The following is a 288,358-nucleotide window of genomic DNA, read 5'->3' as shown; positions in this document are numbered from 1 at the left end:
CCACGACGCCATTTTGCTGAGGAGTATAAGGAGCAGATAACTCATGAGTAATACCAAGTTCAACAAGATAGCCATCAAGGCCAGAATTCTTGAACTCAGTTCCATTGTCATTCCTGATGTGCTTGATCTTCACACCAAAGTTAGTTGAATCCCTCGAGGAGAATCGTTTGAAGACTTCCTGCACTTCATGTTTGTAAGTGACAATGTGTACCCATGTGTAACGAGAGTAATCATCAACAATAACAAAGCCATATAGAGATGCATCATTATTGACTGCTGAGTAATGATTAGGACCAAAGAGGTCCATGTGAAGCAATTCGAATGGACGAGTAGTGGTCATGATAGTCTTTGCTGGATGCTTGGCCTTGGTCATTTTTCCAGCTTCACAGGCTCCACACAAGTGATCCTTGAGGAATTTGGCATTCTCAATGCCAATGGCATGCTTCTTCTTTGCAAGCATGTGCAAATTCCTCATGCCTGCGTGACCGAGTCGTCGATGCCATAGCCAGCCTTCTGAAGCTTTTGCAAGTAGGCACACGGCTAGTTGTGGTCCTGTAGAGAAATCAACAATATACAGATCTCCTCTCCTAAAGCCTTCGAAGACGTTGGAATTGTTAGCTTCCATAATCACAACACAACGATACTTGCCAGAGACAACAACCATATCAAGATCACAAAGCATTGAGACTGACATGAGGTTGTATCCTAAGGACTCAACAAGCATGACTTTGTCCATGTGTATGTCCTTGGAGATCGCAACCTTACCTAGACCCAATACCTGACTTTTTCCCTTGTCAGCAAAGATGATATGCTTCAGATGTGACGGTGATAAGGGAGCATCCATCAATAGGTTCTTGTCACCAGTCATGTGATTTGTACATCCACTATCGAGGACCCACTCAATGGCTTTGGGTTGATCATCCTGCAGATGAATTAGTGCAACTTACGAGCTCATATACTTCATCAGTGAAGAATATGATATCAAATTCATCAGATGAATTTCATCAAAGAGTAAAAACAGATATAGCAGTATGAGGACGTGTGAAATGAAAGTTCATTTCATCATGATTCGCCTGCGTCCTTTCAGGCATTTTTGTAAAGCCCCCAGCAAATTCTTCAGATGTTAAAGCACGTCTGGAGACCTGACCCTGCGGAAGAAATTAGTTCTTTTTCTTCACCACCCACATCTGAAGTGGTGGCAAAGAGTTCATCACTCTACAAGCTCCATATGAGAATGGTGGCATAGAATCCAATCCATTTAGTTTCACATAAGAGGGGTTAGGGTAAGCATATGAATAAGCAGAGAAATTCTTCGAGGACTTATGAACATATTGGTTTGAAGAATAATGCACATATTCATAGCCCGTAGCTCTACCCTGCGAAACAGAGTTGTTAGTACGATGATAATCATATGAGGACTTTGATCCTTATGAGGAATTTGATCCACGTGAGGAATTTGGTCCGTATGAGGACTTGGATCCATACGAGGAATTTGGTCCATATGAAGAGTTTGATCTGGGGTTCCTATTCTTCACAGGTGGTGTCATGAGGACATTCACCTGCAGACTTTCAAGGCACTTCTTGGGAACCCAGATTTTCTTCATAGGAGAACCGTTCCTGAAGTTAGTGCCAACATATCTAGCAAATACTTCACCATTCTGATTTTTGAATAGTTTATAGTTGGAGTCAAATGACTCATCAGAAGAATGAGGAGATTCACATGTAAAGCCAGATAAGTTAGATGGATCAACTAGAGGTACCTTTGCAGCAACCCATGAGGTTTTGGGGTACTGCTCAGGCTTCCAATATGTTCCATCAACATTGAGTTTCCTCTCAAAGGCAATACCCTCTTTCCTCGGGTTCTTGTTGAGGATCTGCTTTTTAAGCACATCACAAAGAGTCTGATGCCCTTTGAGGCTTTTGTACATGCATGTCATGTACAATTCCTTCAGCCCTGCATCATCAATGATACTAGCAATGTCCTCAGATGAGGAATTAGTGATAGCAGAGGCAGGTGAAGAATTTGTAACAGTTGAAGCATTTGAACATTCAGGTGAAGAATTAGCAGATTCAAGTTCAATGCACTTTAAGCATGGAGGAACAAATTCTTCCTGTGAAGCGCTGATTTGTTGAGCAAGTAGTGAATCGCACTCCTTCTGAAGATCTTCATAACTCACTCTTAGCTTCTCAAGATCTTGCTTTCTTTGAAGAAATTCACAAGAAAGCTTCTCATGATCAAATAAGAGAGTGTTATGATGACCTTGAAGGCTTTCAAACCTAGACTGAAGTCTCTGAAGATTTTCAGCCAGGGCTTTAGTGAGATCCATTTCACCAACATATCATCACTTTTGTCTAGCATGTTTTGAACTTTTTCAAAAGCCCTTTGTTGTTTTACAGCAATCTTAGCAAGTTTAGAGTAGCTGGGCTTGAGATCTTCATCAGATTCATTCTCACTAGATTCAGAGGAGGTATATTTGAGTACCTTTGCACCCTTTGCCATGAAGCAATAGGTGGGAGCGTAGTCATCCTTATCTTCGCCAGCCTTGTTGGTGAGGTCAATTTCTTCAGAGTTGAGGATGGACTTGCTGACGAATGCAGTAGCGAGAGCCAGACTCGCCACACCAGACTCGGACTCCTTAGATGCCTCCTCTTCCTCATGTTCCTCAGATTCAGCTTCAGAGTCCATTTCCTTGCCATTGAATGCCCGAGCCTTCTTGGAGCTACTCTTCTTGTGAGATGAAGACTTTGAGGATTTTGATGATGAAGATTTTGACGATTTCTTCTTCTTCTTAGCGTCATCAGAACTGTAATCCTTGTATTTCTTCTTCTTTAATTCCTTTTCCCATTGAGGACAATCTTGAATATACTAACCAGGTTTCTTGCATTTGTGGCATAGCCTTCTCTTATAGTCACTTGATGAGGAATCACTGCTCCTTGAGGATTTTCCAAAGCGACCACGTCTTGAGAACTTCTGGAACTTCTTCACGAGCAGTGCTAGCTCCTAGCTCAATTCTTCAGGATCACCAAGGCTACTACCAGAATCTTCACATTCAGATTCAGACACAGCCTTGGCCTTCAGGGCACGTGTTTTGCCATAGCTTGAACCATAGAGATCTCTCTTTTCAGCAAGCTGGAACTCATGAGTATTTAGCCTCTCGAGGATATCAGCGGGATCTAGTGACTTGTAGTCAGCACGTTCTTGTATCATCAGTGCCAGAGTATCAAATGAGGAATCAAGCGATCTCAACAATTTCTTCACCACCTCATGGTTGGTGATGTCAGTGGCACCAAGTGCTTGAAGCTCATTTGAGATGTCAGTGAGGCGATTTAAGGTTTGTCGAACATTTTCATTATCGAGTCTTTTGAAGCGGTTGAAGAGATTGCGAAGAACATCAACTCGAGAGTCACACTGAGTTGAGACACCTTCATTTACTTTGGACAACCTATCCCAGATAAGCTTAGCAGTTTCCAAAGCACTCACTCTTCCATACTGTCCTTTGCTCAGATGGCCACATATGATATTCTCCGCTTGAGAATCGAGTTGCTTGAATCTCTTCACATCGGCAGCGTTCAGTGAGGGTGAGATAGTGGGAACACCATTTTCCACAACATACCAAAGATCGTTATCAATTGCCTCAAGATGCATTCGCATCTTATTTTTCCAGTAAGAGTAGTCTGTCCCATCGAAGGTAGGACAGCCAGCAGAGACCTTGATCATACCTACAGTCGACATAACTAAAACTCCAGGTGGTTAAACCAAAATCACACAGAACAAGGGAGTACCTTGCTCTGATACCAATTGAAAGTGCGTTATATCGACTAGAGGGGGGTGAATAGGCGATTTTTATGAATTCTTCACTCAGGAATTTGCCGGTGAGGAAATTCCTTAGCGAAGAACTACTTGCAGTGGAATAAGTACTCAGAAGTAAGCATAACAGAATACAGACATAGTCATCACGATGAAATGAAGACAAGCACAGAGTACAGAAAGCTTAATCACAGGATAACACAAGATGAAGACAAACAGACTGAAGAAGTTGAGCTAAGGAAATTGAGAAAGTCTTCAGTCAAAGTCTTCAAACACAGATATGAACAATCACTCAACACAGTAATGAGGAAATGAAAGAGTTGAGGAAATAGAACCAGTAAGGTTGGTGAAGACAATGATTTGGTAGACCAGTTCCAACTGCTGTCTCAGTTGTACGTCTGGTTGGAGCGGCTAAGTATTTAAACTCGAGGACACACAGTCCCAGACACCCAGTCGCTGAGCATGCAGCTCATGACACCAAGTCCTCACCGTATTCTCCTTGAACTAAGGTCACACAAACCTCGTCCAATCATTCGGGGTAAGTCTTCAGGCGACTTCCAAACCTTCACAGACTCGATCACTCGGCGATCCACAATTCCTCTTGGATGCTTTAGACCATGACGCCTAACCGTCTGGAAGAAGCACAGTCTTCATAGGTAGCAAGCATCGGATCCACGCAGGATCAATCTCTTCAGTGATGCTCAATCACTTTGTGTTTGTAGGTGTTTGGGTTTGGGTTTTTCCTCACTCGATGATTTTCGCTCAAAGTCCTCGGAGGATGGGATGCTCTCAAATGACAAGTGTCAGTTTCTCTCGGAGCAGCCAACCAGCTAATGGTTGTAGGGGGCGGCTATTTATAGCCTATGGAGCAGCCCGACATGATAAGACATAAATGCCCTTCAATGATATGACCGTTAGGTGGATAAGATATTTTGGGACAGCTGGCGCGCAGCACAGCAATGGTCGGAAATTTGACTCTCAAATTTCTCAGGGCTATCATGTTCCTCACTGTGTAGGCAATCCGCACTGGCGAATTCCTAACTCCTCAGTCAGAACAAATTCCTCAGCGACCAGAAGAACTTCGTCTCTGTCACTGAAGAAATTGACTGAACTGTATGAGATTTCCAAAGGCTTCACTCGAAGGGATTGGTAGGTGTAGGATTTTTAGTTGAGCATCACATGGAAATTTTTCCTTAGTATTTCCTCGACCCCCTTTAACAGTACGGTGTTTCCTATGACTCAAGAAAGAGAAAACGAAACAACAAAAACAAAAGTCTTCACGCTTCATGTTCCTCAAATGAATACCAAGTCTTCAAGGTCACACCAATTTCTTCACTTTCAAAGTCTTCAGAAAGTCTTCAGAATATCAAAGTCTTCAGTCAAAGAACTTCATTTTTAGGTGTCGACTTCCTCTGTAAATATCAAACTCCTCATAGACTTATAGACCTGTGTACACTCATAAACACATTAGTCCCTTAACATATAAGTCTTCAATACACCAAAATCACTAAGGGGCACTAGATGCACTTACATGAACCGGTATGACAACATACGTAATTCCCTTTGTCTATCGGTATGTGACTTGCCTGAGATTCGATGGTCGGTATCTTCATACCTAGTTCAATCTCATTACCGGCAAGTCTCTTGACTCGTTCTGTAATACATCACCTCGTGACTAACTCCTTAGTCATTTGCTTGCAAGCTTATGATGTGTACTACCGAGAGGGCCCAGAGATACCTCTTCGATACTCGGAGTGACAAATCCTAATCTCGATCTATGCCAACTCAACAAACACCTTCAGAGATACCTGTAGAGCATCTTTATGATCAACCAATTACATGTGATGTTTGATAGCACACAAGGTATTCCTCCGGTATCCAGGAGTTCCATAATCTGATAGTCAGAGGAATATGTATTTGACACGAAGAAAGCAATAGCAATAAACTGAACGATCATTATGCTAAGCTAACGGGTGGGTCTTGTCCATCACATCATTCTCCTGATGATGTGATCCCGTTATCAAATGACAACAAATGTCTATGTTAGGAAACCTTCACCATCTTTGATGAACGAGCTAGTCTAGTACATGCATACTAGGGACACGGTATTCGTTTATGTATTCACACATGTATTTAAGTTTGCGGTCAATGCAATTATAGCATGAATAATGAACTTTTATCATGAATAAGGAAATATAAAATAACAACTTTATTATTGCCTCTAGGGCATATTTCCTTCACATATATGGTTTTGACACAATTTTATACTATTTTATTGGACTAAAATATTAATCTGGTGCGCAGGCAAGTTGCTTTTTTCTACTATTTTTTACTTTCAGATAAATCATTTTTAAAGAGCTCCAAAAATCCCTAATTTTTTTGGAAAATGTTTTGCACCAAAATAGATATAGAGCCAAAAGGGGGGCGGGGGCCCACCAGTTTCCCATGCAGGCAAACCACGCGGCTAGGGGTGTCTGCATTGGGCCCAGAAACCTCCTCTCCACCGCTTCTCGATGCATATATTTTTCGTTTGCTGCAAAAACACTAAATATCCAGGAGTCGTACCTTTTCCGCCATCACACCTTTCTGTTGGGAAGGAGGGCAATCTAGCCTTGTTCTACGACCCTTATAGGGGGAATTAATCTCAACAACCTCTCCTTCACCTTATGATGCATGCTCCCATGATTATCCCGGACCAGTCCATCGTCGAGGTTGAGGGATTTGTACCAGTAGCTATGTCTTCTCTCTCTATATTGATCTTGTTGTTTCTGATGATGATTTGATCATGGGATTTCTTATTGGATTTGAACCTTGTGATGTATCCCCCACTATTCTCTTTGTGATGAATTGAATCCTTCTCATCTATGAAGTGTCTTATGTTGGATTGAATCTTTTCGAAATCATTGAGATCATGATGCATATCTAGTATAATTTGTGGAGACCCGTAGTGACATTGGGGAACTTTGGAGTGACCATGTGGTGATTATTTAGTACAATTTCCGGTGCTACCTGAGGTGACATTAGGGTTGCCATATGAACAAGATTATAAATAAAAACGTAAGCGTGTGCTTAGGTATACACTATATCATTTCCTTGACTCAACAAAAGAGGGAACTTTTGAGTGATTCTTTAGTGCCCTTTTGAGGGCATATCATATTTTATAACTATGTTATTGATGTTGAGAGTTGGCCATGGTGAAAGTTTAGACCCTAGGCCTTGTTTCCAAGCAATGAGACACTGTTTTACGCATTTTTCTACTTTTTACCTTGGTGTCATATTTTATTTTGAAAATACAAAAATATTGTTTCCATTCAAACTATCAATCCATCACCCAAATTATCGATCTCTCTTTGCCGAACTAGTGCACATATACAACTAATAGTTGTATTGGGTGTGTTGGGTACACAAGATTTTACTTGTATTTCTTTGTAGGGTTGTTTCAGAGGGACCACTTTCAACCTACACCGCTCGCGGATTGATAAAACTTGGTCATTCAATTGAGGGGAAATTTTCTGCTTTCCTACAACCCTCCGTGCTTGGAGGCCCAACAAGGTCTTCAAGAATAGATGTGTGTGCAAGAAATCAAGTAGTGCTAAAATTACAGAATTTAAGTATCTCTTGAGAATGATACCCTATTGTGAGCACTACCAGGGAGAATAGTGTTGAGTGCGTTAACTCTTGGGAATGATATCCACTCTTCGGTTAGTGATCAAGAGTCAAAATACGATCACCAGTACATAATCGGGCTTTGCAGGTGGTTTTCATACATGGGATGGCAGTGGTTGTGCAATCCAGCTCAAAGAATGTGTCACTAATACACTGAATAACACATGTTGTTTCTAAAACGACATGCGCTGAATGCCCACTGGAAGTGTTTCTGTACACAAAGTGCCCCCAATGTTGAGATGGTAGAAGAGGCTCTCATCTATGATCGCCTCCAATACTATTCCACTACAGGCGGTCCCTATAGCATAGCCGTCTAAATTGTCCTTTTAATTGTTGGATTTAATTTTCAACTTTCTCAATACATTCAAGCAACAATCACAATATTTTCATAATGTACATGCACATTCATCTCATAATTGCATTGCATGAGAAAAATACATACATACATGTTGAAATGTGTAGAGGAAAAATATGAAACAAAGTGCAAATGTACAATGTGTCTATGGGCAACATATGCTACAAAGCAAATTGGGGAGCAGTAGGAGGGTTTGGCGGCGCTGCGGCGGCGGCCGACGGTTCCATTCTGAGCGAAATTGCATTGTTCGATGAGTGTGGTGATGACATGCGATTGTAGAGGCAAGAAGAGGAGGTGTTGCAGACAAGAGGGGATGAGAGGGAATATTTGCTAAGAAGTTGTGGCGGTCGCTCAAAATTGGGAAAGTGAGGAAATATTCAAGGCTCAACTCCTCGAATTTTTGTGGAGTTGACCGTTTGAGGGTTCAGTTAGTTGTTGTTTCAGAGTTCTGCTAGAGATGCCCTAAACAAGAAAATGATTGCACTTGAAGCATCACATGAGCAAGCACCTATATGTGATCTTTGAAGAGCGAATTCACGTTTACAAGCATTGAGCCTAAAGATGGACCTAAGGAACTGCAGTGTAGCATGCAGAACATAGATTCTTCATAACCCATCATGTTTGTGTTGGAAATATGCCCTAGAGGCAATAATAAAATGGTTATTATCATATTTCCCGTTCATGATAAATGTTTATTATTCATGCTAGAATTGTATTCCGGAACCTTAAATACATATGTGAATACATAAACTACATCGTGTCCCTAGTAAGCCTCTACTAGACTAGCTCATTGAACAAACATGGTTAAGGTTTCCTAACCATGGAAATGAGTTGTCATTTGATAACGAGATGACATCATTAGGAGAATGATGTGATGGACAAGACCCACCGTGAGCTTAGCATAAAGATCATGTCACTTAGTTTATTTTCTATATCTTTCTTCATGTTAAGTATCAATTCTTAGACCATGAGATCATGCCACTCCCGGATAATGGAGGAATAATTTGTGTTCTATCAAACGTCACTTCATAACTGGGTGATCATAAAAGTGCTCTACAGGTATTTCCAAAGGTGTTTGTTGGGTTGCATGGATCGACACTGGGATTTGTCGCTCCGTGTGATGGAGAGATATCTCCGAGCCCTCTCGGTAATACAACATCACAAGAAACTTGCAAGCATGGTAATAATGAGTTTAGTCATGGGATTTTGTATTATAGAATGAGTAAAGAGACTTGCTGGTAACAAGATTGAACTAGGTATGGAGATACCGACGATTGAATCCCGGGAAAGTAACATATCGCCGAACAAAGGGAATTGTATACGAGATTAACTAAATCCTTGACATCATGGTTCAACTGATAATTATCTTCATGGAATTTGTAGGAACCAATATAGGCATCTAGGTCCCGCTATTGGTTATTAACCGGAGAGGAGTCTCGGTCATGTCTACATGATTCTCGAACCCGTAGGGGTCACACGTTTAACGGTCAATAGCGCTAGGGTAGTATTGAGATATTTATATGGTGAAGTTCGAAGGTTGTTTGGAGTCTCGGATGGGATCCGGTACGTCATGAGGAGCTCCGGAATAGTCTGGAGGTAAAGATTTTTGTATGGGAAGTCCTATTTTGGGTTCCAGAAAAAGTTCGATTTTTTTGGTATTGTACTAGGAAGGTTCTAGAAGGTTCCGGAGTGAGGCCCACTTGCACGAGGGTGCCCACATTGACGTGGGTAGTGGGTCAAGGCCCCATACCCCTGGTCTAGGCGCACCAAGACCCCCCTTTAAATGTAATAGTATCATATCCGGAAGGGATAAGATCATGATCCTAAAAAGGGGGATAGCGATCGGTGCGGAAGGTAAAGGAGGGATTTCCTTCCTCCCCCTTGGACTTGGAGGGCAAGCCACCAGCCCCCTCCAAGCCTATATAAAGGTGGGGAGGCATTGGGGGCAGCAACCCTTCCACACTTGCCCCATCTCCCTCCCATTACTCCTCCTCCATGTTCCGTCAGCGCTTGGCGAAGCCCTGCCAGAATTCCGCTGCCACCACCACCACCACGCCGTCGTGTTGGGTCAGATATCATATACCTCCTCTCACTCACTTGCTAGATCAAGGAGAGGACGCCGTTGAGCCGAATGTGTGCTAAACTCGGAGGTGTCGTCCGTTTAGTACTAGATCGTATTGGATCGTGAAGAGTACGACTACACCAACCGCGTTACGACGCTAACGCTTTGTTGTCTACAAGGGCATGTAGGTATACTCCCCTCTCATTGCTTTGCATATCCTAGATTAGATCTTGTGTGTTTTGTAGGATTTTTTTTATTTTGATGCAATGTTCCCCAACAGTGGTATCATGAGCTAGGTCTATGCATAGATGTATTTGCACGAGTAGAACACAAAGAAGTTGTGGGCGTTGATTTTCAAATTGCTTAGTTCCTTTGTCTTATTTAGATTCGGCGATATTGTGGGATGACGCATCTCGGACCAACCTTACTTTTCCATGCACAAGAGATCGGTTCCACTGACTAACATGCAACTTGTATTACATAAAAGTGGCTTTGCGGGTGTCTGTCTCCCCCACCTTAGTTGAATCTGATTTGACAACAACAGTCCTTGTAGAAGGTTAAAAGTCAACTTGTATATCATTGTTGTGGTTTTGCGTAGATAAGAACTGTTCTTGTAGTTTGCCCTAGCAGCCACGTAAAAATTGCAACAACAAAGTAGAGGACATGTAACTTGTTTTTGCAGGGCATGTTGTGATGTGGTATGGCCAAAAGGTGATGTGATATATCTTGATGTATGAGATGGTCATGTTTTGTAATAGGTTCACGACTTGCATGTAAATGAGTACAACAACTGGCAGGAGCCATTGGGTTGTCTTTATTTTATTGTTGACCTGCGTGTCAATGATTTAATGCCATGTAATTGCTTTACTTTATCGCTATGCGTTAGCAATAAATGTAGAATCAATAGTTAGCAGAGACAACCGCATGACGACATGATGACGGAGATCATGGTGTCATGTCGGTGATGCTGGAGATCATACCGGTGCTTTGGAGATGGAGATCGAAAGCACAATATGATATGTAACACTCCTTGTAAAACCCTTCCTCTTTGCTTTTCTTAGGAGAGGGTGTGTGCTGCGCCCCAACAGCACTCGTGTAAAGTATGTAACACTTTCCCTAAAAGGGTCTATAATGCAAAATGCAGTAGGAGCCTTTCCTACTATTTGATTGGTAAAAAAGCACAAGATGATAATGGCCATATCATGTAACATATACCGATTGCATGTGATGTTTATCCTTTTTATGCATCTTATTTTGCTTAGGACGACGGTAGCATTATAAGCTGATCCCTTCACTTAATTTCAAGATAAAAAGTGTTCTCCCTAAGTATGCACCGTTGTGAAAGTTCGTCATTTCGAAGCACCTCGTGATGATTGGGTGTGATAGACTCTATGTTCGCATACAATGGGTGTAAGCCAGTTTTACACATGTGGAATACTTGGGTTAAACTTGACGAGCCTAGCATGTATATACATGGCCTAGATATGATCAACATGGAGATGATCATCATTGATGACAACCCTGACAGAGTCCTGGATTAGGGGGTATCCGGACAGCCGGACTATATACTTTGGCCGTACTATTGGACCGTGAAGATACAAGACTCAAGATTTTGTCCCATGTCCGGATGGGACTCTCCTTTGCGTGGAAGACAAGCTTGGCAATTCGGATATTATATTTCCTTCCTTGTAACCGACTCCATGTAAACCCTAGCCCTCTCCGGTGTCTATATAAACCGGAGAGTTTAGTCCTTAGGGAGAGAATCATAATCATCATAGGCTAGCTTCTAGGGTTTAGCCTCTACAATCTCGTGGTAGATCAACTCTTGTAACACTCATATCATCAATATCAATCAAGCAGGAAGTAGAGTTTTACCTCCATCGAGAGGGCCCGAACCTGGCAAAACATTGTGTCCCTTGCCTCCTGTTACCATTAGCCTTAGACGCACAGATCGGGACCCCCTACCCGAGATCTGCCGGTTTTGACACCGACATTGGTGCTTTCATTGAGAATTCCTCTGTGTCGTCGCTTCAAGGCTCGATGGCTCCTTCAATCATCAACAACAACATGGTCCAGGGTGAGACTTTTCTCCCCGCAGAGATCTTCGTGTTCGGTGGCTTCGCACTACGGTCCAATTCGCTTGGCCATCTGGAGCAGGTTGACAGCTACGCCCCTGTCCACCAGGTCAGGTTCGGAAACTTGAACTACACGGCCGATATCCGTGGAGACTTGATCTTCAACGGATTCGGGCCCACGCCAGGAGCGCCGGACAGTCACGATGAGCACGGCTTAGACCTGCTGTCGGACAATGCTCGGGATATCGCCCCTGCAGGAACCCCGGACCTAAATCCGGGGCAGATTGCGTCGCCCGAGGACGGGTAGATGGACCCCGCCCTGGAGGCCGCACACCCATCGGTGGTAGAGCCGAACACAGACTTCACCCCCAAGGAAGCCTGTGACACCGGACCCCCGGACTCGTATCTGGTTGTAGGTTCCCGTCCGCGCACCTCCGAGCCCACCGAATCTGGTTGGGCTCCGGTAATGGAGTTCACTGCTGCGGATATCTTCCAGCACTCGCCCTTTGGCGACATGCTGCACTCGTTAAGATCTCTCTCTTTGTCAGGAGACTCTTTGTCGAACTATGTCCGGCTCGAGTGGGAAGCAGGCGACGAAGGAATTCGTTGCCCACCCACCACCCACTTCATTGCCACGATCGATGATTTAACCGACATGCTTGACTTCAACTCTGAAGACATCGACAGTATGGACGACGATGTAGGAGAAGAACAGGAACCACCGCCCAAGGGGCGGTGGACAGTCACCTCCTCATATGATATATATATGGTGGACACTCCAAAGGAAACCAATGACGATGAGGCAATGGAGGATAACCCCTCAGGGAAGAAAGCGAAGCATGGGCGGCGTCAGCGCCGCTCCAAGCCTCGCCACAGCAATACTGGCATAGGAGACGAAAACAATCTAGATGGTGCCGAAGATGAATACAACCCCGATCAGCCTGCTTTCAAGCAGGCCGAGCAGGAAGACGGGCAGGTCAGCCCAGACGAACAGGCGACAGACGGATATTTGGAGAGGGACAACTACATGCCACCTCCGAATACGAGGTGAGCCTCGGCGATGAGGAATTCGGCGTGCATGAGGATCCCGTGGAACAAGTTCACTTTAAGCGACAGCTTATGGCCACTGCGAGGAGCCTGCAAAAGAAGCAACAACAGCTCAAAGCTAACCAAGATTTGCTCACGGACAGATGGACCAAGGTCCTGGCCACCGAGGAATATGGACTCGACCACCGCGACAAAGAGCACACACAGCACAATTCACTACCTCAACCAAAGAAGGAGGAACTAAGGCACATACCTCGACGCCAATACATCACCACGCTCCAGGACAAAACGCAGGAAACACGAGGCAGCATCCTCAAGCCTCGGCGCAATTGTCATAAACGTCAAGTCAGGGAAGATGGTGCCGAATTCAACGGCCCCCAGTCCGGTCGGCAGAAAAAGAACAGCTCAAGCCCATCCGGCCCAAGCAGAATACTCGATCAACCATGTGAAATTCATGGTACCCCCAGAAGGGCGGCCAAGCATACCAATAGAGAATGCCGGATCCTCAAAAAAAAGTGGCCAGTCGCGCGCCGGAAACAATGAAGGGAGGTTCCAAACAACGAAAGACCAATCAAACATGGTGAGGTCAAAGGAAGATCCCCCCACAACAAAAATATACGGCCGATCATCTCTGACCACATCGACTGTCCGGACAACATCAGCCATAGCAATTTTATTGCAGTCACTATCAACCCAATAGCTTGGGGGCTCCATCTCACACGAACCCCCATAGGCATAAAACTATAAATAACATCTCCTCAAAGATGCAAGGTGCAAAGGCCAAGTTTTAACTGGCCCACCATACTAATGGTTGTCTTCGGATCACCAAACAAATACCACGCCGAAGAATAAGTCTTCGGCATTGTCCCCCTTATACAGTAATTACCACATACTACCGGGAGGACCCACGTTGGCTAGATTCAACGGGGTACAACATTAGGCCAGTCCCATGTGACATAGTTACAATTATGGGCAAGGCCGAACTCCACCCTCAGAGTGGAAATCATACCGCTGCTGGAATAGCGAGTCATGCCTGTTTATCAAATTTTTTATTCGGCAGCCAACTACCCGGACACCAACTGAGGAGTCTGAGCTACTTTACGGCATGATAGCCTGGTTCAGCCAGGCTCCGATCAGGCACCCGCGGTTCAACCACAGGACATGCAGCTGCCTTTAAGCATTTGTCTTTACAGACTAACTTTGGCATAGAACAGGAATGGCGACGTGGACTCAGCATAGACGCACAAAGCAGGAGCACATAAGTAAACCCCCCTCCCAAAGGAGGTAGTCTGGATATAGTTCAGATCCACATACAGCCTCCTTCAGTTCGGCCACGACAGGTTCCGCCAAAAACACCTCTTTTTATTATAAACCGTACTCATATGCATAGACAGGTCACTCTACTACAATGCATAGACTTAAATAACACTTATCGGCTGACTTTCCTCGTTGATGCCTTTCTGTCATAAACGGCACCCACTCCTCGTGTTATGCCCCAATATGCCAGGGGATTCATAATATTCCTGATATGGCAACAAAGTCCGACCACCTTTTCGGTCGCTCGGCACCCCGAACTTATAACACTATATGCATCAGCTCCGAATCATGTCTTGGGTCATTAGTTGGGTTTGCCCAGCTCCCATGTTTTGGTACCTTACATTCCGCTCCATCGGCTAAGGTACCACTGGGAGAACTACTGCGATTGTGTCCCGGTTCTTCCGGATGAGCACCTCAGTAGAGAAAGCGGAAAACTGACTGTCATGATACAGCGAGAGCTGGTCAGCTGTTCGAGAGGTTGTAAAATCTTTAAAGATTTATTCCGCATAATGTCATTATAAATGCAAAGTGCGGCGGATCGGTCTTCCGATTAGGCGCCGACAGAGCCCCTAGTACGGTCTTTCGAACACCAAGGGCTGCGCCGACCATACTCGAATTCCTATGGCTAAGTGAGAGTGATAAAGCCCTATAGTCTGATTGCCTGTTTCGCGGTGAGTAACACCTCCTTAAAAGGACCCAACAATGGGATAAAGAGTGTTCAGGAATGTCCCGAACACCCCCGTACTTTTTACGTGGGGGCAGAAGCCGACGACTGGCCAACTCTCATGATTTATATACACTAAACAGCCGCACAGGAAGAACAAAAGTTCACATAAACAGGCAATAAATAATAAAAGTGCCATTATCCTGCATTACAAAGAATGGCACGACGGCCTTCAGGGAAATATAGTGTCTTTGGTACACTGATCCGCCACAAGGCGGGCTCCTTTCAGGACACCCTCACAGTACAACTCGGGCTTGCGATGCTCCTTACCCTCCGGTGGTCCCTTAGTCATCAGCTTCTCTGCATCAAGCTTCCCCTAGTGCACCTTCGCACAGGCAAACGCCATGCGTGCACCCTCTATGCAGAACGATCACTTAATGACATCGAGTCGAGGGCAAGCACCAACAATGCGCTTCACAAGTCAGAAGTAACTGCTTGGAATTGGCTCCGTGGGCCACAGCCAGACAACCAAGTCCTTCATGGCCAGTTTGGCCGCCTGGTGCAGTTCGACCAGCTGCTTCAGCTGATCAATAAAGGGCACCAGATAATTCGGCGTCAAATACTGCGACCAGAAATGCTTCTCCACAGACTTCTTCTCCTCAGTCCGGTAGAATTGGGCAGAATCTGATATGCTGCATGGCAGATCCACAAACGCCCCTGGAGAAACAAGAATTCAGCTTGTCTCTTAGAGTTCCTCCCATTACTATGCAAAATTGGCCTTGAGTACAAAAGGCCTTACCATCCGCAACCTTCCGGGCCTCCTGAATGTCCTTCAGAGCACCTCGGGCTCCTTCACGAGCATCCTCTGCGGCTTGGAGAGCAAGGGCGAGTTCGGATTCTTTCCCTACCAAACTCTGCTCCAAGGCCTCGTGTTTATTCACGGCCTCCTGGAGCTCTCTCTCAGCTTCAGTGACCCTGGCCTCGTGCTTCTCACGAAGAGCCTGTTCGGCGGCGACCTTATTATCGGTTTTGGCCACAGCCTTTTTCAGTGCCTCAATTTCGGCACTTGCCCCTAGAGCATACAATACAAATATTTTTTTCAGGCACAACTTCTAATTCGTGCCCAACTTAGCACCAGGTTTCGACATACCTTGCTTGTCCTCCAACTGCTTCTTCACACGGCCAAGTTCCTCTCGGCCCGTTCCAGACGCTGCTTTAGTCCGGACACCTCCGCACTATGAGTGGCGGTCGTCTCTGCGGATGCCTGTTTTCAAACAAAGGGATACATGTCATTAACTGAGTCTCTTGCAAAGCGGATGATTTGATCCCCTATCCGGCTTTCTCTCCCTTTTGCCAGACAGTGCATCAGGGGCTACTACTCATACTGTGACAATCTCCAAAAGGTTTCTAAACACATACCTCAAAGCCCTTTATAAGGCTAAGGCAGGACTCATTCAGTCCACTCTCGGCGGACTGAATCTTTTCAATCACCGCACCCATGAGGGTGCGATGCTCATCGATGATGGGCGCACTCTTTAGCGCCGTCGATAGGCCGCCAGACAACTCTGCTTGGACAGAGGTTGCTGGCGGAGCGGGCAGGCGTCCCCCGTCAAAGGTAGATGCTCGCCCGATCCTGGAGCCCCAAAGGTCTCCAGGACTGTGTCCGACCACGGGCCGAATCCAACATTACCCCCGCCGTTGACAAACATGGGAGCCGCTGCTCCCGTGTGTCCGGCCCTAGGGATATGCCCCCCTGGTCCGGGCCCTGGTGAGACGACACCTCAGTGTCGCACCTAAGCTTCGGGGAAGGGCCCTCTGGAGGCGTCTCACTCGCCAGGGCATCGGAGCTCAGCGAATCCTCCGATGAGGACTGTCCGGCGTGGGACCTTTCCGGACTGTACAAAATATGGCGACAGTTAAAACTACTACATCCTAATGACCTCGGGCACGTGGGTGTGTGCGGGTTTCGTATACTTACGAGTTTACCAGGGGCTCGGCCCTGGGATCCCACTCCGGGCTGCTATCAACAGCTGTGGTGGACGCCTCGGGGAGGGAACCTTTCCCCCTCTTTGGCGATTCAGCCTCCAGGGATGAGGAAGCCATCCTTTTCTGCCCTCCCCCTACAGGGGACTCATCTTCTTCCTCGTCCTCTTCATCTTCGGAGGGGAGATGGTCGTGGGAGTCTTCGGATTTTGTGTCCGAAGCATCGCGACGACGGAGGCCACTCCGGGTCTTCTTGACCTTCTCGGAGACCTCTTTCTTCGGCGCCTTGTAAGGCGTTGGGACCAGCATCTTCGTCAGAAGAGGTCCGGCCGGTTCCTCCGGCAGTGGGGCTGGATAGTGTATCTGCTCCACCTTTTTCGTCCATTCCTGGGATTATTACAAAAAACAAGATAAAAGTGTCTCCCTCAGGACATGTCAGCTAAAACATGGATGGACCTAGCATAGCGATGACTTACCGGACTCGCAGAACGGGATAGTTGATACCCGCGGTCCTCGGCGGAGCCCGGCCACGGTTTGCCGGACTTGAAGAGCACCTTCCAGATGTCCTTGTGGGAGGAGCCATAGAGCTTCCGTAGCGTCCGGTGTTCGTCCGGGTCATATTCCCACAAATTGCAGGCTCGACGCTGGCAAGGGAGAACCAGGAGAACTAACATCACCTGGACTACGTTAACAAGTTTGACATCCTTGTCGACTACGCTCTGGACGCGCGTTTGGAGCATCGATAGCTCGTCGGATGAGGACTAGTTCAGGCCCTTCTCGGGCCAGGACGTGAGCCGCAGTGGGGCTCCAGATCCGAATTTGGGAGCAGCAGCCCACTTTTTACCACACGGTTTGGTGATATAGAACCACTGTTGCTGCCACTCCTTGACGGAATCATTGAAGGCACCGGTCGGCCATACGACCTTGGGCATCTTGCTCACCATGGCACCGCCGCATTCGGCATGCTCACCATTCACCACCTTGGGCTTCACGTTAAAGATTTTCAGCCATAAGCCAAAGTGGGGTGAAATACGGAGAAAAGCCTCACACACGACACCGAACGTCAAGATGTTAAGGAAAGAATTGGGGGAAAAGTCATGGAAATCTATCCCGTAATAATACATGATGCCGCGAACAAATGGGTGAAGGGGAAACCCGAGCCCGCGGACAAAATGAAGAAGGAACACGACCCTCTCGTGGGGCTCTGGAGTGGGGACGATCTATCCCGCCGGTGGAAGACGATGGACGATTTTCTTGGCCAAGTACCCGACCTCTCGAAGCTTTTTGATATCCCTCTCCCGAACGGTAGAGGCCATCCATTTGCCTCCTACTCCAGATCCGGACATCTTCGGAATCTCTCTTCGGTGGAGAAGAAGAGTGCTTGGGCACTAGCGCTCGAGCAAAGGGGAATGGACTAGCGGAGGGAAAAGGCGCGGGTAAAAAAGGAAGAGACCTTATCTCTTTATAGAGGCAGTAAAAAGCTTTTGCGCCTCCCCACTTGCCTGGTGGAACCCGCTCGTTCCCCACTCACCGCAATTGACGGTGCGGTTGGGGTACCCATACCCGTATTGATGAGAATCCCGTAATAAGGGGACACGATCTCTGCTTCGGCAAGACGTGCAGAGGAAACCGCCTCGCAATATGCGCTGTGGCTGGTTGTGGGAAAACGATTCGAATAAAGACTCGACCAGAGTGTCATGTCACGCCGTACAAAAATTGCCAGTTGATCAGATTTATGAAGTACTATGCTCTCTACGGTGGTATGTGAAGATCGTCTTGCGGATCCGGACACGATTCAAGTGTTCGATAATAACTTTGGAGTATTTGGAGATGGAACCCGCCTTGCAATGCCGAAGACAAAACTGCGCGCCGGACTCATCGTCATTGAAGCCTGGTTCAGGAGCTACTAAGGGAGTCCTGGATTAGGTGGTATCCGGACAGTCGGACTAAATACTTTGGCCGGACTATTGGACCGTGAAGATACAAGACTCAAGACTTCGACCCGTGTCCGGATGGGACTCTCCTTTGCGTGGAGGACAAGCTTGGCGATTCGGATATTATATTTCCTTCCTTGTAACCGACTCCATGTAAACCCTAGCCCTCTCCGGTGTCTATATAAACCGGAGAGTTTAGTCCTTAGGGAGAGAATCATAATCATCATAGGCTAGATTCTAGGGTTTAGCCTCTACAATATCATGGTAGATCAACTCTTGTAACACTCATATGATCAATATCAATCAAGCAGGAAGTAGGGGTTTACCTCCATCGAGAGGGCCCGAACCTGGGTAAATATTGTGGTCCCTTGCCTCCTGTTACCATTAGCCTTAGACGCACAGATCGGGACCCCCTACCTGAGATTCGCCGGTTTTGACACCGACAAACCCCATCTCACGTGATGATCGGACATGGGTAGTTGATTTGCATCATATAACACTTAGACAACTTGAGGGATGTTGATTTAAGTGGGAGTTCACTAGTATTTTGATTAACTAAACAAATTATCATGAACATAGTCTAAATGTCTTTGCAAATTATGTTGTAGACCAATGGCTCGCGCTATAACTCCCTTGAATTTTAATGCGGTCCTAGAGAAAGAAAAGTTGAAAGATGATGGAAGAAACTATGCGGATTGGGTCCATAATTTGAGGATTATCCTCACTGCTACATAAAAGGCTTATGTCTTTTATGCACAACTAGGTGAACCACCCGCTCCCAAAAATCTGGATGTTATGAATGTCTGGCAGACTGGAAGTGATGACTACATGATAGTTTAGTGCACCGTGCTTTCTGGCTTGTACTGGGGCTCCAAATATGTTTTGAGCACCATGGAGCATATGTGATGTTCTAGTAGCTGAAATTGGTATTTCAGGATCACGCCCAGGTGGAGAGGTATGATACATATGACAAGTTCTTTAGCTGCAAGATGGAGGAGAATAACTCTGTTAGTAAGCACATACTCAAGATGTCTGGGTACTACAACCGCTTGAATCAATTGGGAGTTAATCCTCCGGATGAAGTAGTGATTTATAGAGTTCTCCAATCACTGCTACCAAGCTACAAGGGCTTCGTGATGAACTATAATATGCAAGGGATGGAGAAGACGATCCCTGAGCTTTTCGTGATGCTTAAGGCCGCGGAGGTAGAAATCAAGAAAGAGCATCAAGTGTGGATAGTTAATAAGACCACTAGTTTCAAGAAAGGCAAGGGAAAGAAAGGGAACTTCAAGAATAATGGCAAGGTAGTTGCCCCTCCCGTGAAGATGTTGGGAAACTAGTAGAAAAAATATCACCCTACGATCACCCAGGAACAATATCAAGATGCATAACGGGTTGTGATCAATGATAGTTACCGGCTTCGAGAGTGCGGCGGAGGAAGGAGGGCTGCCACCAAGGAGGGAACCCCTCCTTGGGGCGTCCAAATAAGGGGAGGAGGAGTAGGACTCCTCCCTGATACATCTCTAACATATCTACTTTTCCAAACACTTTTGCCCTTGTTTTGGACTCTAACTTGCATGATTTGAATGAAACTAACCCGGACTGACGCTGTTTTCAGCAGAACTGCCATGGTGTTGTCTATTGTGCAGAAAACAAAAGTTCTCGGAATGACCTGAAAATCCACAGAGGTAACTTTTGGAAAATATAAAAAATACTGGCGAAAGATTCAAGGCCAGGGGGCCCACACCCTGTCCACGAGGGTGGGGGTGCACCCTCCCACCTGGGCGCGCCCCCCTGTCTCGTGGGCCCCCTGATGCTCCACCGACCTCACCTCCAACTCCATATATTCCGTTTCGCGGAGAAAAAAATCAGAGAGAAATTTTCATCATGTTTTACGATACGGAGCTGCCGCCAAGCCCTAATCTCTCTTGGGAGGGCTGATTTGGAGTCCGTTCAGGGCTCTGGAGAGGGGGATTCGTCGCCGTCGTCATCATCAACCATCCTCCATCACCAATTTCATGTTGCTCACCACCGTGCGTGAGTAATTCCATCGTAGGCTTGCTGGACGGTGATGGGTTGGATGAGATTTACCATGTAATCAAGTTAGTTTTGTTAGGGTTTGATCCCTAGTATCCACTATGTTCTGAGATTGATGTTGCTATGACTTTGCTATGCTTAATGCTTGTCACTAGGGCCTGAGTGCCATGATTTCAGATCTGAACCTATTATGTTTTCATGAATATATGTGATTTCTTAATCCGATATTACAAGTCTATAGTCACCTATTATGTGTTATGATCCGACAACCCCGAAGTGACAATAATCGTGATACTTCTCGGTGATGACCGTAGTTTGAGGAGTTCATGTATTCACTATGTGTTAATGCTTTGGTCCGGTACTCTATTAAAAGGAGGCTTTAATATCCCTTAGTTTCCACTAGGACCCCGCTGCCACGGGAGGGTAGGACAAAAGGTGTCATGCAAGGTCTTTTCCATAAGCACGAATGACTATATTCAGAATAAATGCCTACATTACATTGATGAACTGGAGCTAGTTCTGTGTCACCCTATGTTATAGCTATTACATGAGGAATCACATCTGACATAATTATCCATCACTGATCCAATGCCTACGACCTTTTCACATATTGTGGTTTGCTTATTTACTTTTTCGTTGCCACTGTTACAACTACTACAAAACTGCTATCTTTACTTTTGCCACTGTTACCATTACTATCATACAACTTGCTACTACATACTTTGCTGCAGATACTAAGTTATCCAGGCGTGGTTGAATTAACAACTCAACTGCTAATACATAAGAATATTCTTTGGCTCCCCTTGTGTCGAATCAATAAATTTGGGTTGAATACTTTACCCTCGAAAGTTGTTGCGATCCTCTACACTTGTGGGTTATCAAGACTAACTTCTAGTGCCGTTGCTGGGGAGAATAGCTCTTTTCTTTGAGTCACTTGGGATTTATATCTGCTGATCACTATGAGGAACTTGAAAGACGAAAGAACTAAGATTTTTCCCTCAACTACGAGGGGAGGTAAGGAACTGCCATCTAGCTCTGCACTAGATTCTCCTTCTGTTTTGAGTAAGCTTGCGACACCTAAACCTGCTACTGCTATGAATTCTGATATGTTGCATGTTATTGATGATGCCACTTCTACTATGCATGATACTTATGATGAAACTACTTCTGTGCGTGATACTACTTTGCCATTAGGTGAATTTCTTGATGAACAACTTGCTAGGGTTAGAGAGAATGAAATTATTAATGATGATATTATTGATGATAGTGATGATGAAAGTTCTCCCCCTGATTATGAATTGCCTGTTGTTCCTGAGGGTTATGTTATGGATGAAGAAGCTGCTAGAGCTATTTTTGCTTGCAAAGATAGATATGATCTTAAGAAGTTATTGGCTAAATGGAAGCAACAATCTCTTAATTCTAGAATGGAACCTGACCCCTCTTTTGCTACTTCACCTATCTGTGTTACCGATAAGGATTATGAATTCTCTGTTGATCCTGAGATAATTACTTTGGTTGAATCTGATCCTTTTTATGGCTATGAATCTGAAACTGTTGTGGCACATGTTACCAGGTTAAATGATATAGCCACCCTGTTTACTAATGATGAGAAGTCTTGCTATTATTATATCCTTAAGATATTTCCGTTCTCATTAAAGGGCGATGCTAAGACTTGATTTAATTCTGTTGATCCTGGTTGTGTGCGTAGTCCCCAGGATGTGATTTATTACTTCTCTGCTAAATATTTCCCTGCTCATAAGAAACAAGCTGCCTTGTGGGAAATATATAATTTTGTGCAAATCAAAGAAGAGAGTCTCCCACAAGCTTTGGGGAGGCTTCTCCGGTTACTTAATGCTTTGCCTGATCATCCTCTTAAGAAAAATGAAATACTTGATATCTTTTATTATGAACTAACCGATGCTTCCAAGGACTACTTGGATAGTTGTGCTGGTTGTGTTTTCAGGGAAAGAACAGTCGACCAAGCTGAATTACTATTGAATAATATGTTGACTAATGAAAATAATTGGACTCTTCCTAAGCCAATTCCTGAGCCAATTGAGCCAAATCCTAAGCCTATTCCTAAACCAACTCCGAAGAAGAGGGGTGTTCTATTTCTCAATCCTGAAGATATGCAAGAGGCAAAGAAATCAATGAAAGAAAAAGGTATTAAAGCTGAAGATGTTAAGAATTTACCACCTATTGAAGAAATACATGGTCTTAATATATCGCCTGTTGAAGAAATACATTGTCTTGATAACCCAACACAACTAGTAAAGGTAAATTCTCTCTATAGATATGACAAAGTTGAAATTCCCTCTACTAAATTTCATAGCCCATGCTTATATGAATTTGATGACTTTATGGCTAGACAAGAAAGTTTTAATGCTTATGTTGGTAGAGAATTAAGGAATAATGCTTTCGGGATAGGACGCTTGAGTGATTATATGGCTAGAGTTAAAGGTGAACTTAAACTCATTAGCAAATACGCTTCTATGGTTACCACTCAAGCTGAGCAAGTACTTAAAGCTCAAAGTGATTTGCTCGATGAATTAAATAATAAACAAGATTTTGTTGTTAGCGTGGCTACTAGAACTGGTAGAATGACTCAGGAACCTTTGTATCCTGAAGGCCACCCTAAGAGAATCGAGCAAGATTCTCAGAGAAATAATTTAGAGGCACCTAGTTCTTCCAAAAATAAGAAAAAGAAAAATGATAGGACTTTGCATGCTTCTAGTGAACCTGTTGTAGACACACCTAAGAATCCCAATGATATTTCTATTTTCGATGCTGAAACACAATCAGGTGATGAACATGAACCTAGTGATAATGTTAATGATAATGTTCATGTTGATGCTCAACCTAGCAAAAATAATGATGTAGAGATTGAACCTGTTGTTGATCTTGATAACCCACAATCAAAGAATCAACGTTATGATAAGAGAGATTTTGTTGCTAGGAAGCACGGTAGAGAGAGAGAGAGAACCATGGGTTCAGAAACCCATGTCTTTTCCTCCTAAACCATCCAAGACAAAGGATGATGAGGATTTTGAGTGCTTTGCTGAAATGATTAGACCTATCTTCTTACGTATGCGCTTAATTGATATGCTTAAAGTAAATCCTTATGCTAAATATATGAAGGATATCATTACTAATAAAAGAAAGATACCAGAAGGTGAAATTTCCACCATGCTTGCTAATTACACTTTTAAGGGTGGAATACCAAAGAAACTTGGAGATCCAGGGGTACCAACTATACCATGCTCCATTAAAAGAAACCATGTTAAAACTGCTTTATGTGATCTTGGAGCCGGTGGTAGTGTTATGCCTCTCTCTTTATATCATAGACTTGAATTGAATAAGTTGACACCTACTGAAATATCTTTGCAAATGGCTGAAAAATCAACTGCTATACCTGTCGGTATTTGTGAGGATGTGCCTGTTGTGGTTGCAAATGTCACTATCTTAACGGACTTTGTTATTCTTGATATTCCCGAGGACTATAGTATGTCGATTATCCTTGGTAGAACCTTTCTGAATACTGCAGGGGCTGTTATTGATTGCAACAAAGGCAATGCCACTTTTCATGTTAATGGTAATGAGCATACAGTACACTTTCCGAGGAAACAACCTCAAGTTCATAGCATTAATTCCATTGGAAAAGTTCCAACTATCATTATTGGAGGTTTTCAATTTCCTCTTCCTACTGTCAAGAAAAAGTATGATATTCTTATTGTTGGGGAAGTTCATATCCCCGTTGAGGTAACCTAGTGTTATTCAAAATTTCTCCGGTTCCGTGTTATTCAGAATGAGTTTGTTAACAAGACTTGATCAACCTTGTTAGTGGATTCATTTTGATGATCACGAGATGGATGAAACTGGAAGGGACAACCTTCTGTACCTTCTTTTTACTTTCTGTTATTTAGAATAAATAAAGAAAAAATAGTATTATCTATCTGTTTTCTGAATTATCCATGCAATAAAAAATATCCCGAATATAAAAGTGCTCCAAATGCCCTGCAAATTTAGTATGATTTTTTATGGAATATTTGAGGATTTTAGGCACTGAAAACACTTCAGGCGGGCAAGCACCTGGCCACGAGGGTGGAGGGCGTGCCCACACCCCCTGGGCGCGCCCCCTTGTCTCGTGAGCCCAAGGTGGGCCCCCTCCACTTATTCCTGCACCCACACACTCCATCTTCTTCCCAAAAAAATCCCCATCCAGCTCAAGCACGAGTTCTAGCTCATTTTGCTATGATTTTTCATCTCCTTGCTTAAAGCTCCATTCACAAAATTGCTTTGGGAGATTGTTGCTTGGTATGTGACTCCTCCATTGGTCCAATTAGTTTTTGTTCTAGTGCTTTATTCATTGCAAATTTTTGATGCATAGGTGACCCTGTTCTTGAGCTTGCATGTCAAATTTATGTGGTCCCAAGTAATTCTAATGCATGATATAGGCTCTAGGCACTTGTAGGAGTAGTTGCTACCAATCTTGTTTAGTTTTATTCACTTTTATTTTGAAGTTACTATAATTTTCAGAAATTTTCAGAAAATGATAAGGAGATTTTTGAGGGGCTCTTCTAGCCAAGGCTCCTAGGATAAACAAGCTAAAGAGAAGGAAAAGGCCAAGTATAATATTCCTTGCGTAGCGGAAGTATGACGGTGTGAATGGCCTTGTGATAATTTCTTGAGAGAAGCCGGGATTTATAGACTTTTATTCTTTGACTGAAAATGCAGGCCTCACCGACTTCCTCCACGACCAGATCGATCAGTATATCTTACTCACCAATACTTTCGTGCAAAACTTTTATTGTTATCCTAAGAAATCACCTCCATTAGTATCATTTCATTTATATGATGAATTCAAGGAAATGTCTTTACGTAACTTTTGCGCAATATGTAGAATACCCTTTGAGGGCAGATTAGATGAACCACATCGTAAAGATGTGGATGGCTTTGTTAACACCATTACTGTAGGGATCCGAAGAAGGGTTCCGATGCGAGAATCACTAGCATACACTTTCCTGTTTTACGCTACTTTGCCTTATTTGCTAGTCGATGCTTAATTGGTCGTGGAAATAGTGGAAACTTCAATGTTCCTGATATTATTATTTTGTTCCATGCCTTGTTTGGTGATAATAGTTTTAGTATGGGTGCCGTTATTGCTAAATGGCTAAGCCTGAACCGTACAACAGGCCCCATCTTTGGAGGTATCTATGTTGCACGTCTTGCTAAACATTTTGAGATACCTATTAGGCACCATGAGAAAGAGAAGACAATATTGCCTCCTTACCTTTTAGATTACAAGAGCATGGTAGCACATGAGTTTATTGTTCATAATGATGATAAGATGCTCCTGTATAACTTGAGATTTAATAAGAAACACAATGAGATTATTATCCTGCCTGCGCCTCTGTTGTTTGATTTGACTCCAGTTAATTATCTTGTCTCGCCGGGAGCGGTGTATGCTCATCGAGGACATGCATCCGCTCCAGAGCCTGAGCCGGAAGCTCCACTGGACCCTTATCGTTCATCGTCTTATCAGTGGGATCCGGAGGAGATCGCTAGTCAGTGGTATCCTGATTACACTCTTGAGTACACCGGGAGATTAGCCGCGGTCCTTGGCAATAGACCAACTTAGGCCAAAAGCATAACCTTGGGGGAGTAAGTATTTCTCACCGACTTTACATTCATGTTCACACACTATTCTAGTTGTCGGTGCTCATACTCTTTCCTTGTATTATCCATGCTAGTTTAATTTTGTTTTTCTAGCTTTCTTCTTGTGTGTTTGATAAACCTTAAGAAAAACCAAAAAAATTAGTTAGTTTACTTTCCTTGCTTGTAGTATTAATTAAAATAAAAACCCAAAAAGATTTCTCGTTCTTCTTTTACTTGTTGGGAGCTTTCCTGTGTAAATATTTTTATTTCTTTTCTTTCCTTTGGGGGTCGAGAGTAGAAGACCATATTGAAAATGTTTAGTGGATCTCATTTGCATGATTGTTGATTTAACTTAGAGCCCATATTACTTTGTATTCTCTCTTGAATTGAATGCTTGCAGATTCCAGCTTAGCCCAATGCACCTGCACTATTATTATTATACACACCGTTCGGTCGTGCAAGTGAAAGGCAATAATGACGATATATGATGGATAGATTGAGATGAGAAAAGCTTCTATGAACTCGACCTCTTTTGTTTTTGTAAATATGATGAGTTCATCATTCCTGATTCAGCCTATTATGAAGTAAATATATTTGCAATGACATTTAGAGATTATAATTGCTTGTGCCATGCTTAATTAGCTATGAGTTATAATGGTTTACCTTGCGTGCCAACATGCTATTAAAATGATTATGATGTGGTATGATGGGATGGTATCCTCCTTTGAATGAATTGAGTGACTCGACTTGGCACATGTTCACGCATGTAGTTGAAACAAAATCAACATAGCCTTCACGATATTTATGTTCATGGTGGATTATATCCTACTCATGCTTGTACTTGGTGTAAATTAATTTTAATGCATGTTCATGACTGTTGTCGCTCTCTCAATTGGTCGCTTCCCAGTCTTTTGCGATCCTTCACTTGTACTAAGCGGTAATACTGCTTGTGCATCCAAACTTCATGAACCCCAAAGTTATTCCATATGAGTCCACCATACCTTCCTATATGCGTTCCAAGTAAATTTGTATGTGCCAAACTCCAAACCTTCAAATGAAATTTTGTTTTTTATGCTCGAGCAGCTCATGTTTCAACTAGCGCTGTCTGTATCTTCCATGCTAGGTGGGTTATTCTCAAGAGGAGTGGACTCCGCTCCTCATTCACGAGAAAATGGCCGGTAACCGGGAAGCCCAGTGCCATGATAAAAAAGATGAAAACAAATCAAAATAATTAAACAAAACTCCCCCAGGGTTGTTGCTAGTTGGAGGCACTCGTTGTTTCGAGCAAGCCATGGATTGATGCTTGTTGGTGGTGGGGGAGTATAAACTTTATCATTCTGTTTGGGAACCGCCTATAACATATGTAGCATGGAAGATATTGCCATCTCATAGTTGTTGCATTGACAGTGAAAGTATGCCGCTCAAAATGTTATTCATCTCTATTTTAAAATCGAGCTTTGGCACCTCTACAAATCCCTGCTCCCCTCTGCAAAGGGCCTATCTATTTATTTTTATGTTGAATCATCACCTTCTTATTAAAAAAGCACCCGCTAGAGAGCACACTGTCATTTGCATTCATTACTATTAGTTTATATTGGGTATGACTTGACTGGATCTCTTTTACCATGAATTACAATGTTTAGTCAGTCCTTGATCTTTAAAGGTGCTCTGCATTTATGTTTTGCGGTCTCAGAAAGGGCTAGCGAGATACCATCTTGTTATATCGTATTATGATTGTTTTGAGAAAGTGTTGTCATCCGAGTTTTACTATTATTGCTCGCTAGCTGATTATGCCATTGATATGAGTAAATATGAGACCTAAGTGTTATTGTGAATATGGTTAGTTCATAATCTTTGCTGAAAAATTGAATGCTGGCTTTACATATTTACAACAACAAGAGGAAATAGAGTTTGTAAAAGTTTTTCTTCATCACTTTCATTTTATCAACTGAATTGCTTGAGGACAAGCAAAGGTTTAAGCTTGGGGGAGTTGATACGTCTCCAACGTATCTTCTTTTCCAAACACTTTTGCCCTTGTTTTGGACTCTAACTTGCATGATTTGAATGAAACTAACCCGGACTGACGTTGTTTTCAGCAGAACTGCCTTGGTGTTGTTTATTGTGCAGAAAACAAAAGTTCTCGGAATGACTTGAAAATCCACGGAGATAACTTTTGGAAAATATAAAAAATACTAGCGAAATAATCAAGGCCAGGGGGCCCACACCCAGTCCATGAGGGTGGGGGCCACGCCCTCCGCCCCTGGGCGCACCCCCCTGTCTCGTGGGCCCCCTGATGCTCCACCGACCTCAACTCCAACTCCATATATTCCGTTTCATGGAGAAAAAATCAGAGAGAAAGTTTCATCGTGTTTTACGATACGGAGCCGCCGCCAAGCCCTAATCTCTCTCGGGAGGGCTGATCTGGAGTCCGTTCGGGGCTCCGGAGAGGGGGATTCGTCGTCGTCGTCATCATCAACCATCCTCCATCACCAATTTCATGATGCTCACCGCCGTGCGTGAGTAATTCCATCGTAGGCTTGCTGGACGGTGATGGGTTGGTTGAGATTTACCATGTAATCAAGTTAGTTTTGTTAGGGTTTGATCCCTAGTATCCACTATGTTCTGAGATTGATGTTGCTATGACTTTGCTATGCTTAATGCTTGTCACTAGGGCCCGAGTGCCATGATTCCAGATCTGAACCTATTATGTTTTCATCAATATATGTGAGTTCTTGATCCTATCTTGCAAGTCTATAGTCACCTATTATGTGTTATGATCCGACAACCCCGAAGCGACAATAATCGGGATACTTCTCGGTGATGACCGTAGTTTGAGGAGTTCATGTATTCACTATGTGTTAATGCTTTGGTCCGGTACTCTATTAAAAGGAGGCCTTAATATCCCTTAGTTTCCACTAGGACCCCGCTGCCACGGGAGGGAAGGACAAAAGATGTCATGCAAGTTCTTTTCCATAAGCACGTATGTCTATATTCGGAATACATGCCTACATTACATTGATGAACTGGAGCTAGTTCTGTGTCACCCTATGTTATAGCTATTACATGAGGAATCGCATCCGACATAATTATCCATCACTGATCCAATGCTTACGAGCTTTTCATATATTGTGCTTTGCTTATTTTCTTTTCCGTTGCTACTGTTACAACTACTACAAAACTGCTATCTTTACTTTTTCCACTGTTACCATTACTATCATACTACTCGCTACTAAATACTTTGCTGCAGATACTAAGTTATCCAGGTGTGGTTGAATTGACAACTCAACTGCTGATAGTTAAGAATATTCTTTGGCTCCCCTTGTGTCGAATCAATAAATTTGGGTTGAATACTTTACCCTCGAAAGCTGTTGCGATCCTCTACACTTGTGGGTTATCACTCCCCTACTCCTATTCGGTCCACTTCCTAACGGAAGGGAGCCACTTTCCCAGTTGGGCCTTTTTGGCCCAATTTCCTTCCACCTCTTGGCCTTATTAGGCCCATTGATATTAAATTAAATATATATTTGTTCTAAACATTTTCAAAGCATTATGTATAAAATTTATTATCCCCAGAAACATTTCCTCCTATATAAATTAATCCGTAATACTTGGTATTACCCGATATTCACCGAAACCCTTCCGGTGACCCCGAAACGCTTCCGGAACCTCTCGGAACTATTCCGGATATTAATAAAACAATTCCAAAAATATATTCTCATCACTCCCGTCCCACTAACACTCAGAAGATCATGATTAACTTAAGCTTGTGACCCCGTAGGTTCGGTAAACCAAAGACATGAACGAAACCCCTTCGTTCAGTGGTCGATAGCGGAATCGTGGACATCCATGTCGGTCCCTATGATTACATTAATGATACTCGAGTGAACCTTTGGTTATCTTGTGATGTTCCCTTTGCTTCGTGATACTTTACAAAACCCATTGTGCATCGGTATCGTCCAGAGTCATCACTATGCTCACTATACCGTTGCTCCCGTTACCGTTTTTGTTCTTCTCTCTCATTGACGTGTTCCAGCATCCACGTGACGTAGTCACCTGTCTTTGGCTAGACGATGATGGATGCCATCACACCAAGAGGGCCCTAAGAATATCTCCCCATCATCGGAGGAGCAAATCCCACTCTCGAGCTGTCTGATCACTTGTCAAACTTTTCGATGAGCCTGAAAGTTGTCGCTATGATCACCTTGTTACAGATGACGTTTGAGAAACCCCAAACCCCACTGTACAGTAGGAAGTGACCAAGACACTCTCATGGTTTGAGGAAGTAAAACACATGATAACACTCCCTTTTATAACGGATGATTTTAGATGATGTAATCACATAGTATAACAGACAAGTATTGGGTCGATTCAATATGATTGTTCTTCTAACATCATACCCTCATTGTTGTTTTAGGACTATCATTACACTTAACGATATCCTAAGATCCAGAAAACATGATCAACAACAACACTTGAGCCGGTCTTACAGGCAAGACCAGGAACCTGTTGTTTACCGTTTATCATTCCACACGTGCATATGAGTTTTCCACTGAATCGCATATTCAAGAATCATAGTAGTTATATCATGGAATATAAACTCTTAACTATGAATAATGGAAATATGATAATACAATATTATTGCCTCTAGTGTATATTTCCAACATTCTCCCACTTGCACTAGAGTCAATAATCTAGTTAACACTTTTAACTTTTACACCAATGGCAGTCCGGTGTCAGTCCATGCTTTGTTTGTGGTATAGACTTTGTCCTATCGAATCTGACGACTTCAGATCTGCGTGTATAATTTGCATTTCTATGCATCTGTAATGCTTTCACAAGAATTCATAATTTGTTCCACTATTAAGTTATGGAACCACTATTAAGAATAGTGTTCCAATGATACAATCATCTAGAAACCATAACAAGCTCATGAAAGAACTTATGATTCATCATCCTTCATTTTTGCTTCTAACAATAATATACTTAGCCTTCTGTTATGGAATTCACCACAGTCACTTTTTGGACCTATTCCAACTTACCATGCAACCATAAATCACCTTTAACTTGAAATCAAAAAATCAGTTGGATCACAGATGAAGATTTTATTGATATACTACTTACAACAAGCCTTCATTGATATAAGTCCTTACAACGATCTCTTCATTTTCTTCGTGTGTGAGAAACATGTCGCTGGACCTTAACAACATTTTTTCATTGTTATCCTATGGTCAACAATTTGACCATACCGGTAACTTTTACTTACAACTAACTTGGAGTATTGGAAATATCTGGTTCCTTACATACCATGGAATACAAGTGTGGTTGAAATCATATTTCGCTCATCAGTATTTAAGGATACCGACTCCTTCCATGTGACATTGACAAGAAACTCTTCTTGACATTTTACATACTAAACTGCTTTAGTATTCTCTCAATATGTATTTTGGCTAAGTCTGATTAGACACCATTATATCCATAGATCATTATGTATAATACCAACACTATTTATTACCTAACTATTTTACTAGAAAACTAGTTTTAGTAAAGTCTTAATCCGTGTCAAGAAATTTACATAACTTCCTATCAACAATATGTCATGCGCATATAGTGTTTAGAAATATTATCATGTTCCCACTTACTTTCTTGTAAATACAAGCATCTTCGCTTTACTTGATGAAATCAATTTATTTTACCACTTCACCGGTACGAAGATTCCAACTCCACTATGCTTGCTTCATATCATTATCGGGTCTCTTGAAGTTTGCACACTTACTAGCATCCTATGGATCGACAAAATTACTTTGGATCGTATCAAATATACAACCTTGGTTCTATTTCCATCTCGTGGGAATCATTTTGACATCCATATGATTTATCTGATAATTGAAATATTCAATAATTTCTAGTATAACCCTAACTGACTTTAAGTATTGCTATGATGAGACAATCTTGTCATAGTCAATTCTTTGATCTTATCATAAATGATTTGTAACAAGTCAAACATTATAAAACATTTTTATCTTTCTCAGTTTATAGATCCATCACTATTCAAGTCTTTCAAACGGTTCATCAAGTTCTAAGCTTGAATTATGTGAATGGATACTATCTCGGATTATGTTGGCATGTAGCCAATTTCTGGAGTTAGGGCCCATCAACGCTTCTCTGTGAATTATAGGTTCATTGTTTGCCCAACAATATTACATACCACAAATGTCTGCACAAATTTTCCCAATATATATAGTTCAGCTGCAAGTTCGATCGTAGTCTCTATATCTCATGTAGAGGCTTTCGTATCAGTCACAGTAAGAAATTCTAGAATTACTTCGAGTGTTTCTTTTCTTTGAGCTGATTACAAAGATTCTGCAATCTTGTCGAGTTGCATTGTCCTCCCACTTACTCTTTTGTAGAAAATATTTTCTTCAAAACTTCTGCACTCTGTGGCAAAACACTTCGCCTCGGCGTAGTGATATAGGAATACCCAACTATTTGGGATAACCTACAAAGTAGCACTTATTTTAATAAATTTGATGGCGCTCCTTTTTTATGTAAAAGCCACAACCTCTAAAGCATCACTTTGAAAGTATATTGATGAAATAATTAATGTCATCTTTGATCTCACCATATCATACATAGTCTGATTGCATCTACTTAAAACACTCTACTCTTACTAGCATTCTAGGAGTTGCAAGCTATAAAATACTTTTATAGCTCATCAGACATTCTCTAAACTTGTAACTCAAATATTCCTTTCTACAATCTAAGTGTAGAAACATAATTTTCTTGTCACAATAAATTCTACTTTACTCTGAAAACCTTCTGAAATATTTCAAAAGATCCAGTTTTATGTCTCAATAAGTAAATGTAAATATCTATAATTCGTCATCTCCTTGAAGATAGATAAATCCACTGCTTGCAACAACACTTATTGGACTAGACACATCAATATGCATATTGCCAATTATTTTGTTGCTCGTTCTCTATCGCATGTGAATGGTATTTTAGTTTACTTCACTAATTGTACGAAACTTGCAAGTGTCAGATGATTCTCAATCAGATGACTTCAAAATTCATCACTATGAAATTTCTCCATGCTAGTTTCTCCAATGTAACTAAATGCAGTGCCACACATATGCGATATTCTTTTAGTCTTGCGACATTTAGCGTTAGTGTTATGGATGTTCAATTTTATATCAGTATTCGTAACATACATCTTATTCACAATAAGAGTGTGCCCTTTTGTTCATAACATCGAACAACTATTGTTCTGTCATGGACAACCTCCTTCATAACATTGTACAACTATTGTTCCGTCATGAAGAACCTCCTTGCAACTTCTATGCAATGGGCTAGAGTTTACAAAAAACACACTAAAATGAATTATGATAACAAATATAGAGGAAATACACTGATAGAAATACTATGACCTTTTACAATCCATCAAAATATTTTAACCTCATTATTTGTTGGTCATTTAGGTCGTTCGAAGTTTCTTGCAACGATTTGCAATAATATGTAATCGAGTCGATATCCTTGTGATTAACCTTTTAACCACAATACCGAAGAATTAGTGATCAACAAATTGATCATTTTTTCCAAGAACTACACTTTACTTAACTAACCACCTCTACATCTCATAACTTGTATGACATTCATACCTGAGCTGGACACTCCAGTCTTCTTTTCTTTCTGCCTTTCACTTCTTATAGTTTTACTTCAATATTTCTTTCACTCTCAGAAGAAACAACAATTCTAAGAGTGGTGTGAGCCCTGAACTTCCCTAGGCATGTAATTCTCATTGCATCCTTTGGTTTTGTTCTCTCTCTACAAGTTTTCACCGTTAACACATGACTGGCTTTCTTCCGGATCTTACGTATTTCAGTCTTAAACATAGTTGAACACTTCACTAGAATTTGCAAACAAAACAGTTCTTTAGATATCGCACATCTTTAAGCCTTTGTTTGTTTTTCAAAACAATTTATAGTTCCAAGAATATCACATAACTATCCCAAACATTCTGAAGTTTGGGTTTCTCAGAAGCAAGCAGACCGTAATGCAATTCTAGCTTTTGGATCAAAGGATGTGAGTCTCGCCATCTGTAGCATCATCAAGAGAGTATTGTAAACATGTAGTAGGAAAAAAATACTTCTTGGCACTTTTGGAGGACGATCCTCTCAAATATAAAGCTTCAACCAGATAAATAATAGTCAATCAATTTCAACAACAAAGGTGGAACAGTGAGCCATAATTCTACAACAATAATGCAAACTACATGTAGACATTGTTCATAATTAATTTACACTAGTTATTAGACTTAATTAATACATAATTGTGCTCCCATTCAAATCAATATCTCTCATTATTGATTGTGAGTGATTCAAGATCCAAGCCTAGTTCTCAGCCATTGATGTGGACATCACTGATGACGAGTGATGGAGTCCTGGATTAAGGGGTCCTCGGATAGCCGGACTATATGTGTATGCCAGACTGTTAGACTATGAAGATACAAGATAGAAGACTTTGTCCCGTGTCCGGATGGGACTCTCCTTTGCGTGGAAGGAAAGCTTGGCGATTTGGATGTGAAGATTCCTTTCTCTGTAACCGACTCTATGTAACCCTAGCCCCCTCTGGTGTCTATATAAACCGGAGGGTTTAGTCTGTAGGACAACAACGATCACAACCATAGGCTAGCTTCTAGGGTTTAGCCTCTAGGATATCATGGTAGATCAACTCTTGTAATACTCATATCATCAAGATCAATCAAGCAGGAAGTAGGGTATTACCTCCATTGAGAGGGCCCGAACTTGGGTAAACATTGTGTCCCCCGCCTCCTGTTACCATTAGCCTTAGATGCACAGTTTGGGACCCCCTACCCGAGATCCGCCGATTTTGACACCGACGTTGGTGCTTTCATTGAGAGTTCCACTATGACGTCGAAGATAGGGTTGATGGCTCGCCTTGTTATCAAGGACAACATCACCTCCGGGGGGAGCTCTGGCCTCAGGCCAAACTCTCCGGTTGGAGGCTTCATCTTGACTGCCCGTTCGGCCGTCGCGTCGACCATGACTTCTCAAGTCATCAAAAATTGCCTCCATGTCAGCTCAGAATACGCCGAGCAGATGGATCCGACAGAGTTATCGTCTTTAAATGGACTCGTGGATCGCATCGCGCTCTAGGAGTCAGCTCTGACTACGATCGGATTGGGCTTAAACCCGATCAGAGAGAGATTGAATCTCCGCCGATCACCCATCAGATAGCGGTGGTGGAGGATCGATCCGACAACTCTTCCCCCATATTGAGGATGAAATATGTCCGGATTTCCGAGCTCACCAAGCCGGATACATGCTCGCGGGAAGACGTGCCCCAAACTCCAGACTTAGAATCGGACTATGGGCCGGTAAAGTTGGTTCACATCTCGGAGTCCGAACTATTAAGTTTGGAAACTCCTCAAGCTCTGGGTCACGAATCAGATCTGGGTTCAGACTTAAATCCACCCACCAGCCCAGACTCAAGCGATCTTTCCCGCATCAGACAATAGTCCCAAGAGACTGTACATCACTTTTGGGCCAGATTCCTCATCGTCAAGGACAAGGTCAAAGACTGTTGTAATGAAGACGCAATCTCACTATTCTGCAAAAATTGCACGGACAAGGGACTCCTCAACGCCATAAATCGCCGTCAAATATCACACTTCGATGAATTGGTGATCATAGTATAGAAGTACTGCGCGATGGAAAGCGCCTGGAAAACTCAGGCAGCCTTTTGGGATCCATTGGCTCTCGCCGAACCCCTCGTCCAAACAAAAGGGTGTACCCTCGTAGGTCGCCCGATCCAATCACGAAGGAATAGAAGTCCACTTCACGGTGCGCAACTTTTTTGAAGGGATGGCTCGATAGGCCATGCAAAATACATACCACATCGGATACCATACCAACACACAACCTTAGAGCATGTTGGATACTTCAGCAGGTGGCGAAGAGCGGCAAATATCTCCTTATAAAAAACACCGCAGAGCAACATCCCACAACGCATGACACTACAGCATTCATAGTCTTCGAGACTTTTGCCTAAGGCAATAGGCGCAAGAGAGCACTCCGCGGCCTCGCCGAGGTCTGCCAAGTTGCAGCAATAAACCCCTGGAATGACACGGCCATAACTTTCAGTGCCAGTGACGAACCGCAATTTAAGACAGTTCGGGCACCAGCCGCCTTAGTCCTCAGTCGAATCATGGACGGCTTCCGGCTCACCAAACTGCTCATGGACGGCGATAGCGGACAAAACCTCATTTACGAGGAAACTCTCAATAAAATGGAAATAGACAGGAGCCGCATTGAACAAAGCAGCACAACCTTTAGAGGAATTATTCCCAGCTGGGAGGCATGATGTTCGGGAAAAATCACACTCGATGTGGTATTCGGCACGCCGGAGAATTATCGGTCCGAAGAAATAACCTATCAGGTGGCCCCTTTCACCAATGGATATCACGCCCTGTTAGGGCGGGATGCGTTTGCAAGCTTCCAAGCTATACCCCATTATGACTACATGAAGCTCAAAATGCCTGTGCCCAATGGAATCATCACCCTCGCTAGTGATCCAGACATAGCACTCCATGCTGAAAATAAAACAGTTGCCTTGGCCCTCGAAGCTTTGTCTGAAGCCCTCGTAGTCGAAGAATTAACCACATTACACTCCATAGTGTATAGAGACGACGTGATACTCGATAAGCGATCCAAATCCACCTCCTTTAAACCAGCGGACAAAATAGTCAAATTCCAGGTCCACCCAACGGACTCCTCGAAGACGACATCCATCGGGGCACAGCTGGACCCCACAATTGACGCTACACTACGAGTGTTCTTACGCGAGAATTGGGATATCTTCGCCTGGCACCCTTCTGATATGCCAGGGATCCCACGCAGGCTAGCCAAACACAGTCTTAACATACTGAAGGGATACAAGCCGGTCAAGTAAACACTACGGTGATTTTCGGAACCCAAACGACAAGCTATGGGAGAAGAGCTAGCCAAGTTACTCGAGGCCGGATTCATCAGAGAAATAAAACACCCGGATTGGCTAGCAAATTTGGTGATGGTACCAAAGAAGGATAAATCCTGATGCCTATGTGTCGATTTCGAGGACCTCCCTTCCCTCTCCCACGCATCGATCGGATTATCGATGCTACCACGGGACACGACTTACTGTGTTTCCTCGATGCATACTCCGGATACCATCAAATCAAGATGGCGGAGTCCGATCAAGCCGCAATGGCATTTATAACCCCATACGGGCCTTTTTTCTTCAACACTATGCCTTTCGGGCTCAAAAACGCTGGTGCCACCTACCATCGCATGATTCAAACATGCCTAGAAAAACAAATCAGCAAAACAGTTGAAGCATACGTCGACGACGTAGTCATCAAGACCAGACATGCCGAGTCTTCAATAGACGATCTACGGCTCACGTTCGATAACCTCCGAACATATGACATTAAGCTCAATCCGAAAAATGTGTTTTCGGCGCTCCTGCCGGAAATCTGCTAGGATTCATCGTTTCCAATAGAGGAATTGAAGCAAACCCAGCCAAAATACGAGCTTTGTCACAGTTGGCTACCCCAACAGACGTCAAACTAATCCAGAAACTAACTGGATGCATGGCAGCGTTATGCCGCTTTATCTCTAGATTGGGAGAAAAGGCATTGCCACTTTATCGCCTACTTTGACGAACTGAACACTTCGAGTGGACGGACATGGCAACGGCCGGACTAGAGGAAATAAAGGCTCTTTTAGCAAGCAACCCAATCCTGGCCACGCTGAACGTCGGTGAACCTATGCTATTATACATAGCCGCAACACACCAAGTTGTGAGTGCGGTGCTCGTCGTTGAACAAGAGGAGGACGGACACAAATTCACGGTTCAGAAGCCGGTATACTACGTATCCACTGTCCTCACACCATGCAAATCATGGTACCCACATTACCAAAAAATAGCATACGCGGCCTTCATGGCATCCCAGAAACTACGACACTACTTTCAGGAGTGTTCAATTACAGTGGCCTCTGAAGTACCACTCAATGACATAATGAACAACCGCGATGCCACGGGCCGGATTGCCAAGTGGGCCATAGAGCTCCTCCCATTCAACATAACATATAAACCATGGCGAGCCATCAAATCCCAAGTACTGGAAGACTTCATTGTCGAATGGACAGAGGCCGAACTCCCTAAAGAGTATGGTACATACTCCAACTGGATCATGCACTTCGACGGCTCTAAAATGGTGGCAGGTCTCGGGGCAGGTGTCGTCCTCACATCCCCCACTAGAGATACAGTCCAATATGTACTCCAAATATTATACACAGACTCCAACAATGTAGCCGAATACGAGGCCCAGTTGCATGGTCTTCGGATGGCCGTCTCCATGGGCATTCATCGCCTAGAAGTGCATGGGGATTCAAACCTCGTAATATCTCAAATAAATGGAGACTTTGATGCCAAAGATCCGAAAATGGCGACATATCGTAATGCCGTCCTTAAGATGTCAGCTCGGTTCGAGGGGCTCGAATTTCATCATGTGGTTCGAGAAAACAATCAAGCGCGGTTGTCCTCGCCCGTATCGGCACTAAGCGCGACACCGTCCCACCTAATATTTTTCTGGAAAGGCTTTTTAAGCCATCTGTAGTGTGGCAAGGGGAGACCGGAAACATAAGTCCGGATCCGACCATAGCCCCATAATCCGAACACACTGACATAATCGGGGGCTCCACCACCGAAATAACACCCTCGGCCCATCTCATCATGGTTGTTATATCCCCATGGACTGAACCCTTCTTGGCCAACCTTAATAGGCACAAACTCCCTGAGGATCAAAAATGAGGCACGCTGCATTGTGCGGCGCTCTAAAGCCTACAAAGTCCACGAGGGAGAGCTTTATAAGAAAATGGCTACCGGGGTACTTCAAAGATGTATCTCCGAGGAGGAAGGGCGACAACTCTTGGCTGAAATTCACGCCGGCCTCGACGGTCACCATGCCACAGCTCGGGCTCTTGTAAGCAAGGCCTTCCATACAGGTTTTTACTGGCCGACGGCCCGAGCAAACACACAAGACCTTGTCCAACATTGCGTCGGATGCCAACTTTTCGCCAACCAAAGCCATATGCCACCCACCACCCTACAAACAATCCCCATAACTTGGCCCTTTGTGGTCTGGGGGCTTGATATGGTTGGACCCCTTAAAGGTGGAAGCCATAAGAAACGATACTTGTTGGTCATGGTGGACAAATTCACCAAATGGATAGAGGCCAAGCCAGTTAAAACGGCCGAATCCGGACCCGTGATAGACTTCATATCAGGTGTAGTACACCGTTATGGTGTCCCCCACAACATCATCACCGACAACAGCTCCAACTTTCACGGACAATGAGGTGAAAATTTGGTGCGGCAAGATGGGCATTAAGCTCGATTACGCCCCCGTCTATCACCCTCAAACAAATGGTCAGGTCGAACGAGCCAATGGTCTTATTATCAGCGGCATTAAAACTAGACTAGTGAAATCCTTAAAAGAATCAGACACGCACTGGGTTGAGGAGCTCGACTCCGTACTCTGGGGGCTGCGGACCACGCCAAATCGCACTACCGGATACACACCCTTCTTCATGGTGTACGGCACAAAGGTTGTGCTTCCCTGTGATATTATTCACGACTCACCTCGAGTGCGCATGTACGAAGAGAGAGAGGTCGAGCTCGATCGACAGGACAGTTTAGATGCCCTGGAAGAGGAGCGCGACGTTGCAAAAGCCCATTCCGCATTCTATCAACAATAGGCTCGCAGGTATCAAAGCAGAGAAGTACGGGCCAAGACTTATAATATTGACGAACTCGTTCTACGTCTACCGAAGAAGAAAAAGGACAAGCTCAAGCCCAAGTTGGAGGGTCCCTTCATTATTGACAAAGTTCTCACCAGATGAGCTTACCGACTGCGTGATGCATCCGATAATCGCCTCGAGCCGAACCCATGGAACGCAGCCAGACTCCAACGATTCTACGCCTAGTGCCGAAATCCCCGTTCGTCTCCTTCCCTATGTTGCTTTTCGATTTTCTTTTTAGCCCTCTTCTCGCATTTCCTTTTTGAAAAGCTCTAACGCTTTACTGTGGCTAGACTACACACTTGTAACGCACTAATTTTCAAAAATGTGTGCTCATTATACCTGGGGGCTTCTTATACAGAAGCTTAATATAATTATCTTCGAGGCATCAAGCCCACTACATATGCGTTCTTTCTCCATATGCACCTTTTCTTCACCATTATATGCACCGATATGACTTAAGTTTTGACCAAGCTGGGTTGCCTTGCTCCTGTGCTTATGCCCTACGTTCCCGTTAGTTCGGCTAGGGCATAAAGGGAGCACCTCTGCGTTTGTTACTGCCGGGTACTTCGGGCGTGTACCTCAGACTGGGGGAAGCCGAAAGCTAGCGTTCTTAAGGGAATATTCGGTCGGTGGACTAAAGATGTTTTTTACCTGTCATAATACAAACCCCCAGATGCTACATATCCTACGCTTTTTGATCGCAGTCCAGGCATGCACTTTAATGCATGCGTACCCAGGGAAAGGAACCCTTAACGGAACTATTCTCTCTGGAAGATGTAATGTAACATAACTAGTTGGGTACTTGTCTGTTCAAGCAATTATGACCCCTACGCCTGGTTTCCACGCGTACCCGGTTTATATTACCGAGCGGGTATTCGGAAACACTCCAGACTGTCAGGTCCAGAGGCCGAAGCGAAAAGGTCCGCCATGACAAATGTTTTACAATCAGGCTATGGACAAATATGTCAATTGAAGTACATAGTCATTTAGACTCAAATGCTTCTTCTTCTATGCCATCCAACAGGTTGTCTAGCCTACAATCCTGTTGGGAATATTTTGCAGCTAATCCTACCTGGTCATATACTAGACTAATGGGAATCTCTTTCCCATCTGACCCTACAGGTCCGACACGTGCCATATGATTCGGATCAAGCTTGGTATACCTTGTTTTCACCATGGCCCAGGCCTCTCCCGCCCCTTCTCGACAGGAAGATATCTTCCATAATTGGAAACGCCACTGCGCTCCTTTGAAAAGCTGAGCAAGCTCCCCCATACTTCCTGGTAGGGATGCGGATGGCCATAAGGCCTGGGCGACACCCAGAATGACCTGCCGAACTTGCTCGTGTAGTTGGGAAAGCTCTTGTAGCAGATCGCGTGAAGACCCGGGCATCTCCTCTTTGGGACGGCCCGTCAGCATACCTACATACATAACTCTATTAGTTCCTATCTTTGCCGAACTATGTAAATGTTCATTGGAGAACATACTAAAAATGTCGCGCCGAAGCCTCTTGTTTTCCTTCACGGAGTCAACCAGCTGGGCCCAAACATCTTTCAATTCTTCACCCAGCTAGGTATTAGCATCTTGGAGCTTGTTATTTTTCTTTATGACTTGTGTAAGTACACGCTCGCCAGCGGCTGCTCGCCTTAGGACCTCTTGCTCACCCTCTGGTGGGGTTCCCGGATTCTGTTCCGGATTATCTGAGGGTTTTGGTCATCAGATATTTTTAGCATTACTAATTTACCAACACAATATTGACTTTCTCAATTCAAGAATACATACCAGTTGATGCCTCCTCGTGTCGGGGAAATTGATCCACGAACACCTATGGGACCGGCGGACCGAGCCCCTTTTGGTTCGGCGGGGGGCGGAGGTCGCACAAAGAGCAGATCGAGGCGAAGCACACGAGCAGTTTACCCAGCTTCGGAGCTCTCCGGAGAGATAATACTCCTACTGCTGCTTGTCTGATTTGTATTGTGTTCTTGCTCGGGAGCGGAAAGTGCTACAGTACGCACGAGCAGCTAACGGGGCCGAGCGTGAGTGTGTTTCCGGCTTTGAATTGAGCCCGAACCTTTTCTACGTTGCGCATGGGCCTCCTTTTATATGCTCAAGGGGTCACCGACAGGTGGCAACGTACACAAGGGTAAAAACGTAAAAAGAGAGGTGGTTGGTACAGTTACCTGTACAGTGCATCCTACCTAACCCAGACGGCAGGGGACAAAGGCATTAAAAGCCCGTCTGCATCGCCCAAATAGTGCAGAAAAGGACCGTCAGGGACGCCACCGCTCGCCACGATGGTGATCTTGTCAGCATCGCATGCCACCGCGCCCCGCTGGCTGCACAGCCGCCCGCCACGCGCGCCTGGAAAGGCCCCAGGGTGACACGTTAGTGGATGCGCTAGAGCGTGGGCACAGAGTGGCCGCTTGCCGCGGCAAGCGCCTTGTCGCGGTCGTTGTCTTGTCGCGTCCGGAAGCTTGTCGCTCACCGGACCTTGCCGGGACGCGTGGCGCGTCGCGGCAAGTTCCTTGAAATGCCTTGGTTGGCCTTCCCGACGAGCTCCTCTTGTCGGGGCCTTGTCTCCTTGGCCTGGATACTTTGTTCTTGAATGGCTCCAAAGGAACCACGGAGGACCTTGGCGGTCGCCCGGCAAGCCTTGCCGCGGGGTGCTGTGACTGCCCGTGCACAAGTTCGGGATACTAGGGTATCCCTACTCTAGTACACCGACAGGAGCCCCCGGGCCTGGGCCACACACGATGCTGAGCGCTGTTGGACCAGGCCCAAAACAGGGCACGGGCACACGCGGCTTGGGTTACGCCGTACCTTACTCCGTATCCACCGCGCCCTCCCCAACGGCACGCGTCGAATGCAGCATCGTGGGAGAGATCGTGGGTGGATTCTTTATTCAGAAGGGCGAAACGTCCGCCCCCTCCCTCTTTATAAGCAGGGGAAACAGGGGCAGTTCGCCCATCTCACCGGTTGCTTCTCCATTCTCACAAATCTCCGCCGCTCCCCTCTTCTTCCCGAAGCTGAGAGAGAGCAGCACCCCGCCCCCCATTGCCACCAGCACCACCAACGCCGTTGACCTCTCCCACCACCTCCGCCATGGCTCCAAAAGCCGACAAGGGGAAGGGCGTGAAGTCGGCCGAGGCACAGCAGCTCGTGGCGCTGCGGAAGGAGCGGGCCCTCTTCCCCCCTCAGCTTGGTGCGCAGGAGCTGAGGGAGTACTACTACCTCTTCTGGTCGACGGAGACGCGAGCGCATCCGCGCACGAGGGTACTCCCGGCTGCCACTTCGGAACTAGCTCCAAACGGGTACCCCTTCTTTGCGCTGTTCTTCTACTGCGGGCTCTGCCCGCCTTTCTCTGAATTCTTCTTGCATTTTTGCTTGACTTCTCTCCCTTTTCCGTTCATCAGATCCACCTGCAACGGAGCCGATGGAGATCGAGGATGCCGGCGAGGAGGGCGCGCGTGGCAGTGCCGACGATGCCGTCGCTACCGAAGGAGAGGCCGGCGCTGATGAGCCCGCCGGCGAAGAGGCCGCCAAGGCTGCCGCCGCAGAAGCCAGCGAGGGATCCGCGATCGCACTGACGGCCCCGAGGCCGCAGGAGCGACATGCGCTACACCGACCGCCGATCCCTCCGCCGCCGCTGCAGCGCCAGGCTCCGAAGAGCCCCAGCCCGGCGCATACTTGAAGGCCGGCGACGGCATCTTCATCAAGGTTCCCTGGGCGTCGAGCTCCAGGGCGCCGGTCGAAGGAGAAATCCTAGATGGAGAAGTGCTCGCCTCCGCTGGGCTGACACTGGTCGACGCGCCAAGCAGCAGCAGCGACGAGCCTGAAGAGGAGCGGCTGCTGCGGAAGCTGACGTCGCTCTACCGCGCCCGACAAGCCAAGCTGGCCTCCCGAGAAGCGCTTGTCGCGAAGGCGGGAGTTGACATTGAGAAGCGCGCGGAGGAGCTCCGGGGCCTCAGGCAGGAAACTCTCCGGTCCTTGGCGGAGGAGCGGGAGCAACTTCTCGAGGAGCGGAAAGCCTTCCTCCTCGAGAAGGCTGAGGTCGAAGAGAAGCAACGGCTTGTCGCCGAAAACGTATTTGCGCAAGGAGGAGAGTTGGCGCAGCGCAAGGTCAACCTTGACAGCCACGAGGAGGAGCTTGCCTAGCGCGAGCAAGCAATTGGCGGGGCGCTCAAGGAAGCAAAGGACGCTGCCGCAGCTGCCGAGGCCGCCAAGAAGGAGCTGGAGACGAAGGTGGCACAGCTGGAAACCGATCTCAGGGCGAGCGGCGAGGAGCTTGCCGTGCTCAAGCGTGAGCGCGAGAAAGACGCTGCCGCTCATGGTGAGCTGCAGGGCCTTCTCGCTGAGAGGAGCAAGGAGCTCAGCGCCGCCAAGGACTCCAACGCAGATCTCGAGCTGAAGCTGGCCATGTTGACTCAGACGCTGGACGGCGCCAGGGAGCGGGAGGTGACCTTGTTGGAGAAGATCAAGGCCGACGAGGCGCTGCTGGTGAGTATTGCCGTTACCCAGAACTCATTTAGGGAGACTGTGGAGCATTGGACCGAGGGTCTAGTGAATATTGCCGCCACCATTGACGGGGAGCTGGTGCAGCTGGGGATGGAGGATTTCGGGTACTCCTCCGACGAGCACCTCCAATCGAGCGCCAAGCTCAGCTTGTTCTTCAAAGGCGTGGCGACGGCACTCCAGCGACTCCGGGAGAAGATCCCAAAGCACCTGGCCGACGAGTCGCGCAAGATCTGCGCGGGAGTTCTCCAGAAGGTGCTGATGAAGGTGGCCTTCCGCAATCCAGGCCTCAACTTCACCAACGTCCTCAAGTCCTTGCCGCCGGATGCTGATCTGGAAGCGCTCAAGGCCCTTGTCGCACCCATTGTGGACAAGGTGAGCGGAATCAAGAGGGTTGAGGGCGACCGCGTAGACTAGGCCGCCCGTTTTATCTTTTTCCTTGTCGCTGCTGGTCATGTCATGGGAACAATCTGTTAGAGCTGCGACAAGTTATCTTGTAATATAACTTTATTTTGGGTAATGATCGCTATGTTATTTCCTTTACTTGATTTCTTGCTTTGTATGTTTTTGCCCTACGCTTTTAGGGAACTTGTCGGCGCAGGCACCCGAGCCGCGAGCGCTGAGTGCGGGACGTCAGCAGCCTGCTGGCGGTGCCGTTCCGACAAGAAACCTTGTCGCGACTAGTTGCAGCACACTTAAGTTGTTGAGCGGACTCGAAACAAAGTAAGGGCGCAACTAGCTACGGGTTGGTTCCTCTGCGCACAGGTTTTCCATACAAAGCACGGTCGTTCGAGGAAGATAACTTAAAAATTAAAACTAATTGCTCAAACTTTGGCAACTTAGCTTTTCTGTCGTTTGCTTCCCGGCAAGGCGAAACTTCCTTAAACGACGCCTGGTCCACACCATTATCTTCTCCTTTCCCCCCCCGGCAAACTTGTGTGCGAGGGAACCTTCCTTTCCTTTGTTGATAAAAAGAAAGAAGAGGAAATAAAGATATGGAGCCTTGTGGCTCGTTATTGCTTACCGGGGGTAGGTGCTGCACAAAGTGTCAGATAATACATGCAAAGAAAAAGAAAGCATGAAATTGACAAGATGTGCCGAGCACATGAGCTTTACTTATGCACGGGATCTGCGCCCGGCTTTATACAAAGGATTACATGCAACATCGGCAAGACTTGTACAAAAGGTGGTTGCCGGAACAGGTTCCGGCAACCGCGCCCTACGGGTAAAACTTACAAAGATGCTCAATGTTCCAGGAGTTGCTCACCGGAATGCCATCTTCGGTCTCAAGGCGGACAACGCCGGGCCTAGTGACTCGCTTCACCCGGTAAGGGCCTTCCCACTTCGACGTCAACTTGTTGGAATTCTTGGCGGACTGAACGCGCTGAAGAACAAGGTTGCCTTCCTTGAAACTTCTGGCATTAACTTTGCGGCTATGGTAGCGGCGCAAAGCTTGCTGGTATCGAGCAGCTCGTACAGCAGCCTGAAGACGGTCCTCCTCAAGGAGCAGCGTGTCATCTTGTCGCAGCTGCTCTTGCTCAAGCTCATCATAAGCGAGCACTCGAGGTGACCCGTATACGAGTTCCGTGGGGAGAACTGCCTCTGCTCCATAGACTAGAGCGAAAGGTGTCTGGCCGGTGGCTCGATTTGGTGTCATCCTGATCGACCAAAGAACCACTGGCAGCTCCTCAATCCAGTTTCTTCCGCACTTGCGCAGCCTGTCGAAAGTCCTGGTCTTGAGCCCGCGCAGCTCTTCAGCATTTGCCCTCTCCGCTTGACCGTTGCTTCTCGGATGAGCAACAGAAGCGAAGCAGACCTTGGCGCCAAGATCTTGGACGTACTGCATGAAGGTGCGGCTCGTGAATTGCGTGCCGTTGTCGGTGATGATCATGTTAGGGATCCCGAAACGGCAAACAATCGACCTGAAGAACTTGACTGCTGACTGTGCTGTCACCTTCCTCACTGGTTCCACTTCCGGCCACTTTGTGAACTTGTCGATCGCAACGTACAAGTACTCAAAGCCCCCGACAGCTCGGGGGAAAGGGCCGAGGATGTCGAGCCCCTAGACCGAAAATGGCCAGGATAAAGGGATCGTCTGGAGAGCTTGAGCTGGCTGGTGTGTCTGCTTGGAATGGAACTGGCACGCTTCACACTTGGTTACTTGTGCAGTCGCATCCTGGAGGGCTGTCGGCCAAAAAAAACCTTGCCGGAATGCTTTACCGGCAAGTGCTCTTGCGCCAATGTGGTGGCCACATATGCCTCCATGTATCTCTGCCAACAGCTTTTGTCCATCTTCCCGATGAATACACTTCAATTTCACACCGTTGAGTCTTCTTCTGTACAGTGTGTTGTCGACAAACTGGTACATACTTGACTGCCGGGCTACTTTTTCCGCTTCTTCTTGCTCTTCGAGAAGTTCTCCTGTCTGAAGGAAATGGAAAATTTGCTATGCCCATGCTGGAGCTTGTGGCTCGACAACAAGGACTAAAGGCGCATCTGTTGCTGCGGGAACATCCGCTTCTAGGGCGAGAACCTGCGGCTCAGCCGGAGCTTGATGTTCCCCGGCAAGCTTGCCATAGCAAAACTTGTCGAGAGCGTCTGCTTCAACGGAACAAACCCTAAGGCTTGCCGGAGCAGACTGCTCCTCAGCACTCTTGGTGTTGATCCTGGGAACTTTCTTAGCGGCGGCTTCAGGGAGCTCTGCCGGAAAATAGTCACCAGAAATCAACTTCCTCTTCTTGCTCTGTCCAGTTGATGGCGTTACAGATGGTTGATTCAGCTTGAGCACAAAGATCCCTGGTTCCACAGGTAACTTCAGTGCTGCACACTTCGACAGGCCGTCGGCAATGTCGTTCTGAGCTCTCGGGACATGTTCCATCTGTAGGCCGTCAAAGTGCTCTTCTAGCTTTCTCACTTCATCAACGTAAGCTTCCATCAATAGACTCTGATAATTCTTGTTCACTTGTCGGACGACAAGCTGCGAGTCACCCCTGACAATGAGCTTCTTAATCCCAAGGTCCGCTGCGATCCTGAGACCGGCAAGCAAGCCTTCATACTCTGCGGTATTGTTCGTTGCCTGCTCCTTAGGGAAGTGCATCTGGACTACGTACTTGAGGTGCTCTCCGGTGGGTGCGACAAGTAGCACGCCCGCACCGGCGCCTTGCAGCGAGAAGGCACCATCAAAGTACATCAGCCACTCTTTGTTTGCTTCCTTGACGGGGATGCTCGTTTCTGGAATCTCTTCATCTTGTGTTGGTGTCCATTCTGCTATGAACTCCGCCAATGCCCTGCTTTGCATAGTTGAAGTACTCTCAAACTTGAGGCCAAAGCTTGACAGTTCCAGTGCCCACTCGACGATCCTGCCTGTTGCTTCTGGATTTTGCAGTATCCTCTTCAGCGGAAAATGAGTGACGACTGTGATCTCATGTGCTTGGAAGTAATGGTGCAGCTTCCTCGAGGCCATGAGAAGGCCGAAAAGCAATTTTTGCACACCGGAGTACCTTGATCTAGCGCCCTGCAGAAGGGAGCTGACGAAGTAAACTGGGCGCTGCACCATCCTTTTCTGCATCTCCTTATGCGCCTGCGCAGATCCATCTTTGTCGGGACCAGAGCTTGCCGGTGAGGTCGCTTGCTTGTCGCTGGATGCATCTGCCGTGGTTGCTAGCTCATCATCTGCCTCCCTCTCCGCCACTAACGCGGCACTAACCACTTGATTGGTTGCCGCTGTATACAACAGCAACTTCTCTTGTGGCTTAGGTGCGACAAGTGTTGGAGTGGAGGACAGGTATCTCTTCAAGTCCTGCAGCGCAGCCTCCGCCTCCGGAGTCCATTTCATTGGACCTGCCTTTTTCAATATTTTGAAAAACGGCAGGGCGCGCTCAGCAGATCTTGAGATAAACCTGCTGAGAGCAGCCACGCAACCGGCAAGTTTTCATACATCCTTGACGCGCTTGGGAGCCTCAATCTGCTCAATGGCCTTGATCTTGTCAGGGTTGGCTTCAATTCCCCGCTGAGACACGAAGAACCCAAGAAGCTTGCTGGAGGGGACTCCAAACACACACTTCTCGGGGTTCAGCTTGAGGTTGATCTTGCGCAGATTTGCAAATGTTTCATCTAAATCTTGAATCAGGGTTGCCCTGTCCTTGCTCTTGACCACTATGTCATCCATGTAGGCTTCCACATTTCTGTGCATTTGCGGCTCAAAAGCATGATGGACTACCCTTGCAAATGTTGAACCAGCATTCTTTAAACCGAAGGGCATCCGTACGAAACAGTAGGTGCCACATGGTGTGATGAATGCGGTCTTCTCCTCATCCTCTTCTGCCATGAAGATCTGATGGTATCCTGAGTATGCATCAAGAAATGAAAGCAAGTCACATCCGGACGTGGAGTCAACAATCTGGTCGATGCGCGGCAAGGGAAATGGGTCTTTGGGACAAGCTTTATTGACATCGGTAAAGTCGATACAAAGCCTCCATTTTTCGTTAGCCTTGTGCACGACTACAGGATTGGCCAACCACGTAGGATGGAGCACTCCCCTGACAAGGCCTGCTGCTTCCAATTTCTTGATTTCTTCTGCGATGAATTCTTGGCGCTCCACTGCCTGCTTCCTGACTTTCTGCTTGACGGGCCGCGCATGAGGACAAACGGCAAGGTGGTGCTCAATTACTTTCCTGGGAACACCGGGGATGTCAGACGGTTGCCATGCGAACACGTCGACGTTCGCCCGCAGGAAAGCAACGAGCGCGCTTTCCTATTTAGGGTCGAGAGTGGCACTGATGGTGAAAGTACCACCAGTGCCGTCCTCCTTGGCGGACACCTTCTTGGTCTCTGGTGGAGCTGCGATTGCCTTCTTACACTTGCCGGTGGAGCTCGATGGTGCGTCCTCGATGGTAGCGCAGAACTCCGAGGAGGTGCGCTTGCCGGAGTGGGTATCAGAACTCTTGCCGGACTTGGTCTTTTTCTTCCCCCCGGGAGCTTCAGCGGCAAGTGACCTGCGATCCGCTGCGGCTGCTGCTTCCCGGTAGATCTTGTCGGCGCAGATGAGAGCATCCTTCTTGTCGCCAGGGACAGAGATGACACTTATCGGGCCTGGCATCTTCAACATGTTGTATGCATAGTGAGAGGCTGCCATGAATTTGGCGAGTGCTGGACGGCCAAGTATCCCATTGTAAGGCAATGGAAAATCAGCAATGTCAAAAGTGACCCTCTTAGTCCTGAAGTTCAACTCGCTGCCAAATGTTACCGGAAACGTGATCTTTCCCTTCGGCTTGCTCCTTCCCGGATTGATTCCTTGGAATGTACCGGTCTCTTCGAGCTCGCTGTCAGGGATCTGGAGTTTCTGGAGCACCGCGGAGGAGATCAGATTCAAGCCGGCCCCGCCGTCAACTAGCATCTTAGTGACCTTGAGGTTGCGGATAGTTGGCGAAACCAACATCGGCAAGCACCCGACCGCAGTTATGCGATCAGGGTGGTCCTCAATATCAAAGATGATAGGCATGCTGGACCATTTCAGAGGCCTGCGTGACTCGACGGGTGGTTCTGCCGCATTAACTTCCTGCACCCACTGTTTGAGTTGGCGATGCGAAGTATGCAGAGAAGCACCGCCGTCAACGCACAGGACCTCTGTGGCTTTCTGGAACTCCTGCTCATCGGCCTCGTCATCATCCATATCTTCGTCGTCGTCGTCATCTTCATCCTTGTCGCGGCCGCGGGGAGGTCTGTCTCCTTGCCGCTGCTTGGCCTTGCCGCGGCGTCCTCCTTGGCCGGGACGTTTCTTGCCGGATCCTCCAGCGCCTTCCTGGGCCTTCTCCTTGTCGCGCCGCTCATATTCAGCCTTATGCTGCTCAACAAGCTGCTCGACCTTCTTGCAGCTCTGGAGATCGTGGCCCTTGGTGCGGTGGATCTTGCAGTACTGCTTGTTGGTGTCGTCCTGCTTGTCGGCGACCGCCACAGCCTCCGCGGCAATCTCCTTACCGGAGCCACCAGCTTTGGCTTTCTTGGCGCCACCTCCGTTGCTGGACTGCTCAACAACTAGCACCTCTTTGCTTTTCTTCTTCCTGTTGTTCCGCCGCCGGTTTTTCTTTGTCGGGGCAGCATCCTCACTGTCAGATCCTCCTGCTCCTATATTCTCTCCGGTGAGTCTCCTCCCTTCCTCAGCACGTGCACACTTGTCGGCCAGGGCATATAGCTCACTGACATCTCTGATCTTGCACATCGCCATCTCCTCCTGCATCCTGCGGTTTCGCATGTTCTGATGGAACGCGCTGATTACCGCGGCAGGGTGGACATCTGGGATGTTGTGCTGTACATTGCTGAATCTCTGAATGTACTTGCGCAGGGGCTCTCCTTCTTTCTGGGCGAGCAGATGAAGGTCGCTCTCTTGGCCATGAGGTTTGTGGCCGCCTGTAAAGGCGCCGACAAACTGATGGCATAGATCAGCCCAAGAGGCTATGGAGTTGTCCGGCAAGTGCATGAGCCAGGATCTGACGTTTGGCTTAAGCACCAGCGGGAAGTAGTTGGCAAGGATCTTGTCGTCTCGTCCCCCGGCAGCCTGCACCGCAATGGTGTAGATGCTGAGGAACTCCGACGGATGCGTCTTGCCGTCATACTTCTCTGGTACGTTTGGCTTGAAACTCTTCTTGCTAGGCCACTGGACTTGCCGCAGCTCACGAGTGAACGCAGGGCAACCTACCGCGTATGGCAAGTCGCCTGGTTCCCCTGGCGCATGCATGTCGACAGAGGGCCCAGCGCGCTGGTCAGATTGACGCCGCGCTTCTCTTTGGCGCTTGATGTGAGTACGAGCGTCTTCTTGCTGTCGTTCGCAAAGAACTTGGCGTTGATCGCGACGAGCTCGTGGATCCGACGATGCGGTAGAGTCGCTGTCGAGGTGGACCCGGCGAGTCGGCGATCTTGGCCTTCAGGGTGGAGAGTGCGTGGTGGTTGCACCCTCACCGGTTTTGTCGCCATCGGCTCGCGCCTGGCAACCCTGCCGCGGCAGCGACGCGCTCGGCTGCCGTGGAGTGTCGCCGTTGGCGAAGCCGATGAGACTCTGAATGGTGGCCCTCCATTGATCGGTCTTGTCCACCGTCGGAGGGTAATCCAGGAGCAGTTGAGCTCGCGCCAAAGCTTCTGCCGGAGTGGTGGGCGGCAGTGGCGAACGGTGCGAGGAGCGGGACGTGCTCGGACTTCTAACTATGTTAGAAGGCGCAGTATCCCGTCCAGGCGACCGTGTCTCGCTCGTGCCAGCACGTTGGCGTGCATGCTGGTCTTGAGCACCCCGAGACCCACCAGCTCGATCTTGATCCAACAAACGCATGGTACTGCGAATACCATGACGCTGTCGGTCCTGCGCCTCCTGAGATGGGCGCGGTACATGTACGGACGCCGAGGTTTGCGCAGCCTTGTCCTTGGACCTGGCATCACCGTGCGCTCCCTCGTCGGCGTCCATCCTTCCGCCGGCGTCTACCCCACCACCCGTTTGCTCCGGTGGCGATGGGATCGACGCGGATGGAACAGCTGCCTCCGAAGCCTTCTTCTTCGGTGACATGTTGATGAAGAAGATGAAGATCTAGCTCGTGTGGACGCCGGATCAGGTTCACACAATCTCGACGCCCCCTACCTGGCACGCCAAAGATGTCGGGGAAACTGATCCACGAACACCTATGGGACCGGCAGACCGAGCCCCTTTCGGTTCGGCGGGGGGCAAAGGTCGCACGAAGAGCAGATCGAGGCGAAGCACACGAGCAGTTTACCCAGCTTCAGAGCTCTCTGGAGAGATAATACTCCTACCGCTGCTTGTCTGATTTGTATTGTGTTCTTGCTCGGGAGCGGAAAGTGCTACAGTACGCACGAGCAGCTAACGGGACCGAGCGTGAGTATGTTTCTGGCTTCGAATTGAGCCCGAACCTTTTCTATGTTGCGCATGGGCCTCCTTTTATATGCTCAAGGGGTCACCGACAGGTGGCAATGTACACAAGGATAAAAACGTAAAAAGAGAGGTGGTTGGTACAATTACCTGTACAGTGCATCCTACCTAACCCTGACGGCAGGGGACAAAGGCATTAAAAGCCCGTCTGCGTCGCCCAAACAATGCAGAAAAGGACCGTCAGAGACGCCACCGCTCGCCATGATGGTGATCTTGTCAGCATCGCATGCCACCGCGCCCCGCTAGCTGCACAGTCGTCCGCCACGCGCGCCTGGAAAGGCCCCAGGGCGACACGTTAGTGGATGCGCTGGAGCGTGGGCACAGAGTGGCCGCTTGCCGCGGCAAGCGCCTTGCCGCGGTCGTTGTCTTGTCACGTCCGGAAGCTTGTCGCTCACCGGACCTTGCCGGGACGCGTGGCGCGTCGCGGCAAGTTCCTTGAAATGCCTTGGTTGGCCTTCCCGGTGAGCTCCTCTTGCCGGGGCCTTGTCTCCTTGGCCTGGATACTTTGTTCTTGAATGGCCCCAAAGGAACCACGGAGGACCTTGGCGGTCGCCTGGCAAGCCTTGCCGCGGGGTGCTGCGACTGCCCGTGCACAAGTTCGGGATACTAGGGTATCCCTACTCTAGTACACCAGGGTCGCGGAGTTCGGGATACTAGGGTATCCCTACTCTAGTTCACAAGCCTCATCTGAAAAACCAGGGTCGCGGAGTGCGGCCCGTCGGTGCCGATGATTCATGGTGCTCTCAACTTCAGAATTTGTGGCAAACATTTTGTCTGAATCCTTTGTTTGAGGACAGTCCGGTGTCACTCCCATGTTGGCCTCCGTCCTCAAGACCGGGTCTGGAATCCTTCTAGTGGAGGCACGGTTGGCAGGACCCCCGGACATAGTTTGGTGGATGTTCTTTCTGCTAAACACACAACGGATAGTGTCATACTTTAAGATGACGAACCGCGGAGCGTATTCGAAACCATACCTCCTTGAAGACGGCTCCGCTATATTTTTGTTCGCCTTTCTTTTTAAAGACCTACCCGGCACGGGCGCCCCTTGTTGGCGAGTCGCCTCGGGTTCGGCTTGGCGCCGATCGTCTTCCCTTTAGAGCATAAGAATTGCGCGATGGGTAAGATGGAAGGAATAAATGTTTTTTGGAAGATAAGTCTCCTGTTTACTTACATGTGATACAGGGAGGAGGCCGGGATAGTCAGCAATGATGGCCACCCCTGTGCCGTCACAACTCGCCTGGTGAAACACCCCTGCCACGAGCTCCATGAATATATCCGGATCCTCTTTGAATCCAGTGTCAAGGGCCCGGTTGCGGTCCTCTGGCTATGGAAGTCCGTGATTGTTTTTTTGCCATTCCTGTTACAGGTGGACGGAGTAAATATTTATGAAAACAAAGGCTCAGGGAATAAATAGAGTAGAGTAATGGATGGCAACTCACCCAGCTTGGAGGGTTGTACATGGAAAATCCATCCCATGGCTTAATACAGACGAACTCCTCTCTTTACCACTTGCACAAATTGGATAGTATTTCCACCAGAGCGGTGGTGGAGTTCGGGCCTTTTTGGCCACAGCGGGTGGCCTCGTCGTCTCCAGTAAAGTGCCACATGGGATGCCCTCGGTATTGGAGTGGCCGAACCCCGCGCATTATGGATATCGCCATAACCTCAACTGTTGATAATCCGGATTGAGCGAGTATTCTTATCTTGCTCATCAATTGAATGACCTCCCTATTATCTTCCTCTCTGAGGCTCCAGGGATGCCAGTTAAGGCATTTTCTCAGTGGAGCATTTGTAAACTCCAGCAGACCCATTCGGATTGGGTCGGGAAGGGAGACATCCTTAATATAAAACCACTCGGAGGGCCACTCTTGGGGTACCTTCTTCGGTGTGCCGGATAAGCATCTGGTACAGGCAATGCGCCATATCTCGGCTCCACCCACTTAGAATATTGACCCCCCTTGATTTCAGCAATAGCTTCTTCCATAGCTCGAAATGGGCTTCACAGCCCAAGAATAGATCGCAAAGAGCGACGTAACCTCCGATGTGCGGGATGGAGGCAGGTGTGAAGTTATGCAACTAGAGGCCATAGAAATCCAGAAGCCCGCGGAGAAATGGATGGATTGGAAATCCGACACCCCACAGCAAGTAGGAAACGAGGCATACTCCCTCCCCCTGGATGGGTTGGGAAAGTTCTCCGCCTGCTCCCCGCCGTCGAAGGAAGCCAATCCGGCTCGAACGGGGACTAAGTATGCTGGAGGTAGGTATCCTTGGGTCTACAACTTCACTAATCGGCCGTGGGATACGGCACACTTCTCCCAATTGCCCGACTTGGTGTTGCGAGAGCGGGAGGAAGAGCTGCGAGCGCCGGCCATTTTGGAGTGGTTTTTTCGGGCGCGCTCTGATGATTCCTGGCTTGGGGGATGGGGTGGATCAGATCTGAAGATCCCAGTATCTTTAATAGACAATTTATTTACATGGCTAGCATGGAAAATGTAAAAATGCCCCGACTTCTCGCATTCGTTCGATACGTGGAGGCTGAGACTGTTAAGGCGCATAAGCCGATGAGCGTAACATTAAATGAGGAACCGGACACTGCGTTTTACAATAGGTACTTTAAAGAATTCAGAGAAGGAACCCGCCTTAAAATGCCGAAGACAATCTGCACGCCGGACTCATCGTCATTGAAGCCTGGTTCGGGGGCTACTGAGGGAGTCCTGGATTAAGGGGTTCTCGGACAGCCGGACTATATGCGCATGTCGGACTGTTAGACTATGAATATACAAGATAGAAGACTTCGTCCCATGTCCGGATGGGACTCTCCTTTGCGTGGAAGGCAAGGGCAATTTGGATGTGAAGATTCCTTTCTTTGTAACCGACTCTGTGTAACCCTAGACCCCTCCGGTGTCTATATAAACTAGAGGGTTTACTCTGTAGGACAACAACGATCACAACCATAGGCTAGCTTCTAGGGTTTAGCCTCTATGATCTCGTGGTAGATCAACTCTTGTAATACTCATATCATCAAGATCAATCAAGCAGGAAGTAGGGTATTACCTCCATCGAGAGGGCCCGAAACTGGGTAAACATTGTGTCCCCTGCCTCCTGTTATCATTACCTTAGACGCACAGTTCGGGACCCCCTACCCGAGATCCGCCGGTTTTGACACCGACAACGAGAATCTTGACCGGTGGGCAAACTTTTGCCGATCATATCTCCATATGACTCTTGTTCATCTTTTGATGCTTTGTGCTCTGAGCTCAGAATGATTCTGCCAGAACTTCAAGACAACCGAGTGATGTCTGCAAGCATGGTCTGGCCATCCCCGTCTTACACCTCATGTCCCGTTTGTGCTCATGTGTACATGACCCACTCCGAAATGCTATGTGGTATAGATGGTTGCAACACTGGGAGCACCTTTTAACTTCATATTTACTGTGAGAGATCACCATAATAATTAAATACTACACAATCAAAGGGTGCAAACAACAAAGGGATAAACATCTCAGGCAATGCATAATAGCATGATATGGTATAACCCTGGGCGCTGGGAGTTCTCCGTGATCGTCTTCAATCTTCAGTTGAAGCAACATGACGACCAATATTTCTTAGTCGTGGCAACCATTTCGAAAACGTTGCGGCAATCTCAGAAAACATTATCGTGGCACCAAAATCTAAAATTTCATCATGGCATGAAATTATAGCTCCTCGTCCCGCACCTTGGTACACCTTCTCCTCATCGGGGTCCTCTGTGTACATCTTGACACCATCACCTGTAACCTATCTGATTAGGTGGAAATCTCGTGGCTCCAGCCATCATGCCGTGACGCGCAGGCCACTTAACATTACAACATATAACCAGCTCATACATAAACTCATTATCATGATGAAGGATATACCACATCATATGCAAACCCTGCAAAACCAAGTTAGATGTCCTCTAATCGGTTTGGAAAATTTTAATTACTTGGCTTCTAGGATTACCGGATAAACCTAGCTACCTGTATGCACACCATAAAGTGATAATCCTTGTTGCTAGATTAATTTTTGGGGTCTGTGAAAGAAGAGACTTAATTAAAAATCTCGCCCCCCACACTAAACTTCGTCTAATACACGTGACCCCCTAGAAGATCATATATCTTCGTTGCCCCCTTGCGTACGCGACGGTTAACTATTCTTGACTATGGTGAAGCCCAAGGAACTATTAGCAGATCGTCGACAGCCAGAGCCGATCGATTGTCAGAACCTTTTGAAAAGAGACACCATGTCGTTAATGGACTAAACCGAAGCAACACTCGAGGGAAGCATAGCAAGAATATCACCCTCACATCCACGTGTGATCTAGATCGCAACCTGCATCTACTCATAGAACTGTTCATTGTGCCACTATTGGGAAATGTCGTACAAAAAAATTCGCCCTACTATCACCCACGAACAATATGAAGATGCATAATGGATTGTGATCAATGATTGTTACCGACTCTGAGAGTGCAACAAAAGTAAGGGTCGATGTAGATCATACTTGGAGTCCCTCGAACATTGATGGCGATGCCATGAACCGTCCTCAAACGATCCCTCGAACAGAAGACCAAAAGCACGACCTATGTACTTGCTTGCAAGCGTACGGTCTTCATGATCCGGCAGCGCTTCGCCGTCCAGAGTGTCACCGGAGAACTAGAGGGAGGAGATTAGAACCACATGGGGCTTCTAATTATGAGGATTGGAGGTGGCTAAAGCTCGCTCTAATTAGTCAACTAGGACCAAATAGAACATGCAATAGATCAACTAGAGGAGGCTCCAAAACTTGTGTATCTTAATTGGGCACCAAACCTCCACTATATATAGGTTAGAGGGGAGAGGCGGGCTACCACCAAGGAGGGAAACCCTACTTGGGGTGTCCAACTAAGGGGAGGAGGAGTAGGACTCCTCGCCTACTCCTATTCGGCCCCCTTCCTTACGGAAGGGAGGCACTTTCCCACTTAGGCCTTTTTGGCCCAAGTTTCCTTCCACCTCTTGGCCTTATTAGGCGCATTGATATTAATTTAAATATATACTTGTTCTAAACATTTTTAGAGCATTATATATATAATTTAACATCGTTAGAAACATTTTCCACCTATATATATATATATTAATCGGTATTACCCGATATTCACGGAAACCCTTCCGGTGACCCTGAAACGCTTCCGGAACCTCTTGGAACTATTCTGGATATTAATGAAACAATTACACAAATATATTCTAATCACTACCGTCCCACTAACACTCGGTAGATCATGATTAACTTAAGTTTGTGACCCCGTAGGTTCGGTAAACCATAGACATGAACGAAACCCCTTCGTTCAATGACCGATAGCGGAACCATGGACATCCATATCGGTTCCTATGATTACACGAATGATATTCGAGTGAACCTTTGGTTATCATGTGATGTTCCCTTTGCTTCATGATACTTTACAAAACCCGGTGTGCATCGGTATCCTCCAGAGTCATCACCATGCTCACTATACCGTTGCTCCCGTTATCGGTATTGTTCTTTTTTCTCATTGATGTGTTCCGGCATCCCCGTGACGTAGTCACCTATGTCTGGCCATACGATGATAGATGCCATCACACCGAGAGTGCCATAGGAATATATCACCATCGTCGTAGGAGCAAATCCCACTCTCGAGCTGCCCGGTCACTTGTCAAACTTTCCGGTGAGCCTGAAAGTTGTCGTTATGATCACCTTGTTATAGATGACATTTGAGAAACCCCAAAGCCCACCATCCACTAGGAAGTGACGGAGACACTCTCATGGTCCGAGGAACTAAAACACATGCTAACACTCGGTGTTATAACCGATGATTATAGACGATGTAATCACATAGTATAACAAACAAGTATTGGGTCGATTCAATATGACCGTTCTTCTAACGTCATACCCTCAATGTTTATAGGACTATCATTACACTTAACTATATCCTAAGATCTAGAAAACATGATCACCAACAACACTTGAGCCGGTCTTAGAGGTGAGACCGAGAACCTATTGTTTACCGTTTATCATTCCACACGTGCATATGAGTTATCCACTGAATCGCATATTCCAGGATCATAGCAGTTATAGCATGGAATATAAATTCTTAACTATGAATAATGGGAATATAACCTAGAGACATTAACTGCTGCAGATGATCAAGGCATAAACCTGGAGCAGGTTAACCTGAAAGGGACAGGAGCCACCATGCAGGAGTAATTACTCCTAAGAAAACTGTGATGACTTATTGAAACCCTGTTGTGGCTTTTGTCATAGGATAGTACAAATTTTGGTGTTTGTGATGCCTTCGTGCACTTGTTGAAACTTTGGAAGTATAACTGCGATTGCTGGTGTGGTGCTTTTCTTTGAACCACCTAGTACCTTATGAAATATCTACTTTGACCCGCCTTGTTTTGATGAAGTCATAAATTGAGAAATCAGCATAACCCGAGATCTGTATTGATTCGGCGACTCATGGTCATAATTAAACTTGATGTTCCAAATAAGCCGGTGTAGGAATGACCCGGCGGCTCACGACCAATTGATGATCAAAATAGATAGTTCTGTAAAACAGATAGTTTTATAAAACAAATAAGTTAATTAAGCACATAGGTATAACCATTGAGTAGGCTTTCAAGGCTCGACGAAAAGACCGGCTTTCGAGGCTTGAGTCTTGCTTCAATGAAGCTAGCTTGATAGCCTATGGTATGTCCTAGCTTTCTCTAAGCCGGCTCTCACATGACTTAAGCCAGTGTTTTAACCTTGATGAGTTCAGGGTCATAATAGATTGACTGTCAAGAGTACGCTGGGTCATCTTGGCGGATGAGCATAAAGCAAACAGGCAGGTTAAACCATGAAGTATAATGGCATATGCTGAGTCAAGAGAGATGTTAATAGATAAACTCGATGAGTTGGAAGCTCCCAAGTGACCTATGATCAAGGAATAAAGACTCATACACAATATTTTGGACGAAATGATAGAGACCCTGAGTTTCGAGGGTGCCGACTTTATTATCATTAATCATAACAGATATATACACAAATGTATATACAAAAGTTGGAGCGAGTGGCTTTAAGTGTAATAAGTACAGAGATGGGCAATGTTCCAAGGCATGTTGGTCTCCTCCTCAGATGTACGTGACTTCTTGTGTTCACGTATGTCAATCAAATAATATGACCTGTTGTTGAGGTTTTTGTAGATGATGAAAGGCCCTTCCAAAGGAGGTGAAACCTTATGCATGCCAGTTTGATCTTGAATCAACCGAAGCACTAGGTCGTCCTCCTAGAAAGTACGGCTGCGAACTCTACGACTATGATAGCGACGTTGGTCTTGCTGATATATTTCTCATCTTGATGCTGCAAAGTCACGTTCCTCCTCCAAAGCATCGACTGAATCTTGTCGGGCTTTCTCATTATCTGCCTCAACATAAGCCGCCACCCTTGGGAAATCATGACGAATATCGCTTGGTAGTACTACTTCAGCACCAGAAACCATGAAGAACAGTGTATAACCCGTTGATCTGTTGGGGGCAGTCCGTATGCTCCAAAGGACAGATGGAAGCTCCTCAACCCAACAGCCCGAAGTACTCTCAAGAGGAACCATAAGTCTGGGCTTAATACCTCGTAAAATCTCCTAGTTGGCACATTCTGCCTGGCCATTAGATTGGGGGTGTGCCACGGAGGCCATGTCAAGTCGGACGTGTTCTTGCTGGCAAAATTTCTTCATGGCTCCTTTGGAAAAATTAGTCCCATTATCAGTGATGATGTTGTGCAGATAACCAAAGTGGAAGATTAGCTTCTTCACGAACTTGACTACTGTTTCTGCATTGCAATTACTGATAGGCTCTGCTTCAACCCACTTGGGGAACTTATCAACAACCACGAGAAGATGAGTTTTCTTGTCCTTGGACAGTTTGAACGGACCAACCATATCAAGTCCCCATACTACAAAAAGGCCAAGTGATGGGAATCATACGAAGTTCTTGAGCCGGAACATGAGCTTGACGTGCAAACTTCTGACATCCATCGCATTTGCGTATGATATCCCCAGCATTTGATTGAGCATGAGCCAATAAAAACCGTATCTAAACGCCTTTGCAACAAAGGATCTTGAGCCGGCATGATGACTACAATCACCAAAATGAATCTCATTGAGGATCTCATGGCCCTCATCGGGGGAGATGCAACATTGAAAAACACTAGTGATGCTTCTTCTGTGTAGCTCTCCATGGACAATAGTCATTGCTTTTGAACGGCGGACGATCTGACGAGCAATAAGTTCATCCTCAGGGAGCTCACCTCGAGTCAGATAAGTCAAATAAGGAACTTTCCAGTCTGGAGTGGCACGAATAGCCGCCATTAACTGTGCCTCCGGGTCAGGTATAGCTAGATCTTCCTCGAAGGGCAGCTTGACCGAAGGAGTGTGAAGGACATCAAGGAAAACATTGGGAGGCACCGGCTTACGTTGAGAGCCGAGTCGTGACAGAGCGTCAGCCGTCTCATTAAGTCGCCAGTCAATATGGTCCACTAGATAACCTTTAAAATGACCTGCAATGTTAGTCACCACCTGCCGATCAGCCGCCATGAGGGGATCCTTGGAGTCCCACTTTCCAGAAACTTGCCGAGCAACCAAATCTGAGTCATCCAAGCATCTGACTCGACTAAGATTCATCTCCTTAGTCTTCTGGAGAGCATGGAGGAGAGCTTCATACTCAGCTACATTGTTGGTACAAGGAAACATTATCCTTAGGACATAACAAAATTTATCACCTTGTGGGGAAGATAATATAACTCCAGCCCCCGAGCCCTTCAACTGTCTGGAACCATCAAAATGAATTGTGCAATATTTTTTATCTATACAATATTATTGCCTCTAGGGCATACTTCCAATAGAAGAAACCCAAGGCTGGACCCAAACTTGAGATTGAGTGCTTCTATTGAAAGGTTAATGGTCCCTGGAAGCAGAACTACCCTAAGTACTTAGCAGATAAGAAGGTTGACAACGTCAACAAAGGTATATTTGATATACATGTTATTGGTGTGTACCTCACTAGTGCTTGTAGTAGCGCATGGGTATTTGATACTGATTTGGTTGCTCTTATTTGTAACTCGAAACAGAAGCTACCGAATAAACGAAGACTAGCTAAGGATGAGGTGATGATGCATGTTGGAAGTGTCTCCAAGGTTGATATGATCGCCATCGGCACACTCCCTCTACCTTCGGGATTAGTTTTAGACCTAAATACATGTTATTTGATGCCTGCGTTAAGCATGAATAATATATCCAGATCTTGTTTATTGTGGGATGATTATTCATTTAAGTCAGAGAATAATGGTTGTTCTATTTATATGGATAATATCTTTTATGGTCATGCACCCCTTGTGCTTGGTTTATTCTTATTGAATCTCGATTGTAGTGATATACATTTTCATAATTTTGCTGCCAAAAGATGCAAAGTTAATGATGATAGTACCACATACATGTGGCACTGCCGCTTAGGTCATATTGGTGTAAAGCACATGAAGAAACTCCATGCTGATGGACTTTTGGAATCACTTGATTATGAATCATTTGAAACATGTGAACCATGTCTCATGGGAGAGATGACAAAAAACCCCCATTTTCTGGTACAATGGAGCGGGCAAGTGACTTGTTGGAAATAATACACATTGATGTATGTGGTCCGATGAGTGTTGAAGCATGCAGTGGATATCGTTATTATCTTACCTTCATAGATGATTTGAGTAGATACGGGTATATACTTGATGAAACACAAGTTTGAAATTTTGAAAAGTTCAAGCAATTTCAAAGTAAAGTTGAAGATCATCATGACAAGAAGATAAAATGTCTACAATATGATCGTGGAGGTGAATATCTAAGTTACGAGTTTGGTATGTATTTAAGGCAATGTGAAGATTGTTTCACAACTCATGCCACCTAGAACACCATAGCATAATGATGTGTCTGACCGTCGTAACCGTACTCTATTGGATATGGTGCATTCTATGATGTCTCTTACTGATTTGCCACTATAGTTTTGGGTCTATGCATTAGAGACAATAACATTCACTTTAAATAGGGCACCGTCTAAATCCGCTGAGACGACACCGTATGAACTATGGTTTCGCAAGAAACCTATCTTGTCGTTACTTATAGTTTGGGGATACGACACTTACGCCTGATAAGCTCGAACCCAAAGTGGAGAAGTGTGTTTCATAGAATACCTTCTATCATAGATCTGAAGGAAAGACTTTGTTGTCGAGAATGGATCCTTTCCAGAGAAGGAGTTTTCTCTCAAAAGAAGTGAGTGGGGGAAAAGGTAGAACCTGGTAAGGTTATCGAACCTTCACTTGTATTGGAAAATAACGCACCTCAGAAAGGTTTTCCTGTGATGCGTACACCAATTGTAGAGGAAGCTAATGATGATAATCATGAATTTTGGATCAAGTTACTACCGGACCTCGTAGGTCGACAAGGACACATACTGCCCAGAGTGGTATGGTAATCCTGTCGTGGAAGCCATGTTGTTAGACAACGATGAGCCTACGAACTATGAGGAAGCGATGATGGGCTCGAATTCTGACAAATGGCTAGAGGCCATGAAATCCGAGATAGGATCCATGTATGATTACCAAGTGTGGACTTTGGTGGACTTACTCGATGACTGGCAGGCCATCGAGAACAAATGGATCTTTAAGAAGAAGACAGACGTTGATGGTAATGTCACTGTCTATAAAGCTCCACTCGCTGCAAAGGACTTTCGGCAAGTTCAAGGAGTTGACTACGATGAGACTCCCACCCGTAGCTATGCTTAAGTATGTTAGAATTATGTTAGCAATTGCTGCATTTTTTATCATGAAATCTCGCAGATGGATGTGAAAAAGCACTTTCCTTAAGGAAGAATTGTATATGATGCAGCATAAAGGTTTTATGGATCCTAAGGATGCTAAAAAGGTATGCAAGCTCCAGCGATCCATGTATGGACTGGTGCAACCATCTCGGAGTTTGACTATACGCTTTGATGAGGTGATTAAAGCTTTTGGGTTTATACGATGTTTATGAAGAAACTTGTATTTACAAGAAAGTGAGTGGGAGCTCTATAGCATTTCCAATAGTATATATGGATGACATATTGTTGATTGGAAATGATGTCGAATTTCTGGAAAACATAAAGGGTTGTCTGTAGGGTTCTTGAGTTTTTTGTCATCAGTGAACTTGGGACAACGCTAACGATGGGAATAATTGTTTCTCAGCTTTCCTATCTCCATGGCCTTCCGTCAAGGGGCATCGATGAGTTTGAGGTTTTGAAATATATTGTCCACCTCTCTTCATCAATTAAAACTTTTGGATCAATTGGCTAGAGAACGAATTCCATATAGTACCAAAGCAAAGAGGTCGCAAGTTTAGGACCCTATCAACATGGCATTAAAATAATAATATGTGCAGTCTATATTGATTCGATGTCTAAGGACTAGAAAAACTTGGACCTCGGGGGTTGAAATATTGTCCACCTCTCTGCCTCTATTAAGACTTCTGAATGAATTGGTTAGAGCATCAGTAGGAGGTCGATTATTGGACATTCAGTCCGGCATGATCACCATTTGTCCAGGATGAGGGTCGCCTGTGGAGGGGATGGTGTTGTGGCATTGTTTTTTCTCTCTTCAGTTCCATTTTCCTCTGATGATGCTCAACCTTATACGAGTCTATCGGGGAAATTGTGAGGTTTGGGTCTCACTCCTTGACTGGCTGGAGTTAGGATTATCCTCTGACCCTTCTCAGTGCTAGATTTTCAGGGGTGATGATTTGTTCAGATCATAGGCATCGACGTCTTCTGATCTAAATCGATGACTTTCTAGTAGCAGCTTTTACAAACTCCTTCATTTCAACAAGATTGCTCCAGAAAAACGGAGACCTAAAGGAAACAACGAGCTTTTCTTACAGCATACTGCCGAGGGATATTGAAGGAAGATGGTGTTTTTTTGTTCACGTACTTGCCTATAATTTCTTACTCACGTAAGAGATTTTTTTCAGTGCTGATATTATATAACATATTTGGCCTTGTGACTGTTTTGAAAAAGACATGACTCCCATTAGTTGTTGCGATTACAAATTCAAACATTTAACATACGACGCTGTAAAATATCGCCTCTGTGTGTGTGTGTGTTTGTGTGTGTGTGTGTGTGTGTGTGTGAGAGAGAGAGAGAGAGAGAGAGAGAGGAGAATATCCAGCTGGCGCTTTCTTCCCCCTCGCAAGGTGACTAGGTCGAAGGATTCCTCTCCTCTATCTCTGACAACGAGCCCGTGGATTCACCTATACTTTTCCTGCCACTCTGGCGGCCAATGACGGAGAGGGGAATCCTAGTGCCTCGTTCTAACTAGTAGATCGGTTAGGGTTTTTGTCCTCACAACGTGGTGCTCCAGCGGATGGCAAATCTTCATCTTCGAATAGTTTTTTCGGGCTCCGATCCTCCTCAAGTTTGTCCTTTGGAATCGATTAGACAGAGCTCCGGCGTAGATGTCTATTGGTTCCTCGAGGCTTCAAGGTCAGGGTTTTTCGTCGTGCATACGCGACGGCGAGATTTGGTGTCAGGTTCTTCGGATCGGTTTAAAGATTAACTGCAATCACTGCGACTCTGGGGTGCTGGTTTTTAGTGGTACATGCACGAAGACTTACTGGCTATCATCAAGAAGTTCAGGCTGGCTTCATGTGGATGACGCGACGGCGATGCATTGATGGATCGTTCTGACTGCAAGAATGGTCATTCCATTGTCTAGAAATCTCAATGTAATCTTGATTACGTTTGAAGTACTTTGTATTTCTGGTAAATCTTTACAATACATCCGAGGTCTTTCCGAAAAAATAAAAGGAGAATATCCATGAAGCATCTTGGCTCTAGTCGACCAGGTTTGGAAGGCTGATGAGTAGCTGACAAATACAGGGACCATGGTAGACATAACGGAAGTTTTAATTTGACCTTCTCCTTTCGATGACAAAATATATATTCACGCGGTCCCTTTCCAGGAGCAGCTACGCTCATCCATGACCACATTTTAGCAAGTCGTCATTTCATTAGCAAGTTCCGTTGACGTTATTAATAAAATACCAAAAGAAACTACCACAGTGCGCGCGGATAACTACTGCTCCTATTATTTTCCTTGTCCCGTCGGCTTAAATTTCCCCATGTGCGCACGATAATGCAGTAGTACTTTTTTTTTTCAACGTCGACCAACATGTTGCGAACATTGAACCGAACTTCTCAGTCCAAATATCACAGCGGTCAGTGGTGCGTCGCCGAAGGGGTCGTAACAAGAACCCAGCAAGTTTTTGCAATCGAGAGGCCAATTGCGCATGCAAACAGGCAGCAGCAGCGCGAGGCTGGTGTGGGCAGCAGATAAGCGTGGGGACGAGAGCAAGTGGGCGAGTCGACAGAGGAACAGTAGCGTCTGTGGTAGTACGACCAGCTGCGGCCGCGCCCAGCTGCAGCATCACGAGTTCACGGCCTCATGGATGGCCGACCCTGTTTCCCGGGCTGTACTCCTTGGACCAGAAGAAATATTTTCTCTGCCTAGCGCCTAGTGGTGGTTAAATTTCGTGTTTTGACCCTTTTTGATAGAAATTCAAGATCTGACCCCGTTTAAAATATTTTTGGGATTTGACCATTTTGCTACCGTCAGGGCCTCTCGCGGTAGGGTTAGACAGCCTACCGCCACGTGCCCTGACGGTAGGGTGTGATGGAGGGGAACGGCGGCCGTTTGCCTGCGCTGACATGGATAAGTACCTTACCGCCAGGGTATCTGGCGATAGCCTGTCTAACCCTACCGCCAGGGACCCTGGCGGTAGGGTCCTGTGTGTTTTGGCGCGCAAAGTTTCTGTAACGGTATATGCAAGCGCCCTGGCGGTAGGTTCACCCTACCGCCATGTGGGATGGCGGTAGGATGTCTAACCCTACCGCCAGGGGTCCTCTGTTTTGTTGTTTCAAATTCATTTGGTTGCTTGTTTTTAAATTCAATATGACAGCAATATCACAACAAGTTTCATAAAATATGACTACAATATCACATATTTTAAACAATAAAACTTGGGCATCACATAGATCCATATTAAGATAACTTGAAGTGCATAGAACATTTCAAACGAAATTCAACTAATCAGTGAACGGAGTTCCACATAGTAGCAAACACATAGATCCACAAATAGCAAACACATAGTTTCACGTAGTTTCACAACCACTAGACAAGTTCAACCAAACGAAGTTCAACCAAACTACAAGAGCCAACTATCGAAGAGCATAATCACTTGCTCCTTCCTCTCTTGGAGGTACGGACCTCGTTGTTCTTTGAACGAAGCTCTTCAGTCTTCTTCTTGGGCCATCGAGGAAGCGGTCTCTGGAAAGGGTCCGGACTCAGCAAATCCTTCTTCTTCGGATTCCTCTTCGGCGGCAGCTGAGATGCTTGAGATGATTGAGTTGTTGGAGGTCCATAATCTTCATCGCACTCCTCCTCCCCGTTGCTCTCATCCTCCTCCTCCTTCATTTCTTCATGTGTGGCCTCCTCCTCCTCCTCCTCCTCCTCATCCTCAACCAACCTAGACGACGAGGGAGCATGGCTCGATGTGGCGATGTGACCCTGTGTGGCTACAGGTTGATAAGCTTCAACCAACCCAGCTCCAGCACACCCAAGCAGCCCTACCAGTTTGCGACAACGCTTCACGAACTTCTGCACTCACAATGAAACAAGAGCATAATAAGTATCACGTTTATGATTTCAAGTGAAGAAGATGCATCTGTTCCGAGGAGGCTGAAATTGTACCTTCATTGTCCCCCTCATTTTGTTCTCAGATTGGACAGTCCCGAGGACATCACCTAGTGCATCTGAGGCTTCAAAGATGCACCTGTTCATCTCACCGGACTGCAACGGCATAAGTCAGTCATGTTGATGAATACAATAATTTAAATATAACCTCTCGGTTCAAACTTACCACTCTGTTGATGAGGGGGGCAAACTCCCTAAATCCACTGTGCATGTCTCTGATGCCGGTCTGGTAGGCCTCTTCCTCGGGGTCATCCCTCTCCAGCTCCGCGATGTCTTCCGCCGTCCACTGAGGCCTGAGACGAAGATGGTGCTTCTGGCCATCATCGTACCACTTCATGTGTCGGTTCAGGTAAACATCCCAGTTAGTTACCTTCCTCTCCACGTCTTTCCGGTGCCTCCGTCGGTTCCACTCTGTCACATGATTTTTATGCTCCTCTCCCCAGTCTGTGATCGACTGATTCTTCTGCCGGCTCATCCTGCAAGGCATTAGCAACACGAAACATCATAACAAAGTCGAAGGCAATGAATTCATGGGCACACGAAGAACAAGCACGGGCACTCACAAGTGGAGCGCGTGGCCGCCGGTATCGGTGGGCTGGCCCGGTGTGGTATGTTGAAAAGTCCCAAACCGCGTTGCCACGCGTTGTGGCAAGTGCCACTCGACGGCGTACACACAGATCATGGGCACGATGCACCGCCATAGACCACTGTCCTGATCGCACACTTTGTTCAGTTCAAAGCCCCACTCTCGGTCATGATACGGCCACCAGGTTACCTATTACATATACGGTGCTAAGTTGCCACTCTCGGTCAAAAGTGGAATCAAAGAGAAATGTGTTTAGCGAGTTCATATACCTGCGTATGCGTCAAAGCGTCCAACTCGTTGGTGTAGGTCTTGTACGAAGTCTTGTTTAGGCCCGTGTAGAGTTTGACAACGTCCCACTCGTAATCCACGGTGTGGTGTCGAGCCTCGTCGCCGTCTTCGCTATAGGCACCCCATGGGCGTCTTGGCAGCTTCTCAGGACGCCCCACCGGCAGATGCTCCCACATCCAAATGGAGAAGGCCTAGACAAAGCCACGCATATTGGACTTGTCTCCCGTCCTCTGCGTAGCGTCGTCAAGCTGCAAAAAATCAAATGAGGATCAGATATAACAAAATGTCATGGACATACTTTAGTAGGTAGGCAATTAGATACTCTCTTACCGAACGATATAGGTAGGCCAGTGATGCGGTCCCCCAACTGTACCATGCATCCCAGTCGGCTAGGAAGAACATATAGGACCAGTTGGCAGAGTTCCCGGATGCGTTTGGAAACACGACCTCTGTGAGAATATACCACTAGTAGGCCCTCGCGTACCACTCCACAGTCGTCTCATCGGCGTCTTCGGGGCATGTCTTCCGGTGCTCCGAGAGCCAGGAAAACGGCACACCGGATGTACGGTTGCCCTTAGCATCGGGGCAGCCACCGATGAGGGTGGTAACCCTCTGCTGCCAGTTGGTCCTCTCCACTCGCCTGGTCAGTGCATGACCCTCGAGCGGCATGGCAGTGATCATCGACCAATCCTCGAGGGTCACCGTCATCTCCCCGCATGGGAGATGGAAAGAATGGGTCTCCGGTCGCCGCCGGTCAATCAAAGCTGTCAGAGCTGCGTGGACAAGCGTCGGCGGCTGACACTTGAACTGCAACACGAAACCCAACAGCTGGGCTCTCTTGAAGAACGGCGTGTAGCGCTCGTCGTAGTCCATATGCCCATGAACCCCGTGACCTCTCATGCGTAGTGGCTGGAGCGTCTGTCAAAAAGTGAACGCCAAAGGTTAGGAAATTATTTTCATCAATCTCAAAGGTTTGATCAATATTTATTTCATATTACTTACCTCTCCGTTCTCTATGAAACGGGCACGATGACCCTTGTCGAATGCGTATTCAAGCATGGAGTACCGTGGGTCGATGTTGTCCGCAAGAGGTGGCCGCCTTAATAAAAATTCATAAACAATAACATCGTAAGCACATCATATCAAAATCATATCACCATGCATCATATCACAAAAAAAAATCAAATCATATCACCATGATGGATCAAATCATATCAACATTACTCATATCCAAAAAAAAATCTTCCCCTCTTTAAACATATCAACATGCATCATATCACAAAAAAAATTCCTCCAACAATAATTTTCAATGTATTATCTCACAATAACATGTTCATATCATCATATCAACATGCATCATCACTCCAACATGCATCATATCATCATATTTTTAAACAAAAAAATCCTCCAACATGCATCATATCATCATATTTGTAAACAAAAAAATTCCTCCAACATCTTCATATCATCATATCAACATGCATCATCAACCTACAATCAATTCCCCCCACATGCATTACATCATAAAAATATTTAACAAAAAAAATTATGAACTAGGGTTCATCTTAACACTAACATATGAACTATTGATTAGAGTTCATATTCATTACCACTACTTAGTAAAGAACTAAGAACTAGAACTAGAATCAAGCTAAAACAATCTTAGGCCAAAAAAAAATTTCAATCTAAGTTCAAAAAAATGAGGGATTTGAAGCAAATAATGTGTCGAATTGGAAGCAAGTTTGCAAAAACTAATTGGATGGAGCGGAGGAGCTTACGATTCTCTCTTTGGGGCCATCTTGATCCGCCAAAACGGTGAAGAATCGGTGAAGATCCAAGGGGGGAGTGGAGGAGATGAGAGAGGGAAAGAGGGGGCGGCTTGGGGGAGAAAATGAGGAACTGCCGACGGAGGGGAGGGGGAGGGGTGGGGAGATGGGCAGGGGCGCGGGGGCTTCGGGCGAAATAACTGCCCGGACCCTACCGCCAGGGGCTCTGGCAGTAGGGTTAGACATGCTATCGCCAGGTGCACTGGCGGTAGGGTTCGACGGAGGGGGACGACGGCCGTCTCGGCATACTAACGTGGCTAAGTACCCTACCGCCAGGGCGCCTGGCCCTGGCGGTAGGAAAAAGGGTCAAATCCCAATTTTTTTTCAAACCGGGGTCAGATTCTGAATTTCTATCGGAAAAGGGTCAAAACACGAAATTTAGCCCCTAGTGGCGCCACAACATGGTCGGGCAACTAATGCAAGTGGGAATTACGAGGCAGGAACGTATCGAGGAGTGCTCTATGGAATTACTACTACTAGCTTTCTTTTAAAAAAAAGGAGGTGCTTGCCTAGCTTCATCGAACTGAAGTCCTTAGAGCATCTACAACCGGACCATTCAAACCCGTCTCATATGTCTGGCCGGGCCGCCGGGTCACTAGCCGGTCATGATTTTTTGACCCTGACGGGCCCCTCAAACGCCCGGACTGACAAGCACCCCATATCCAGCCCAAATATGCTGCGGATATGGAGCGCCTGGGCACGCCCACCACATCGGCCTAACGTGTTGCCCCACACGGTGTAGGAATGAAGCATGTCTACCAGAGGGGGGGGTGAATAAGAGTTTTAAAATTTCTTCGAAAATCTCAAAATACTCGGAACCCAGCAGCGGAGCAAATGTAAATAGAGTACAGTGAGCGAATACAAACTAACGAATGGAAACTAAAACATGCATCGAGACAAATCACATGATTGAAATAGTTCGAATGTAAAGAGGAGAAGCAGAGGTAACCAGTGATGCTCGATGGCGACAAGGAATTTGGTAGACCAGTTCATCCTTCTGCACAAGGACTACGTCTGGTTGGAGGGATTGTGACTTAACACGGAAGATAGACTCTCTTCGCCCTATTCTCCTCGACAATTGGTTCATCAACCAATGCAGATCACTCGTTGTAGATACTTGAGGCGATCTTTAAACCTTTACAGACTTCTTCTTTGAGAACCGCAATTACTCTTGGTCTCTGAAGAAATTAACACCTAACCGTCTAGAGAGTTTGCAGCTTTCAAGAGTAATAGGCAGAGCATACTGGACTTAGATTCGAGTTATGTTGAACCACTATGTGATTTTTCGGCTCTAGCAGTTTTCTCTCGGTGGATTTTAAACTCAAATCACTCTCGAGAGGGGTTTTCTCAACAATCTTATCACAATCAAATGGAGCAGCCACCGGATAACACCGGTGCGGGGTGGCTATTTATAGCCGCAGCCTTCCCTGATGGGAAATGACCATTTTGGACACGCGGTCCAGCCAATGGCCAACCGACACGTTCTCAACGATCGGATTTCAAGAGCAACGGTAACATTACTTGAGGAACAAGTAATGCTAACTCTTCGGTCATAGACAAATCTCCCGCAGCAAAGAAGATCACAGTCTCTTGCTGGCAAGTATTTGCTCGGAACACAAAGAGATTTCTCCCGCAACTTTCATAGGATTTGGGTTTAGCATCAAAGAATCAAAGTTTCGATCGCTACACCCCTTTTAGTAGTACGGTGGTCTTGTGACTCAATAAAGAGAAGAGAAACAACAAAATAAATGCTACGTCTTCACTGCGTCTTTAATCTTCTCGGTCGCAGTCACTTCCTTTGGACGAGCACCCAACCAAATGCTTCGCGTCAGCAATTTTTGTGGGGTCACTCTTGTCATCATAATCTTCGGTGATAACCTTCACTACCACGCAGGGGATTATCTTCGTCGTTTGAATCAAACTCCTCTTGATTCCAGGGACCTGTTACTCTATGTGAACTAGCAAACACATAAGTCCCATACTATTTATGTCAACAAACTCCAAAACATAAGGAGGCAAATTATTGCACCAACAATCTCCCCCTTGTTGGACGATTGTTGACAAAACAGATAATCATCAAAGTGAAGATAGATAAGTGAAAAGTAATTCCAACAAGAGTGAGTAAATGGTACTTTGCTCGATGATGAAATAGACTCTCCCTAAATGTATGCAGGGTAAAGGATATGAGATAAATGCTCCTGCAAGTATTGATGTATACAGAAGAAATTTCAATCATTCGAGACAATGATTCGCACAGATGACATATAATCCATTGAGATTGCAGAGTTATCATTCATAACTTCTGAGAATAATTCCACCTGCAAAACAAATGCTTCAAGAGAAATATTGCAGCTGGAGGGGTTATTAACATTAGAACACAGAAGTTTTAGAACATACACTTAAATCTGAAGTTCCAAACTCTCGCAAAACCAAACCAAAGAAACATAGAAATAATATCTATCGAGACTCGATGTAATTCTCCCCCTTTTGTCACTAGTGCCAAAAAGGTGACGAACAACATGAGTGCAAAGGCGCAAAACTTGGTTCATTCGGTGGCATCTCCAGAAGAATTGTCCGAGGTGACTTGAGCTTCGGAAGTGATTGGATCAGCTTCGGCTTTAGCAGCAGTGGATTTTCCTTCAGGGATAACAACTTGAGGCTAAGAAGTTGAGGGCATACTGGATCAGCCACTTGAGGAACATGGAATAGCACATTGCCTTCGGTAGTTTTCACTATTGGTGAGGTGGCTTCAGATTCTTCAAGCAATTTGCGAAGCTTGAGGTGTAGAAGTGGTTGGCTCATGACCTGGAAGAGGAGGTGCACTCCTTTCTTGGAAATCATCAATAGTGAAGCCTTTGTCAATATAATCATAGAGCTCTTGGAGAAGGACATGCAGGAGTTGTTTCTCGGTAAAGAACTTGCGAAGCAATTTCCAGAGCCTCTTCTTGTTTTCATCCGCAATTAGATGCGTGATTCTAGTTCGATTGTTGATAGCATTCAACTCGGAGGCGATGTGTTCTTTTTCGCGACGATCCTCAGCGATGTGCTGCAGCAGTAGTTATTGTGTATGCAAACTAACTTCTAGTTGCGATGGAGGTTGAAGCGTAATCTTTCGGTCATGCTGAGGGAGATGTGGCCCGTCAAAATTCTTGTGATAACTGTGAGGGCTTGACACGAGCGATTTTCCCGAAGAAATATCCTCCATGATTTGCAGGGTATCGCATACATGAGGAATGAAGCTTTTGTGACTTTCCTTCGCCAGATACTCTGTGCGGATGGCATGATCAATAATTTTCTCAATCCATGGCGCAAAAACTTTAACGCAGAAGGGATATTGAGCAGAATCCATCAAAATCCACAGAAACATGTTCTCAACATCAAAGATATACCGCTCAGAGATTGCATAGATAGTATTCTGAAGAACATATGAGATAGACTTATCTGTATTCATCCCGGCCAGAGGGCAAATTGTGTAAGAGAGCATATGAAATAGCATCTGATTCTCGAATGTTAAATGCTCTGGACGGGGAGGACCAGCGTAGTCAGGAATCTTTTCTTGATCCATAGTGCAACGAAAAGTTTCATCTAAAATGACATCTATGTTGTGCACCCTAATTTCATTTTCACCATACTCAAAGCGAGGGAAATGGAAGTGCGAGACAAAATATGTTGCAGTGCATTTGATGCATTTTCCTTCGGTCATCCACCCCATAATCGATTTTGAACGGTCAGATTCATCACCAGAGATATACAGAGTAGCATAAAACTGAAGGACGATCTCTCTGTTCCAAGGATGCTTGAATTTGAATACCTTCGTGAGGCAGAAATCATCCAGATCTTGCAGCAACTGATTGAAGCAGCCAATATTTCACATGGCAGGGATGTTTGGATATTCATGAGGAAATATCTTTATGCTCTCATAGAGGACCCGAGAGTAATATACGACCTGTTCACTTGTCCAGAAGCGAGGCAATTTCAAAGTGCGTGGCCCATTATATGGACTATCTTGAAAGAATTTGGGATGCGCATTCCAATTGAAAAGAGGACCTTTGGCGCCAGCTCCTGACGAGAACAAAGGCAGTTCTTCACGAGGATATGGGTATTTGAGTTCTTAGGAATCTTCATGTGAAAGAACTTCATCGCCATAAACAAAGGAGTCAGTACGGCGAGCAGAAATAGATTTTTGTTCGGAGGGACCATCATGTTGAATTCTTGTTGTTGTGTTGATGGATAACTTGAGTGGTGATGGAGCTGGTGGCACAACAGAGGGAGATGCAGAGGCAGTAGGCAACACAACAGGTTGCTTCTCGGTAGGCACTAAGGACGAATCAAGTACTGGAGCAGGGTGACGTTGTTCCTTGGGAATCTGTGGTTGCTGAACAGTTTGGGATGCCGAAAGTTTTGGTTCTTCATGAGCCAGAGAAGCTTGAGGTTCGGAGCAAGGGATTTCACCTTCCTCAAAAATAATGAGCTGGGATGGAACATCAGCTTAAGAAGGGGAGGCCACAGGCACTGATTCAGTTGTCCTTGGCGAGGGAGGAGCATCCGAGTCTTTCATTCGGGGTTTCAAAATAGCTGGCTTAGGAGACATTTCTTTCTGAGGCTCATTCTTTGGGTGATCTGGTGACTTTTCAGTCAAGCATGAGGTACATCTTTCTTTGCATTTTTGTTTGCATTTTTCTTTCGGGGCTTCTTCTTTTGCTGAGCAGCTTGATCAATATGCCCTTTGACCCAATCATTGTAGCCAGTAACATTTGCTTGATGTTCATTGTCGGTGTCAAAACCGGCGGATCTCGGGTAGGGGGTCCCGAACTGTGCGTCTAGGAGGATGGTAACAGGAGACAAGGGACACGATGTTTTACCCAGGTTCGGGCCCTCTTGATGGAGGTAAAACCCTATGTCCTGCTTGATTAATATTGATGATGTGTGTTACAAGAGTGGATCTACCACGAGATCAAGGAGGCTAAACCCTAGAAGCTAGCCTATGGTATGATTGTTGTTCGTCCTATGGACTAAGGCCATCCGGTTTATATAGACACCGGAGAGGGCTAGGGTTACACAGAGTCGGTTACAAAGGTAGGAGATCTACATATCCGTATCGCCAAGCTTGCCTTCCACGCCAAGGAAAGTCCCATCCGGACACGGGACGAAGTCTTCAATCTTGTATCTTCATAGTCTTGGAGTCTGGCCGATGATGATAGTTCGGCTATCCGGACACCCCCTAGTCTGGAACTCCCTCAGTAGCCCCTGAACCAGGCTTCAATGACGACGAGTCCGGCGTGCATATTGTCTTCGGCATTGCAAGGCGGGTTCCTCCTCCGAATAATTTATAGAAGATCGTGAACACCAGGATAGTGTCCGGCTCTGCAAAAATAAATTCCACATACCACCATAGAGAGACTAATATTACACAAGATCAATCTGCTGACGTATTCTGTGGCGTGACGTCACACCACTTCCAAGCCTTTACTTAAATTGTTTTTATTGTTCCACCTCAGCGCGTTTAGCGAAGCGGTTTCCTTGGCACGTCTTGTCGAAGCAGAGATCGTGTTCCCCTTATTCCGGGATTCCCATCAATACGGACATGGGTAACCCAACCGCGCCATTGATTGTGACGCTTGGGAGATAATCGAGTTTTACCAGGCCGGTGGGGACACATGTTTTTGTCCGCCCATATAAGGGGATAAAGATCCACTCCTTTTACCTGCGCCTTCTTCCTCCTTGGCTTATCCATCTCCGCGAACTCGAGCTCCAGCGCCCAAGTCCGCACTTCTCACCTCAACCTTCTCCAACTATGTCCGGAGCGGGAGGCAAGTGGATGGCCTCCTCCGTCACGGAGGGGCAGATCCAGAAGTTGCGCGACGCCGGATACTTGTCCAGCGACATCGCGCATCGGCTCCCTGACGAGGGAGAGCTCATCCCCACCCCCAGGCCCCATGAGAGGGTAGTATTTCTCCCCCATTTCCTCCGCGGACTGGGCTTCCCACTTCATCCCTTCGTCTAGGGGCTCATGTTCTACTAGGGCCTGGATTTCAATGATCTGGCCCCGAATTTCATCCTCAACATCTCGGCGTTTATCGTCGTGTGCGAGGCCTTCCTATGCATCCACCCCCACTTCGGCTTGTGGCTCAAGACCTTCAGTGTCAAGCCGAAGGTTGTGAAGGGCAGCCAAGCGGAGTGCAGAGGCGCCATGGTGGGCAGGATGTTCCACGTTACGTGGCTGGAGGGCACTTTTGTGGAAACCATCAAGGGGTGGCAATCGGGGTGGTTCTACATCACGGAGCCGCGTGACGCCGATTGGGCGGCGGCCCCCGAATTCAGATCCGGCATCCCTACAGGGCTCACCTCCTGGAAAGAGAGTGGCCTGATCTGGGGGAATTCGGAGGAGCTGACCGGACTCCAAGCCTGTATCCAGAAGCTGGTGGACAAGAAGCTCAAGCTTGTCAACATAGTCCAGGTCATGCTCATCCGCCGGATTCTCCCGTGCCAACGACGGGGTTTCAACATGTGGGAGTTCGATCCGGCGCAGACCCTGAGCGGGCTCTTCGACACTACGTACGAAGATGTCTGGAAGGTGCTATTCAAGGGCGCCGAGGCTCCCGCATCCGCTACCGAAGATCGCGGATTCCGCTCGCAGCGTCCAGCTGGTGAGGTAAGTGATTTTGCCACTTGTTTTCCATAGTTTGACTCTATGCGGGATCTAAACTCCCTTTACCTCTGACAGGACTGGCTGGCGAAGGCCGAACGGACTATCTGTCCGGCCCCATTGCCAGAGGACCCAGCGGACGCCCACCTAACGGGGCTGCTGGCTCCGGCACCCCACGTGGTGCCGGAGAAGAAGGCCAAGAAGAAGGCCACGGGGACTCGGAAGAGTTCCCGTTTTCAGGTGCTATCGGATGATGAATCCGAGGCCGACTCCTCCCACCAAGGCGAGGAGGAGAAGAAGAAAGCCTCTCCCCCAGCGGGGGGAGGGAAGAAAAGGAAGGCCTCCCCAACAAGGGAGGCCGAAGGGTCCAAGAAGGGAAAAACTCTTCCCCCGGACTGCTCCGCCAATGCCAGTGACGACGACGAGGACTGGCCTCCAAGGGCCAAGCCCCTGGCGAGATCATAACTATCCGGACTCCCGAATAACTTCAAGGTTTTTTCTTTTCGCCACATAATGTCTTTCTAATGCCGCATACAACCCTGCAGTCCGCCCAAAGATGATCTTCCTGTTTCATCGAGCGGGTCCTTGGGTGCGTCGGATATGGATTCCCTTCCGACTGCCTCCACCCCCGTGCCGCGGACGATGCCGAGGTGGGATCCCAGGAAGGGACCCACCAGGAGGAGGAGGCCCCGGAGGTGTCATAGGACAACCTCCCGGACTTTGCACCGGACTCAGCCCCGGAGGCCACAATGGCTCCGGAGTCCGGCGGGCGACCCCTTCATAAGAAGGGCAAGACCGTGACGCCGGCTGCCTCCGTCCAACCGGAGGTGCCAGATAATTTGTTGGAGGCGCGCAACGGCGCCTCCATCAAAGAGGAACACCGCACTGTTATGAGTGCGGTGATTCAGAAGGTTCAGCTCGCCAAGAGCGGGCTGACCGAAGCCTGCAGCAGCCTTCTAACAGGCTTTGAGGTAAGAATTTCAATATATGTAAAATGGTACCGCATAGACAGTAGCCCCTGATGCTCGGTTCGGTGTTCGGAAAGAAAAGCCGGACTGAGGATCTTTAGAAAGATAAACGCAGGAGTCATAAAAAATATGTCGATATGGGATTGCAGGCTGTGCTGCTGACCTCCGCCGCACTGACTGCGGAGGTCAATACTTTGAAGGAAAACCTCGAGCGGTCCGAGAACGAGATTGGCCATGCCAAGAAGCAGCTCGAGGAAAAAGAAGGTGAGTAATACCTTATGGAAATTGTACCTTACAGAAAAGGATTTGGTTGCAAGAAAAATGACAAGGATAACGTGGGTATTGTAGGGGCCACTAACAAGGTGGCGACCCTGAAGGAGGTGGTGGCCGCGGCCGAACGCAATGCGGCCGCGGAGTGCACCGAGCGAGAGAAGCAGGAGGCGCGGGTGGCGGAGGTACAGCAAGAGCTCCAGGATCTCGTGAAAAAACATGAGAGCTTGGAGCGTGACTCGAAGACTCGAGAGTCTGAGCTTGCAACGGCTCTTGAGAGTGCCAAAGCCGCTAAGGCCGAAGCCTACAAGGCCCTCCAGGAGATTGAGGCGGTGAAGAAAATAGCAGCGGGTAAGGCATTTTTCATGCAAAGTAAGCATGTGAGTGTTAATTACCTGTTGCTTACCTGAATTCGGAGCTCTCCAGGAGCGTTCGCAGATCTTCCTCGCAGCGTGTCCGATGCTGCCGCATTCTACCGGGCCGAGGAGGGGAGCTCGACGGAGAAGGTCTTCTGGTCTCAGTATGCTGAGGCCGGACATCCGGTGCCCCTTAGCGACCAGCTGAAGCAGCTGGTCGAGCTCCACAAGGCGGCCGAACAGGCCATGAAGGGCCTCATAGTTCGGCTGTGGCCTAAGGAGGCCATGCCTGGGAGCTACTTCGGCCTGGTGCGGCGGCTGGTGGATGCGTGCCCATGGGTTGAAGTCATCAAGCACTTCGCTTGTATTGAGGGTGCCCGTCGGGCCCTTGCCCGCGCAAAGGTGCACTGGGGCAAGATGGATGCCCAGAAGCTCGTGACGGACCCGCCACCAGAGGGCAAGGAGCATCGCACGCCCGAGATGTATTATAAGAGTGTGCTGAAGGGCGCCCGCACTATTGCGGGTGAGTGCTCCAAAGATGTAATATTTGAGTAGACTCGCATTTTGTTATCCTGTGCGCTGAAAACTTAGTTCATATGCGCTAAGCAACGCTTGTTAATTTAAAATATTACCTTCTGTGCGGCTGTTTATCAAATCTGAGAGATGGCAAGTCGTCGGCTTCAGCCCCCATGCCACGAGTGCTGGGGTGTTCGGGATAAACTTGAGCGCTCTTGTTCCCATTTTTGGGTCCATCTAGGGAGGCGCTCAACACAGCGAACAAGGCAACCGGACTTATAATGCTTGAACACTCTCACTTAGCCATAGAATTCTATAATTTTAAATTTCGGCGAAGCCCCTAGTCTTCGGAAGGCCGAATTTGGGGCGCTATCCACGCCTTGGCCGGACAGTATCCGGCTCCTCGCTCTAAGCGGCATAAGTCTTTAAGGACTCGCAAAAAACCTCTCGAACAATGATTGGCTCTCGCCTCATCATGACGGTCAGTTTTAGCTTTCTCCACTGAGGCGTTAACCCAGCTCAACTGGGGCGCAATCACAGTGGTTCTCCCAGTGCTACCTTAGCCGATATAACGGAACGTAAGGTACCAAAACATGGGAGCCGGGCAAACCCAACTATTGACCCAAGACATGATTCGGAGTCGGTGCATATAGTGCTATAAGTTCGGGGTGCCGCACTTGTGAAAGTGTTCGGACTCATCACACCATAATGCGGGAAACATAAGCCCCTGGTGTATATTAACCGTACCAAAGTGTACGGATGCAACATGCCGTGAATGAACATATGTATGAAAAAGAAATACAATTATAAGCAGAAAGGTGATGCATTGTTTTATTCAATAAGTGTTGCTATGAATGCAGAACGATGCAAATAGTGCGATAAGCAAGGGATGGGACTGTTAAACATGTCCCCCTCCAGGGGTAGGCTGCAGATTGGTGTATAAAAATTCTCGTAATGGAGACCACCTGTATATTCGTTGTAGCCTTTATCCTTCCCTGGCTGTTGCATCGTGAGTTCGGCAGGTCTGCTGCCGGACAGGGCCTCTGACAAACGGAGTCCTGTGGGTAAAAAATAAAAGGTAAAAAGAAAAGAAAAAAGAATGACACACTTGAGAGCCCCTGGTGTGGTTGAGCCGCAGTCTGGGTTTATCGTGGTCGTGCCCCTCTCCCCATGCCCATGGCATCTTCAGAGCGTAATGGTGTACGCGAAGGACCTGCTTTGACGTTTCGCAGGAGCTGGGGTTGGGGCCGCACTGCTACGCGTGCTCGGAACGTGCCAGGTGGTCTTGTTGTAAGTTACTCCGGGCGCGCTTAGCTGTGTCCGGCCGCTTAACGGCCGGACTCGAGAATTGCCTTAAGAGGCTGCATTGCACTTCTGCCGCGAGAGCCGCTGTATGTTCCTCCGTGCGGAGAGAACGTTCAGTGTTTCCGTTGACCGTGATGACTCCTCGAGGGCCTGGCATCTTGAGCTTGAGGTATGCGTAGTGCGGCACCGCGTTGAACTTTGCAAACGCGGTACGTCCGAGCAAGGCATGATAGCCGCTGCGGAACGGGACTATGTCGAAGATTAACTCCTCGCTTCGGAAGTTATCCGGGGATCCGAAGACCACTTCCAGTGTAATTGAGCCTGTACAATTGGCTTCTACACCTGGTATGACGCCTTTAAAGGTCATTTTGGTAGGTTTAATCCTTGAGGGGTCTATGCCCATTTTGCGCACTGTATCCTGGTAAAGCAGGTTCAGGCTGCTGCCGCCGTCCATCAGGACTCTGGTTAGGTGAAATCCATCGACGATTGGGTCTAAGACCAATGCGGCGAATCCGCCGTGGCGGATGCTGGTGGGGTGGTCCCTTCGGTCAAAAGTGATCGGGCAGGAGGACCATGGATTGAACTTCGGGGCAACTGGCTCCATCGCGTAGACATCCCTGAGTGCACGCTTCCGCTCCCTTTTGGGTATGTGCGTTGCGTATATCATGTTCACCGTCCGCACCTGTGGGGGGAAACCCTTCTGTCCTCTATTGTTCGGCGGTTCGGTCTCGTCCTCGTCATCGCTATGCAGCCCCTTGTCATTGTTTTCGGCAATTAACTTGCCTGCCTGCTTGAATACCCAACAGTCCCTGTTGGTGTGGTTAGCTGGCTTTTCGGGGGTGCCGTGTATCTGGCACAAGCGGTCGAGTATTCGGTCCAAATTGGACGGACCCGGAGTAGTTCTTTTGAATGGCTTTTTCCGCTGACCGGGTTTAGAGCCTCTGAATCCGGCATTGACTGCCGTATCCTCAATATTGTCGCCGTTAATGCGGCGTTTGTTTTTGTTACGACGCGGCCTGCCATTTCGGTCCTTGAAGTCCGGACTGCCAGAATTTTTGCTGAGGTTGTTGCTGCGTGCTAGCCAGCTGTCCTCACCCGCGCAGAAGCGGGTCATGAGTGATGTGAGGGCTGCCATGGATTTCGGCTTTTCCTGTCCCAGGTGCCGGGCAAGCCACTCGTCGCGGATGTTATGCTTGAAGGCCGCGAGGGCCTCCGCATCCGGACAGTCGACGATTTGGTTTTTCTTGGTTAAGAACCGTGTCCAGAATTGTCTGGCCGATTCGTCTGGCTGCTGAATTATGTGGCTTAGGTCATCAGCGTCTGGTGGTCGCACATAAGTGCCCTGGAAGTTATCGAGGAATGCGGCTTCCAGGTCCTCCCAACTCCCAATTGACTCTGCTGGCAAGCTGTTGAGCCAATGCCGGGCTGGTCCTTTAAGCTTGAGGGGGAGGTATTTGATGGCGTGAAGATCGTCACCGCGGGCCATGTGGATGTGAAGGAGATAGTCTTCGATCCAAACCGCGGGGTCTGTTGTGCCATCATAGGATTCAATATTGACGGGTTTAAACCCTTCGGGGATTTGATGATCCATTACTTCATCTGTGAAGCATAGTGGGTGTGCGGCGCCTCTGTACTGGGCGATATCACGACGGAGCTCAAGGGAGCTTGGTCTATTTTGTTCGGCCCGGCCGGACTTACTGTGTCCGGCGCGACGGTTGTCGTCACGTATCGTGGGACGCCCACGCGATCCATAGATCGATCTTGATTGTCTTGCCTTATCCTCCAATATATCTCGCAAGTCCGGAGTGTTCCCCTGTGGCCGTGTGCTTTTCGAGCGATGCCGGGGTACGGGTCTAGTAAAGGGCCTAGAGGCCTCTCTGTCGCGACCACGGGGTGGTCGGTCAGCCGTATTGTCTCCTGGTGATGCGGGTTCGTAAGCCTCCTCCTCTAATCGGGGGAGCAGCTTGCGTTTAGGGTAGCTTTTGGAGGGGCGTTCGAGCTCATGCTCTTCGGCCGCGAGGACTTCAGTCCATCTGTCGGCTAGCAGATCCTGATCAGCTCTAAGCTGTTGCTGCTTTTTCTTGAGGCTGTTCGCCGTGGCCATAAGCCTGCGTTTAAAACACTCTTGTTCGACGGGATCCTCAGGCACGACGAATTCGTCATCGTCGAGGCTCGCTTCGTCTCCGGAGGGAGGCGTATAATCCTCTGCCTCTTCTTCTGCCGCTCCTTCATAAGGGCTGGCGTCTCCATCATCCTGCGCTGCATCTTGCTGGAGTGGGTTGTCTTCGGCACTGTCCGGTGTATTATTGTCTCTAGTGCCGGAGTCTTCATTCTTGCTGTGGCGGGATTTAGAGCGGCGCCGCTGACGCTGGCGCTTGGGCTGCTTTTTGGAGGGGTCATCCTCCTCTGTTCCTTCGTCGTTCCCATCTTTTGGGATATCCACCATGTATATGTCATATGATGAGGTGGCTGTCCAGTGCCCAGTAGGCGCTGGTTCTTGTTCGTCTCCGGCATCGTCGTCCATACCGTCGATGTCCTCGCAGTCGTAGTCTAGCATGTTGGTTAAATCATCGACAGCGGCTACCAAGTGGGTGGTGGGTCGGCTTTGGATTTCTTCGTTGTCTGTATCCCAACCGTCCTGACCGCAATCCGGCCAGGGCTATCCTAATAATGAGAGATACTTTAGCGAACTCAAGATGTCGCCGAAAGGTGAGTGTTGAAAGATGTCCGCCATGGTGAACTCCATGATCGGTGCCCAATCAGATTCGATCAGGGGAGGCGCGGGAGGTTCGGAATCCGGCGAGGAGTCCGGTGCCTCGGAGTGACGAGCTTTATGAGGGACAGAGTCAGTGTTCGGCTCTATCGCCGTAGAGGTTGCAGCCCCCGAGGCGGTGTCTAGGCATCCGTCCTCGATCTGCGCAGCTGGCTCCGAATTGAAGATCGGAGCGGTTTCAAGTGCGGCCTCCAGGGTACTGTCCGGCTGCAGAGCTAAATCATGCTCGCCGCAACAGTGCGGCACGCTCGGCTATGGCTCGAATCCATCGAGGATCAAGTCCCCGCGGATGTCAGCCGTGAAGTTCAAACTTCCAAATCTGACCTGACGGCCAGGGGCGTAGCTTTCGATCTGCTCCAGTTGGCCAAGCGAATTGGCCCGCAGTGCAAAGCCGCCGAATACGAAGATCTGTCCGAGGAGAAAGGTCTCACCCTGGACTGCGTCATTGATGATGGTCGAAGAAGCCATCGAGCCTATCGGTGACGACACAGGGGAACTCTCAATGAAAGCACCAATGTCAGTGTCAAAACCGGCGGATCTCGGGTAGGGGGTCCCGAACTGTGCGTCTAGGCGGATGGTAACAGGAGACAAGGGACACGATGTTTTACCCAGGTTCGGGCCCTCTTGATGGAGGTAAAACCCTACATCCTGCTTGATTAATATTGATGATGTGTGTTACAAGAGTGGATCTACCACGAGATCAAGGAGGCTAAACCCTAGAAGCTAGCCTATGGTATGATTGTTGTTCGTCCTATGGACTAAGGCCATCCGGTTTATATAGACACCGGAGAGGGCTAGGGTTACACAGAGTCGGTTACAAAGGTAGGAGATCTACATATCCGTATCGCCAAGCTTGCCTTCCACGCCAAGGAAAGTCCCATCCGGACACGGGAAGAAGTCTTCAATCTTGTATCTTCATAGTCTTGGAGTCCGGCCGATGATGATAGTTCGGCTATCCAGACACCCCCTAGTCCGGAACTCCCTCATTCATCACAGATCTTGTGAACAATTTCATTGATATCTGTGTGAAAACTTCTGTTGCGGAGTAGAGTTAAAGCACGATTGATATCCTTGTAGGAGTCTTCGAGTGCTTTAATGCCAAACTTCGAAGAAGCAGTTTTCATTCGATCATCAAGGTCATTTAGTTCGGCAGTAAGAGTGTTGATTTCAACTGAATCTTCTCTCATATCTTGAACAACGGTAGTAGCCTATGAAATAACTTCGGGAGGGATAGGCAGTGAGGCCACCTCACCATCAAATGGATTGTCTACAAACTTATCAAGTTGTTCCATGATGAACATATGATCATATTAGTGAGGAGCATCAGACTTGGCAGTAGGAGTAGTTTGCACTGGAACTTGCTCGGATTGAGGCTTAGAAGCCCATGGTCACCATCAAATGGATTGTCTACAAACTTATCAAGTTGTTCCATGATGAACATATATTCATAGTGAAGTAAATATGCCCTAGAGGCAATAATAAAGTTATTATTTATTTCCTTATTCATGATAAATGTTTATTATTCATGCTAGAATTGTATTAATAGGAAACTTAGTACATGTGTGAATACATAGACAAAACATAAGTGTCCCTAGTATGCCTCTACTTGACTAGCTCATTTATCAAAGATAGTTATGTTTCCTAACCATAGACATGTGTTATCATTTGATGAACGTGATCACGTCATTAGAAGAATGATGTCATGGACAAGACCATCTGTTAGCTTAGCATTATGATCATTACAGTTTCATTGCTACTGCTCTCTTCATGACTTATACATGTTCCTCGGACTATGAGATTATGCAACTCCCAAATATCGAAGGAACACTTTGCATGCTACCAAATGTCACAACGTAAATGGGTGATTATAAAGGTGCTCTACAGGTGTCTCCGAAGGTGTTTTTTGGGTTGGCATAGATCGAGATTAGGATTTGTCACTTTGTGTTTCGGAGAGGTATCTCTGGGCCCTCTCGGTAATACTCATCACTATAAGCCTTGCAAGCATTGTGACTAATGAGTTAGTTGCGGGATGAAGTATTACTGAACGAGTAAAGAGACTTGCCGGTAATGAGATTGAACTAGGTATGATGATACCAACGATTGAATCTCAGGCAAGTAACATACCGATGACAAAGGGAACAACGTATGTTGTTATGCGGTTTGACCGATAAAGATCTTCGTAGAATATGTAGGAGCCAATATGAGCATCCAGGTTCCGCTATTGGTTATTGACCGGAGATGTGCCGGTCATGTCTACATAGTTCTCGAACCCGTAGGGTCCACACGCTTAACGTTCGATGACGATTTGTATTATGAGTTATGTGATTTGATGACTGAATTTTGTTCGGAGTCCCGGATGAGACCACGGACGTGATGAGGAGTCTCAAAATGGTCGAGACGTAAAGATCAATATATTGGAAGGCTATATTCGGACATCGGAAAGGTTCCGAATGATTCGGGTATTTTTTGGAGTACCGGAGAGTTACGGGAATTCGCCGGGGGAAGTAATGGGCCTTAATGGGCCATATGGGAAAGGAGAGAAGAGCCTCAAGGGGTGGTTGCACGCCCCCCCATGGGCTGGTCCGAATTGGACTAGGAGGGGCAGCGCCCCCCTCCTTCCTTCTCCCCTCTTCCTCCTTCCCTCCTTCTCCTACTAGGAGTAGGAAAGAGGAGGGGAATCCTACTTGGACTGAGGAGTCCTAGTAGGATTACCCACACCTGGCGCGCCCCCTTTGGGCCGGCCACCTCTTCCCTCCCCTCCTTTATATACGTGGCTAGGGGGAACCCCATAGACACACAAGTTGATCTTTAGCCGTGTGCGGTGCCCCCCTCCACAGTTTTCCACCTCGGTCATATCGTTGTAGAGCTTAAGCGAAGCCCATCACCGGTAACTTCATCATCATCGTCACCACGCCATTGTGCTAACGGAACTCTCCCTTGGCCTCAGCTAGATCTAGAGTTCGAGGGACGTCACCGAGCTAAACGTGTGCAGATCGCGGAGGTGCCGTGTGTTCGGTACTTGATCGGTTGGATTGCGAAGACATTCGACTACATCAACCATGTTACTTAACGCTTCCACTTTCGGTCTATGAGGGTACGTGGACACACTCTCCCCTCTCATTAGATAGATCTTGGGTGATCGTACGAAAATTTGGAATTACTGCATTCCCCAACAGTGGCATCCGAGTCAGGTCTATGCATAGATGTTATATGCACGAGTAGAACACAAAGAGTTGTGGGCGATAATAGTCATACTGCTTACCAGCATGTCATACTTTGATTCAGCGGTATTGTTGGATGAAGCGACCCAGACCGACATTACATTACCTCGATCATGAGACTGGTTCTACCGACGTGCTTCGCACACAGGTGGCTAGTGGGTGTCTGTTTCTCCAACTTTAGTTGAATCGAGTTTAACTATGCCCGATCCTTGTTGAAGGTTAAAATAGCACACTTGACGGAAAAGTCGTTGTGGTTTTGATGCGTAGGTAAGAACTGTTCTTGCTAGAAGCCCGTAGCAGCCACGTAAAACTTGCAACAACAAAGTAGAGGACGTCTAACTTGCTTTTGCAGGGCTTGATGTGATGTGATATGGTCAAGACATGATGTGATATAATTTGTTGTATGAGATGATCATGTTTTGTAACAAAGTTTTCGGCAACTGGCAAGAGCCATATGGTTGTCGCTTTATTGTATGCAATGCAATCACCATGTAATTGTTTTACTTTATCACTAAGCGGTAGCGATAGTCATAGTAACAATAGTTGGCGAGACTACAACGATGCTACGATGGAGATCAAGGTGTCGCGCCGGTGAAGATGGAGATCATGACGATGCTTCAGTGATGGAGATCATGAGCACAAGATGATGATAGCCATATCATATCACATATTTTGATTGCATGTGATGTTTATCTTTTATGCATATTATTTTGCTTAGTACGGCAGTAGCATTATAAGATGATCCCTTACTAAATTTCAAGGTATAAGTGTTCTCCCTGAGTATGCACCGTTGCTACAGTTCTTCGTGCTGAGACACCACGTGATGATCGTGTGTGATAAGCTCTACATTCACATACAACGGGTGCAAGCCAGTTTTGCACACGCAGAATACTCGGGTTAAACTTGACGAGCCTAGCATATGCAGATATGGCCTCGAAACACTCGAGACCGAAAGGTCGAGTGTGAATCATATAGTAGATATGATCAACATAGTGATGTTCACCATTGAAAACTACTCCATCTCACGTGATGATCAGACATGGTTTAGTTGATTTGGATCACGTGATGTCGGTGTACAAAAAGAGGGGTACACTTTTTGTACCCCTATAACTTTGCACGGGCAGTCTGAGCCACGGACACCACCGCACTGAGCAAGGCAAGGGAGGTGAGCCAAGGTAAGGCCGAAGCTCGAAAGGAGCAGAACGACGCCAAGACCAAGAACACAAAGAGCAAAGGGGATGAAGTGGACTCCCCCGGCAAGATCCTTGCCGGGGGGCGGTTTTAGCAAACCCGGCAAGACCCTTGCCGTGGCAGCTTGCCCCACACCTACGGAGCGAATCACCCTTGAGTCCACTACCCCCATGGGGCAAGGATTCGGGAGACATCCCCGTGGTGGCATGCAGATCTTTGTGAAGACATTCAAGATCAGATACACACTATAGAAGATAACGACCCTTGGCGGGATCCCAGCCAAGGAGGACCACAAGGCCCCCGGCAAGAGCCTTGCCGGGGATGATAGCAGGCGCCACGACAAGACCCTTGCCAGGGCCCCGGCAAGACTCTTGTCGGGGCTACGGCGAGGCCCTTGCCAAGGACACCCGTAGGGCCACCATCAGGCCCACGCCAATCCGAACCTCCACCACCGTTCGCATGCAGCTGCCGACCCAACCAGTTGGGCAGGCACCTGCGTGGCAGCAAGCGGATCTTCGTGGAGACCCACTGCTGTGCCACCTCAGCTGCCTGCCTGCCTACATGGCACCACGGGCACCGCTGGCCAGGGCGCGCGTCGACACGGAAGGGAGCAGCGACGGATCAGACTGGGCTCTCCCCCGTCCCCGATAAAGCAAGGACACCTAAGCAATACGCATTAAATGCATCTTGTCATGTAATGCGAGGGATAAACTCGTATCATTGTACCCTTTCCACCTCCTGTATGCCACTGTGGCAACCCCTTTCCCTATAAAAGGAGGCCCAAGGCGACCAGGAGGGGGATTCGGCTTTTGGGAGCTCCTCACGCCCCATCGCTAGTTCAAGAACACAGATAAACAAACCACCAAAGCAGGAGTAGGGTTTTACGCATCCTCACGGCCCAAAGCTGGATAAAGAACCCGTGTGCTATCTGTTTGATCTGCTCTTCTAACAACCCCGCGCCCCGCAACCGTAGTAGGGATTCTTGTGATCCCATAGGTGTCGTCCTCGCACCGACATCTTTGGTGCGCCAGGTAGGGGATGCACAGTTGTGAGAATCGGCTCTAGCAGTTAGTTCGATGCCTCTTCATCGTCATGGCGCCCAAGAAGAAGATGACGGTGGCAGTTGGCCCGTCGGAAGCCGGACATCCTGTCCCGACGCGGGCGAGCAGCGGACCGGTCGCAGAAAGGACCCGGGGCGCCATTCGCGAACACCAACACCGTCCCGGCAGCGGATGTTTGGGAGGCGGCGATGTTCGTGCGCCTGGTAACGGGCCGCACGCCGCCAAATCCAAAGACGGAGCCAGGCCCTCCGCGGGTGGCGCGGGGCCTTCCAGCATCGCTGCCACCCCGCCCGAAGGCGACGCGAGGGCTTCCAAGACTCCCACGCCGGCGCCGACGGCGCGCTCCTCTCAAGCGGCGCGCGACGAACGGCGTAATCACGCAGAGGACCCCGGGCATCGCCATGGAGAGAGCCTCGAGCGCCACTCCCGGGATTTAGAAGACCTGCCCGCTGACCGAGGCACTGGTGAAGATGGCATGCGACCACGGGGTCGTGATAGAGCTCCTTCTGACATGGTCAGAAGTCGAAGCGCGTCGCGATCCGTGCAGGTTTCGCTGCCACCAATGCCAGCAGAAGCCCTGGCGCGCGCGCAGTTGCTCCTCGATTTCCCTCCCACTACGGGGAAGCTCGATGAATGGAGAGCCATTATCCGAAGCCTTGTTGCGGTGGCCAACAAAGACGAACCGGGTCCGGTGGAGCCCCTGGGTCGATGCTCCGACGGAATCCCACGCACCAGTGGCAGGAGAGTCGGCGGCGCTGCGACCACGGTGCACTCGCCTCCTCCTTGCCCGGTACCGTGGGCGCCAGCCCGTCGCGACGTTACGGGCGACGAGATCTTTGTAGCATCGTCCAACCCGCGGGCCCATTGTGACCAGCGTCAAGTTCTTCGGGATTGAGAAAATGAAGACGCTCGAACCACTACCGAGCGCCGGCGTGAAGTGCGCCACCAATCAGACAGGCGAGCAGGGCCTGCTGTGAGCCACCCGACACTGGGGAGCCCTGGAGGCGTACCTTACGAGGTAGGCTGTCCGGCTTTTACCCGTGAGCTGCGGCAGTTCCAGTGGCCCACTCACCGCTCCTTCAAACCCGGCGTGGGCGAAAAGTAGAATGGCAAGACTCACCCGTCCGAGTTCCTCAGCGTCTACACCATCGCGATGCAAGCTGCCGGAGCCCGCGACGATAAGGTGCTTGCGAATTACTTTCCATTGGCTCTTAAACCTAACGCCATGTCATGGTTGATGCACTTGCCGGTAGACTCTATTTCCTCCCGGTCGGATTTGTGCCATGAGTTTGTGGGCGTACTTACTGGAGGCCACCAAGCCCATGGCCAAGCAAGCGACCTGCACGTCATTCCCCAGAAGGGAGGCGAGAGTCTTCGCAAATATATACAGATGTTCGGCCGGGTACAGTACAATATCCCTGATGTTCACCCTGCCGCCATCATCAGCGCGTTCCATCAGAACGTGCGTAACCGCAAGATGCGCGAGGAGCTGGCAATGAACAAGGTGAGAGATGTAGAAGAACTCTATGTTCTTGCTGACAAATGTGCCCGAGCTGAAAAGGGAAGGAAGTACCCCGTCGAAGATGCCGGCGTGGAAACCGACTCCTCAGATGAGGATATTGCCGCCCCGGCGAAGAAAGGCCGGCGCCGCAACAGGAAGCGCAAAGGAAAAGCCGTGCTTGCCGTCGAGGGTTATGATGACGCCGGCTCCACCAAGAAAACCAAGGCAGGTGACCCCGGCAAGGAGGTTGCCGGATGTGTCGCCTGCCGGGCCTTGGCGGCTGCCGAGAAGCCAGGAAACTCCGACAAGCGATACTGCAAGATCCATCGCACCAAAGGCCATGCTCTCCAGGACTGCCGACTGGTTCAGCTCCTCGCTGAGAAGTAGAGGGCTGAATATGAGAGGCGGGACAAGGAGAAGGGCCCAGATGGTGCTGAGGGGTCTGGCAAGAAGCGTGACGGCCAGGCGGGCCATCGCGACAAGGATAAGCAACAGGAGAGGCCCGCCCGGGGCCGTGACAGAAAGCCCGAAGACGACGATCACGAAGAGAACGACGAATCTGGCGACCAAGAGTTTCAGAAAGCTACAGAGGCCATGTGCATCGACGGCGGCGCCTCGCTGCATACTTCTCACCGCCGGCTTAAACAGTGGGCGCGAGAGGTTACAGCGGCAGAGCCGTCGTTTGATGCCCAAAGGCCGCTGAAGTGGTCCAGCACACCTATCATTTTTGACACTGAGGATCAACCTGATGGAGACCTCGAAGAGACGGGCACGTTTCAGGGGGTCAACCCGGGAAGAAGCCAACCCAAGGGAAATGTCATGCTGCCCGTGACTTTTGGAAGCAACCTGAACTTCAGGACGGAGAGGATCGTGTTTGATGTTGCCAAAATCCCCTTGCCCTACAACGGGATCCTTGGCCGCCCAGCGCTGTCCAAGTTCATGGCGGCATCAGACTACGCCTACAACACCCTGAAGATGCCAGGACCTGTGACGATCATCACCATCCCCTCTGACAAGAAAGATGCGCTGGTTTGCGTTGACCAACTATACCAGCAAGCAGTTGCAGCAGCTGCCACCGCTAGGGCACTTGCTCCTGCCGCTGGGACCCCAGGAGGGAAGAAGAAGAAGAAGACCGGTGGGACCTCGGACACCCACTCCAGCAAGCGCACCTCTTCGGAGTGTAGCGCTGCCATCGAGGACGTGCCAGAGAGTTCCACCGGTGGAAACAGGAAGCCCACGGCCATACCGCCGGGAACCAAGAAGTTTTCTGTCAATGAGGACCGCACGGGAGGAGCTTTTACCATAAGCTCCACCCTTGACGACAAATAGGAAGACGCGCTCATCACCTTCCTGCGGGCGAATGTCGATGTGTTTGCATGGCAAGCTTCCGACATCCCCGGTGTTCCCAGGGAGGTGATTGAGCACCACCTTGCTGTCTGCCCTCATGCGCGGCCCATCAAGTAGAAGGTCAGAAAGCAAGCTTTGGAACGACAAGAGTTCATCACAGAAGAGATCCGGAAACTGGAAGCAGCGGGTTTGGTAAGAGGAGTGCTCCATCCAACGTGGTTGGCCAATCCGGTCGTGGTGCGCAAGGCAAATGGGAAGTGGAGACTGTGTATTGATTACACAGATATCAATAAGGGTTGCCCTAAAGACCCCTTCCCGTTGCTGCGCATCGACCAGATTGTTGACTCCACGGCTGGGTGTGATCTGCTGTCATTCCTCGACGCCTACTCCGGCTACCACCAGATCTTCATGACAAGAGAAGACGAAGAGAAAACAGCATTCATCACCCCATGTGGTACGTATTGTTTCATACGGATGCCTTTCGGGTTGAAGAGTGCTGGTTCGACGTTTGCAAAGGCGGTCCAGATTGGTTTTGAACCCCAGCTCCATAGAAATATGGAAGCTTATATGGATGACATAGTGGTCAAAACCAAGGACTGGGCAACCCTCATACCAGATTTAGAAGAAACATTTGCAAACCTACGCAAGATCAATCTCAAGATGAACCCTAAGAAGTGCGTCTTTGGCGTCCCGTCCAGCAAGCTTCTCGAGTTCTTGGTGTCACAACGTAGGATAGAGGCCAATCCGGACAAAATCAAAGCTATAGAGCAGATTGAAGCACCCAAGCAAATCAAGGATGTGTGTCGGCTTGCTGGTTGCGTCGCCGCCATGGGCAGCTTCATTTCCAAGTCTGCCGAGCGCGCCCTTCCCTTTTTTAAGATCCTGAAAAAGGCAGGCCCGATGGAGTGGACGCCAGAAGCCAAAGCACCATTGCAAGGTTTGAAGAAGTACCTCTCCTCCGCGCCAGTACTAGTTGCGCCTAGGCCACAGGAGCCGTTGCTGCTATACCTGGCGGCAATGGACCAGGTGGTCAGCGCCGCACTTGTGGCACAGAGAGAGGTTGACAACGAGGAGATGGCAGCGGCAGAGCCCGACACCACCAATGCAGAGACGACACAGCCAGTTGAAGTACCGCCGAAGAAGAAAATGATGCACCACCCGGTCTACTTTGTTAGTTCCCTCCTGCAGGGGGCTAGATCAAGGTACTCCGGCGTGCAGAAACTGCTCTTCGGCCTTCTTATGGCCTCGAGGAAGCTGCATCACTACTTCTAGGCACACGAGATCACTATCGTCACTCGCTTCCCTCTGCAACGGATATTGCACAATCCGGATGCAACGGGAAGAATTGTGGAATGGGCACTGGAGCTATCCAGCTTTGGCCTCAAGTTTGAAAGCACTTCAACGATTCAGAGCCGAGTTCTAGCGGAGTTCATTGCAGAATGGACCGCAACACCTAACGAAGAAGCCCAAGAGACTGCTCTTCCCGGCGGGGAGGCAAGTTGTGATTGGACCATGTACTTTGATGGAGCTTTCTCCCTACAAGGCGCCGGGGCTGGCGTACTTCTTGTCGCGCCCACCGGAGAGCACCTCAAGTACGTGACCCAGATGCACTTCCCCAGGGAGGTGTAAACCAACAATACGGCAGAGTACAAAGCACTGCTTGCCGGTCTTAGGATCGCGGCGGACCTCGGAATCAAGAAACTCATCGTCAGGGGGGATTCGCTGCTTGTCGTCAAGCAAGTCAACAAGGATTACCAAAGCCCGTTTATGAAGGCCTACGTCGATGAAGTGAGAAAGCTGGAAGAGCATTTCGACGGTATACAGGCTGAACACGTTCCCCGAGCGGAGAACGATATCGCCGATTACCTGTCAAAATGCGCTGCCCTCAAGCTACCTGTGGAACTAGGTACCTTTGTGCTTCAGCTAACTCGGCCATCCATTGATCCATCAACAGAGCAGAATAAGAGGAGGAAATCAGGGCCCGGCAAGTACTTTCCCGCCGAGCTCCCCGGAGCCGCCGGCAAGGATGTTGCCGAGGATACTGAGCCCGCCACAGGACGACTGGCTCCGGCAGAGCGTCAAGCTCTTGCCGTCGAGACAGCCGCTCCTATAGCGGAGGAAATGCCTTTAGCCCTCGCCGTTGAGCCCCAGGCTCCAGCATGGACACAGCATACCGTCCGATTCCTCCAAACAGGGGAACTTCCTGAGGAGCAGGAAGAAGCGGAGAAAGTAGCCCATCACTGTACTATGTACCAGTTTGTCGATGACGTCCTGTATAGAAAGAGGCCGAACGGTGTGAAATTGAAGTGTATCCCTCGAGAGGAAGGACTGGAGCTGTTGGCGGAGATACACTGAGGCATATGTGGATCCCACATTGGGTCAAGGGTCCTTGCCGGCAAGGCATTCCGGCAAGGCTTCTTCTGGCCCACCGCCCTCCAGGATGCGAAGACACTAGTCACTAGGTGTGAAGCGTGTCAGTTCCATTCAAAGAAGCTTCATCACCCAGCTCAAGCCCTTCAAACCATTCCTCTCTCCTGGCCCTTCTCGGTCTGGGGGCTCGACATACTGGGCCCCTTTCCCCGCGCTGTCGGGGGCTTTGAGTACTTGTACGTTGCAGTCGACAAGTTCACAAAGTGGCCAGAGGTGGAGGCAGTGAGGAAGGTCACAGCCCAGTCAGCCGTCAAGTTCTTCAAGGAACTAGTGTGCCGTTTTGGTGTACCCAACAGGGTTATCACTGACAACGGCACACAGTTCACAAGCCGCACCTTCATGCAATATACCCAAGACCTCGACAGCAAAGTCTGTTTCGCTTCCGTTGCTCACCCGCGAAGCAATGGTCAAGCTGAGAGGGAAAATGTTGAAGTACTGCGAGGCTTAAGGACCAAGACCTTTGACAGGCTGCACAAGAGTGGAAGGCGCTGGATTGATGAGTTGTCGGCGATTCTTTGGTCGATCAGGACGACGCCAAATCAAGCCACCGGCCAGACACCTTTTGCCCTGGTATACAGGGCAGAAGCAGTTCTCCCCACTGAACTCATATACGGGTCACCTCGAGTGCTCACTTATGACGAGCTTGAGCAAGAGCGACTGCGGCAAGATGACGCGGTGCTCCTTGAGGAAGATCGTCTTCGGGCGGCTGTGAGAGCAGCACGCTACCAGCAAGCCTTGCGCCGCTACCATAGCTGCAAGGTTCACACCCGAAGCCTTGAGGAAGGCGACCTTGTCCTTCGGCGTGTTCAATCGGCCAAGAATTCCAACAAGTTGACGCCAAAGTGGGAAGGCCCTTATCGGGTAATACGAGTGACCAGGCCCGGCGCAGTCCGCCTGGAGACCGAAGATGCTGTTCCGGTGAGTAACTCCTGGAACATTGAGCATCTTTGCAAGTTTTACCCGTGAGGCGCGGCTTGCTGGGCCCCCCCGGCAAGCCACCTTTGGTACAAGCATTGTCGATGATGCATGTAACCCTTTGTACAAAGCCAGGCGCAGACCCTGAGCATAAATAAATGAAGCGTTGGCGCCCTATGTTATAGCATGCATGCTAGGTCAAGTCTCGTCCTCGGTTAGGGTTGATAGTGCTTAGCGGCGACTAACCCCTAGCTTAGAGGTCGAGTGTGCGTCTCTTTGCTGTTCTTTTGTCTTCTTTGGTTCGCAGGACTCACAGATATCCTTGCCAGATCACTCGAGGACGGAAAAGAAAAGAGGGACAGACCGACATCTAGACCTCGGCAAGCCAGTACTGCCGGGGGCTGCAAGTACAAAGATTCACCCACGGCAAACCATAGTTGCCGGGGGCTACAACTTCAGATAAGTTCTTCATCCCTTATCATGCATTCCCTTATGGACTGAGGTATGTGAAACCTCGTTTTTTCCCAAAGCTACCGTGCTCCCCTAAAACTCTAGGCCCTAGGGCTTGTTCCTGGGGCCAGGTTTGGTCGTAGTAGCGGCAACAAAAGGATGAAACGAGGAGCCTGAACCCACCTCATCCCTGCCTCCGCCGAAAGCGTGAGAAAGGTCGAGCGAAGTGGGAAAACGACAGGGCCTGTTGCCGGGCAAGGAAATGTTTATCTTGGGATATCAAGGATTTACTCCTTGTCGTGGGTTCTACCCATAAACAAATGACCCGGCAAGCATCCCTCTTTCATTAAAAACATTCCACTCAGGTACAACCCATGGGGAATGAAGAACATGAATGGTGGGATTACAAGTTTTAAATTCAGCTAAGGCCTAAAGGCTTACAAACTAAAAAGAGATAAGGTGCACGTAACCCCTTTCTTGTCCCTCTCCTCAGGAGGCAGGTCAAGGAGGCGAAAAGGGCAAAAGGGGCGCCTAGGCGAGCTACGGGTGGCAAGAGGCACCAAGAGAACATCTCGGTGGCCGTCCGAAGGCTGGATGGTGATGGCGGCGCTAGAAGCAGAGCTCGAAGACGAGGCGGCAGGACGTAAGCACGCGTCGAAGGCGTCGGTGCCCGCAGACTCCGATTTGATGGCCTTGCCGCCCGCCATCTTCCTCTTCCGCAGCCTCCCAACGCCAGCCGCCCAAGGAGATGACCCCGAGAAGTTCAGGAAGCCGGCGGCACGGATGATGGTATCGCCGGTGCCACACGGAGCGGCGCCTGACACCTAGTCGGACCCGTCATCCTGGCGCCTGCTACCCTCGTCGTCGCTGCCGCTGTCCTCCTCGTCACTCCCGCCCAAGGAGGAGTCTTCGCTATTAGAAGAGCTCTCCACGCAGCACTTTGCCCGAGTCCCGAAGCACCCGAAGACCTTGACGGAGAGGAGGCCGCCCTCCATCAGCTTGAAATGGAGAGTAAGCCCCGCCGTCAAGCGGTGGATATCAGCGAACGTCTTCCACCCTCAACCAAGATACATCACGTGAGGGGCTGGAAAGTCGACGCGAGCTCACGTACCACTGATCCAACAGCCCCTCACGTGCAACCGCAATGACTCTGGCGGATCCAGCTCCATCTCGCTCGCGAATGGAGTCGGGAGACGAAGACGACGGTGAGGCGGCCGGCGCAGCTTCACTAAGAACTCACAAGGGTCATCCCCAACATGGCCCTCCATGGGGGTGGAACTACTGGCGGAGGCGAGACCGGCGCGCTGCCCCATTCTCCTCTTCCCTGAGCGCCTCGGCCTCGCCCACGGCCTCGCCCACGGCCTCGCCCCCTCCCCCTTCCCCTCGCGGCTGGCTCTGCCATCGCTGGTGAAGGAGAAGGAAGGACGCGTTGTCGAGCGGCGACCTTCGCCGCCACCGTTGAAGGGCCAGGATTCCCTCTCTCCATGGCGGATGGAGGGGGGGAGCAGAAGCTGAAGGAAGGAGAAGATGGAAGAGTGCGAGACGCCGTTCCCCCCACTCTTTATAAAGAGCCGGGGTGTGGGCTCGGCCGCCCCACTCAGCCAATCAAGACACGGAAGGCGCAGGGAACTGGGACCAACCCGCTTCCCCGACCCGCGACGGACCGGTTTCCCGCCTCCACCGTTCGCCACCCCAAGCGCATGAGAACCGCGTGGCAGGCATGCGGGACCGAGGCGACGGGTGAGGCGACCTCTCGTACCCCGTGATCATGGGGAGTGGACGCCTTGAAGACCACGCCCCGGCCCCGTTCAGTAAATGGGCCGAGCTTCCACGCCTCCCTCCGTTTATGGGGAAGGCGTGAACCGCCCCCTTTTACTACGACGTGACGCATGCGCGAAGAGCTCAGCCCCACGCATGCCGCCCACATCACGCACGCCTCCCCACACCGAGACACGTGCGGGAGGCATGCGAAGCGCAGCGCGCGAAGAGACTTACCGCGGTAAAAACCACCCTGCCTACCCGCGCACCGTTTTTGGGCCTAGCCCAACGACGCGATTGCGGTTACGTGTGGCCCAGGCCCGGGGGCTCCTGTCGGTGTACAAAAAGAGGGGTACACTTTTTGTACCCCTATAACTGTGCACGGGCAGTCTGAGCCACGGACACCACCACACTGAGCAAGGCAAGGGAGGTGAGCCAAGGTAAGGCCGAAGCTCGAAAGAAGCAGAACAACGCCAAGACCAAGACCACAAAGAGCAAAGGGGACGAAGCGGACTCCCCCAGCAAGATCCTTGCTGGGGGGCGGTTTTAGCAAACCCGGCAAGACCCTTGCCGTGGCAGCTCGCCCCACACCTACGGAGCGAATCACCCTTGAGTCCACTGCCCCCATGGGGCAAGGATTCGGGAGACATCCCCGTGGTGGCATGCAGATCTTTGTGAAAACATTCAAGATCAGATACACACTATAGAAGATGACGACCCTTGGTGGGATCCTAGCCAAGGAGGACCACAACGCCCCCATAAAGATCCTTGCCGGGGATGATAGCAGGCGCCATGACAAGACCCTTGCCGGGGCCCGGCAAGACTCTTGTCGGGGCTACGGCGAGGCCCTTGCCAAGGACACCCATAGGGCCACCATCAGGCCCACGCCAATCCAAACCTCCACCACCGTTCGCATGCAGCTGCCGACCCAACCAGTTGGGCAGGCACCTGCGTGGCGGCAAGTGGATCTTCGTGGAGACCCTCCGCTGCGCCACCTCAGCTGCCTGCCTGCCTACATGGCACCACGGGCACCGCTGGCCAGGGCGCGTGTCGACACGGAAGGGAGTGGCGATGGACGAGACTGGGCTCTCCCCCGTCCCCGATAAAGCAAGGACACCTAAGCAAGACGCATTAAATGCGCCTTGTCATGCAATGCGAGGGATAAACCCGTATCACTGTACCCTTTCCACCTCTTGTGTTCCACTATGGCAACCCCTTTCCCTATAAAAGGAGGCCCAAGGCGACTAGGACGGGGATTCGGCTTTTTGGAGCTCCTCACGCCCCATCGCTAGTTCAAGAACACAGATAAACAAACCACCAAAGCAGGAGTAGGGTTTTACGCATCCTCGCGGCCCGAACCTGGATAAAGAACCCGTGTGCTATCTGTTTGATCCGCTCTTCTCACGACCCCGCGCCCCGCAACCGTAGTAGGGATTCTTGTGATCCCATAGGTGTCGTCCTTGCACCGACACGTGATCATTTAGATAACTAGAGTGATGTCTATCTAAGTGGGAGTTCTTAAGTAATATGATTAATTGAACTTTAATTTATCATGAACTTAGTCCTGATAGTGTTTTGCAAATTATGTTGTAGATCAATAGCTTGCATTATAGCTTCCCTATGTTTTTAGAGAAAACTAAGTTGAAAGATGATAGTAGCAATGATGTGGACTGGGTCCATGATCTGAGGTGTATCCTCATTGCTGCATAGAAGAATTATTTCCTTGATGCACCGCTAGGTGACAAACCTATTGCAGGAGCAAATGCAGAGGTTATGAATGTTTGGCTTGCTCAATATGATGACTACTTGATAGTTTAGTGCACCATGCTTTACGACTTAGAACCGGGACTTCAAAAATGTTTTTGAAACATCACGGAGCATATGAGATGTTCCAAGAGCTGAAATTGGTATTTCAGACTCATGCCCATGTCAAGAGGTATGAGACCTCCGACAAGTACTTCACCTAAAAGATGGAGGAAAATTGCTCAACTAGTGAGCATGTACTCAGAATGTCTAATTACTACACTCGCTTGAATCAAGTGGGAGTTAATCTTCCAGATAAGATAGTGATTGACAGAGGTCTCTAGTCACCATCACCAAGTTACTGGAACTTCGTGATGAACTATAGTATGCAAGGGATGGCGAACATGATTCCCGAGCTCTTCGTGATGCTGAAATCGATGAAGGTAGAAATCAAGAAAAAGCATCAAGTATTGATGATTAAATAAGACCACTAGTTTCAAGAAAAGAGCAAAGGGAAAGAAAGGGAACTTCAAGAAGAATGGCAAGCAAGTTGTCACTCCCGTGAAGAAGCCCAAAGCTGGACCTAAGCCTGAAACTGAGTGCTTCTACTACAAAGGAAATGGTCACTGGAAGTGGAACTGCCCCAAATATTTGGTGGATAAGAAGGATGGCAAAGTGAACAATTTATATTTGATATACATGTTATTGATGTGTGCCTTACTAGTGCTCGTAGTAACCCCTGGGTATTTGATACTTGTTCGGTTGCTAAGATTAGTAACTCGAAACAGGAGTTGCAGAATAAATAGAGACTAGTTAAGGATGAAGTGACGATGTATGTTGGAAGTGGTTCCAAGATTGATATGATCATCATCGAGCACTCCCTATATTTTCGGGATTAGTGTTGAACCTAAATAAATGTTATTTGGTGTTTGCGTTGAGCATGAATATGATTAGATCATGTTAATTGCAATACGGTTATTCATTTAAGACAGAAAATAATTGTTATTCTGTTTACATGAATAAAACCTTCTATGGTCATACACCTAATGTTGATGGTTTATTGAATCTCGACCGTGGTAATACACATATTCATAGTATTGATGCCAAAAGATGCAAAGTTGATAATGATAGTGCAACGTATTTGTGGCACTGCCGTTTGGGTCATATCGGTGTAAAGCGCATGAAGAAACTCCATGCTGATGGAAATTTGGAATCACTTGATTATGAATCACTTGGTGCTTGCGAACCGTGCCTCATGGGCAAGATGACTAAAACTCTGTTCTCCAGAACAATGGAACGAGCTACTGACTTATTGGAAATAATACATTCCGATATATGCGATCCAATGAGTGTTGATGCTCGTGGCGGGTATCATTATTTTCTGACCTTCACAGATGATTTGAGGAGATATGGGTATATCTACTTAATGAAACACCAGTCTGAAACATTTGAAAAGATCAAAGAATTTCAGAGTGAAGTGGAGAATCATCGTAACAAGAAAATAAAGTTTTTACGATCTGATCGTGGAGGAGAATATTTGAGTTACGAGTTTGGCCTTCATTTAAAACAATGTGGAATAGTTTCACAGCTCACGCCACCTGGAACACCACAACGTAATGGTGTGTCCGAACATCGTAACCGCACTTTATTGCATATGGTGTGATCTATGATGTATCTTACCGATTTACCACTATCGTTTTGGGGTTATGCATTAGAGACAACTACATTCACGTTAAACAGGGCACCGTCAAAATCCGTTGAGACGACTCCTTATGAACTATGGTTTGGCAAGAAACCAAAGTTGTCGTTTCTTAAAGTTTGGGGCTGCGATGCTTATGTGAAAAGATTCAACCTGATAAGCTCGAACCCAAATCAGAGAAGTGCATATTCATAGGATACCCAAAGGAAACTGTTGGGTACACCTTCTATCACAGATCCGAAGGCAAGATATTCGTTGCTAAGAATGGATCCTTTCTAGAGAAGGAGTTTCTCTCGAAAGAAGTGAGTATGAGGAAAGTAGAGCTTGATGAGGTAATTGTACCTTCTCCCAAATTGGAAAGTAGTTCATCACAGAAACCAGTTCCAGTGATTCCTACACCAATTAGTGAGGAAGCTAATGATGATGATCATGAAACTTCAGATCAAGTTACTACAGAACCTCGTAGGCCTTCCAGAGTACGGTCCGCATCAGAGTGGTACGATAATCCTATTCCGAAAGTCATGTTACTAGACCATGATGAACCTACAAACTATGAGGAAGTGATGATGAGCCCAGATTCCATGAAATGGCTTGAGGCCGTGAAATCTGAGATGGGATCCATGTGTGAGAACAAAGTGTGGACTTTGGTGGACTTGCCCGATGATCTGCAAGCCATATTAAATAAATGGATCTTCAAGAGGAAGACAGACACTGATAGTAGTGTTACTATCTACAAAGCTCGACTTGTCGCAAAAAGGTTTTCGACAAGTTCAAGGTGTTGACTACAATGATATTTTCTCAATCGTAGCGATGCTTAAGTCTGTCTGAATCATGTTAGCAATTGCCACATTTGATGAAGTCTAGCAAATGGATGTCAAAACTGCATTTCTTAACGGATTTCTTAAAGAAGAGTTGTATATGATACAACAAGAAGGTTTTGTCAATCCTAAAGGTGTTAACAAAGTGTGCAAGCTCCAGCGATCCATCTATGGACTGGTGCAAGCATCTCGGAGTTGGAATATATGCTTTGATGAGTTGATCAAAGCATATAGTTTTATACAGACTTGTGGTGAAGCCTGTATTTACAAGAAAGTGAGTGGGAGCACTACAACCTTTCTGATAAGTATATGTGAATAACATATTGTTGATCGAAAATGATGTAGAATTTTATGGAAAGCATAAAGGAGTGTTTGAAAGGAGTTTTTCAAAGAAAGACCTCGGTGAAGCTGCTTACATATTGAGCATCAATATCTATAGAGATAGATCGAGAAGCTTGATAAGTTTTTCAATGAGTACCTACATTGACAAGATTTTGAAGAAGTTCAAAATGGAATAGTCAAAGAAGGAGTTCTTGCCTATATTGCAAAGTATGAAGTTGAGTAAAGACTCAAAACCCGACCACGACAGAAAATAGAAAGAGAATGAAAAGCCATTCCCTATGCCTCAGTCATAGGTTCTATAAAGTATATGCTATGTTGTGTACCAGACCTATTGTGAACCTCACCATGAGTTTGGCATGAGGGTACAATAGTGATCCAGGAGTGGATCACTGGACAACGGTCAAAAATTATCCTTAGGGGAATAAGGATATGTTTCTCGGTCATGGAGGTGACAAAAAGTTTGTCGTAAAGGATTACATCGATGCAAGCTTTGACACTATTCCAGATGACTCTAAGTATCAATATGGATACATATTGAAAGTGGGAGCAATTATTTAGAGTAGCTCCATGCAGAGCATTGTAGGGATAGAAATTTGCAAAATACATACAGATCTGAATGTGGCAGAACCGTTGATTAAACTTCTCTCACAAGCAAAACATGATCACACCTTAGTACTCTTTGGGTGTTAATCACATGGCAATGCGAACTAGATTATTGACTCTAGTAAACCCTTTGGGTGTTGGTCACATGACGATGTGAACTATGGGTGTTAATCACGTGATGATGTGAACTTTTGGTGTTAAATCACATGGCGATTATTGACTCTAGTGCAAGTGGGAGACTGAAGGAAATATGCCCTAGAGGCAATAATAAAGTTATTATTTATTTCCTTATTTCATGATAAAGGTTTAATATTCATGCTAGAATTGTATTAACCAAAAATTTAGTACCTGTGTGAATACATAGACAAAACATAAGTGTGCCTAGTATGCCTCTACTTGACTAGCTCGTTTATCACAGATGGTTATGTTTCCTAACCATAGACATGTGTTTTCATTTGATGAACGTGATCACGTCATTAGGAGAATGATGTGATGGACAAGACCCATCCGTTAGCTTAGCATCATGATCGTTACAGTTTCATTGCTACTACTCTCTTCATGACTTATACATGTTCCTCGGACTATGAGATTATGCAACTCCCGGATACCGGAGGAACACTTTGTGTGCTACCAAATGTCACAACATTAATGGATGATTATAAAGGTGCTCTACAGGTGTCTCCAAAGGTGTTTTTTGGGTTGGCATAGATCGAGATTAGGATTTGTCACTCCGTGTTTCAGAGAGGTATCTCTGGGCCCTCTCGGTAATACTCATCACTATAAGCCTTGCAAGCATTATGAATAATGAGTTAGATGCGGGATGAAGTATTACAGAACGAGTAAAGAGAGTTGCCGGTAACGAGATTGAACTAGGTCTGATGATATCGATGATTGAATCTCAGGCAAGGTACATACCGATGACAAAGGGAACAACGTATGTTATTATGCGGTTTGACCGATAAAGATCTTCGTAGAATATGTAGGATCCAATATGAGCATCCAGGTTCCGCTATTGGTTATTGATTGGAGATGTGTCTCGGTCATGTCTACACAGTTCTTGAACCCATAGGGTCTGCACGCTTAACGTTCGATGATGATTTGTATTATGAGTTATGTGATTTGATGACCGAAGTTTGTTCGGACTCCCGGATGAGATCACGAACGTGACGAGGAGTCTCCAAATAAACTAGATGTAAATATCGATATATTGGAAGGGTATATTCGGACATCAGAAAGGTTCCGAGTGATTCGGGTATTTTTTGGAGTATCGGAGAGTTACGAGAATTCGCTGGGGGAAGTAATGGGCTTTAATGGGCCATATGGGAAAGGAGAGAAGGGCCTCAAGGGGCGGTCGCGTGCCCCCCCATGGGGTGGTCCGAATTGGACTAGGAGGGGGCGGCGCCCCCCTCCTTCCTTCTCCCCTCTTCCTCCTTCCCTCCTTCTCCTACTAGGAATAGGAAAGAGGAGGGGAATCCTACTTGGAAGGAGGAGTCCTAGTAGGATTCCCCACACCTGGCGCACCCCCTTTGAGCCGGCCACCTCTTACCTCCCCTTCTTTATATACTTGACCAGGGGGCACCCCATAGACACACAAGTTGATCTTTAGCCGTGTGCGGTGCCCCCTCCACAGTTTTCCACCTCGGTCATATCATCGTAGCGCTTAGGCGAAGCCCTACGCCGATAACTTCATCATCACCATCACCACATCATCATGCTGACAAAACTCTCCCTCGGCCCCAGCTGGATATAGAGTTCAAGGGACGTCACCGAGCTGAACGTGTGCAGATCACGGAGGTGTCGTGCGTTGGGTACTTGATCGGTTGGATCGTGAAGACGTTCGACTACACCAACCACGTTACTTAACGCTTTCGCTTTCGGTCTAGTAGGGTACGTGGACACACTCTCCCCTCTCGTTGTTGTGCATAACCTAGATAGATCTTGCGTGATCGTAGGAAAAATTTGAAATTACTGTGTTCCCCAACACATAGTAGTGAGGAGCATCAGTCTTGGGAGTAGGAGCAGTTTGCACTGGAACTTTCTCGGATGGAGGCTTATAAGCCAATGGTTGAATTAATGTGGGAGCAAACTTAGTAGCCTTCTCCTTCGGAGAAGTAGCTTGAGGAGAATTATGCTCGGTAGTAGGTGTCTTGATTTTCTTCACGTCAGGATTGGGAATACGTTCGTCTAGCTTTGCAGTACTCACAGGGGCGTCAACTACCAAATCCTTCAAATTCATAGCATCCAGATGAGGAGTTAGATCTACATGTTGTTTCATAGTGACAGTGGTAGCTCGAGTTATCCTAGCAGAAATCTTCTACGGTGGTGCTTCTTGAACTATAGGAACTCGAAGATCAGGCAACACCGTTGAAGTAGTGATATTCACTTGCTCACTGAGAGTAGCTACTACTTCATCCTTAGTGAGTGGAGGATCATCTTCATTCGAAGATTCATCGGCTGGTTCAACCTTTCTCTTCTTTGGTGCACTCTTCCTCTGTGATGCAGGAGTACTGGGATTTGCTTTCAGCCTTTTTCTTCTCTACATCATCTTTCAGAAGGCGACGGTTTTATTCTTCATGAGCCCTTTCCTTTCCAGCCTTCTTAGCTCGCTTGATGGCATTTCGCTAACGCTTAGCAAGCTCATCAGGATAGGATCGGGTGTGTGAAGGGAAGACTCATGAGCATTTGGTGGTGGCGGCGGTCTCTCCTGGGGATCATTTGGCTTGATAAGAGCAATTTCCCGACAGTCACCCCATGGAGGATGAAATGCAAAGTTTTGAGAAAACCGAGGATGAAAAAGTTCATAATTGAATCATTTGTGCACCTAGTGACGTCGAATCCATTGCAGACGCTTATCTCTCTGCTGCTTTGTTTCTCCAGGAATAGTGTTATAATGATCATGGGAGATACATTCAGCTGTGTTTGTATATATTTGTCTGGCACCCTTGTTCTTCTTCAGAGTATTCTGTTCTTGCTCATCGACATTTTTCTCGGTTCTTTTTTTCTTGCTTGTTGATGGGCCTACTGTTGGGCCCTTAGCATTCAGAGCTTTTGATTCATCAGTTGTGCCTAGAACAACATCTTCTCCATCAGCCATGCTCATTGGTCGAGTTGAATCCTCAACTAACTGCATTTAATTATGAATAAGGATAGATACGAGGGGAAATGGGGACAAGGTTACGAATGCTCACAGCGAAGTTTTTGCGAAAGAAAACATTTTGAAGAAGAAGTAGATGCAAACATTGAGAAATGTTTCGGATGAAAGAAATGTGTAGAACGAACTAGTAGGTTCGAAGAATGTACTAGTTAATCGTGCTAAGCATTCCATTCGTATGAGACATAACACAAACCCTAGATCTGAAAAATTTCGGATGCGAGGGACTTGTACAAACCACATCCGCACAAGTTACCTATCAGTAAAGATATGAGAAATGCGGAAAAAGGTAATTTCAGCCATGGACGAACTCGAACAAGATGAACAGAAGACCGAGTTCGCACCACACATACCCTAACTCGGTGATGTGCAGCAAGGCGCCGCGGGGAGGAGGATGATCCACGACAGCAATGAATGACTCTAGCGACCTCTTTCTGGCAGCAAAGCGGCGAAAATGATCATCGTCGTCGAGCTCGAGGAGGAGCAGTGCGATAGGGCTTCGGAGAGGACAAGCGAAGAGGAGAAGTGGATTTGGGAATGGTGGTGATGCAGTATATCTGCAAGGAAAAATAACCACATCACGTGAATCTGATCGAACGGCCACAATCAAAGGACTTTTGCAATTCGATGGACCGGGTAAACTGGCAGTTGATGAATAGAATGTGGCAACCGTCATCAAAGATCATGGTCCTAACTTGGGCGGGAAACTCCAAATTCTGGAAGGTTTTCGCCAAAACGAATTAAGTTCGGAACGAAGCTTTAACATGGTCGTGGACACTAGATAAAGTATCGTTACCATATAAAATTGAGCATTCATAACAGAACAACATAGACTGGAAGAGATAGAACAGTGAGAGAACAGGGTCCTAGTTACTTCACTCAGGCAAAGGAACACAAACACCCGTGAGAAAAGCTATGAGTGAAATACTTCCAGACTAACACAAAACCCTTCAATCGAAAAACAACTCAACGAAGGAAAATTGTGGTGGCGTTACCCATCGTATAAGAACTATATGACCCCGAGCATCACACCATTATCGTGGCACCCGGTTAGTCTAGTTCTTCGTTAATGTATTCACTCTCAGAAAGAAAATTTCACTTTATCGAGATTTTCAAACTCTTCGAGTATTGTGCACCCATTCCTTATAAGATGTGGAAGTGATGGTACGGGTAACAAGTCCATATTACTCCATGTTTCCGGAATCTAGGATATTTAGCTCACACCATAATGCGCATAATATTTTCTCATCAAGGGGCTTGGTGAAGATGTCAGCGAGATTATCTTCAATATTGACATGACTGATAACAATATCCCCTCGAGCAACATGATCATGAATAAAATGATGTCTGATGGCAATATGCCTGGTGCGAGAATGCTGCACTGGATTGTGTGCAATTTTGATCGCACTCTCATTGTCACAAAATAGAGGAATGTTCTTGACCTTGATGCTATAATCCTTCAGAGTCTGCTTCATCCATAATAACTGAGTGCAACAAGCGCCAACAACAATATATTCGCCCTCAGCCGTAGAGAGAGAAACACAATTCTGCTTCCTTGACTACCAACATTCCAAAGATCTACCAAGGAAATGGCATGTCCCCGGAGTAGATTTCCTGTCAACCCAGTCTCCTGCATAATCTGAGTCTGAATATCCAATGAGATCAAACTGTGTTCCCTTAGGGTACCATAATCCTAAAGTGGTGGTGTAGCGACCATGATCCCAATGGACCGAAGTCTCTATGCTTAAGTGTCATCCCTGGATCGGTAATGCTAACACACACAGTACTCGAGGAATTATAGCAGAGTTCAATCACACACTTATTACATCGAGTCCTCATAAAGAGTATGATTACACAAAAATAATATGGATGAAGGCCATCTAAACTAAATAACTGCGGAAGCTTTGAAGATAAATGAGTCCAGCAACTCCAACGGCATAGCTGAGTGCACGACAATGACCTATCGCACCTTATTCATCATTTGAGTAGTCTGCAACATGAGACGTTGCAGCCGTATAGGTCAGCACATGGAATATGCTGGCAGAGTTACACTGTAAAGCAATGAATGCAAGAACTATATCTACATGCAATATTTGGCTGGTGGAGGCTCTAAGTTTAAGATTTCGCATAAAGCTAGTTTTTCCCTACAACAAAGGAATAAATTTTATTTAAACTACTCCCAAGTTATTCCAATATTTGAGAAGGTTCCTCCAACTCAAACAATTAAAAAAGTATCATCATTAAACCCAATTCAAATTAATTAAAGATTGATGAGATCAACAATAATATCCAATTCCAGATACTCAAGATGTCCATAACCGGGGACACGGCTAACCATGATTAGGTTATACACTCTGCAGAGGTTGCACACTTTTCCCCACAAGACTCGACCGCATCCATGATCGGAAGATCGAGACATGGTCTCTTTGAAGCATTAACTCTCTACTCCAAGCAAACCGGTACACCTACTTTCCCCTACATTTGCTAGTCCACCACTTCGAGAGCTCATACAACTTACTCAACTACGCCAGAGCCCAGAATGGCTTGTGGCTGCACACGGATGTTTCTAGGAATGAAATATCATATGATCCCTTTGAGCCTGGGTGGCGAACCGAGGAAAAATCACATGGGTACTCCAGGACTTCCCAAATGGACAAACACTGGATTCTCCAGGTGCCCCAACCAATCCACCCAGATGTGTATTAAACTTGCCACCTTAATGTTATCCAGAATTAATAATTCTCATAACTTCCATGTGAATCACGATCCAACCCCCGTCTACGAGCATGGCTAAGCAATAATAGAGCATATCATATATTCCCGGGGTGATCAAAAGGTATTAGGTTCCTACCTCAATTACTATAACCAAACCACATGTGTTCCCAATCCTACTCATGCAATATTTAAGGGGTAATTCTAATACATAGTAAAAACTAGATATAGAAGAGTATGATCAAAGTGTAACTTGGCTTACTGAAGATTTGAAAACTCTAGAGATTTGTAGTAACAAGCTTCGCACTCCGAGTAATCTAGCGTAGACAAATAGTAGCATACATAAGCAATCACGCAAACCAAACAAAGAGAATTCAAGAAAAGAATCCAAATCAAACTCGAAACAAGCAAACGTCTAAACTAAACATAAAACAAAACCTAACAGCCTTATTATCATGTGGATTAGATCTTAACAGTAGGTACATGTGATTAGCTACGATTTGCAAAAATAATCAACTCAAACAGAGATACGAAACTCAGGATACGAACGAAACAAGATCGTATACTAATCTGAACTAAACTCAAATTTTAAATTGTCAAAATCATGTTGAAGTTGGTTAAGTGGAAAGAAGAGATCGTTATGAAGATTTAGGCGTTAGTTTCATCTAATTTGGATAAATGAGCAAATAGGTATGCTAGTTTTAAGATCAGGGGCTAAATCATAATAAAACTTATTCACGGATAGGTCCCTAGCCGAAAATAAATCTAAAATGAAAAAACCATCGGACGAACATCCGCTAACAGATCGTAACGAACAAATCCGTTCATTAAAATGATCTAACCAGTGAACGTGTACTAAATAAACTAAAACAAAAACGAAAAACCGATCTGAACCTAAACCGATCTAAAAAACCAAGAAAACCGAATGGTTTTTATACCCTTTGACCGGAAAAGACCGACGGCGAGGTCAACAGCGGGGCGGCGAGATCCGGTGAGCGGCGTAGGGCAGGGCGGCGGCTTCGGGCGTCGGCGGCAGGGTGACAGTGTGGGGCGCGAGTGGCGAGCGGCGGCGTGCGCGGCGCAGCAGCAGGTGGTGGCGGCAAACTAGGGCGCCGGCGGCGCGGCTCGGCTGCGGGGCGGCGGTGCGGCGATGAGGAGGGGAAGGGGGCAGCTCGGGCAGCTTATAAAGGAGGCCCGGGGGGTCTCTGACTTGGAGGAGAGGTTGACGAGGCTGGGCGGCCCCGGACTCCGGTGAGTCCGGCTCCCGCATGGCAGCGGAGGCGGCGCGCGAGCTGGGCCGACTGGGCCTTCGGGCCAGTTCGGTCCGGAACGTTTTTTAATAATTTCACAGCAGAAGAAAAATCCTAATAAAATATTAAAAATATCTAAAAATTCCAGAAACAATTTTCACCATCCAAACCTAATATTGAGGACAATATGAACATTTTTCTGGACTAAAATGCAATTTTCAAAACTGCATGTTTTTCTCTAACTCAAAAAAATAGCCAATAAAATACAAATAAAATAATAATTTGGTTTTAAAATTTCTTCTCCAATATTTCACCTAGCTTTTGAGGAAGCCATTTTATCCCCTCTCATTTATTTTTATTGTGGGAAATAATTGAAGGGAAATTATTAAAATCAAATTGATCCTCTTTTCGAATTTGAACTAAATTTAAATATGAAAATTTTGTGAAACCTCCAACTCTCTCCTTGGGTCCTTGAGTTACTTAAGATTTCTAGGATCACAACAAAATGCAATAAAAATATGATATGCATATGATGATCTATGTATAACATCCAAATTGAAAAATTGGGATGTTACAAACCTACCCCCCTTAAGATGAATCTCGCCCTCGAGATTCGGGTTGGTCAGCAAAAAGGTTTGGGTGGTCCTTGCGAAGATCTTCTTCTCGCTCCCATGTGGCTTCCTCTTCGGTATGGTGGCTCCACTGAACTTTGCAAAACTTGCCAACCTTACTGCGAGTAACACGGCTAGAAAACTCGAGAATCTTGACTGGCTTTTCTTCATAGGTCAGATCACTATCCAACTGAATTGCTTCCAGTGGCACTGTATCTTTGAGAGGAATACCGGTCATCTCTGCGTGGTACTTCTTCAACTGGGAAACGTGAAATACATCATGAACTCCTGACAATCCTTCGGGCAATTCTAACTTGTACGCAACTTCTCCCATGCGTTCCAAAACTCTGTATGGTCCCACAAAACATGGTGCTAGCTTTCCCTTGACTCCAAAACGTTTAACTCCTCGAAGTGGGGACACATGAAGATATGCTCTGTCTCCGACTTCGTAGGCTACCTCCTCGTGTCTAGTATCTGCATTACTCTTCTGCCTGGATTGAGCTACCTTGAGTCAGTCTCGGATTAAATTAAATTTCTCCTCAGACTCTCTGATTAAGTCTGGTCTGAACAACTGTCGATCTCCAACTTCACCCCACGATAACGGTGTCCTGCACCTCCTTCCGTATAATGCTTCGAAAGGGGCCATCTTCAAACTGGCTTGATAATTGTTATTATAGGAGAACTCTGCATATGGCAAATTGTCATCCCAACTAGATCCATAATCTAGCACACAAGCTCTCAACATGTCCTCCAGAATCTGATTGACTCTCTTGGTCTGTCCATCTGTCTATGGATGAAAGGTTGTACTGAACTCTAGCCTGGTACCCAAAGTTTCATGCAACTGATTCCAAAACTTTGAAGTAAACTATGTTCCTCTATCTGATACAATGGTCCTCAAAACTCCATGCAGACATACGATCCTGGTCATGTATATCTTTGCCAACTTAGCACTCGTATAAGTTGTCTTCATAGGGATGAAACTAGCTACTTTCGTTAAGCGATCGGCTACAACCCAGATAGAGTCATAGCCTGAACGAGTCCTGGGTAATCCAGTGATAAAATCCATGCCAAGTTTATCCCACTTCCATTCGGGTATCGGTAACGGCTGTAGCAATCCGGTTGGTTTCTGATGCTCTACCTTAACTCTCTGACATACATCACATACTGCTACATACTCTGCAATATCCTTCATCATTCCTATCCACCAGAAACTTTCCTTCCAGATACATCTTGGTGTTTCCGGGGTGAATCAAGTAAGGCGAATCTTGAGCCTCCTGAAGAATCAACTTCCTGATCTCAGGGTCATTAGGCACATAAATACGATCCTCAAACCATAAAGTGCCGTGCTCATCCTCACAAAATCCTTTAGCCTTTCCTTTACTCATCCTTTCTTTTATCTCAGCAATCTCCTTGTCCGTCTTCTAGGCTTCTCTGATCTTACCCAACAAAGTGGACTGAATTTCCAATGATGCAACATAACCTCTCGGAACTATCTCCAAGCATAGCTCTCGAAGGTCGTCTGCTAGCTCCTTAGGTAATCCTCCGGTTATGAGCGTGTTAACATAACTCTTGCGACTCAACGCGTCTGCTAAGACATTGGCCATTCCTGGATGATAATGCAATCTCATATCATAATTCTTTATGAGCTCCAACCTTCTCCTTTGACTGAGGTTTAACTCCTTCTGCGTGAAGATGTACTTCAAAGTCTTGTGATCCATGTAAACATCACAACGGTTTCCGATGAGAAAATGTCTTCATGTCTTGAGCGCATGCACTACGGCTGCTAGCTCCAAATCATGCGTAGCATAATTCAACTCATGAGGTTGAAGCCGCCGTGAGGCATATGAAACAACTCTTCCATCCTGCATAAGCACTCCTCCAAGTCCTCAACGTGAAGCATTGCAATATACTTGGAAATCCTTGCGTATGTCTGGGAGAATCAGCACTGGGTTGTAACCAAACGTTTCTTCAACTCTTGAAAACTGGCCTCACAATCCTCAGACCATATAAACTTGTTATCCTTCTTCAATAACTCCGTCACGGGCTTCACAATCTTGGAAAAATTCTCACTAAGTCTCCGATAATAACCTGTGAGTCCAAGAAAACTTCTGATCTCTCCCACTGAGGTGGGTGCCAACCATTTAGTGATATAAGCAACCTTGTTAGGGTCTACTGCTATTCCTTCTCCGGATATAACATGTACGAGAAATCCAACTTCCTTTAACCAAAACTTACATTTGCTGAACTTGGCATATAACTGATGTTCCCTGAGCTTCTCGAGAACCAAACGCAAATGTTCCTTATGCTCCTCTTCATTCTTCGAGTAGACCAATATGTCATTGATGAACACCACGATGAAATTATCCAAAAACTCCATGAACACCTTATTCATCATACTCATGAAATAGGCAAGGGAATTAGTCAAACCAAATGACATCACTGTATACTCATATAGCCCATACCTCGTGGTAAAAGCTATCTTAGGTTTATCCTGCTCTCGGATCTTCAACTGGTGATAACCTGATCGAAGATCGATCTTGGAGAAAACTTTAGATCCTTGCATCTGGTCAAATAAATCATTGATCATCGGTAGAGGATATTTGTTCTTGATCGTCACCTCATTCAGCGCACGATAATCAACAACCATCCTCAAAGATCCATCCTTCTTCTCCACTAGAAGCACTGGGGCTCCCCAAGGTGATGAACTTGGTTGAATATAACATTTCTCCAGTAACTCCTTAATCTGCTTCTTAATTTCTTCTAGATCATTTGCGGGCATCCGACACGGTCTCTTGGATATTGGTCCAGTGCCTGGCAATAAGTCAATCAAAGACTCAATGTCTCGATCCGGTGGCATGCCTGGTAACCCCTCCAGAAATACATCGGGATAATCCTTCACCACTGGTACTTCCTCCTGAACAACTCCTGATAAGGAATTCACCTAAGTTCTCCTCGGTGCATGCCTAGACGCATACTTGTTTCTCTTTCCTTCCTGGGTGGTGAGAAGAATTGACTTACTAGCACAATCAATGTTTCCCTCATACTTGGATAACCAATCCATGCCTAGTATCACATCCAATCGTTGTGACTCCAGGACAATCAGGTCGGTCAGGAAAACATGTCTACCTATGGTTACTGGCAACTGATAGCATCCCCTACTAGCCATATACTCCGCTCGTGGGGAACTTAATAACATAGGTGACTTAAGGGCTACTGTTGGCAACTTATACTTATCCACAAATCCCCTTGATATGAATGAATGAGATGCACCTGTATTGAAAAGAACAAGTGATGTAAATACATTAATCAAAAACTTACCAACAACTGCGTCGGGTTGATCCTCAATCTCCTCCACACTGACATGGTTCACCTGACCTTTGGTGAAGGGGTTAGGCTTCTTTGCAGAACCTCCATTGATGTTTCCATTCTTGGCTTCAGGACATTCATTGGCATAATGTTCGGTCTTCCCGCACTTGAAACATGTAATGTGGCTTAGATCCCTCTTGGCTGGTGTTGCGGGGTTGGAACGGTTCTGGCTGCTGCTTCCTCCATTCCCATTGCCATTCTTGGGGCCACTGTGGTTGTGCAAACTTCCTCCATTGTGCGTGTGTCCTCCATGGTTGTGAGTATGTCCTCTCGAGTATGGGGAATAGTGGGGCTTCTGCTGAGCTCTAGAAGTGTACCTCCCCTGTCCATACTTCCTCTTGCGATTGTCAATCTGTTGCTACTTGCCCTCTATCATGAGGGCCTTGTCTACCAACTCCTTGTAGTAGTTGAAGGTTGCCACCATCAACTGCATACTCAGCTCATCATTGAGTCCCTCAAGAAACTTCTCCTGCTTTGCGGCATCCGTGGCCACATCATCTGGGGCATAACAGGCTAACTTGCTGAACTCATCCACATATTGTCCCACTTTATGACCTCCTTGGTGCAAGTTGTGAAACTCGCGCTTCTTCATGCTCATAGCTCCTGCTGAAACATGGGCGATGCAGAAAGTCTGCTGAAACTGATCCCATGTAACTGTATCAATGGGGTAAGTGGTGGTGAAGTTCTCCCACCAAGATGTTGTGGGTCCATCAAGCTGATGTGCAGCAAAGCGCACTCTCTCCGCATTTGTGCATCCTGCAGTAGTCAGCTCCCTTTCAATCTTGTGGAGCCAATCATCTGCAACAATCAACTCGGTGCTGCTAGAGAACACCGGTGGATTCAACCTTAGAAAATGGGCTAGGTTGTCAACAGGGGGTGGTGGCGGTGAGTTCTTCTTCTTGTTGTTGTTGTTGCCTTGGTTCTGGTTCTGAACTAGCATCTGCATCAAGGCATTCTGCTGCTGGATCAACTGGGTGGGCTCCGGTGGAAACACGAATCCATTGTCACCTCTCGGAGGCATCTGATGGGTTATAAGGGGTGAGAAAACAGAATATAATAAGGTCTAAGAGAGATTCACTACCCATATGCACATGAGACAAACACAATCAATTCACTTCATCCAATATCAAACAAGGATCTAAACTACGATTACAAACTCGGTCGATGCTAACTACTTGGAAGAATACTACTAGTAACATGGTGGTCCTCTAGAAATTTTGATCAGAGGAAGACTCCATGATATCTGCTCCAGCTTCGTCAACATAATCGTCATCACTATCATCATTTGCATCACTGTCCGTGTCAATGTCGTCCAAGATGATGTAGTCCTCCAAATGGATCTCCTTTGCTGGTTCTCGCTTATCGTTCTCCATGGGTACTCCTAGCTTCCTCTTTAATTCTTCATGCTTCTCTAGTAGTACATCAATTTCCTCCTCATATCCAACACGTGTAAACTTGAGTTCCTCTTCTAGCTCAATATTCTTCTTCGTCAACTTTTGATCTTCTTCATGTTGAAGCATAGTTGATTCTCTTGTCGGCGAGCGTGGTCACCCATCTCCTGAATGTAAGCTGCAATTGATCCATCCTTCCTGGTATGAATCATCTCCCGTTTTTTTGTCTTGGCGTCCGCATATTTGATAGATAGTGTTTTCCAGCTCCTTGTGATCACTTCATGTAACATCCCAAGTTTTCAATTTGAAATGTTATACATTAGATCATCATTGCATATCATATTTTATTGCATGTTGAGTTGATCCTAGAAATTCTACGCAACTCAAGGACCCACGGAGAGAGTTGGGGATTTCGTTATTTTCATATTTGAGTTTTCTCAAATTTTGAAAAGAGGATCATTTGATTTTATTTAGTTTTCTCACCTAATATTTCCAATATAAAAATAAAAAGAGGGGATAAAATGACTTCCCCAAAATAAATAAATATTGGAGGTTAAATATTAAAATCAAATAAGTATTTTATTCGGAGTTTTATCGCTATTTTATTTGAATTAGGAAAAAAGTGCGTTTTTCAAAATTGCATTAGAGGCCCAAATAAATGTTCACTTTGTCCGCTATATTTTTAGAGGACGGGGAAAATTTATTTTAGGATTTTTGGAGTCGGTTTAGTATTTCTTTTCTTTGTTCTTCTGCGCGGAATATATTTTTTAAAAAAGAAGTCAACCGACCTAGACGGGCCGTGCCCGACTAGGACTCGACCCGGCCGGCCTTTATAACCCGCAAGGCCCGAGCCGCCGCAGCCGCCAGCCCACCCCGCCGAAACCTAACCCTAACCCATCGCCGCGCTCGCCTCCACCAGTCCCGCCGCCCGCACCACCGCCCGCTGCCGCCGGACGCCTCACCGCCGACCGCTGCCGCCGCCGACCACTGCCGCCGCCAACCGCTGTCGCCGCTGACCCCACCGTCGCCGCCGACCCCACCGTCGCCACCGTCCCGAGGTAGCCGTCGGTTTTTGCCAGAAAACCGTTCATTTTTTTAGAAACCCCGGTTATTTTTTTATTTTAGATCGGTTTTTTTCCTGGTTTAGTTATTTAGTGAACGCCTGTTCGTACGTTCATTTTAATGAACGGTTTTCACCCGTTAGCCGCAGACAGCGAACATTCGTTCGTTAACCTGTTCGTCAGTTTTTCTTTTGGGAGATGATCAACACCAGAAAGGATAGATCTATTGCAGCTTTCATCCATGAGTTAAACCAGCACATTCGTCGCTAGGAGAACTAGATGTGCGCATGCATGATAGATCTGAAGAAGGCAATGACCAGGATCACGGAGCTGGAGGAAGAAATCAAGTCTACACGCGATGGATATGAGGAGGAAATGACGATACTCGTGGAGAAGAATGATGATTTGACAAGGAAGCTAGGAGTATTCATGGGAGACCCCGCGCCAGGAGGAGAAGACGACGATTCCACTTGTCCGGAGAACTACATCATCATCGACGACACCGACTCAGACCCTGATGATAGTGATGATGACTATGTTGATGAAGCTGGAGCAGATATCATGGAGTCTTGCACCGATCAATTTTTCTAGTCGACCACCATAACAGTAGTAGTCTACCCCCATGTATATAGTATAGTCCGAGCACTTATGTAACGATAGTTAGACCGATTGTATGCCCTTGTTTGAATTGATTGAAGTGATATGTTTGTGTTTGTCTCATGTGCATATGGGTAGTGTTTTTCCTCTAGATCTCATTCTATTCTGTTTCTCATCTTTTTAAACCCATCAAATGCCTCCGAGACGCGACAATGGATTTGCCTTCCCACCGGAGCTCACCCAGTTGATCTAGCAGCAGAATGCACTGATGCAGATACTAGTCCAGAATCAGAATCAGGGGAACAACAACAACAACCCACTACCACCACCTGTTGATCACTTAGCCCATTTCTTGAAGCTAAATCCGCTGGTGTTCTCAGTAGCACAGAGTCGATAGTTGCAGATGATTGGCTCCGCAAGATTGGAAGGGAGTTAACCACTGTAGGATGCACAGATGCGGAGAGAGTGCGTTTTGCCGCACATCAGCTTGATGGACCCGCAACATCATGGTGGGAGAATTTCACAACCACTTACCCCATCGACACTTTCACATGGGACCTGTTTCAGCAGGCTTTTCGCACTGCCCATGTTTCAGCAGGAGCTATGGCCATGAAGAAGCGCGAGTTTCGCAACTTGCGCCAAGGAGGACGCACAGTGGGCCAGTATGTGGATGATTTTAGTAAGTTAATACGTTATGCCCCGGATGACGTTGCTACGGATGCAGCTAAGAAGTAGAAGTTTCTGGAAGGACTGAATGATGAGCTGAGCATGCAGTTGATGGTGGCAACCTTCAACAACTACCAGGAGTTGGTAGATAAAGCTCTCATGATTGAAGGGAAGCTGTAGCAGATTGGCAACCGCAAGAGGAAGTATGGACAAGGGAAGTACAATTCAGGAGCTCAGCAGAGGACCCGTTTTACCCCGAACTCGGGAGGACACCTTCACCATAACCATGGAGGCCATAATTCTAATGGAGGGAGTTCACATAACCATAGTGGCCCCAAGAATGGGAATGGTAATGGAGGAACCAACGGACAGAACCGTTCTAACCCAGCAACGCCTGCCAAGAAGGATCTAAGTCACATTACTTGTTTCAAGTGCGGGAAGAATGGACATTACGCAATGGAGTGTTCTAAAGCAAAGAATGGAAATGGCAATGGAAGCTCTAGGAAGAAGCCCAAACCTTTCGACAGGGGATAAGTGAACCACGTTAGCGTGGAGGAGGTTGAAGCGCAACCCGATGCAGTAATAGGTAAGTTTTTGGTTAAGTCATTTACTGCAATCATTCTTTTTTATACTGGTGCATCGCATTCATACATATCAAGGGGATTTGTGGATAAGTTTAACCTGTCAGTCTAAGCCCTTAGGTCACCCATGTTAGTAACCTCGCCAGGAGCAGAGTATATGGCTAGCCTATGGTGTGATCGGTTACCATTAAGGATTGGTAACTATAAGTTCCCCTCAGACCTAATAGTATTTGAGTCACAAGGACTGGATGTGATATTAGACATGGGTTGGTTATCAAAGTATGGAGGGAACATTGACTGTGCCAGTAAGTCGATTTTGCTCACCACCCCAGAAGGAAGAAGGATCAAGTATGTATCCTGGCATGTGCCGAAGAGGACTCAAGTGAATTCCTTATCATGAGTTGTACATGAGGAAGTACCAATGGTGAAGGATTTCCCTGATGTATTTCCAGAAGAGTTGTCAGGCATGCCACCGGATAGAGACACTGAGTTTTTGATTGAGCTTTTGCCAGGCACAGGGCCAATATCTAAGAGACCGTACATGATGCCCGCAAACGATTGGAGGAAATTAAGAAGCAGATTAAGGAGTTACTGGATAAAGGCTATATTCGCCCAAGTTCATCACCTTGGGGATCACCAGTGCTTCTAGTGGAGAAGAAAGATGGATCATTAAGGATAGTTGTTGATTATCGTGGATTGAATGAAGTGACGATCAAGAAGAAGTACCCACTGCTGATGATCAATGATTTGTTTGACCAGTTGCAAGGAGCTAAAGTATTTTCCAAGATCGATCTGCGATCAGGATACCGCCAGCTGAAGATTCGAGAGCAGGATATACCTAAGACAACTTTTACCACCAGGTACGGGCTATATGAGTATACCATTATATCATTTGGTCTGACTAACACACCTGCCTATTTCATGAACATGATGAACAAGGTGTTTATGAAGTTTTTGGATAAGTTCGTCATGGTGTTCATTGATGATATTCTGGTTTACTCGAAGAATGAAGAGGAGCATAAGGAGCATTTGCATTTGGTACTTGGGAAACTCAGAGAACATCAGTTATATGCCAAGTTCAGCAAGTGTGAGTTTTGGTTGAAGGAAGTTGGATTCCTCGGACATGTTATATCTGGAGAAGGAATAGCAGTAGACCCCACCTAGATTGTCACTATGACAAATTGGGAAGCACCCACGTCAGTTGGAGAGATCCAGAGTTTTCTTTGACTCGTAGGATACTACAAGAGGTTCATTGAGAATTTCTCGAAGATTGCAAAACCCATGACGGAGTTGTTGAAGAAGGACACCTAAATCAAATTGACTGAGGAATGTGAGGCCAGTTTTTAGGAATTGAAGAAACGTTTGGTTACAGCCCCAGTGTTGATTCTTCCGGATCAATGCAAGGATTATCAAGTGTATTGCGACGCTTTTCGTCGAGGACTTGGAGCAGTGCTTATGCAGGACGGAAGAGTTGTTTCATATGCCTCACGACATCTTAAACCCCATGAGTTGAATTATGCTACACACGATTTGGAGTTAGCAGCCATAGTGCATGCGTTGAAGGCATGGAGTCATTTTCTCATCGGAAACCACTGTGAGGTGTACACGGATGACAAGAGTTTGAAGTATATCTTCACACAGAAGGAGTTGAATCTCAGGCAGAGGATGATGGTTGGAGCTCATCAAGGATTATGATATGAGGTTGCATTATCATCCCGGAAAGGCTAACGTAGTAGCCGATGCGTTGAGCCTCAAGAGTCATGTCAATACACTCATGACCGGAGAGTTACCCAAGGAGTTAGCAGAGGATCTTCGCGAGCTATGTTTGGAAATAGTTCCGAGAGGCTATGTAGCAGCATTGGAGATTCAGTCTACTTTGATGGATAAGATCCGAGAAGCTCAGAAGACGGACAAGGAGATTGCCGTGATAAAGGAAAGGATAAGCAAAGGAAAAGCTAAGGGATTTCGTGAGGATGAGCATGACACCTTATGGTTTGAGGACCGCCTATATGTGCCTAATGACCCAGAGATCAGGAAGTTGATTCTGCAGGAGGCCGATGATTCGCCGTATTCGATTCACCTAGGAAATACCAAGATGTATCTAGATTTGAAGGACAGTTTCTAGTGGACCGGAATGAAGAAGGATATTGCGGAGTATGTAACAGTTTGTGATGTATGTCAGAGAGTGAAGGCAGAGCATCAGAAGCTAGCTGGATTGTTACAGCCATTGCCGATACCCGAATGGAAGTGGGATAAGCTAGGCATGGATTTTATCACGGGATTGCCCAAGACTCGCTCAGGCTATGACTCGATATGGGTTGAAGTTGATCGGTTGATGAAGGTAGCTCATTTCATCCCAGTGAAGACCACTTACACCAGTGCTAAGTTGGCAAAGATATACATGACTAGGATCGTATGTCTGCATGGAGTTCCGAGGACCATTGTATCAGATAAAGGAACCCAGTTTACCTCAAAGTTCTAGAATCAGTTGCATGAGACTTTGTGTACCAGGCTAGAGTTCAGTACAACCTTTCATCCACAAACAGATGGACAGACCGAGAGAGTCAATCATATTCTGGAGGACATGTTGAGAGCTTGTGCGCTAGATTATGGATCTAGTTGGAACGACAATTTTCCATATGCAGAGTTCTCTTACAATAACATTTATCAAGCCAGTTTGAAGATGGCCCCTTTCGAAGCTTTGTACGGAAGGAGGTGCAGGACACCGTTGTTATGGGATAAAGTTGTAGACCGTGAGTTGTTTGGACCAGATTTGATTAAAGAGTCTGAAGAGAAGGTTAAGCTGATTCGCGATAGACTCAAGGTAGCCCAGTCCAGGTAGAAGAGCTATGCGGATTCGAAACGCAACGAGACAGTTTACGAAGTCGGAGACAGAGTTTATCTTCGTGTGTCCCCGCTTCGAGGAGTTAAACGTTTTGGAGTTAAGGGAAAGTTAGCACCACGTTTTGTGGGACCATACAAAGTTTTGGAACGTATGGGAGAAGTTGCTTACAAGTTGGAATTGCTAGAAGGATTGTCAGGAGTTCATGATGTGTTCCACTTTCCCAGTTGAAGAAGTGCCATGCAGAGATGGTCGACATTCCTCTGAGAGATACAGTGCCATTGGAAGCGATTCAGTTGGATAGTGATTTGACCTACAAGGAGAAACCATTCAAGATTCTCGAGTTTGCCAATCGAGTCACATGCAGCAAGGTTATCAAGTTCTGCAAAGTTCATTGGAGCCACCATACAGAGGATGAAGCCACCTGGTAACGAGAGAAAGACCTACGGAAGGACCACCCTCACCTATTTTCTAGCCAACCCGAATCTCGAGGGCGAGATTCATCTTAAGGGGGGTAGGTTTGTAACATCCCAAATTTTCAATTTGGAATGTTATACATTAGATCATCATTGCATATCATATTTTATTGCATGTTGAGTTGATCCTAGAAATTCTATGCAGCTCAAGGACCCACTGAGAGAGTTGGGGATTTCGTTATTTTCATATTTGAATTTTCTCAAATTTTGAAAAGAGGATCGTTGAGATTTTAATTAGTTTTCTCTCCTAATATTTCCAATAGAAAAATAAAAGAGAGGGGATAAAATGACTTCCCAAAATAAAGAAATATTGGAGGTTAAATATTAAAATCAAATAAGTATTTTATTCGGAGTTTTATCGCTATTTTATTTGAATTAGGAAAAAAGTGTGTTTTTTAAAATTGCATTAGAGGCCCAGATAAATGTTCACTTTGTCCGCTATATTTTTAGAGGACGGGGAAAATTTATATCAGGATTTTTGGAGTATATTTAGTATTTCTTTTCTTCGTTTTTTTGTGCGGAATATTTTAAAAAAAGAAATCATCCGACCTAGCCAGGCACGACTCGACCCGGCCGACCTTTATAACCCGCAAGGCCTGAGCTGCCGAAGCCGCCAGCCCACCTCGCCGAAACCCTAACCCTAACCTGTCGCAGACAGTGAATGTTCGTTCGTTAGCTTGTTCGTCAGTTTTTCTTTTTCTAGGGGTTTTCCACGATTATTTTCGATCGCGATTTCTGGAGTGATTTTCGTTTTAGTTTATCTTTTCGCTCGTTTATCGAAATCAGGCGATTCAAGCGCCTAGATCTTCGTCTCGAAGACCTCTTTTTGTTTAATCAACTTGAACAAGATTTTGGTACTGTAAAATTTGACTTAAGTCTAGATTAGTAAGAGGATCTTGTTTCTTTCGCAATTTGAGTTTCATTGCTTCGTTTGATTTGTTTCTTTTTGCAAAACGGAGTTCTTAAGTTGAACTTTCTAGTTAGATCTCTTATTCGAGTTTTACCCGTGCTTCTAATTGAGTGCTTATTGTATGCTTGTTTGTTTGCGATAGAGTACCCGGAGTGCGAAGCATGCTACTACGAGTCTCTAGGTTTCACGGATCATCGGCAAGGCAAGTAACACTTTGATCATACCTCTTTACTATCCAGTTTTATTGCATTAGATCCAATCCTCAAACAATGACATGGTTAGGATCTATTTAACATGTGGGTTCTGGGAAGTAGATGATGAGGTAGAACCTATTACATTGTTTATTATCAAACCTTTGGGAGTTACTTTTATGTTATGCTTATATTGCTATGCTATGCTTGTAGACGTGGTTTGGGTGAGTGTATCCATGACAGATGTGAGTATTGTTAAATAATGGTTAACTTAAGGTGGCTACATAAATACACATCTGGGTGGATTGCTTGAGGCACCCTAGAGTACCCAGTGGTTGTCAGGGCACCTGGAGAATCCAGTGTTGTCCTAGGATATCCTGGAGTACCCGTGTGATCATCCTACAGTCCGCCACCCAGGCTCAAAGGGATCATAAGATTATTCATGCTAGAAACTTCAGTGTGTACCCACAAGCCACTATGGGCTCTGGCATAGTTGAGTAAGTTGCGTGAAGCTCTTAAAGAGGTAGACTAACAGATGTAATGGGTTGTAGGTGGTACTGTCTATCCAGAGTAGAGAGTTAATGCTTCAGAAAGACCGTGTCTCGATTCTCTAACCATGGATGTATTCGAGTCTTGTGGGGAAAAGTGCGCAAACCTCTGCAGAGTGTACAAACTAATAATGGTTAGTCGTGTCCCCGGTTATGGACGTTTTGAGTATCTAGTTCTTGGATTATCATGTTGATCTCATCACTCTAAATATAATTTGATTGGGTTTAATGATGATGTTTAATTGGATTGAGTTGGAGGAACCTTCTCAATGTTTAACAACCACCATGATAGTTAAATAAATTTTATTGCTTTGCTGTAGGGAAAAAATAGCTTTATGCAAAACTGTAACCATAGAGCTTTCCACCAGCCATATATGCATGTAGTGATAGCATTTATTCTGTTCATTACTCTATGTGTTACATTGCCAGCATATTCCATGTGCTGACCCGTTTCGGGCTGCAACGTTCATGTTGCAGACTTTTCAGACGACGAGTAAGGTGCCATAGGTCGTTGTCTTTCACTCAGTGATGCCATTGGAGTTGATGGACTCACTTTATCTTCCAAGCCTTCCGCTGTTATCGTTTTTAGATGGCCTTAAGCCATATTATTGTAATAAGTTCTCTCGTGAGACATTCAATGTAATAAGTGTGTGATTGCTACTCTGTTATAAATCCTCAAGTACTGTGCGTGTCAACATTACCAATCCAGGGATGACACTGATGCATAGAGATCAGACTGTTTGAGTTCTGGTCGCTACAAGATGGTATCAAAGCACACGTTGACTATAGGACATGACCACTAAGCCAAAGCCCTAGATCACTACTCTCTTCTCATTTCTGACTCCTCTCCCTTTTCTACTCTATAGGATGGCGGATGCAAGGAACAAGTTCATCCAATCGGATGAAGATACACCTTTCGGACAACACTTGAAAGAAGTTACTAGATACCTGAACATCGGAATATCAAGCTTCACCGGGACCTACATCGCCACATTACCAGAAGAGGAGCATCAGATGATTCGAGTTCAAGTTCTAGGAAGGACGTTCATGCCAGTCACTGATCCCATAGAGTTTTCCTTTGATGAACCAACCTGGAGTCTAGGAAAGAGCATGGTAGCCCACATCACCATTGGACGCATTGGAGAAGTTTACCACAAGGATCTCAAGGATACTATCTACCAGATTTGTGGGGGCCGAGATGAGCAATGGGAGATGATCAGCACCAGAAAGGATAGATCTATTGCAGCTTTCGTCCAGGAGTTAAACCAGCACATTCGTTGCCAGGAGAACCAGATGTGCACAGGCATGATAGAACTGAAGAAGGCAATGACCAGGATCATGGAGCTGGAGGAAGAACTCAAGTCTACACATGATGGATATGAGGAGGAAATGATGATACTCATGGAGAAGAATGATGATTTGACAAGGAAGCTAGGAATATTCATGGGAGACCCCGCGCTAGGAAGAGAAGATGACGATTCCACTTGTCCGGAGAACTACATCATCATCGGCGACACCGACTCGGACCCTGATGATAGCGATGATGACTATGTTGATGAAGCTGGAGCAGATATCATGGAGTCTTCCACCGATCATTTTTTCTAGTCGACCACCATAACAGTAGTTGTTGAGGATATAACTACTGAGAGTAAACCACCCCGGAGGGACCAATTCACGCTCATCTATATTAAAGCCCATGAAGACAAAGAAGATGGAGCTCTACTATTAAAACTTAGAGGCCAAGAGACCAAAGGCGGATTAGGGCCCATAGTTGTAAACCGCCATAATCGTATGACTTGTATTGTAAGTTAGGGAAAGGAAGAGACCGAGCCAGACACTTGTATGAGTCGGCCTCGGGACTCTGTAAACCGACCGGGCGTCAACCTGTGTATATAAAGGGACGACCCAGCGGCGGTTCAGGGACAAGAAAAACAACAACTCGAGAGATAGGTAAAGCGGATTCGCTCCCTGCTCATCAAGTTTAATCAATCCCACAACAACTGGATTGTAGGCTTTTACCTTCACCGCAAGGGGCCGAACCAGTATAAACTCCCCGTGTCCTTTGTTCGGTTTAACCCCTTTTTGCTAATCTCGTTGCGATGGCTGCACGACTAAGTCCTTCCGCTAGGACATCTGACGTGATATTTCCACGACAGTTGGCGCCCACCATGGGGCTATCGCACGATGGTTTCAAGTTCTTGAAGGGCAACTTTGAAGGACTCAAGGGATACGCGGTTGGTCGGATGACCAAGAGTCGTTGCGGCAAGCTCTACATCGACAATGCAGGATGGGGCCCCGAGGCTGGCTCAATCGAGTACGGGTACCGGGTCCCCTTTGGCGGAATTCATGTTTTCATCGGCAAGATCGGCGAACGGAGCCCTGAGCCGGATATCTCCACTGACATCATCCAGATGGCTCAGCATGCGAGTCCTGCCCGGGTTCAGCCTGCCATGAAGCGTGCGTTCGTAGGATTCATCCACGGTGCAGGATCTGAACCGGTGTCCGATGGTGAGACGGCCATCTACTCAGATGGCGAGTCATCCACTGGTGAAACCGAGTCACTGTACCAATGGCAAGACGGCCGGATTGGGGGCTATTCCGATGCCAACAGTATTCCGGACCCCTTTGAACCGCCGAACCGGGTTGCAATCTTCATGGCCGGAACACAACCCACCTTGCAGTCTTCATCCACAGCAGCAATGATGTCCGGGTTAGCAGCCGCGGTAGGAAGCCCTGCACGCTGACCGACTCAAGTTCTTTCCAGTTTGTTGGATGCCTGGGCGACCTTGTTAACCATGACAGTCACCCCAGAGACGCAGGATCGGCATAATGCAGAGGTTACCAAGCTAAAGGACCAGATAACACAGGCCAAGGAGGACCTGGCAGCTGAGGAAGTTAGGATGGCTGAGGAACGGGCGGCTTTAGATGCCCAGTCATAGCAGATCCAAGAGCAGAATTACCGGCTTATGTTGGATCAGAACGCGTCAAACGAAGTGCTGCGAAGGAAGTACCGGTCTCGTCTGCCGCCGGTCTACGAAGGACTGAATCTCTTCAATACGCCGGGAGCCGGGCCAAGTAATCCGGCAGCAGTAAACCGGACCGAGGCACCTGGGGCAGTGCCGGATCAACCACGGATAACGGACCCGCCTCGACGGACGGATAACCCGCCGCAATACGTATCGACGCTGCCGGGTCATTTTTCTAGCCCTTTGGATAACATGATTGTCGCGGCATCTCGCCTGGCAGCCATTCCGATGGAGGGTGATTCGCTGGCTGCGGTTGAAACGCGACGGGACAGGGATCTTCTTCAAACTGCTGTTGTGCAGCAACAGGCTTATTCCTACAGCCAGGACAGAATACATTCAACCCCCCATCCGAGCAAAAGTTATAGCAGGCACATGGACGAACCGGCTGTGTCAAGCAGTGTGCGGTGCCATAATGCCCCTCGAGGGCCTAATCCGGTGCGTGGGGGCGCAAATGCTCAGGACGTAGTGGATAATGGCAAAGCGCGAAGGGAGGTCACATTAGCAGCACAGTACGCGGGTCATCATCAACCCGCCCTGGTTCAACCAGCGGCATCAGTAGAAAGAGGACTTGCCTTCAGCTCACGGGGAGTGCCGTTTCTCACCCCGGCTCTCCGAAATGTGCGGTTGCCCAACGATTTTAAGGGTCCGCGTGAAGTGCCTAATTATACTGCCGATTAACCCCCCGAGGCGTGGGTTGAAAGTTATGAGATGGCAATGGAGATGATGTATGTGGATGAAGCGGCATGTGCAAAATATGCACCATGATGTTGGAAGGGACAGCCCGCACTTGGTTAAAGAGCATGCCCGCTAACTCCATCGGGTCATGGGACCAATTGAAGGCCCGGTTTATAGCGAATTTCAAGGATACGTGCAAACAACCCATGTCCATTGTGGATCTAGATGCATGTGTTCAAGGAGAGAATGAGTCAACAACTCATTGGGTGCGCCGGGTTTCAGAAGTCCTCCATTCGTCGGATCGCATCAATGCTGATACAGCGATTGTAACATTGGAGCGTAATTGCCTGTTTAAGTCGCTGAAGATGAAGTTGGGATGGCTCAAACGCCACTGCAATGACATGGGAACGCTTATGGCAGCCTTGGTTAAGTATACCGATTCTGATAATACCAAGGATCCCAATTCTGACAAGGAGAAACCGAAGAAGGGAAAGAAGATCGGCGGTGCGAAGGGACAACAACATAACCAAGGGAGCCATGGGAACAATGGTAAGCGCAAAGCGGATAATTCGGATTTTGTGGCTAACACCAATGTACAGGGCAGTATACAACATCGTAAGGGTAAACTGCCCCAGCGCGGTGGAGGCATGAATCTAGAGCGTCTGTTAAACCTGCCCTGCCCAAAGCATGGGACGAAGGAGACTCCGACCATGCACCTCTGGAAGGATTGCTTCATTATGAAGGAGTTCAAAATTCTGATCTCTTACGGTATGATCAGGGTCCATTTGGCAGTTCAGGTCCAGGATTTCACGGGCCGGGTTACGGTGGCGGCGGTTCAAACTCTGGATTTCAGAATAATCAGGGCAACCAGAACAACCAAGGTGGTCACAATCAGTAGAATAATCAGGGGAATTAGCAGCAGTCAGGTTACCAGAGCAACCCGAAGCAGTTAAATGGTGGACAGTATCATGTCTTCACTACTAGTCTGTGCAAGCGCGACCAGAAGCTTCATAAAAGGGCAGTAAACTCTGTTGAACCGGCAGTGCCCCGTTATCTGCGCTGGTCTGAACAACCCATTGTTTGGAGCCGGGAGGATCATCCGCCCCGGGTTGACAACCCTAGCCATCTAGCTTTGGTGGTTGCGCCACAGGTTTGAGGTTATAAGTTCACCAAGGTGCTCATGGATGGAGGAAGCAGTATCAATATCCTGTATTACGAAACCTTCCGGCGCGTGGGGTTAACAGATAAGAATCTTAAACCGTCAAACACCATTTTTCATGGTGTAGTGCCTGGTAAATCGGCTTACCCGGTCGGTAAGATAGCTCTGGAGGTGGTTTTTGGTGATGATCATGATTCAAGGTCAGAGACGGTGACCTTCGAGGTGTTTAAAATCCAAAGTCCGTACCATGCCTTGTTTGGACGGCCGGTTTATGCTAAATTCATGGCAAGGCCGTGTTATGTTTATCTACAGCTCAAGATGCCGGGTTATAAGGGGACCATCACAGTTCACGGTAACCGTAAGATTGCTCTGGAGTGTGAGGAAGGTGATGCGGCCTATGCTGAGTCAGTTTGTGCAACATAGGAGTTGAAGTTCTATAAGGACAACGTTGATCCGGCAGATATGACTTCTCTAAAGAAGCCCACTACAGAGCATGATCCGGCTTTGAAGTTTAAATCGACTGATGAGACTAAATTGGTTGACTTTGTACTTGGCGATTCATCCAAGCAGTTCAGCATCAGCGTCAACTTGGATCCAAAATAGGAAAGCGCGCTCATCGAGTTCATTTGTGAGAACCGGGACATCTTTGCATGGAAACCTTTTGACATGCCAGGTGTACCGAGGGAACTTGCTGAGCACACTCTTAATATTGATCTGAAGTTCAAACCGGTCAAACAGTTTCTTCGCCGCTTTAACGAAGAGCGGCGTAAAGCCATTGGTGAACAGGTAGCCCGGCTGTTGGCAGCAGGGTTTATTGTGGAGGTGTTTCATCCTGAGTGGTTAGCTAATCCGATGCTGGTTCTTAAGAAAAACGGCACTTGTCATATGTGTGTGGACTACACAGATTTGAACAAAGCTTGCCCAGCTGATCCCTTTGGCCTCCCTCGTATTGATCAAATCATTGATGCTACGGCGGGTTATGAGCGTTTGAGTTTCTTGGATGCTTATTCTGGATATCATCAGATCAAGATGGCAGTTAAGGACCAGGAGAAGACATCTTTCATCACTCCCTTTGGAGCCTTCTGTTATGTGTCTATGCCCTTTGGGCTCAAGAGTGCCCAAGCAACTTATTAGCGTTGTGTGTAGAATTGTCTTCATACACAGATTGGGTGCAATGTTCATGCTTATGTGGATGATATTGTGATAAAATCCAGGAAAAAGGAGACATTGATAGATGACCTCAAGGAGAACTTTGATAATCTTCGGGTTTATAAGATGATGTTCAATCCGGACAAATGCGTCTTTGGTGTTCCGGCAGGCAAGCTCCTAGGTTTCCTGGTATCTAACACGGGAATTGAGGCTAATCCGAAAAAGATTAAAGCTATTACGTCTCCCGCTAAACCGGCATGCATCAATGATGTTCAACGTGTGGCAGGTCATATTGCGGCCTTGAGCCGGTTCATCAGCAGGTTGGGAGAAAAGGCGATCCCTCTATATCAGATGCTGAAGAAGACAGACAATTTTGTCTGGAATGATGCTACTGATGCGGCATTTGAGGACTTAAAGAAGTAGTTGGCTGAACCGCTGGTTCTTGCTGCTCCGGTTGATAAGGAGATGCTGTTGTTATACGTGGCTGCTAATGCTCGGGCTGTCAGCGTAGCCATTGTGGTGGAATGCAAGGAGGCTGGGAAGGAATATCCGGTTCAAAGGCCGGTTTATTATATTAGTGAAGTGCTAATTGAGTCAAAGCAAAGATATCTGCATTGGTAGAAACTAGTGTATGGGTTTTTTATGGCAATTCAGAAGCTTAAACAGTACTTTCAGGGCCATCCCATCACAGTGGTCAGTTCTGCTCCTTTGGGGGATATAATCTAGAACAGGGAGGCAACTTGCCGGGTTGCTAAATGGGCTATTGAGCTTGGACCACACGGTTTGAAATACATGCCTCGCACAACCATCAAGTCTCAGGCTCTTGTGGATTTCATCAATGACTGGATAGAGTTGCAGGCACCGGAAGACAAACTGGACAACACAAACTGGACTATCCACTTTGACGGGTCCAGACAATTGGAGGGCTCGGGGACTGGAGTTGTCCTTACTTCCACTCGAGGTGATAAAATTCGTTATGTTCTCCGCTTAATGTTTCCCTGTACTAACAATGCAGCTGAATACGAGGCCTTACTCCATGGTCTTCGAGTGGCCAAGGAAATGAACTTAAGCCGGGTATGGTGCTTTGGAGACTCTGATCTGGTGGCTCAGCAAGTTTCAGGTACTTGGGATTCCAAGGATCCACTCATGGCGGCTTACGACGTGAAGTGGATATTGTGGACGGTTATTTCAAGGGTTATCAGGTTGAGCACATTGATCGGTGCAAGAATGAAGCAGCAGATGCTTTAACCCAGCTGGGATCTCAACGTAAACCGGTACCACCCAATACCTTTCTGGATATCCTGCAAAACCCGTCTGCTAAATTGCCTACAGAGGAGGACTTAGCTATTCCTGATCTGGAGGCACAGTTGGTTGCCACTTTACATGTAATTCCGGATTGGACAATTCCATATTTGGCGTATATGAACCTAGGCGAGTTACCAGAAGATGAAGTTCTGGCCATGCATATAGTACGGCGATCAAAGTCCATGGTTATTCACAATGGCGAGTTACATCACTGCAATGTTTCAGGCGTTTTCCAGCATTGTGTTTCTCCTGAAGAGGGCCAAGAGATTTTGCATGAGATCCATGAAGGAGATTGTGGTCACCATGCCGGTTCAAAATCCTTGGTTGCTAAGTCTTTTCTCCATGGTTTCTATTGGTTAACGGCTCATCCTGATGCTGAGGACCTGGTAAAGCGGTGCGACGCTTGTTAGAAGTTCTCACGACGAGCTCACGTTCCGGCTCAGGAGCTACTGATGATTCCAATCACCTGGCCGTTTGCTACTTGGGGGCTTGATATGGTAGGGCCTTTTAAGCGATCCAAGGATAAGAAGACCCACCTGTTGGTGGCAGTTGACTAGTTTACCAAATGGGTTGAAGCGGAGCCCGTAAGCAAGTGTGACGCAGCCACGGCGGTTCAATTCATCAAGAAGGTGATCTTCCATTTCGGTTTTCCACACAACATCATCACAGATAATGGCACGAATCTTTCCAAAGGTGAGATGGAGGAATTTTGTCAATGAGAGCACATCCAGCTTGATGTGTCGTCCGTTGCTCATCCCCAATCCAATGGTCAAGCTGAGAGAGCTAATCAAGAAATCTTGAAGGGTATCAAACCCCGGCTTATGGTTCCTTTGAAATGGACGCCGCGTTGCTGGGTGGAGGAGTTACCATCTGTGTTATGGAGCATAAACACCACCCCAAATCGGTCTATGGGTTATACACCTTTCTTCATGGTTTACGGGACAGAGGCAGTTCTCCCAAGTGATATTCGTCATGACTCGTCCCGGGTTACCAATTATGTTGAAGCGGACAATGAGCAAGCATGTCGAGAAGCAGTGGACCTGTTAGATGAAAAGCGGGACATCGGGTTGGATCGTTCGGCGGTTTATCAGCAAGACCTGCAGCGTTATCACAGCCACCGGGTTAAAACAAGAACCTTTCAAGAAGGCGACTTAGTGCTCCGGCTCATCCAGGATCAGACCGATATGCACAAGTTATCCCCACCTTGGGAAGGGCCCTTTGTGGTCAGCAAGAATTTGCACAATGGATCATACTACCTCATCGACGTTCGAGAACATAAAGACTCACGCAAATCGGAGGAGGGGACCCATCGGCCGTGGAATATAGCTCATCTTCAGCCTTACTATACCTGAGCCATAGGCTCTTCTTATGTACATATTTTGACAATGTATATATTATCATCAATATACTAAACCGACATCCTTGCTATAAGTAGGGTCTCTGCTGTTTTTTCCAATATCTTCTGATTACATGGGGCTTCAGCTGACAAAGCGGAGTTCTACCTATTAATCTGGCTATCACGCCACAATACAACTTGGGAGCTTCACACCCAAGGGGCCAAAGAGAGTCTGGTTGCTATGCACAGCTCAAACATAGGCACCCATTGAGCACAACTCACAAAGTTACTTGGGGGCTCTTTGTGCACTGCAACAAAGAGTTTGAAAGGACCCTTGTAATATGCTATCAAGCATGGCTTGGAAGCCTGGTGTATTCACCTAAAACACCGGGTTAACCTGCCTTTATCAAGTAAGCCACTCCTATCCAGGTAATCCTGGCATGACCCGTCAAACATTTGACAAGTCAATCTTATACAGACCCTGAACTTGTCAAAGTTAAAATGACGATTGGTTAGTTGGAGGCCCATCTTGAAAGGCTTTGCAAAATGGTTTAACTCAGCGGCCTGGCAGCCCATGAAAAGCCTCGAATTTGGGCCCGGCAGCCCTTGAAAAGCCTCGACTACACGGTCTTATTTGCCTTTGACAATTTTTGTTCTTTTATGAAATTTTATGTTGAACCGGCGTCTACTGACTCGACATGGCTATCAGTCATCACATTAACCCGGTGTTTGATAACCCGGTTTGGCTTTCAGCTACAAAGTTGTCAGACCACATTCAAATTTTAAAACAGTGTTTCTTAACCCGGTCTGGCTTTGACTACATGTCACCACGATGATCATCCGGAGTTTATCATAACCCGGTATGGCTTATTATGTACCAGTACAACATGGTGGGAGTAATCACTACTCAAAGATTTGGGTTATCACCCTTACTACGCAAGTTGGTAAACCAACGATGTGGTTCATATCACAGGTATGATATATTTCATATGTTATTGCTTTACAGCCTTGGTTATAAAAAATCTGGTTTTGTATTGGATATCGTAACCCGTCCGGCGATAAACCGCCAGGACACATTTAAGTTTTCCAATTGCAGAAGGCAGGATTTTATGAAAAGTACAAAGGCATATGAGCAAGCATAGCAACAATCATAAAGGATTGCAGTATCATGTAGCAGTGCATGATGGCACAAGATCAAAGTATTTCAACTAGCCTATTACAAGGCGTTTTGATAACCAAAAAGAATAACTGTTTGTTGCATCACCGAAAGTCTGCGAAGCTACAACCAGCTGTCGGATTATGACTCACTGCCAGGCTGACGAGAAGTTGACGGATCATCTTGCGCCGGTTCAACCTCCTCCTCACCCAGTGGCTGGAAGTCAATAGTGGTCCAATCAATCCTGGTTAAGGCTTGGAAGACAACTTCGTGGCTTATAAGATTGGACGGTTCAATGTCAGGGGCATAGGTGTGCTTACGGATTGGCGGGATAAGATTTTGCGCTTCTTTCATAGCTGCATCAACTCGTTTGTTATCTGCATCATAGTTGGACCGATGAACCGACAAGTCAACCTCTTCGGCCAATTGGCTTGCCAGAGGGTGGATCTTCTTTATCAGGGCTTTGAGGGCTTCAGCATCAAATTCTGACCCGTCTTCTTGTTCGCCAGGATAGCCCTTTGCGATGTCTGCCGAATCAAGATCCGCAATCCAGGCTTTGGCCCGAGTCAGTGTTGTTAAAGCGCCTGCTCTTGCAGCAGATCGCTTTACTTCTTCTATCTGGGCAGGGGTCATAGATAATTTTGCCAAAGTATCCTTGATCAAGGTTGGTGCTGGTTTATTGTATGATGATGCACAAATGACTCGCTGAGCACTAGTATACAATTGTTCTATCAACGTATAGGCAGCTTTCAAGCTCATCCGCATATCCGAGCCTAAGTGAGCAACACGACCACCTGCAATGGTTTAAGAATTCTATGTTAAACCGACAATTTCAAAGATGTTTCAACAAGGTTTTTACAAAGTGTACTTACCGAATATTGCAGAAGTCATAGCATTGACTTGATGCTTTAGCCCAGATAGTTCTTTCGCCACCGGTTTAAGAGCTGATTCGGCATCTTCATCCCACTTTAACAGAGCAGCCTTCTCGGTTTCCCAGTCCGCCCGCTCGCTTTTGAAACCACCCTTTAATTGCTCCATGGCAGTTAAAGCGCCCTTCAGTTCATTCTTGGCCTTGGAGGTTTCTTCTTGCTGGAACTTTATATTTTCTTGAAGATTGGCAATTTTGGAATCTTTGTTGTTCATGTCAACCTGCAAAAGACAGATGATGACGTTAATATTTTTCTCAAAGTCCCAAGCATATAACAAGTTATACACTTGGCACTTGGGGGCTAATGCGGATTGCTTCTGTTTTGACTGTTATTTAAAGTCCCAAGGCTCAATACAAGTATTAAACTTGGCACTTGGGGGCTAATGTGTAATTGATCAGAAAAATCAAGGGTGAAGGAATTCAACAAGGACAAGTTTTGAACAGAAAGTCCCGGTTCATCTTGCCAAGATAAATCGGCCCTTGGGGGCTACACAGTTGAAGTCTTGTTTATCCAAAGTTCCGGTTCATCTTGGAAAGATAAACCGGCCCTTGGGGGTTATAGTGGAGTTGATATACAGTATAAAGATGATTTATAAAAGGGGTTTGGAATGGAAGTTACCTCATAGTGTTCCTTCATCATGTTGACTAAACCGGACTCATAGTCACAGCTTGTGTACAGGCGGTTTAGAAATCCAGAATGGAGTTCCTGAGCACTGAGATGAGTATAGCTTGACAAATAAGTCTTCCATTTGCCTTTCTCCACAGCAGCAGTTTCCACTTTGGCACTATGCTTTGACAAAGCGACAGGGTTGCCAGGAGAAGTGTGGCCAAATCCGATAATCACAACATCATCAGTTGTTTTATTTGGGCTCGCCGGATCAGCGGCTGGGTTCGATGGATCCGCGGCTAGACTTGGAGGGTCAGCGGCTAGACTTGGTGGATCGGCATGAGGACTAGCCGGGTTAGCTTCTAGCGAATTAGCATTAGTGTTTTGACCTTGTGGTACAGGATCATCTATGGCAACATCAGCATTTCCACCAACACCTTCTAAGGCCCTCTCCGGTTCAAACTCTTCAGTGGGAGTATTCATTTTTGCCTTCTTGCTGAGACGGGCTTTGGCGCTACAAAAATAGCAGAACAGAGGTTAATATGATAAACCGACGCAAGAAGGCAAAGCTAAAAATCATTGTACTTACCCAGGGACGGTCTTGAGGGGAGGCATTTGTGTGGTAGATGAGTCGCCAGAAGATGAATTGGAAGTCACCTGATAATTCGAATCAGACGGATTAAGTGGGTATCGGAAGCAACCCGCCAATGGATAAGATTTAATAGAAGAACAAGAGACCTCTGGATGACGCTTCCGGTTTGGGGTGTCCGGTAAACCGGAGGAAGTGACTTGCTAGCCACTCTGTCGGGTTGTGCGACGACCTTCATGTTGATGTGTCTTCAAAGAAAATTGTGGATACAAATGAGCAAGAGGATGTGAGTGTTTTACTTTCCGAACTACACGGCGAAGTTTTGGAACCGGCACATGATCTGAATCGGAGGAAAGGGAGATTACCTCTACATGGTCAGCACGACTGGCTTCCGCATCATCCTGATAATGGTCATTGTCAATAAGATGTATGAAAAATGAACCAAGGGAGTCAAGTTCATTACTGAGTCGGTAGGTACGGTAACCCGGCAGAGGATTTTCGTCAGCAGGCGCAGTGTTCCGGCAGTAGAACCACGTCTGATTCCAATCCTTGGGGTGGTTGTGATGTCTGGCATGAGTAAAGTTAAATTCTTTCCTTTTTTGAACCGACACTCCGCCAAGTTCAGTGTTGGGGCCGTCAAAAAATTCAGTACAATGGTTCAAGTGGAAGAAATCTCTGAAAAGTTCAACAGTCGGTTCTTCTTGCAGATAAACTTCGCAGAACACTTGGAAGTTGCAAATATTGGACACAGAATTTTTTCCAATGTCTTGAGGGTGGAGCTGGAACTTGGCAAGCACATCCCGCAAAAACTTTGATCCGGGAGGGCTAAATACCCGGTCTAGATGCTGCATAAATACAACCACTTCTCCATCTTGAGGTTCAGGAGGGCACTCAGGGCCAGGGACCAGCCAATGAATGACCTCCTTCTTGGCTAAAGCGCTAGTCAGTACATACCTAGTGAGTTGTTATTCTTTGATCCGGGAAGGAACCCAATTGCAAGAAGCGAATTGTTTGGCCATTTTTTACGACAAACTGTAAAAGAAGTACAAATGCCGGTTCACGATTCAAGATTGATGTGCATAAACCGGTGTTAAACCGAGCGATTTAATCAGAGTGTGTATGCACGTTAAACCGGATATTGATGCTCAAATCAAGTTGGCGGTTTAAGTGAGGGCTAATGGTACCTGGCGGATTATCATTTTATAAAAAGTTAAACCGCCTACAGTGGAAGAAGCAGATATGAAATTCATCAAGTGCTAAAGAAACAGGTTTCGCAAGATGGTATTATAATTTTGGATCTACCGCGGCCTAGTAAAGAAAATTTTCTGAGCCCTAAAAATGGCGCAGCAAAACAGGAAGGAGCCAGATGAGATTTGTTTGTGATCCTAAAGATATTATGCGGAGGCGAAATAAACTAAAAGCTTCGGCCGCAGAAGAAACAGGTCAAGTTGATCTAGATTCAATAAGATAGTAAGGGAAAAATAATGAGCACGGACAAACACTAACACAGACAAGCACCGAAACCCTAATGCAGATCTAGGGTTGAGGGAGAAAGGCTTACCGGATTCACAGGAGCAGCAGAGGAGAGCCGCGGATCTCTGGTGCATTCAGGTTGATGCAGCGGCCAGGGATGATGCAGAGCTCGGCGGCGGAGCTGTCGGGCTTGAGCGTTGAGAGGAAGAAGAAGAAGTGCGGAAGGGGAAAATGGAAGGACCCCTGAGCTTATTTATAAGCCGAATGGATAAAGTATGCAAGCGCGGGAATCGAGGGGCCTGAAGCGGTAAAATGGGGCGCAGCTGTCGCCTCGATCTTCGGAAGATAATTAATGAAAGGAATCTTTATAACCTTTTTATACAGAGATGGCGTCATGACGATTTACTACAATTTCAGAAGATGACGTCATGGCGGTTTATCAAAGTTTACAGGGAGAAGATATCATGGCGGTTTACGAGGATCATAAGAAGATGTTCAGGGAATTTTTCTAAGTATTGAAGATTGATATGAACAGGTTCAAATTAATCTGGAGCCTAATGTTGAGGATATAAATACTGAGTGTAAACCGCCTAGGAGGGACCGGTTCACGCTCATCTATATTGAAGCCCATGAAGACAAAGAAGATGGAGATCTACTATTAAAACTTAGAGGCCCAGAACCCAAAGGCGGATTAGGGCCCATAGTTGTAAACCGCCATAATCGTATGACTTGTATTGTAAGTTAGGGAAAGGAAGAGACCGAGCCAGACACTTGTATGAGCCGGCCTCGGGACTCTGTAAACCGGCTGGGCGTCAACCTGTGTATATAAAGGGACGAGTCGGCGGCGGTTCGGGGACAAGAAAAACAACAACTCAAGAGATAGGTAAAGTGGATTCGCTCCCTACTCATTGAGTTCAATCAATCCCACAACAACTGGATCGTAGGCTTTTACCTTCACCGCAAGGGGCCGAACCAGTATAAACTCCCTGTGTCCTTTGTCCGGTTTAACCCATTTTTGCTAATCTCGTTGCGATGGCTCCATGACTAAGTCCTTCCGCTAGGACATCTGACATGATATTTCCACGACAGTAGTAGTTGTCGGCATTCTAGGAACGGGGGTCACCAGACTTGCCTGCCTGTGGCCTGCGGCGTGGCTCAAGCAATGGCCCAGTGCGGCCCATCTTCATCGACTCAAGCTCAAGACCCTTGGGAGGGACCGAGCCTCGCGGGGCGGACTATAGGAAGCTTCCTCAGGAGTAGCCTCATCAGGCAGGCTTGCGAGGAGGCGGAGAGATCAAGGTGGGGTACCTCGCGAGGTACCCATGATGCAAGCCATGACGATCGAGGCTAGGCGGGTGCCAAGCGGGCGCCGTCCTGCGCAGTGTCCTTGTTTCCCCTTTGGTGCAAAGGGAGCAAGCATAGGCCAAGGCATCAGACAAAGGGAACCATTTCGGTGAAACAAGACCAAAACCAAAGGAACGGCCGGAAGGAGGTGATCGTGGAGCCCAGGACGGCGTCATCGTTAGAGCCTTTGACAGGCGAGGACCGACTTTAGTCAGGATAAGCGTACTAGATGTTCCCCTTCAAAATGGCCAATTGTTGGCGCCCTTCCCACTCAATATTCGGGAAGAGGACTAGGGCCTCTCGCTCTATATATAGGACTAGCCACCATAGTATAGAGGCATCTCGAATCAGCCCCTCCAAAGGGACAACACCACCACAAGAACACCCCTCGCGAGGCTGTTCTTCCCTTGTATTGTTCATCATCAGCCCCAGAGGCAATCCACCACACCACAAACTAGAGTGGGGTATTACACCACAACGGTGGCCTGAACTAGTATAAACCTTGCGTCTCTTGTGTTGTTCATCGTGTAGCCTAGATCCTTTGCAAGGCGACGAGACGTGAGTTGGTAGAGGAGAGATCTTCGCGCGCACCCTAGTGTTCGAACCTCAAGGGTCTGCCGGAACCCGCAATCCGACATTTGGCGCACCAGGTAGGAGTGCGCCAGAATCCCTCTTCCAGCGCCTTGCTCCGTCGCCTCGCCGTTCTGATGTCGAGCGACCTGACCGCGAATGCCGACCGCTGGGCAGCGTGGCCCGCCCACGCCGTGCCGCCGGCCCAGGGTGACCTCAACCTTGTGCCTCAGACAGCTCGCGCTCCGCAGGGTGCTGCGGGGTGCGGGCGACGCAGCCAAGCACCACTTGCCCTCACGCCGCGGCAAGTGCGGTCAGCAGCAAGGGCCTCAAGCCACGCCGCGGCCACGTCGCCGCACACCCACCGGGAGTAGGCGAACTCAAGGGCCGCGCTCATCGTAGCCCGAGTGCTGCTGCGGTGCAAGCTGCTGGAGAACGGCCACGATGTGCTGTTAGAATGAGTGGCCGAGCTCTTGGACGCCGCCGCATCGGGAGCACCTCCCTTCTACATCCAGCCGCCACCCTAGATCCAGGGCGTGCCGCACGCCAGCCCCATGCGCACCCACGCGACACCGAGTGGACTCCAAGTCTTCCTCAACACCAACCTGGCCGTCGGTGTAGGGTGACAGGCCGTGCCGGCCCCACCTCCGACCGGCGAGGGGGCGCACACCGCAGCCTATGGCCCCGGTGGGCCACCGCGCCACCTTCAAGACAGCACTTCAGGCCGGACTGCATGGCGTCAAGGGCCCTAGGGCGAAGCCCTCGGGACGGCGGCCCCGGAAGCCTATGTGCCCCACATGGTGGACCAAGAGTGCGCGATGGAGGAAGACCACGGCTCGTTCCTCGGGCCAAGCTAGGGGCAGGAAACGCCAGAAGCTGAGCTCTTTCAGGAACCCCACGAGAACCTCGACAACCGCGCTGGTGGCGGCAACTATCGGGTACCACTGATCCCTCGGGAGCAAGCTTATGCTAACCATGGGTCGCAGGAGGTGCAGGTCACAGCAGCAGATGGCTGCCCCAATGCTGCAGCCTCCTACCCCTCAAGAGGAGGGCACTGGGGGCTGCAAGAGAGGGGCCGAGATCCGGTCTCACCCTCGCGGCGCCCGGAGCAAGGTGTCCTCAGGAGGTAGGCCCTCTGCCGGGGAGGTGCCTCAGGGCCTGCCCCCGGCAGAGGATCCGTGGTCGTCGGGGGAACCGCTGGCGACCGCTCTATCCCATTGACGTCGTCTTTGGTCTCCGGTCGCCATCAATGGTGGTAGAGTGTGGCGCAAGGCGGGGCCCTCGTCTGGTGATATGAAGCAAGGCCGGTACCTGTGAAGAAGGCCCAGTGCCTGTGAAGCTCGCCGCCCGTGACACTCTCACGTAATAATGAGTTTGGGGCTGTACACGCCCCGGAGTCTCCGGAGAGCCGCCCTTGGGCCTTGGGGGCTCCCGCCCACGCCCGGTGGCAGCACTTAGCTCCACGCTGGTGAGAAGACATCGAAGACTAGACTTGGTGCCGGACGCGGCTTTTTGCTCTTTGCCTTTCTCTCTATTGTCTATTTCCTTCGATTTGAATTTAAGTTGGATTTGAGCTTGAGACTTGTGTGTGTTCAGGGAAGGGGTGTTTAGTCTCGTTCGAGCAATCTCTCGCATTCTGGTTTCGGCTTTGCATCCAAAGTTAGCGCCAGCTGCCTCCCCTCGTGAGCCCCTTGCGAGCCGGGCCAGGCCAAGCATGGCTATGATCCGGACCGCTGTCGCCGCACCCTCTCAGGAGGTTCTTGTCGCAGGATCAATGGATTCACTCGAAGACACTTGGGGCATTGCGGCCCCCGCAGGATCGCTCGGGACCCGTCCGGGCCAAAGGTAAACAAGTCAACCGTCCCATCATAGGGTCGATGGCTCGGCATAAGCATACAGGCGGCGTTACGTTTACAAGTACACCAATTGAAAACCTTTACACGAGGGGCTTCCCCTCCCAAAATGCTCTTACAACCTTCAGGGCCAAGCCCGACTGTTTTCGTGCAGGGCAAACAGTGGAGGCGACACGCGATCAATCGGATAAATCCCCCAATGCATCTTCAGGGGCACCTCCGGAGTCATCACTGGCGTCGCTGGCCTCACCATCACCCACGTCGTCACCATCATTGGCATCCTGATCGTTCACCATGGCCCCCTCTGGTGAGGGGCTGGGGGCTGGCGCCCCAGCAATCGCTGGGCGGACCTCGCCAAGAATCCAGCCTGGTGACGGCCCATTCCCAGAGGAGGAACTCAAGACCGACCTCACCCAGTCACCATCCACGGTCAAGGGAGGAGCGCGGGGCAAGCTATCTGTACCCCAGGAGAGCTCGTGAAGGGAGGACAGCAGGCGTGCAGGCTCGAGGTGTCCCGCGGGACGGATCACTTCCCCTACCGGCCCGACGGCGGGGGCGTTGATCGAGCTCGGCGCGCCCAGGGTCAGTGGTGAAGACAAATCTTGAAGGAATGACTCCTCGGCCGTCTCCGCAAATTTGGTAGGAAGGGCCCTGAAAAGCCGCGGTCAGCTGTAGGGACAGTAAGGTAAAGGAGCAGAGGGAGAAGAGGACTTATTCATCCATGGCAAAGTACTTCCTGCGCTTCAACAGGCGGCAAGGGCGATCATCGCGACCGAAGGCCTCCTTCCTCTTGTGGAGGGCCTCGAAGTCCATGCAGAACCGGCCTAGGCGCTCGGCGCAAGGGTCGGCCTGTGGCGTGGAGGAGGCGTCAAGGTGATCAGCGCAAGGGGAACCGGCCTGAGGGACGCCACCAGGCGCCGCCTCACAAGGATCGGCCGGGGCCTCGGAAGCCCTAGCCTCGGGAGCCACAAGCCGCAACTCCTCGCCTGCCACTGCTCCAGAACGGGCTTTGGGAGATGCCGCCTTCGGGGCTCCGCGCGGCGTCAGCATCTCAACATCAGCCCCTTCAGCCCCCGGTGGTTCTTGTCTTCCCGCTCCATTGCCTGAGACAGAGCCGCTTTGGGCGACCGGAAGAGCAACCACATCGACTGGGTTCTCGTGGGGCCCTGTGAGGCTAGCCGGGCGCAGCCCCCACTCGTCAAAGCTGGGCATCTGCCTCACGAAATCGGCCCTGCCCGAGCAAAGATATAAAAGGGCAGCGTCGTGTCGAAGGCTACCTAGGGAAGGGTCGCTAGTCAGGACCTTGAGCACCGTCCGCAGCATTTCGGGTGCCAGGTCCTCCTCCTGAAGCCGCATGCAATCTTTATACCCCGCAAAGTCCCACATCCGGCGAGAGTGGCGCTGGAGAGGAGCAATGCGACGTTGGAGGAACTCCTTCACCACTTTCGGCGCCGTCACGTCGAGCGCCCTCAAACTCTAGAAGCGGCGCCAGACGAAGGCGAGCCGGGGGCTCACCGGCGCCTCATGGCCCCAGCCTGAGTTGGGAACAACAGGCGAGGTTGGGTGCGAGAGCAGGAGGCTGGGCACTCTGACATCCACATACAGGCACCGCTCTCTGAACCTGGCCTCGGGAGGAGGAATGCCGAAATCGATCCCTAAAGCAGCCATCTCCGGCACGGCGAGGAAGCTCACGCACCCCGAGCATCGAATGGGGTCGCTTAGGCGCAAAGAGAAGAAGTGGCGCAGGAGGGCAACGGAAGGAGGGATGCCCACCATTACCTCACAAACAAAGGCGAAAACAGCCAGGAGGAAAATGGACTCAGGCCCCAAGTGCATCATGTGGATCTGATAATGGGAGAGCACCACATTGAAGAAGGCGGAAAAGGGGGGAACCAGACCCGCCCACAGGGCATCAGCGAAGAATCGGACCTCGGTGACAACCCTGTCGAAGGAGGAGTGAGATGCGGGCCAGACCGTCATTCTCCCGCACTCATTGAAGATGGAGGCAAGAGCGGAGCGGACCTTGTCCAAAGCTTCAGGGTTGAGTATGATTGACCGGTCAACGGCAGGGGCCGCCGCCGGAGGCGAGCGGGGCGAAGGCGCGGGCTTCTTTCCCCTTTCCTTCTTCGTTGGCGCCATGGTGACAGGAACGGGGAAGAGTTCGAGTTGGATTGGAGGCGGGAGTTGGAGCTCGAGGAAGGAGGAAAGGTAGGAAGCGCGCGAATGGCGAAAGAGGAATGGTTGTGTGCAACCACGGGTCCGCCTAGCCGAGCGCGTAATGAGGCCTCATGGGGAAGCGGAGATGCCCACGTCCAATCAACCGCCACGCGGCGCCCAAGGCTGCAGGCTTTTGGGGCCCGCAGCGCTTCGCACTTGCCCCTTCGCTTCTATGCTAAGCCAAGTCCGGGTGTGCCTTGGGCCCGGGGGCTACTGTCGGCCTTCTGGGAACGGGGGTCCCCAGACTTGCCTGCCTGCGGCCTGCGACGTGGCTCAAGCAATGGCCCAGTGCGGCCCATCTTCATCGACTAAAGCTCAAGACCCTCGCGAGGGACCGAGCCTCACGGGGTAGACGACAGGAAGCTTCCTCAGGAGTAGCCTCATCAGGCAGGCTCACGAGGAGGTGGAGAGATCAAGGTGGGGTACCTCGTGAGGTACCCGTGACGCAAGCCATGACGATCGAGGCCAGGCGAGTGCCAGGCGGGCGCCGGCCTGCGCAGTGTCCTTGTTTCCCCTTTGGTGCAAAGGGAGCAAGCACAAGCCAAGGCATCAGACAAAGGAAACCATTTCAGTGCAACAAGACCAAGACCAAAGGAACGGTCGGAAGGAGGTCATCGTGGAGCCGAGGACGGCGTCATCGTCAGAGCCTTTGACAGGCGAGGGCCGACTTTAGTTAGGATAAGCATACTAGATGTTCCCCTTCAAAATGGCCAATTGTTGGCGCCCTTCCCGCTCAATATTTGGGAAGATGACCAGGGCCTCTCGCTCTATATATAGGACTAGCCACCATAGTATAGAGGCGTCTCGAATCAGCTCCTCCAACGGGACAACATCACAACAAGAACACCCCTCGCGAGGCTGTTCTTCCCTTGTACTATTCATCATCAGCCCCAGAGGCAATCCACCACACCACAAACTAGAGTAGGGTATTACACCACAATGGTGGCCCGAACTAGTATAAAGCTTGCGCCTCTTGTGTTGTTCATCGTGTAGCCTAGATCCTTTGCGAGGCGACGAGACGTGAGTTGGTAGAGGAGAGATCTTTGTGCGCACCCCAGTGTTCGAACCTCAAGGGTCTGCCGGAACCCGCAATCCGACAGTAGTATACCCCCATGTATATAGTATAGTCCGAGCACTTTTGTAACGATAGTTAGACCGATTGTATGCCCTTGTTTGAATTGATTGAAGTGATATGTTTGTGTTTGTCTCATGTGCATATGGGTAGTGTTTCCCTCAAGATCGCATTCTATTTTGTTTTCTCATCTTTTCTAAACCCATCAGATGCCTCCGAGACGCGACAATGGATTTGCCTTCCTAGCAGAGCTCACCCAGTTGATCCAGCAGCAGAATGCATTGATGCAGATACTAGTCCAGAATTAGAATCAGGGGAACAACAACAACAAACCACCACCACCACCTGTTGATCACTTAGCCCGTTTCTTAAGGCTAAATTCGCCGGTGTTCTCCAGTAGCACCAAGGCGATAGTTGCAGATGATTGGCTCCACAAGATTGGAAGGGAGTTGACCACTATAGAATGCACAAATGCGGAGAGAGTGTGTTTTGCCGCACATCAGCTTGATGGACCCGCAACATCATGGTGGGAGAATTTCACAGCCACTTACCCCATCAACATTGTCACATAGGACCAGTTTCAGCAGGCTTTCCGCACTGCCCATGTTTCAGCAGGCTTTCCGCACTGCCCATGTTTCAGTAGGAGCTATGGCCATGACGAAGCGTGAGTTTCGCAACTTGCGCCAAGGAGGACGAACAGTGGGCCAGTATGTGGATGATTTTAGTAAGTTAGCATGTTATGCCCCGGATGATGTTGCTACGGATGCAGCTAAGCAGGAGAAGTTACTGGAAGGACTGAATGATGAGCTGAGCATGCAGTTGATGGTGGAAACCTTCAACAACTACCAGGAGTTGGTAAATAGAGCTCTCATGATTGAAGGGAAGCAACAGCAGATTGGCAACCGCAAGAGGAAGTATGGACAAGGGAAGTACAATTCAGGAGCTCAACAAAGGCCTCGTTTTACTTAGTGACTTCCTTCAAGTGTCGTCTGAAAGGGGTGTCGTCATCCGGCTGAGTGAACTTGTTCCTGGGGTCTGCCATCTACAGAGTAGAAATAGAGGAGAATTACAAATGAGCAGAGGAGAGAAATCATGTGGCTTATTCTAGTGGTCCTGTCCTACAGTCAGCGTCTGCTCTGATACCATCTTGTAGCGACCACGATCCCAATGGACCAAAGTCACTTTGCTTAAGTGTCATCCCTGATTGGTAATGCTGACACACACAGTACTCATGGAATTATAGGAGAGTTCAATCACATACTTATTACATCGAGTCCTCATAAGAGTATGATTACACAAAAATAATATGACTGAAGGCCATCTAAAGTAAATAACTATGGAAGCTTTGAAGATAAATGAGTCCATCAACTCCAACGGCATAGCTGAGTGCACGAAAACGACCTATCGCACCTTATTCATCATCTGAGTAGATGCAACATGAGACGTTGCAGCCGTGTAGGTCAGCACATGGAATATGCTGGCAGAGTTACACTGTAAAGCAATGAATGCAAGAACTATATCTACATGCAATATTTGGCTGGTGGAGGCTCTAAGTTTAAGATTTTTCATAAAGCTAGTTTTTTCCTACAACATAGGAATAAATTTTATTTAAACTACTCCCAAGTTGTTCCAATATTTGAGAAGGTTCCTCCAACTCAAATCCCAATTAAACAAGTATCATCATTAAACCCAATTCAAATTAATTAAAGAATGATGAGATCAACAATAATATCCAATTCTAGATACTCAAGATGTCCATAACCAGGGACACAGCTAACCATGATTAGTTTATACACTCTGCAGAGGTTGCCCACTTTTCCCCACAAGACTCGACCGCATCCATGATGGGAAGATTGAGACATAGTCTTTCTGAAGCATTAACTCTCTACTCCGGGAAGACCGGTACACCTAATTTCCCCTACTTCTGCTAGTCCACCTCTTCGAGAGCTCATACAACTTACTCAACTATGCTAGAGCCCATAATGGCTTGTGGCTGCACACAGAAGTTTCTAGGCATGAAATATCATATGATCCCTTTGAGCCTGGGTGACGAACCGAGGAAAAATCACACAGGTACTCCGGGATTTCCCAAATGGACAAACACTGGATTCTCCAGGTGACCCAACCAATCCACCCAGATGTGTATTAAAGTTGCCACCTTAATGTTATCCAGAATTAATAACTCTCATAACTTCCAGGTGAGTCACGATCCAATCCCTGTCTACGAGCATGGCTAAGCAATAATAGAGCATATCGTACATTCCCAGGGTGATCAAAAGGTATTAGGTTCCTACCTCAAGTACTATAACCAAACCACATGTTCCCAATCCCACTCATGCAAATATTTGAGGGGCAATTCTAATGCATAGTAAAAACTGGGTATAGAAGAGTATGATCAAAGTGTAACTTGCCTTACTGACGATCTGCAAACTCTAGAGATTCGTAGTAACAAGCTTCGCACTCCGGGTAATCTAGTGTAGACAAACAGTAGCATACATAAGCAATCACTCAAACCAAACAGAGAGGACTCGAGAAAAGAATCCAAATCAAACTCGAAACTAGCAAACGTCTAAACTAAACATAAAACAAAACCTAACATCGTTATTATCATGTGTATTAGATCTTAACATTAGGTACATGTTATTAGCTACGATTTGCAAAAATAATCAACTCAAACGGAGATACGAAACTCAGGATACGAGCGAAACATGATCGTATACTAATCTGAACTAAACTCAAATTTTAAATTATCAAAATCATGTTTAAGTTGGTTAACTAGAAATAAGAAATCATTACGAAGATTTAGGCGTTGGTTTCATCTAATTTGCATAAACGAGCAAAAAGTTATGCTAGTTTTAAGATCAGGTGCTAAATCGCGATAAAACTTATCCACGGATAGGTCCCTAGCCGAAAATAAAACTAAAACGAAAAATCTATCGGACAAACGTCCGCTAACAAATTGTAACGAACGAATCCGTTTGTTAAAATGATCTAACCCGTGAACATTTACTAAATAAACTAAAACCAGAACAAAAAACCGATCTAAAAAAACCGAGAAAACCAAACGGCATTTATACCGTATGACAGGAAAAGACCGGCGGCGAGGTCAACGGCGGAGCGGCGAGATCCGGCGAGCGGCGTAGGGCGGGGCGGCGGCGTCGAGCGGCGGCGGCGGGGCACCATTGTGCGGCGTGAGTGGCAACGGCGAGCGGTGGCGGCGCGTGGCATAGCAGCAGTGACAACAGCAGGCGGCGGCGGCGTGATACGTATCCTTTGTATCTACTTTTCCAAACACTTTTGCCCTTGTTTTGGACTCTAACTTGCATGATTTGAATGGAACTAACCTGAACTGACGTTGTTTTCAGCAGAACTGCCATGGTGTTATTTTTGTGCAGAAATAAAAGTTCTTGGAATGACGTGAAAATCCACGGAGCAACTTTTTGGAATTAATAAAAAATACTGGCAAAAGAATCAGCACCAGGGGGCCTACACCCTGTCCACGAGGGTGGGGGCGCCCCCCTAGGGCACGCCCCCTGCCTCGTGGGCCCCTGGAACTCCACCGACCTCAACTCCAACTCCATATATTCACGTTCATGGAGAAAAATACCAGAGAGAAAGATTCATCACGTTTTATGATATGGAGTCGCCGCCAAGCCCTAATCTCTCTCGAGAATGCTTATCTGGAGTCCGTTCGGGGCTCCGGAGAGGGGGATTCGTCACCGTCGTCATCATCAACCATCCTCCATCACCAATTTCATTATGCTCACCGCCGTGCGTCAGTAATTCCATCATAGGCTTGCTGGACGGTGATGGGTTGGATGAGATTTACCATGTAATCAAGTTAGTTTTGTTAGGGTTTGATCCCTAGTATCCACTATATTCTGAGATTGATGTTGCTATGACTTTGCTATGCTTAATGCTTGTCACTAGGGCCCGAGTGCCATGATTTCAGATCTGAACCTATTATGTTTTCATGAATATATGCGAGTTCTTGATCATATCTTGCAACTCTATAGTCACCTATTATGTGTTATGATCCGTTAACCCCGAAGTGACAATAATCGGGATACTTACCGGTGATGACTGTAGTTTGAGGAGTTCATGTATTCACTAAGTGCTAATGCTTTGGTCCGGTAATCCATTAAAAGGAGGCCTTAATATCCCTTAGTTTCCAATAGGACCCCGCTGCCACGGGAGGGTAGGACAAAAGATGTCATGCAAGTTCTTTTTCATAAGCACGTATGACTATATTCAGAATACATGCCTACATTACATTGATGAACTGGAGCTAGTTCTGTGTCACCCTATTTTATAACTATTACATTGTTACTTTTTCCACTGTTACCGTTACTTCCATACTACTTTGCTACTAAATACTTTGCTGCAGATACTAAGTTATGCAGGTGTGGTTGAATTGACAACTCAACTGCTAATACTTGAGAATATTCTTTGGCTCCCCTTGTGTCGAATCAATAAATTTGGGTTGAATACTCTACCCTCTAAAACTGTTGCGATCCCCTATACTTGTGGGCTCTCAAGACTATTTTCTGGCGCCGTTGCCGAGGAGCATATCTCTATTCTTTGAGTCACTTGGGATTTATATCTGCTGGTCACTATGAGGAACTTGAAAGACGAAAGAACTAAGATTTATCCCTCAACTACGAGGGGAGGTAAGGAACTGCCATCTAGCTCTGCACTTGATTCTCCTTCTGTTATGAGTAAGCTTGCGACACCTAAACCTGCTTCTGCTATTAATTCTGATATGTCGCATGTTATTTATGTTGCCACTTCTACTATGCATGATACTTATGATGAAACTACTTCTATGCTTGATACTACTGTGCCATTAGGTGAATTTCTTGATGAATGACTTGCTAGGGCTAGAGTGAGTGAAATTCTTGAAACTGATATTATTGAAGATAGTGATGATGAAGGTTCTCCCCCTAAATATGAATTGCATGTTGTTCCTGAGGGTTATGTTATGGATGAAGAAACTGCTAGAGATTTTCTTGCTTGGAATGATAGAACTGATCTTAAGAAGTTATTACCTAAACTGAAACATAAATCCTGAATGCTAGAATGAAATATGACCCTTATTTTGCTACTTCACCTATCTTTGTTACTGATAATGCTAGGGATATAACTATTTGTGTAAGCCGCCCAGGAGGGTCCAGGTTATGCAAAGAAGACTCGCTAGAGAGAAGCCCAAGACCAAAGTATGAAGATGGTGGTTCATAGAAAGCTTAAGGCCCACATGCGACTTAAGGCCCGTTGTAGTAAACCGCTATAATAATATACTTGTATCATAAGGTAGACTTTACTAATAACCAAGCCAGACATTGTGTATAAGCCGGCCGGGACTCTGTAAGCCGCAGGGCGTCAACCCGTGTATATAAGGGGACGACCTGTGGGCGACTTAGGGCAAGAAACAACTCATCGAGAGCTAGGCATAGCATATCTCGCTCCCTGGTCATTGAAACATCAATACCAACCCAACTAGACGTAGGCCTTACCTTCACCGTAAGGGGCCAAACTAGTATAAAACCTCTCATGTCCCTTGTCCCGATTAACCCCTTCAAGCTTCCTAGTTGCGATGGCTCCACAACCAAGTCCTTTCACGAGGACATCTAACGTGACAATTCCACGACAGTTGGCGCCCACCGTGGGGTCAGCACACGGTGGATTTAAGTTCTTGAAGGGCAACTTCGAAGGGCTCAAGGGATACGTAGTGGGCCGGATGACCAAAAGTCGTCGCGGCAAGATCTACATCGACGATGAAGGCTGGGGCTCTGACGCCGGCTCAATTGAGTACGGGTACCGGGTCCCCTTCGGAGGGATCCACGTCTTCATCGGCCGGATTGGTGAGCCGGGGCCTGAGCCGGACAACTGCACCGACCTCGTCGAGGTGACTCAGCGTGCGAAACCCGCCCGAGTTCAAACCGGCAAGAAGCGTGTCTTTGTGGGCTGCGTCCACGGAGAAGAACTTTCTGAAGGTCCTGAAGATGGTGGTGAGACGGCCATCCACTCTAATGGTGATTCGTCCGCCGGTTCAACAGATTCTTTATATCAAGTTCAAGACGGTGCGCTCGGGGGTTGTTCCGATGGCCTTAGTATTCCGAACCCCTGTGAGACGCCAAATTGGGCAGGAGTCTTTATGGCTGGGACTCAACACGGACAAAACTCTACAGCCGCGGCTGCAATTACTTCCGGGTTAGTAGCGACCGGGGCAGGAGTCCCTGTGCGCCCGCCGGCGCAAGTACTGATAGACCTCATGGACAAGCTTACGGCCCTGTTAACCGCCACGGTTATCCCTGCGAACAAAGATGAGCATGACACGGAGGTGGCCCGGGTACGTGAGGAGATAACTCAGGCCAAGGAGGCCTTAACAGCTGAGGACACTAGACTAGCTACGGAGCGGGCGGCTCTTGATGCCCGGGCACAGCGGTTGCAGTCAGAGGCTTACCAGCTTACGATGAGTTTAAACGCGTCCAATGAGGTAATGAGGAGGAGACACCAGAAGACCCAATCCCGGTTGCCTCCAAATTACGTCCGTGGGGTTCTTTTTGCTACACCCGGAGCCGACCCAAGTAACCCGCCAGAGGGCAATCAGCTTAGGACATCCGGAGCAGGAGGACCGGTTCAACGTCGAGAGATGCCACCTCCTCATATGAGCACAGAACCGTCACGTTATGTGCCGATACCGCCGGGTCACTTTTCCAACCCCATGGAGAACTTAATCGCAGCATCAGCGCGTCTGGCGGCTCTTCTAGTGGATGGCGATGACCCAACAGCGGTGGAGACCCGGAGGATCAGAGAACTTGTTCAGACAGCCCTGGCTCAACAAGAGGTCTATTCTTATAATCCGGATAGATTTCATTCAGCTCCTCCGCTTTGGATGGCACCACCTCGTTAGAACCGGAGTCAGAGTTACAGCAGGCACATAGGATTTGAAGTTTTGTCATGCAACGTCCAACGCCATGACCAACATGGAGGCTATAACCCGGTGCAAGATCGAGTACGTCGGGAGAAAGAGCGAGCGACTCAGCTGGCGGCTCAACAAACGGCACGTCAGGATATGCTAGAATATCCAACGACTTCTACTGAGATGGGAATAGCCACCAGAGCCAGTGGCTTTTCTTGTTTGGTACCGGCTTTGCGCAATGTGCGCCTGCCCAAGATTTCAAGGGACCACGAAAGGTGCCGAATTACACGGCCGACTTACAGCCTAAAGCATGGATCGAGAGTTATGAGATGGCCATGGAACTGTTGGAGGTCAGTGACGCGGCAATGGCTAAATACTTCACCATGATGTTAGATGGAACGACCCGGTCTTGGCTAAAAGGTTTACCACCTAATTCCATTGGTTCGTGGGAGGAGTTAAAGGCCCATTTCATCCGGAACTCCAAAGACACCTGTAAGCAATCTATGACGGTCGTGGATTTGATGAATTGTAAGCAGGGGGAAGGTGAATCTACCACCCATTGGGTACGTCGGGTCAAGGAGATAATTCATTCATCTGATAAGATGGATGCCGGCTCTGCAGTCCTTATATTGGAAAGGAATTGCAGCTTCAAGCCGCTAAGGCAGAAATTGGGGCGCCTTAAACGTGACTGCAAGGGTATGGGTACGCTAATGGCGGCTCTGGTCAAATATGCCGATTCTGATAGTACCAAGGATCCCGAGTCTGGCAGTGAAAAGACAGGGAAGGGAAAATGGAATGACAGTAGAAAGGGCCAACAACACAACTCGGAGAATCAAAATAGCAATAAGCTTAAAGCGGATGACAACCCGGAACTTGTGGACAACGATAATACACAAGGTAACAATCAGAGGCATAAGGGTAAGTGGCCTTGATCCGGCGGGTTATACACCTTTCTTCATAGTTTATGGAGTCTAGGCGACTTTGCTAAGTGATATTCGGCCATGGGATATAACCCATCTTTGGTTTTACTATACTTGAGCTGCCGGCTCTTATGATATATATGTTTTCTGACAATGTACATATTATATAAAGTAATAAAGCAGGACCTTTGTCCTTTTTCACCCTCAAAAAGTGTATATGTCTTTTTGACAGGTGGTGGAAACAACCAACAGGGACCGGATCATATCTGAATCCGGCTTTCCCTTTGGACCGGCTTATGATCATATCTGAATCTAGCCATGATCACTTGGGGGCTTCTTGTTCAAACACGGGTCGTATCCGAACCAAAGAGAACATAGCTGTCGATACCCACTTGATCAGCATACTGCCAAACCTACTTGGGGGCTTCTTGATCATATTTGAATCATAGCTTAACCCCTTTGGGTATGACGTGGATCGTATACGAATCAGCGTCATTAAACAAATCTTATGGACACTTGGGGCTTCCTGTTCAAACATAGGTCATATTCGAACCAAAGAGAACATAGCTGTCGATACCCACTTGATCGGCATCCCCAAGCCACTGGGGGCTATACGATCGTATCCGAATCTTAGCTTAACCCTTTTGGAACGGTTTACTGATCGCATTTGAATCAGAAGCCTGTAAAATATTTGATTATCTTGAGACTTTGGGAAAACATTATGAGATGTTTTTTGTGTTTCCGGTTTAATATTGGCCACACCTGGTTATTAAGTACCAGGTGAGCTTCAAATAAGCAGGAAAGGTTATCAAGGAATTACACGCATGCTATTAGGTTTATGTTTAGCAACAATGTAGTTGTAAAGTAGCCTGTGTGGGGTGCCTTTGGTTCGTTTCCGGGTTACAAGTACCTTATGTTACACCCGGTGTGATAAACTGCCAAGGGAGTTTGTTTGTTTTATGTGCACGATAAGACAAGTAAATTGAACATCAGGGAGGCAAATGGTCAACATAAGCTAGGCAATGGCGGCTTATGAAAGTATTAAGCGCCATCAACATGCGCGAAGGCATGACAAAATTGAGAAGTTTTTCTATCCTATTACAAGACTCCCGAGCCTGAATAAAGTGAAAGCATTGTTTTGGCAAAGGTTAAGACGCCCGGCAGTTTATTCCTGTGGCAGGCTTGATGGCTCCGGATTATCCTTCTCCACCTCTCCGTCGGTTGCTTTGTCCTGGAAGGTGGATGAGGCCCAGTCCATGCCGCTCAAGGCTTCAAATTCAGCCTCATCATCTATTAACCCGGCCGGGTCCACTTCAAGGGCAAAGGTATGCTTACGCGTTAGAGGGATCAGACTGACTTGGTCATACGGAACATTTGGGATTCTCCGGTTCTCGCTATCATAGCCCGGCGAATACTTAGTGAGATCAGTATCGTTGCCAATGAGAGTCGCCAAGGGACGAACGACTTTGACACAGGCGGTGAAGTCTTGATCATCAAATACAGAGCCATCCTTCTTCAGGCTTGGATATCCAAGAGTAAGATCAGCCAAGTCAAGTTCTGGCACCCATGCCTTTGCCCGGCTTAATGCAGCCATGGCTCCGGCTCTTGTAGATGCCTGCCTTAAGTCCTTAATTCGTTGAGGTAGCACTGCGAGATGCTTCAACACATCTTGTAGGAGGCAAGGAGGGGTATTTGATAAGGCTACAATGGCCAAAGCACGTTGTGACCCGGAGTACAGCTGCTCCACAAGGGTATAAACCGCCTTGAGCTTGATCAACATGTTCTGCTTGAGGTTGGTACTCCTGGGGCCTGTGTGGTCACAAGCATAACAATAAGCCGGAGATAATTATCACAATAATCCTTGGAAGATTGCGATGTTTAAGGGTTTTTTAGGGTGGCTTACCAAAGATGGCTGAGACCATTTGGGATATCTGCCGCTTTAAGTCGGACAGTTCGGTTGTTGCCTCGGCAAGAGATGCTTCTGCCGTCTCGGACCAAGTCACTAGGGAAGCCTTCTCATCGTCCCAAGTTTTCTTCTCCGACTCAAACTTCTTCTTTAATTTCTCATTTTCAGAGACACGGAATTCAAATTTGGAGTTAGCCTTCTATGTCTCAAGTTCTTGAGTTACCAGACGACTTTTCAGGAACGCAAGCTCGGATTCAAACTCACTTATGGCAGCCTGCATTGACACCAGGGTATGGTAAGGATTATAAGGTAACATTAAAAGTCTCAAGCACCTTACAAGTAAAGATGCTTGACACTTGGGGGCTAATGTATGCTGAAGAATTGTAAACCTTTCTCTTGCCGGGTCACATATATTCAAGTCTCAAGCACCTTACAAGTAAAGACTCTTGACACTTGGGGCTAATGTGTATTGTAAATTTAAAAGCCTTATGTTATAACCGGGTTAAGTTAATTCTTTTTGAGCCGGATAAGTTAACAGGTAAAGCAGATTTCTAAAGTCTATAGCATATTTGTTCAATAAGCAATAGACTTGGGGGCTGGTACAGTATGTAAGACTCAGGTAAATAGTATAAGTAATACCTCAGATTTGTGTTGTATTTGTTTCACCATGTCAATTTCCAGGTCACGGTTATTATGCACTTGATTCAGATAGCCCGAGACTATATCACCAATGCTTAAGTGAGTATAATCAGTAATGTCCTGCTTGGCCTTTCGGCCTTGGGCAAATTCTTCCTTGGCGGTACATTTGACAAGGACGGTAGGCCGTCCTGGTTCAACAAACTAAGACTTCACAACCTCAACTTCCGGTTCATTCGTCTTGACCGGGCTAGGAATTTCCGGGTTATCAGAATCATGGACAACGTCTTCTGCAGGCGGGTCAGAGGTTGACACCGGAATACCAAAAGCCGGTTCAGGCGGAGGCTGATGGGTGGAGCTGTTAGGAACGGATGAGCCAATCGCCGGTTCAGTGACCACCGGGTCTCGGGACGGCTTGTTCTTCTTTGCCCTCTTGTTGGGCTTCACCTGCAGGCTGTCAATCAAAATGGAAGGATGAGCATCAACGTATAAGTATGGAAAAGTTTAAAGTAAGAAAAGTTGCATTACCTGGGAGCTGTTTTGAAAGTCGGCATGTTTGACTGCATGGATTCACCGGAAGAAGGAGAAGTATCCTGATAATTGGAGTCGGACGAATTGAGAGGATGACGAATGAAGCCCGCTAAAGGTCAAAAACAAAACGTAAATCGGAGATAACCTCGGTCCGACGTTTCCTGGTTACGTCAGGTAAGCCGGAGGAGAGTTCTGCATCCTTGTTGTTCCGGGTCTGCCTCTGGCTCTCAAGCTGTTGTTGCTTCAAAAGAAATTGAGGATCTTGATAAGCAAGTGCATGTGAAAATCTTACTTTCCGGGTCACCCTTCGGATCTTTTGCTTTGGCAAAGGCTCTGAGTCGGAGGAAATTATCGTTAACTCTTCATTGGCTGCTCGACTGTTCCCCGTATCCTCCTGAAGGGATAAAATGTCAGACATGTGATAACAATGGATTTAAGAAAATTTAAAGATTACCTCTTCCTCATCCGAAGAGCTATCCTCCAATCTGAGTAAGCCGGAGGCGCTGGGCTTCTTCTTCTTTGAGGTTCCTACCTTGGCGGCTTTCCTTTCAGCTTTCTTGGTCGTCCTGGCTTGTTTGGCAGCTTCATGGTCATATTTGGCTTTCCAAAAGTCATCACCGGCCTGTGGAAAAAGTTAAAGAATTATGAGTATCAAGAAAGGTATAATGTATCCGTAAACATTTGTTACGATTGATAACTTACCGCAGGGTCTGGGTTATTCTTGCAAAATGGAAGTAAGCCGAAGGCGTTGCTCGTCACAGTGCCCTCCTTCAGCAGTGACTGGGTTGTAGCATCCACCACGTCATCTGGTAAGTCGTCAGGGCTATGGCGTAGCGGATCAGTCTTTTCTCCAGTATAAGTACACATTAAGCCGGGACGGCGGCTTAATGGAAGTATACGCCAAGTGACCCAGACTCGGACCAGATCGATGTTGTTTAAGCCATTTCCCAAGAGAGCTTTTATTTTATTGATGGTGGAATTGAGAGGCACGCGTTCAAGGGTTGTCAGCTTGTCTGGTAGCGGATGGTTAGACTCAAGGCGCTGGGCGCGAAAGCCGGGCAGAGGTTTTTCATCAGCAGGAGAAGTGTCCTGACAGTAGAACCACGTCTGGTTCCAAGATTTGGGGTGACTTGGCAACTCAACATAAGGGAAAAGATAGTCTCTCCGTCACTGGATTGAGATGCCGCCAAGCTCAAGACTGGGCCCATTGGCACGTTCATTTTGCCAGTTCATGTAAAAAAGTTCCCTGAACAAAAGCAGACTTGGCTCCTCTCCCAGGTACACCTCACAGAAGACTTGAAAATTGCAAATATTTGACACGGAATTGGGTCCGATGTCTTGAGGTCTAAGGTCAAAGAAATTTAAAACCTCTCTGAAGAATTTTGAGCCGGGAGGAGCAAATCCACGGCTCATATGATCTGTAAAAATTATTACTTCCCCTGCTTTGGGGTGAGGCTTTTCTTCAGATGGGTCAGGGGCACGGTACGACATGACATCCTTTTTTGGTAGATGCCCAGACTTTACAAACTCAGCTAGTTTGCTATTGGTCACTATGGATGGAACCCAATTGCAAGTTACAGGGGCCTTGGTAGCCTTAGGAGCCATCACAACAATTGGCCTATGGAAAAACAAGAAGATCCGGTTCAATTTTAACCCGGGAGAAAAATCTTGATTATTTAAAGTGGCGGCTTAATGAGGGGCCTAATGATATAAGGATAACTGTGCAACAATATTTAAGCCGCTACACATATCAAGTGCAATTCAAAAAAATTCCGGGTCATGAGGAGCAATCAAGGTTCTGTGTCATTTATTTAAGCCGGACATCTCGACAGTTGTGTTTGAGGGCATTTACCGGAAGAGGTTTTCCGGGTGATAAAAGCAAGTTTCACAGCTAACAGTTATTACTTTGAATCAAAATATTGCTCTGAAAGGAAAAAAATTCTAGACCTAAAACAGGGCAGAGAAGTTCATGTACTCGAAGAGGGTTTCTGAACAAGAGAAATGAGATCTATTTTTATGCAATATCAACACAAACAAGCACCGCAGCAGTTCTACGTACTTTTTACGATCTAAACAGGGCGTTGGAAGGAACTAGTGAGGGTTTGGCGTCGGGCAGTGATGAACACCGACGAACTCAGCAAGGACCTAACGCAGATCTGAGAAAGGGAATGAGAGGAACTCACGAATGCGGACGAGTTGCAGAGGTTCGCCATCAATCTCTGGTCCGAGTCAGGTTGATGCAGCGGCCTGAGTCGATGAAGACGAGGGGTTCGACAGTGGCGGCGGCAGAGCTCGGGAAGAGGCAAGAGGAAGAAGATGACTGGGGAAAGACCTAGGTCGCCCTATTTATAGGGAGAGGATAACTGAGACGGTGCGGGAAACGACGAGATAAGAATCCAGCGGCCCCGACGCTTTGATTCTCGGGATAGTCAGTAAAGACAAAGATCCGTTGAAGATATGGCGGAATAAAAATAATTTTTATTGAAGATGACGTCACGGTGATTTAACCCGGATCTAGATGATGACATCACAGTGGGTTAAAATTCTTCGTGCAAGACAAAGGACTGCACGACAGTTCATAAGGTATTTTAAGATTGACATGAACAGGTTCAAATCAATCTGGGGCCTAATGTTGGGGATATAACTATTTGTGTAAGCCGCCCAGGAGGGGCCGAGTTACGCAAAGTAGACTCGCCAGAGAGAAGCCCAAGACCAAAGTATGAAGATGGTGGTTCATAGAAAGCTTAAGGCCCACAGGCGACTTAAGGCCCGTTGTAGTAAACTGCTGTAATAATATACTTGTATCAATAGGTAGACTTTTCTAGTCACCGAGCCGGACATTGTGTATAAGCCGGCCGGGACTCTGTAAGACGCAGGGCGTCAACCCGTGTATATAAGGGGACGACCTGCGGGCGACTTAGGGCAAGAAACAACTCATCGAGAGCCAGGCATAGCGTATCTCGCTCCCTGGTCATCGAAACATCAATACCAACCCAACTAGACGTAGGCCTTACCTTCACCGTAAGGGGCCAAACTAGTATAAAACCTCTCGTGTCCCTTGTCCCGATTAACCCCTTCAAGCTTCCTAGTTGCGATGGCTCCACAACTAAGTCCTTTCACGAGGACATCTGACATGACAATTCCACGACAGATAAGGATTATGATTTTTCTGTCGATCCTGAGATAATTACTTTGGTTGAATCTGATCCTTTTTATGGCTATGAATCTGAAACTATTGTGGCACATCTTACTAAGTTGAATGATATAGCCACCCTATTCACTAATGATGATAAATCTCGCTACTACTATATCCTTAAGATATTTCCATTCTCTTTAAAGGGTGATGCTAAAACTTGGTTTAATTTTCTTGATCCTAGTTGTGTGCGTAGTCCCCAGGATATGATTTATTATTTCTCTGCGAAATATTTCCCTGCTCATAAGAAACAAGCTGCCTTGAGGGAAATATATAATTTTGTGCAAATTGAAGAAGAGAGTATCCGACAAGCTTGGGGAGTCTTATCCGTTACTTAATGCTTTGCCTGATCATCCTCTTAAGAAAAATGAAATACTTGATATCTTTTATAGTGGACTAACTGATGCTTCCAAAGACCACTTGGATAGTTGTGCTGGTTGTGTTTTTAGGGAAAGAACAGTCGATCAAGCTGAATTGCTATTGAATAATATGTTGACTAATGAAAATAATTGGACACTTCCTGAACCAACTCCTGAGCCAACTCTGAAGAAAAGGGGTGTTCTATTTCTCAATCCTGAAGACTCAATCCTGAAGATATGCAAGATGCAAGGAAATCTATGAAATAAAAAGGTATTAAAGCTAAAGATGTTAAGAATTTACCTCCCGTTGAAGAAACACATGGCCTTAATATACCACCTATTGAAGAAATACATGGTCTTGATAACCCGACACCGGTAGTAAAGGTAAACTCTCTCTATATATATGATAAAGTTGAAATCCCGTCTACTAAGTTTGCTAGCCAATGCTTGGATGAATTTGATGACTTTATGGCTAAACAAGAAAACTTCAATGCTTATGTTGGTTGACAATTGAAGAGTAATGCTTATATGATTGGACACTTGAGTGATTATATGTCTAGAGTTAAGGGTGAACTTAAACTCATTAGTAAACATGCTTCTATGGTTACCACTCAACTAGAACAAGTACTTAAAGCTCAAAATGATTTGCTTAATGAATTGAATAATAAATATGACTTTGTTGTTAGACTAGCAACTAGAACGGGTAAAATGACTCAAGAACCTTTGTATGCTGAGGGCCACCCTAAGAGAATTGAGCAAGATTCTTAAAGAAATAATGTTGATGCACCTAGTCCTTTTAAGAGGAAGAAAAAGAAAAATGATAGGACTTTGCATGCTTCTAGTGAACCTATTGTTGACACACCTGAGAATCCCAATGATATTTCTATTTCTGATGCTTAAACACAATCTGGTGATGAGCATGAACCTAGTGATAATGTTAATATGATGCTCTTGTTGATGCTCAACCTAGCAATGATAATGATGTAGAGACTGAACCTGTTGTTGATCTTGATAACCCACAATCAAAGAATCAACGTTATGATAAGAGAGACTTCGTTGTTAGGAAGCACGGTAAAGAAAGAGAACCATGGGTTCAGAAACCCATGCCTTTTCCTCCTAAGCCATCCAAGAAAAAGGATGATGAGGATTTTGAGCACTTTGCTAAAATGATTAGACCTATCTTCTTGCGTATGCGTTTGACTGATATGCTTAAAGTAAATCCTTATGCTAATACATGAAAGATATTATTACAAATAAAAGAAAGATACCGGAAGCGGAAATTTCCACCATGCTTGCTAATTATACTTTTAAGGGTGGAATACCTAAGAAACTAGGAGACCCAGGAGTACCAACTATACCATGCTCCATTAAAAGAAACTATGTTAAAACTCCCTTATGTGATCTTGGAGTCGGTGTTAGTGTTATGCCTCTCTCTTTATATCATAGACTTGAATTGAATAAGTTGACACCTACTGAAATACATTTGCAAATGGCTGATAAATCAACTGCTATACCTGTCGGTATTTGTGAGGATGTGCATGTTGTGGTTGCAAACGTCACTATCTTTACGGACTTTGTTATTCTTGATATTCCCAAGGACGATAGTATGTTGATTATCCTTGGTAGAGCATTTTTGAATACTGCAGGGGCTGTTATTGATAGCAACAAAGGCAATGTCACTTTCCATGTTAATGGTAATGAGCATACAGTACACTTTCCGAGGAAACAACCTCAAGTTCATAGTATCAATTCTATTGGAAACATTCCATCAATTATTATTGGAGGTTTTGAATTTCCTCTTCCTACTATAAAGAAGAAATATGATATTATTATTATTGGGGATGTGCATATCCCCGTTGAGGTAACCTAGTGTTATTCGAAATTTCTCCGGTTCCATGTTATTTGGAATGAGTTCGTTAACAAGATTTGATCAACCTTGTTAGTGGATTCCTTTTGATGAGCATGAGATGGATGAAGTTAGAAGGCACAACCTTCTGTACCCTCTTTTTTACTTTCTATTATTCAGATTAAAAAAAGTAAAAATAGTATTTTTCTCTCTATTTTCTAAATTATCCGTGCAATAAAAAGTACCCCAAAAATAAAAGTTCTCCAAATGCCCTAAAAATTTAGTATGATTTTTTCTGGAATATTTGAGAATATCTGGCACTGAGAACACATCAAGGGGAGCTAGCACCTGGCCACGAGGGTCAGGGGCGCGCCCTACCCCCTGGGCGCGCCCCCTACCTCGTGGGCCCATGGTGGCCCCCCTCCACTTATTCCTGCACCCACACTCTTCCTCTTCCTCCTAAAAAAGTCACTATCCAGCTCAAGCACGGGTTCTAGCTCATTTTGCTGCCATTTTCGATCTCCTTGCTCAAAGCTTCATTCACAAAACTGCTTAGGGGGGTTGTTCTTTGGTATGTGACTCCTCCAATGGTCCAATTAGTTTTTGTTCTAGTGCTTTACTCATTGCAATTTTTTGCTGCCTAGGTGACCCTGTTCTTGAGTTTGCATGTCAAATTTATATGGTCCCAAGTAGTTCTAATGCATGATATAGTCTCTAGGCACTTGTGGGAGTAGTTGCTATCAAATTTGTTGAGTTCGGTTCATTTTTATTTTGAGTTACTAAAAATTTCAGATTTGTTTTAGAAAATGAAGAGATTTTTTAGAGGCTCTTCTAGCCAAAGCTCGAAGGAGAAACAAAGTAAGGAGAATAAAAAGACCAAGTATAATCTCCCTCGTGTCGCGAAAGTTCTGTGACGCCCCGAGACCGACGCTCCAGAAGACTTCCAGTTATTCCGAGTTTCGCCGTGTGTTTTATTTTCTTGTTGCATTGCATCATGTCATCTCTTGCATTGCATCGTTTCATCATGCCATCATATCATTTAATTTTTGCAACTCATCTAAATAAATTGTATGGATCTTCGATCCATTTAAATCGAGGGAAGGGTGACTTCTCTTTATAACATATCTTCCAATATTAGGGAGCTATAATAAAATTATTCCATTTATTTTGGATTTCACCATAACACACTTGCAAATAATCTCAATGCCTTTGTTATCTCAATTCTTGGTCTCCGACTTGTCCTCTTATTCTTTTATCATTTTATCGAGGCTCTTCCTAAAATGTTCAACATTTTCGGAAACTTCGGATTCCTACTCCTTGTTCAAACCATTTGAATTAAATTCAAATGTAAACCTTGCAATCTTGCCCACTCCGTTTTTCTCGAAACAAGCACATTTTTGTGAGTTCGGGAAAACTATCTGCGTGTCCAACTTCTTCCCCTAACCCCTCTTTCTTTTCTTTCTTAATCTCTCTTTTTTTTTCTTTTAGTAGTGAGAGAGAGCCCAGCCGCAACCTGCAGCCAGGCCGGCCCTGCCCCCAAGGCCCATCTACGCCTAGGCCCAGCCGCCTCTAACCCTAGCCCCGGACCCCCCTCCTCTCGGTCTCTCCCTCCAGCGCCGCCAGCGCATGGCCCCCTCTCCCTCTCCCTCTCCTCGCGCTCGATCCTCATCTCCCTCGTTCCCGCACACCCGCATCGCGCCAGGGAGAGAAGATCCCCACGCGCAGCCCTCGACCGCCCTCGCTCCCTCGCCCCGTTCCTCCGGTGCGAGACGCACGCTCTGCCCTCGCCGGAGAAGGGAACCAGGCCAGAGCCCCGTCGGCCTCCCCACCGCCTCACGCCCTCGATCTCCTCTGCCTCGTGTCGCCCTCCATCATCAAGCGCCACCCCTGTCCGGATCCGTCAGGCCCTGCCATGGCCGCGCCTCCCTGCTGCCGAGGCCCTGCCGCCAAGTCTCGCCTGCGTCGTTCTGTCGAGCGCCGGGACGAACGACAGCAGCTCCTCCTCGCCTCGTCCACGTCGACGGGAGCCATGCCTTGGACCTCTGCACCCTCACCGGAGCGAGCTCGTCCCCTCCGCGCCAAGCCCCTCTCCATCGACCCCGCGCGCCATCGCAGAACTCCATCGTCGTCAACCGGTGCAGCAGCGCCACCGCAGTACTACCCCAACCTCCGCGACCACCACCTCCGACCTCCCCGTCCTCTGCAGCGACCTCCTGCCTCTCCCTCGTCTACAAGGGAGACGAGCGACCGAAGCCTCGCGCCTAGCTCCCCTGCATCGCGCGAGTCGCCGAGCCCCTGCCTCCTCGACCGCTCCAAGTCCCTGCCGCCGGCCTCCTGCCTTGCTTCTTTTGGACGAGCAAGACCGCCGCCAAGAACCGTACGCGGACACATCGTCTCCCGGATTTTTCGCCAAGTACCTCTACATGCAGACTCCCCAAGTACTCGACCCGGATGAGCCAAGTTTGACTATGTACGGCTACACGACGACCCGCCAAGACCCTGAACAACTACCGCCGCCGCCGTGTACGACTACTTCCACGACGTCCGTGAACAACTACTTCCACTACGACCGCTGCGAGAATGACTACATCCCCTACACCGCATCGAACCCGAACCGCTCAGAAATGCACGCTTCAAAGGTATAATTCCAAATGACGACCGCCCGTGGACCGAATGCATGTGTTGTATGAGATGTACGATATGTTTGCACCGTGCCCGTTTGTTTCGTGCACGTTCCTCGTTTGCCATGCCGCCGTCCCGTGGGAACCCGGAATCCGGGATCACCCCACCATCTTGCATGACTCGCTCACGTCACACTTCCTTTTGCACCGGTACCTCCATGAGTTACCCGGATCGGAATGTTGCCGTGGCACCATTTTCGTTATCATTGCTGTGGCACCCCTTTTGTTCCGCCATGGTGACCAAATGCTCCCTATCATATTAGATGTCAACATTTTCATAAAAAATGCATAAACTTGCATATGTCATCTGCATCATGATAACAACATTTAAAATGTTTAAAATTGTTGCTTGCTTTAAAATTGGTAAATAACATATGGGGATTTTCCGGAATTGTTGTTTGTTGTTTCCGGCCTCATTTAAACTTGCCTAAATAGTTAGTTCAATTATGTTTCACCTCTTGCCATGTTTGACAACATTTAATATTGTTGGTTAGCCTAAACGAGAGAGAACTAAATATTTTAATGTGGTGTTCCGTCAATATGTAACTCGTTGCATAGTGAGCTCCACTTAACTTGTAGTATAGTTTGTTGCACTTTGCCATGCCATGCCTCTTTAAACCGGACATGCATCATACTTGTTTGTGCATCATGACATGTTTATGCTTGTGTGTTTACCATGTTGTTTGCTTCTTTCCGGTTTGCTTCTCTCGTTAGCTTCGGTTTCGTTCCGGAGTTGTGAGGATTCGTTCGACTACGTCTGTTTGTCTTCTTCATGGACTCGTTCTTCTTCCTAGCGGGATTTCAGGCAAGATGACTATTACCCTCGATATCACTTCTATCTTTGCTTCTAGTTGCTCCATTCTATCGCTATGCTGCGCTACCTATCACTTGTTTACCATGCCTCCCATATTGCCATGTCAGCCTCTAACCTTTTCACCCTTCCTAGCAAACCGTTGTTTGGCTATGTTACCGCTTTGGCTCAGCCCCTCTTATAGCGTTGTTAGTTGCAGGTGAAGTTGAAGATTGCTCCATGATGGACATGATTATGTTGGGATATCACAATATCTCTTATTTAGTTAATGCATCTATATACTTGGTAAAGGGTGGAAGACTCGGCCTTATGCCTGGTGTTTTGTTCCACTCTTGCCGCCCTAGTTTCCGTCATACCGGTGTTATGTTCCTTGATTTTGCGTTCCTTACGCGGTTGGGTGATTTATGGGACCCCCCTTGACAGTTCGCTTTCAATAAAACTCCTCCAGCAAGGCCCAACATTGGTTTTAACATTTGCCACCTAAGCCTTTTTCCCTTGGGTTCTGCAGACTCAAGGGTCATCTTTATTTTACCCCTCGGGCCAGTGCTCCTCTGAGTGTTGGTCCAAACTAGAGCACAGTGCGGGCCCATTCCTTGGCAACTTGGATTACGTCGGTACCTGTACGCTTCGCTTATCCAGTGTGCCCTGAGAATGAGATATGTGCAGCTCCTATCGGCATTTGTCGGCACAGTCGGGTGGTCTTGCTGGTCTTGTTTTACCATTTTCGAAATGTCTTGTAAACCGGGATTCCAAGTCTGATCGGGTCTTCCTAGGAGAAGGTATATCCTTCGTTGATCGCGAGGGCTTATCATGGGCTAAGTTGGGACACCCCTGTAGGGTATAATCTTTCGAAAGCCGTGCCTGCGGTTATAGGCAGATGGGAATTTGTTAATGTCCGGTTGTAGATAACTTGACACTTGACCTCTTTAAAATACATCAACAGCGTGTGTAGCCGTGATGGTCTCTTTTCGGCGGAGTCCGGGAAGTGAACACGGTTTTGGGTTATGTTTGACGTAAGTAGGAGTTTAGGATCACTTCTTGATCATTGCTAGTTCACGACCGTTCCGTTTGCTCTCTTCTCGCTCTTATTTGCGTATGTTAGCCACCATATACGCTTAGTCGCTGCTGCAACCTCACCACTTTACCACTTCCTACCCATAAGCTTAAATAGTCTTGATCTTGCGGGTTTTGAGATTGCTGAGTCCTCGTGACTCACCAGATACTATCACAACAGTTGCAGGTGCCGATGATACCAGGTGATGCAACCGAGCTCAGATGGGAGCTCAACGAAGATCTTGGTCGTTGCTATGTTTCGTTTCATGTTGATCAGTAGTGGAGCCCAGTTGGGACGATCGGGGATCTAGCAGTTGGGTTATCTTCTTTTCTTTTGGCTTCGTCCGTAGTCGGACTATATGGGTGTACTCTGAATGATGTATGATTTATTATATGTTCATTGTGTGAAGTGGCGATTGTAAGCCAACTCTTTATCCCATTCTTGTTCATTACATGGGATTGTGTGAAGATGACCCTTCTTGCGACAAAACCACAATGTGGTTATGCCTCTAAGTCGTGCTTCGACACGTGGGAGATATAGCCGCATCGTGGGTGTTACAAGTTCGGCCATGTGAATGGCCTTGTGATGATTTCTTGAGAGCAGCCGGGATTCATGATGATTTCTATACTTTGGCTGATGATGTGGGCCTCACCGACTTCCTCCACGACCAGCTCGAACAGTACCTCTTACTCACCAATCCTTTCATGCAAATTTTTTACTTTCATCCTAAGAAATCACCTCCTTCAGTAGAGTCTCATTTATATGATGAGGCTAGGGAGATCTCACTTTGTGAATTTTGTGCGGTTTGCAAGATACCTTTCGAGGGTAGTTTAGAGGAACCACATCGTAAAGATGTGGATGGATTTATTGATACGACTACTGTAGGGGAAACGAGGAAGGTTTCCGATGCAAGAATTACTAGCATACACTTTCCTGTTCTGCGTTACTTTGCAATAGTTGCTAGTAGATGCTTAATTGGTCGCGGAAACTGTGGAAACCTTAGTGTTCCTGATATTATTATTTTGTTCCATGCTTTATTTCATGATAACTCTGTTAGTATGGGCGCTATTGTTGCTAAACGATTAAGTACGAACCGTACAAAGGGTCCCATCTTTGGAGGCATCTATGCTTCATGCACTGCTAAACACTTCAGGATACCTATTAGGTATTATGAGAAAGAAGAAAAGTTGTTGCCTCCTACCTTTCTAGATTATAAGAGCATGGTAGCGCATGAGTTTACTGTTAAAAATGATAAGAAGATGCTTAAGTATAATTTGAGATTTCATAAGAAACATAGTGAGACTATTATCTTGCCTGCACCCTCTTTGTTTAATTTAACTGCAGGCACATACCTCGTCTTGCTAGAGGCTGTTTACGCATACCGGGGCCAGACATCAGCTCCAGAGCCTGAGACGGAACCACCACTTGACCCTTATCGTCCATCCTTTTATCAGTGGGACCCGGAGGAGATCGCCGGTCAGTGGCAGTCAGATGACACTCCTTAGTACACCGGAGATAGTAGTTATGATCCTTGGGCATAGACCAACTTAGGCCCAAAGCCTAAGCTTGGGGGAGTACGTATTTATCACCGACATTACATTTATGTTCACACAATCATTCTAGTTATCGGTGCTCATACTTTTTCATTGTACTATCCATGCTAGTTTAATTTCTTTTTCTAGCTTTCTTCTTGTGTGTTTGAATAACCTTCAGAAAAATGAAAAAAATTAGTTAGTTTAATTTCCTTTCTTGTAATAGTAATTACAAGAAAACCCAAAAATATTTCCCGTTCTTCTTTTGCTTGTTGAGAGCTTTCCCGTGTAAATAGTTTTATTTCTTTTCTTTTCTTTGGGGGTCGAGAGGAGAAGACCATAATGAAAATGTTGAGTGGCTCTCATATGCATGATTGTTGATTTAACCAAGAGCCCATATTACCTCGTCTTCTCCCTTGAATTGAATGCTTGCAGATTCCAGCTTAGTCCAATGCACGTGCACTATTATTATTATCCACACCGTTCGGTCATGCAAGTGAAAGGCAATAATGACGATATATGATGGACTGATTGAGATGAGAGAAGCTGGTATGAACTCGACCTATCTTGTTTTTGTAAATATGATTAGTTCATCGTTCCTGATTCAGTCTATTATGAATAAACATGTTTGCAATGACAATTAGAGATTATAGTTACTTATGCCATGCTTAATTAGCTAGGAGCTTATAATGGTTTACCTTGCGTGCCAACATGCTATTAAAATGGTTGTGATGTGGTATGATAGGGTGGTATCCTCCTTTGAATGATTCGAGTGACTTGACTTGGCACATGTTCACGCATGTAGTTGAAACAAAATCAACATAGCCTTCACGATATTTATGTTCATGGTGGATTATATCCTACTCACGCTTGCACCCCGTGTTGATTAATTTTAATGCATGTTCATGACTATTGTCGCTCTCTAGTTGGTCGCTTCCCAGTCTCTTTCTAGCCTTCACTTGTGCTAAGCGGGAATACTGTTTGTGCATCCAAAATCCATAAACCCCAAAGTTATTCCATATGAGTCCACCATACCTTCCTTTATGCGGTATCTACCTGTCGTTCCAAGTAAATTTGTATGTGCCAAACTCTAAACCTTCAAACGAAATTATGTTTTGTATGCTCGAACAGCTCATGTATCAACTAGGGCTGTATGTATCTTTCATGTTAGGCGTGTTATTCTCAAGAGGAGTGGACTCCGCTCCTCATTCACGAGAAAATGGCTGGTCACCGGGATGCCTAGTCCCATTCTCAAATCAAATCATAATAATTGCAAACAAAACTCCCCCAGGATTGTTGTTAGTTGGAGGCACCCGTTGTTTCAGGCAAGCCATGGATTGATGCTTGTTGGTGGTGGGGGAGTATAAACTTTACCATTCTGTTTGGGAACCGCCTATAATGTGTGTAGCATGGAAGATATCGAGATCTCTCAGTTGTTATATTGATAGTGAAAGTATACTGCTCAAAATGTTATTTATCTCTATTTCAAAATTGAGCTCTGGCACCTCTACAAATCCCTGCTTCCCTCTGCGAAGGGCCTATCTATTTACTTTTATGTTGAGTCATCATCCTCTTATTAAAAAGCACCCGCTGGAGAGTACTGTTGTCATTTGCATGCATTACTATTAATTTATATTGGGTATGACTGTGACTGGATCTCTTTTACCATGAATTACAATGTTTAGTCAGTCCTTGATCTTTAAAGATGATCTGCATTTATGTTTTGCAGTCTCGGAAAGGGCTAGCGAGATACCATCTTGTTATATCATATTATGATTGTTTTGAGCAAGTGTTGTCATCCGAGATTTATTATTATTGCTCGCTAGTTGATTATGCCATTGATATGAGTAAACATGATACCTAAGTGTTATTGTGAATATGGTTAGTTCATAATCTTTGCTGAAAACTTGAATGCTGGCTTTACATATTTGCAACAACAAGAGCAAACAGAGTTTGTAAAAGTTTTTCTTTATCACTTTCAGTTTGTCAACTGAATTGCTTGAGGACAAGCAAAGGTTTAAGTTTGGGGGAGTTGATACGTCTCCGTCGTATCTACTTTTCCAAACACTTTTGCCCTTGCTTTGGACTCTAACTTGCATGATTTAAAGGAAACTAACCCGGACTGACGCTATTTTCAGCAGAATTGCCATGGTGTTATTTTTGTGCAGAAATAAAAGTTCTCGGAATGACCTAAAAATCCACGGAGCAACTTTTCGGAATTGATAAAAAATACTTGCGAAAGAATAAACACCAGGGAGCCCACACCCTGTCCACGAGGGTGGGGGCGCCCCCCTGCCTCGTGGGCCCCTGGACCTCCACCGACCTCAACTCCAACTCCATATATTCACGTTCACGGACAAAAATATCAGAGAGAAAGACTCATCGCATTTTATGATACGGAGCCGCCGCCAAGCCCTAATCTCTCTTGGGAGGGCTGATCTGGAGTCCGTTCGGGGCTCCGGAGAGGAGGATTCGTCGCGGTCATCATCATTAACCATGCTCCATCACCAATTTCATGATGCTCACCGCCGTGCATTAGTAATTCCATCCTAGGCTTGCAGGACGGTGATGGGTTGGATGAGATTTACCATGTAATCAAGTTAGTTTTGTTACGGTTTGATCCCTAGTATCCACTATGTTCTGAGATTGATGTTGCTATGACTTTGCTATGCTTAATGCTTGTCACTAGGGCCCAAGTGCCATGATTTCAGATCTGAACCTATTATGTTTTCATGAATATATGTGAGTTCTTGATCCTATCTTGCAAGTCTATAGTCACCTATTATGTGTTATGATCCGTTAACCCCGAAGTGACAATAATCGGGATACTTACCGGTGATGACCGTAGTTTGAGGAGTTCATGTATTCACTAAGTGCTAATGCTTTGGTCCGGTACTCTATTAAAAGGAGGCCTTAATATCCCTTAGTTGCCAATAGGACCCCGCTGCCACGGGAGGGTAGGACAAAAGATGTCATGCAAGTTCTTTTCATAAGCATGTATGACTATATTCGGAATACATGCCTACATTACATTGATGAACTGGAGCTAGTTCTGTGTCACCCTATTTGATAACTATTACATGAGGAATCACATCCGACATAATTATCCATCACTGATCCAATGCCTACGAGCTTTTCACATATTGCTCTTTGCTTAGTTACTTTACCGTTGCTACTGTTACAATTACTACAAAACTGCAATTGTTACTTTTCCCACTGTTACCTTTACTTCCATACTACTTTGCTACTAAATACTTTGCTGCAGATACTAAGTTATGTAGGTGTGGTTGAATTGACAACTCAACTGCTAATACTTGAGAATATTCTTTGGCTCCCCTTGTGTCGAATCAATAAATTTGGGTTGAATACTCTACCCTCTAAAACTGTTGTGATCCCCTATACTTGTGGGTTCTCAAGACTATTTTCTGGCGCCATTGCCGGGGAGCATAGCTCTATTCTTTGAGTCACGTGGGATTTATATCTGCTGGTCACTATGAGGAACTTGAAAGACGAAAGAACTAAGATTTATCCCTCAACTACGAGGGGAGGTAAGGAACTGCCATCTAGCTCTGCACTTGATTCTCCTTCTGTTATGAGTAAGCTTGCGACACCTAAAATCAAATTGATCCTCTTTTCAAATTTGAATTAAATTCAAATATGAATTTTTTGTGAAACCTCCAACTCTCTCCTTTATCCTTGAGTTGCTTAAGATTTCTAGGATCATAACAAAATGCAATAAAAATATGATATGCATATGATGATCTATGTATAACATCCATGAAAAATTGGGATGTTACAGGGGGTGTGATCTTAATATCTCAGAATACGCTTGACCTCTTGGTGATGCGATTCTTTCGGTGCAGCTTGAAAATGAGCACACATACAAACACTCAACATAATATCAGGTATGGATGCACATAGGAAGAGTAAAGAACCAATCATCGAATGATAAGCTTTCTAATCATAATCTTTACCGTACACATCTGCGTCCAGCTGACCATTCATGGGCATTGGAGTTTTGTAGCCCTTCAGTTTGCGATCTTGCATTTTGAACTTCTTCAGAAAGTCTCTCGGATATTTCTCCTGAGATATGAGAATTGCATTGTCTTGTTGACATTTGATATTTCTCGGACATCATTCGCCTGAACTCTATTCTGCAAGCATTGTTAGTACAGCCAAAAATAATATCATCCACATAAATTTGACACATGAATAAATCACCATCAATAGCATGTGTAAAAAGAGTAGAATCAGTGGATCCTAGCTTGAAACCTTTATCCTGCAGAAACCTCTTCAAGGTGTCATACCAAGCTCGAGGGGCTTGCTTCAGCCCACATAGAGCCTTTTTCCACCTGAAAACTTTGTTAGGAAACTCAGTGTTTTCAAAGCCAGGTTGTTGCCGAACATAAACTTCCTCATCAATTTCACCATTGAGGAAAGCACTTTTCACATCCATTTGATATCTTCGTAGTTTGCATAAGTGAGAAGAATATGAATTACCTCAAGGCGAGCAATAGGAGCATAAGTTTCACCGAAATCAATACCTTCTCCCTGTGTATACCCTTGAGCGACAAGACGTGCTTTGTTTCTCACAACAATGCCACTTTCATCTTGCTTATTCTGGAATATCCATTTTGTGCCAATGATATTGTGCTTCTTAGGATTCGGTCTGTCGATCAATTCCCACACATCGTTCAATTCAAATTGCACCAACTCTTCTTGCATGGCATTCATCCAATCGGGCTCATTTATGGCTTCCTCATACTTGGAAGGTTCTATCAATGAGACAAAGGAGAAACCTCCACAGTAGTTAGCCAAACGAGTGCAAGAACAAGTTGTGGGTCCATAACCTAGATTCTCGAGATATTCGAGTATTAATGCAGGGTCAACTCGATTAGCCACTCGTTGATGAGGATTTCCATCTTGATTGTCATTTTCATTTTCCTCAGCACCAGCATCGGGACGAGCATTAGTATTGCCATTTTTATCGGGACTGCCATTTGGATTGGCATTTGCATTCTGGTTGCCATTTGTGTTTGGAGCAGCATTTTCTTCAACAGTGGTTTGGCGTGTTCTGCTTCGAGTCACAGGGGCATCATCATCTGAAGAGTCAGGTACATTTCCTTCAACTGGCCCGATGCTCCTAATGGCCATTTGCCGAATAGCATCCGAAAAATCGGTGGTTCATCTATCACATTAGGAAGGTGTTCATTTGGAAGCCGTTAGATTCATCAAACCGCACATTTACCGTTTCCATAACTTTCCCGTGGTGAGAGTTATAGACACGATAAGTATGCGAGTTCGAGCCATAACCAAGAAGAAAACCTTCATGAGCCTTAGGTGCAAACTTGGAATTATTATTCCTATCTCGAGTATAGCAAGGTGCACCAAAAACACGTAAATAGGAAACATTTGGTTTATTGCAAGTGATGAGCTCATATGAAATTTTCGTAAGGAATTTGTGAAGATAAACACGATTCACAATATGATAAGCAGTGTTAATAGCATCAGCCCAGAAGCGAATAGGAGTTTTATACTCACTAAGCATTGTTCTCACCATTTCGATGAGAGTTCTATTCTTTCGCTCAACAACTCCATTCTGTTGGGGGAGTGTATGCGGCAGAGAACTCATGAGTTATACCATTTTCATAGAGAAAATCTTTGATATGAGTATTTTTGAACTCGGTACCATTGTGGCTTCTGACATACTTAATTCACACATCATATTCATTTTGGGCCTTCTTGGCAAATCTTTTGAAGATGTCTTGGGTGCAGGTTTTGTGTTCGAGAAATAATATCCCAAGTGTAACGAGAGAAATCATCAACAATAACCAGACCATAATGACTGCCTCCGAAACTTGCATAGTTTTGAGGTCCGAATAAATCCATATGAAGAATTTCCAGAGGCCTTGTTGTGGTCATGACTGTTTTTGATGAATGATGCTTCCTAGCCAATTTACTGGCCTCACACGCACCACAGAGATGATCCTTGTCGAATTTACATCAAGAATGCCTCGGAGATGATTTTTCTTCACGAGAGTCAGCAAATTTCTCATACCTGCATGACCAAGTCTTCGGTGCCACAGCCAACCTTCAGTTGCTTTTGCAAGCAAACAAGTTTGCACTGGGGGACCCTTAGAGAAATCCACAATGTATAAATCACCTTTTCTATTTCCCTCGAAAATTAAGGAATTGTCAGAGGCCATAAAGACAATGCACTTGGATATAGAAAATAGAACTAGCATGCCTAGATCACAAAGCTTACAAAGTGACATGAGATTGAATCCAAGAGACTGAACAAGTAAAACATCATCAATGTTCTTGTCTTTGGATATAGCAACTTTACCAAACCCAATTACCATTCCTTTGTTGTTGCCGCCAAAAGTAATATACTTCTGACATGAAGCGGTTAAGTTGGGGTCTGGAAACAATGACTTGTCTCTGGTCATATGACTAGTGCATCCACTATCCATTATTCATTCGGTACACCCAGAGACATAGTCCTGCAGAAGAATTAGGCTTTCTTAATGACCCACATCTTGGTAGGTGGCTTTGAAACAAAGGAGCGATCAGAATATGGCATCTTTCAATAACTATAATTGTTACTCAAAGATGTACGAGCATAATCCAAGGAATATGCATTGAAATTCTTTCCAGATGAATGAGTATAGTGATTGAATGAGGTATGCATGTACTCATTAAGTCGAGCATTCTTAAGGAAGTAACGAGCATTTTCTGCCTGCATGGTTAGTATAGTAGTAATATGCAATGCTTCAATAGTTTTCCTTGGCACCCAGATAGCTTTATTTGGGGGGCCATTTCTGTTGTTAGGTCCAACATAGCAAGCAACAGTCTCACTGCGTTGATTTTTGAACAGCTTATAGTTCTCCAGAGAATCATCATGAGAATGTTCAGGGATAGGAGAGTCATATCCCCAAAGTAGAGCTGGATCGAGCGCTTTGATCTTGGCATACATCCACATAGTGCGAGGATATTGATCAAGTTCCTAGTAGGAGCAATTTTCATTCAGTTTCCTTTCGAAGCCAATACCTTCTTTTCTGAGATTTTTGTGAATAATGGATTTCTTCAGAACATCACAAAGGGTTTGACGCCCTTTGAGAGATTTGAACATTCCTACCTAAAGAAGATCCTTCAACCTAGCATTCTCATCAAACACGGAATCATTTTCCTCGACAGAGGGGTTAGCATTCACAAAAGATTCAACATTTGATGCAGCATTGCTACGTTCAAGGCATTTTAAGCAAGGTGGTATTAACACTTCAGGTTTCTCTTTGAGTTGTTGGGTGAGAAGAGAATTTTCTCTGATCAAGTCATCATGAGCCTCTCTCAATGACTCGAGCTCCAGTTTCATTTTTGGGTAATCATAAGTCAATCTCTCATGCTCGGCCGAGAGAAAATCATGACGAGTTGATAGTTCTTCCATTCATGACTTGAGAGTGGAATACTCTTCTCATCCGAAGAATACTGATCACTAGAGTGAACTTTATGATGTTTCGAGGATACCTTTTCTTTCGTAGCTTTGGCCATGAATCTGTAGGCAGGAGATTCATCATCGCTAGAATGATTCTCGAAGAAGTTTCATGGAGGGGAGGAGGCACATGCTATGCCAGCCATGCCGGAGTCGAAATCCTAATCGGATTCATCAGCTTCTATGGAGTCAGATGACTCTTCTTCATTGGAGTCCGTTTCCTTGCCGATGTACGCCTTGGCCTTGCGAGAGGCATCCTTGTGGTTGGAGGACTTTGAAGGATTCCTTGAGGAAGATCTTCATGAAGACTTGGAGGCGGAGCTGTCCTTCTTCTTAAAGAACTTCTTCGTTTTCTTCTCATCATCGGAGTTGTAGTTCTTTCTCTTGCCCTTGCCATGGTAGTTTCCTAAATCATCTCTTTCGTGATTAATTTGAGATCTTTGCAAATCCTTTCTGGGTCATCTAAATCTTCTTTTGAATTTCCTTCAGAGGAAGAGTTAGCCACAACCTTGAGAGCATGACTTTTGTGGTGACTTGAGCCATGGAGGTCTCTCTTTTCTTCTTCTTGTTCCTCATGGGTGCTTAGCCTTTCCATGATGTCAGCAGAGTCGAGATCTTTGAAATCAGGTCGTTCCCTAATCATTAGGAATAGTGTGTCGAATGAACTGTCAAGAGAACAGAGAAATTTCTTCACAACTTCGTGATCAATGATGTCTTTCGCGCCGAGACCTTGTAGCTCATTTGCAATGTCATTGTTGACAACTTTCATTTCCAATTTTCTTGAACCTATTGAACTTTGCCCGAAGAGTATCAATGCGAGCTTCTTTCTGAGTTGAAACACCCACATTTATCTTTTAGAGAATGTCCCACAATTCCTTCGCAGTTTCACACTGACGGTAACGAAGAAATTGAGCACGAGAGAGATGGCCACCAATTTCATCTTTAGCTTGAGCATCCATCTGAATGAGTTTCTTCTCCTGGTTAGTGGGGACTTGGGGCACTTCAACCGTGAATCCATTCTACACCATGTTCCACATATCATCATCAATAGCTTGGAGACAGATCTTCATCTTCTCTTTCCAGAAGGGATAGTCCGTCCCATAAAAGATGGGAATCTTGAGATGCGACTTGTAGCTCACTAAAGACATACTTAAACTCCAAGGTGGTTAAACCAAAATGAGCACAGTGAAGGAGTACCTTGCTCTGATACCAATTGTAGGAACAAAGTATGTCTACCAGAGGGGGGTGAATGGCAGTTTTAAAATTTCTTCGGAAATCTCAAAACTCTCGGAACCCAGCAACGGAGCAAATGTAAACAGAGTACAGCAAGCAAACACAAACTAACGAATGGAAACTAAAACATGCATCGAGACAAATCACATGATTGAAAAAGTTCGTATGTAAAGAGGAGAATCAGAGGTAACTAGTGATGCTCGATGGCGACAAGGAATTTGGTAGACCAGTTCATCCTTCTGCACAAGGACTACGTCTGGTTGGAGGCGTTGTGACTTAACAAGGAAGATAAACTCTCTTCGCCCTACTATCCTCGACAATTGGTTCGTCAACCAATTTCGATCACTCATGGTAGATACTTGAGGCGATCTCCAAATATTTACAAACTTCTTATTCGAGAACCACAATTACTCTTGATCTCTAAAGAAATTGACACCTAACCGTCTAGAGAGTTTGCAGCTCTCAAGAGTAATAGGCAGAGCATATTGGAGTTAGATTCGAGTGATGTTGAACCACTATCTAATTTTTCAGCTATAGGGGTTTTCTCTCGGTGGATTTTAAAATCAAATCACTCTAGAGAGGGGTTTGCTCAACAATCTTCTCACAATCAAACGGAGCAGCCACCAGACAACGCCGGTGCGAGGTGGCTATTTATAGCCACAGCCTTCCCTGGTGGGATATGACCATTTTGGACACGCGGTACAGCTAATGGCCAACCGACACATTCTCAACGGTCGGATTACTAGAGCAACGGTAACATTACTTGAGGAACAAGTAATGCTAACTCCTCGGTCAGGGACAAATCTCCAGCAGCGAAGAAGATCACAGTCTCTTGCTGGCAAGTATTTGCTCAGAACACAAAGAGATTTCTCTCACAACTTTCATAGGATTTGTGTTTAGCATCAGAGAATCAAAGTTTCAAATGCTACATTCCTCTTAGTAGTACGGCGGTCCTGTGACTCAATAAAGTGAAGAGAAACAATGAAATAAATGCTACGTCTCCACTTCGTCTTCAATCTTCTCGGTCGCAGTCACTTCCTTCGTACGAGCACCGAACCAATTGCTTCACGTCAGCAATATTTGAGGGGTCACTCTTGTTATCATAATCTTCGGTGATAACCTTCACTGCCATGCAGGGGATTATCTTCATCGTTTGAATCAAACTCCTCTTGATTCCAGGGACCTATTACTCTGTGTGCACTAGCAAACACATAAGTCCCATACAGTTTATGTCAACAAACTCCAAAACATAAGGAGGCAAATTATTGCACCAACACACGGAAACGCCCGGAAACCCGGTGGTCCGACAGACGCCGTGTCCGTTGCCGTGGTGTGAACGCTGCATGGCGCCGCTCTGGCTCGCTGCCCAAGACAAAAACTGGCTATTTAAGCCAGCCGGCGTCTCGCAACTGAAAGTGCAACTATCCCTGGGTGGTTTTGGTAATTCCTAACAACATATATTTTATTGAGCTAATGCTACTTCAAGATAAATATTTCAGGAAAGCTCAATGATTGGCATGGCATGGATGAGAAAAGTTGATCCCTCAAAATGCTAAGGACAAAAGGATTGGCTCATGCTCAAAGCACAAGACTCTACATTTTCTAATTTAGTGATCCATGATCACATTGAGTCTATAGGAAAAGCCAATACTATCAAGGAGGGATGAGGTGTTGCTTAATGGCTTTATTGCTCAAAATGCTTAGTGATATGCTCCAAAGCCCTCAACTACTTTCTCATATCCACATATGACCTAAACCAAAAGTCAAACTCGGCCCCACCGATTCTTTCTATCCGGCGCCACCGAGTTCAGATGTCATAGCCACTGCCACAAACCCTAGGCAAATCGGCCTCACCGATAGGGATCTCAGTCTCGCCGAGATGGGATTGTAATCTCTTTGTTTCCCTTCATAATGTTTCGGTCAAACCGAGATGAGCGATCGGTCCCACCGAGAATGCAATGCAAACTCTCCATTTCCTTTTCATAACATTTCGGTCTTACCGAGATGAGCGAATCGGTCCCATCGAGTTTGCCTGACCAAATCTCTGGTTAGCTTATTACCAAAATCGGTCCCACCGAGTTTGTGTAATTGGTCTCACCGAGATTACGTTATGCCCTAACCCAAATCATATCGGTCCTACCGAGTTGCATGTCGGTCCCACCGAAAACCCTAATGGTCACATGATTTGCTGAATCGGTCCGACCGAGTTTCTCAATTCGGTCCCACCGAGATTGGTAAGTTGTGTGTAACAGTTAGATTTTGTGTGGAGGCTATATATACCCCTCCACCCACTCGTCATTCGTGGAGAGAGCCATCAGAACATGCCTACACTTCCAACATACATTTTCTGAGAGAGAACCACCTATACTTGTGTTGAGACCAAGATATTCCATTCCTACCATATGAATCTTGATCTCTAGCCTTCCTCAAGTTGCTTTCCACTCAAATCATCTTTCCACCAAATCCAAATCCTGTGAGAGAGAGTTGAGTGTTGGCAAGACTATCATTTGAAGCACAAGAGCAAGGAGTTCATCATCAACACACCATTTGTTACTTCTTGGAGAGTGGTGTCTCCTAGATTGGCTAGGTGTCACTTGGGAGCCTCCGACAAGATTGTGGAGTTGAACCAAGGAGTTTATAAGGGCAAGGAGATCGCCTACTTCATGAAGATCTACCCTAGCGAGGCAAGTCCTTCGTGGGCGACGGCCATGGTGGGATAGACAAGGTTGCTTCTTCGTGGACCCTTCGTGGGTGGAGCCCTCCGTGGACTTGCGCAGCCGTTACCCTTCGTGGGTTGAAGTCTCCATCAATGTGGATGTACGATAGCACCACCTATCGGAACCACGACAAAAACATCCGAGTCTCCTATTGCGTTTGCACTCTCCAAACCCTTCCCTTTATATTCTTGCAAGGTGCATGCTTTACTTTCCGCTGCTCATATACTCTTTACATGCTTGCTTGAATTGTGTTAAGATTTCTTGAACCGTGCTAAATTGCTAAAATATGCCAAGAACTAAAATTGGGAAAAGGATAGATTTTTATTTGGTAAAGTAGTCTAATCACCCCCCTCTATACATACTTTCGATCCTACAAGTGGTATCAAAGCCTTGGTCTCCATTTGCCTTGATCTCCATAGCTTTTGGTGGTCATAGCCTTGGATTCACAACCTAAGAGAGTATGGCGTCTAGCAAGGGAAATTACCACCGTAGAGGTCCTTACTTTGATGGTACTAATTTTGCTAGTTGGAAGCATAAGTTGAAAATGCATATTCTTGGACATAACCTCGCCATTTGGGCTATTGTGTGTATTGGCTTGCAACATGAATTCTTTGATGGGAGAGAACCGAACCGTGAAGCTACCGTGGAAGAGATGAAGATGCTGCAATACAACGCTCAAGCTTGTGATATCCTCTTCAACGGATTGTGCCCCGAAGAATTCAACAAAATCATCCGTCTTGAGAATGCAAAGGAAATTTGGGATACTTTGATTGATATGCATGAAGGTACTGACTCCGTCAAGGAATCCAAGTTGGATGTGCTTGAAAGTCAGCTTGACAAGTTTAGAATGAAGGATGGTGAAGGTGTCGATGAAATGTACTCTAGGATTGCTCTTATCACAAATGAGATTGCCAGCTTAGGAAGTGAAGAGATGACTGACAAATTCATCATCAAGAAGATTCTAAGAGCTTTGGACGGAAAATATGATACCGTGTGCACATTGATCCAAATGATGCCCAATTACAAAGATCTCAAGCCAATGGAAGTCATTGGAAGAATTTTTGCTCATGAGATGTCACTCAAGGATAAGGAGGAGCTCCACAATAAGTCAAGTGGTTCTTACAAAGCCTCATGTGGAGCTCCCACATCATCAAGTGAGAAACAAACCTTCAATGAAGAATTAAGCCTAATGGTGAAGAACTTCAACAAGTTCTACAAGAGTAGAAGGAAGGAGAGAAGTTCCAAGTCAAGGTCATACAATGACAAAAGATCTTCTAGTCGTGAGCATAATTTCTACAATTGTGGAAGACCCGGACACTATTCCAATGAGTGTACGACACCCTACAAAATAAGAGAAGAATCTCCAAAAAGAAGAAGTAGAAAAGAAGAATCACCATCTAGAGAGAGAAGGAGTAGAGATGATCGTTATGAACGAAGAACATCCCGGAGAAGCAAGGATTCGGAAAGGAAGGACAAGTCATCAAGGAGCTACACAAAACAAAGACATCATGCTCATGTTGGTGAATGGGTATCCGACTCTGACTCCGACAATCACTCCGAGAGAAGTTATCACTCCGACTCCGAATATACTCAAGATGAAGGTATTGCCGGTCTAGCACTTGTGTCAACCAACTCCTACGACATATTTGATTCACCAAATGAAGGAATTGGAAGATGCTTCATGGCTAAAGTCCCAAAGGTATCACACCCCGAGTATGTTGATTTCAATAGTGATGAATATGACTTGTTAGGTGGTGATGATTTAATTATTGACAACTCTAGTGATGAATACTATGATGAAACGTCAATTAATCATGCTAATCAAGATAAAATGAATGACAATGATAAGGATAAGATTGAGCTCCTAACTAAAGAACTAAGCACTCTTAAGTTAGCTCATGAAACTATCTTAGGAGATCATCGGAACTTTTAAGGACTCATGAGAAGTTACGCTTTGAAAAGCTCAACCTTGAGCAAGAACATGAGTTTTTAAAAGCAATCAATGATGATATTCGTAAGAAAAGTTCTTCTTACATTGCCAAGCATTTACTCTTATCTACTTACATGCCTCAAGTCAAGTCTAGTAACAAGAACAAAAAGGATTCTTCCTCTAGTAGTAACAATAATCATGCTAAATCCAATGTTGTTGCTTCTAGTAGTTCTCTTGATTCCACTAATGATTCTCTTAGCCAAGTTACACTTGAGCAAGAAAATAGCTTATTGAAGGGAATTATAGAGAAAGGTGTTTACAAGAGCCTTGCCGGGAGTAAGCAATTTGAGGAAATTGTACACAAGCAAGGAAGGCACCGAAAGAACCAAGGTGTTGGTTTTGAACGAAAGTTCAATGACAATGGAGTTGAGTGGGAAGAAGATCAATACCCCAAGACGAAGTTTGTTCCTCAACAAGAGAAGTATGATCCTACTTCCTTCAAAGGGACACAAGCTTAAGATGATCTTCCACCACAAGACCACAAGCAAAAAGGCAAGGACAAGCTTCAAGAGGATATTGATGCATTTGAAGAAGCTCCTAAGGCCTTGGTCAAGTGGGTTCCCAAGACTACGTCAAGTTCTACTTCATCGAGTACAACTACAACTCCAATGATTCCCATCAAGATGATGTGGATCACGAAGAAAAAGAACTAGAGAGTTCTTGAGGATGACTCCGCCAACATATTTCACGCTTATCATTTTGGCAAAGACAAGTGCAATCAACTTCCACATCTTGCACTAGTTCAAGGAGTCACAAACCCTCTTGTTGGTAAGACAAGGGACAAGGTAACCTAATGATTTCATGGACATCATCTTGTGTGTGCATCACTCTATGTCTATGGATATCCTTGTTTGTTCCTTGTGGGACTAACCCATGTAAGTATTGAAAGTGCAACTCACTCCAAAGGATTGCTCCAAATGATCTACATCAACATTGAGCATCCACATCTTCAACACCTACATGAAGTCATCATTGACAAAACCCAAGGTTAGTTCATCCCTCTTAGGAGGGATCTCACATAGGGGGAGCTTTACTCTAATAATTGAGCTAAAGCAACTCTAATGGTGTGAACACAACAATGCTTTATGTAAAAGTGGTAACCCCACTTGTGCTAAAACGATGAGTATGACCCATGATCAAATGTTCTCATTTGACTCCTAAGTCAATATACTCATATATAGATGACCTAGTCATCGCCAATTGCTTGATAGATGCTAGAATGGTTGTGCATGCTTTGCCACATATTTCATTCGTCATTTTATTGTGTGAGCATGTTGGTTGCATATTTTACTCATTAGAGGACATCCACTTGTAGTTTTGATTGTTTGGTATCTTTTCTTTTGCCAAGTGGATGGACAAGAATGCCTAAGAACCTTCTCTAGCTATCTATGCTTTTCTTGTCTCAAACTATATTCATGCTACATCACAAAGTTTGATCAAGTTAGATTCGAACCACTCTGTGTGAGGAGCACTCAGAGTCCCCGATTCGTCATAGACTTAATATTCCAAAATCACTTTGTGCATTTCGGTCTGACCGATCCATCCATTTCGGTCACACCGAGATTACTAAGTTGATCTAGGTTTTCCATCTCGGTGCAACCGATTTGAACTTTTCGGTCACACCGAGTTGCAGTAACTGCTTGCAGTTATGCATCTCGGTGCCACCGAGCTGTTCCACTCGGTCACACCGACAGGGTCAGGCTGTTTATGCCCCCGGGCCAAAATTTGAAAAAAATTCCGAACCTCTTCGCCCGCGCACTGCCTGCTCTGCCTCCTCGGGTCTCCGGATCGTCCTCCTTGTCGCCAGCAACCTTTAGCCCCTGTTCTCCGCCGCCGTCAACGGGATTCAACTCCACCATTGCCGTCGTAGCATATCCATCGCCGAACTAGGGTATGGATTTGAAACTTTGTGTTGTTCCTCACTTCGATTCCTAGCACATTGCACTGCCATGTATCTTGCCACGATTGAGAACTTCCTAGGAAGCAAAAACACTTTGTAGATTAGGTTTGGATTGAAAATTTAGGGTTAGCTTTCCGCCGAACTCATCTCGGACCGGCCGAGTTGTAGAAATCGGTCCCACCGATTTGGCTCAGGCCAGTGCACATGTGGTTCTCGGTCTGACCGAGAATTGCAAATCGGTTTGACCGATTTCAGGACTTTGTGAAACCCTAGCAGTGTCGATGCTACCGAACTGTGACTCGGTCTGACCGAGTTCACTAGTTTAGGTTCCGAAAGTTGCTTCGGTATCACCGAGTTTACAAATCGGTAGCTCCGAAATGCTTTTTGTGGAAAACTAAAACTAAGTTTTTGACTCATTTTTTTGCAAAAACCTCTGTGCTTTGTGATGCTCATCCACTCTACCTCATCTATATCTATTCACAGGGTCTGCTGTCAGAGTTTGCACCATGTCAGATCAGAGTGACAGTCAGAACAAGTCTGAGGAGCAAGTTCAGATGAGTGAGGGAACTAGTCCCTCTAACAGCTATGATGATGGCAGCAGGAGCACACCCAGCAACTTGCCAAAGGCAGCCACCGGGGCCAGAAAGAAGAAGACCTTAGAATCTGAGGATGAGGACTATGTGGCTGTTGAGGATGAGGCCACCTCCAAGAAGAAGGTGTTGAAAAAGGAATATGGCACAGCTGCCACCACCAAGCTAGGAATGCAGAAGAAGGCACCTGCAAGGAGAATTCCAACTTCCAAACCTAGGAAGGTTGCTACTGGTGAAACCATGAAGTTCACCATGGAGTCTGAAGATGAAGCTGCTAGCCAAGAAAAGAAAAAGAAGAGAGTCAGAACCACTACTGCCAAGGTACTTGGCAAGCCCTCTATGAGGAGAGACTCTGAAGATGAAGAGGAAGAGGTTGCTGCACCAACACCTAAAGCTCAAAAACTGATGGGAGATGTTATATGGTCAGGGGCTGCTCCATCTAAGCCCAAAGATGCTCCCAAAGCTGCTGCTCCAAAACCCAAGTCCGCACCCAAGAGGAACACCAGGAGTATTCCAGCTGCAGAGAAGAACAAGGCCCCAGTGCCTGAAGCTGCTGAAGAAGAAGATGAAGACTCACTTGTCTTGAGAAAGCTAAAGCCTAAGATCCCAGATCATAATGATGCTCACCCAGTTGCAGAAGACATGAAGCTCAGGAAGGATGCAGGACTGAGACAGTGGAGATTGACTGACCCCTATGCTGTCAGGAGAAGGACTGCTGTGGACTACAGGTTCCATACTAAGGAACAACAGGATTTCTATGAGACAGTGCTGCTTGACAAGAATCCCATAGTCTGTGACATGAGATGGGTTGATTGGGAGTACATCAGGAAGAATGAAGATCACTATCCTGGAGATTATGACAGTTTCAAGTCGTGTGGAGTAGTAGACTTTGTTGGGCAGAAGCTCACAAAGTGGAATGATGAGCTCATTATGTAGTTCTACTCCACAGCTCATTTCTACCCAGATGGGAGGATAGTCTGGATGTCTGAGGGTAACAGGTACCAGTCAATAGTTGAAGAATGGTCTGAATTGATCAATGCTCAAAGGAAAATGAGGATGACTTGGATGTCTATGCCAAGAAGAAGAAAGATCACAACTCCATGCCTCACATGTACAAAGAGATCCTAGATGCTGCACTTGAGACACACAAGTTTGGATCTATACACTATCTGTTGTCAGGACTGCCTACTATCAACTGGATATTAAGGCATACTTTGCTTCCCAAGTCAGGTGATCACAAGATGATCGGAGTCCATGCAATTAATTTACTTCACATATTTGATGTTCCTCGGAAGTTCAAAGTCATGAGCCTGATTGTGGAAACAATCAAAAGGGCTGCTGCTGATCAGAAGAGAAGTTGTGGGTATGCCCCCACAGATTCAAGAGCTAATAAACTCCAAGATGGGCACATGCACATATCTTTTGGACAAGGAACACCTGCCCATCTACCCTGATTTTTTGGATAACACTGTTGTGATGGATGAAAATGAACCATCTTCTGTGCAAGCACAAGAGAAGAAGGAGAAGGCAAGGGCTGAGAAGGCTGCTAAGATGCCAACTGCTGAAGAGGCATCTCAGATTTTCCTGAAGAGCAAGCAAGATCAGCTTGGCTACTTGATTGCCTCCACTCTGAGGATTCAGAAGGGCTTGGACACCCTGACTCAAAACCAGGAGAGCTTTGAGAGAATCATAGAGCAGAATTTCTATGCTCTTGATGTCAAAGTGACAGAGATCCAGACTGTAGTTGAGCAACTTCAGGAGGATGTGGAGGAGAAGAAGGGCAAGTCAACTACTGATGCATTTACTAGAGTGCCCAGAGGGCAGAGATCTGCTGTAGTGCCTATGGCAGACACCAGAGCTACATCATCTGCACCAGCTACAGCTTCAGTGCATTCAGCTCTAGCACCCACTCCACCAGCTCCAACTATATCAACAGAAGTCTTCATCCAAGGAGCCATCTCTACACCATCCCATGAAGACCAAGCCCGAGAGTCGTTAAGCACTATGCATTTTTTATGAACTTTTTGGTAACTTGTTGCCAAAGGGGGAGAAAATGTATAGATCATAGGCTTCGAGAGAGAGTGTTGCTTTTGTTCTCTCTTGTCTTTTTTGGTGGTTGAACTTCGTTATTTGCTTGTTTGCTTTCTTGGATGATCATGTGGTTGATCATATGCTACATTAAATGCTTGTTGGATGATATTATCTCTTATATCCTAGTATGATCATTCACTTTGCTTGGTGATGAGTGCATGTGTTTAATTATTATCATTTTTAGTGCTCCACCAAGATGTATGTGACATGGAAGAGTAACCCATGATTCTAATTCTTTGTGCATTTGCAGTCCAAAGCAAATTTTAAATAATGCACAAATTTAGGGGGAGCTCTTACTTTTCACATACTTCTCAAAGCGACAATGTTTTTCAATCTTATTATCATTTGTCGAAGCTTTGATCTATATGTTGCCATTAATTACCAAAAAGGGGGAGATTGAAAGTGCAACTATCCCTGGGTGGTTTTGGTAATTCCTAACAACATATATTTCATTGAGCTAATGCTACTTCAAGATAAATATTTCAGGAAAGCTCAATGATTGGCATGGCATGGATGAGAAAAGTGGATCCCTCAAAATGCTAAGGATAAAAGGATTGGCTCAAGCTCAAAGCACAAGACTCTACATTTTCTATTTTAGTGATCCAAGATCACATTGAGTCTATAGGAAAAGCCAATACTATCAAGGAGGGATGAGGTGTTGCTTAATGGCTTTCTTGCTCAAAATGCTTAGTGATATGCTCCAAAGCCCTCAACTACTTTCTCATATCCACATATGACCTAAACCAAAAGTCAAACTCGGCCCCACCGTTTCTTTCTATCCGGTGCCACCGAGTTCAGATGTCATAGCCACTGCCACAAACCCTAGGCAAATCGGTCTCACCGATAGGGATCTCGGTCTCACCGAGATGGGATTGTAATCTCTCTATTTCCCTTTGTAACGTTTCGGTCAAACCAAGATGAGCGATTGGTCCCACCGAGAATGCAATGCAAACTCTCTGTTTCCTTTTTGTAACATTTCGGTCTTACCGAGATTAGCGAATCGGTCCCACCGAGTTTGCCTGACCAACTCTCTGGTTAGCTTATTACCAAAATTGGTCCCACCGAGTTTGTGTAATCGGTCTCACAGAGATTACGTTATGCCCTAACCCAAAAAATATCGGTCCTACCGAGTTGCATGTCGGTCCCACCGAAAACCCTAACGGTCACATGATTTGCTGAATCGGTCCGACCGAGTTTCTCAATTCGGTCCCACCGAGATTGGTAAGTTGTGTGTAACGGTTAGATTTTGTGTGGAGGCTATATATACCCCTCCACCCACTCTTCATTCGTGGAGAGAGCCATCAGAACATGCCTACACTTCCAACATACATTTTCTGAGAGAGAACCACCTACACTTGTGTTGAGACCAAGATATTCCATTCCTACCATATGAATCTTGATCTCTAGCCTTCCCCAAGTTGCTTTCCACTCAAATCATGTTTCCACCAAATCCAAATCCTGTGAGAGAGAGTTGAGTGTTGGGGATACTATCATTTTAAGCACAAGAGCAAGGAGTTCATCATCAACACACCATTTGTTACTTCTTGGAGAGTGGTGTCTCCTAGATTGGCTAGGTGTCACTTGGGAGCCTCCGACAAGATTGTGGAGTTGAACCAAGGAGTTTGTAAGGGCAAGGAGATCGCCTACTTCGTGAAGATCTACCCTAGTGAGGCAAGTCCTTCGTGGGCGACGGCCATGGTGGGATAGACAAGGTTGCTTCTTCGTGGACCCTTCGTGGACCCTTCATGGGTGGAGCCCTTTGTGGACTCGCGCAGCCATTACCCTTCATGGGTTGTCTCCATCAACGTGGATGTACGATAGCACCACCTATCGGAACCACGACAAAAACATCCGTGTCTCCTATTGCGTTTGCACTCTCCAAACCCTTCCCTTTATATTCTTGCAAGTTGCATGCTTTACTTTCCGCTGCTCATATACTCTTTGCATGCTTGCTTGAATTGTATTAAGATAGCTTGAACCGTGCTAAGTTGCTAAAATCTGCCAAGAACCAAAATTGGGAAAAGGATAGATCTTTATTTGGTCAAGTAGTCTAGTCACCCCCCCTCTAGACATACTTTCGATCCTACGGCAACCCTAACCCATATCCCTCCTCTCTGTGCCACCAGTCCAAGCCCATCCACCTCCTCCCTCTCCCGCTCCGGTGCTCTACCCATGCTTCGGCACTCCGTCATGGTCCGGAGCAAGATCACCTACTATGCCATGCTGACGCCGAAGCACCGCTACAAGATCCAACAGCAGATCCGGGTGAGGGAATCCACGCGCACTGCCCGCATCGCTATCGGGTTACCTCCAAACTCGCTGGAGCCGGAGGAGGAGGAGCAGCCGGGGGGAGAGGAGGAGGAGGAGATGGCTCCGATGTAGGTGGAGGAGGTGGATTAGCCAAACCAGCAGGTGTCGGCCTTCAACATGGAGCAGGCAGAGGCGGAGTTCACCGTCGCCCAGTCCGACGAGATGGCCAAGCAGCAGGCCATCCTGGAGTCCATCCAGATTGAGGCCTACGTGGAGGAAGATGGAGAATGAGCTTAGATTTTTAGAATTAGACTATGCTAAGATGGTGTTGGCGAAGGAGGAGGCACTTTCCCAGTTGGTCAGTGCAAAACAAGTTCTTACTGAACTGAAAGCAGAGGTGGATAAGACGAGCCTGGCTGATCTCGATTAGGGAAATGAATATATTGTTCTAATATTGTTCTTATGAAGGTGAACTAGCTATATGATGTACTGTGTTGTTTTCAGGTAGCTATCGTACTGTGATGTTAAAATATATTTATGTGCCTGATATGAAATTGGCAAATAGCTGTTCGATATGAAATGAATTTGCGTAATACTGGAATTACTAATTCTAAACTAACGAACCTGCTAAATGGGTCATGGAACTTTGCAAACGGTTCTAGCAGTAAAAGCGGTTGTGATGGATAGCGCAATGCCATACAGCTTTTTCATCAAATCGTGTGTGATGTAGTTGAATAAAAGCAAATGGTTAACCGAGGCAGAGTGTGTGTAATCGTTACACCTATCCGAGGCTATACATAAAACTGAGTGGGATGTATATACAAACGGAAACATGTTCCCTCGATTGACTGTGTGGGATGTACATATGAATAGAAACGTACTTCTTGGATTGACTTTTTGGGATGTACATAAGAACGGGAGCATATTCTTTGGATTGACTGTGTGGAATGTACATACAAACGGAAACGTTTGTCTGGGACTGATTGTGTGGGATGTACTTACGACCGGAAACAATTGGGCCTATATAATTGTATTTTTTAACACACATGTACGAATAATCGTATTTGATCGCTCGCCCATCGCACACGAGCTCATTTTTCCGAGCGTGTGTGACCGGAGGGCCTATCCCCCATGGTTTTTGGATTGTGTGGGAAGGACCCCCCCCCCCTTGTCGGATGTCGGGTTCTGGCAGACCCTTAAGATTCGAACTCTGGGGTGCGCACGAAGATCTTTCCCCTACCGTTCCACGTCCCATCGCCTCGTGAGAATCTAAGCTAAATGATGAACAACACAAGGGACACAAGATTTATACAGGTTCGGGCCACCGTTGTGGTGTAATACCCTACTCTAGTGTGTGGTGTGGTGGATTGCCTCAGGGGCTGATGATGAACAGTACAAGGGAAGAACAACCTCACGAGAGGTGTTCTTGAGCTGGTGTGATGAACTGCTAGGGTGAGTTCGATCGCCTCTCGGTCTAATGGGTGCTCGATCCATCCTCCCTATCTCTGTGGTGGCTAGTCCTATTTATAGAGGCCCTGGTCCTCTTCCCAAATATTGAGCGGGAAGGGCGCCAACAACGGCCATTTTGAAGGGGAACATCTAGTACAAGTTATCATGATTAAAGTTGGTCTTCGGCAGCCAAAGGCACTGGTGATGACACCGTCCTGGGCTCCATGGTGACCTCCGTCCTGCCGCTCTGCTGGTCTTGGTCTCGTTGCACTGAAATGGCAACCTTTGCCTGATGCCTCGGTACTCCACGCATGTGCTTGCCCCCTTTGCACCAAAGAGGAAACAAGGACACTGCATAGGCCGGCGCCCGCCTGGCACCCTCCTGGTCTCGATCATCATGGCTTGCGTCACGAGCACCTCGCGAGGTACCCTGCCTTGATCTCTCCGCCTCCTCGCAAGCCTGCCTGGCGAAGCCGTTCCTGAGGAAGTCCCGTATCGTCCGCCCCGCGAGGCTTGGCCCCTCGCGAGGGTCTTCAGTCTTGCGCTGATGAAGATGGGCCGTACTGGGCCACCACTTGAGCCACGCCGCAGGCCGCATGTAGGCAAGTCTGGGGACCCCCGTTCCCAAAACGCCGACAGCAGCCCTCGGGCCCAAGGCGCACTCGGACTTGGATTAGCGGAGAAGCGAAGGGGCAAGTGCGAAGCGCCGCGGGGCCCATCAGCCTGCGGCCTAGGGCGCCGCGTGGCGGTTGATTGGACGTGGGCGTCTCCGCTTCCCCACGCCGCCTCGGCAACTTCTCGACTTGACAAGCCCCTGCATGCAGAAATGGGTCATGATTACCTGTGATCATGGAGGCCGACGGTTGGCCTCCTCCGGACTATAAGTACGGATGGACGAGAGCCCCCGCAGTCCATCTCTTCTTGCTTCTCGCCTTCTTCTTCCTCGCCCTTGCTCCACTCTATGCCAATGGTGCCAATCCGCCGGTTTTCTACGGAAGAGAAAGGGAAGGCCCCCCGAGAGGGTCCCGACCCGCTTCCGTCAAAGAAACATCCTGTCACCGGCCGCTACGACGTGGTCGCATGGCAGGAGACGTCGAGGCCCTAGTATGAGCGGCCACCGCCTGGGTTCCCACTGCCCTTGTACGCCCGGGTCGAGGGCCCTGGAGAAGAAGACGCTGAGCGACACCGACGGCGCTGCCGGCGACGCCGGCAAGTCATGGCGGTGCGCATCGTCACCCCTGGAGCCCATGCCGAGGGCTCTTCTCGCGAGCTTGTGCCCCACGCCGCTATGGCTCCATGCTCTTGGATCCGCCTTCCTCCCTCCTTTGCCTTCAAGTTACCGCCGAGTGGGTCTCTGGAGCTCTGGCTGCAGCATGCTGACTACAGCACCCTTGCGACCGGAGCGGAGATCGTGGTCGTTGCTCCGGCCCACTGTTGATGATGGCGTCTCTTGCAGAGGCGCGCGTAGTTAACGTTCCTTAGGATTAGCACCTTTTGCTCCCTGCGAGGAATCGAAGTAACACCCCGCGGGGGTATGTAAGGCGTCTGCCATGCCTTTTGTGAATATTATCCTTATTATGAATTGATGCGAGATGCTTGTCCTGTCCCGGCTCGGCGCCCCCTTTCTATCCTCACGAGGGCTTGGTGCTCTACGCTGACAGGTCCCGGTCCCCAGGCAGGCTTCAGCCGTCGCTGGTATGCCAGGTCACGATGCCGTGGTCAAGGCCAGGAGGTGAGCGGCCCAACGTCCAGTAAGAGCCCCGAGGCGCGATGCTCAGGAGGTCCCCTTTAGCGCTCAAGCAGCCTCCGCTGGGCGAGAAAGGAAGGCAGGGTCACCGTGACAGAGCCGCACTGGGCGAGGGTTTGATGTTGTGTTGATCTAGCTTCTGCAGAGGCGTCACTTATCTCGTGAGCTTGGAGTTGTTATCCGGCGAGGTGCCTGGCCCGCGTGCCGGCAGCTGGGGTGTCACTGGGTTGGGTACTCGTGAGCTTCTCCCCTCTTCCCCGCACTTTCCTTTATGCTCTACATCCTCAGGTCCCGGCCCTCGAGCGAGCTCAGCCGCTGCTGGTATGACAGGTCGCGATGTCGTGGGTCAAGGCCAGAGGGTGAGGGCTGAAGAGCCAGTAAGAGACCATGAGTCGCGATGCTCAGGCGCCCCCCTTTTAACGCGTGAGAGGATTGTATGAGAGAAAGAGAGAGAGGGAGCTCACGACGCCCCCATGCTATTCCTTAGGTGGATCCTGTACACCAACACGAGGAAAACAAGGACTGCCATTACGGTTGTCAGCCATCCATTGGTTGCTCCGAGGGAGTGATTGAGGCACTAAGGTCCTGGTGAGGTAGCGCTATGCGGGGCTGCCGCGGCCAGAGCTCGACCACTCAGATTTGTCGGTGTTGTAGGGACGGACCCATGCACAAGCGACGTGCCAGAGCGAGCGGCTCCAAAGGTAGGTGTCAATCGAGCAGGCGATTATCTCAAGTAGGTTAAGCATGAAGAGGCAAATCAACTTAGATAGATGCAGAGAAAGGCAAATGCCACTGGGTCAGGCCCGAGCGGCTTGGGGATGATGCAGCCCGAGGGGCGCCCCCAACAAGGTAAGCTTAAGACATAAGCAAAATGGATACATGCCGCAGGGATAGACCCACGCGACCTGGGAATGATGCAGCCCTGAGGGCGCTCCCAGCTGAAACAAAACTTGAAACAAGTCACCTGATACCATTGTAGAGTGAGTGTCGGAGTAGCTGTCGGTGCGTGGTGAAGGAGCCAATCCTCACGAGCCCTAGGATCTCCGAGCCTCGGGAGGCTTGGTAGGTCCAGGCGGCTCGGAGAGGTCCATCTCCATTTCCTCCAGGAGCGTGTGATGCTTGGCCTCCTGAGCTTCCAGAATGCTTCTCATCAGGCGCTGGTGGGCTGCAGCCGCGTTCGGCGGGCCAAAGGACATGCGAATGTAGCTGCGCGATGGACCCGTGGAACGCCCCATGCGCGAAGGCCGGAAGCACTCCCAAGACGCGACTCGATTGACCCCTGGGTAGTTGATGCAGACGCGCAACCCGCCATCCTCGCCTGGATGGGGAGCTACGCCGGGCAGGCGGCGGTTGCCGCGCATGACTCTCGATTCCTGCAACTCCTGAGCAACCTTGGTGATGAACTCCAGAGGGTTAGGCCCTCCTTGCCTCACGCCTTCCTGAGGGAAACGTGCCGAGAAGCACGCCTCCAAGTGGTGCCCGAGCGCCTCCCTCGTGACCCTGGCAAAGTCAATGGCTCCCCAGGAGAGAGCCCCCGAGCCTTGCCCGAGGAGGACGCCGGGCGCGCCTCCCTATGCGACGGAGGGTGGCGCCCCTAGGATGGGCGCATGTCCCGATGTGGCGCCTCCGGAGGTGCCTGCCCCCTGAGGCCTTGGGCCAGGTGACGTCTTTTTCTTCTTGGGAGCTGCTTCAGGAAGGTTTCCACTCTTGTTGTCTGGGTCCTCGATTGACGCGGCTTGGAAGGTGCGCTCGAGGGAGCACACCACATCCTTCTCTTCACAGGGGACCGTGATGACCCCACCACTTCCTGGCATCTTGAGGACGTTGTAGCCATGGTGAGTTACTGCCATGAACTTGGCCAGGGCTGGATACCCAAGGATGGCATTGTATGGCAGGCGAATGTGGGCGGCGTCGAAGTCAATGAGATTGGTACGGTAGTTCTTGCGATGTCCAAAGGTGATAGGGAGGCGGACCTGCCCTATCGGGACAGTGGAACCATCAGTGACTCCTGAGAAAGGCTTGGTTGGTTGAAGGTAGTCATATGGCACTTGAAGATTGTTGAACGTCTCGACGGACAGGACGGTGAGCCCTGCTCCGCCGTCGATGAGGGTCCGGGTAACTTGCACATTGCTGATGACTGGGGAGCAGAGCATCAGGAGGACACCGGCCGTTGCCGCGCACTTGAGCTGATCCGCTGAGCTAAACGTGATGGCGCATGCAGACCACCTGAGAGGGCGCGTGGCCTCGAGCTTGGGAAGGACTGCATTCACCTCACGAGCAAACTGCTTGAAGATGCACTGAGAGGCTGGGGCCTGAGTGCCGCCCAAGATGCAAGCGATTGCACGCGGCTCCTGGAAGCCCCAAGCCCCCTCGTCCAGATGATGGTCGTCATTCCTTCTTGGTGGAGGTGGCAGAGGAGGAAGCCCTGCGTTGCCTTGCGGGCGATCCTCACGAGGCTGATCCCTCCAAGCCCCCTCACGAGGCTGGTCCTGCCAGCGGTCCTCGGGAGGCCGGTCACGCCACCCTTGGCGAGGGCCACGGTCGTCCCATTGTCCTCCACCTCTTGCTCCGCCTCGGCCGTAGCCCCGATCATTGCGCTCGGGGCGTCAACCGACATGGCCTTCTCGCATGGCCCTGAGCTCTTGGCATTTGTTGGTGTTGTGGGTATGGAGATCGTGGTACACACAGTACCGGCTGCCCTTGGACGACTCCGGCTGGTCCCTGCCGTGCTTCATGTACGGCTCTGCTGCGAGCACAGCTGCTCCCTTGCGCTTCACATCCTTGGCCTTGGCTTTCTTCTCTTCTGGATCTGCCGCCATGAGCTCGAGAAGGGAGAGGCATCCCTCCTCAGCCCTTGCGCACTTGGTCGCCAGGTTGAACAGCTCCAGAGATGTACACAGATCATCATGGATCGCCAGCTCCTCCTTCATCTTGACGTCACGGACGCCATCAGAGAACGCCGAGATGATGGCCTGCTCGGTCACCCTGGGAATCTTGAGGCGAGCACTGTTGAAGTGTTGGATGTACTTCTGCAAGATTTCTCCGGGTTGCTGCATGATGCGGCACAGGTCACCCACGGCCGGCGGACGGTCGCGAGTGCCCTGGAAGTTCGTGATGAAGCGAGTGCGCATCTTGTCCCAGGAGGAGATAGTGCCAGGAGGCAGATTCAGGAGCTAGGTGCGGGTGTCGTCCTTGAGTGCCATGGGAAACCAGTTTGCCATGACCTTTTCATCCCCGTTGGCGGCTTCGATGCCCAGCTCGTAGAGCTGTAGGAACTGTGCGGGGTCGGTAGTGCCGTGGTAGCGAGGGGGCAGGTCAGGTTTGAACTTGCCTGGCCAGGCGACACTGCGTAGCTCGATGGTGAAGGCGCGACAGCCAGCGGTGTCCACCGGAGCTCTCTACTGATACGGGGCTTGCTCCTGGGGGTTCTCGCGCGACGCTGCCTGGAGCAGCGCGGGGTCTTGACGTGCGGGTGCAGGGATGCGGTCATGGCAGACCGGTGCCGGGAGCACGCGAGCACCTTCTTGGGGGTGAGGGATTTCTTGGTAGCTCATTTCTTGTCGCGCGGGCGCCGGATGTGGCGGATCTCGTCCTAGGGCTGCGCGCCTTGGAGCCAGGGCGCCTTCTTGGGGAGGAGGTGGCATAGGCACCTCCTGATCTACGCCTCCTGCGCAGTTCGGAGGCCGAGGCAGCGAGAGGGACGGCGCAGGGGATCCCCATGCGGCGCTGACGAGCTCGGTGATGCGAGCGGGACACTCCTCATAGAGGTCGTTGATAGGACGGTAGTGCGGGAGCTCACGCGCCAGGAACAAAGCGGCGTGCGCGTCCGTGGGGGCGCGACGGGCGTGGGACGACGAACCAGCTGGGGTCAGCAATGAGGTGGCGGTGCGGCCTTCCCGCCGCACCGAAGGATGCAGCAACGAGGCCTACTACTCGTTCCCCGCCGGGCCGGTGGCGGCGTTGGCGGCAGGCGACGGGGAACGACGGGGACACCCACCGACGGGAGCCGTCTGGGCGACACGGGCGGCGAGAGCTGCCCGACGCTCAGCTCGAGCCCGGCGAGCGTCTGCCATGGACATGACGGAAGATCGACGCGAGTACGGCGGGAGAAAGATTCCGGCGCACCCCTACCTGGCGCGCCAAATGTCGGATGTCGGGTTCCGGCAGACCCTTAAGGTTCGAACTCTGGGGTGCGCACGAAGATCTTTCCCCTACCAATCCACGTCTGATCGCCTCATGAGAATCTAAGCTAAACGATGAACAACACAAGGGACACAAGAGTTATACAGGTTCGGGCCACCGTTATGGTGTAATACCCTACTCCAGTGTGTGGTGTGGTGGATTGCCTCAGGGGCTGATGATGAACAGTACAAGGGAAGAACAGCCTCACAAGAGGTGTTCTTGAGCTGGTGTGACGAACTGCTAGTGTTAGTTCAATCGCCACTCGGACTAATGGGTGCTTGATCCGTCCTCCCTATCTCCGTGGTGGCTAGTCCTATTTATAGAGGCCCTGGTCCTCTTCCCAATATTGAGCGAGAAGGGCGTCAACAACGGCCATTTTAAAGGGGAACATCTAGTACAAGTTATCCTGACTAAAGTTGGTCTTCGGCTACCAAAGGCACTGGTGATGACACCGTCCTGGGCTCCACGGTGACCTCCATCCTGTCGCTCTGCTGGTCTTGGTCTCATTGCACTGAAATGGCAACCTTTGCCTGATGCCTCGGTACTCCACGCCTGTGCTTGCCCCCTTTGCACCAAAGAGGAAACAAGGACACTGCGCAGGCCGGTGCTCGCCTGGCGCCCGCCTGGTCTTGATCGTCATGGCTTGCGTCACGAGCACCTTGCGAGGTCCCTGCCTTGATCTCTCCACCTCCTCGCGAGCCTGCCTGCCGAGGCCGTTCCTGAGGAAGTCCCGTGTTGTCCGCCCCGCGAGGCTTGGCCCCTCGCGAGGGTCTTGAGTCTTGCGCTGATGAAGATGGGCCGTACTGGGCCACCACTTGAGCCATGCCGCAGGTCGCGGGCAGGCAAGTCTGGGGACCCCCATTCCCAGAATGCCAACACCCCTATGGCCCACACTCACTAGGCGACGGTTTAGAATGCCGTCACAGAAAGGGGTTAAAAACCGTTTGTATTGCAGCTTGCTGTACCAGTGATGGTTGTGTGTACCATACCATGGCACCATTTCAATAGATCTTATGGCGCTCTTTTTAGTGTAAAAGCAATAGTCTCTAAAGTACTACTTTAAAAGAGGTAATGCCAAATTGGTTTATGTCATCTTTGATCTTACCATGTCATAAATGGTTTGATTACATCATCATGAACATTCCACTTATAGTGGTGTTCCGAGAGGTGTAAGTTATGAAACTCTTTTCACAATTCATCAGACATTCGTTGAACTTGTAACTCAAAAATTCCTTTCTGCATCTAATTTGCAGAAACATAATTTTTCTTGTTACAGTATTTTTTACTTTATTTTGAAAACCTTTTGAATGATTTCAAAAGATCCAGACTTATGTCTCATTAATTAAATATCCATATATCTACTTTAGTCATTTAAGAAGATAGACAAATCCACTGCTAGCAACAACCTTTATTGGACTACACACATCAAAATGTATGATCATCAATAATTTTATTTGCTTTTTCCTTATGACTTGTGAACGTTATTTTAGTCACTTCATTTCTGGAGAAAGTTGCAAATGTCAGATGATTCATAATCAAATGACTTCAAAATCCATCATAATGGAATTTCTCCATGCATGTCTTTCCAATGTGACCAAATGCAGTGCCACACATATGTGCTATTCTTTTAGAATCACGACATTTAGCGTCAGCATTATGGATGTATTAGATTATCATCAATATTCGCAACATACATCTCATTCATAATGGAAGTATGGACCTTATGTTATTCATAACACCGAACAACAATTGTTCTATTATGAACGACCTCCTTGCATTAAACTTTATGCAATGAGATAGAGTGTACAAAACTCTAAAATGAAATATGAAAATAATTGCAGAGGTAATATGCCTATGGAAGAGGTATAGTAACTCTTACTATGTTCCCAATGCGTATCTCAACCTCATTTCAGCTAGTCTTTTAGGCCGTAGTAGTTCTTGCCTCGAGTTGCATCAGAAGGCAATTGAACATGTATCCTTGTGATTAACTTTTAATCACAATGCCCAAGAATCAACTACTAACAGTTTAATCACAATTCCCAAGAATTACTACTTTGACCAGCCTTCTAAACATCTATAACTCGTATGACATTCATACTGGAGCTGGACATTCCAGTGTTCTTTCCTTTTGCCTTTATACTTCTAGACGTTTTACTTCTAACATTTCTCCTACTCTCAGAAGAAGCACCCAAATTTAAGAGTGGCTTTAGCCCCAAACTTGATACGCGTGTAAGTCTTACTAACACCCTCTGGACTTTTCTTTTCTCTTTAAGTTGATGTTTTATTCACCATCATCACATGACATGCATTCTTCTGGATCCCTCTCTTATTAGTCTAATGCATAATAAACACTTTACTAAAATTTTGCAAACAAATATTGCTTTAGATATCTCATATCGTTTAGCCTTTGTTTGTATCTAAAACAAATTTTCAATTCCATGAATATCACATAACTATCCCAAACTTTTGAAGTTTGAGTATTATAGAAGCAAACATATTGCTTGACCATAACATAATTCTATCTTTTGGAACCAAGGACAAGGGTCACATCATCCATAGCATTAGCGGGAGAATACCAAAAGCATGCGATAGGATAAAGGCCTTGTCATCACTCTTGAGGACAATCCTCACATTATGTTACCAACCATAAAGTTGTAACCAGATATTTAACAACTCTTCAATTTTAATTGTGAAGGTGGAAATGCAAGCCATTATTCTACAACTAATAATGCAATTTACACTTGGACAATGTCGAGTAATTAATTTGCACTTAGCAATTAAACAATTTAATTTTAAAGTGCACTCCCACTCAAATCAATATCTCTCATAATTGATTGTGAATGATTCAAGATCCACATTTCACTTCATCGCCATAGAATCATCATCTCATGATGGGAATTTCAATGGGTAGGCCAACTTGCCGATCACATCTCTATGTGATTCTTGTTCATCTTTCGAATGCACGTGTTCCGAGCTAAGGACGATCCTGCCCGAATGTTAAGATAACCAAGTGATCTCATAGTGAGGTTTGACTGTCACCCGCCTCATACTCTTGATTTTTTCATACCCATGCAACCATGTGATACCCCGAAAAGATACATATTTCAGATGGTGCTACACTTGGGAGAACACTAACTGCTTGATATTTTTAGTGAGAGATCACCCTAATAAAAGCAACTACCATGCCATCAAAAAGGGTGCAAATATAACGAATAAACATTTTAGGCAATTCATAATAGCATGATATGGTATATCCCCTTCTTTCGGAGAAGGATTCATCGTCTTTGTGAAAATCCAAAAAAAACGTTGTTGTGGCAGTAGTTTCAAAAATTGTTATTGTGGTAGAACTTTTCTGCCTAGGCATGTTTATTTTCTTTTCTCTATCTTCTACTTTTGCATCAGTCTCCACCTTCGCAGTTCTTCTCATAGCCTTGTGAATGCACCAGAAAATATTGCTATCTCTATTACCTAATAAAATAATGCATTACAATAAGGTTGACACACAGGTCATTTAAAATGACAATCATATGGCTCTAGCCATCATGTCGAATAATGACATGGAGGTCATGTTTAATTTATTTACATCATATAGTCATCTCATACATAACCAAGTTAAATATGATGAAGACTATAAGACATCTCATGCACATGCATCCTACAAAACCAAATCAGACGCCTCTAATTAGTTCATGCAAAATTTTATTTTATGTGGCTTCTAAGGTTTTTAAACAAACCGCAGCTACCAACGTCCATCATCAAGTATGATTATTCAAATCACTAGATTAACTTACCGGGGTGTATGAAACACGAGATAAAAAATCTCGAGACCCATGCTGAACTTCGTCATACGCATGATCCATGTGCACATCATATCTATGTAGCCCTTTAGTCTACGAAACATTCATCTTTCTTAATTATGGTGGAACCTAAAGAACTGAAGCACTTCGTTGATCTGTCAACCAGCATACTCAGGAGCTGCCTGGACGGGTCGTGGATTGCCAGAACTTTGTAGCAAAGCAAAACTTCATCGAGCCGTCAACATCAGAACTATGCAAATTCAAGGGAAGCAATAAGAACATCGGGTAATAGATTTCATCTACTACCGGCACAAATAATTTTTAGCAACAGAACTCATCTACTACAAAATTATATTGTGCAACACCCATACATCTCATGTATTATAGATCGTAACCTGCATTTACGCATAGCATGGCTCTTGATGCCATTGTAGGGTAACGCAGCAGAAAAAAAAGACCTACGCACCAGCCGAGGACCATTATGAAGATGCATACAAGTTTGATATAATCATTACTGACTCGAATCGTATCGGAAGGAGAGTCGGTGGAGAATGTGGGTGTAGATCCCCGCATCTAGGATTTACAACCTCCCAACCGCGAGGATGTTCTCTCTCGGATAGTCCCTCAGGCGGTCCCTTGTACAGCCTTTCAAAAGGCTCTCGGATAGAAACTCGATCAGTCCCTTGGACAGCCCTTTGGGAGGCACATGCTCAGATCCTCGGACAGAACCTCGGACAAAACCTCAGCCTATCTCTCGAACTTAGATCGAAACTACGACCTCTCTACCGGGTTGCACACATATGGTGTCAGCTATCTCGCAGGGCTTTGCCGTCCAGAACTAGGCCCTACCGAAGACTACACAGCCTTACGACTCTACGAAACTATTTCATGTGAGGGAGAGATAGAAGGCAGATCATGCATGCCTTGTGTTTGAGAGAGATTGAGTTAAATGGATAGCTCTCTCCACCTCTTTTTATAGTGGGAGGCAAGGGGCAGAGGGACACTTGGAAATACCAAAATGCCTATAAAAATGTGCTTCATAAGGGAAAAATGGGGTGGCTAGTGGAGCTCCATGGAGGAGCTCCTCCCATGGCTGCTCACCACGCGTGGATCCCCCCAAATAGGGGTCCCACCACCCCATGTCATCCCCTTGACTCGTGAGACAAAGCCCCAAAAGGCGGCTTTCCAAAAAGCCACCAAAAGGGGGTTGTACACTAATAGTGTTACACTATTCACTATACTATTCATGACAACTTTTTCATGAAATATTGCCAGTGTCTGGAAAATCCAGAAAAATTTTGGATGGTCCAGAACATTTTCAGCACCCACTAAAAAATCTTGACTCGTTCTGAAATATTTCTGGTATGTTGTTTGTCTCTGAAACTTTTCCGGTTTTACTCTCTGAAACTTTTTTGTTGTCCATGAAAATTTTTCGGAAACAATCTCCTGGACTCCATGTCTATTACTTAGCAGATAGATGACCCTTAAGTGTGTGACCCTATAGCTTCGGTGAAGTATAGACATGATCGGAAGTTTCCTAATCATTGATCAATAGCACAACGATGGACATCCATATTGATCCCTATACCCACACAAATGAATATTCAAGCGAACTTGTAATTGCCAAATGTTGTTCCTGTTGCTTCACGACGTGTTACAAATACCTGAGGTGACATTTATCAGCATCCTCGTGGATCAACAACTTTGTCCACTATGCCAATTACCTCGCTACCGGTTTTGTTCCCTTTTCTCGTTCCTGTGTTTCGGCATCCCCGTGATCAAATCACGCTGTGCCTGGTTAGGCGGTGATGGAACACCAAGAGGGACAAAAAGAATATCTCTCCATTATCGGAGGAGAAAATCCCAATCTTGAGCTATCTAGTTCCTTGTCATACTTTTCCATGAACCTATAAGCCGCCGTAATAGCCACCCTTTTATGGATGACATTTAACAAACCCCAAAGTTCATGAAGCAAGCATGAAGGAACTCAATACTCTCAAGGTCTAAGAAATTATGCAAATGTTAACTTTCTCTGTGTTATTTACCATTAACTCGTGACAAACATATTGTTGGGAAACATAGCATGCAATTTCAAAAATTTCCCTACGCTCATGCAGGATCTATCAAGGAGATGCATAGCAATGAGAAGGGGAGAGTGTGTCCATGTACCCTCGTAGACCGAAAGCGGAAATGTTTGTTAACGCAGTTGATGTAGTCTAACTTCTTCTCGTTCAGACTGATCAAGTACCGAACGTACAACACCTCTGAGTTCTACACATGTTTAGTTCGATGACGTCCCTCGAACTCTTGATCCAGCAAAGTGTCAAGAGAGAGTTCCGTCAGCATGATGGCGTGGTGACGGTGATGGTGAAGTGATCCGTGCAGGGCTTTGCCTAAGCAATACGTGAATATGACCAGAGGCGTAAACTGTGGAGGGGGGCGCCGCACACTGCTAACAATGTTTGATATGTGTTCTAGCGGTGCGCCCGCCCCCCCCCCCCTTGTGGCTGGTGCGTTTCCCCTCTTGGCCCATAAGGCCCATATCTTTTGTCGGGGGTGCCCGGAACCCCTTCCGGTGACCCGATACATACCTGGTACCCTCTGGAACACTTCCGGAGTCCGAATACTATGCTCCTATATATCAATCTTTACCTATCGACCATTTCGAGACTCCTCACCATGTCCGTGATCTCATCCGGGAGTCCAAACAACATTCGGTTACCAAATCACATACCTTATATAATACAATATCGTCATCGAACGTTAAGCGTGCGGACCCTACGGGTTCAAAAACTATGTACACATGACCAAGACACCTCTCTGGTCAATAACCAATAGCGTAACCTGGATGCTCATATTGGTTCCCACATATTCTACGAAGATCTTTATCGATCGAACCGTTATGACAGCATATGTTATTCCCTTTGCCATCGGTATGTTACCAGGCAATATCATAAATCCATACACAAGTTTCCAGACCATTTGGAAAAGTATATGTTTTTTATTTGAAAATTTAATTGTGCTTACTTATTGCTACTTGTCCACAAAATAGTTGCTAGGGTCAAATTCGGGATCCAAATGAGCTTGGTTTCTTCATTGCAATTATTTAGGGAATATTTTCAACACTACCACCATTTTTGCTTTGATATTTGAAGAACTGTTATTTTGACTTGCAATGAGAATTTGAATTTAACTTTGATTTTTATCAAGTGGCAGTTTGGCTTAGTAGAACAAGATGGCATGGCATCATTAGCAAGGGACCACTATAGCTTAACACTTGGGGTGTTACATAATAGTAATGGCAATATGCACAAGTTATGAATTTGGTCCCAATATGATAGGTATTCAAGAGGGATATAATAAAAACTTTCATGTAGATCACTGAATATGATAAGTTTGATTCCTTGCAATAGTTTTGTGATATAAAGGTGGTAATATGTGGTTTGCTAGTTGTAATTGTGGTTTAGTAAGAATATCGGTGTTAAGGTTTGTGATTCCCGAAGCATGCACGTATAGTCTCTCGTTATGCTATGAAGTTGGAGCATGATTTATTATTGATTGTCTTCCTTATGAGTGGCGGTCAGGGACGAGCGATGGTCTTTTCCTACCAATCTATCCCCCTAGGGGCATGCGTAGTAGTACTTTGCTTCGAGGGCTAATAAACTTTTGCAATAAGTATGTGAGTTCTTTATGACTAATGTGAGTACATGGATTATATGCACTCTCACTTTTCCGCAATTTGCTAGTCTCTTCGGTGTCATGCATTGCCCTTTCTCACCTCGAGATGTGGTGCAAACTTCGCCGGTGTATCCAAACCCAGTGATATGATACACTCTATCACACATAAGCCTCCTCATATCTTCCTCAAAACAGCCAACATACCTACCTATTATGACATTTCCATAGCCATTCCGTGATATATTGCCATGCAACTTCCGCCATTCCATTTTTATGACACACATCATCACTATCATATTGCTTTGCGTGATCATATAGCTGACATAGTATTTCTGGCTCAACCACTGTTCATCCTTATGTATACATGTTACGCTAGATCATTGCACGTCCTGGTACACCGCTAGAGGCATTCATATAGAGTCATATTTTGTTCTAGTATCGAGTTGTAATTTTGAGTTGCAAGTCAATAGAAGTGTGATGATCATCATATTCATTATTAGAGCATTGTCTCAAGTGATGGAAAAAAAGCCAAAAAGAGCCCAAAAAAGAAAAAGAAAAAAAAGAAAAAAAATGAGAGAAAAAGAGAGAAGGGACAATGTGACTATCCTTTCCACACTTGTGCTTCAAAATAGCACCATGTTTTTCATATAGAGTCTCCTAGGCTTTCATTTTCATATAACTAGTGGGAATTTTACATTATAGAACTTGGCTTGTATATTCCAATGATGGGCTTCCTCAAATGCCGGAGGTCTTCATGAGTAAGCAAGTTGGATGCACACCCACTTAGTTTTCCTTTTGAGCTTTCATACACTTATAGCCCTTAGTGCATCAATTTATTAGCCTCGTCAATGTCAGACTTTCTCCTTTTTTGTATTCTCCATATTATCTCTATCACCATACTCTATTCCACCCATAGTGCTATATCCATTGCTTGCACTCATGTGTTCTTTGAGGGTTGAAAAAGCTGAAGCGCGTTAAAAAGTATAAACCAATTGCTCAGCTTGTCATCGGGGTTTTTCATGATAAATACTTTGTGTTAAGAAGATGGAGCATGACAAGGCTTATAGGGATAATGTTCTGTAGCATTGATATTTTGAAAGGCATGATTGTTTATTGGTATGCCTTATTATTATTATTTTTGTGTCAAATTATAGACTATTGCTTTGAATCATTCGGATCTTAATATTCATTCCACAAAAGAGAGATTATCTGATGAACATGTTAGGTAGCATTCCACATCAAAAAATTGTTTTTATCATTTACCTACTCGAGGACAAGCAGGAATTAAGCTCGGGGATGCTTGATACGTCTCCAACGTATCTATATTTTTTTATTGTTCCATGCTATTATAATATCAATCTTGAATGTTTTATATGCAATTATATGCCATTATATATCATTTTTTGGGACTAACCTATTAACTTAGTGTCAGGTGCCAGATGCTATTTTTTTGCCTGGTTTTGGTTTTTCAAGAAATCAGTACCAAACGAAGTCCAAATGCCACTAGCAGCTTCGGGAGGAAGTCAGAAGACGAAGGGGGTGGCCACGAGCCACCAGGGCGTGCCCTGTTGCCTCGTGCCCCCCTTGCTCTGTTTGGCCTAATTGTGCCTCTATAAATTCTCTAAAATCGAGAAAGCAACATCGATCCACCCAAAACACTTTTTTCGTCACCGCAAGCTTATGTTCTCGCGAGATCCCATCTGGAGGCCTTTTCCGGCACTCTGCTAGAGGGGGAATTGATCATGGAGGGATACTACATCAACCTTGCGACCCTCCAATAATATGTGAGTAGTTTACCACAGACCTGCAAGCCCATAGCTAATAGCTAGATGGCTTCTTCTCCCACTTTGATCTGCCATATAATGTTCTCCTCAATGTCCTTCAAGATCTACTTAATGTAATTCTTTTTGAAGTGTGTTTGTTGGGATCCGATGAATTGTGGGTTTATGATCAGATTATCCATGAATATTATTTGAGTCTTCTCCGAACTCTTTTATGCATGACTATTATAGCTTTGTATTTCTCACTGATCTATCCATTTGGTTTGGCCAACCAGATTGATTTATCTTGCAATGGGAGAGGTGCTTGGTGATGGGTTCGATCTTGCGCTGCTCAATCCCAGTGATAGAAGGGGGCATGACACGTATTTGTATCGTTGCCATTAAGGATATTCATATTAATTGGATTTACTTTGTCTACATCATGTCATGTTGCTTAAGGCACTACTCCATTTTTTATGAACTTAATACTCTAGATGCATGCTGGATAGCGGTCGGTGTGTGGAGTAATAGTAGTAGATGCAGACAGGAGTCGGTCTACTTGTATCGGACTTGATGCCTATATACATGATCATTTCCTTGGATATCATCATGATTATTCACTTTTCTATGAATTGCCCAATAGTAATTTGTTTACCACCCACTAGTATAGAGACATGCTATACACAAAGTTTTTACCCCCTTTCCGCGATGGAGTTTTAAACCATCGCCTAGTGAGTGTGTGCGTTAGGGGGGTCCTTCCCGCACGACCCAAAAACCATCGGGGGTAGGCCCTCTGGCCACACGCGGGGCAAAATTAGTCGTGTGCGATCGGGCGAGGCATCGAAACCCAATCATTTCCGTTCATATGTACATCCCACATAGTGAATCCCAGAAAAAGGTTTTCGTTCATATGTATATCACATACAATTTTTTGTGTGGAAACGTTTGTGCAAAGCCTAACGCAAACAGTTCTCTGCCGGAGGCCGTGTGTGATTGTTAGTTGATCCAACACGCCTACTTTCTAGAAACCGCGTGGGTTGTTTGAGTTCATCGCCCATGGTGCTGTCAGAGTAACCATTTGCAATAGAAAAACCCCAAGAAGCAGAGTAATTAGCCTATTATTGATAATCCATGTAGTAATCAAATTGACATTTCTTATAAAACACACCAAATATTTCATATCCGTATAATGGCAACCAGGATTTCATAACCGAATTACATCAGATAGCTTCAGCACTTACCTACACCAAAGAGGGATGTAGCTAGCTACACTATTACACAACAGCGCCAAGTTTCACATGCAACATCGAAAACCATTGGAAAGTAGCATCATACACAGTAAATAGACAAATGAATCTCATCTGGGAAACTGCAGAAGCAGAAGGCAAATATTGAGTCTTCAGTGATGTTGAATGTCCTTGCAACTTTAGGCTAGTGGCTATGGATAATTGCCCGTCCAACCTTCGTCCTCTTCGGGAACACTTCAATATTGTACCGTGGGTGTTGAATGAATACCTTCCTCGCCTCTTGACCATGTGATACGTCTCCAACGTATCTATAATTTTTGATTGTTCCACGTTGTTATATTATCATTCTTGGATGTTTTACAATCATTTTATAGTCATTTTATATCATTTTTTGGTACTAACCTATTGACATAGTGCCAAGTGCCAGTTGTTGTTTTCTGCATGTTTTTTACATTGCAAGAAATCAATACCAAACGGAGTCCAAACGCAGCGAAACTTTTTGTGGATTTTTTTGGACCAGAAGACATCCAGTGGGCCGGAGAAGCGCCTGGGGGTGCTCCAAGGGGAGCAAAACCTACCAGGGCGCCAGGAGGCCCAGGCGTGCCCTGGTGGGTTGTGCCCACCTCGGGTGCCCCTTGAACCGACTCTTTGCTCTATAAATACCCCAATATTCCAGAAACCATAGGGGAGTCGACGAAAATCAATTCCAGTTACCGTAGAGTCCAGAACCACCAGATACAATCCAGACACCATCACAGAGGGGTGCATCATGTCCATTGGTGCCTCTCCGATGATGCGCGAGTAGTTCTTTGTAGACCTATGGGTCCGTAGTTAGCATCTAGATGGCTTCCTCTCTCTCGTTTGATTCTCAATACCATGGTCTCTTGGAGATCCATATGATGTAACTCTTTTTGCGGTGTGTTTGTTGGGATCCGATGAACTTTGAGTTTATGATCAGATCTATGTTTTTATCCATGAAAGTTATTTGAGTCTTCTTTGATCTCTTATATGCATGATTGCTTATAGCCTCGTATTTCTTCTTTGATATTTGGGTTTTGTTTGGCCAACTTGATCTATTTATCTTGCAATGGGAAGAGGTGCTTTATAGTGGGTTCGATCTTACGGTGCTTGATCCCAGTGACAGAAGGGGAACCGACACGTATGTATCGTTGCTACTAAGTATAAAATGATGGGGTCTATTTCTACATAAATAGATCTTGTCTACATCATTTCATCATTATTATTGCATTACTCCGTTTCTCCATGAACTTAATACACTAGATGCATGCTGGATAGCGGTCGACGTGTGGAGTAATAGTAGTAGATGCAGGCAGGAGTCGGTCTACTAACCTTGGACGTGATGCCTATATAATGATCATTGCTTGGATATCGTCATGATTATTTGAAGTTCTATCAATTGCCCAACAGTAATTTCTTCACCCATCATTTGCTATTTTTCTCGAGAGAAGCCACTAGTGAAACCTACGGCCCCTGGGTCACTTTCTCATATTATTTGCCTTTGCGATCTATTTTATTTGCCTTTTATTTTCAGATGTATTAAACCAAAAAATACAAAAATACCTTGCTGAAATTTATTCTATTTGGTGTTCAATCTATCAATATCTACAACTCTCTCACGTCCATTTGCCTATCTTGGGCGCCGCTACCCGAAAGGGATTGACAAGCCCTTTTACACGTCGGGTCGTGAGTATTTGTTATTTGTGTGCAGGTGATGTTTACGTAGAGTTGCTTGGTTATCCTACTAGTTTGATAATCTTGGTCTCATCACTGAGGGAAATACCTACCATTGCTGTGCTGCATCATCCCTTCCTCTTTGGGGAAATACCAACGTAGCTTCAAGCCACATCAAAAGGAATTTCTGGCGCCGTTGCCGGGGAGGATCTTCAACATCTACCAGGTTCCTAATCACAAATCTCATCTCCTCGCAATTCACATTATTCACCATTTGCCTCCCGTTTTCCTCCCCCCACTTCACAAAAAAATTGTCGTTTTATTTCCCCTCTTTTTCGTTTGTTGTTTTCTTGCCGGGTCTGTTTTTTAGTGCAATCTTGTTGCGTAGTCACCATGACTCAAGAGAACACCAAGTTGTGTGATTTCTTAGATACCAACAACAATGATTTTGTTGGGACTCCTCTTGCTCCTCCCGCCACTAGTGCGGAGTCTTGTGATATTAATACTGCTTTGTTGAATCTTGTTATGAAAGATCAATTTTCCGGTACTCCTAATGAGGACGTTGCGTCCCATCTTAATACCTTCGTGGAATTATGCGATATGCAAAATAAAAAAGATGTGGACAATGATGTTGTGAAGATGAAATTGTTTCCGTTTTCCTTGCGCGATTCTGCAAAAATTTGGTTTTCATCTTTGTCTCACAATAGTATCGATTCTTCAAACAAGTGCAAAGATGCTTTCATCACTAAGTATTTTTCGCCCGTAAAAATTATTTCCCTTAGAACCCAGATCATGAATTTCAAGCAACTTGAACATGAGCATGTTGCACAATCTTGGGAAATGATGAAAATGATGCTAAGAAATTTCCCAACTCATGGCTTAAATCTTTGGATGATCATGCAAAAAAATTATGCGGGGTTGAATTTTGTTTCTCGCAATCTTTTAGATTCCATCGCGGGTGGGAAGTTTATGGAAATTACTTTAGGTGAAGCCACCAAATTGCTTGATAATATCATGGCAAATTATTCACAATGGCATACCGAAAGAGCTCCTACTAGTAAAAAAAGTTTGTTCGGTTAAAGAAATTTCTTCTTTGAGTGAAAAAGTTGATGCTCTTATGAGATTGGTTGCTAGTAAAAGTGCCCCTACTGATTTCAATGATATGCCTTTGTCTACTTTGATTGAGCAAAATAGTGATACCGTAGATGTGAATTTTATCTCTTGCAATAATTTCAATAACAATGCTTATAGAGGTAATTTCAATCCTAGGCTTTTTCCTAGTAATTCCTCTAATAATGATGGTAATTCCTATGGAAATCCTTCTTATAATAATAATAGGAACATCTTTGATCTTGAGAATAATATTAAAGAATTTATCAACACGCAAAAAGCTTTCAACACTACCATAGAAGAAAAGTTGAATAAGATTGATGATTTGTCTAGAAGTGTTGACCGAATTTCTCACGATGTTGAAAATCTCAAGATGAAAATTTTTGTGCCTAAAGTAGAGGAATCAATTAAAGCTCTTTATGTTTCTGTGGATGAAAGTAAGAAAAGAATCGCAATGCTTAAAGCTAGAAGAGAATTTTTAGAAAAAGTGTTTCCTAGTGATTGCTTTCATAAAAGTGATGAAAATTTCAAAATGATTGGCGTTTCTTCTATTGATTCCTGTTTAGTAAAGTTAAGATTCATGATAAAGGGATTGGAGAAGAGTCAACTTTAGCTAGAAGGCATCCTGATAATTCGGAGGGTGAAAATCTTGTTGAGAAAATTGATAAAAGTGGGTTTGAAGAGGTCAAGACTTTAACTAGTGATGTTTCCACTCTTTTGGATTACAAAGACTTTAAATATGATAGTTTCTCTTTGATTGATTGTATTTCTTTGTTGCAATCCATGATAAATTAACCTCATGCTCATGAACAAAATAAAGCTTTTACTAAACATATTGTTGATGCTATGACGAAAGCTTTTGAAGAAAAATTGGAATTAGAAGTGTCAATTCCTAGAAAATTACATGATGAGTGGGAACCTACTATCAAAGTTAAGATTAAAAATTATGAGTGTTTTGCTTTATGTGACTTGGGTGCTAGTGTTTCTACAATTCCGAAATCTTTATGTGATGTGCTTGGTCTTACCGATATTGAAGAATGTTCTTTCAATTTGCACTTGGCGGATTCTACTATTAAAAAGCCTATGTGAAGAATTAATGATGTTCTTATTCTTGCAAATAGGAATTATGTGCCCATAGATTTTATTGTTCCTGATATTGATTGCAATCTGTCTTGTCCAATTATTCTTGGTAGACCGTTTTTACACACTATCGGTGCTATGATTGATATGAAAGAAGGCAGTATAAAATTTCAATTTCCAATAAGGAAGGGAATGGAACACTTCCCTAGAACACAAATTAGGCCTTCATATGAATCAATCATAGGGGCATCCTATGGATCTCGAAACAAAGATGACAAAACTTAGATCCTTGCTTTATGCCTAGCTAAGGGCATAAAACTATAGCGCTTGTTGGGAGGCAACCCAATGAATAAAATTTACTTTTGCTTTTTGCTTTCTATTCTTGAGTTTTTGCAAAATTATGCTACTGTTATGATTGTGTTTTTTGTGTTTTAGTTAGTGTTTGTGCCAAGCAATGCCTTTAGGATATTCTTGGGTGATAATTGTTTGATCTTGCTGAAAAATAGAAACTTATGCACTCATGAAAATAATTTTCATAAATCACAGAAATGTGCTTTTGCCCTGATTATTTTTGCAAACGATTAATATACAAATTTCACAGGCCGTCCTAAGTTTTCAGAATTTTTGGAGTTTCAGAAGTATTCGAAATATTCATATTGCTAAGACTGTTTTGTTTTTGACAGATTCTGTTTTCTTTGCGTTGTGTGCTTGTTTTGATGATTCTATGGTTTTCTTTAATGAGTTTTTGCCATAGAAAAGTTGGAATACAGTAGATATAATGCAAAATAAAATATGAATTGGTTTGCTATAGTACTTATAGTAGTGATTTGCTTTCTTATACTAATGGATCTCACGAAGGTTTTGTTGAGTTTTGTGTGATTGAAGTTTTCAAGTTTTGGGTTATCTTAAGATGGATGAAGGAATAACGAGTAAGAAGAGCCTAATCTTGGGGATGCCCATGGCACCCCAAGTTATTATCCAAAGAGAAGCAAGCAACTAAGCTTGAGGATGCCCCAACTGACATCCCCTCTTTCTTCTAACGACCATCAGTATATTACTCGAAGCTATATTTTTATTCGTCACATACTATGTGTTTTGCTTGGAGCGTCTTGTATGATTTGAGTCTTTGCTTGTTTTTCTTTGTGTTCTAAGTAATGAATCCTTGCTGGACACACTTGTTTGAAAGAGCCAAAATTATGCCATGACTTGTTAGAATTGCTCTCTATGCTTCACTTAAATTTTTTATGAGCTATGGATTTGCTCTAGTGCTTCACTTATATCTTTTTGAGCACGGCACGCTTTGTTATTTTTGAAGAAATGCTCTCTTGCTTCACTTAGATTTATTTGAGAGTTAGTACTTTTTTAAGAAATTCTCTCTTGCTTCACTTAAATTAATTTGAGAGAAATAAATATTATGCTCATGATCTTCACATATATTTGTTTGAGATTATCAAAAGCAACACATGAAAATTAGTCCTAAAGTGATAGATATCCAAGAAGGATATAATAAAAACTTTCATGAAGATCATTGGACAAAATAAACTTGAGTCTTTGTAATAGTTTTGAGATATGATGGTGTGATATGTGAGTCATGTTGATGAGTAATTATGCTTTAGTAAGAATATTGGTGTTAAGGTTTGTGATTCCCTATGCAAGCACGAAAGTCAATAGTCATGCAATGAAATTACATCCTACTTGTGGTGCATTATTCGGTGTTAATTATGCTTAATGCTCGCTTATGAGATTATTCGTTTCTTGGTTGGTCGCTTCTCAATCTTTTGCTAGCCTTCATTTTGCACTAAGTATGATCACTACTTGTGCATCCAAAATCCTATAAACCAGTTTTGCCACATGAGTCCACTATACCTACCTATATGCGGTATTCTTTGCCATTCTAAGCAAATTTGTATGTGCCATCTCTAATTTTACAAATAAATTTCTCTTTTGTGTGCTCGTACCGCTCGCGAGGCGGTAAGGGGTGGCCAATATTTTACATGCTAGATCTGTTATTCTCACGATGAGTGTTTATTCGCTTGTCATTGCACGAGAGTAAGGCAAAGGTATTAGGGATGCCCAGTCTCGAAATCAAAAAATGAATTTACTTTATGTTTTCAAATAATAAATTCCTTGAAAGTGTTGGTATGGAGGGAAACCGTGGATTCGGCTAGCCATGGAAAGTGAAAGTATGGTGGAAAAAGGAATAAACTTTATTTTCTGTTTGGGAACCGCCTATGACGTATCTAGCATGGAAAGTGTTGGGAGCTCTAATTCGTTTTCGTTGGTGGGAAAAGTATGCCTCTCAAAATGTTTTTATCTCTATATTTTTCGCCTTGAGCTCTAGCACCTCTACAAATCCCTACTTCCCTCTGCAAAGGGCCTTTCTTTTACTTTGTGCAATTTTTATTTTGAATTTGAGTCTCCATCTTCTCTTATAAAGCACCAACTAGGAGGCACTATGACCGTACTTGAGCATTGGGTGTAGCTAATATGCGAGTGTGTTTCATTATGGATCAATGATTAGCATGATGGGCTAGGGATAACTTATTTTAGCGTTGATATTTTGAAAGACATGGTTGCTTGTTGATACGCTTGAGTATTTAAGTCTCATGTCAAAACTAGACTATTGCTTTGAACCATATAAAAGTCCAAATCTCCATGCTATGAACAAAAGAATATGTGATGAATATGTTAGGCACCATTCCACATCAAAGATTCTGTTTTTATCATTTACCTACTCAAGGACGAGCAGGAATTAAGCTTGGGGATGTTGATACGTCTCCAACGTATCTATAATTTTTGATTGTTCCATGCTATTATATAATCATTCTCGCATGTTTTACAATCATTTTATAGTCATTTTATATCATTTTTTGGTACTAACCTATTGACATAGTGCCAACTGCTAGTTGCTATTTTCTGCATGTTTTTTACATCGCAGGAAATCAATACCAAACGGAGTCCAAACACAGCGAAACTTTTCATGGATTTTTTTGGACCAGAAGACATCCAGTGGGCTAGAGAAGGGCCTGGGGGTGCTTCGAGGGGAGCACAACCCACCAGGGGGCGCCAGAAGGCCCAGGCACGCCCTGGTGGGTTGTTCCCACCTCGGGTGCCCCTGAACCGACTCTTTGCTCTATAAATACCCCAATATTCTAGAAAGCCTAGGGGAGTCAATGAAAATCAATTCCAGCTGCCGCAGAGTCCAAAACCACCAGGTCCAATCTAGACACCATCACGGAGGGGTGCATCATGTCCATTGGTGCCTCTCCGATGATGCGTGAGTAGTTCTTTGTAGACCTACGGGTCCGTAGTTAGTAGCTAGATGGCTTCCTCTCTCTCGTTTGATTCTCAATACAATTGTCTCTTGGAGATCCATATGATGTAACTCTTTTTGCGGTGTGTTTGTTGGGATCCGATGAAATTTGAGTTTAGGATCAGATCTGTGTTTTTATCCATGAAAGTTATTTGAGTCTTCTTTGATCTCTTATATGCATCATTGCTTATAGCCTCTTATTTCTTCTCCAATATTTGGGTTTTGTTTGGCCAACATGATCTATTTATCTTGCAATGGGAAGAGGTGCTTTGTAGTGGGTTCGATCTTACTGTGCTTGATCCCAGTGACAGAAGGGGAACCGACACGTATGTATTGTTGCTACTTAGGATTGAGTAACATGAATATGAATTTGTGTGGATTGAGTATCATGAATATGAATTTGCTTTGGTGTTATTCTAGTACAAACTCTAGGATAGATCGAATGGAAAAAATAGCTTTGTGTTATTTTAGTACGAACTCTTGAATAGATCAATCGGAAAGAATAGTTTTGAGGTGGTCTCGTGACCTACAAACAATTCCTATCTTTTGTTCTCCACTAATAGGAACTCGGGAGTGATTCTTTATTGCACTTTGAGGGATAATCATATGATCCAAATATGTTAGCATTGTTGAGAGGTTGCACTAGCGAAAGTACGGACCCTAGGCCTCATTTTTAAGCATTGCAACACCATTTTTGTGCCCGTTTACTATTTACTACCTTGCTGTTTTTATTTATTCAGATTATAAAAATATATTTTTACCATCCATATTACACTTTTATTACCATCTCTTCGCCGAACTAGTGCACCTATACAATTTGCCATTGTATTGGGTGTGTTAGGGACACAAGAGATTTCTTGTATTTGGTTGCAGAGTCCTTTGAGAGAGACCATCTTCATCCTACACCTCTCACGGATTGATAAACATTAGGTCATCCACTTGAGGGAAAATTGCTATTGTCCTACAAAACTCTGCGCTTGGAGGCCCAACACGTGTCTACAAGAATAAAGTTGCATAGTAGACATCAAGCTCTTTTCTGGCGCTGTTGCCGGGGAGGTGAGTGCTTGAAGGTATATCTTTAGATCTTGCAATCAAATCTTTTAGTTTCTTGCTTTATCACTAGTTTGGTTTATAAAAGAAAACTACAAAAAATGGAATTGAGGTTGCATCATATTATTGATCATCTTTATAATATCTTTCTTGAAAATAATGGTTCGGAAAATTGTGCTCAACTGATAGAAGAAGAATTTAATAAAATGATTGGCATGAATGATGATCATGATTGCAATGTTGTTGGCTGAACTCTTAGAATATCCATGATGTTAATGATATGCAAAGCCACAAGCTTGGGGATGCTATGTTTGATGAAGATGATATTTTTAGTCCCCAAGTTTTGACGAGCAAGTTTATTATGATGAAAGCATGCCTCCTATCTTTGATGATTATGGTGATGACATGTATGCTATATTGAATAATCATAACTATGAGACTTGTCATCATGATTTTAATTTTCACTCTCATGATAGTTATTTTGTTGAGTTTGCTCCCACTACTATTCATGAGAATAAATTTGCTTATGTGGAGAGTAAGAAAAATTATATGCTTATGTATCATGAAAAGAATGCTTTATGTGATAGCTATATTGTTGAATTCATTCATGATGCTACTGAAAATTATTATGGGAGAGGAACATATGCTTCTACATGTCTCAATAATTTAAAGTTTCCTCTCTATGTGTTGACAGTTTTGAAGTTATGCATGTTTTGCCTTCCTATGATAGTTGATTCTTGTTCCCATGAATTATTTGCTCAAAAAATCCCTATGCATAGGAAGTGGGTTAGTCTTAAATGTGCTAGTCATATGCTTCATGATGCTCTCTTTGTGTTTCAATCCTTATCATTTATGTGAGCATCATTGGAATCATCATGCCTAGCTAAAAGGCATTAAAGAAAAGCGCTTGTTGGGACACAACCCAACACTTTTACCTACTGTTTTTGTGTGTTCACATGATTAGTCTACTGTAGTAATCATGTTTTATTGTCTTTGTTTCAATAAAGTGCCAAGTAAAGCCTTTGGGATCATGTTGGGTGATAGTTGATTTGATCTTGCTGAAAAACAGAAACTCTTACACTCATGAAAATAGCTCTCATTTTTAACAAAAGAGTGATTTTGAGTTGATTCTTTTTGTAGAAGATTAATATACAAATTTATCATGTGGTACAATGTTTTGCATAATTTTTAGAGTAGCATAAGTATAGTTTGAGTATATATTACTACAGACTGTTCTATTTTTGACAGATTCTATTTTCAATGCATAGTTTGCTTGTTTCCTTGTTTCTATGGCTTATATTGCTTAATATAAATTGTGGAAATGATATTTGACAGTAGGAATTGTGTGGAAACAATTATGAATCTTGTCTTTGACAGTACCAAAAGTGTAATGGTTTGCTCTTTATCACACTAACCTATCTCACAAGGTTCCGTTAAGTTTTGTGTGATTGAAGTTTCCAAGTTTTGGGTGAGATGTCGATATGAGGAGAATAAGGAGTGAAAACACCCTAAGCTTATGTATGTACAAGGCACCCCCAAGGTAATATTCAAGTAATATCCAAGCAACTAAGCTTGGGGATGCCTCGGATGACATCCCCTCTTTCGTCTCCAACATTATCCGTAACCTCACTTGGAGCTATGTTTTCATTCGTCACATGACATGTGCTTTACTTGGAACATCAATTTATTTTGCTAGGATTTTCTTTCTGTTATTTACAATAATGCTTTGCATATTTTATTTCAATAAAAGTGGCAATGATAGCCTTTGCCATGCTTATTTTGCAAGTATACTTGTTGCTGTTTGAAAACAGAAAGTTTATCGATGTTGCAAAAATTCCCTACAAAAGTCAGAATACGATAAATTGTTGAAACGTTTTGCAAAATAAGATCTAATAAATTTTATACAGTGTAGTATTTTTCTCATAATTTTTGGAGCTATGGAAGTATGGTGAATCTTGCATTCTTTACAGAATATACTATTTTGGCAGATTGTTGTTATGTTTGCATTGTCTGCATATGTTTGGTTGTTTAATGATTCTATTTGAGGATAGGAGTATTAAATATGCAGAGACATTTAGTATGCAATGTTGAATAATAATTTTTGTGATTTGCTACAGTAGAGAATGATAAAGTTTTTGCATTGGTTTATACTAACTTATCTCACGAGTTCTTGTTGAGTTTTGTGTGGATGAAGTTTTTAAGATTTAGGGAAACCGTGATATAAAAGGAATTAAGGAGACACAAGAGCTCAAGCTTGGGGATGCCCAAGGCATCCCAAGATAATATTTCAAGAATTCTCAAGCATCTAAGCTTGGGGTGCCCCGTTAGGCATCCCACCTTTTTTCTTCAACAATTATCGATTAGTATCGAGTGAACCTAAGTTTTTGCTTCTTCACATGATGTGTGCTATTTTTGGAATGTCATTTTAGTTTGTTTTTGCTTGCTGTTTTAATAAAATACTTAGATCTGAAAGTTTTTGAATAAGAGAGAATCCTCAAATAGCTACCTATTTACTTAACTACTCGCATGATCTTCACTTATATCTTTTTGGAGTAGTTTGTCATTTACTCTTGTGCTTCACTTATATCCTATTACTAAATTGTTGGACAAAAAATTGAATGTCATCAAGTTGAAATCATATCATGCCTAGTGGTAGCTTCACATTGGGTTTAGAAGGTGAAATCTTTTGAGGCTTGACAATCACAATATTGGTCATACAAGCAATTCACGAATAATTAATATAAGGAAGAGAACTTTCACATGCAAATACACTATCATGGAAATCTTTTGTGATTGTGAGCCCCCATCAAAATATTATATGCCAAAATTGTTGATGTTGGACAAGGAAGACAACATAATGATTTATGTTTGTTAATATTCAGATAGAAGTTATATTGTCATAGATCCTTTGACATGTGGTGCTTGCCCCCTATCTTTGCTAGCCAAAAATTCCGCACCAAGTAGAGATACTACTTGTGCATCCAAAAACCCTTAAACCCAAATCTTGTTTTGAGAGTCCACCATACCTACCTAAGGATTGAGCAAGATCCTTCAAGTAAGTTGTCATTGGTGCAATAAGGCAATAAAAATTGCTTCTAAAAGTGTTAGATCATTTAGTGTAAGAGAAAACTGAGCGTTGTATGTACTTGTGATGGCAAAGAATAAAAGCAACAGACTGCATAATAAAGGTTGCTATCATAAGGGGCAATATAATAACGTGATGTTCGTTTGCACTAAGGGATTGAGCATACAAACAAATAAGCGCATGGCAACCTCTGCTTCCCTCTGCGAAGGGCCTATATTTTACTTTTCAGAATTTACTTTTATGCAAAGAGTCAAAGTTTTTCTCTCAATTTGTTTTTATTTTTACCCTTTGGCAAGCATCATGTGGTGAGGAAAGATCTATGCACATATATCCAGTTGGATATGGGTAGCATGAGTTATTATTGTTGATATCACCCAAAGGTGAATACGTTGGGAGGCGAAGTTATAAGCCCCTATGTTTCCATGTGTCCGTTTGAAAGGTTTTGCTCATGTGTATGCAGTGAGTGTTAGCAATTATAGAAGACTATATGATGGTTGAGTATGTGGAGCTCTTACTTAGACTCTGTTGAATAAGTTGAATTGCAATTGCTTGGTGACTGAGAACATAGGTTGTTGAGTTTCAAGAGAATTCATTGTTTGAACCTTAACATGTGAATTGGTTGCTACTATAACATGAGAAGTTTTATAAGAAAGAATTGATTTTATGATGCTAGGAAACGTGATTGAAATTATCATTGATCAAACTTATGCACTTTGCTAGCATTCACACTTCATAAATTATTTATTTATCATTTACCTACTCCAGGACGAGTACGAATTAAGCTTGGGGATGCTGATACGTCTCCAGCGTATCTATAATTTATGAAGTAGTCATGCTGATATTTTATCATTCTTCGGTGTTTTACAATCATTTTATATCATTTTTTGGGACTAACCTATTGACATAGTGCCAAGTGTCGGTTGCTGTTTTTTGCATGTTTTTTACATCACAGAAAATCAATATCAAACGGAGTCCAAACACCGCGTGACTTTTTGGAGATTTTTTATGGACCAGAAGGAACCCAATGGGCCGAAGCTGCACTTGGGGGGTGCCCCGAGGGGGGCAAAACCCACCAGGGTGCGCCAGGGCCCCCTGGCGCTCCCAGGTGGGTTGTGCCCACCTCGGTGGCCTCACGCACCCCCTCTTTGCAGTATAAATTCCCACATATTCCGAGACCCTTCGGGGTAGCCCTAGATCAGAAGTTCCGCCGCTGCAAGGCCTCTATATCCATGAGATCCAATCTAGACCCCGTTTCGGCACCCTGCCGGAGGCGGAATCATCACCAGTGGCCATCTTCATCATCCCGGCGGCCACCACGATGAGGAGGGAGTAGTCCACCCTCGGGGCTGAGGGTTTGTACTAGTAGCTATGTGTTTGATCTCTCTCTCTTTCTCTCTCTCTCTCTCATGATCTATAACATGGGCTTTGTTAATATAGTCGGATCATATGATGTTTCTCCCCTCTATACTCTTGTTATAATGAATTGAATCTTTACCCTTCTAAGTTTTGTCTTGCCAGATTGAACTTTCAGAGATGAGAACACATGATATATGTCTTGCAATATGAATACTTGAGGTTACAATGAGGTATCTTATTGATTCACTTGATATGTGTTATGGCATTCAACTCGCGGATTCCCGCGGTGATATTGGGGTAATCTATGCATAGGGGTTGATGCACGTTTTTCTCCGACGGAAACTTTGGGGTCTCTTTATAGTTCTTTGTGTGGATTGAGTATTATGAATATGAATTTGCTTTAGTGTTATTCTAGTATGAACTCTAGGATAGATCGAACGGAAAAAATAGCTTTGTGTTATTTTAGTACGAACTCTTGAATACATCGAACGGAAAGAATAGCTTTGAGGTGGTTTTGTGACCTACAAACAATTCCTATCTTTTGTTCTCCGCTAATAGGAACTTAGGAGTGATTCTTTATTGCACTTTGAGGGATAATCATATGATCCAACTATGTTAGCATTGTTGAGAGGTTCCACTAGCGAAAGTACGGACCGTAGGCCTCATTTTTTAAGCATTGCAACACCGTTTTTGTGCCCGTTTACTATTTGCTACCTAGCTGTTTTTATTTATTCAGATTATAAAAATATATTTCTACCATCCATATTACACTTTTATCACCATGTCTTCGCCGAACTAGTGCACCTATACAATTTACCATTGTATTGGGTGTGTTGGGGACACAGGAGATTTCTTGTATTTGGTTGCAGGGTCGTTTGAGAGAGACCATCTTCATCCTGCACCTCTCACGGATTGATAAACCTTAGGTCATCCACTTGAGGGAAAATTGCTACTGTCCTACAAAACTCTGCGCTTGGAGGCCCAACACGTGTCTACAAGAATAAAGTTGCGTAGTAGACATCACTACCCGAAAGGAATTGACAAGCCCTTTTACATGTCGGGTTGCGAGTATTTGTTATTTGTGTGCAGGTGTTGTTTACGTAGAGTTGCTTGGTTCTCCTACTGGTTCGATAACCTTGGTCTCATCACTGAGGGAAATACCTACCGTTACTGTGTTGCATCATCCCTTCCTCTTTGGGGAAATACCGACATAGCTTCAAGCCGCATCACCATGTAGGTGGTTTGAGATTTAATCATCGAGGAATTGCTTTGAAAAGTACTAAAAACAAAGATATGCATAAATCGCTGTTATAAATCTTGAAATGGCACAAGGGGTAAAACAAGGTAAACGAGTTAGTACTATCCTATAGTTGACTCATGTCTTCTTCATTGTGCAAACAAAGATCTTGCTGTTATTTGTCGCAAGTTTCTTTATCCTAACAATCTTTCTGAGTTTCTTGACTTAACTGATATTCATGGACATCTCATTTCCCCACATGCAAAATGGGTCGAACAGTGGGTCTAAGCCTCTGACAGCAGGACCTACAAGTCAAGACCAAATTGTAACAAACCTAAATATTAGAATGATTCCTGCAACTGCACAATAATGTGCTATTAGCAAAAGGACCATGCATGAGCAAACCTTGATGGTAAACCACAGTGCATCCCATTGTTTCCCTACAACACATATAAGGAATATCTTGATCAGGTTAACTAAGAGTTTCCATACTATCAATAGAATATGTATTGAGTACAGCCAAATTCGATTTATTTCTCACATGCGTAACAATACAAAATTGTACCCACAACAAATGAAAATCAAATTGCAAAATTGAACCAAACAGTTAACTAGAGAGCAGACTAAATGAACCAAAATAGTTAACTGAGCACGACATTGCAGAATAGAACACATACTAGAAGATAAGATAGTTAATGGAACCAAGAATGCTTGAGAACAGTACTAGGAAATGTAGCAATTGTTGGACCAAACTGTTAACTGGGCATTACATTTCAGAATATCAGATTGCATATTAACATTATAGAGGACAAATCACTAAAAGGCAATGGCGGTGGCCTGGAGAACACAGCACGGACTGTATTTTAAAGTAGACATTCGCGTGGTGGTGTTGATGGTGGCCTCGAAGACGAGGTGCTCCTCCAAGATCTGTCGATTCGGCACGCATGGCAGCCATAGCGACCTCGTCCGCACGTGCGACCACGATTTGCTTCTCCGCTGCCAGATGCTACTAAGCTCCATGTTACTGCATGCAAAATGGCTGTGGGCGGCACTTAATTGGAGGACGGGGCCAGTGATTTGGGCAGAAGGTGTCGTGCCGTCAGTGGGGGCATGTGGGACGGGGAAGGAGGAGGATGGTGTGGGGTGGGGTGTGGATTACCTGAGCATATCAACGAGGCCACGCAGCAAGAAGAAGGGTTGCCGGCGAGGAGGCGGCGCTGCAAGAAGAAGGGTCACCGGCAAGGAGGCAGCGCTGCAAGAAATAGGGTCGCCCATGAGGAGGTGGCGCTGCCACTAAGAAGCAGTGAAGGTTTGATCTTGGAAAGCGAGGAGGATCAGTGGAAATGTGGCTTTTGCTGGGGGCGCGGGGAGATAGATATTTCCGCTGTGGCAGAAAATTTTTGCTCGGTGCCGCGAGAAACTGGCGCACAAGTGTGGTTCAAGCGCGGGCGATGGACTGTAGACGATGAAGCTTCATGCGTAAACCAGACTAGACGGTGCGCCAAGATATTTTATATTGCATCCCACACGATTCTTGCTAGTAAACTGTTTGTTGTATACCTGAGTTTTTTCATTTTGTTTTGAAAGACAAGATGTTGTTACGGAGGGAAAGGATGGTGTTTGAATTGCTAGAGCATTTATCTACAGTGAACATGCAACTATATGAGTGTCGTGTTAAAATTTGGAATTATTCTGGGTTCGTTTGGCATTTTTATGCATTAATTGAGTTTCTAGGCATTTAATGTGCATAATTTAAATTCGAACTACAAGCAAATGCTCAAGTGCACCAAAGTTTATTGAAGAATCACATGTGTGTCTTTGGGTGAATTTATAGGCCCCATGCAAGAATGGGAATGAAATTCAAACATCTGGGCGTCGTGGTTCGGCCAAAAACATTGAGAAACTTGGTTTTTAAATTCCTGTAAATCCCAAACTCGCCTAAAAATCATGAAACTTGGCATGGTGTCATTTCATGGCATCAACATGGTGTGGTAAAAAAATTGGCTGAGTTGGGACAAGTTTTGGTATAAGCTTCTTGCAAATTGGAGCTTCTCTCAAGCAGGCATGTGGTTTCGAGAGGGAGCGTGTCACCTTTGTGTGCGAAACCACATACGCTACCCCCCCCCCTCTTGATTTTTTTACCGAGCAAACATAGAACTATATGAGTGTCGTGTTAAAATTTGGAATTATTTCGGGTTCGTTTGGCCCTTTTTATGCATTAATTGAGTTTCTGGGCATTTAATATGAGTAATTCAAATTTAAACTACAAGCACATTCTCCAGTGTACCAAGGTTGGTTAAAAAAATCACATGTGTATGCTTGGGTGAATTTATATGTCCCATGCAAGAAATGGGAATGAAATTCAAACATCTGGGCATCATGGCTCGGCCGGTAACATTGAGAAACTTGGTTTTTTAAATTCCTGTAAATTCAATACTTGCCTGAAAATCATGAAACTTGGCATGGTGTCATTTCATGGCACCAACATGATGTGGTAAAAATTTTGGCCGAATTGGGACAAGTTTTGGTATAAGTTTCTTGCAAACTAGAGCTTCTCTCAACAAGACTCGTGGTTCCGAGAGGGAACGTGTCACCTTTCTGTGTGAAAACGATATACTGAGGCGACATAGAACTATATGAGTGTCATGTTAAAATTTGGAATTATTCCGGCTTTGTTTGGCCTTTTTATATATTAATTTTCTAGGCATTTAATGTGCATAATTCAAATTTGAACTACAAGCACATGCTCCAGTGCACCAAAGTTGGTTGAAAAATCACATGTGTGTCCTTGGGTGAATTTCTTGGGAATGAAATTCAAACATCTGGGTGTCGTGGCTCGGCTGGAAATGTTGAGAAACTTGGTTTTTTAATTCCTATAAATCCAAAACACGCATGAAAATCATGAAACTTGGCATGGTGTCATGACATGGCCCCAACATGTGTGGTAAATTTTTTGGCCGGATTAGGACAAGCTTTGGTATAAGCTTCTTGCAAACCGGAGCTTCTCTCAAGAAGGCTCGTGGTTCCAAGAGAGAACGTGTCACCTCCGTGTGCGAAACGACATACACTGCCTTCTCCCGCCTTGATTTTTTTACACGGGCAACTTAGACCAATAGGAGTTTCGTGGTAAATTTTGGAATTATTCCGGGTTTGTTTGGCCTTTTTTATACATTCATATAATTTCGAGGCATTTAATGCACATAATTCAAATTTTAACTACAAGCACATGCTCCAGTGCGCCAAAGTTAGTTGAAAAATCATTCATGTGTACTTGGGCGAATTTCTAGGTCCCATGCAAGAATTGGGAATGGATCTCAAACATCTGGGCGTCTTGGCTCGGCCGGAACCATCGAGAAACTTGGCTTAAAATTCCCGTAAATCCAAAACTCGCCTGAAATCCATGAAACTTGGCATGGTGTCATGACATGGCACCAACATGTTGTGGTAATGTTTTTGTCCAATTTGCGAAGGCGCACACATTAACAATCAACAAAATCATTTTGGAACAAGTGATGTCACGTTACAATCGGAAACTCAAGTATTATTGTGACCGTCGCCGTTCTACTTACCATTTACGTGCCGCCACGTGTCCCCCTTTTTTATTGGCAAGGAGGTGCCGTGCGGGGTAGCTATTTGAGTACGGGAGGTGTGCGATCATACCCCTGTGGGTGCTTATCGGGAGGAGAGCCCTTGACCTCCATCTGCCGCCCACCTCTCTCCCAACGACTCCATTAATGGCGCCCAAGCCCCTGTTTAATGGCGTGACTATGTCTCATTCGACTGATATTTAAGATAGAAAAAAGAAAATCTGAAAAGAAAGTTTTGTACGGAACTTGATGTAAGATCCGACGGACCTATATAGCATCGGCTGTGACTTATAGAAAGACTGATGAATATAAAGACGATGAGAGTGGATGATAATTGTGTTACATAATTAGGAAGATAATTAAAAAAAGCCACATGCGGCAACGCCCAAAATACACAAGGTCAAAATAAGAAGGAAGAGGCAGACAACGATCTGGCAAATTGATCTCTACTTTCTTGGTGTGTTGCTGCAGGCCGCGGAGACTAGTTGTCACGACGAGCAGCAATGAGCTCTTTCATGTCCTCAATATGCTGCTTGAGAGCATCCACGGATTCCTCCACCAGCCTTTAGTGCTTGATGCGGAGCATGGAATTCTTGTCCATAAGTTTCTTGATGATGACGCCCGTCCTCTTCAACAAGGCAGTGGTCTCCTCATGCTGCTTCGTTGTTCCAGCGATCTTCGCCCTCAGCAGGTCGCGCTCGGTGCGGAGCTTCGCCTTGTCCTCCCCTAGTCCCCGGATGACACTGGTAACATTTTCAAATGAGGCATTCATCCCATCCTGCGGCTTCATCCAGTCAAAGATCCGACCCATCAGGTCATCGAGCATAGCGCGCATGCACCTGTGAGAGTCCTTGCCTGTTCGCGAGACATTTTCCCAGGCCGCCGCCGCGCGGGAGGACATCTATGCTGCATTCGCGGCGCGGCGGGACATCTCTGCTGCTTCCGCAGTGCGACCGGACCAGTCTGCTGCATCGACGTCGTGGCGGGACCTTTGTGCTGCTTCGGTGGTGCGGCGGGACGTCTGTGCTGCTACGGCGGCGCGACGGGACATGTCGGTTGCTTTTGCGGTGAGGCGGGACATCTTTCGTGCTTCCACTTCCATGCTCGCCTCTCCCTGGTAGTAATATCGCGACCCAGAACTCATACGGGCCATGGGAGATGCAAGGGAACAACGCTTAAAAACTTGTTTGTTTTTGTGGATGAGGAGTTGAGGAGGAATGTGCAATCATCTTGAAGTAGGTAGTATTTATAACCGAGTACTAATACGCTCCTAAGTGGGAAACCGTTTAGGTTTTGATCAGTGTGAACCGGTTTGCAATTAAATATAGCGTGGTAGTAATCTGGAATGTGACAGGACACAGGCTCAAAATTTATTGACGGTTCTATAATTTCTAAGAGCGTCACTAATCCTGGATGGCATAACGTGGGCACGCGTTCTCGGTCGTGTACGTGCCGTTTGCACCATAGGGTGCACCGCAATAGGCGATGTCAGCACACGTCTTATACCATCAACCGTGCATGCTCTCTATTGCCATCGACACGCTTCTTTTAATTAGAATGTGTGCCCGTCTAGCGCACACACATTGATCTGTCTAACTATTTTTGTTTGTTGTGGCTAATCGCAAACAATTCATCTGTGTGAAGTTTATGTCGTCAATCGCAGACACCTTGATCTGGCTAACCATTTCTGTTGTGTTGCCTAATCACAAACAATTCATCCATCTGAAGTGTATGCCATCAACCGCAGGCACCTTGATCTGGCTGACCATTTCTGTTGTGTTTCCTAATCACAAACAGTTAATCAGAGTGAGGTGTATGTCGTATATCGACACACCTTCATCTCGTTGCTCGTTTCTGTTCTTTTGCCTCATGGCAAACAGTTAATTGAACTAAACTGTATGCCCCTTATCGCACATGCAACTAAAATCTGAACCGTGTTTGATGTATCTGCCATCGCAAACGTTTTGCATCTTTTTTGACGGATTTTTTCATCACTGTTTGCGATTAATGCATCACACACAGTTTCGTCAAAGGGTCTCTGATCGTAGTGTCGCGTTAGCAGCATCCTACAGTAGTGACCATATGCTATGTTCAAGAGAGAAGCCTCTAGTGAAAACTATGGCCCCCGAGTCTATCTTTATCATATATTAAAATCCAAAAATACCTTGTTCTATCACCACGAGATTTGATCCTTGCAAGTAACCGCCAAGGGATTGACAGCTCCTTGTTTGAATTGGGTGCAAGTATTTGTTATTTTGTGTGTAGGTGCTGCTAACGAGGTGTTGCGTGGTTCTCCTACTGGATTGATAACCTTGGTTCTTAACTGAGGGAAATACTTATCTCTACTGTACTACATCGTCCTCTCCTCTTCGTGAAAATACCAACGCAGCTCACAAGTACCAATTTTATAGGGTTTGCTTGAGTTGAGAGGGCACCAATCTACACTTCCACTGAGAGAAATTTGATTCCGCCCACTAATCCCTTGCGGATCTTGTTATTCTTGCGTCTTAGGGCAGTCTAGATGGAAGAGGTCACCTCGGATCAACAATCCATTGTGGTGAAGCTTCGTGGTGGTGTTGGGAGCCTCCAATTAAGTTGTGGAAAGAGCGCCAACTTTGTTTGTAAAGGTCTGGTCGTTGCCTTCAAGGGCACCACTAGTGGAATCATGCCATCTTGCATTGTGTGAGGGTGTGAGGGTGTAAAGGTCTGGTCGTCGCCTTCAAGGGCACCACTAGTGGAACCGTGCCTCTCGCGGAAGCAAAACCGTGCCTCTCACGAAACAAAAAAACCCAGAAAACACGTTTTCTTTCCGTTACCAAGAGGCACGGCGGTGCCTCTCGCGAAAGCACAACCGTGCCGCTCGCGAAAACAAAATCGTGACTCTCGCGAAAAAATGAGTTTTTTTGCGCAAAAAGTTTTTTTCCCTGAAAAAAAATTTTTGGTCGAAAAGCTAGGGAAGATCGGTAGAAAACCAAAACGTCAAAAAAACCCAGAAAAAAACCGTTTAAAAAGCCGAAAATGCATGCGGAAAAATAAAAAAAAATCCGAAGGGAGTGCCCAGAGCGCGACACGTGGCAAATGGTTGAGAGCGCGCCAAGTGACGCTGATCGTTGCGAGAAAATGCAGTGCTGCGGGGATTCAAGCTTTCAGTTTCTGACAATAGTAGGGCGAAAACTGCTTATAGAGAAATAGAGTCGGGTTTTCTCCTTTAATGTTGTCTTTTTTTTTCTTCGGGTTTTTTCATTTGTTTCTTCAGTTTTTTTTCTTTTCTGCTTTGGTTTATGTTGTTTCTTTTTTGGTTTCTCTTTGTTTCTCGTTCTACATTCTTATATACATGATCACATTTTTTCAAATACTCGTTCAATACTTTTTATATACATGATCAACATTTTTTCAAATAATTGTTAAACATTTTTAAATACTTATTCTACATTGTTTAAATACTTGTTGAATATTTATCAAATACTCGTTCAATATTTTTTAATACTTATTCAACATTTTTCAAATACTTGTTTAATAAGTATGTGTTCAAATACTTGTTTAGATTTTTTGAAATACTTGTTTAACATTTTTTGAATTCTTGATCAACATTTTTGAAATGCTTAGTCAACATTTTTCGAATGCGTCATTAATATTTTTCAAATACTTGCTCAAGGTTTTTTTGAAATACTTGTTCAACATTTTTTGAATACTTGATAACATTTTTCAAATACTTTTATAATATTTTTCAAATACTTATTCAACATTTTCCAAAAAAAATTTAGAGTTTTTGTAATATATATATTTAAAATATTTTAAAGTATAAACAAAATTGCAAAAATGATAAAAATGAAAAGAGAAAACGTAAAAAAGGTCGTGGCTCGCTCGCGCATGGGCCGGCCCATATTGCTCACTCCCTCAGCAAGTTGGGAGATATGAGAGTAACTAGTTGACGAGCGCTCCTTCGGGAGCCTCACAACGATCAACACCACTTGGCGCGCTCTCAGCCGCCCTCCACGTGTCGCGCTCTGGGTGCTTCCTCCAGATTTTATTTTTATTTTATTTTTTCGCACGCGTGTTAGGCTTTTTAAATAGTTTTTTTCGACGTTTCGGTTTCCCACCAGTCTTCCTTAACTTTTAGAAAAAAATCGCGCGAAAAAACGTGTTTTTTTTCTTTCACGAGAGTCACGGTTTTGTTTCCGCGAGAGGCACGGTTTTACTTTCCCAAGAGTCACAGATGTGCCTCTCGGAAACAGAAAAAAATGCATTTTTTATTTTTTTCCTTCCGCGAGATCTTATGGGTTTCACCTCTAGCCTACCCTAACTTGTTTGGGACTAAAGGCTTTGTTGTTGTTGTTGTTGTTGTTGTTGTTCTGTTTTTTCCTTCCGCGAGAGGCATGGTTTTGTTTCCGCGAGAGGCATGGTTGTGCTTTCACGAGAGGCACGCCCACTACTGCAGGATGCTGCTAACGCAAGACTATGATCAGAGACCCCGATGAAACTGTGTGCGATACAATAATCGCAAATAGTGGTGCAAAAAACTGTCAAAATGTGCAAAACATTTGCGATGGAGGATGCATCAAACACGATTTAGATTTTAGTTGCGTGTGCGATGCAGGGCATACGGTTCAGTTCAATTAATTGTTTGCGATGAGGAGGAACAAAAGAAACAGCCAGCCAGATGAAGGTGTGTGTGATATACAACATACAGTTCACTCGGATGAACTGTTTGTGATTAGGCAACACAAAAAAATTGGTCAGCCAGATCAAGGTGTGTGCGATATACGGCATGTGGTTCACTCGGATGAACTGTTTGTGTTGAGACAAGATAATAGAAAGGGTTCAATATAACAAGATGTGTGTAATACGCGGCAAACAGGTCTGTAATCAGAAATGTGTGCGAAGACCGATAATAACACAGACGGTTGCTGCTAATAAGACGTGTGTGTTGTGCGATGGGATTGCATATAGAACAACAATATATATACACACACTTATAAGGACATGGTTGTATAACCAAATTAAATATCCACTTACATAGGTGGCTACTACAACCATGGCATTTGCACACACCAAAGTAAACTATTACATGCATAATTACATAGGTGGCTACTACACACATGACATTTCCACACACCAATAAAGTAAACTATATATTACATGCATGATTAACTAGCATAAACGATCATCTGATCATCATCTACTTCTTGTGATGCTTGCTCTGCTTGTGGCTCGATCCGGACTCGTCGATTTGGGTAATGAGGCACTTCCTCATGTCAACGATCCGCCTGTGCATCTCGTAGCATGCGTACACGCTCTTGGTCGCGAACCTGAGGTGAGGTTCATCTAGTTGCTGCATCCAGGCTCTGTGCCAGGATACAGGACTTGTTCTCTGGGCATCCTGCTTCATCTTTTTGTAGTAGGGGTCGATGGTAGCCGAGGCGAGTTCAACCAGGGAGTCCTTCTTCGTGGTGCCCCAGACCCTGTAGTGGTCACAGATTTCAACAAGGTTCTTGCAGGCCAAGCCCGTAACACTGAGCGCTTTTACATCGTCGGCGGTTTCCACCGTGGCGAACTTGTAGTCGGTGCTATTGACAAACCTGTTGAAACAATCGCAAGGCTCTATGGCCATGCAGTAGTGGTAGATGAGGACATGATGGCGCACGCATAATTGGGCGACAACAACCTTCTGATCTATGTCGGGACGATCGGTGGTGTACTAGAGGTCGATGCCGACCACCTTGTACTTGTCTCGAGCAAGAAACTGCTCAACACTGTTGATGTAGTCGTCCACCACGGCCGGGTCGATGGTGTACACCACCAAGAGATCCATCTCCCTCGCGTGGCTCTCCACTCTATGCTCGCCGAACTCCATTGGAGCGCCTCTAGGCATCCCCTCTCGACGTGTCGTCATGGGTGTGCTTGTTGTGTTGTGGGGCGCGGTCAAAAGGTTAAAGAGACTAAGGTTATAATGGCCGCAGGAATTAAAGGGGAAGCCGGACGGCCAGGAATATCGGCAGGCCCTGATGGCAGTTCTAATTTGCAGCGCGTAACTCCATTGTGTCGCGCGTAACTACATGGCGTGGCAACGCGCACGGCACAACCGCATGCATATGGGACCCCCAATGTGATCGTGCGCACGCCCAACCGCTGGCAGAGCGTGCATGGAGGGACACGAGCAGAGCGCTCCGTGATCGCCTCAACGGTGAGAAACCATATATATGGACGCGAGCAGAGTGTGTCGCGGCGCCTAACGACAAGCAGAGCTTGCCAAGGGACGCGAGCAGAGGCCGACATAGTGATACGTGGCAAATAAGACGAACTCTGCGAGCAATGTCGAAGACATCAAGCACGAATCATATTAGAGTTGCGTGTGCGATATGTGGTATACAGTTGATCCATCTGAGGTGTTTGTGATGGAATAAACTGTGTGTGCTGCGGGCAAATGTTTGCTGGTATATAACCTTAAATTTAACCAAAAAAGTGTTAATGCATGTTACCAAATTGTATAGCTAGAAACTATGTTCAAATACGAATCCAACGATATAATCTTTGGCGACATGGATTTGTATTTTATTAGTTAAATCCTACTTATAAACTAGGACGGGGTATAGTAGGTAATTCAATCACAAACGTTTTCTTTCTATTAACCGTATGTGTACGTGTCCTTTCGTCCTCCTCTCGCACGTCTTGTCACCCCGCTGTCGTAGACTGCTTACGCCGCAAGCTTGCACAGCGTGCAGGGAGTTCTCTTGGCCAAACGGTGGCTTGAAGTGGCACCAATGAATCGTCGGTTAGCCCGTTCCCGCGCAACCTCGCATGTTCCTGCGCAAGCTTCCCGCCCGAATCGATGAAATCCCCCAAAATCCCAATGCTTACCGGCCTGCTATATAAACCCTCATGGCCGGCGAGTCCTGCATCGCATTTTCCCCTCCCTCCATGTAGCTTATCTCGTCTGCTTCTCCCACAATCATCAATGGCACCGGTCCGTCGTCTTCGCTCACCCACTTCGCCGTCATCAGAGGACAGCTCTAGCTGGGATCCTACACTGCGACGGCGCCTCAGTCCCCGGCATAGTGTGGTACGCGTGGCGTCCCGATACGTCTCCAATGTGTCTATAATTTTCGATTATTCCATGCTGTTTTATTATCAATCTTGGATGTTTTATAATCATTTTATAGTCATTTTATATCATTTTTTGGTACTAACCTATTGACATAGTGCCAAGTGCCCATTGCTGTTTTCTGCATGTTTTTTACATTGCAGGAAATCAATATCAAATGGAGTCCAAATGCCACGCCAGTTTACGATGATTGTTTATGCACCAGAAGGAAGAAGTTGGGCCCTGGATGCACCTAGGGGAGTCCCGAGGAGGGGACAACCCACCAGGGTGCGCCAGGAGGCCCAGGCGCAGCCTGGTGGGTTGTGCCCACCTCGGGTGCCCCCTGGACCGACTCTTTGCTCTATAAATACCCCCAATATTCCAGAAACCCTAGGGGAGTCGATGAAATATTCATCCAGCAGCCGCAGAATCCAGAACCACCAGATCCAATCTAGACACCATCACGAAGGGGTTCACCACTTCCATTGATGCCTCTCCGATGATGTGTGAGTAGTTATTTGTAAACCTTCGGGTCCGTAGTTAGTAGCTAGATGGCTTCCTCTCTCTCTCTTGATTATCAATACAATGGTCTCTTGGAGATCCATATCATGTAAGCCTTTTGGCGGTGTGTTTGTTGGGATCTGATGAACTTCGAGTTTATGCTCAGTTATATCGTAGGGAGTAGAGGAGGGGGAGGGCCGGCCCTCTCTTGGGCGCGCCATAGGGCACACGGGTAAAGATCAATGATCAACTCGAAGGAACACCGTATATAAAGGAGTAGAGGAGGGGGAAGGCCGGCCCTCTCTTGGGCGCGCCATAGGGGAGTCCTACTCCCACCGGGAGTAGGATTCCCCCCCCCCTTCCAAGTTGGAGTAGGAGAGGTAGGAAAAAGGAGGGAGAGAAGAAGAAATGGGGGGCCATCCCCCTCACCCAATTCGAATATGGCTTGGGGGGGCTCCTAGGCTTCCTCCTGTAAGTGCATCTAGTGCCCCTTAGTGATTTTGGTGTATTGAAGACTTATAGGTTAAGGGACTGATGCGTTTGTAAGTGTACACATGTCTATAAGTCTATGAGGAGTTTGATATTTACAAAGAAAGTCGACCCCTAAAAATGAAGTTCTTCAACTGAAGACTTTGGATTTCTGAAGACTTTCTGAAGACTTTGAAAGTGAAGAAATTGGTGTAACCTTGAAGACTTGGCAATCATTCGAGGAACATGAAGCGTGAAGACTTTTGTTGTCGTAATTTCATTTTCTCTTTCTTGAGTCATAGGAAACACCATACTGTTTAAGGGGGTCGAGGAAATACTAAGGAAAAATTTCCAAGTGATGCTCAACTCAAAATCCTACACCTACCAATCCCTTCAAGTGAAGCCATTGGAAATATCATACAGTTCAGTCAATTTCTTCAATAACAGAGACGAAGTTCTTCTGGTTGCTGAGGAATTTGTTCTGAATGAGGAGTTAGGAATTCACCAGTGCGGATTGCCTACACAGTGAGGAACATGATAACCCTGAGGAATTTGAGAGTCAAAATTCCGACCGTTGTTGTGCTACGCGCCAGCTGTCCCAAAATATCTACGCACCTAACGGTCATATCATTGAAGGGCATTTATGTCTTATCATGTCGGGCTGCTCCCTAGGCTATAAATAGCCACCCCCTACAACCACTAGCTGGTTGGCTGCTTCGACAGAAACTGACACTTGTCATTTAAGAGCATCCCATCCTCCGAGGACTTTGAGCGAAAATCATCAAGTGAGGAAAACCCAACCCAAACCTACAAAACCCCAAAGTGATTGAGCATCACTGAAGAGATTGATCCTGCGTGGATCCGATGCTTGTTAGCTTTGAAGACTGTGCTTCTTCCAGACGGTTAGGCGTCAAGGTCTAGAGCATCCAAGAGGAATTGTGGATCGCCGAGTGACCGAGTTTGTGAAGGTTCGGAAGTCACTTGAAGACTTACCACGAGTGAGTGGGCGAGGTCTGTGTGACCTTAGCTCAAGGAGAATACGGTGAGGACTGTGTGTCCGGGACTGTGTGTCCTCGAGTTTAAATACGCAGCCGCTCCAACCAGACGTACAACTGAGACAGCAGTTGGAACTGGTCTACCAAATCATTGTCTTCACCAAGCTTATTGGTTCTATTTCCTCAACTCTCTCATTTCCTCAGTTCTGTTGTTGTGTGCTTGTTCATATCTGTTTGAAGACTTTGACTGAAGACTTTCTCAATTTCCTCAGTTCAATTTCTTCAGTCTGTTCATCTTCATCTTGTGTTATCATGTGCTTATGCTTTCTGTACTCTGTGCTTGTCTTCATTCCATCATGATGACCATGCTTGTGTTCTGCTATGTTTACTTTTGAGTACTTATTCCGCTGCAAGTAGTTCTTCATTTAGGAATTTCCTCAGCAGCAAATTCCTTAGTGAAGAATTCATAAAAATTGCCTATTCACCCCCCCTCTAGTCGATATAACGCACTTTCAATTGGTATTAGAGCAAGGTACTCCCTTGTTCTGTGTGATTTTGGTTTAATCGCCTGGAGTTTTAGTTATGTCGACTACAGGATTGAGGAATGTATCATGTCCCATCTTTGACAGTCATGAGTATCCTCGGTGGAAGGCCATGATGAAGAAGCGACTCATGGCTATGGACATCGAACTGTGGATCGTCACTAAGATTGGTCTTACCGATCTATGAAAGATGGCTGAAGCTGATGACATTCGCAAGTACACTCTACTCAACCTCACTGCGAAGGATGTCATCTGCTCCTGTCTGTCTCAAAATTTGTTCAGGAACGTCATGCACCTCAATCACGCGAAGCTAATCTGGGACCGACTCTTTGTGGTCTATGAAAGTCATCGAACCCGTCATGATCCTTGGTTTGAGGATTACAAGGAATCTCTCAATGCGATGACATTCGAACCAGAACCATCATCTTCTACACCCTGCCTTATGGCAAACAGTGCTAAGGTAACTGAATGCTACCTATCTGAGTCCAGTGATGATGAATCTGGAGATGAATTTGGACCAAACTATGTCAAACTTGCTTCCCTTGCCACTAAACAACAAAGAGCTCTTGAAAAAGTTCAATATATGCTAAATAAGAGCGATGATATGTTGGGTGACAAAATGGATCAGTCAAAAGCTTTGGCTGAAAGTCTTCAGAGACTTCATTCCAAGTTTGACGACCTTCAAGGTCGTCATAACACTCTCTTATATGATCACGAGAAGCTTTCTTATGAATTTCTTTAAAGAAAGCAAGATCTTGAGAAGCTAAGAGTGAGTTATGAAGATCTTCAGAAGGAGCGCGATTCATTACTTGCTCAACAAATCAGCGCTACTCAGGAAGAATTTGTTCCTCCATGTCTAAAGTGCATTGAACGTGAATCTGCTAATTCTTCACCTAAATGTTCAAATGCTTCTAATGCTACAAAATTCTTCAGGTGTCTCTGCTATCACTAATTCCTCATCTAAGGACGTTGCTAGTATCACTGATGATGCAGGGCTGAAGGACTTGTACATGACAGGCATGTACAAAAGCCTCAAAGGGCATCAGACTCTTCGTGATGTGCTTAAAAAGTAGATCCTCAACAGGAACCCTAGGAAAGAGGGTATTACCTTTGAGAGGAAACTCAATGCTGATGGAACATATTGGAAGCCTGATCAGTACCCCAAAACCTAATGGGTTGCTGCAAAGGGACCTCCAGTTGATCCATCCAATTTATCTGGTTTTTCATGTGAATCTCCTCATTCTTCTGATGAGTCATTTGACTCCAACTATAAACTGTTCAAAAATCAGAATGGTGAAGTATTTGCTAGATATATTGGCACTAATTGTAGGAACGGTTCCCCTATGAAGAAAATCTGGGTTCCCAAAAGTTGCCTTGAAAGTCTTCAGGTGAATGTCCTCATGACACCACCCGTGAACAATAGGAACTCCAGATCAAATTCTCCATATGGATCCAAGTCCTCATACGGACCAAATTCCTCACGTGGATCAAATTCCTCAAAAGGATCAAAGTCCTCAAATGATCATCATCGTGCTAACCCCTCTGTTTCGCATGATAGAGCTAAGGGCTATGAATATGAGCATTATTCTTCCAATCATTATGTCCATAAGTCCTCGAAGAACTTCTCTACTTATTCATATGCTTACCCTAACCCCTCTCATGTGAAACGAAGTGGTCTGGCTTCTATGCCACCTTTCTCATATGGTGCTCGCAGAGTGATGAATTCTTTGCCACCCCTTCATATGTGGGTGGTGAAGAAAAAGAACTAATCTCTTATGCAGGGTCAGGTCTCCAGACGTGCTTAAAACGTCTGAAGAATTTGCTGGAGACCTGAACAGTGCCTGAAAGAACGCAGGCTAATCATGAAGAAATGAACTTTCATTTCACACGTCCTCATACTGTTTTATCTATTCTTCTGCTTGATGAGATTGATCTGATGATATTGATGCCATATTCTTCACTGATGAAGTATATGAGTTTGTAAGTTGCACTAATTCATCTGCAGGATGATCAACCCAAAGCCAATGAGTGGGTCCTCGATAGTGGATGTACGAATCACATGACTGGTGACAAGAATCTATTGATGGATGCTCCTTTATCACCATCACATCTGAAGCATATCATCTTCACTGACAAAGGAAAAAATTAGGTATTGGGTCGAGGTAAGGTTGCGATCTCAAAGGACCGACACATGGACAAAGTCATGCTTGTCGAGTCCTTAGGATACAACCTCATGTCTGTCCCAATGCTTTGTGATCTCAATATGGTTGTTGTCTTTGGAAAATATTGTTGTGTTGTGATCATGAAAGCTGACCATTCCAAAGTCTTCGAAGGCTTTAGGAGAGGAGACTTGTATATCGTTGATTTCTCTACAGGACCACAACCGGCCGTATGCTTACTTGCAAAAGCTTCAGAAGGCTAGCTATGGCATCGACGACTTGGTCATGCTGACATGAGGAATTTGCACACGCTTGCGAAGAAGAAGCATGTCATTGGCATTGAGAATGTCAAATTCCTCAAGGATCACTTATGCGGAGCCTGTGAAGCTGGAAAGATGACAAAGGCCAAGCATCGAGCGAAGACTATCATGACTACCACTCGACCGTTTGAATTGCTTCACATGGATCTCTTCGGTCCTAATCATTGTTCTGCTGTTACAAATGATGCATCTCTATATGGCTTTGTTATTGTTGATGATTATTCTCGTTATACATGGGTACACATTGTCACTTACAAACATGAGGTGCATGAAGTCTTCAAACGATTTTCCTCAAGGGCTTCAACCAACTTTGGTGTGAAGATCAAGCACATCAGAAGTGACAATGGGACTGAGTTCAAGAATTCCAGTCTTGATGATTATCTTGATGAACTTGGTATTACTCATTAGTTATCTGCTCCTTATACTCCTCAGCAGAATGGCGTCGTGGAGCACAAGAACATAACTCTTTTTGAGATGGCTTGCACTATGCTTGATGAATACAAGACACCTTGTCGTTTCTGGTTTCAGGCTATTGATACTGCATGCCACATCATCAACAGAGTATATCTTCACAAATTCTTCAAGAAAACTGCTTATGAACTCCTTACTGACAAGAAACCCAATGTGAGTTACTTCAAGTCTTCGGTGCTAAATGTTGGATTAGAGATCCTCATCACAACTCTAAATTTGCACCGAAAGCACATGAGGCTTTTATGCTTGGTTACGGAAAGGACTCGCACACCTACAAAGTCTTCAACACCGTTCTTCACAAGGTTGTTGAAACTGTAGATGTGTGGTTCGATGAAACTAATGGCTCACAAAGAGAGCACCTACCTTCTATGTTAGATGAACCAGCACCTGAGGAATCTATCAAGTTCAAGGCTACTGAGGATGTCATTCCCACCAAAGAATCTGCTGAAGAATTCATTCCAGAACACGATGAATGTCGAGCTGGCGCACCTGAACAAAATGGTGCTGAGGAAAATGCTCCTGAAGAGAATGCGGATCAAATTCCTCGAATACAACCCGCTCATCCTCGCATTGCAAACGAAGTGCAAATCGAGAAGATCATCGATGACATTGAAGCACCAGGTGCCCTCACACGCTCAAAATCTTCACATTTATCTAACTTTTGTGGGACTTTGCTTTTGTCTCTATCACAAAGCCCACTAAGGTAGATGAAGCATTTCTAGAGCCTGAGTGGATTCAAGCTATGCAAGAAGAATTACATCAGTTCGAGCTCAACAACGTCTGGGGACTGGTCAAACATCCAGATCCTCGCAAGCACAACATTATTGGCACAAAGTGGATCTACCGCAACAAGCAAGATGAAAATGGCCTTGTGGTGAGGAATAAGGCACGACTTGTAGCTCAAGGCTACACACAGGTTGAAGGAATTAATTTCGATGAAACTTTTGCACCTGTTGCTAGACTTGAGGCTATTCGCATATTACTTGCTTATGCTAACCATCATGATATTATCTTACAACAAATGGATGTGAAAAGTGCATTCCTCAATGGTAAGCTTGAGGAAGAAGTATATGTTGCTCAACCCCCAGGTTTTGAAGATCCAAAGCATCCTGACAAAGTCTTCAGACTCAATAAGGCCCTGTATGGCCTCAAGCAGGCCCCTCGGGCGTGGTATGATACTTTGAAGGAATTCCTCATGAAGAAAGGCTTCAAACCCGATTCACTCGACCCAACTCTTTTCACTAAATCTTATGATGGTGAATTGTTTGTGTGCCAAATTTATGTTGATGATATCATTTTTGGCTGTACTGACCAACGATATAGTGATGAATTTGCCTATATGATGAGTGAAGAATATCAAATGTCTATGATGGGAGAATTGAAATTCTTTTTAGGTCTTCAAATTCGTCAGCATCACAATGGCATATTCATTTCTCAGGAGAAATACCTCAAGGACGTATTGAGGGAATTCGGCATGCAAGATTGCAAAGGGGTCAAAATTCCAATGCCCACAAATGGCCACCTATGTAGTGATGAAAATGGTAAAGACTTCGATCAAAAGGTATACCGCTCCATGATTGGCTCTTTATTGTACCTATGTGCATCTAGAACGGATATTATTCTTAGTGTTTGCATGTGTGCCCGATTTCAAGCTACACCGAAGGAATCACACCATACGGCTGTGAAGCATATTCTTCGATATCTAGCTCACACACCAACACTTGGATTATGGTATCCCAAGGGCTCTTCGTTTGATCTCATTGGATATTCAGACTCTGACTATGTTGGCGATAGTGTGGACCGCAAGTCAACGTCAGGCACATGCCATTTCCTCGGACGACTTTGGTCTGTTGGTCCTCGAAGAAACAGAACTGCGTATCACTCTCCACTGTAGAAGATGAGTACATTGCTGCTGGATCATGCTATGCTCAATTACTATGGATGAAGCAAACACTCAAGGACTATGGCATCAACGTGAAGAATGTGCCTCTCTACTGCGACAATGAGAGCGCTATCAAGATTGCTCATAACCCAGTTCAGCACTCGAAGACAAAGCACATCCAGATTCATCATCATTTTCTTCGTGATCATGTGTTGAAGGGCGATATCTCCATCAACCACGCAAGCACTAAAGACCAGCTGGCCGATATCTTCACTAAGCCCTTCGATGAGAAGAGATTTAGCAAGTTGCAGTGTGAGCTAAATATCCTAGAATCTTCGAATCTTCTTTGAAAAGGACATACATCCTAACACTTATGCTGACTTGATGAATTAGATGCGCAACACAGGAAGTAACTTTTTTCTTCAATTAATGAAGACTAACTCTCTAAGTGTGAAGAAATTGATTCTCAGAACCCTACGACAATTGTACGCGATGTCTGAAATCAGCTTTTCTTATATGGTGGGTTACGCCACCAACCAAAGTTGAAAATCTTCAATTTGAGTTTTTCTTCGTTTTTGAAATTCCTCAGGGGTTTTTTAAATTCTTCAACTTTGCATTGTCTTCACTCTTTCCGTCGTTATTCTTCATTGGTATATATTTATATGAGTTTATGTCCTCTACAGCATTCACTTATTGCTAATTCTTCAAGTTGATTTCTTCTGCTAAGTGAATGTGATCGGAGCCTTCCCCTTCTATGCTAAACTCAACGAAGTTTGTTCACAAATTCTTCATGTGCGTTCTATTTGAAACTCGTTCAAAATCTTCACTGTATCCTTGACAGTTGAAGAAATTGCGAACGGAACTTTTAACTTATCTTATCTGAATTTTCGGCTTTGCCGCTCAAACCATTCCGCATCCCACGACAATACTTATCTACTCACCCACGATCCTACACGATCGCCACCTCTCAGTACGTGGGTGACAATGTCAAGCGAATGAGAGGGGCCAGGGGCACGTTCGTCCGATTTCCTCGGGCGTACAGTGTTCACTTCCACTATAAATACCCGTGCCTCTTCTTCACTTCGTATTTTACTCCGCTCGCTCTCACTCCCACTCGAGCTTCCGAAACCCTAGCGCCGCCGCTACTTCATCATCGGTGGTGAGGAAGAGCTTCACTGCCTCGACCTCATCGTCGTCGTACTCGCGCCGGTTGTGGATTTCTTCACTCCGCCGCCGCTGTAGCCGTCTTCCTCTGCCGAGTTAGGGCGTGGAAGATCTGAACTGACGAACTTCACATCTACACTTCCCAGTTCGTCGAGTTCTTCATTTCGGGTAATTAAAAGTTACTTTTACTGCCCTCTTTGATTCATATGTTTTCTTGAAAATCTTCAAAGGTGTTTATTCTTCAACTCTTCACACACATGAACACCTCACATGTCATCTTCTCTTGATTCATTTCTCTAAGCGATGATTTTCTTCAAGATTCCTCAATTGTGTGGATTTTCAATCTGTACAGCTCCGGAACCTAAGATTAAGAATGCTTAGTGAAATTCTTCAAGACTCATCTGGTCAAATTCCTCAAACCTATTCTTTTTGAAAATCTTCTAAGAATGCATATGACCTCTCCAAATTCCTCGCAACTACACTCTGTTTGCAAGTACTCATGTCCGCTGCTGAATCACTAGGTTCTCATCAACTTAACTCATTTGCAACGTTTCTCGAAGAAAAGTTGCACACCTCTTCAGAAACTTCAGTTGTTCATATTCCTCAACTGAAGAAAATCGCTAAAAATAAGAAGCCACAGAAGGGAGGAAAGAGGCCTGAGGTCAATACTGCTTTCGAAATCCCTGAGCACATTTATGCTGGATACCGCACTCCTGATGAGGCCAAATTTGGCAAGGAGGACAAAAATCAGTGCAAAGTGCATATACAAAGGATAGAAAGGAGATGGGCACGGGAATGGAGGGAGTACAGGTATGTTACTCCTAAGTACATGAAGAAATTTGCACTCAACCCTCCATGCTCAAGACCTCCATTGGCACCAGGCCAATTGGCAGATCCCACTAGCCTCAAGCGCGGTGAGGACTATGCTAATGAATGTGCAAAGCGCCAGGCCAAACTGGCCAAGCAAGCAAAGGAAGCAGTGAGGAAATTCAATGCAGACTCTGCTACTGCTGCTACCGCTGCTGAGGCCTCTGCTAGTAAGCCGAAGAAGGCGATGCCTAATAAGCCTGCGCATAAGTCAAGTGCTTCTCCTTCAATGCCCTCATGGCCAAGATCCTCAGCAATGCCCTCTAGGCCAGATTCCTCAAAGCCCTCACGGCAAATTCCTCAGACTGCTCCTTCTCCTTCAAAGTCCTCAGCTCCTTCGACAAAGTCTTCAGCTGCTCTGAGAAAATCCTCTGCACCTGTGCATCTCGCCACGTGCCAAAGGACTACAGGCATCTCAATTGCCTCAGGAGCATCTGCAAGTTCCTGTGTTGCACCAAATTTCTCAGCTGGCCCCTCTCTGCTGAAGAAAAAGGCCACTGCTGGACGAGGCTTTCGACCAAGTCCTCACAAGAAGCAGGTCGCCTTCCAAGTTCCCTCTGATGATGATGAGGCAAATGATGAAGAACTTGCCGAAATCATCACAGACAGGCAGGACAGGGCCGCTAGAGCTAAAGGCAGCAATGTGCCACTGCTATTGGATCCAAAGTTGATCCTCGACTTTATTGACCTATGCCACAAAGACCCTAACACACCTTTGCCGGAGATGAATCTCACTCTTGGTCAAAGTCATGTTCTGACTGCCTTCATTAAGGAAGAGAAGTGGAAATTCGAAGAAGGCAGAAGGCTGAAGAAAGCGCAGTACAAGAAGCAGCGCTACCTCAAGGACAATGTTCTCACTCTTACCCCTGATCAACTTGTTGCCTTGCAAGCTGAAATCAAGCAACTGAGTGATGAATTCAATCGCTACTATACTGATTGGAAGGGCGCCAAGGTCCGGTTCGTCAATCTGACGAAGAAACTCACTTCAAGTGCTGCTGCTCCTGTGCACATTGAAGTTACACCGGCTGAAGCATCCGCTCAACCTACTGAAGAACATGCCAGCACCGCTGATGAAAATCAGGCTATTGAAGAAAATGAGAGTACCAGGGATGATGATTGCATTCCAGCCGTTGAAGAAATTGCCAGGGAATCCACTAGCGGTGCGCCTGAAGAAAATGAAGAAGTCAGGGCAACTGCATCAGTTGCGCCTGAAGAAACTGAACCAAAGTCCTCTGCACTTCCTACGCCTATACCTACTTTGATCCTTCCATCTGCATCAGATGCGAAGAAGACCAAGGCTGCAGAGCGTGCAGCTGTGAAGAAAAGGAAGGCATCAACTTCATCAGATTCTTCAGCTCCGAAGAAGATGAAGCCTCTCACTAGCTCAATTGACAACCCAATTGATGTCGTTCCCGTCTCTTTCATGTCATCAAAGGACCTTGTTCCTTTTGGTGAAGATTATGTGATTCCTAGTGAATCCGATGAAGAGAATCCTTCTGCTGCTTCGTCAGAGCAGCTGGATGAAGAAATTGACGTGGATGCAATCCCTTCAACCCCGGTTGTTTCCTCGCATATGCCTCAGTTCACTGCTGAAGAGGCAGGTGTTGAAGAAATGGAAGATGAGGATGTGGACATTGGCTGTACCACACCTGTGTTGAATGATGACTTTTGGGAAAGTCAGCACCCCAACTCTCCAATGTTCACTCCACTTCAAGCAATTCCTCAGTCCCCTGTTGCTACTGAAGTACAAATGGGATCTGAAGAACCACATGCAACCCCGTCTGTCCATGAAGAAATTCCAGCCACTAGTGCTGAAGAAATTGTAAATGAAGAATTGAAGACCCACGATGCAGCTGAAGAAGAGCCTGAAATTCCTTAGTCTATGGATCCTGAGATTGTGATTCCTGAGGTGGTGATGCAATAAACTGACACTCCTTAGTCCAAGCTAAAGGATCCCTTCTCAAAGAAGCAAAAATTCAAGGCTGATGATTTCTTCGGCGAGCATGTGTTCTTCACTGAGTTCAACCCTTATGACAATGCTCGTCTCAGAAGGAAGCGTTTCTGGACTGCCAACCAGGCCAACTTCTATTCTTCACCGCTCTTCAACAAGGACAAAGTCTTCGACCACAAGCATATTCCTCACATGGACATGGAATCAATGCCTTGCTTCTCTCAAGTCCTCAGTATGCTTCATGATGCAGGCTTGCTGAACTTTTTCTCCAACATAGTTGATTGGAATGAAGAGCTTATTCTTCAGTTCTACCCAATGCTGCACATCAGAGGTGAAGCTGATGACATCAACTCTTGGGTGTTGGACTGGATGACCGAAAACACTAACTACAAGGCACCGGCCTCTGAATTGCTTCGTGCCCTGCCAATCAGTCCTCCACCTGATGGTGCTCATTGTCTGTACAATGAGCCTGAACTCACTGCTCATTACATGCAAGTGCTCATGAAGCCTCTGAAGCCTGGTCAAGCCCCAAGGACCAACTTCCTCGTGAAGGAACTGCTGTATGTGCCAAGAACCATCTATCGCATTCTGACGAAGACTATGAGTCCCATCAAAGGCCACGACTCATCTGATGAGGAAATTGTTGGGATGATGAAGAATATGCTATTCAACATCATGCATGGCATCCCTATTAATTATCATGATTTCTTCATGAGGAGCCTGGCGAATGCTGCACTTTCACCGTCTGAGCTGAAGCCTTATGCTCCGTGGATCATGAGATTCCTCAGAACAAGGTCTTCACTCAACTCCAAAGCTGACTTTCAGAATCACCTGAACTACTTGCCCCCGATTGAAGTCCTCAAGCGGACATATTCCTCAGCTGATGAGAAGGGCAAGGCACCAGCTGTTATCGATGAAGGCATTCGTCCATTGGATGGTCAGTTCCGCAAAGGTACATCTTATTCCACCAACGATGACTCTGCCACTCATGATTCTGCTACCAATGCTCCCAAGTAAAGTCCTCAAGCTATTGCTCCTCATGTGATGACTGACCGTGAGCTGCTTCTAAGTCTTCACCAGAAGGTGGATCGAAACCACAAATGGGGGGGGATTTGAGTTAGTCTTCAAGCGGGTCTACCTTATATGGGCATTTTTTTAAGTTACAACTCTTGTTCTTTTGATGACTTTGCTGGATCGAGTTGTAATCTTAAACTCTATGGTGGCCTGATACTTTTGCTGAGTTCTTCTGCATGCTTATTCCTCATAAATGTCAATACACGCATGCTGAATTACATCAGTCACCATATTTCATCATGCATTTCAAATTCTTCATATTATATGTCAAATGCGTGTATGAATTACAAGATATAGGGGGAGATCTTCATGATTATACTCTTCAAGTGTGCATTGCTTCAAAAGAAAATTCCTCACTATGCACATCTTCAGGGGGAGTTCTTCTATATCTTGCAATCAAATTCCTCAACATCAGTATTTACACTTCATATATTTATCCCCGTTGAAAACTTAACCTATATTGTCATCAATCACCAAAAAGGGGGAGATTGTAAGTGCATCTAGTGCCCCTTAGTGATTTTGGTGTATTGAAGACTTATAGGTTAAGGGGCTGATGCGTTTGTAAGTGTACACAGGTCTATAAGTCTATGAGGAGTTTGATATTTACAAAGAAAGTCGACCCCTAAAAATGAAGTTCTTCAACTGAAGACTTTGGATTTCTGAAGACTTTCTGAAGACTTTGAAAGTGAAGAAATTGGTGTAACCTTGAAGACTTGGCAATCATTCGAGGAACATGAAGCGTGAAGACTTTTGTTTTTGTAGTTTCATTTTCTCTTTCTTGAGTCATAGGAAACACCGTACTGTTAAAGGGGGTCAAGGAAATACTAAGGAAAATTTTCCAAGTGATGCTCAACTCAAAATCCTACACGTACCAATCCCTTCGAGTGAAGCCATTGGAAATCTCATACAGTTCAGTCAATTTCTTCAGTAACAGAGACAAAGTTCTTCTGGTTGCTGAGGAATTTGTTCTGACTAAGGAGTTAGGAATTCGCCAGTGCGGATTGCCTACACAGTGAGGAACATAATAGCACTGAGGAATTTGAGAGTCAAAATTCCAACCGTTGATGTGCTACGTGCCAGCTATCCCAAAATATCTACCCACCTAACGGTCATATCATTGAAGGGCATTTATGTCTTATCATGTCGGGCTGCTTCCTAGGCTATAAATAGACGCCCCCTACAACCACTAGCTGGTTGGCTACTCCGAGAGAAACTGACACTTGTCATTTAAGAGCATCCCATCCTCCGAGGACTTTGAGCGAAAATCATCAAGTGAGGAAAACCCAAACCCAAACCTACAAAACCCCAAAGTGATTGAGCATCACTGAAGAGATTGATCCTGCGTGGATCCGACGCTTGTTACCTTTGAAGATTGTGCTTCTTCCAGACGGTTAGGCGTCAAGGTCTAGAGCATCCAAGAGGAATTGTGGATCACCGAGTGATCGAGTTTGTGAAGATCCGGAAGTCACCTGAATACTTACCACGAGTGAGTGGGCGAGGTATGTGTGACCTTAGCTCAAGGAGAATACGGTGAGGACTGTGTGTCCAGGACTATGTGTCCTCGAGTTTAAATACTCACCCGCTCCAACCAGACGTACAAATGAGACAGCAGTTGGAGTTGGTCTACCAAATCATTGTCTTCACCAAGCTTACTGGTTCTATTTCCTCAACTCTCTCATTTTCTCAATTCTGTTGTTGTGTGCTTGTTCATATCTGTTTGAAGACTTTGACTGAAGACTTTCTCAATTTCCTCAGTTCAATTTCTTCAGTCTGTTCGTCTTCATCTTGTGTTATCATGTGCTTACACTTTCTGTACTATGTGCTTGTCTTCATTCCATCATGATGATCATGCTTGTGTTCTGTTATGTTTACTTTTTAGTACTTATTCCGCTGCAAGTAGTTCTTCATTTAGGAATTTCCTCACCAGCAAGTTCCTCAGTGACGAATTCATAAAAATCGCCTATTCACCCCCCTCTAGTCGATATAACGCACTTTCACCTCCTCCTCTATTCCACTAAGGCCCAATAAGGCCCATACACTCCCCGGTGAATTCCCGTAACTCTCAGGTACTCCGATAAATATCCGAATCACTCGGAACCTTTCCGATGTCCGAATATAGTCGTCCAATATATCAATCTTTACGTCTCGACCATTCTGAGACTCCTCGTCATGTCCCCGATCTCATCCGAGACTCCAAACTACCTTCGGTACATCAAAACACATAAACTCATATTACCGATCGTCACCGAACTTTAAGCGTGCGGACCCTATGTGTTCGAGAACTATGTAGACATGACCGAGACACATCTCTGGTCAATAACCAATAGTGGAACCTGCATGCTCATATTGGCTCCTACATATTCTATGAAGATCTTTATCGGTCAAACCGCATAACAACATACTTTGTTCCCTTTGTCATCGGTATTTTACTTGCCCGAGATTCGATCGTTGGTATCTCAATACCTAGTTCAATCTTGTTACCGGCAAGTCTCTTTACTCGTTCTGTAATGCATCATCCCATAACTAACTCATTAGTTACATTGCTTGCAAGGCTTATAGTGATGTGCATTACCAAGAGGGCCCAGAGATACCTCTCGGACAATCGGAGTGACAAATCCCAATCTTGATCTATGCCAACTCAACAACTATCATTGGAGACACCTATAGAGCACCTTTATAATCACCCAGTTACATTGTGATGTTTGGTAGCACACAAAGTGTTTCTCCGGTATTCGGCAGTTGCGTAATCTCATAGTTATAGGAACATGTATAAGTCATGAAGAAAGCAATAGCAACATACTAAACGATCAAGTGCTAAGCTAACGGAATGGGTCAAGTCAATCACATCATTCTCTAATGATGTGATCCCATTAATCAAATGACAACTCATGCCTATGTCTAGGAAACTTAACCATCTTTGATTCAATGAGCTAGTCAAGTAGAGGCATACTAGTGACATTATGTTTGTCTATGTATTCACACATGTACTAAATTTCTAGTTAATACAATTCTAGCATGAATAATAGAAATTTATCATGATATAAGGAAATATAAATAACAACTTTATTATTGCCTCTAGGGCATATTTCCTTTAGTCTCCCACTTGCACTAGAGTCAATAATCTAGTTCACATCACCATGTGATTTAACACCAATATTCACATTGTATGTGGTTAATATCCATAGTTCACATCGTCATGTGACCAACACCCGAAGGGTTTACTAGAGTCAATAATCTAGTTCACATCGCTATGTGATTAACACCCAAAGAGTACTAAGGTCTGATCATGTTTTGCTCGTGAGAGAAGTTTAGTCAATGGGTTTGGCACATACAGAGCCGTATGTATTTTGAAAATATTCTATGTCTACAATGCTCTCCATGAAGCTACTCTAGCTAATTGCTCCCACTTTCAATATGTATCTAGATTGAGACTTAGAGTCATCTGGATCGGTGTAAAAGCTTGCACCGATGTAACTCTTTATGACGAACTCTTTTATCACCTCCATAATCGAGAAACATTTCCTTAGTCCTCACTAAGGATATTCTTGACCGCTGTCCAGTGATCTACTCCTAGATTAAAATTGTACCTGTCGGTGTCAAAATCGGCGGATCTCGGGTAGGGGGTCCCGAACTGTGCGTCTAGGCGGATGGTAACAGGAGACAAGGGACACGATGTTTTTACCCAGGTTCGGGCCCTCTCGATGGAGGTAAAACCCTACTCCTGCTTGATTAATATTGATGATATGGGTAGTACAAGAGTTGATCTACCACGAGATCAGAGAGGCTAAACCCTAGAAGCTAGCCTATGGTATGATTGTTGTTCGTCCTACGGACTAAAACTCTCCGGTTTATATAGACACCGGAGAGGGCTAGGGTTACACAGAGTCGGTTACAATGGGAGGAGATCTTCATATCATATCGCCAAGCTTGCCTTCCACGCCAAGGAAAGTCCTATCCGGACACGGGACGAAGTCTTCAATCTTGTATCTTCATAGTCCGGGAGTCCGGCCAAAGGTCATAGTCCGGCCATCCGGACACCCCCTAATCCAGGACTCCCTCAGTAGCCCCCGAACCAGGCTTCAATGACGATAAGTCCAGCGCGCAAGTTTGTCTTCGGCATTGCAAGGCGGGTTCTTCTCCAAATTCCATGTACCTGTCGGATAGTGTCCGGCTTCTGGTGCGTGTTGCTCTCCTCAGCTTCTGTGCCCAATAATGACCATCTTCCACGTGTCAAACGAATGCGAAAAGCCAGGTTTTTTTTTCATTTACCCCACCAGTCGCGTAAATGAGCTGCCCATAAAAGAGACGGGGGTTTAGATCCAATTCACACCACCTTCCCTCCGCGAGTATTCATCAGAGCACTTTCGACAGAGATCCATTCCACCATGGCCGGTCGAAGCAGCTCCTCCTCTCGCCTCTCCAGCCCTCGGCCCAGAGATTGGGAGCGGTGTTCCGTCCCGCATAGCAAGCTAGTAGTGCTTCAATCCAAGGGGCTCCTCCCCCCAGCATATATGGTCCTAGTTCGAGCCAGGATCGCCACCTATAGCGGCGGAGAGCAGGCGGAGAGCGTCCCCAATCCCTCTCAAGGAGAGCGGGTATGCCTAGTCCCTTATTTAATAAGAGGACTTGGATTTCCAATTCATCCGTTTCTCCGAGGGCTACTGGAGTTCTACGGCCTCCAGCTACACAACCTCACGCCTGCCTCCATTCTGCATGTTGCGGGCTTCGTGGCCCTCTGAGAGCTGTTTTTGGGCATCCAGGCCCATTTCGTGCTGTGGAAGAGGTTGTTCTGCCTTGTGCCCCGCTCTCAGGAGGGGTCAATTTATCAAGTGGGCGGAGCCGAACTATGGCGCATCGCCGGGACCGGATATCTATCCGGTACCCCAAAGAAGGCGTCCGAGGACTGGCCTTCGGAATGGTTTTATATGGATGACGTCCCCCTGCCGGACCCTGTACGGATCGGCCTCCCTGAGTTTAACAACGCTCCATTGAAGAAACGCCTGAGTTGGCGCCCACGAAACCCTCAGAGGGAAACTGATAGGGACGTCCTTTACCTGATGAGCCGGATAAGATTGTTGGCTCATTCCGGATTGACCATGATCGAGGTCATGGCCACATGCATTACGCGGGGGGTGCAGCCGCTTCAGTACAGAGGCCACCCCATGTGGGATTTCAACGGGGAGGACGACGCCACCCGGTGCGGTCGCAAGGGGCCGGATTCGGCCGCCACTCTAACGAAGATCTTATCCGCTTTGTACAAGGGAGAAGAAGAGGAATTCCTCCGTGTCAACCCACGGGGCGGATTCTCTATGTACAGTCCTCCAAGCTGGGTGAGCGAACACTTTCACTTGTCTACCCGCTTTCGAAATTCCCATAATTGAGTACTTAGTCTAGCGATGTTAACGCAGGAGCTGCGCCAGACTGTGAAGGAGATAAACAGCCCTCCTCCGCAACCCGAGGACCCAGAACGGTCCCTCGATCCGGAATCCCAAGAGGACCCGGACTTATGTGTGGAGTTAATTGATGGGGTGTTTCATCAATTGAGTAAGGACAACACCTTAGTGGCCATTACGGCCGACTATCCCGGACTACTTCCGGCCTCAAAGGTAACCGAGACCGAAGTCCCAGTACTTTCAAGAGGATTCATCCATGCTTTATTTTGATTGCCGTAAACCAATAGTGTTTCGCTTTGCAGGGGAAATCCTTGAGGCGGAGGGCCGAGCCCGCGGTGGGTAGCCAACAAGGGCCATTGAAGCCAGGCGGGCTAAAAAGAAGTGCGGAACGGATCGAGATTCCGGCGCAACGGTACGGCGTGTAATTTTAACGCCTAGGGTTTATGCCCTCAAGTCACACTAACGCCCATGCTCTCCTTTGGAGGAAGAGCGCCCGCTGGACTATATCCACCGGCCAGGCTTCAAGGCCGGGTTCGGAAGCGGAGGCGAACACGGGGGGCGCACCGGACGCTCCTCCGATAGAGGACGCGGACGGGCTATCTGCCACCAATTCAGAGGTGGAGAGTGCCGTGAACCACAGGCGTCGCCGGGCTGTTCTTCGTGACGCATGTTTTTCCCAAGAGGCATTGGACGCCTTTAATACAGGAGATGTGTATCTCCATGCCGCTCAAAATGGTCTAGCCAGAGCCACAAAGCAGTATGTGAAAGACATACGAGTGAGTAAATCTGGTGGTTATATATGTCAGTAGCCCCCGATACTTGAAATAGTTAGGATAACTGATTTAAGGATCATATGTTATGCAGGATCTACAAAGAAGAACACGCAACTGTCCCAGGAGCTGGAAGAGTGCAAGGCCCAACTCGAGGCCGCGCTGGCCGCTTCAGAGAATGCCAAGGGGACCCCCTCAGGTAATATATGCTTCGAAAGATAATTCTGCTGTGAAGTGCAGCATATGTGCAATTCTAACAATAACAGTGCAGATGGAGCCGGAGTGAATCCGGACAAGCAGCAACTCCTGCGCCAGTTAAAGGCCGGCGAGACCGTGCTGACGAGGGTGAGGCAAGCGAAGAACAAGCTTCAAGACGCCAATACCCAGCTGGGCAAGGAACTAAAGGATGTTCGTGCTCAGCAGCCTGATTTCGTAAAGGAGAATCGGCGACTTCGACGCGGCATTTTTAGTAAGTGGTTAAACGAATCTTCGAAAAAAGAGTTCGGCGAGGAAGTCGATTGATAGAGCTATGTCTGCAGATGTGCTGATAGGTCGTCCTGCGGAGGAGATGCCTGGTTCAGCAGGGGACCTTCTTCCCGAGCTGTTGCAACTGCACGAACGAGTTCGGCAGGCGATGCAAGGCGTCGTCCAGGCTATGTGGCCATCCCTCTCCATGCCCGAAGGCCTTGGAGAGCTTGCAAAGAAGCTGGAGGGAGTGCGGCAGGGCTTCCGGTTGTGGAAGATATCGGCCTACCGTCAAGGTGCCAGGGAGGCCTGGGCCATGGTGAAGACTCGGTACACGAAGGCTGACCCGAACTACATGGCCGAGGTTGGCCCTGTGGGACCTGATGGAAAGGAGATCCCTGTCAGTTTAGTGTATGGCCAGGTAGAGCTGGCTGCCAAGTATTCTCAACAGGACTGTAAATTAGACAGCCTGTTGGATGGTATTGAAGAAGAATATACCGAGTCAAATTGACTATGTAATTTAAAATGACATGTAAAATGCCTTCTAGCCGGATTGTAGATCGTTTGTCATTGCGGACCTTTTCGCTTCGACCTCTGGACCCGATAGTCCAGAGTGTGTCCGAATACCCTCTTGGTTATGTAAGAACCGGGGAATGCATGGAGACTAGGCGTAGGGGTCATAAGTGCTTTAGCAGACAAGTGCCCAACTAGTTATGTTATATTACATGGTTAGTAAGAAACATCTTCCAGGGAGAATAGTTCCGTTAGGGGTTCCTTTCGCTGGGAGGCAATGCCCTAAAGTGCATGTCCGGACTGCGAGAAAAAAGCAGAAAAGCATCTGGGAGCAGATAAATAAACAAGAAACATTGTCTTTTAGTTCACTGACCGAATATTCCCTTAAGAACGCTAGCTTTCGGCTTCACCTAGTCTGAGGTACACATCCGGCTGACCCGGCAGTAACAATCGCAGAGGTGCTCCCTTTACCACCTAGCCGAACAAACGGGAACGTAGGGGTAAGCACAGGAGCCAGGCAACCCAGCTTGGCCAAAACTTAAGTCATATCGATGCATATAATGGTGTATAAAAGGTTCATGTGGAAGTGTCACACATGTTTTGGGCATGAGGCCCGTTTATATAAACTTTTGATAAAGAAGCCCCCGGGTATAATGAGCGCGGGTGGCGCGTCAAGTATGTGCGAACAACACGCAGGCAAGCCCCTAAAGGCTTGGGAGAAAAAGGGAGGGAGAAGGAGAGAAATACCAGGCAGCTAATTTGAAAAAAATAAGGGACAGAGGAAGGAGACGAACACGGAGTCCGGCGCTAGGCGTAGAATCTTCGTAGGCGTGCTGCGTTCCATGGGTTCGGCTCGAGTCGGTTGTCCGATGCGTTTCGCAGACGGTATGCTCCACCAGTTAGGACTTGGTCGATTATGAAGGGACCCTCCCATTTGGGCTTTAGTTTGTCCTTTTTCTTGCCCGGCAGGCGTAGAACTAGTTTGCCAACGTTATAAGTTTTGGCCCGTACTTCTCTGCTTTGATATCTTCGAGCCTGCTGTTGATAGAATGTGGAACGGGCTTATGCCACGTCGCGCTCCTCCTCCAATGCATCCAAGCTGTCCTGCCGATCGAGCTCGGCTTCTCTTTCTTCGTACATGCGCACGCGAGGTGAGTCATGAATTATGTCGCAGGGCAGGACTGCCTCTGCGCCGTATACCAGAAAAATGGTGTGAATCCGGTAGTGCGATTCGGCATGGTCTGCAGCCCCCAGAGTATGGAGTCAAGCTCCTCTACCCGGTGCGTGTTAGATTCCTTGAGGGATCGCACTAGTCTGGGTTTGATGCCGCTCATGATGAGACCGTTGGCTTGCTCGACTTGACCGTTAGTTTGTGGGTGATAGACTGAAGCGTACTCGAGCTTAATCCCATGTTTTTGCACCAGAGTTTAACTTCGTCGGCCGTAAAGTTTGTGCCCTTGTTAGTGATGATGCTGTGGGGGACGCCGTAACGGTGTACAACCCCGGATATGAAGTCTATCACCGGTCCAGATTCTGCCGTCTTTACAGGCTTGGCCTCTATCCATTTGGTGAATTTATCCACCATGAACAGTAGGTATTTTTGCTTGTGGGTTCCTCCTTTAAGGGGTCCAACCATGTCAAGTCCTCAGACCGCAAAAGGCCAGGTTATGGGTATGGTTTGTAGGGCGGTAGGCGGCATGTGGCTTTGATTAGCGAATAATTGGCAACCCACGCATCGCTGGACTAAGTCCTGAGCGTCTGCCCAGGCCATCGGCCAACAAAATCCGGTACGGAAGGCCTTGCTTACAAGGGCTCGGGCTGCGGCGTGGTGCCCGCTGAGTCCGGCGTGAATTTCCGCCAGAAGGTTCCGCCCTTCCTCTTCGGAGATACACCTTTGAAGGACTCCGGTGGTGCTTTTCTTATAAAGCTCTCCTTCGTGGACCTTATAGGCTTTAGATCGCCGCACTATGCAGCGATCCTCATTTTGGTCCTCGGGGAGTTCCTGCCTAGTTAAGTAGGCTAAGAATGGTTCTGTCCACGGGGCAATTACTGCCATTATTTCGTGGGCTGAGGGTGTGACTTCATTGATGGAGTCTTTCGTTGTGTCATGGTGTTCTGGGTCAGGCGATGCGGCCTGGTCCGGTTTGTTAATTTCGGATTCCCCTTCCCACTGTATGGATGGCTTGAATAACCTTTCCAGGAAAATGTTGGGGGTGACTGCATCGCGCTTTGCGCCGATGCGTGCCAGGACGTCTGCTGCCTGATTATTTTCCGGGGCTATATGGTGGAATTCCAGCCCTTCGAACTGAGCTGACATATTTAGGATGGCGTTGTGGTAAGCTGCCATTTTCGGATCTTTGGCGTCAAAGTCTCCGTTTATTTGGGATATCGCGAGGTTCGAATCCCCACGCACCTCTAGGCGTTGAATGCCCATGGAGACTGCCATCCGGAGGCCATGTAGAAGGGCCTCGTATTCGGCTGCATTGTTGGAGTCCGCATACATTATCTGGAGTACATATTGGACTGTATCTCCTGTTGGGGATGTCAGGACGACGCCAGCCCCCAGTCCTGCCAGCATTTTGGAGCCGTCAAAGTGCATGGTCCAGTTGGAATATGTGTCGTACTCTTTAGGGAGTTCGGCTTCAATCCATTCTGCGACAAAGTCAGCCAAGGCTTGCGACTTGATGGCTCGCCGTGGCTTATATGTTATGTCGAACGGGAGGAGCTCAATGGCCCATTTGGCAATCTGGCCTATTGCGTCGCGGTTGTTTATGATATCGTTAAGAGGTACTTTGGAGGCTACTGTTATCAAACACTCTTGAAAGTAGTGTTGTAGCTTCCGGGATGCCATGAACACTGCGTATGCTATTTTTCGGTAATGCGGGTACCGGGACTTGCATGGAGTGAGGACAGTGGACACGTAGTACACTAGTTTCTGGACAGGGAATTTGTGTCTGTCCGTTTCTCGTTCGATGACGAGGACTGCGCTTACAACTTGGTGAGTTGCCGCGATGTATAACAACATTGGTTCGCCGATGTTTGGCACGGCCAGGACAGGGTTTGTTGCCAATATGGCTTTTATTTCTTCGAGTCCGGTCGTGGCGGCATCCGTCCACTTGAAGTGTTCAGTGCGCCGGAGGAGGCGGTAAAGGGGAAATGCCTTTTCCCCCAAGCGGGAGATGAAGCAGCTTAGAGCCGCCACGCATCCAGTCAATTTTTGTATCTGCTTGAGATCTTTTGGGATATCCAGTTGTGACAGAGCTCAGATCTTGGCTGGGTTTGCTTCAATTCCCCTACCGGATACAATGAAGCCCAAGAGCTTTCCGGATGGTACGCCGAAAATGCATTTTTCTGGGTTAAGCCTAATGTCATATGTTCGGAGGTTATCGAACATGAGCCTCAAGTCGTCTATTAGAGTTTCGACATGTTTGGTTTTTACGACCACGTCATCCACGTATGCTTCAACCGTTTTGCCGATCTGGTTGGCCAGACATGTCTGAATCATGCGCTGATATGTTGCACCGGCGTTTTTGAGCCTGAAGGGCATTGTGTTGAAGCAGAATGGGCCGTATGGGGTGATGAATGCCGTTGCGGCTTGGTCTGACTCTGCCATCTTGATTTGGTGGTAGCCAGAGTATGCGTCGAGGAAACACAATGAATCGTGTCCTGCAGTGGTGTCGATGATTTGATTAATGCGGGGGAGGGGGAAGGGATCCTTTGGACAGGCCTTATTTAGGTCTTTAAAATCGACACATAGGCGCCAGGATTTGTCCTTCTTTGGTACCATCACCAGGTTTGCTAGCCAGACCGGATGTTTTATATCTCTGATGAATCTGGCTTCCAGTAGTTTGGCTAGCTCCTCTCCCATGGCTTGTCTCTTGGGTTCGGAGAAACGCCGAAGAGTCTTCTTAACGGGCTTGAATCCTTTTAGGATGTTCAGGTTGTGCTCGGCCAGCCTGCGTGGGATTCCTGGCATGTCTGAAGGGTGCCAGGCAAAAATGTCCCAATTTTCTCGTAGGAATTCTCTGAGTACGGCGTCTACATATGGGTTTAGTTGTGCCCCGATGGAGGCCGTTTTTGTAGTGTCCGTTGGATGGACTTGGAACTTGACTATTTTGTCTGCCGGCTCGAAGGAGGTGGACAATTAGTCCCAGTAACATCCCAAATTTTCAATTTGGAATGTTATACATTAGATCATCATTGCATGTCATATTTTATTGCATTTTGGCTTGATCCTAGAAATTCCACGCAACTCAAGGACCCACGGAGAGAGTTGGAGATTTCGTTATTTTCATATTTGAGTTTTCTCAAAATTTGAAAATAGGATCATTTGATTTTAATTATTTTATCTTCAAATATTTCTTATACAAAAATAAAAGAGAGGGAATAAAATGACTTTCCCAAAATAAAGAAAAATTGAGGATTTAATAATAAAATCAAATAAGATTTTATTTCGGAGTTTATCACTATTTTATTTGAATTTAGGAAAAATGCGCATTTTCCAAAATTGCATTTAGGCGCCAAATAAATGTTCATCTTGTCCGCCTTATTTTTGGAGGACGGGGAAAATTTATTTCGGGATTTTTGGAGTCCGTTTAGTATTTCTTTTCTTTCTTTTTCTGCACGTATGAATTGTTTAAAAAAACAAACCGACTATGTGTCGTACCCGAGCGGGACTCCGCCCGGGGGGCCTTTATAAGCCCCCCCCCCCCCCGCCGAAGCCCATCGCCAGCCCAGCCCGTCGCCGCCGCTCGAAACCCTAGCCGCCGCTCGCCGCCGGTTGCCGCCGTCGCCGCCTCTGCCCGCACCGCCGCCGCCGGAGCCGCCGGACCTCGCCGCCACCTTGCCGGCTCGCCGGAGCCATCAGACCCGAGGTAGCCGCCGCTGGTTTTTTAATAAAAATCGATCGTTTTTTTAGAACCCTAGATCCACTTTTTTAGACCAGTTCGTCGGTTTTTCCGGTTTATTTATTTAACGGACGTTCGTCCGTACATTTGTTTTAACAAACAATTTTCGTCGTTTAGCCGCAGATAGCGAACTTTTGTTCGTTAGTTTGTTCGTCCATTTTTTCTTTTTCTCGGATTTTCTGCAATTATTTCCGATCGTGATTTCCGATCCGATTTTCGTTCTAGTATAACTTTTCGCTCGTTTATCGGAATCAGGCGATTCAAGCGCCTGGAGTTTCATCTCGAAACCCTCTTTCCATTTAACCAACTCAAACAAGTTTTTGCTTCTATAAAATTTGACTTAAGTCCAGATTAGTAAAGGAAGCTTGTTTCTTTCGTCGTTTGACTTTCATTGCTTCGTTTGATTTGATTCTTTTTGTAAACCGGAGTTCTTAAGTTGAACTTTCTAGTTAGATCTATTATTTTAGTTTTACCAGCGCATTAGATGAGTGCTTATTGTATGCCTATTTGTTTGCGATAGAGTACCCGGAGTGCGCCGCTTGCTAGTACGAGTCTCTAGGTTTCACGGATCATCAGCAAGGCAAGTTCACACTTTGATCATATCCCTTTCATACCCAGTTTTTATGCATTAGTTTCAACCCTCAAACATTGCATGAGTAGGATTGATAACATGTGGGTATTGGGAAGTAGTTGATGAGGTAGGAACCTATTGCCCTGCATTCAAACCTTGGGAGTTACTATTACAATATGCTTATAATGCCATGCTATGCTCGTAGACGTGGATTGGGTGAGTGTATCCATGATAGATGTGAGATTGTTAATTAATGGTTTACTTAAGGTGGAAACTTTAATTCACATCTGGGTGGATTGAGGCACCTGGGGAACCCAGTGTTGCCTGTATTTTTGGAAATCCCGGGGTACCGTGTGATTCTCCTATGGACCGCCACCCGGGCTCAAAGGGATCATGAGATTATTCATGCTAGAAACTTCCGTGTGCAGCCGCAAGCTACTATGGGCTCTAGCGTAGTTGATTAAGTCGTGTGAACTCTTACGGTGGTAGACTAGCACATGTAGGGGAAAGTAGGTGTAACTGTCTACCCATCGTAAGGTGCAAACGCTTCTGAAAGACTATGTCTTGGTCATCCGTTTCTCAAATACCATGTAGTGCGAGAATGCCAACGGAGGCGATTGAGTCTTGTGGGGAAAAGTGTGCAAACCTCTGCAGAGTGTACAACCTAATCATGGTTAGTCGTGTCCCCGGTTATGGACGTTTTGAGTATCTAGTACCTGGAGTATCATGTGAATCTCATCATGTTCTTTAATTTAATTTGTTGGGTTTTAATGATGATGCTTAATAGGGATTGAGTTGGGTGAACCTTCTCAATGTTTAACAACCACCATGATAGTTAAATAAAACTTATTCCTTTGTTGTAGGGAAAAATTGGCTTTATGCAAAAATTGTAACCGTAGAGCTTTACACCAGCCATATATGCATGTAGTATAGCATTATTCTATTCATTACTCTCTATGTGTTACATTGCCAACATATTCCATGTGCTGACCCATTTTTCGGGCTGCAACATTCTTGTTGCAGACTTTTCAAACAATGAGTAAGGTGCCTTAGGTCGTGGTCTTATACTCAGTGATGCCGTTGGAGTTGATGGACTCGCTTATCGTCCAAGACTTCCGTTGTTATCATTATTAGATGGCCTTAAGCCATATTATCTATAATAAGTTCTCTTTTGAGACATTCGATGTAATAAGTGTGTGATTGCTACTGTGTTATAAATCCTTCAAGTATTGTGTGTGTCAGCATTACCGATCCAGGGATGACACTGATGCACAGAGATCGGACTATTTGACGTCGGGTCGCTAAAAGATGGTATCAGAGCACACGTTAACTATAGGACACGACCACGAAGCTAAGGCCCTAGATCACTACTCTCTTCTCATTTCTAACTCCTCTCCTTTTCTACTCTTTTAGGATGGCGGATGCAAGGAACAAGTTCATGCAACCGGATGAAGATACACCCTTCGGACGCCACTTGAAGGAAGTCACTAGATACCTGAACATATGAGTACCAAGCTTCACCGGGACCTACATCGCCACTTTACCAGAAGAGGAGCGTTGGATGATTCAAGTTCAAGTTCCAGGAAGGACGTTCATGCCCGTCACTGAGCCCATAGAGTTTTCCTTTGATGCACCAACCTGGAGTCTAGGAAAGAGCATGGCAGCCCACATTACCATGGGATGTATTGGAGAAGTTTACCACAAGGATCTCAAGGATATTATTTACTAGATTTGTGGGCGCCGAGATGAGCAATGGGAGATGATCAGTACTAGGAAGGATAGATCAATTGCAGCTTTCATCCAGGAGCTAAACCAGCACATTCGTCGCCAGGAGAACCAGATGTGCGCTGGCATGATAGATCTAAAGAAGGCATTGACCAAGATCATGGAGTTGGAAGAAGAACTCAAGTCTACACGCGATGGATATTAGGAGGGAATGACGACACTCTCGGAGAAGAATGATGATCTGAAGAAGAACCTAAAAGTATTCATGGGATTCCCCGCGACTGGAGGAGAAGACGATGATTGCACTTGCCCGGAGAACTACTCATCATAGGCGACACCGACTCGGACCCAGACGGAAACGATGATGACTTTGTTGATGAAGCTGGAGCAGATATCATGGAGTCTTCGACCGATCAATTTTTGTAGTCGACCACCATAACAGTAGTAGTATTCCCCCCATGTATATAGTATAGTCCGAGCACTTTTGTAACGATAGTTAGACCGTTGTATGCCCTTGTTTGAATTGATTGAAGTGATATTGTTTGCATTTGTCTCATGTGCATATGGGTAGTGTTATTCTCTCTAGACCTCATTCTATTATATATTCTCATCTTTTCTAAACCCTCAGATGCCTCCGAGACTTGATAATGGATTTGCTTTCCCATCGGAGCTCACTCAGTTGATCCAGTAGCAGAATGCATTGATGCAGATGCTAGTCCAGAATCAGAATCAGGGTAACAACAACAACAACAAAAACAACCCACCACCACCACCACCACCACCTGTTGATCACTTAGCCTATTTCTTGAGGCTGAATCCGTCGGTGTTCTCCAGTAGCACTGAGCCGATAGTTGCAGATGATTGGCTCCGCAAGATGGGAAGGGAGTTGACCACTGCAGGATGCACAAATGCGGAGAAGGTGCATTTTTCCACACATCAGCTTGATGGACCCGCAGCATCATGGTGGGAGAATATCACATCCACTTATCCCATCGACACTGTCACATGGGACCAGTTTCAGCAGGCTTTCTGTACTACTCATGTTTCAGCAGGAGCTATGGCCATGAAGAAGCGTGAGTTCCGCAACTTGCACCAAGGAGGACGTACAGTTGGCAAGTATGTGGATGACTTTAGTAAGCTAGCACGTTATGCCCCAGATGACGTTGCTACGGATGCAGCTAAGCAGGGGAAGTTTCTGGAAGGACTGAATCATGAGGTGAGCATGTAGTTGATGGTAGCAACCTTCAACAATTACCAGGAGTTGGTAGACCGAGCTCTCATGATTGAAGGGAAGCAGCAGCAGATTGACAACCGCAAGAGGAAGTATGGACAAGGGAAGTACAATTCTGGAGCTCAGCAGAAGCCTCGTTTTACCCCGAACACGAGAGGACCTTTTTAGCATACCCATGGAGGAGGGAGCTCACACAACCATAGTGGCCCCAAGAATGGTAATGGGAATAGAGGAAGCAACAGCCATAACCGTACCAACCCATCGACCCCAGCCAAGAAGGATCTGAGCCATGTCACTTGCTACAAGTGTCAGAAGACTGGACATTATGCCAATGAATGTCCTGAAGCTAAGAATGGAAATGGCAATGGAATCTCTAGGAAGAAACCGAACCATTTCAACAGGGGACAGGTGAACCACATTAACGTGGAGGAGGTTGAAGCCCAGCCAGATGCAGTAATAGGTAAGTTTTTGGTTAAGTCATTTACTGCAATCGTTCTTTTTGATACTAGTGCATCGCATTCATATATATCAAGGGGATTTGTGGATAAGTATAAACTGCCCACCAAGGTTCTTAGAACACCTATGTTAGTAAGCTCACCAGGAGCGGAGTATATGGCCAGTCAAGGATGTTTTCAAGTGCCATTGACCATAGGTAGGCATGTTTTCCCCTTGGATCTAATCATTTTGGAGTCGCAAGGTTTGGATGTGATTCTGGGTATGGATTGACTATCGATGTATGGAGGAAACATCGATTGCGCTAGTAAGTCGATTTTGCTTATCACCCCAGAAGGAAGAAGGATCAAGTATGTATCCCGGCACGAGCCGAAGAGGACTCAAGTGAATTCCTTATTAGGAGTTGTACAAGAGGAAGTACCAGTAGTGAAGGGTTTCCCTGATGTATTTCCGGAAGAGTTGCCAGGCATGCCACTGGATAGACATTGAGTTTTTTATTGAGCTTTTGCCAGGCACAGGGCTGATATCTAAGAGAGCGTATAGGATGCCCACAAAAGATTTGGAGGAATTAAGAAACAGATTAAGGACATACTGGATAAAGGCTATATTCACCCAAGTTCTTCACCTTGGGGATCGCCAGTGCTTCTAGTGGAGAAGAAGGATGGATCATTGAGGATGGTTGTTGATTATCGAGGATTGAATGAAGTGACAATCAAGAACAAGTACCCACTGCCGATGATCAATGATTTGTTTGACCAGATGTAAGGAGCTAAGGTATTTTCCAAGATCGATCTGAGATCAGGATACCACCAGCTGAAGATTCGAGAGCAGGATATACCAAAGACAGCTTTTACCACCAGGCACGGGCTATATGAGTATACTGTTATGTCATTTGGTCTAACTAACGCACCTACCTATTTCATGAACATGATGAACAAGGTGTTTATGGAGTTTCTGGATAAGTTCGTCGTGGTGTTCATTGATGATATTTTGGTCTACTCGAATAATGAAGAGGAGCATAAGGAGCATTTGTGTTTGGTACTTGGGAAGCTTAGAGAACATCAGTTGTATGCCAAGTTCAGCAAGTGTGAATTCTGGTTGAAGGAAGTTCGATTTCTCGGACATGTTATATCCGGAGAGGGAATAGTAGTAGACCCCACCAAAGTTGTCACGGTGACAAATTGGGAAGCCCCAACGACAGTTGGAGAGATCCGAAGTTTTCTTGGACTCGCGAGATACTACCGGAGGTTCATTGAGAATTTCTCGAAGATTGCGAAGCCCATGACGGAGTTGTTGAAGAAGGACACCAAGTTCAACTGGACTAAGGAATGTGTGGCTAGTTTCTAGGAGTTGAAGAAACGTTTGGTTACATCACCAGTGTTAATTCTGCCAGATCAGCGCAAGGATTATGAGGTGTACTGCGACGCTTGACGTCGAGGACTTGGAGCAGTGCTTATGCAGGAGGGAAGAGTTGTTTCGTATGCCTCACGACAGCTTAAGCCCCATGAATTGAATTATGCTACACATGATTTGGAGTTAGCAGCCTTAGTGCATGCATTGAAGACATGGAGACATTTTCTCATTGGAAACCATTGTGAGGTGTACACGGATCACAAGAGTTTGAAGTACATCTTCACACAGAAGGAGTTGAATCTCAGGCAAAGGAGATGGTTAGAACTCATTAAGGATTATGATATGAGATTGCATTATCATCTCGGAAAGGCTAACGTAGTAGCCGATGCGTTGAGCCACAAGAGCCACGTCAACACACTCATGACCGGAGAGTTACCTAAGGAGTTAGCCAAGGATCTTCGCGAGCTATGTTTGGAGATAGTTCCGAGAGGTTATGTAGCAGCATTGGAGATTCAGTCTACTTTGATGGACAAGATCAGAGAAGCTCAGAAGACTGACAAGGATATTGCCGAGATAAAGGAGAAGATGAGCAAAGGAAAGGCTAAAGGATTTCGTGAGGATGAGCATGATACCCTATGGTTTGAGGACCGCGTTTATGTGCCTAATGATCTGGAGATCAGGAAGTTGATTCTACAAGAGGCCCATGATTCGCCGTATTTGATTCACCCAGGAAATACCAAGATGTATCTGGATTCTAAGGACACTTTCTGGTGGACCAGAATGAAGAAGGATATTGCGGAGTATGTAGTAGTTTGCGATGTATGTCAGAGAGTGAAGGCAGAGCATCAGAAGCCAGCAGGATTGCTACAGCCATTGCCGATACCCGAATGGAAGTGGGATAAGCTAGGCATGGATTTTATCACAGGATTGCCCAGGACTCGTTCAGGCTATGACTCAATATGGGTTGTAGTCGATCGTTTGACGAAGGTAGCTCATTTCATCCTAGTGAAGACTACTTACACCATTGCTAAGTTGGCGAAGATATACATGACCAGGATCGTATGTCTGCTTGGAGTTCCGAGGACCATTGTATCAGATAGAGGAGCCCAGTTTACCTCAAAGTTCTGGAATCAGTTGCACGAAACTTTGGGTACCAGGCTAGAGTTCAGTACATCCTTTCATCCATAGACAGATGGACAGACCGAGAGAGTCAACCAGATTCTAGAGGACATGTTGAGAGCTTGTGCGCTAGATTATGGATCTAGTTGGGACGACAATTTGCCATATGCAGAGTTCTCTTACAACAACAGTTATCAATCCAGTTTGAAGATGGCCCCTTTCGAAGCCTTGTACGGAAGGAGGTGCAGGACACCATTGTTGTGGGATGAAGTTGGAGACCATCCAGTTGTTTGGGCCAGATTTGATTAAAGAGTCTAAACAAAAGGTGAAGTTGATTCGCGATAGGCTCAAGGTAGCCCAATCCAGGCAGAAGAGCTATGCAGATTCTAAACGCAAGGAGACAGTTTACAAAGTCGGAGACAGAGTTTATCTTCGTGTATCTCCACTTTGAGGAGTTAAGCGTTTTGGAGTTAAGGGAAAGTTAGCGCCACGTTTTGTGGGACCGTACAAAGTTTTGGAGCGTATGGGAGAAGTTGCTTACAAGCTGGAGTTGCCCGAAGGATTGTCAGGAGTGCATGATGTGTTCCACGTTTCCCAGTTGAAGAAGTGCCATGCGGAGATGGCCGATATACCGCTGAGAGATACAGTGCCTCTGGAAGCGATTCAGCTGGATAGTGATTTGATCTATGAGGAGAAACCAGTTAAGATTCTCGATTTTGCCAGTCGAGTCATGCGCAGCAAGGTTATCAAGTTTTGCAAAGTCCAGTGGAGCCACCATACCGAAGGATGAAGCCACCTGGGAGCGAGAGGAAGATCTACGGAAGGACCACCCTCACCTATTTTCTAGCCAACCCGAATCTCGAGGGCGAGATTCATCTTAAGGGGGGTAGGTTTGTAACATCCCAAATTTTCAATTTGGAATGTTATACACTAGATCATCATTGCATATCATATTTTATTGCATTTTGGCTTGATCCTAGAAATTTCACGCAACTCAAGGACCCACGGAGAGAGTTGGAGATTTCGTTATTTTCATATTTGAGTTTTCTCAAAATTTGAAAATGGGATCATTTGATTTTAATTATTTTATCTTCGAATATTTATTATACAAAAATTAAAGAGAGGGAATAAAATGACTTTCCCAAAATAAAAAAATATTGAGGATTTAATAATAAAATCAAATAAGATTTTATTTTGGAGTTTATCGCTATTTTATTTGAATTTAGGGAAAATGCGCGTTTTTCGAATTTGCATTTAGGCCCCAAATAAATGTTCATCTTGTCCGGCTTGTTGTTAGAGGATGGGGAAATTTTATTTCAGGATTTTTGGAGTCTGTTTAGTATTTCTTTTCTTTATTTTTCTGCACGTCTAAATTGTTTAAAAAAAACGACTCCGGGTCGTACCCGAGCGGGACTCCGCCCGGGGGGCCTTTATAAGCCCCCCCCCCCCCCCCGCCCGCCGAAGCCCGCTGCTGCCGCCGGAGCCGCTGGACCCCGCCGCCACCTCGCCAGAGCCGCCGGACCCCGCCGCCACCTCGCCGGAGCCGCCAGACCCGAGGTAGCCGCCGCCGGTTTTTTTTATAAAAATCGATCGGTTTTTTAGAACCCTAGATCTGTTTTTTTAGATCGGTTCGTCGGTTTTTCCGGTTTATTTATTTAACAGACGTTCGCTTTAACGAACGGTTTTCGTCGTTTCGCCGCAGACAGCGAACGTTCATTCGTTAGTCTGTTCGTCCATTTTTTCTTTTTCTCAGATTTTCCGCGATTTTTTCCGATCGCGATTTTTGATCTGATTTTCGTTCTAGTATAACTTTTCGCTCGTTTATCGGAATCAGGCGATTCAAGCGCCTGAAGTTTCATCTCGAAACCCTCTTTCCGTTTAACCAACTCAATCAAGTGTTTTCTACTGTAAAATTTGACTTAAGTCCAGATTAGTAAAGGAAGCTTGTTTCTTTCGCCGTTTGACTTTCGTTGCTTCGTTTGATTTGATTCTTTTTGCAAACCGGAGTTCTTAAGTTGAACTTTCTGGTTAGATCTCTTATTTGAGTTTTACCTGTGCATTAGATGAGTGCTTATTGTATGCTTGTTTGTTTGCGATAGAGTACCCGGAGTGCCTCGCTTGCTACTACGAGTCTCTAGGTTTCATGGATCATCAGCAAGGCAAGTTCACACTTTGATCATATCCCTTTCACACCCAGTTTTTATGCATTAGTTTCAATCCTCAAACATTGCATGAGTAGGATTGATAACATGTGGGTATTGGGAAGTAGTTTATGAGGTAGGAACCTATTACCCTGCATTCAAACCTTGGGAGTTACTATTACGATATGCTTATAATGCCATGCTATGCTCGTAGACGTGGATTGGGTGAGTGTATCCATGACAGATGTGAGATTGTTAATTAATGGTTTACTTAAGGTGGCAACTTTAATTCACATCTGGGTCGATTGAGGCACCTGGGGAACCCAGTGTTGCGTGTATTTTTGGAAATCCCGTGGTACCGTGTGATTCTCCTATGGACCGCCACCCAGGCTCAAAGGGATGATGAGATTATTCATGCTAGAAACTTCCGTTTGCAGCCGCAAGCTACTATGGGCTCTAGCATAGTTGATTTAGTCGTGTGAACTCTTACAGTGGTAGACTAGCACATGTATAGGAAAGTAGGTGTAACTGTCTACCCATCGTAAGGTGCAAATGCTTCTGAAAGACTATGTCTTGGTCATCCGTTTCTCAAACACCATGTAGTGCGAGAATTCCAACAGAGGAGATCGAGTCTTGTGTGGAAAAGTGCGCAAACCTCTACAGAGTGTACAAACTAATCATGGTTAGCCGTGTCCCCGATTATGGACGTTTTGAGTATCTAGTACCCGGATTATCATGTGAATCTCATCATGTTCTTTAATTTAATTTGTTGGGTTTTAATGATGATGCTTAATTGGGATTGAGTTGGGTGAACCTTCTCAATGTTTAACAACCACCATGATAGTTAAATAAAACTTATTCCTTTGTTGTAGGGAAAAATTGGCTTTATGCAAAAACTGTAACTGTAGAGCTTTACAGCAGCCATATATGCATGTAGTATAGCATTATTCTGTTCATTACTCTCTATGTGTTACATTGCTAGCATATTCCATGTGCTGACCCGTTTTTCGGGCTGCAACGTTCTTGTTGCAGACTTTTCAGATGACGAGTAAGGTGCCCTAGGTCGTGGTCTTATACTCAGTGATGCCGTTGGAGTTGATGGACTCGCTTATCTTCCAAGCCTTCTGCTGTTATCGTTATTAGATGGCCTTAAGCCATATTATCTGTAATAAGTTCTCTTTTGAGACATCCGATGTAATAAGTGTGTGATTGCTACTCTGTTATAAATCCTTCAAGTACTGTGCGTGTCAGCATTATCGATCCAGGGATGACTCTGATGCACAGAGATCAAACTGTTTAAGGTCTGGTCGCTACAGTCCCAAAGTGATATATATCCAAGAAGGATAAAAGAAAGAAAAAAATATGCCATGAAGATCATTGGACAAAATAAACTTGATTCTTAGTAATAGTTTTGAGATATGATGATGTGATATGTGAGTTATGTTGATGAGTAATTGTGCTCTAGTAAGAATATTGGTGTTAAGGTTTGTTATTCCCTATGCATGCATGAAAGTCAATAATCATGCAACGAAAATTATATCCTACTTATGGTGCATTATTCAGTGTTAATTATGCTTAATGCTTGCTTATGAGATTATTCGTTTCCTTGTTGGCCGCTTCTCAATCTTTTTGCTAGCCTTCATTTTGCACCAAGTATGACCTCTACTTGTGCATCCAAAATCCTTTAAACCAGTTTTGCCACGTGAGTCCACTATATCTACCTATATGAGGTATTCTTTTGCCGTTCTAAGCAAATTTTCATGTGCCATCTCTAATTTTCAAAATGAACTATTCTTTTCTGTGTTTGTTTTGCTCGCGGTATGGTAACGGGTAGCTAATATTTTCCATGGTAGATGTGTTATTCTCAGGACGAGTGTTTATTTGCTTGTCATTGCACAAAATTAAGGCAAAGGTATTAGGGATGCCCAGTCCCGAAATGCAAAAATGAATTTACTTTATGTTGTCAAATAATAAATTCCTTGGAAAGTATTGGTATGGAGGGCACCCGTGGATACGGCTAGCCATGGAAAGTGAAAGTATGGTTGAAAAAGGAATAAACTTTATTTTCTGTTTGGAACCGCCTATGATATATCTAGCATGCAAAGTGTTGGGATGCTCCTAGTCGTTTTCATTGGTGGGATGGATACACCTCCCAAAATGTTTTTATCTCTAATTTTTTGCTTTGAGCTCTGGCACCTCTACAAATCACTACTTCCCTCTGCGAAGGGCCTTTCTTTTACTTTATGCAATTTTTATTTTTCAAATTGAGTCTCCATCCTCTCCTATAAAAGCACCAACTAGGGGACAATATGATCGTACTTAAGTATTGGGTGTAGCTAATATTCGAGTGTGTTTCATGAATGGATCAATGTTTGAGCATGATGGGCTAGGGATAACTTGTTTTAGCATTGATATTTTGAAGACATGGTTGCTTGTTGATATGCTTGAGTATCTAAATTATTATGTCAAAACTAGACTATTGCTTTGAATCACATAAAAGTCCAAATGTCCATGCTATAAAGAAAAGAATATGATATGACATGATAAACAACACTCCACATCAAAAATTCTGTTTTTGTAACTTACCTACTCGAGGACGAGCAAGAGTTAAGCTTGGGGATGCTGATACGCCTCCAACGTATCTATAATTTTTGAGTATTACATGTTGTTTTATTATCAATCTTGGATGTTTTATAATCATTTTATAGTCATTTTATATCATTTTTTGGTACTAACCTATTGACATAGTGCCAAGTGCCAGTTGTTGTTTTGTCCATATTTTTTACATCGCAGGAAATCAATATCAAACGAAGTCCAAATGCCACGCCAATTCACAATGATTTTTTATGGACCAGAAGGAAGAAGTTGGGCCCTGGTTGCACCTGTGGGGAGTCCCGAGGAGGGTACAACCCACCAGGGCGCTCCAGGAGGCCCAAGCGCGCCCCGGTGGGTTGTGCCCACCTCGGGTGCCCCCTGGACCGACTCTTTGCTCTATAAATACCCCAATATTCCAGAAACCCTAGGGGAGTCGACGAAATATTCATCCAGCCGCCATAGAGTCCAGAACCACCAGATCCAATCTAGACACCATCACGGAGGGGTTCACCACTTCCATTGGTGCCTCTCCGATGATGCGTGAGTAGTTCTTTGTACACCTTTGGGTCCGTAGTTAGTAGATAGATGGCTTCCTCTCTCTCTCTCTTGATTATCAATACAATGGTCGCTTGGAGATCCATATCATGTATGTCTTTTGGCGGTGTGTTTGTTGGGATCTGATGAACTTCGAGTTTATGCTCATTTATATCTTTTTATATCCATGAAAGTTATTTGAGTTCTTTGATCTCTTATATGTGTGATCTCTTATAGCCTCGTATTTCCTCTCCGATGTTTGGGTTTTGTTTGGCCAACTTGATCTATTTATCTTGCAATGGGAAGAGGTGCCCGGTAGTGGGTTCGATCTTACGGTGCTTGATCCCAGTGACAGAAAGGGAACCGACACTTATGTATCGTTGCTACTAAGGATAAAATGACGGGATCCATATCTGCCGCAATAGATAAACGGATCTTGTCTACATCATGCCCTCGTTCTTATTGCATTACTCCATTTTTCCATGAACTTAATACACTAGATGCATGCTGGATAGCAGTCGATGTGTGGAGTAATAGTAGTAGATGCAGGCAGGAGTCGGTCTACTAATCTTGGACATGATGCCTATGTAATGATCATTGCCTGGATATCATCATGATCATTGGAAGTTATATCAATTGCCCAACAGTAATTTGTTCACCCATCATTTGCTATTTTTCTCGAGAGAATCCACTAGTGAAACCTACGACCCCCGGGTCTTCTTTCTCATATATTTGCCTTGCGATCTATTTTTTCCTTGCGTTTATTTTCAGATCTATTAAACCAAAAAATACAAAAATACCTTGATGCAATTTATTTGTTTTGCGATCTATTTATCCCATCTAGAATTTTACCTCACGTCCTTTGACTATCGTAACGCGTCGTACCCTGAAAGGGATTGACAACCCCTTTAACACGTCAGGTTGTGAGGTGTTGTTCTTTATGTGCAGGGGTTGTTTACGTTGTGTTGCTTGGTTCTCCTACTGGTTCGATGACCTTGTGTTGCTCTCCTACTGGTTCGATAGCCTTGGTTTCATATCTGAGGGAAATACCTACCACCGATGTGATGCATCATCCCTTCCTCTTTGGGGAAATACCGACGGAGCTTCAAGCGACATCAAAAGGAATTTCTGGCGCTATAGTCGGGGAGGATCTTCAACATAACCAGGTTCCTAATCACAAATCTCATCTCCTTGCAATTTACATTATTCGCCATTTGCCTCTCGTTTTCCTATCTCCCACCTCACAAAAATTTGCCGTTTTATTCGCCCTCTTTTTCGTTCGCCGTTTTCTTGGCAGATCTCTCCTTTGCTTGTGTGCCATGTGTCTTCTATTTTCTTGCATCTTTTCTTGCTAAATATCTCTTGATATGGATCCTCGTCCACTTGATAATATTTTTAAGAGATCTAATTATCATGAACAAATTGCTAGTGATTTGAGTACACTAGATTATCTTTATGGAGTTTTGCTTGAGATTCGTGAATCTGAAAATTGTGATGAAGACATTTATGAATAGATTCATGGTAGCTCTTTGAATGAAAAGCATGATTGTAATGATCTTGCTATAAATTCTATTATTGTCAATTGTGTTAATGATATGCAAAACCCCAAGCTTGGGGATGCTAATGTCGCTATGTCTACTACTTGTTGCAATGATCATGATTGGGGTGATTCTTCTTATGATCTTGAAAAAATTTATTTAAGCCCCATGATGAATATGATATTGAAAACAATGTTTGCAATAATATTAAAAGTGGGTTTGGAAGAGTGTCAACTTTAGATCCCACATATTTGGAGAATGATCAATCTTATGAATTTTTTGATAAAAGTGGGTTTGGAGAGGTCATGACTTTAGTTAATGTTAATCCCACTATTTTGGAAGAGTGTCAACTTTGCATGCATGTGGATCGTGTTGAGAATATGTTATGTGATAGCTATTTTTTTGAATTTGCTTATGATCCTACATATAATTATTATGAGAGAGGGAAATATGGTTGTGGAAATCTTCATGTCACTAAGTTACTTCTATTCATCTTGAGATTGCTATTGTTTCTTTCTTCTTCCTTACATATGCTAGATCTTGCTTGTATTGTTAATTTGTTTTCCTATAAAATTCCTATGCATAGGAAGTATGTTAGACTTAAATTTGTTTGCCATATGCTACATGATGCTCTCTTTGTATTTCAATTACTAGCTTTTATGTGAGCATCATTGAAATATTATGCCTAGCTAGGGGCCTAAAACTATAGCGCTTGTTGGGAGGCAACCCAATGAATAAAATTTATTTTTGCCTTTTGCTTTCTGTTCTTGACTGTTAGAACAATTATGCTACTATTATGATTGTGTTTTTGTGCTTTAATTAGTGTTTGTGCCAAGTAAAGCTTTTAGGATCTTCTGGGGTGATAGTTGTTTGATCTTGCTGAAAAAGACAGAAACTTTGGGCTCACAAAAATAATTATCATAAATAACAGGAAAGTGCTTTTGCCCTGATTCATTTTTATTAAGATTAATATACAAATTATGCTGGTCCTCCTAATTTGGTAGAAGGTTTGGAGCTACCTAAGTATTCAAAAGTTCCAAATTACTACACATTGTTCCGTTTTGACAGATTCTATTTTCTTTGTGTTGTGTGCTTATTTTGATGGTTGTATGGTTTTCTTTGATGAGTTTTTGCCATAGAAAAGTTGGAATACAGTAGATATAATACAAAAACAAAATAAGAATTGGTTTGACACAGCACTTATAGTAGTGGTTTGCTTTCTTTTACTAACGGATCTCACGAGGGTTTTGTTGAGTTTTGTGTGATTGAACTTTTCAAGTTTTGGGTTATCTTACGATGGATGAAAGAAGGATAGAAGAGCCTAAGCTTGGGGATGCCCCGGCATCCCAAGCTATTATCCAAGAATGAGCAACCAACTAAGCTTGAGGATGCCCTCGAGTGGCATCCCCTCTTTCTTCTAACAACCATCGGTATTTTACTCGAGACTATATTTTTATTCGTCACATGATATGTGTTTTGCTTGGAGCGTCTTGTATGATATGTGTATTTGCTTGTTTAATTTTGTGTTTTAAGTAATCAATCCTTGCTGGACACACCTATTTGAGAGAGCCAAAATTATGTCATGACTTGTTAGAATTGCTCGCTATGCTTCACTTAAATTCTTATGAGCAATGGACTTGCTCTAGTGCTTCACTTATATCTTTTTGAGCACGGTGTGCTTAGTATTTTTGAATAAATGCTCTCTTGCTTAACTTAGATTTATTTGGGAGTTATTAAAATTTTGAAGAAATTCTCAATTGCTTCACTTAAATTATTTTGAGAGAAATAAAATATGTTATGCGCACGATCTTCACTTATATTTGTTTGAGCTTATGAAAAGCAACACAAGAAAATTAGTCCCAAAGTGATAGATATCCAAGAAGGATAAAAGAAAGAAAAAAATATGCCATGAAGATCATTGGACAAAATAAACTTGATTCTTAGTAATAGTTTTGAGATATGATGATGTGATATGTGAGTTATGTTGATGAGTAATTGTGCTCTAGTAAGGATATTGGTCTTAAGGTTTGTAATTCCCTATGCATGTACGAAAGTCAATAATCATGAAATGAGAATTATATCCTACTTATGGTGCATTATTCGGTGTTAATTATGATTAATGCTTGCTTATGAGATTATTCGTTTCTTGGTTGGTCGCTTCTCAATCTTTTTGCTAGCCTTCATTTTGCACCAAGTATGACCTCTACTTGTGCATCAAAATCCTTTAAACTAGTTTTGCCACATGAGTCCACTACATCTACCTATATGTGGTATTCTTTTGTCGTTCTAGGCAAATTTTCATGTGCCATCTCTAATTTTCAAAATGAACTTCTCTTTTGTGTGTTTGTTTTGCTCGCGGAACGGTAACGGGTAGCTAATATTTTCCATGGTAGATGTGTTATTCTCACGATGATTGTTTATTCGCTTGTTGTTGCACAAGAGTAAGGCAAAGGTATTAGGGATGCCCAGTCCTAAAATGCAAAAATGAAACTTTATGTTGTCAAATAATAAATTCCTTGGAAAGTGTTGGTATGGAGGGCACCCGTGGATATGGCTAGCCATGGAAAGTGAAAGTATGGTGGAAAAAGGAATAAACTTTATTTTCTGTTTGGAACCGCCTATAATATATCTAGCATGGAAAGTGTTGGGATGCTCCAAGTCATTTTCGTTGGTGGGAGGGATACACCTCCCAAAATGTTTTTATCTCTAATTTTTCGCTTTGATCTCTGGCACCTCTACAAATCACTACTTGCCTCTGCGAAGGGCCTTTCTTTTACTTTATGCAAAAAAATCTGAAATTGAGTCTCCACCCTCTCTTATAAAAGCACCAACTAGGGGAAAATATGATCGTACTCAAGTATTGGGTGTAGCTAATATTCGAGTGTGTTTCATGAATGGATCAATGTTTGAGCATGATGGGCTAGGGATAACTTGTTTTAGCATTGATATTTTGAAAGACATTGTTGCTTGTTGATATGCTTGAGTATCTAAATTATTATGTCAAAACTAGACTATTGCTTTGAATCACATAAAAGTCCAAATGTTCATGCTATAAAGATAAGAATATGATATGACATGATAAACAGCACTCCACATCAAAAATTCTATTTTTATCACTTACCTACTCGAGGACGAGCAAGAGTTGAGCTTGGGGATGTTGATACGTCTCCAATGTATCTATAATTTTTGATTATTCCATGTTGTTTTATTATCAATCTTGGATGTTTTTAATCATTTTATTGTCATTTTATATCATTTGTTGGTACTAACCTATTAACATAGTGCCAAGTGCCAGTTGCTGTTTTCTGCAAGTTTTTTACATCGCAGGAAATCAATATTAGATGGAGTCCAAATGCCATGCCAATTTACGATTTTTTTATGGACCAGAAGGAAGAAGTTGGGCCTTGGTTGCACCTGGGGGGAGTCCGGAGGAGAGTACAACCCACCAGGGCGCGCCAGGAGGCCCACGCGCGCCCTGATGGATTGTGCCCACCTCGCGTGCCCCCAATATTCCAGAAACCCTAGGGGAGTCGACGAAATATTCATCCAGCTGCCGCAGAGTCCAAAACCACCAGATCCAATCTAGACACCATCACGGAGGGGTTCACCACTTCCATTGGTGCCTCTCCGATGATGCGTGAGTAGTTCTTTGTAGACCTTCGGGTCCAAGATTAGTAGATAGATGGCTTCCTCTCTCTCTTGATTATCAATACAATGGTCGCTTGGAGATCCATATCATGTAAGTCTTTTGGAGGTGTGTTTGTTGGGATCTGATGAACTTCGAGTTTATGCTCAGTTATATCTTTTTATATCCATGAAAGTTATTTGAGTTCTTTGATCTCTTATATGGGTGATCTCTTATAGCCTCGTATTTCTTCTCCGATGTTTGGGTTTTGTTTGGCCAACTTGATCTATTTATCTTGCAATGTGAAGAGGTGCCCGGTAGTGTGTTCTATCTTACTGTGCTTGATCCCAGTGACAGAAAGGGAACCGACACGTATGTATCCTTGCTACTAAGGATAAAAAGGTGGGATCCATATCTGTCGCAATAGATAAACAGATATTGTCTACATCATGTCATCGTTCTTATTGCATTACTCTGTTTTTCCATGAACTTAATACACTAGATGCATGCTGGATAGCGGTCGATGTGTGGAGTAATAGTAGTAGATGCAGGCAGGAGTCGGTCTACTAATCTTGGACGTGATGCCTATGTAATGATCATTGCCTGGATATCGTCATGATTATCTGAAGTTATATCAATTTCCCAACAGTAGTTTGTTCACCCATCATTTGCTATTTTTCTCGAGAGAAGCCACTAGTGAAACCTACGGCCCCCGGGTCTTCTTTCTCATATATTTGCCTTGCGGTCGACTTTTTCCTTGCGTTTATTTTCAAATCTATTAAACCAAAAAATACAAAAATACCTTGCTGCAATTTATTTGTTCCGCGATCTATTTATCCCATCTACAAATTTACCTCATGTCCTTTGCCTATCTTGTGGCGTCATACCCCGAAAGGGATTGACAACCCCTTTAACACGGCGGGTTGCGAGGTGTTGTTCTTTGTGTGCAGGGGTTGTTTACATTGTGTTGCTTGGTTCTCCTACTGGTTCGATAACCTTGGTTTCATATTTGAGGGAAATACCTACCACCGATGTGCTGCATCATCCCTTCCTCTTTGGGGAAACACCCACCACACGCTCTGCCGCTGCTGCCCGTCGGCAGCTGTTGCCGGCCGCCGTTGCTGCCACACCACCGTCGAAATCCAGGGCCATCGCCTGCTCCACCGCCGCGGCCCATAGGCGGGAGGTGTCCGTCGTGGCTGCCACCCCACTACCGTCCATCACCCTCTCCACCACCACGGCCTGAAGGCATGAGGTGGCTATCGTGGCCGCCACCCCACTGTCGGCCATCACCCGCTCCGCCACCGCGGCATGAAGGCGGGAGGTGGCCGTCGTGGCCGCCACCCCATCGTGCTGCCAGCCCACCATCGATCACCAGGGCCGCCAGCCCATCGTTGATCACCGGGATCATCACCCGCTCCGCCACCGCCGGCCAAAGGAGGGAGGCTGAGGTGGAGGCCCGCACGTGCGTCAGCGACCTTGCGCGCTGCATCAAGTTCTTGCGGGAGGAGGAGGAGCGCCTCGTCGAGCATGCAAAGAGCCTTACCACAGCCGTGGCCGCAGCACACGCCGACACAGAGGCAAGGAATCAGGAGATCTACGAGCAGTCCGACCGCTTCGAGAGGGATTGTCTGGAGCGGCAGTGGGTGTTCGAGCTGGCAAGCGTCGCTGAACATGCAACAGCGGCATGCACCGTATTGTATGTTGGAGATATGTCCTAGAGGCAATCATGTGTGATGATATTTCCTATGTGTTTATGAATAAAGATAGTCCTTGGATGTAATCAATGATACTTGTTGGCAAGTATGTGACTTGTTTGTGAGATCTTGTGTTGTATGATACATCCTAAGTTATCCCTAGTCGCAAGTGACGTGCGGGCACACGTCGGACTAGACTAGCATATGACATGGTGGATGGCTCGGTCTCACTAGCCATGAAGCATTGGATGCTAACCGGATAATGTGGACTCGGGAGGATTTGGTCGGATTTGACGTAGTCAAATCCGAGTCGAGATAAGGTCTGAGTCAGACAGACCCAACTATGTGACACAACGATATGTCATTTGTGAGTCTCTACTACAACATATGTTCTATGTCCTAAGACCTAAGCTGGCGCATGTACTCGGGATGGTGACATACTTGCTTTGGGCCAACCAAACGCTACTCCATGACTGGGTAGTTACAAAGGTAAGTTTCGGGTTTGTCCAGTCCATGCTACGAGACATGGTCGAGCAAGATGGGATTTGCCCCTCCGATCAGGAGAGATATACTCTGGGCCCCTCGTGTGAGCTGACCAGGATAAGCATGGCCATGCGACAAGGATTATGAGATAATCCAGTTTGTGGTCAGTATCACAAGAACAAGAAAGAGGTCGGGCTAGCATAAGGATGAGAGCCTCGCCTTAAGCCCGATAACATATATCGTGAGGAAAAGGGAACAAAAGTGTGACACGTTGTACAAGTTCTCCTAACCAGCTTCATAGTCTACTTGGTGGTCGACACGCCTTGCTAGAGGCTGCTACCAACCGTGCAGGTCGGAGGTAATCCGAACTGTGACCAAGCTGACTTGAACCTAAGGGGTCACGCGCTTAAGGGAAGGAACATGTGAGGCCGGATTGGACTCCACGAGTCAGATAACATCCTACTAGGACTCGGATCCCGGCCGAACAGATTTTGGGGTTTAGGGTCCATGCAAGGCCCAACCGCCCAAGTGTTGAGCCCGCGACGGATGCCTATATAAAGTGGAGGTGCGGCACACTCATTTGGTTGATCGCTTCGGCGCTATCACTAGGGTTTGCATGTGTTGCAAATAGGCACCTCCACTCGCCGTCGGTTGTGTGATCGGACCTAGCAGTCCGTTGATACGTCTCCAACGTATCTATAATTTTTGATTGTTCCATGCTATTATATTACCCGTTTTGGATGTTTATGGGCTTTACTCTACACTTTTATATCATTTTTGGGACTAACCTACTAACCAGAGGCCCAGCCTGAATTGCTGTTTTTTTGCCTATTTCAGTGTTTCAAAAGAAAGAAATATCAAACGGAGTCCAAATGGAATGAAACCTTCGGGAGCGATCTTTTTGGAACAAACGCAATCCAGGGCATTTGGAGTGGACGTCAAACAACAAACTAGGTGGCCACGAGGGTGCCCGGCGTGCCCCCACCCTCGTGGGCCCCTCGAGCATCCACCGACCTACTTCTTCCTCCTATATATATCCACGTACCCCAAAAACATCCAGGAGCACCACAAAAAACTATTTCCACCATCGCAACCTTCTGTATCCGCGAGATCCCATCTTGGAGCCTTCGCCGGCGCTCCACCGGAGCGGGAATCGACCATGGAGGGCCTCTACATCATCTCCAAGGCCTCTCCGATGAGTTGTGAGTAGTTTACCATAGACCTTCGGGTCCATAGTTATTAGCTAGATGGCTTCTTCTCTCTCTTTGGATCTAAATACAAAGTTCTCCTTGATCTTCTTGGAGATCTATTCGATGTAACTCTTTTTGCAGTGTGTTTGTCGAGATCCGATGAATTGTGGGTTTATGATAAGGTTTATCTATGAGAAATATTTGAATGTTCTCTGAATTATTTTATGTGTGATTAAGTTATCTTTGCAAGTCTCTTCGAATTATTAGTTTGGTTTGGCCTACTAGATTGATATTTCTTGCAATGGGAGAAGTGCTTAACTTTGGGTTCAATCTTGTAGTGTCCTTTCCCAGTGACAGCAGGGGCAGCAAGGCACGTATTGTATTGTTGCCATCGAGGATAAAAAGATGGGGTTTATATCATATTGCATGAATTTATCCCTCTACAACATGTCATCTTTCTTAATGTGTTACTCTGTTCTTCATGAACTTAATACTCTAGATGCAGGCAGGAGTCGGTCGATGTGTGGAGTAATAGTAGTAGATGCAGAATCATTTCGATCTACTTGTCACGGACATGATGCCTATATACATGATCATGCCTAGATAATCTCATAACTATGCGCTTTTCTATCAATTGCTCGACAGTAATTTGTTCACCCGTCGTAATACTTATGCTATCTTGGGAGAAGCCACTAGTGAAACCTACGGCCCCGGGGTCTATCTTTTATCATATAAGTTTGCCATCTACTTTTATTTGCATCTTTTATTTTCCAATATATATCATAAAAATACCAAAAATATTTATCTTATCTTATTATCTCTATCAGATCTCACTTTTGCAATTTACCGTGAAGGGATTGACAACCCCTTTATTGCGTTGGTTGCGAGGTTCTTGTTTGTTTGTGTAGGTGCGTGGGACTTTTGAGGAACCTCCTACTGGATTGATACCTTGGTTCTCAAAAACTAAGGGAAATACTTATGCTACTTTGCTGCATCACCCTTTCCTCTTCAAGGAAAACCAACGCAAGCTCAAGACATAGCAAGAAGGATTTCTGGCGCCGTTGCTGGGGAGGTCTTCGCTCAAGTCAAGACATACCAAGTACCCATCACAAACTCATCTCCCTCGCATTACATTATTTGCCATTTGCCTCTCCTTTTCCTCTCCCCCACTTCACCCTTGCCGTTTTATTCGCCCTCTCTTTCCCAATCTCCTCTCTCTTTTGCTTGCCTTTTTGTTTGCTTGTGTGTTGGATTGCTTGTCACGATGGCGCAAGATAATACCAAATTGTGTGACTTTTCCAATACCAATGATAATGATTTCCTTAGCACTCCGATTGCTCCTCTTAATGATGTTGAATCTTGTGAAATCAATGCTTCTTTGTTGAATCTTGTTATGAAAGATCAATTCTCCGGCCTCACTAGTGAAGATGCCGCTACTCATCTAAACAACTTTGTTGATTTGTGTGATATGCAAAAGAAGAAAGATACGGATAATGATATTGTTAAATTGAAGTTATTTTCGTTTTCACTTAGAGATTGTGCTAAAACTTGGTTTTCGTCTTTGCCTAAGAATAGTATTGATTCATGGAATAAGTGCAAAGATGCTTTTATCTCTAAGTATTTTCCTCCCGCTAAGATCATCTCTATTAGGAACAATATTATGAATTTTAAAGAACTTGATCATGAGCATGTTGCCCAAATCTTGGGAAAGAATTAAATTAATGATTCGCAATTGCCCTACACATGGTTTGAACTTATGGATGATCATACAAAAATTTTGTGCCGGATTGAATTTTGCTTCTAGAAATCTTTTAGATTCGGCCGCGGGAGCCACTTTTATGGAAATCACCTTAGGAGAATCTACTGAACTCCTTGATAACATTATGGCTAATTATTCTCAATGGCACACTGAAAGATCTACTAGTAAAAAAAGTGCATGCTATAGAAGAAATCAATGTTTTGAGTGGAAAGATGGATGAACTTATGAAATTGTTTGCTACTAAGAGTGCTCCTATTGATACTAATGATATGCCTTTGTCTACTTTGATTGAGAATAATAATGAAGCTATGGATGTGAATTTTGTTGGTCGGAATAATTTTGGTAACAATGCTTATAGAGGAAACTTTAATCCTAGACCATTTCCTAGTAATTCCTCTAATAATTATGGTAATTCCTACAATAACTCTTATGGAAATTTTAATAAGATGCCCTCTAATTTTGAGAATAGCATTAAATAATTTATGATCTCTCAAAAGAATTTTAATGCTTTGCTTGAACAAAAATTGCTTAAAGTTGATGAATTGGCTCGGGACGTTGATAGACTTTCGCTTGATGTTGATTCTTTGAAACTTAGATCTATTCCACCTAAGCATGATATCAATGAGTCTCTCAAAGCCATGAGAATTTCCATTGATGAGTGCAAAGAAAGAACCGCTAGGTTGCGTGCTAAGAAAGATTGCTTTGTAAAAGCGTGCTCTTATAGTTTCCATGAAAATAATGATGAAGATCTAAAAGTTGTTGATGTGTCTCCTATTAAATCTTTGTTTTGCAATATGAATCTTGATAATGATGGGGCTGGAGATGAGTCAACTTTAGTTAAAAGGCATCCCAATAATTCGGAGTTTTTAGATCTTGATGTTAAATTTGGTATGGGATTGGAGAGGTCAAGACTTTAAATAGCATTGAACCCACTATATTGGATTTCAAGGAATTTAATTATGATAATTGTTCTTTAATAGATTGTATTTCCTTGCAATCCGTGTTGAATTCTCCTCATGCTTATAGTCAAAATAAAGCTTTTACCAAACATATTGTTGATGCCTTGATGCAATCTTATGAGGAAAAGCTTAATTTGGAAGTTTCTATACCTAGAAAACTTTATGATGAGTGAGAACCTACTATAAATATTAAAATCAAAGATCATGAGTACTATGCTTTGTGTGATTTGGGTGCTAGTGTTTCCACGATTCCGAAAACTTTATGTGATGTGCTAGGTTTCCATGATTTTGATGATTGCTCTTTAAATTTGCATCTTGCGGGTTCCACCATTAAGAAACCTATGGGAAGGATCAATGATGTTCTTATTGTTGCAAATAGTAATTATGTGCCCGTAGATTTTATCGTTCTTGATATAGATTGCAATCTTTCATGTCCTATAATTCTTGGTAGACCTTTCTTTAGAACGATTGGTGCAATTATTGATATGAAGGAAGGGAATATTAGATTCCAATTTCCATTAAGGAAAGGCATGGAACACTTCCCTAGAAAGAAAGTTAAATTACCTTATGAATCTATCATGCGAGCTACTTATGAATTGAATGCCAAAGATGGCACTACTTAGATATATTCTCGATTTTATGCCTAGCTAGGGGCATTAAACAATAGCGCTAGTTGGGAGTCAACCTAATTTTATTTTTGTTTCTTGCTTTTTGCTTCTGTTTAGTAATAAATAGTTCATCTAGCTTCTGTTTATATGTGTTTTCATGTTTTAATTAGTGTTTGTGCCAAGTAGAACCTGTAGGATAACCTACGGTGATAGTTAATTTGATTCTGCTAAAAAACAGAAACTTTTGTAATTTTAGTAATTCACAGAAACGTGATTTTGCGTTGATTATTTTTGCTGTAGATCAATATACAAATTTCCCAGGACTTCCTATTTTGGTAGGAGTTTTAGAGTTCCATAAGTATTCGAAAGTTACAGATTGCTACAGACTGTTCTGTTTTTGACAGATCCTATTTTTCGTGTGTTGTTTGCTTATTTTGATGCATCTATGGCTAGTATCGGTGGGTATGAACCATAGAGAAGTTGTAATATATTAGCTTTAACACCAATATAAATAAATAATGAGTTCATTACAGTACCTTATGTGGTGGTTTTTCTTTCTTGCACTAACGGAGCTTATGAGATTTCCTGTTGAGTTTTTTGTTGTGAAGTTTTCAAGTTTTGGGCAAAGATTTGATGGACTATGGAATAAGGAGTGGCAAGAGCCTAAGCTTGGGGATGCCCATGGCACCCCAAGATATTCAAGGATAACCAAAAGCCTAGGCTTGGGGATGCCCCAGAAGGCATCCCCTCTTTCGTCTTCGTCTATCGGTAACTTTACTTGGAGCTATATTTTTATTCGCCACATGATATGTGTTTTGCTTGGAGCGTCTTGTATGATATTAGTATTTACTTTTTAGATTACCACAACCATCCTTGATGTACACACCTTTTGGGAGAAACCCACATGATTTATAATTTATTAGAATACTCTATGTGCTTCACTTATATCTTTTGAGCTAGATATTTTGTCTCTATGTGCTTCACTTATATTTTCTAGAGCATGGCGGTGACTTTATTTTGAAGAAATTTTTTATCTCTCATGCTTCACTTATATATTTTTAGAGTCTTTTAGAACAGCATGGTATTTGCTATGGTTATAAAATTGGTCCTAGAATGATGGGCATCCAAGTTGGGTATAATAAAAACTATCATAGGAAGTGAATTGGGTGCTATGATCAATTTGATGCTTGATAATTGTTTTGAGATATGAGGATGGTGATATTAGAGTCGTGCTAGTTGGGTTATTGTGAATTTAAAGAATACTTGTGTTGAAGTTTGTGATTCCCGTAGCATGCACGTATGGTGAACCGCTTTGTGATGAAGTTGGAGCACAATTTATTTATTGATTGTCTTCCTTATGAGTGGCGGTCGGGGATCAGCGATGGTCTTTTCCTACTAATCTATCCCCCTAGGAGCATGCGCGTAGTACTTTGTTTTCAATGGCTTGTAGATTTTTGCAATAAGTATATGAGTTCTTTACGACTAATGTTGAGTCCATGGATTATACGCACTCTCGCCCTTCCACCATTGCTAGCCTCTCTTGTGCCGTCCAACTTTCGCCGGTACCATACACCCACCATATACCTTCCTCAAAACAGCCACCATACCTACCTATTATGGCATTTCCATAGCCATTCTGAGATATATTGCCATGCATCTTTTCACCGTTCCATGTAATATGACACGCTCCATCATTGTCATATTGCTCTTTGCATGATCATGTAGTTGACATCGTATTTGTGGCTAGGCCACCTTCATAATTTTTCATACATGTCACTCTTGATTCATTGCATATCCCGATACACCGCCGGAGGCATTCACATAGAGTCATATTATGTTATAAGTATTGAGTTGTAATTTTTCAGTTGTAAATCAATAAAAGTGTGATGATCTTCATTATTAGAGCATTGTCCCAAGTGAGGAAAATATTATGAAGACTATGATTCCCCCACAAGTCAGGATGAGACTTTGGAGTTTACAAAAAAGAGGCCAAAGAAGCCCAAATAAAAAAAGAGGCCAAAGAAGCACACCAAATAAAAAAATGAGAGAAAAAGAGAGAGGGAAAAATGCTACTATCCTTTTACCACACTTGTGCTCCAAAATAGCACCATGATCTTCATGATAGAGAGTCTCCTATGTTGTCACTTTCATATACTAGTGGGAATTTTTCATTATAGAACTTGGCTTGTACATTCCAATGATGGGCTTCCTCAAAATTCCCTAGGTCTTCGTGAGAAAGCAAGTTGGATGCACACCCACTTAGTTTCTTTTGTTGAGCTTTCATACATTTATAGCTCTAGTGCATCTGTTGCATGGCAATCCCTACTCACTCACATTGATATCTATTAATGGGCATCTCCATAGCCCGTTGATATGCCTAGTTGATGTGAGACTATCTTCTCCTTTTTTTTTCTCCACAACCACCATTCTATTCCACATATAGTCCTATGTCCATGGATCACGCTCATGTATTGCGTGAAAGTTGAAAAAGTTTGAGATTACTAAAGTATGAAACAATTGCTTGGCTTGTCATCAGGGTTGTGCATGATTAAATACTTTGTGTGATGAAGATAGAGCATAGCCAGACTATATGATTTTGTAGGGATAACTTTCTTTAGCCATGTTATTTTGAGAAGACATGATTGCTTTGCTAGTATGCTTGAAGTATTACTATTTCTTATGTCAATATGAACTTTTATTTTGAATCATTTGTATCTGAACATTCATGCCACAATAAAAAAATTACATTGAGAATTATGCTAGGTAGCATTCCACATCAAAAATTATGTGTTTATCATTTACCTACTCGAGGACGAGCAGGAATTAAGCTTGGGGATGCTTGATACGTCTCCAACGTATCTATAATTTTTGATTGGTCCATGCTATTATATTACCCGTTTTGGATGTTTATGGGCTTTACTCTACACTTTTATATCATTTTTGGGACTAACCTACTAACCGGAGGCCCAGCCCGAATTGCTGTTTTTTTGCCTATTTTAGTTTTTCGAAGGAAAGAAATATCAAACGGAGTCCAAACGGAATGAAACCTTCGGGAGCGATCTTTTTGGAACAAATGCAATCTAGGGGACTTGAAGTAGACGTCAAGCAACAAACGAGGCGACCACGAGGGTGCCCGGTGCGCCCCCTGGGGGTGGGCGCGCCCCCACCCTCGTGGGCCCCTCGAGCATCCACTGACCTACTTCTTCCTCCTATATATATCCACGTACCCCGAAAACATCCAGGAGCACCACGGAAAACTATTTCCACCGTTGCAACCTTCTATATCTACGAGATCCCATCTTGGAGCCTTCGCTAGCGCTCATCAAAGGGGGAATCGGCCACGGAGGGCCTCTACATCATCTCCAAGGCCTCTCCGATGAGTTGTGAGTAGTTTACCACAGACCTTCGGGTCCATATTTATTACCTAAATGGCTTCTTCTCTCTCTTTGAATCTAAATACAAAGTTCTCCTTGATCTTCTTGGAGATCTATTCGATGTAACTCTTTTTGCGGTGTGTTTGTTGAGATTCGATGAATTGTGGGTTTATGATCAAGTTTATCTATGAGAAATATTTGAATCTCCTCTGAATTATTTTATGTGTGACTAAGTTATCTTTGCAAGTCTCTTCGAATTATTAGTTTGGTTTGGCCTACTAGATTGATCTTTCTTGTAATGGGAGAAGTGCTTAGCTTTGGGTTCAATCTTGCGGTGTCCTTTCGCAGTGACAGAAGGGGCAGCAAGGCACGTATTGTATTGTTGCCATCGAGGATAAAAAGATGGGGTTTATATCATATTGCATGAATTTATCCCTCTACATCATGTCATCTTTCTTAATGCGTTACTCTGTTCTTCATGAACTTAATACTCTAGATGCAGGCAGGAGTCGGTCGATGTGTGGAGTAATAGTAGTAGATGCGGAATCGTTTTGATCTACTTGTCACGGACGTGATGCCTATATACATGATCATGCCTAGATAATCTCATAACTATGCGCTTTTCTATCAATTGCTCGATAGTAATTTGTTCACCCACCGTAATACTTATGCTATCTTGAGAGAAGCCACTAGTGAAACTTATGGCCCCCGGGTCTATCTTTTATCATATAAGTTTGCCATCTAATTTTATTTGCATCTTTTATTATCCAATCTATATCATAAAAATACCAAAATATTTATCTTATCTTATTAGCTCTATCAGATCTCACTTTTGCAATTTACCGTGAAGGGATTGACAACCCCTTTATTGCGTTGGTTGTGAGGTTCTTGTTTGTTTGTGTAGGTGTGTGGGATTTTTGAGGAGCCTCCTACTGGATTGATAGCTTGGTTCTCAAAAACTGAGGGAAATACTTACGCTACTTCCACTTCAAGGAAAACCAACGCAAGCTCAAGATGTATCATCCGTCGCACGGCGTTCCTCCTGCACGCGCGGATACCGTTAGAGGCGGTGCACTTGCGCTGCTCTGATGAACCTGTTCGCGGGATCCGATCGGCTGCGTGGGAGACTGGCAAGGAGGAGACGACTCCGGGAATGCGAGGTGACTTAGGGAACGCGCTGCCTCAACTCTACTTCCGCTGCACGGCACTGCGCATCTAGTGGTAATGATCTGTGATCCATCTCCCGTAGCATGTTATTGGTTGTTCTACGCATAGGAAAATTTTAATTTGCAGTCGACGCACCCTACCGTAGATCCCAACATTGCATTTGTCCAGCTCGTCGGTAGGCTCCTCCTCCTCCTATGCCTCCTACTAAGCGCGTCCGGGAGAGGAGAGGCTGACGGAAGTAGCACAAAGCCCCTCTGTAGTTGTAGTAGTAATTAGAGGCTATTTTGTTCAATTCATCTGACTATAGATGTGTGGTGGAATGGTACAACGTACTTAAAATTAGCTAGTATATATAGTTGAATTAGCTATTTCAGTACGTGGTTGGCAACAATTGGGGAAAAGTTTGGTCGGTTCAGCTGTCGAGTTGAACTGTTTGTATAAATTAAGAATGACTGTTTAACCTATTAATTAAATATATGCTTAATTACTGAATTTTAGTTGCAAAAATTAGATAGTGCTACTGATTTTTAGCTGCATATTTTGCCAAATCACAGTGTTACAAGGATTGACAAATGGCAATGTTACTAGATCAACAAATGTCAATCTTTCTAGTTTGACAAATGGCAACATACCCAATATGATAGATGCAAATCTTACCAAAATGTTTGTACGTGGTTGCACACGGGTCATCCAAAACAACCGTTTGCATTGAAGGGATGCACAAATCCTGCGCTATGAATTTTTCCTCAACTTAAGGGGGGAGATCATAGCTCTCACTTTGCATATGGGTGTTCTATCTAAAACGTTTGCGATCAAGAGCTGCAGAAATCCTGCTCGGCACATTTTCTCTTGGCTTCCCGGGGAAGCTGTCGGTTTGCATACGGGTGTTCTAATTAAAATGTTTGCGATCAAGAGCTGCACAAATCCCACTAGGCACATTTTCCCTTGGCTTCCTGGGGAAGTTGTCGGTTTTGGATATGTGTGTTCTAAATAAAACGTTTGCGATGAGTGTTTTATATTTAAAAACCCTATTAAACTACGGCTTGGGCGCCATTAATGGAGAGGATGCGAGCAAGGCAGGCGGCCATGAAAGTCAAAGGGCTTGCTTTCTGGTGAGCCTGCGCAGCGTACATCTTGCATGCTTCCCGCTGAGCCTCCGCATTGGAGTACAGCTCGCACGCCTCCCATTTAGTCAAGCACTCAAGCACCTGTCCGCACGGCACCTCCTAGCCATTAAAAGAGTGAGGCATGACGTCACGTGAATGGTTAACAGAACACACACAATTTATATGCACTGGAGCATGTGCATGTTGTTCAATTTTGAAATTTGAATTATGCACATAAAATGCCTAGAAAACCCAGTTGATGTATAAAAATGTCCAAACGAACCCCAAAAAATTCCAAAATTGAACACAACACTCCTGTTGTTCTATGTTGACAATAGAAAATTTTGCAAGCAATAAGAGGCAATGAATATCGTTTCGTCCCCAAAGGTGGCATGTTCCCTACCGAAACCATCACGCTTGTTGTGAGAAGCTCTGGTTTTTGAGACGGTTATACCCAAACCTGTCCCAAGTGGGACAATTTTTTTATCACAGCATGTTGATGCCACTCCAAGATAGCATGCCAAGTTTCATGAATTTCAGACGAGTTACAAATTTAGTAGAATTTAAAAATCAGGTATTTCAATGTTTGCGACCGAGTGATGGTGGCAGGGTGTTTGAAATTCATTCCCATTTATTGCATGGGACCTAAGCATGGAACCAAGGACACATATTTGATTTTTCAACCAGTTTATATGCACTGGAGAATGTGCATGTAGTTCAAATTTGAATTATGCACCTGAAATGCCTACAAAACCAATGTATAATAATGTCCAAACAAACCCCTAAAAATTCAAAAATAAAACACAACACTCCTGTTGTTCTATGTGGACACTAGAAAATTTTTGAACGCAATAAGAGGCAACTGTAAGTGCATCTAGTGCCCCTTAGTGATTTTGGTGTATTGAAGACTTATAGGTTAAGGGACTAATGCATTTGTAAGTATACACAGGTCTATAAGTCTATGAGGAGTTTGATATTTACAGAGAAAGTCGACCCCTAAAAATGAATATCTTCGACTGAAGATTTTGGTATTCCTGAAGACTTTCATGAAGACTTTGAAAGTGAAGAAATTGGTGTGTCCATGAAGACTTGATAATCATGCGAGGAATATGAAGCTTGAAGACTTTCGTTTTCATAGTTTTGTTTTTATCTTTCTTGAGTCATAGGAAACACCGTACTGTTAAAGGGGGTCGAGGAAATACTAAGGAAAAATTTCCAAGTGATGCTCAACTCAAAATCCTACACCTACCAAACCCTTCGAGTGAAGCCTTTGGAAATCTCATACAGTTCAGTCAATTTCTTCAGTGACAGAGACGAAGTTCTTCTGGTCGCTGAGGAATTTGTTCTGACTGAGGAGTTAGGAATTCGCCAGTGCGGATTCCTACACAGTGAGGAACATGATAGCCCTGAGGAATTTGAGAGTCAAATTTCGACCGTTGTTGTGCTGCGCGCCAGCTGTCCCAAAATATCTTATCCACCTAACGGTCATATCAGACAAGGGCATTTATGTCTTATCATGTCGGGCTGCTCCCTAGGCTATAAATAGCCGCCCCCTACAACCACTAGTTGGTTGGCTGCTCCGAGAGAAACTGACACTTGTCATTTGAGAGCAACCCATCCTCCGAGGACTTTGAGCGAAAATCATCGAGTGAGGAAAAACCCAAACCCAAACACCTACAAACCCCAAAGTGATTGAGCATCACTGAAGAGATTGATCCTGCGTGGATCCGACGCTTGTTACCTTTGAAGACTGTGCTTCTTCCAGACGGTTAGGCGTCATGGTCTAGAGCATCCAAGAGGAATTGTGGATCGCCGAGTGACCGAGTCTGTGAAGGTTTGGAAGTCGCCTGAAGACTTACCACGAGTGATTGGACGAGATCTGTGTGATCTTAGTTCAAGGAGAATACGGTGAGGACTTGGTGTCCTGAGCTGCGTGCTCAGCGACTGGGTGTCCGGGACTGCGTGTCCTCGAGTTTAAATACTCAGCCGCTCCAACCAGACGTACAACTGAGACAGCAGTTGGAACTGGTCTAACAAATCATTGTCTTCATCAACCTTACTGGTTCTATTTCCTCAACTCTTTCATTTCCTCATTACTATGTTGAGTGATTGTTCATATCTGTGTTTAAAGACTTTGACTGAAGACTTTCTCAATTTCCTCAGTTCAATTCTTCAGTTTGTTTGTCTTCATCTTGTGTTATCTTGTGTTTACGCTTTATGTACTCTGTGCTTGTCTTCATTTCATCATGATGACTAAGTCTGTATCATGTTATGCTTACTTCTGGGTACTTATTCCGCTGCTAGTAGTTCTTCGCTAAGGAATTTCCTCACCGGCAAATTCCTCAGTGAAGAATTCATAAAAATCGCCTATTCACCCCCCCTCTAGTTGATATAATGCACTTTCAATTGGTATCAGAGCAAGGTACTCCCTTGTTCTGTGTGATTTTGGTTTAACCACCTGGAGTTCTAGTTATGTCGACTGCAGGATTGAGGAACGTTTCCTGCCCCATCTTTGACGGTCATGAGTATCCTCGGTGGAAGGCCATGATGAAGAAGCGACTCATGGCTATGGACAGCAAACTATGGACCGTCACCGAGATCGGTCTTACCGATCTATGCAAGATGGCTGAAGCTGATGACATCCGCAAGTACACTCTCCTCAACCTCACAGCGAAGGATGTCATCTGCACAAGTCTGTCCCGAAATCAATTCAGGAACATCATGCATCTCAATCACACGAAGCTAATCTAGGACCGTCTCTCTGAGGTCTATGATGGTCATCTAAATCTTAATGATCCTTGGCTTGATGATTACAAGGAATCTCTCAAGGAGATGACATTCGAACCAGAATCATCACCGTCCAACCGCTGCCTTATGGCAAAAAGTGCTAAGGTAAACGAATGCTACCTACCCGAGTCTAGTGATGATGAATCTGGCGATGAATTTGGACCTAGCTATGATAAACTTTCTTCCCTTGCCACTAAACAACAAAGAGCTTTGGAAAAAGTTCATTACATGCTAAATAAGAGCGATGATATGTTGGGTGAAGAAATGGATCAGTCAAAAGTCTTGGCTGAAAGTCTTCATGGACTCCATTCCAAGTTTGACGATCTTCAAGGTCATCATAACGCTCTCTTATCTGGCCACGAGAAACTTTCTCTTGAACTTCTTCAAAGAAAGCAAGATCTTGAGAAGCTAAGAGTGAGTTATGAAGATCTTCAGAAGGATCGTGATTCATTACTTGCTCAACAAATCAGCGCTACTCAAGAAGAATTTGTTCCTCCATGCTTAAAGTGCATTGAACGTGAATCTGCTAATTCTTCACCTGAATGTTCAAATGCTTCAACTGTTACAAATTCTTCACCTGCCTCTGCTATCACTAATTCCTCATCTGAGGACATTGCTAGTACTACTAATGATGCAGGGCTGAAGGAATTGTACACGACAGGCATGTACAAAAGCCTCAAAGGGCATCAGATTCTTTGTGATGTGCTCAAAAAGCAGATCCTCAACAGAAACCCTAGGAAAGAGGGTATTGCCTTTGAGAGGAAACTCAATGCTGATGGAACATATTGGAAGCCTGAGCAGTACCCCAAAACCTCATGGGTTGCTGCAAAGGGACCTCCAGTTGATCCATCTAACTTATCTGGCTTTACATGTGAATCTTCTCATTCTTCTGATGAGTCATTTGACTCCAACTATAAACTGTTCAAAAATCAGAATGGTGAAGTATTTGCTAGATATGTTGGGACTAACTGCAGGAATGGTTCCCCTATTAAGAAAATCTGGGTTCCCAAAAGTTATGTTGAAAGTCTTCAGGTGAATGTTCTCATGACACCACCTGTGAAGAACAGGAACCCCAGATCAAATTCTTCATATGGACCTAATTCTTCACATGGATCAAATTCCTCAAATGGATCAAAGTCTTCATATGATCATCATCGTGCTAACCCCTCTGTTTCGCAGGGTAGAGCTAAGGGCTATGAATATGCACATTATTCTTCAAATCATTATGTTCATAAGTCCTCGAAGAATTTCTCTGCTTATTCATATGCTTACCCTAACCCCTCTTATGTGAAACGAAATGGATTGGCCTCTATGCCACCTTTCTCATATGGTGCTCGCAGAGTGATGAACTCTTTGCCACCCCTTCAGATGTGGGTGGTGAAGAAAAAGAACTAATCCTTTATGCAGGGTCAGGTCTCCAGACGTGCTTTAAACGTCTGAAGAATTTGCTGGAGGCCTGACAAAATGCCTGAAAGGACGCAGGCGAATCATGATGAAATGAACTTTCATTTCACACGTCCTCATACTGAAATATCTGTTTTACTGTTTGATGAAATTCATCTGATGAACTTGATATCATATTCTTCACTGATGAAGTATATGAGATCGTAAGTTGCACTAATTCATCTGCAGGATGATCGGCCCAAAGTCAACGAGTGGGTTCTCGATAGTGGATGTACAAATCACATAACTGGTGACAAGAACCTATTGATGGATGCTCCCTTAACACCGTCGCATCTGAAGCACATCATCTTCGCTGACAAAGGCAAAAGTCAGGTATTGGGTCTAGGTAAGGTTGCGATCTCAAAGGATCGACACATGGACAAAGTCATGCTTGTCGAGTCCTTAGGATACAACCTCATGTCTGTCTCAATGCTTTGTGATCTTGATATGGTTGTTGTCTTTGGAAGATATCGATGTGTTGTGATCATGGAAGCTGACTATTCCAAAGTCTTCGAAGGCTTTAGGAGAGGAGATCTGTATATTGTTGATTTCTCTACAGGACCACAACCAGCAATGTGCTTACTTGCAAAAGCTTCAGAAGGCTGGCTATGGCATCGACGACTTGGTCATGCTGGCATGAGGAATCTGAACACGCTTGCGAAGAAGAAGCATGTCATTGGCATTGAGAATGTCAAATTCCTCAAGGATCACTTATGTGGAGCTTGTGAAGCTGGAAAGATGACCAAGGCCAAGCATCCAGCGAAGACTATCATGACCACTACTCGTCCATTCGAATTACTTCACATGGATCTCTTTGGTCCTAATCATTATTCTGCTGTTTCGAATGATGCATCTCTATATGGCTTTGTTATTGTTGATGACTATTCTCGTTACACATGGGTACACATTGTCACTTACAAACATGAAGTGCAGGAAATCTTCAAACGATTTTCCTCGAGGGCTTCAACCAACTTTGGTGTGAAGATCAAGCACATCAGAACTGACAATGGGACCGAGTTCAAGAATTCCGGTCTTGATGGCTATCTTGATGAACTTGGTATTACTCATGAGTTATCTGCTCCTTATACTCCTCAGCAGAATGGCGTCGTGGAGCGCAAGAACAGAACCCTCGCTGAAATGGCTCGCACTATGCTTGATGAATACAAAACGCCTCGTCGTTTTTGGATTGATGCAATTGATACTGCGTGCCACATCATCAATCGGGTATATCTTCACAAATTCTTCAAGAAGACTGCCTATGAACTCCTCACTGACAAGAAACCCAATGTGAGTTACTTCAAAGTCTTCGGTGCTAAATGTTGGATTAGAGATCCTCATCACAATGCTAAATTTGCACCGAAAGCACATGAAGGTTTTATGCTTGGTTACGGAAAGGACTCGCACACCTACAGAGTCTTCAACAACGTTCTTCACAAGGTTGTTGAAACTGTAGATGTGCGGTTCGATGAAACTAATGGCTCGCAAAGAGAGCACCTACCTTCTGTGATAGATGAACCAGAACCTGAGGATTCTATCAAGTTCAAGGCTACTGAGGATGTTATTCCTACCGAAGAATCTGTTGAAGAATTCATTCCAGAACGTGAAGAAAATCGAGCTGGTGCACCTGATGAAAATGCTGAAGAAAATGGTGCTGAAGAAAATGCTGATCAAATTCCTCAACGACAACCAGCTCATCCTCGCATTGCAAAAGAAGTGCAAGTTGAAAAGATCATCGATGACATTCAAGCGCCAGGTCCTCTCACACGCTCAAAAGCTTCACATTTATCTAACTTTTGTGGGCACTATGCTTTTGTCTCTATTACAGAGCCCACTAAGGTAGATGAAGCATTTCTGGAGCCTGAGTGGATTCAGGCCATGCAAGAAGAATTACATCAGTTCGAGCTCAACAATGTCTGGGAACTGGTCAAACGTCCAGATCCTCGCAAGCATAATATCATCGGCACAAAGTGGATCTACCGCAACAAGCAAGATGAAAATGGCCTTGTGGTGAGGAATAAGGCACGACTTGTAGCTCAAGGCTACACACAGGTTGAAGGAATTGATTTCGATGAAACTTTTGCACCTGTTGCTAGACTTGAGGCTATTCGCATATTACTTGCTTATGCTAACCATCATAATATTATCTTACAACAAATGGATGTGAAAAGTGCATTCCTCAATGGTAAGCTTGAGGAAGAAGT

Source organism: Triticum aestivum, chromosome 4B, assembly GCF_018294505.1.
Source record: "Triticum aestivum cultivar Chinese Spring chromosome 4B, IWGSC CS RefSeq v2.1, whole genome shotgun sequence".
In the NCBI taxonomy this organism is placed as follows: Eukaryota; Viridiplantae; Streptophyta; class Magnoliopsida; order Poales; family Poaceae; genus Triticum; species Triticum aestivum.
This window is presented reverse-complemented; position numbering follows the sequence as displayed.